This window comes from Bubalus kerabau, chromosome 12, assembly GCF_029407905.1.
Source record: "Bubalus kerabau isolate K-KA32 ecotype Philippines breed swamp buffalo chromosome 12, PCC_UOA_SB_1v2, whole genome shotgun sequence".
In the NCBI taxonomy this organism is placed as follows: domain Eukaryota; kingdom Metazoa; phylum Chordata; class Mammalia; order Artiodactyla; family Bovidae; genus Bubalus; species Bubalus kerabau.
In genome coordinates, this window is record NC_073635.1 from 78,394,380 (window position 1) to 78,646,113 (window position 251,734).

The following is a 251,734-nucleotide window of genomic DNA, read 5'->3' on the forward strand; positions in this document are numbered from 1 at the left end:
CCCCATACAGCTTAATTGAGAGGGACTTGGTGGATATTTTGATGTAATGATTCTGGGGCCTTTTTTTCATCTAAGCCTGAAGAACCCTGGCATGCTTTTTAGCTGGACAGTTACATAGAGGAAAGGACCTGCTTTGAGAGAAGATTGCAGGCAGAGACCTGGTGTGGAGAGCTGAACCAGATGTAGATCGTCAGGAAGAGTTTGAAAGGGAAGCGAAGCCCAGGAAGGGAATAAATGGCAGCAGCACCATTGTCGAGAGAATGAATGAGTTCTCTTAATATAGATACCTTCTTCCCTAGACAAGTCAGCCCTGGAGAAAGAGTTGCCCAAACACCTGGATTTGGTTCTCTCAGCTTTGGTTTATACCCCGAGGGTGCCTAGGATGGTGGTGGGCAATACGTGGAAGAGTGGAAAGGTTGAACCCTGGAAGGTATGTTTGATGGATGTGGAGCTAATGGGAACACACAGACTTGGTTTCCACTGGGCTTAGAGCTGACAGAGTGGGAAGAAAGCACAGCTCAGGGTTTTAAGAGGCAGCTCCTGTGGCTGAACGAAGCCTGCATCTTGGTGTTACTGATTTTTAGCTTCAGAAACCCTGGGCAAAATATTTGAATTTCAACTATTTTATCAGTAAAATGTAGATAATTATAGTTTCTACCTCTTGGGTTCTTGTGGGGATTAAATGTGAAAATCAAGGTAAAGTGACTAGAAATTACTGGGTATGTGCTACCCATGAGGGATGTTGCTATATTAAGAAGTTCTTTGTCTTCTTGGCCTTTCTCTGTCAATCAATCCTTCTTCTTTTCATGTGCTCCCTGACCACTGACTCATTCCTTTCAGCGTGTGCATTCACGCTGCAATTTGCTCCATGTTTTAGCACTCCAAGCCAACCTTGCTTTCAAACGAGACTGCTTGAAGGATTCAACTCGACTCTGTCATTTCCTCTCCAACTGTTCGTTTTTGCCTCCACCCATCCCTCTTCAGCTACTCTTGCCAGTGTCCCTGGTGAGATGATTGCTAAATCTGTAGGTACCGCTCAGAAGGTTGTGTCAAGGGCTCCTGGCCAGCCCGGGCACTCGCCCACTCCCTGCTCCTTGGGTCTCTCTACCTCCTTGCTGGCCATTCTATCAGGCTCACCTGTTTCTCCATTCCATGAGCTATCATCATACCTTCTCAGTGTCCCAAATCCTCCTCTGCACTGCACCACCTTCCATCGCTTTACCTGGCTCTCCTCGTCTCTCAGCTGCCTCCATCCCTACTGTAGTTCTTTTTCCCAGTGTGTTATTGGAACCTTCTTAACCTCAGAACGTAGAATCTTTTAGACTTCTAGAAGTCTCCCTAACGTTCCCCACATCTCACACACCGCCCGCAAAGCTTAGTAAAGCCACCAAATGGCAATAAAGACTGTATTTCTAAAGTGTAAATGTCTTATGTCCTGTTCCACTCCACCCGGTGTTTCTACATTTCAGTAAATGGCTTCATCACGGACCTGGTTGTCCAGGTCATAAAGCTAGCAGACATCAGTGATTAAATGCTGGCCACCTCATTGCACAGCAATGTTGTCGGAAGGCAGAGCAGAGCTGCCTCCAAAATGTACCTACTTCTTGTCACATCTTCTCAGTCCCAGCCACCATGACTTCCTTCCTGGACAGACACCACATGCTTGGTCTTCGTGCTTTCAATACGATCTATCTGCAACCCAGTCTCTACCTAGCAGCCAGGGCTATGTCAGGTCATCCTCACTGCTCAGGGCCTTTAAACACCTTCCTAGAGCATCTCCCATGAACCTCCGACCCTTTTGCCCTGGCTTTCCTGGTCTCCTGTGATCTGGCTCCTGTTAACTCCTCCAGCACCATCTTGGATCACTCTCCTCTCTTGCTATGCTCCAGTCTCACTGGTCTTTTCATTTCTGGAGTAGGTCTAGTTGTTCACCTACCTCAGGGCATAATATTACTTGAATATCTTTCTGGCATATTCATCCCCCTGGAACATTCACCCAGCTCTGTGTATGACTGCTTTTTTCTTAGCTTTCATGTCTTTCCTTCCAAAACAACTCCTTAGAGAGGTCTTCTCGGAACGTCCCACACAAAGTCCATTCTCCTGGCCCACACATCTCAACACATACCTTATTTCCTCTATAGCATTAACAATAATTTGTACTTATTTTATCCATTAAAATTGTTTTACTGGGCTTCCTCAGTGGCTCAGGGGTGGAAAGTCCACCTGCCAGTGCAGGAGACATGGGTTCAATCCCTGGTCCAGGAGGACCGCACATGCCACAGAGCAGCTAGAGAACTCAGAAATGATCTCCGCTATTATTTCAGCTATCCCCCAGCCCACCCCAGAGATGCCAGCTCACTCCCTCCACCATGCATGGCTCCCTATTAGGAATCATTTGTCTCTTTCCAACCCTGCTCTCCTTTGGACTGTCTGTGCCTCAGGGACAGAGTATTTGTCACTGCGTTGCTGGAACCTAGCACCTTACATAGCACACAGTGGGTGCTCAGAAAAAAAAAAAAAAAAAGTCAAATAAATGAATGAATGAATAGCCCTCTCAGAAGGTTCTTAAAATAGCTGCATTAGAGTACTCATTTATACATCTTACTGAATTTGATCATTTTAAACTAGAAATTCAATATGGCACATAGAGTGAATTAACACCATATGGGCCATGGTACTAAAATTATATATAATAGCATAATTATACCTGGTATCAGATAATTAGATGTGATAAGTGACTTTAAAAGCTTTTTGGTACGTTTTAACTAATGGTCAATTCTTGGTAATCCTGGACATTTTCAATCTTGCCAGTCAACATGTAGCTTGGTAACGACCCATTTTACTCGCGAGTGGCTTGTATCTGCGGTGTGTTTTTTTTTTTCTAAGGGTACAGCAAATGTTACTTTATACATTCATTACACTCGACAGCATCAGTCAAAGGTAGTGGAGGATCATCTCCAAGGACTTCCATAGTCCCAGCAAGACAAATATGTACGAGTGGTTTCATTTGTTGCAGACTAGAGAACATCAGTTTTCAAATAATTTTGACCTTAATCTTTCCCTCACTGTATTCTCTACCAGTCCCATTAAGCGATAACAAATGTAAACCCCCTTTTTGTGCCTTGCAAGGTTGAAGCTCTGTTCCTTCAGCATCCTCTCTGAACATGACTGGAAACCTCCAAGACTGAGAAACGACCTTCTTAAGGGGGAGGTGGATCCAATTGCCATAGGATGCAAACAGCTCTGCACAGAGCCTATAATTCATCAACAACTTTTGAACAGATATATTAAGATTGCACTGCATTTGAAGTGTCATAGAGGCTGTGTTAGGGATTGTAAGACTGTGTAGTCCCTACCCTTCAATTACTTTGTTGCCACTTAGAAATTACCGAACACTCCTGTGTCATTCAAGGGAACAGAATCCAATTTAAATGGTTCAGAAGATTTTAAAGAAGGGACTGTCCACCAAGGTAAAGCAATCTATAAGAGAAGTTGAGCCTCTGGGGGTTGTTAACAGTGGAAGCCACTATCACCTTCAGGGCTGAAGGGGAAAGGCCAGGAAAGCTGGGGCCACAGAGGGGGCCCAGGACAGCAGCTGGTGCTGCGGAAGGCAGGCGTCACTTCCAGAAATGCAACTCAAACAAGACAGGAAAATACCTCCTCCTGGGAGTCCCAGCGATTCAGTCCACAGAGGATCAACTCCAGATCACTGAAGAGTAAGGGGGAGGGGGAGCAAAGGCTGAATAACCAGCTAAATCCCACAATTCTAATTACCATAATCCCCCTTACATACTTCCTTCTGAACCTTTCCCATTTCCATGATGTCCTTTGCCCCATATGGTTCTGAAGCTCTGTCTTTGAGAACCAGCAGCCTAGAAACATGCAATTTAAATTGAATGTCTCTCTAATGTCCCTTTTGTGATCTTTGTTATTCAGAGTGTTTACGTAGACCAAGGGTCACCAATTACTTTGCCCCTGGAGCTAGATTGTGGAATGCCAGGAAATTGCTTTCAGTGATACTGCAAATTAAAAAGCAGAGTCACAGACCCTCAAAAGACATTGATTATCCAGCCTGCTACTCAACAGGGGAGGTCAGGTACCTCCCATATTAACTCTCCTATCTGTAAGCTCGGCGAGAGGTTTTTTCCTATTTTAGTAACAAATATATACTTTATTTCTCCTGTAGATAAATTGTCTTGATAGCACATGTCTACTTTTATTTTTAAAATGACTGTTCCTTGCTTGCACAATCCTTCTGCCTTATACCCTACACTTTTACTAAATCAGAACAAACTGATGAATGAATTCACAATCTCTGCAATAGATTCATGTTATAATAAGTGAAATTATCTATTTCCCATCCCTGGTTACAACAATGATTTCTGGTATTCCTAAGTTATTGAGTGAAAGAAGTGAAAGCCACTCAGTCATGTCCGACTCTTTGCGACCCAATGGACTACACAGTCCATGGAAGTCTCCAGGCCCGAATACTGGAGTGGGAAGCCTTTCCCTTCTCCAGGGGATCTTCCCAACCCAGGGATTGAACCCAGGTCTCCTGTATTGGGCAGATTCTTTACCAGCTGAGCCATCAGGAAAGCCCAAGTTACTGAGTTTCTACCTTTATTCCGTTTGTGTGTCGAGCTCAGCTTTATGTTTATTCATTTCCTGAAATAGTATTGCTAATCTCTTGAAAGTTTATTGCTACAATTGGTTTTCTTTTCATTTGCCCTACAGATAGTTTTTCATTTGTTCGGGCATTTATACGTGTGTGCAGTCAGTTTTTTCCAGCCCGTAGTGCTCATTTTCTCTTCTTTCTCATACTCAACTCTCTTGATAAAAATCACATGAATGATATGTTTGTGTTCTTTGATCTACAAATGAACTACTACTTTATTCGAAGTATTCGTAATTCCCCTAATTTTGAGTTTAGTAATGTAATGCTCCTCTAGAGAAAAATATTAATGGGTCTTTTGCCTGATTTTTTTTTTCTTTTCGAGGAGGTGGGGAACCTGCAATGCGATAGACCTGGTTCGATCCCTGGGTTGGGAAGATCCCCTGGAGAAGGGAAAGGCAACCCACTCCAGTATTCCATAGCATGTATAGTCCATGGGGTCACAAAGAGTCAGACACGACAGCACTTTCCCTTTCACTGCCTGATTTTTTATCCTTAATTCTTCTTCTTTATCTGTTTTTTTCCCACTGTGGTTATGATTTGAACCCCTACTTCAATCCTGAACACAAATTTTAAACAGAGATCCTGCTGTCAGGAAGATTTTAGTACAAACAAGACTCCCAAGATTGGATTTCCTGTCCAGTCCTCTCCACTGAACTTCAAACCCATGTTCAGCCGCCTTCTCTCAAATGTCTAACAAGTACCTCCTATTGAACTTGTCTCTAACCAACGCCTTCAATTCCCTTTGTTCACCTGTTTCTCCTGTGGTCTTCTCTTCCTTAGTAAATAGCAACTCCATCCTTCTAGGTACTGGGGCCCAAATCCCTGGAGCCATCCCGGGCTTCTATTTTTCTATCACATTCCAGAACAATCCTTCAGAAAGACCCTCACACATACATAGATCCTTCAAAACGTACACAGACCCTCCACCCTGATCCAAGCTACCACTGCTTGGTGGCCGTGCTACCATAGCTGCTGTCTTTGCCGACTGTAAGCATCCAACGCTTCCTAACGGGCCTCTCTACTCCTACCACTGGCCCCCACTGTCTACCCTGAATGCAAGAGTCACTCTTCCACTCAAAACCCTCCAGCACTTCCCATGGACTCAGAGTAAAAGCAAAAGACCTTACAAATTGCTTGCAGAAGATCCAACACGATTTGCCAGTCTCCCTGCTGTTCCTGAAACAACGTACCAGGCCTCCTTCCTTTCAGGCCTTTGTCCCTGCTGGTCTCCCTTCCTAGAATGCTTGTCCTCCAGGACCCCAGAAGCTGGCTTCCTTACTTCTTTATGTCTCTACTCAAGCAGCACCTGGAGAAGAAATGGCAACCCACTTCAGGATTCTTGCCTGGAGAATTCCATGAACAGAGGAGACCGACGGGCTACAGCCCATGGGCCCGCAAAGAGTTGGACACGACTTAGCAACTTTGACTTCACTTCTTCAAGCAGCACTTGGTCAGAAAACCCTTCCTTTCCCATCTTATTGAAAAGAGCAGCCCTCTATGCTTGACAATTCCTATTGATCTTATTTTTCTCTATAGCAACAATCACCTCCTTACATATAATATTGTTATTGTTCAGTTGCTCAGTCATGTCTGACTCTTTGTGACCCCGTGGAATGCAGCATGCCAGGCTTCCCTGTCCTTCACCATCTCCCAGAGCTTGCTCAAACTCATGTCCATCAAGTCAGTGATACCATCCAACCATCTCATCCTCTGTCATTCCCTTCTCCTTCTGCTTTCAACCTTTCCCAGCATCAGGGTCTTTTCAAATGAGTCAGCTCTTGGAATCAGGTGGCCAAAGTATTGGAGGTTCAGCTTTAACATCAGTCCTTCCAATGAATATTCAGGACTGATTTCCTTGAGGACTGACTGGTTTGATCTCCATGCAGTCCAAGGGACTTTCAAGAGTCTTCTCCAACACCACAGTTCAAAAGCATCAATTCTTTGGCACTCAGCTTTCTTTATAGTCCAACTCTCACATCCATATGTGACTACTGGGAAAACCATAGCTTTTACTAGATGGACCTTTGTCGGCAAAGTAATGTCTCTGCTTTTTAATATGCTGCCTAGATTAGTCATAGCTTTTCTTAAAGTTATGCTCTTTTAAAGCACAGATTTTAATTTCAAGGCTGCAGTCACCATCTGCAGTGATTTTGGAGCCCAAGAAGATAAAGTCTGTCACTATTTCCATTATTTCCCCAACTTATTTGCCATGAAGCGATGGGACCAGATGTCATGATCTTTGTTTTCTGAATGTTGATTTTTTAGACAGCTTTTTCACTCTCTTCTTTCACTTTTATCAAGAGGCTCTTCAGTTCCTCTTTGCTTTCTGCCATAAGGGTGGTGTCATCTGCATATCTGACATGATTTATATTTTTCCCAGCAATCTTGATTCCAGCTTGTGCTTTGTTCAGCCCAGCATTTCACATGATATACTCTGAATAAAAGTCAAGTAAGCAGGGTGAAAGTTCATTTATAACATATACACTCTTCAATTTGATATCTCCCTATTAGTATATAAGTTCCACAGGGGCAAGGAGTTTACCTATTATGCTGTATCCTAGCATGAAGATCAATGCCTAGCCCCAAATAGGTACTTAAGAGATATGTGTTTGATTTTGGATGAACACACCAGTGAGGAGCAGCTTGTGGCAAGCAGCGGCTGGAAGCAAGACCTTGGTTCCCTGACTGGCAATCGAACCCTGGTCACTTTGATGGAATCCAGGAACCTTAACCACAGGAGCCAGTGACTAGACTGTAAGTTCCTAGTCTTTGCCTGTCTTGTAAGGAGGAATCAGACAAGAAGATAGAAGCTATACAGGAAAGTAAAGTATTAGGAGAGCAAAGTACATGCAGAAAGATACATGGGGCAAACTCAGCCAGAGAGTTGCTAGAGTTGTACCTTTGGGAAGCTTGAATCCTCTATAAGGGGTAGTCTCAGGGTCTTTGACTTCTTCTTGGCCAATCATCTTCTTTTGACCCCCTGGCCAGTTTGTCTCAGGACCCCCACCCGAGTGTGCATATAACCCTCAGTCAAGACAAATTTCATCGCAAAGGCATATGAGAGGAAAATAGCAAGACTTACTATGGTCTGCCCCCCTTCCCCACTGCCTTTTTGACCCCGTGAAGCCTTTTGCTTATGCCCCAAGGATGGGAAATGTATGACCTCTTGATCTTTTGCAGGATTTAGCCCTTCACTGATCCTACCATAAAGTACCCAATGTCTAGTTATCTACCCTATTTCTGTTGTTGTTTCTTATATTGAAGTGCAGATCTCCAAATGTAGACAGGATAATGGTCATAAATATGTAGCCTGGAGCCCATTTGTCTCTTGCCTCAGGAAATGTAAAAACAAGCCTGGGAGTGAGTATCTGGCCTGAAGCACCTCTTTTTCTCACCCCAGCAGGTGTGAACAGGGAGCCAGTTGTAAATGTCTAGCCTGCAGCCCATCCATCTCCTGCCTTATGTTGACTGAATGAATAAGCACGGGTATGGACGGCCATTGTTGAAAGTAGAATGTCTTGATATAACTGCTATCCAAGATTCATCAGACAAGTGCTCTGCATGTAGAGATGAGAGATGACTTCTGATGGGAAGACCAAGGAAGGCTCCTGCCTGAGGAACCTCTGATCCTCATTCAGGTAGGACTGAAAGCTGATGGCACCTTGGTTAAAAGCTCCTGCTTCCTACCAGACACATCTGGGTTCAGACTCTAACCGTGCCACTTACACCCTACTCACCCTCCATTTTCTTAACTGGAAATGAGTAATAAGGCTTGTTTCCTAGAGTTAATGTGAAGATTGATGGGGTTAATATAGGTCACATTTGGCAGACACAAAAAGCATATCTCAACACATGATCACTCTTAGAGAAGCAAAAATTGGAGGAGGCATTCTAGATATGGAGTTTCCCTGATGGCTCAGCAGTAAAGAATCTTCCTGCCAATGTAGGAGACGGGGGTTGATCCCTGGATCAGGAAGATCCCCTGGAGGAGGAAATGGTAACCCACTCCAGTAATCTTGCCTGGAAAATTCCATGGACAGAGGAGTCTGGTGGGCTACAGTCCATGGGGTCCCAAAGAGTAGGACACACCTGAGCACACACAGCACATTCTCAGTCTAGAGATGTGGGAAAGCAGTTACAAGCGGCAGGGAAAGACAAGATGTGGCTGGTGAAAAGCAGAAAGTCTCCTCTTTCTGCACATGAGGCCCATACACGGGCAACATGAGATAAAGATGAAGAAGAGATGGTCGTAGCCAGACAGTTGAGGATCTTAGACGGCAGTCATATGTGTGAACTTTATTCAAAGGCACCAAGGAGTCATTGAAGACACTGTATGGAGTGCAGATGGGATGAAATGATCTGAATAAACCCATTCTAGTCAAGTGTAAAGGAAGGACTGAGACATTCATGCGCAAGTTCTTACCGTAGCATGGAATTTAGAATGAGATAAACCTGGCTCCCAGCCCCTACTCTACAACATTTTATTAAGTTAGTCTCTCGGAGACCTCAGTCTCTTTGTCTGCTTCATGGAGGCAGAAGTGGTGCTATTTCACAGAGTCGACATGAAGCTTCAATGAATTAAAACATATAAAGTGCTTAGACTGTTCTGATATATAGGAGACACCCTATTAAGCTATTTTCAGAGCCTCTCTGGGCAGTTACATTGGGAGAGAAAGAAGAAGACAAACTCTAAAGGCATTTTGCAGATAGATACAAAAGGACTCAGATCTTGCAACTGCTTAGAAATGAAAAGGATTCTGATGTGTTCCTGTTATGTGTCTACATCAGCCAGGATTCTTAATCACAAGTAAGAGAATCTAGTCTAATTGGATTAAGTGTTTAATCCTGCCTACCTAGCTCATAAAGTCTTCAGAATATACAAAGAATCAGGCTTGGAGACTATTTAACAGGAACGGAGCACAAATCATACCACCAAGCCCCTACTGTTGCTATGGGGAGCAGACATCACAATTCTCACCTCAGAACTGGGCAACAGAAACCAGAAACTCTCCCCTTGCTGTCTTGGGAAGCCCATAGCATCCAACCACCACTCTTGCCAGAAAGTGAATTCCACCTGGTACCTACTATGTCCCCAGTCTCCTTTAAGTGGAAGACTGGCTACAACTGAAGGGGGTGGAGTATGTCAGACACCTTCACCAGAGCTGCAAAGGAGTGGGGCAAGGGAGTTTCCTGGGACGGGACTAACCACATGGGAAATTCCTCAGATATAGATAGAAAGTGGGGGCTTTCTTTTGTTTGTTTGTTTTTAACATATGTATTTATTTATCTTTTGGCCGTGGTGAGTCTTCATGATGCAGGTGGGCTTTCCCTACTTGTGGCAAGTGGGGGCTCCTCTTTGTTGGAGTGTGCAGGCTTCTTATTGCAGTGGTTTCTCTTGCTGCAGAGCACAGGCTCTAGGGTGCTTGGGCTTCAGCAGTTGTGGTGTGTGGGCTCCATAGTTGTAGCACATGGGTATGGTTGGTCCTTGGCATGTGGGATCCTCCCAGACCAGGAATCGAACCAGTGTCCCCCGCACTGGTTAGAGTGCAGGGGACACTTAGAGGCCACAAATCATGACAAATGTCAATTTCTGCTGTTAACAGAAATTAGGAAGTCTGGAGAAAGAGTTTTTTTGCTCAGGGTAAGGAAATGTTGAAAAATTGAGTTTGGGGGAGAGAATTCAATGGAGTATTCGACCGAATATATCTAGCAGACATTGGATATGGGTTTCGAGGTCAGAATGGCATTGGCGGTATGTCATCCAAAAGTGGAGATTGGCCACACTTTCACTGCTGAGAGTATGGGTTCCATTCCTAGTTAGGGAACTAAGACTCCGCAAGCCACATGTTGCTGCCAAAAAAATTTTTTTAATTAAAAAATTTTTTTAAATTGGAGATTGCTGAAGGAAATCAATCCTGGGTGTTCATTGGAAGGACTGATGTTGAAGCTGAAACTCCAATATTTTGGCCACCTGATGTAAAGAGTTGACTCATTTGAAAAGACCCTGATGTTGGGAAGGGTTGAGGGCAGGAGGAGAAGGGGATGACAGAGGATTAGATGGTTAGATGGCATCACCGACTCAATGGACATGAGTTTGGGTAAACTCCGGGAGTTGGTGACGGACAGGGAGGCCTGGCGTGCTGCGGTTCATGCGGTCGCAAAGAGTCAGACACGATTGAGCTACTAAACTGAACTGAACTGAACCAAAGCAATGAAATTTATGAAACTGTCTGCTAAACTCTTAATGAGTGGTTTTGGAAATTTCTCCTTGATTTTGTTTCTTTAATTTTGAGAGTTTACTTATAGTTGATAAAGTGAAAATACACAATGAAGCTGGAAAATCTATATTGTTGGATTTCATAAAGTGATAAATTTATCTTCCTATAAGTTTTATACTATGGGCTTCCAGGTGGCACCCTGGTAAAGAATCTGCCTGCCAGTGCAGGAGACGAAAGAGACTCTGATTAGATCCCTGGGTCAGGAAGATCCTCTATAGTAGGAAACAGCAACCCACTCCAGTATTCTTGCCTGGAAAATTCCGTGGACAGAAGAGCCTGGAGGGTTATAGTCCATGGGGTCCCAAAGAGTCGTATGAAACTGAGTTTGCACACAAGTTCTGTATTGGCCAAATAATTGTTCAACATTTAATGAAGCGTTCAATTTTTATTAGAATTATTTAATGTCTGATTGAAGTATATAATTTATCTAGAATTATTAAATTAATTTGGTTATTTTAGCAAGTAATTATTACATAATAATTATAATTATTCGTTATTTAGAATTATTTAGGTTTTTTTTTGGTAGAAAGGAAAGTTTGCTTTAATCAGAAGGCTGGCAATCTAGAACTGTTAGAATTATAAGTAATATTATAACTATAAATATAAAATATATAAGTTATAAATTATAATTTAATTAAAATTTATTATAATCATAATAAATTACATCAATTAATTAGAATTATTTCAGTTTTGACCTTTTAGTCTTAATGCACAGAATATTAATTAATAGAATTAATTAATTAATTAATCAAGAAATACATTATAATTTTATAAGCAATATTCATTGCTTATAAATGAATTGGCCAGTTTAGGAGACTTTATGTGCATTCTGGAAACAGCAGCAGACTTTATTTTTTGGGGCTCCAAAATCACTGCAAATGGTGACTGCAGCCATGAAATTAAAAGACGCTTACTCCTTGGAAGAAAAGTTATGACTAAACTAGACAGCATATTAAAAAGCAGAGACATTACTTTGCCAACAAAGGTCCCTCTAGTCAAGGCTATGGTTTTCCCAGTAGTCATGTATGGATGTGATGTGAGAGTTGGCCTATAAAGAAAGCTGAGCGCGGAAGAATTGATGCTTTTGAATTGTGGTGTTGGAGAAGACTCTTGAGAGTCCCTTGGACTGCAAGGAGATCAAACCTGCCATCCTAAAGGAAATCAGTCCTCAATATTCATTGAAAGGACTGATGCTGAAGCTGAAACTCCAATACTTTGGCCACCTGATGCGAAGAGCTGACTCATTTGAAAAGACCCTGATGCTGGGAAAGATTGAGGGCAGGAGGAGAAGGGGATGACAGAGGATGAGATGGTTGGATGGCATCACCAACTCAATGGACATGAGTTTGCCTAAACTCCTGGAGTTGGTGATGGACAGGGAGGCCTGGCATGTAGCAATCAGTGGGGTTGGAAAGAATCCGACATGACTGAGTGACTGAACTGAACTGATATGCATTCTGGAGGATAATTTTTCTAGTAAGCACAGAAAGAATTTCAGTCTTTGAATGGTTTTCGTACCTCATTGAGTTAGTGTACCAGTCAAGATTTGATCAAGAAGCAGAACTGCTATGCATGGGTTTTGTTACAGGGGTTAGACCTGTCTGCACCTGTGGGAGCTGGTGGTGCAGTCTCTTGTTGGCTGTGCACCCCATCTTAGGATCTAGAGATGGAGCCGTTGGGTCTGCCAGGTCGACAAGTGAGGAAGCAAGCTGGGTGTGGTTGAGAGCAGGGAGGCGACACTGATGAACTGGAGCCCCACAAAATCAACCGTAGCCTTCAAGATCAAATAGGGCCCACACCTGTGTCTCCCCACCGGCAGCCCCAACGCCGCCGAGGTGGGGAGAAGCTGGGGACTCCGCACAGAGATGCACACACCTGCTCTGAACCTCGGAAAAGCCGAAGGAGCAATCTCGCGAGAGGTGGAGGTGGGGTGAGGTAGGATGCTGCGTCACACCAGCCCCACCCGCTACGGGGTCAAGGGTGATGTGCACACACGTGGGCTGTGGGCCCTGGAGCCTAGCTCTGACCTTCCGAGTGCCCCAAATATGGCTGCGACTGCCCTTCCTCTCCTCCCAGCAAATGTCTCTTGTGACCAGCGCTAACCCAGAACCGTACAAGGAAAGGAATCCAGAGAAACACAGATCTGGCTGAACCAAGTCAATGCACCACGGTTGTTAAGAATTTCTACTCATAATATTTGCATTTTACACGTTATCTTTCTGTGTAGAACATTAATAGACATTGGACAGCCAAAAAAAAAAAAATCCTCTTGGATTATACTTTTTATGATTTTGACTGTAAACAGTTTTAAATAAATTTTGATCACATCTCTTGAAAATGTGCAAGTAACTTAATCTCTCAAATATGACTTATATTTGAGTGTCTTATTTAATATCCTAGCACCTACAGATAACACTTAAAGATGAATGAAGCAGTTGTGTAGGATTTTAAACTAATGGCAACCCACTCCATTATTCTTGACTGGAGAATTCCTTGGACGGAGGAGCCTGGTGAGCTACAGTCCATGGGGTCCCAAAGAGTCAGCCACAACTGAGCAACTAAAACACTTTTAAGTAGACATATTGAATCACTGCACACTAAGCAAGCGCTTTGCTCTGCCCTCTGTTCTGGAGACAAGTTCCAGATGCATTAGGAAGGGGGTGCTAAATGGTTCTTTTGAGAACCTCGGCTACCCAACTTCTGCCCAACGTCCTGCAGTACTGGATGCCCTTCCTTTTTTCCTTTAAACTCTAAATTTGTTTATGGAGGTTCATTATTCTTCATCCATCCTACCCTCTGTCCTCACTTTTGACCTCAGACTCTCTTCTTTCTGAGATTATTTCCTCTCTCTTGCTCATTAAGCTAATAACCTAAGAAGCGGAGGGTGGGGGGGGGGGTGGGGGCGGAGTTCTTTGAAAGCCACTTCTTCCTTGAAGCCCTTAAGTGATGAGATTTTAATGATCTATCACTTTCTTCTTGGTAAAACAAGGCTGGGGAGGGGGGCAGGGGGGAGTGAGGGTCAGAGTCATCTGCCCATAAGAAGAAAAGTGAAACTTCAAAGACCATCTTCTCTTTAGAAACACATAAGCCCTCCTGTCTGATTCTCATCTGAGGTTGCAATTTTTTCCCTTTTTTCTCCATATTACATAACAAAGCAAGCATACTTATAATGTTATAGTTCACTTGCTTGACTGTGTTTTGGATTCTGTGAAAAATAATAGCTTCATTTCACGTATTAGTAAAAAACTACTTTTAGACGTATGTCTTCCTAGATATATAGGTAGGCATGTGTATTGGTGGATGGATAAATGGACTGGTGAATGGCTAGATAGATAAATACACTGAGTGGTAGAGGAAGAGGCTATTGGAAATCATTTACATCTTGTTCCTTTTTAACACCAATGATTCCACTTTTCAAGTTTAGAAAGACAGTCCACTAAGGGAATCTTATTTACAAAATAAAACCCCTTTGGGATATATGTATATGTGTGTGTGTGTGTGTGTAAAATAACCTTCAGAAAGTTCTAGAATTTGGGAATTCTGAATGATAAACCAATGATAGTCCAAGTTCCTTGTTTTATGTATAGGAAACTAAAGCCCAAGAATACAAGCAGTAAACTTAAACATAGGAGCCAAAACTTGAAAACTAGATTTCCTAAATCCTATTGCTTTCTACTATGCCATTTGGAGAAATACATGGCCTCAGCAACTTGCATGTAAAATAGTCTCATTTGATCAAACACAATTTAAGGGTCAATGCTGGAATACAAGTGATACAATTATGAGTTGGTAGATTTATTTCTTCATCTGTACCAAATCATGTCCTACCTAAAAAATTATGGCCTTTGTAGTTAAACTACAGCTTGAGACTGGATATTTGTCATTTCTAGTGAATTATTAGTAATACTTTTAAGCTGTGATAATGGTATTGTGGTTATTGTTTTTAAAAGTTATGTTTTAGAAATATATACTGAGATGTTTATAGATGAAATGATCTGGATGTCTTGGATTTGATTCAAAATTAATCAATATTGGGAGGAAAATAGATGAAACAAGACCAGCCTTATTGATAATTATCAAAACTGGGTGATGCATGCATAAGAGCTCTTTATGCTATCCCTTCCACTTCTGTTCATGTTTGAATTTTTCCATAACAAAAAGTTAACATAGAAAAAAAAATACTGTCACTGGAGCATTGGGATGATAACCATAGGTTCTGGAATCAAAATGAGGAAGTTTTCAGTTCCAGATTGCCACTTACTGCCTCTCCAGTTATAGAATGCATGTAAAGTAGCTTCCTCATAGGGCTATAAAAATTAAATGAGATAATACATGCAGAATCCTTAAAACAACCCCAGCACATTTGTAATCACTCAAATTTTACCTCATATATTATTGCCGTGATTGTCATTATTTGAAAAGCTGCCTTATCTCAGGGCTTTCTGTTCCTCCACATCTACTCTAACACTTAAAAAAGAAATACGAAATGCATAAAATATGTGAATACTATGATCCTAGGTTTTGAGATAGAAGGAGTACTCACTGAAGTTTTTATAACACATGCAGCAAAGAAGTAAAGCTCGATTGCTGACTGCAGAAAGGAAAAGAGGAGAAATGCTCTTGATTATAAAGATGAATCTTTACCAAAATCAGAGCAGTCTTATGTCTTACACTCGGCTGAGACGTGGGCAGCACGGGTGGCTCTGGCCTGGGACTGGATGTGTGGTCTGTTGCAGGCATCAGATTTCATTCATTCGTTCACTGCCAAAGGAATTGTTTGGTGTTGACTCCCTTTGGCTTCTCTTCTGCTTCTGTGTTTGTCTTTATTCCTTAGTTCTTCCACCAACAGTTTTTCTTGTCTTTTTTCATGGAATAACAATTCATTCCTAACATAGACCACGTTCAATAAAAAGGTCAAGAGACCCATTGCTTTGCAGAGACTTTGGTAAGTGGGTGGGGGGGTGGTTGTTGTTCTGTCCCTAAGTCGTGTTCGACTCTGTGCGACCCCATGGACCATAGCCCACCAGGCTCTTCTGAACATGAGGGGGTGGGTGGTCAGCAGTATTTAGCCAGTACCCATTTTAAACACTGCTAAGTGTATGGATGTAGAAACAAAAAACTGGTGTTTCACATTGCTAAGGTAGAGGTCCTTATTAATTCACATATACATTGTTAAGTGCAAAACAGTTCAATAATTCTATCATACAAGCCAAAGTCTATAGACTATCATATGAGTCTATATCCAGAGCGTCTGTCCAGGGCACATCTGGCTGCCACCCTCACCCACACATTGTAACTGGTCCAACCTCTCCTCGACCTCTTTCATCACCACCCCAGTGTGCTCCACATAAGATCCCCCTACTTCAAGCTCTTTGTCCTCGTTTTTCCTCCACCTCAAAAGCTGATGTCTTAGGTATTGCTATGGCTTGATTCCTTAATGTTTGATCAGATAACAACCTTCTTGGGGTGGCCTCACCTGACAACCAATTAATACAATAAACCACCACCTGAATCTGCATTCATTATCTCTTTTCTCTGTTTTACTATTCTACCCAGCATTTATCATCTTTTAACACATTATGTAATTTACTTACTTACTTAGAAATGCTGCTGCTCTCCCCAGCCCATGAAGGCCTGTATTTGTGACTGTTTTCGTCTTTTATGGACTGCCAATGCCTAGAGCACTAGCCGACACGTGCCTGTGTGCTAAGTCGCTTCAGTCATGTCTGACTCTTTGTGGCTCTAGGGACTGTAGCCCACCAGGCTCCTCTGTCCACGGGATTCTCCAGGCAAGAATACTGGAGTGGGTTGCCATTTCCTTCTCTGAGGGATCTTCCCGACCCAGGGATCAAACCTGTGTCTCTCATGTCTTTTGCATTGGCAGGCAGGTTACCTGGCCCAAAGTTAGTGTTAAATAAACATTGTTTTTGTTTTTTTATTTGACTCTGCCAGGTCTTAGGTGCAGCACAAGGGATCTTTGTGGCTGCGTTGGGCCCTTAGTTGTGGCACGTGGGATTTAGTTCCCTGACCAGGGATTGAACCCGGGCCCCTTACAGTGCGAGCATGGGATCTTAACCAGTGGACCACCAGGGAAATCCCTAAGTAAACACTGTTTAATTGAATGAATGATAATGAATAAATGAACCAGGGAAAGAAGTCCTGAGAGAACTGTAAAGCTTGTCATCACCAGATGTGTCGCTCTCTCATTTTTAACTGGCAGAGTTCATGTCCCTCTTCTGCCTACCTAGGGTCAGTCTCCCGAGTCTCAGCCTGAGGATTGATTTACCCGACAGTCAGAGCAGGGATGTGTGTCCCCTTCCTAAGAGAACTGCCAAGTCACTGTATCACCATCTCCTACAGCCCGGAACATGAGCTCATCTTCTCAGTTCAGTAAATCCTAGTTTTCCACATGTGGGGTGGGGGCTGCAGAGTGTTACAAGGTTCCAGAGCTTAACCAGAGAGAGTTTTAAAATCCATGCTTGGATTTAATGCCTTGACCGGTTAGTAAATGTCTTAGAAAAAGACTTCTCTGGAATAATAAAATATCCACTTAGAATATTTTTTAACATATATTCAGGAACTTCCCAGGTGGTCCAGTGGTTAAGACTTCACCTTCCAATGCAGGGGGTGCTAGTTAAACCTGTGGTCGGGGAGCTAAGCCTCCACATGCCTTGTGGCTATAAAACCAAAATATAAAAAAAAAAGTAATATAGCAAATTCAATAAAGACTTTAAAAATGATCCACATCCAAGAAAAAAAAAAATCTAAAAAAAAAAAAAGGCTATACAAAATACATTCAAAAGAAGACAATTTGGAGAATTCTCTGGCAGTCCGGTGAGTAGGACTCCACTCGTTCACTGCCAAGGGCGCAGGTTCAATCCTTGGTAGGGGAACTAAAGTCCCACAAGCCAAGGGACATGGCGAAAAAAAAATTTTTTTTTTCAAAAGAAGAAGACCATTTTTTAATCTTAAGTATATAGAGGCAACTCAAACTGCTAACAAAGTATTACTGACAAGAGGAATTCTTAGCTTTGTTTCTTTGAACACATAGAGTTTATTTATTACAAAAGCATTTATTTGCATTAACTATTTGAATGTACTGTTAAAGGAAGAAAAGAAAGCTATACTTTCTTAAGAATGTTCAACATTTAAAAAATTATTTAGCAGTTTTAAAATATTGTATCAATTTATTTAGGAAATTTTTTTTCTAAAAGAGTAGGAAGGGGTTTGCAGCTCAACTCACTTCCACTTGTCCCCCACACTTGTTAGATGTGGACACCCCAAGTCCACACAATTGTCTTACAGCCGTTCAGTGATTTCTGTAAAGTAATGCTCGGCATATAAAGTGAAATGTCAGAAGCACAGTGTTCCTCTTGAACTCTTCCCTTCATCAATGTTCTTCCTTAACAGTAAGTTGAAATCTACGAGTCTTGCATTTTATAACAGAGCATCCTCTTAAAAGATTCTACATAGGACATTTAGGATGGATTACAATTGATATCAATTTCCCCCTCGTAAGAAGAAAACTCTCTCTCAGAATAAGATTTGTCAGAAGGTGACAGCTGTTTTTTGTTGGACACAGATTTAGGTAAACAGTTAAGACAGTGGAGCTTTTACTAAGATGATTTAATAAAGCTCATTAATGTGGCTGATTTACATAGCTGACCCGAATAGAATGTGAAATTCATCTCTCTGCTGCAGTAGGGTGTCATCAAAATATACTGATGTATTAAATGCCCTGCCGATGTTAAATTTTAATCCAGAATGTAATCAACCTTGTTAAGACAAAAGATGACACAAAAGGAGAAATATTGGGAATACTGGAAATAGTTCACATGTATTTTCCTTTGTTTTTAAATCATATAAAATGCTCAGTCCCCTCAGGAAAGTATTCCCACCATTATGGAAAAAAACAAAAACCATGAGTTATTTTCGAGATTATAGATCAAAGCTATTAGATCAATCAATACAAAAGCCAATGAGTAGTCAGAGACGCGCTTAAGCTCTCAGCACCCCCTTGTCTCGCTCAGCTACATCCACAGCCATGAGTCAGCAAGAAAGCGTTTGACCCAGCAAAACTCACCCTCATGTCTGAATTGTGAGTCACACAATTCTGAGCCTCGGAGCACCAGCCACTTGGATGTTTTCTGTTTTCTAGTTCCACACTCAGTGCTCTCACTCTTCACCACACAGTGGGTGGGTATCATTCAGTCTACTTGCCAAGTATGTGATTTTTCACATATTAAGGTCCCGTAGTACCCCTTCAGCTTCAGGAGAGAGGAAAGAGAGAAGGACTCAATTTTACATTTGATCCCAGTAGTTCCTGACAGTTCCTGACATAGCCTTGGCTGTGAAACCTGTAAAATGTGAGAATTAAGCTATGAAGAATAATAATAAAAACTGGTAGCAACTATCATTTACTTGAATAGTAATGAGAAGCATTCAAAGTATTTTCTGAACACCCAGTCCCTTCATCCTATCAACCGGCCTGCGCGGATTACTAGTCCCTGTTGAAGAGATGAGGAATCGGAGGCAGAAGGGACCCCAGGCAAAGTCACATGCTAATCAATGGGCAGAAAGGAGCTGGATTTGAGGGCTGGCTGGAGCCTGCACTCACTGTATCGTGATGACTTTTCCGTAGTGGCGATATTAGCAAGAGTGGAAGATTATGCCAAATGTAACGAAGTGCAAGAGCAGGGGATATGAAGTCAGCCATGTGGGTTCAGGTTAAAGCTGTTCACTGAATGAATAGTGTCAGCTAAAGCAAACATTTCTTTTCTCCAAGCCTCGATTTCCCCAAATGTAAGATGGATTTGGGCGTCCTGGATGGCTCGGTGGGTCAAGAATCCGCCTGCAATATGGGAGTCACAGGAGACACAAGTTTGATCCCTGGCTTGGGAAGATCCCCTGGAGGAGGAAATGGCAACCCACTCCAGTATTCTTGCCTGAAAAATCCCATGGACAGAGGAGCCTGGTGGGCTACAGTCCAAAGGGTCTCAAAGAATTGGACACGACTGAGCAACTCACCACCCAAGACGGATTTAATAAAACAGGACCAGGTAACAGGGCTACCTTTCCTGAGTTCCCCTGGTCACCTATCTGTGGTTGCTTTCTCTCTATTCAGCTCTGTGTCTCTAGGACCCCCAGTTCCTCCTTCTCTTTGTTGTATGTAGGGTTGTGACGCTCAACTCATTCTACAGTGAAAACCCATGAAGTGCTTGGGAGAACCTGTAAATGGTCAAGGTTGTGCTGTGCACACTATCATGGATGCTAAAAACTAGCTAACTAGTAAGGGTGAGAAAGTTTTAAATCATATAGAGAAGCACTGTTTGTAGAGCTTGTTATTCTGTAGACTAATGTTTCCCAAAGTGCATTCGTGACATTGATAGGCACTATGAAAAATAAATAAGCTCAGACATAAACAAAATTAAACAAATTTATTTCTTGCAGGACTTCTCAGAGCCTTTAATATGCTAACACACTGTGTGAGTCTCCAAGTGGACAACACAGCATGCAGTGTTTCCCAAACAAATCTAAAGATTTAAACAAATCTAAAAATCACTTTTTAAATGCCTCCAGATCATCATGCAAGACCAGTACTTAGCAGGAAAAAAATTGGGGAAAGTTTTGGGCTCTGATGGCACCAACAAATAAATGTAGAACTCAATGCTTGGGGTTGTTTTCTGTGACTTAGGGAGTGAAGTAGTGAGACCAGCTCCATACCACTGATTCCTTTGTAAAGCCGGAACTCGAACGTTTTGAGGAAGCTGCAGCCTGGCCCAGATTGTACAACAGAACTAGACTGTTCCTAGAACTCTAGAAGTAAAAGCTGATTCATGGATTTATTTTATCAGTCTCCTGGGATACAGAAACCCTAGTTACTAGTCCTTAGGCTATTAGGAGCAGTGGAGAGAAGTCTCAGTTGTAGATGTATATGGGTCAGGGGTTTGAGAAAGATATGAAAAAATACTGAAAGCATTTACAGAAGACTAGAAAAAAGTCAGAGGAGAAACACAAAGATTATCTAAAAGTGCCAAATCTGTGACCAGCCCCACTGGCATCTACCACTCCAATCTTAATCTAAAGATGTTAACTGGACACATACGTCCAGATGTAACTGGACGTACAGTTGAGCAGGTTGCGTACTGCCTAACTCCAGAGGAGCATGTGTTTTATGAATGGTGACTGCAGAATGCAGTCACTTGAATAACACCCTGAAAATTTGCCATGCATAACCTCTCTGGTCATATACAGTGGTCCTGGACATTTACCTCAGGGACTAAGTAAACTAACTGAAAATGTGTGCTTACAAAATACTTGTTTGATTTGTCAGGCTGTATCTGGTTTGTCCACTAAGCAGAGTTTTTAAAGTCGGGGGGCAGTAAAATCAAACAGGCCACCCAAGCAGCTAAAAACATGTAAGATATGAATTCAGAATACCATAAAAAAATGATTTAATTATGCATTTTAAAATTAAACCTCTGTGTTTTCTTTAGAACATCTAGGAAGTTCTCTGTATTTCCATGTTTCCAAAACAATCCTTTTCCCCTTTATTTTCCTCTTCATGAACAAGAGAACTCACCAAAATTTCACTTGCCACCTCTCTGCTAAAACATGGCAATTGAGTCTGAATCTTTGCTCAAGTTTGAGGATTAGACTATGTCTACAGTATTTGTGCCACTGAAGGGCCTAAATTTTACACAAAAATCTGGTTTCACCAGCCACCTAGGTTCTTTAGAGACTCAGGGTGAAGCCTTCATCCTCTGGTGCCTCAGTTTCTCTACTTGTAAAATGAACGTAAAGAAAGTGGCCTCCCAGATTGAGTACAAGTATGAAGAGATGTTATTGCAAAGCACTTTTCAAAAGAGAGTATACAAGTGCTTAATAATAATCTTTCCACTATTGAAGACATAAAGATAAATTATCCCATTTTTCCTCCTGAGAACAATGATAAAATTCATATTGGGGTGTCAGTTAGTTTAATTAGGGCAACGAGTACTTATTAGTTGATTCAGTATGAAAAACACATTCTAATTGCCCATTTGGTGAAGCTTACATTTCTAGAAGGTTGGAAATTTTTTGTTTTGCTGTTTTCAATATTAAGGAAGTCTTTCAAAGGGAAATGTTGATTTCCAACCAAAAGGCAATTTCTTCATTATACTTAAACATGAAATCTTGAGAATGCAGAGTTTTTTAAAGTGTGGTGCAAATTATTAGCTCAGCAATATTATGTAACTCCAAGTATATATAAAGCAAAGTTATAAGTGCTTAATTATGTTAAAAATAACTTTAAGATTAAAATAGATTAAAAATATCATCTGTGCTTCTTAGTCAGGAATCCAGCAAATGGAGAACTTTTGAAATTACTTTTGGAACACGACAGTTAATGTGTGATGAGAGCTTATGAAGGAAGTCTTTGTGTTTGTAGCAGAGCTTGTGGGTTTGAAAGCTGAGAGCCTAGGTTAGCCAAAGTGTCATATGTATGTGGATAGTTTTCTATTCATTGATAGCAAATTTCTCCTGTCTATATATACAAATGTGTATTACTATAAATAAACATAACTTAACCCTCCCACACAACTGTGAATTTTGAAAAGTTATTTATTTTGAGACCACAGTCAGTATTTAAACTTCTAAGTGGAGGAGTTTCAGACCAGTTTCTGGTACAAGAAGGATTTCTGGCTGTTGTAATTCAGCCAGCTAGGTGTCTGGAATTTCTGTGTATTGAGAAGATCATGGGGAAGGGCCTGGGGAGGGAATTCGGGTCCAAGTAGTCTATAGTATTCAGCTCAGTTCAGTCGCTCAGTCGTGTCTGACTCTTTGAGACCCAGTGAACCTCAGCACGCCAGGCCTCCCTGTCCATCACCAACTCCCGGAGTCCACCTAAACCCATGTCCATTGATAGACTATACTATATCCAGTGTATAGTCTGACCCCCTGTGATAATCCTCACTGAAATTTTGAGGAAGTACGAACTTCTAGAGGGTTAAAATTTCTTCTGCTTTAATAAAAGCCACGCATTGTATTTCTGTTTCCTCGCCTTCAAATAAGGGGCTAGGATCTAGATGCAGAGTAAGATATCTTTCAGCCCTAGGCTCCACGATTGTAATCTCACGATAATCGCCTCAGGACTGGGCTGCTTTGCAAAATAAAATAATTACATTTGTAAGGATCGGGCTTGTTGGATAGGCTGGCCATCCGATGGGCTGGGGGCACAGAGAGGGAGCGCGTGGGCTTCAGCTCAGGTGGAGAGATACAAGGAGGCAGGCAAAGCTGTGGCAAAAATTGGAGTGAGTCGAAAAGGAACCGTTCTCATTTTCTTTGGCTGTAGAAAAGAGACCGGCTTAAGAGAGTTCAGGATTATGACTCAGTGAATATTTAACTATGGTGATTTCTTCCTTTCTCGTGAAGCCTTTTCAATGCAGAGATCTATAAAGCGTTGGGATTTAAAGGTTTAAGATTTTAGAGACAGAACACAGTGACATGAGACCAGAATGATGCGAGGTGATGACATCGGCATCAGAATCCTGTTGCTAAGGTGAACCTGTTTTTCTCTCTGATTCAGAGGGAAAGCTAAATAATTGCCCATTTCTGGTAAAAAGAAAAAAAAAAAATCTCTCCATGGCATGATCCCTTTCCTGTAGCAGATAAAACAAAGCCAGATGCTTTCTCTTTGGACAAATTATTTTTTTGAACAAAGATAAAATTTTTATTACAAAACATGCCACATGGCCTTCAAAGAAAATTCAGGACACTTTATATAAGTTTGAAATTTTAATGATCGAGAATATACAGTGAGATCTCAATGGATTATCTGCATGAGATGATGATTTGATGAATCAGCCTAAATTTAGTGAAAAGGGAAACAGGGAGACATTTAGAAGCCAAAAGAAAGATCCGTCCCCCTTCTGATGGTTGACAGAGGGAAGGCAGCAAGGGGGAGTCCTGGGTTGGAAGTCGAGAGACAGAAGCCAGTAGACTGAACTGAATTGAATAATGGATTATGCCATTAGTAAGGAGAGAACAGGGGGTGCTACGATCCCTGGTCAGGAAGATCCCATGGAGGAGGCAACCCACTCCAGTATTCTTGCCTAAAAAATCCCATGGACAGAGGAGCCTGGCGGGCTACAGTCCACGGGGTCACAAAGACTTGGACACAACTGAGCGACTCAACAACAGAAACAGCAACGGAGAGAACAGGACAGAGCTGAGAAAAACTATGAAGAAACAAGGGGTGGGATTCACTGACAAACTGGAGGCCAGAGCACAGAAGTCCCTCCCACGGGAAGGCCTTCCAGAGTTCTCTCTGGAGTTTGCATCTTCAGCTTGGAACAGGCTCCTCCGGCAGCCCATGACACACCGCCTCACCTCTGCAAATGTCAGCTCAAAGGGCACTGTGTCAAGGAGGCCTGTCCTGCCAACTCATTGTAAGGTTGCCTGGTCCCCCGTACCGCGTCCTACTTTTCCTTCTTTTTTTTTTTAAACACTTGACACCTTCTAATTTACTGTATGATTTTTTTCTCTGTTACACTTAGAGCCAGCATGCACTAGGGGCAAAGAAAATGGACTCTGAAGCCAGCCTGCTTGGGGTAGATGGGCTCCACCAGTGAGTAGCCGTGTGGCTCCAGAAAGTTTCCTTTACTGCGCAGGTGACTTTTCTCCTCTGTAAAATAAGGCTGGGATAGTCATGGCATGTATTTCATAGTGCTGTACACAACACATAGTAATTACTATGTAAATATTTAATAAATTGTCTCCACCCCCTTGGAGGGCTTCCTAAGTGGTGCTAGTGGTAAAAAAAATTGACCTGCCAACGCAGGGAGACATAAGAAATGTGGGTTCAATCCCTGCGTCAGGAAGATCCCCTGGTGGAGGGCATGGCAACCCACTCCAGTATTCTTGCCTGGGGAATCCCATGGACAGAGGAGCCTGGCAGGCTGCAGTCCATAGCATGGCTCAGAGTCAAACACAATTAAGTGACTTCTCATGCAGCTCGGACCCTCTCTGAAACCCCCAAGACTATGGGAACTCCTGAGAAGCACTTGTTATGAGTGGTATTTGATGAGGGAAGAGATGAATAACTCATTTTCCAGAACCTGGTGTTTTCATTGAAACATACAATTTAGATGAAGTTATGATTTGGAAGGATATTTCTGGACACAGGTTCCTATAGAACCACCAAGGACCCTCTGCTGGCCAGAAAAACCTGGGCAAATGGTCTCCAAGGTTTGAACAAGAGGGACAGCTGTGAACGCATGGTCTAAGATGTCCTGGAGCCACAGGGACATCCAGATAAAGTGGTCCCAAGTAATGAGCAGCAAGTTAGCTCTGGGGACATATTGGTCTCAAGTTGGTCACAAATTGTTAGCAAAGTTGAGGACCTCCATAGAGTATGAAGATCTGGCATCAGTTAAAAGATGTTGGGGATTCCCTGGTGACTCAGTCCATAGAGAATCCGACTGCCAATGCAGGAGATGCAGGTTCGATTCCTGAGCCAGGAAGATCCCCTGGAGGAGGAACTGGCAACCCACGCCAGTATTCTCCTGAGAAATCCCATGGACAGAGGAGCCTGGCAGGCTACAGCCCATGGGGTCTCAAAGAGTCGGACATGACACTGTTGGGTGGTACAAAGTTTCACCCTCAGTCATGGGTCTTGACTCAACCCTGGTTTTCACTAATGACCCTTGGAAGGCCCCCAGGAAGTGCCACTCCAACTTTGCTGGTTGTGTCTCAAGCACAATTTCCTACTCACATTTCAGGCCTCTCATATTTTATTCATTTATCTAATGGATATTTATCATCAGTCCCATGTCAAGTACTGTGATAGGCACTTGGACTATACTGATGAACAAAACTGGAAAAGCTCCCTGCCTGTGGGTGCTTACATCCTAGTGGAGGAAATGGACAATAAACAATAAATATCAAGCAGATTATATATTACAGTGAAAGGTGGCAGGTGCTATGGAAAAGAAAGAGAAGTAGAACCAAGTACATAGATGTCCTTCCATCCAGTTCTTATTAAACCCCAGTCCAGCTTGATTCCTCACTCAGAAGATGGGCAGGAGTAATGGATGGGAAATTCTTTCAGGTAACCCAACAGGGGAGCCTGCCAGCCCCCTCTGGAACTTCAGGTCTGGAGGATTCTTCTCTCTGTCAGGCACACCACTTGGCTACAAGAAGGTAGAGACAAGGTCTAAGAATACTCACCCTCTCTTATAAGTGAAGGGTCAAGTTATGGTGGACACAACAGGAAATGGAAGGGAAGCATGGTGATCTCACAGCCAGCCTAGAAGAACCATGGGGATGAGCTGCAAAAGACGTGTGTGGTCTTATCGAAGACAGATTATAGGAAAAAGACTCATTGTTTCTTCCTCTTTGCATTTGTTTTCAGAAATCATCGTTTTGAAAGGCAACTGGTCACTATCAAGTTCTTCCTGTGAACATCAGCGTCCTCTTTGATCCAACGCATTTTTCTCCCTTTGACCCACAAGCAGCTGAAATTCTAAGGACCATAAAGTTCACCCACTTCTTAGAAGTTTGTTTTTAAAGTCCTCAGTTTCGGGGATGGACATGTCCTGACCTTGTCTCTGCAACTATAAATGTCCTTGAACCTCAGAACAAGCCTGATACAGCTGACACACCAGAAGGAAAAAAAAAAAAAAAACTATGGGGACAGGCAATGTTGGCTAACCTACCTCAACTCTTGCTTTAGTGCCATGGCTCCCAAATTGAACGATGAGTCACCTTGGGAGATTGCAGTGAACACAGGGGCTTCCATGGGATATTTCATATTTCCAGTGGAAACACAGGCATATTTAACATTTGTCAGACACTGTGCAAACTATTAATTCAAGATAATTCAATTCCAATATTAGACTCACACTCCATTCCTTTCAATGATATTATATATCTTTGCAAAGTTAGACTTTTAGCAGTTGCTAAGAAGAAAAGCAAGTGCCACACAAAAGTCATGGAGCAGGAAACCAGAGTACTGCTTTCCATCTTATTGCAAGCTTTGAGAACTGTAGGTAGTGCCCAATAGGCACTCACATTTCGTTAATAAATGATTAGGGTTATTCAAGAATGAAATAAAAATATTGTTTTTTCTTTCAAACTTTTTTTAGTAACTTTTCAGTCAGCTACAAATTTGTGAAAACCTAAACACTAAGTTGTTAGGACCTAGTTAATAAATAGAACAATCAGATGTTTCTTTGGCCCAGGGGCACAGTGAAAAAAATACTGCCACAGACCAAGAAAGGTTGGAAGTCTCTAGTCCATAACCACATGGACTCCTCAGTGAAATCTTGCTAGAATACTAGAAATTAAAGATGATGATAATAATACCAGTAGTAATAAGAGTTGTAGTTAACATATATGAAGCATTTATGTGCAATGTTCTATGCAAAGGATTTCTCAGACAGTATTTCATTTACCTGCTTTAGGCAATTCATGTTTTTTAACCCAGAAGTGTTCATTTTAATTTTTCCCAGAGTCTACTGCCCCTGGACCTACAGAGAAAATGTAGGAACCAGTTGAATTTTTTGTAATAAATTTAATTGAAAACACTATAATTTTTTTCTAACAATTGTAAAACAAAGTTTCTATTTCTTGCTGCATGTTCAACAACCTGCACATTTTTTAAAAAAAAACCTATTCATTTCTTCTAATTCTGCAACTTTTCTCCAGATTCATAAATAAAAATCCATCAACCAAAATTAATTCAGCACTACTTCATGCTAGGCGGTATAGAGGATACAACAGGACTTAAATGCATGGTCTGTGTCCTCAAACAACTTCCAATAGGATTTATACGTAAAAATGTGCTTAGTTGCTGTATTGTGTCCAGCTCTTTGTTACCCCATGGACTGTAGCCCGCTGGGCTGCTCTGTCCATGGAATTCTCCAGGCAAGAATACTGGAGTGGGTTCACATACCCTCCTCCAGGGGATCTTCCCAATCCAGGGATCGAACCCAGGTCTCCTGCATTGCAGGAGAACTTAACCATCTGAGCCACCAGAGAAGCCCATTCATGGGCTTCTGCAGTGGGTAGCCTACCAAAGGAAAATAAAAACCATATCTACTAAAGGACTAAGTAGGGAAATATAGAGTAGAAATATTATCCTGAGAGAGGAATGTGCCCTTAGGTTGAATTGTCATGGACCTGGCCCATCTGCAAGTTGTTGTCCGGTCTCATTTCTCTCTTGCTGTAAACAAACTTCTCCTTCCTAGCCATCTCTTCCGGAAACTCAACACTTGCACCTGTTCTAGGACACCTATCCATTTCCACTCGAAGGAAGGCTTTGTTTCTATGGAAATCACCTCCATTTTGCACATCGTCAAAGATTAATTTTCCTCTTGCTTTTAAGCTTGCTAACTCTGGTGTATCAACAAAGAAGTTGATCATAACTACATGGCTTTTTTTGCTTTTATAATATTTCAACTTTCCCTTGTCTAGAGAAATATTTTTTAATATATTGATCAAATCCATTGTCTCTATCATTATTTTTTTTGGTTGAACCCTGAATTTGCCTTTGCCACTTTATTACTAGTGCTGTTTTCAAGTTTGGGCTTCCCAGGTGACTCAATGGTAAAGAATACACCAGTGCAGGAGAGTCAGCAGATGCAGGTTTGACCCCTGGATCAGGAAAAGTCCCTGGAGGAGGAAATGGCAACCAACTCCAGTATTCTTGCCTGGAAAATTCCATGGACAGAAGAGACTGGAGGGCTACAGTTCAGGGAGTCGCAGAGCGTCGGACACGAGTTAGCAACTGAGCACATTTTTAAGTTTATCCATTTAACCATTAAACAGCCCTCAGGCTCCTCTGTCCATGGGATTCTCCAGGCAAGAATACTGGAGTGGGTTGCCATGCCCTTCTCCAGGGGATCTTCCTGACTCAGGGACTGAACCCGCATCTCTTATGTCTCCTGCATTGGCAGGGGTGTCCTTTACCACTAGTACCACCTGGGAAGCCCTCAGCCACTTAATAACTATTAATAAATGTCTATTATATTGCTACATATTCTAGATACTGAGATAAACTAATGAGTAAGAAAGACATGGTCACATCTCTCATAGAGACTGCTGCTGCTGCTGCTAAGTCGCTTCAGTTGTGTCCAACTCTGCGTGACCCCATAGATGGCAGCCCACCAGGCTCCCCCGTCCCTGGGATTCTCCAGGCAAGAACACTGGAGTGGGTTGCCATTTCCTTCTCCAATGCTTGAAAGTGAAAAGTGAAAGTGAAGTCGCTCAGTTGTGTCCGACTCTTCGCCACCCCATGGACTGCAGCCTACCAGGCTCCTCCATCCATGGGAGTTTCCAGGCAAGAGTACTGGGGTGGGTTGCCATTGCCTTCTCCGTCATAGAGACTAGTGAGGTACAAAAACAAGTAAGACATATTTAATTGCTAATTGATGTGATAATTGCTATGAAGAATAAAATGTCAAATTGTCAGGGATGTTTCAGGGGTCAGGAAAGGCTTCCTGGGAGAGGTGATGAGTACACCCATGAGGTGATGGATGGTGTATTTCCATCCAGCAACATTTAATGTACTTATTAAATGTTGCTGGATGGAAATACATTTGATGAAAGCAAAAGGAATCAAGTATGTTTCATGCAGAAGAAATCCAGGCTCTAAATTAGTGAGGGCAGGGACTTCCCTGGTGGTCCAGTGCTTAAGAGTCTACACTTTCACTTCAGGACATGCAGGTTTGATCCCTGGTCTGGGTATTAAGATCCTGAATGACGTGGGGCAAGGCCATAAAAAGGGGGAGGGGGCGTAACACAGTCTAGGAAATAAAATTAAAATTTGTTAGATGTGAATAGGAGGGAAGTGAGTTTGGGAGCAGTGTTGAGAGAATCTACTCAAGTCTTAGTCAAAAGATTTAATCTGATGGTAATAGGGAGTCATTGACTGTGCAGTAATGTCATTATTCGATTTGTGTTTTTAAAAGATGAGTTTGGTTGTGGTGTTGTGAATAGAGTGAGAAGTGAGGGGCTAGACTGGAGGCAGAGAGGTGAAGAACAGACAAAAAGTGATGGGGATTTAAATCAGGCACAAAGCAGAGGAGGAGGAGAAAACAAAACAAAACAAAACAGAAGTCCAGCTTGGATCTGCAGTACATTGTATTGATCAGTTCATTCATTCCACACACAGTTCTTACTGAGACTCTCCTCTTCTGTGCCAGGCACATTCTAGCTTAGATGCTGGAGAGGCAGTGATGACTTTAACGCTGACAAGCTGGTTGAGAAGATAGATCTTAAGCAATTAACCAAAGAAATGGATCACTGTGTCCTGTAAAAAGTGCTATAAGGTGAACAAGATCTATAAAGTCTTGCTACTCAAAGAATAGTCCATGGACCAGCAGCAGCAGCAGCAGCATCACCTGGGAGCTTGTTAGCAATGCTTAGTATCTACCTAAAAACTACTGAACTAGGATATGCATGTTAACAAGATCCCTGGGGGGAATTTACACGCGTATTAAATTTGAAAAGCACTGCTCTAGAGCTAGAGAAAACAACAGGTGGACCTGAGCTCATCTTGGGGGTTTGGGGAAGGGTTCCCTGAAGAAATGGCCTCTGGTTAGGCTGGAGAGGTAGGCAAGAGCTGGATAGCTCAAGACGTTGTGGGCCATTTTGAGAACTGTCATCTCTTCCTAAGAGCAACTCAAAAGGGTTCAAAGGTTAGATTAGTCAGTCCAAGCAGCCGTAATCAAATACTATGCAGACTGGTAGCTTAAACAACATAAATTAATTTTTTCACTGTACTAAAGGCTGGAAGTCTGAAATCAGCATGCCAGCATGGTTGGGTTCTGGTGAGAGCTATTTCTGACAGCTTTCTTGTTGTGTCCTCAGTTGGCTGAAAGAGAGAGAGAGAGAAAGAGAGCAGAAAGATCTTTCTCCCTGATGGCTTTTCTTGTGAGGACACTAATCCCATCATGTGGGCCCCACCCTTATGACCTAAGTGAAAGAAAGTGTTAGTTGCTCAGTTGTGTCCAATTCTTTGAGCTCCCATGGACTGCAGCCAGCCACACTCCTCTGTCCATGGAATTCTCCAGGCAAGAATACTAGAGTGGTTTGCCATTCCCTTCTCCAGGGGATCTTCCAGACCCAGGGATTGAGCCTGGGTCTCCTGCATTGCAGGCAAATTCTTCACCATCTTAGCCACCAAGGAAGCCCCATGACCAAATTACCACCCAAAGGTTTCATCAGCAAATGCCATCACACTGGGGCTTAGGGCTTCAACATATGAATTTCAGGGGTGGGGACACAGTTCAGTGTGTAGTAAAGTTTTTTAAGCAAAGGAATATGGAATAATCGGAATTCTATTTTTAAATTCTTATTCTAGCTGATGTGAAGAAAAGGGATTGAAGGGATTAAGAATATATGCAGGATACCCTCTAAGAGGCTATTTCACTAGTCATAATGAAGAACATTGAGAGTTGGGACAAAGTTGCACTGGTGGAGATGGAGCAGAGTGAAACATTTCAAAATATTTAGGTGCTAAACTTGACAATTAAGCTGAAGCTCCAATATTTTGGCCACCTGATGCGAAGAACTGACTCATTGGCAAAGATCCTGATGCTGGGAAAGATTGAAGGCACAAGGAGAAGGGGACAACAGAGGATGAGATGGTTGGATGGTATCACCAATTCAATGGACATGAGTTTGAGCAAGTTCCTGGAGTTGATGATGTACAGGGAAGCCTGGAGTACTGCAGTCCATGGGGTCGCAAAGAGTCGGACATGACTGAGCGGCTGAATTGATTGACTGAAACTTGACAAGCTTTGATGATAGATTTCATATAATGGTTGGGGAGAGGAGGGTCAAGAATGACTGCCAGATTCTTGGCTGGTGCAATTGGATGGACATGATATCAATTCTTGAGATACAAATCATGAAGTCCGCAAGTTTGTCAATGGCATCTTGCTACATGCAACGAACAATATAGAAATTAAGAGAGGAAGAGCTATCAGTTAGTGTTTATCATGTGCCAGCCACGGTATAGACACTTTACCTACAGTAACAATTAATATACTATCAAGCCAAGCCTTCTGAGATGGAAAGGTCAGCTCATCACTAAGGGTTTAATGGTGTGGTATAGCAACAGCACAGATTGCTTTTACAGGAGAACATCAGAGAAGACAATGTGAGCAGGGAAACCATCAGAGAAGAAAGAGGATGCACGCAGAGGTCTAAAGGAGATTTTGTTGAGTGAAGCTCTGGGGAGTCAGGTCTGTAGATGGGTTCTAGGAGCCATGGAGACTCAGGCATGACTCCACCAGAAAGTACTTAGAAAAACAGCTCAGAAAAAGTTGGGTAGAAAGGGAGGGCCCAGATTATGAAGGACCTTGAAAGTCAGTCATTTGGATTTTATAGAGAGAAGACTTGACAATGAAAGGAACATGACACCACATGACTTTGGAAAACCTGTCTGGCAACTGGGGAGTGTGAACATGGGCAGGCTTGAATCTCAGAAGCCAGCTTATTAGCATTTGTATTAGCTGGGTAATAGGTCAGAGCTGTGAACTAGCTAGAAGGAAAAAAATCAACCAGATTTAGTTTCACTGAATGCAAATAGAAGAATGAGTCAAAGAAGACTAAACTTTCTGGATTGGAATCAAGGGAAAGATAGTTTTAAAGTCATAATCCGAGGGGGGTCAGGAGGGGGATATCCACAAACATGTGATATTCCATTTACATGCAGCATGATACTAAGGATATTTAAAAATAGTGGTTTACCTGTTCAACCACAGAGAACACTTAAATTTCTAGAAAAATTATAGTAGATGATAGCCAAGTTATGTATATGATGGATTTACACTGGGATGAAACGATAAGTATAAGATTCGAGGGGAATAAAGTATGGTATTCTATTAAAAGAAACAACCTACGAGCCATTATGAAATATTGTGATTTTTAAATGAAATTGGTAAAATCAAAAGAAACCATTACATTCCACTCCAACTGTCACTTCATTACAGATGCAGCGAACAATCACTTATAAACAATAGTGCCAAGGATTCAACCTTTCAGACGAATGGGGCTTTGTTCCTGCCTTGGCCTAGCTTTCTAATCATAACACAGGTTTTCCCCCAAAATTCAAAATGTTGTGTTTAGTGGAAGGAAAATGTATGCTTTTTGTGTTTTCTAAACACTATATATATATATATATATATATATATAAACTGAGTAACATTGACTGGGGAAGATAAATAAACTTTACTAACCTTTCTGTTCCTTTTTTGCTTTATCTCAGGGAACTTCAGCACCTCCACATTATCCTTTGTGGGGTCGCACCTGATGGTGCCCCTAGGATCACGTGACAAGTGTGTTCATCAGTAAACATCCTCTGGTTAATGGTTGCTTCATTGATGACAATATGGACCAATGCACCGTATTTATCAAGTGGTGCGTAAGGAACCTTAGAGTCAGGTGACGGCACAACTAATCCTCCCGGGGGGCCTGCCAAGGGTGAAGCAGAGATATCAATTCTATTGTTCAGAATTCCTTAATTGAGGGTCCCCAGGAGTCTGAAAACTTAGAGAAAAGGTATATGGGCTCCAGTAATTAACCACTGCCATAACAGCTGTTATACAGGAAACCTGTGTGCAGGACACAAGCATGTTTTGACTTTGACTATGCACTTGGGTTAACACGTTCCTCCTCACTAGTGAAAATCAGATGCAAATGTTTTGCAAGGTGTATTCATTTCCATGGCAGACACGGAATTGTTTGCCTTTAAAAATACAGATAGATAGATATTTAGACAGATAGATAGATATTTAGACAGATAGATAGATGCTTTGTCCAATGGGATAACGACTTCAGTTTCATGGACAACCTGGAGGTCTCCTGAATCTGCCCGAGTTTTGTGTTTTCCAAAGTATTGACGGTGCCACCGCGGGCTCTGGGCTGGCTAGGCTTCAAGGGTGTTCTCGGGGAGCTACCCCCCTCTCTGCTCTGCCAATGATGTGCCACTTTGTCTGGGGGCTCTGACTGCTTTCTTGCGAGAGGGAAATTCCTCTTTCATCAGTATGGAAGCACTGTTTTCACACACCGCGAGTGCTGTGTTGCTGCGTCAGTCATCCTATGAGGGCCCGGTTCAGACGAGCAGCGCTGACGAGCTGGCTGGAGATTGGCTGCCCGCGGCGGGGAGGGATTTGTCGGAAGGAAGGGCTGCAGCTTACAGCAACAGAGTTTAGACTGTCTTTGCTTCATCATCTGAAGGCAAAATTTTCCAGATACGGCAGACGGCTCCCAGAGTACAATAAGCAGGGAATGAGAACTATTTACATGGAAATTTCTTCCTCAGGATGCAGCGAAGAAACCGCGGCCGCTTGATTCTACCAGATGTTCCTGGGGTTACTGTAACGGAGAAGGAGAGACAGAGCTAAACAAGGTAGGGAAATCGTGCCCCCGCCTCTCCTTTTTTTTTTTCCCCCTGAATGTTTGAAGAGTTTGCTGCAGTATGCTGCATTCCGTGTGTGTTGCTTCAGGAAGCCAGGGAAACCGGGTTCCACTAATTCAAATGAAATACTTGCAGGGGGGGACCCTGGAGTTTTACGTAACGTTTTGATTTGAAAAAAAAAAAAAAAAAAAGAAAGAAAGAAATGGCCAAGCGTGAATCTCTGCCGCCTGTTTGGGGTGAAGCATAAAACGAGTTTTTATTTCAAAGAATAGGACCATTGATTACTCAACAGAAACCATTTGAATTCTTGGGGGGCCTTCTTCTGGTTCTAGAAAAAAATTTTTTCAGACTGCCATAGTTAGCTCCCGAATAAATAAAGTTTACGTTGATCGTAAGATTTGAAAACAGACTCGTGATTAAGGGGTGGGGGGGTGGGAAACTTCCTGGTAAATAATTATCGATGAAATGTTTTTTAAAGAAAAAATACATCGACTTATGGGATATTAGGGACCTACCTAGCTCTCCAATGCCATGGCTTTTAATTGAGTTTCAAAAGCACATTTTAACAAGCCAGCTAGAGGTAGCTTTCTGACAAGTTTTCGATACTGTAGTTCAATGTTTACATTTCTTTTTCTTACATGTCTGAGCCTTTGTTTCCAGCTTAAAAGTGGAACCATTATATTCAAAAGTAAAGCTGGGTTAATAATGCTTACTGCAATTATCTGATCTTTATGCATTTTTAATGAGAACACACAGCCAGCAGAATAATTTAATGAGGGCAGGCTAGCTTTTTAAAGCTGTGTTTTCACTGTGCGGAACCATATCAACTTTCTTGCCGAGAAGCAGCAGTGAGAAATGATGGAGAAGATTTATTTTTAACACACTTGGCCCAAGAGAAGGAAAGGATATATTTGTTAAAGAATTCTTTCTGCCCTTTTCCGTTTTAAATTTCTGCCAGGCATGAGGAAACTGTGCTTTTTTGTTAGGCCTCGGAAGCATATGTTTACAATAAATGTGTAACATTTTTAGAATAGTTAGCAAGCACTGAAGTGAAGAAAAAAAAAAAAATTGACTAGCCTAACCACTACCATGGTGAATGTTCTTCAAGAAACACCCCTGGCTTTTGAAAAAGACAAAGGTTAAGTGGAAAGATATTTGTTGATTGAGTAATATGTGCATTGTGAGGATAATAAAGTAAAAAAAAATAATAATAATAAAGAGGTTCTTAGAGCCTCTAAATAAGATGAAGTTTCTTCAGCCAGCTTGTCTTGTTTTGTAAGGAGCAGTGGAAGTCCTCATTTAAATAAGGGCAATGCCACGTAGATTCTTCTAGACCCACTGTTTTTACTTTCAAGGAGAAGTGCAGGACACTCGCCCAGAACTTCTGACGTCATCTCCCAACTATTTTCTGCTGTGTGTTCTTTTATTCAAGCTCGTGGAGAGGAATATTTCTTTATGTCCTGGCTAGGAACGTTCGGACTCTTCCTTGGCAGGTCTTGAGTTATGTCTTCATTTTCCCGTCCTTTCTAAAACCCGAACCGATTCTCCAGCAGAAAGAGGGCATCTTCTCCTACCTGCCTCCTCACATGGGGCAGGTCGTTTGTCTGCAGGGCTCCGGCTGTGGCGGGGAGTGGACTGGCTCTGCTTCAGGTCTCGGTCCCCTCAGTGCAGTCTGTCTCTTGGCACCTGGGCGGACATCACCACCCAGGGGCCTCGTTGCCAGCTTCCCCTGGGGCCACTCTTTAGGACCCAGGCTATGCCACCAAGTTCACGGCTGGCAGTGATGGTGGGAACAGCTCCTCTGGTAGAAAGATAACCATGCCCTAGTGTCGATGGACCCAGGGAGGGGCAGTCCGGCACGGCAGGCTCTTCGCCCTGTGTCACAAGTTGGCAGCCTTGGTCACAGCGATCCAGGGACGGTTAGTTTTTAATAGGGAGCCTTTCGGGGAAGGAATTTCCATCAGAACAGCCTGGAGTTCTGGGGAGTTCCCGGCCCTAGTTGGCACCCTCTTTAGGACTGCTTGGGTTGTGTAGCCTCTAACAAGCACCCATCTCAGTTTTTTCTCTCCCTTAATAGAATTGATTAATACTTGCTACACTTTCCTTTATACTTACAGCATTTTGAGAGACCTTGACCTTGCATCCAAAAAAAAAAAAAAGTTGTTTGTCTCTTGACACAGTGAGCCAGTTAAAAGGGATAAAACCACCCTATGAATGAAACTGTGGAAAATGCCTTACGGTGTTAAGATACATAGTCATGGATACAGAACCCTTCACTCTACTTCATGTTCACGTAAATTTTCTAGGGATATTCATCCTCAGACCACATATACGATTTCCAAGAAAATCAGAGCATCGCTTGTGTGCGTGTTCTCCTTTGATCTTGTGCAATATTACTAGAAGCTATGCAAACCAGATCCTTTCAGACACAGGCCTTGTAGTACCCAAAGCATTTAGTGCTCTTTTTGCTCTGACTTGGGTATGAAATGTGTGCAAGTGGAGTGAGTAAGAGAGAAAATGAGAGGAGGGGAGAAAAATACGCTTGTGAAATCTACTGGTTGTGTAGCGTCCCTGGTTAACAGCCTGCCTTCTGCCTGCCAGTTGTTTTAATTTGCTGTTGCTATGGTAAAAACAAATCAATATCACATGGCTACCAGCCAGTCCCGCTCGGGGCGTGCCATAGAGACTCAAGATCAGGTACTCACGATTCCAAGCAAGAACTGGAAGAAGAGGTTTTAGGTATTGGGTTGAAGAGAATTCCTTATGGGGGACGGATGAGGCTCATGCTTGTGTGTGTTCTCTTCCTTTCTTCCTGCCGATAACAAGAAAAGATGGGTATTGTATGTCAACTAGACTGAAAAAAAAAAAAAAGGGAAGACATACTGGTTTGTTTACATTTTCCAAAATGACAAAACGTATCATCGACATAGAAGGAGGTGGCTGGGGGGGGGAAGTGGTAAAGGATGCTGATTACTGAAGAGGTGGGACGCCTGCAGGGCATGTTGGTTGTAAAAACAAGAGTTTGGGGTCTTGAGAAGCTCCAGGTACAGCGCAGAAGAGCTGATGGGTCACAAGTCATTGCGGTTGTCGTATCAGGCAGAGAGAGCTGCCTTCTCTGGGGAGCGGGTGGGCGGGGTTGGGTGGGTGAGGGCTGTTGTGGAAAGGTGGGAGGTGGGAGGCACCAATGTCAGCCTGCAGCAAAGTCCCCAGAAAGCTGGATGTCCAACATCAGGCCAGATGAGTGCAGAGCTGGGGGGCAGAACAGCACAGGGGCCCGGACACTGACCTCTTGTAACACCTGCCTGAGCCCAACCTGAAGGCCCAGCAAAGAAAGAGAAGTGGCTGTGAAGAGACGTACAGATGTCATGTGCCCCGGCATCCTTTCTGAAATGAACTAGGTGGGCACAGATGTGCACGTGTGGAACAGGAAACTTGGTACTTCATGCTCTGCTTTCTTGCAGAAGAAGGAGGCCGGAAGACTTAGTGGGGCTTTGTAAATTAGTTGCAGTACTAATTTCTCTGTTTTTTTTCTCCAGTATTGTTACTCAGTGTAGTTGTTTCTTTTGTTTGTTTTTTGTTGGATTTTTTTTTAATATGCGCAAACGGTTACTTATGGCTGCGATGATATTCATGGTGAGAAGCCCAGGGTGGTGTCATGGCTGGTCTGCGTCAGGCGTGTGCCTCCATAGCTCAGCATTGTTGAGCAAAACCTGGGCCCGGCTCTGTTGCTGAGAGTGAACACAGGTGTGAAAGAAACCAGAGAATTTCTTCTGCGAGCAGGAGCCACGTTGCTGATGGTTAAGTTTTTGGCTGGCTTGCTCCCTTCGATGTGGCAGAAATGCTTGATAATAAATATGGACTCACCGATGTTACCTTAGTGCACAGACAAAGAATGCATTGTCTCCGAGATCCTGGGTCGGTGTGTTCCATCAATCAGTCAACAAGTGTTTATTAAACACCTCTTGCTCCTCTGGCTTTTGCTGTTTGGTTAGAACAAGTCAATTACCTAATACCTGCCTCCGAGTAGGTGCAAAATACAGGACAGAAAGAAGCGATGCAAAATTGTAAGTTTCAAAGACTTTAATAATAACTTTATTGGGTAATGTTAATTTCACATTGTTAACCATCAGACGTTAATTGTAGGTTTTGAGACAGTTTTGGTGTTTGGGGGAGGATTAAGAGAAGGAATTTTGAGTTTTAAATATCTATCTGTAATTTCTTCACTTCTGCTGTATTTCTCAGCATAATATTGTTTAAATAACACATAATAATGTAAGATGAGGAACAGGCATACAAGAATGCTGCCATCCAAATCCAAAATACTAGGCCACTGAGAGCAATCGCCCAAGTCTCAGCAAGCTAAGAGTCAGCCCCCGAACGACTGGGGAACATGGGCTCATCAGCCTCAACCGTCAATCAACCAGAGGAAATCCTAGCCCCTCTCCCACACTTCTGAGCCTCAGGGGTGGCTGAGCTCTCACTGTCCCCATACCAGCCGGGAAATCTGATTCCTGACCCTGGAGAGTTAAAATTCCATACCCCTCACCCTGTCCTTTTTAAAAAAACACAGGTACTTAAAAAAAAAAAAAAAAAAAAAATATATATATATATCAATTTCCTTTTTAAACACAAAATTTTGGTTTTGTTTTGTTTTTCACCCTAACATCAAAATTAATGTAAATTCTCTGGGCACTGACAAGCTGTGAGGGAAGGAACCCAGTTTGGGAAGAGCTAGAAGAAGAGAGTGTAAGTGAGCCTCAAGAATTCTTTTTAGCAATGGGTCCTGGTAGGCACATAGGCAGGTTCTAAGGTCTAGGAACATCGAGGCAAGCTGGATGCCACAGAAAAACTTTAGGGCAGTGAAAGTGAAAGTGGAAGTTGCTCAGTGATGTCCGACTCTTTGCGACCCCATGGAATTCTCCATATCAGAATACTGAAGTGGGTAGCCTTTCTCTTCTCCAGGGAATCTTCCCAGCCGAGGGATCAGACCCAGGTCTCCCTCACTGCAGTGGATTCTTTACCAGCTGAGCCACAAGGAAGGTCCAAGAATACTGGAGTAGGTAGCCTATCCCTTCTCCAGCGGATCTTCCCAACCCCAGGAATCGAACCAGGGTCTCCTGCATTGCAGGTGGATTTTTACCAACTCAGCCACCTCAGAGGACAGCAGGAAGAATCAGGAGACACCAAAGAGAGTGCACGTCCCCAGGCCTGAGCAGCGTGCAGCCCATCCTCACTGGGAAATGACATTTACAAACAAGATAAAAATAGTTTTCAGTCGCTCAGTCTTGTCCGACTCTTTGCAACCCCATAGACTGTAGCCCACCAGGCTCCTCTGTCCATGGGATTTCCCAGGCAAGAGGATTGAAGTGGGTTGCCATTTCCTTCTCTAGGGGAATCTTCCCAACCCAGGGATCAAACTTGCATCTTCTGCCTCTCCTGCATTGGATTCTTTAGCACTGAGCCACGTAGATCAGCACACAGATACCTTCAGAAGAATGGTTAGCCTATGTACACTTCCGTACCTTCTACAAAGGTCTTTCACAGACTTTATCTCAATTGACAGTTCAAATCTAGGTTTAGAAACTGGGAGCCTAAAATTAGAGCACTCCTGTGGGGACATGCTAGGTAAAGCTTCTGGCGGAGATGAGTTATAAACCGGATTTTTAAAACTTAGTCACTGATTTTTTTTTTTCAGTGATTAATTGATTTGAATTTTGAAGAACAGGAAAAACTTACAAGTGCCCCGGGAGCACGTGTGCACGTCTCTTTCTCCTGTCCTCAGATGCTTTCACAGACAAGGGCATTTATAACTAGTACAGTATGCAGCCAGGTGTGGCCACGGAACAGGAGGGGCGGATGGTTGGCTTCATTTTCCCAGCTCTGACTGCTCAGAAGGCATTAGGGAACAAAACCCTACCCTGGCTGCACGCCCCAACCCAGCCACACAGTAGCAGCGCGAGCCTGGCTATGACTGGCAGGAAGGTGTTCTAGAACATAAAATTCACAAAATCGTTGTAAATGGCTTACAGTTCAGGGAAGAACCAAAGTCAGCAATGAAACCAAAATTCAAAGTATTCCATCTTCCTATGAGAGCATCTCATTGAGTTCTCTTAAGCCGGTTAAAGGGGTCGGGGCAGAAATTAATATTTTAGTGGCAAGTGTTATAAGCTGTTTTACACACATATCTTGGGTATTTTGAACCGTAAAGGAAGCCCACGGATTAATGTTATCCCCACAAAGTTAGGGCTTCCCAGGTGGCACCAGTAAGAACCCATCTGCCAATGCAGGAGACGTAAGAGATGTGTATTTGATCCCTGGGCCGGGAAGATTCCCTGGAGCAGGAAATGGCAACCCACCCAGTATTCTTGCCTGGAGAATCCCCATGGACAGAGGAGCCTGGCAGGCTACAGTCCATGGTGTCGCAGAGTCAGACACAGCTGAAGTGATTTGGCACGCACGCACGAACTGCAAAGTTAACGCTGACCAGTAGAAGTTCCGAAAGGTTCTGTAACACACCAGTTATCCCACAGCTAGTATTTGGTGGAGCCAAGATTTAAACTCAGACCCGATCATACCTCCGAGTCCTATAGAGACAGCACTATGTTTTTCCATCTGAGCAGTTAAGATTGAGAAGATAAAAATAATTTGCAGAAAGAAATGAAAGCTCAAGGTGAAAGAAGGTTTATTATTTTAGACATCTCAGATATACTTTACATAGTTTACATTATGATACCTAAATACTGGGTATGATAACACTAGCAGTATCTTACATCATATATCATTTCTGTTCTTATGCTTGTCATATCTTTTAATGGCCTTTTGTCCCCTTTTGTCCCCATCTTATAAATTAAAAACCGAATTTGAGTTTTCAGTTAATTGAGGTTAACCCATGTGTTAAAAATCTCACTAACCAAAAAATGGAAAAGTTGATCCTCAAAACTATGGGGATCTGTGCAAATGATATTTAATGAGATAAAATAGTCTTTAAATGAAATTACACTGCAGTCTGACTTGGAGTTTTCTTGCAGTGGATGTTGTGATGTGGACTAGAGCCCAACCCAAGCAATTTTGGGGAAGATAGTGTGTTTTTAATTAAGATATGGAATTGTTTGCAAAAATCTATAAATTTCTGGCATCTCAGATGCAAGCTCCAATTAATCAACTAAAAAGTATTGGTGAAGTATATATTATATCAATGATTTACTACTTATAATTTTAAATTTTCTGGGAATTCAGGAATGTAGAACTGCTTTTGGACTGGAGAAGTAGATGAGACTTCAAGGAGAAGAGATACGTCCTCTGGCTCTGAATAGATGTACTTTGTCTAGATCAGTATTTCCAAAATGGGATGTCTACTCCCCAAGCCTAGGGTCAGATCATTCACTAGGTGAGGAAAGGAAGCAGTTGAACTTAGCATCTTATATATTATTTAGCTCATCCTTTTAAAATGTTAATTTTCATGTATGTTTCATAATGTATGTAACATATTAATATTATTATGCAAGTATAACATTTTTGAATAAGTAGATAACCTTATAATGGTTGTTCCTGCACAGAAGTATTTTTCTGATGAGGTGGCATGCTTGGGTGCTAAGTCGTTTCAGTCATGTCCGACTCTGTGACCCCCATGGACTGTAGCCCACCAGGCTCCTCTGTCCATGGAATTCTCCAGGCAAGAATACTGGAATGGGTTTCCATACCTTCCTCCAGGGGATCTTCCCAACCCAAAGACTGAACCCACGTGTCTTATGTCTCCTGCATTGGCATGTGGGTTCTTTACCTCTAGCGCCACCAGCGGGATGTGATCCAAAAAGTCTGGAGTGGGCAGTAGTCAGAATTAGAGGAAGGAAGATTATCTCAAGGAGGAACAGCTTGGTGTGAGGGCCAGTATAGAACTGAACTTTGAAGAACAGGTATTAAATATCAGGGAGTAGGGGAAATAGGTTTATTTTTTGACTAATTTTTATTGGAGTGTAGTTGCTTTACAGTGTTGTGTTTCTGCTGTGCAGCAAAGTGAATCAGCAATATCTATACATATATGCAAGGAGATCCAACCAGTCCATTCTAAAGGAGATCAGTCCTGGGTGTTCTTTGGAAGGAATGATGCTAAAGCTGAAACTCCAGTACTTTGGCCACCTCATGTGAAGAGTTGACTCATTGGAAAAGACTCTGATGCTGGGAGGGATTGGGGGCAGGAGGAGAAGGGGACGACAGAGGATGAGATGGCCCGATGGCATCACCAACTTGATGGACATGAGTTTGAGTGAACTCTGGGAGTTGGTGATGGACAGGGAGGCCTGGCGTGCTGTGATTCATGGGGTCACAAAGAGTCGGACACGACTGAGCGACTGAACTGAACTGAACAACTGAAACATATATTCACTCTTTTTTAGATTTCCTTCCCATTTAGATCAACACAGAGCATTGAATAGAGTTCCTTGTGCTATACAGTAGGTTCTCATTAGTTGTCTACTTTTTTTTAAAATATAAATTTATTTATTTTAATTGGAGGCTAATTACTAGTTGTCTACTTTATATGTAGTATCAATAGTATATATATATATGTCAATCCCAATCTCACAATTCCTCCCACCCAGAAATTAGTTTAGATGGAGTCAGGGAAAATCAGAATATGGAAGAACTAAAGAGCCCTGTGGTGACTCAGACAGTAAAGAATTTACCTGCAATGCAGGAGACCTGGAAAGGGAATGGCAACCCACTCTAGTATTCTTGCCTGGAGAATTCCATGGACACAGGAACCTGGTGGGCTACAGTCCATGGGGTCACAAAGAGTTGGACACAGCTGAGTGACTAGCATTTTTACTTTCACTTTTCAAAGAGCCATGTGGAGGAGTTTCATTTATGTTAACATCACATCTAATGCTTTATAAGGATTGCACTGAGCTTGTAAGATCAGGTCAGAGGTTATAAAATTTATAACAAGTGATGCCACTGGCCAGAAAACTGCAATATTTCAGACGTCATGTGGTAAAGGAGTTGGATTAGAATGGCAGTGAGAGAATGGAGGGGAAAGGGCAAATCTAAAAGGTGTCTTGAAGGAAAAATAGCAGAGACTGGTGACAGCTTAGAAGAGCCAAAACAACATTGGAGTTTCTGGCAGGAGAAATATCTGTGGGATCCTAACAGAAAATGGGGATAGATGGGAAAGGGGGCCAGTCAGTGGGAATGGGGTCAGGAGAGGGAGAGAGGATGAGTTTTGAGTCCTGATCATGATATTTTAGCTAATGATGGGTCACCCAAGTGGGTCATCCATAGACATCTGACAACATAAAATGGAGAAAAGCTCAGGCACCAGGCTGCAAATGTAAACTAAGACACACCTGTATGGAAGCCACTGTGGGGGCCAGGAGTGCTCACCAGGTCCAAGAAGAAGGGAGCATCAGTGGAGGCAGGCTGATGACCAAGGATGAGCCTTGGGGAGACTGCCAGGGCCCAGAAGAGAATAAGAGGTAGCAAAGAACCATGAAAACAAGTACCCACAAAGGAGCAAAACTGTCTATGAAAAATGAGTCACCAAGACTGTTAAGCACAGCCTCCATGGCTCCCATCACATTATCCTGCCATAGTTACCCTCTCTGTCTTGAGTGCTCAGGCCATGTTCCCCCTGGAGACAAATATCAGTTCACTGCCATGGTGAGAGCGATAGAACACCAGATGGATAAAGAGAATCTCCTGTTACACACACACACACATGTATATATATAATATCTCATATATCTTATATCTTATATATCATATTGCATATATATCATCTATATTTTATATATATATCATCCTCTGCCACCCTCTTCTCACCCTTGCCTTCAATCTTTCCCAGCATCAGGGTCTTTTCCAATGACTCTGCTCTTCACATTGGGCTGAGATAGTTAGATAGCATCAGCAACTCAATGGACATGAATTTGAGCAAACTCGGGGAGAGAGTGAAGGACAGGGAAGCCTAGTGTGCTGCAGTCCATGGGGTTGCAAAGAGGCATACACTCTTTAGCTCAGTTAGCAACTGAGCAACAAAAACAACATACACACGCACAAATACCTGAGTATTTAAAGCATGAGTCTTCACTAATAATCAAAAGAAAGCATTTAAAACCGACAGTTATCAACATGTATGCATCTGTATCTCAAAATATACATTTTGAGGGTCTAATTGGTTAGGACAGTAATTCCAGAGTGATTGGAGATACCACTGGACACTAGGCTCCCTGTTGTCGAAGACCCAGGGTCCATTCATTCCTGGCTCCAAGGTCTCAGTTGAATCAGCCATAAGGACTATGTTGAAGAAAATGAGACGGTACCCACGTGCCTACAGTGAGGAAGCCAGAGCAACACTCCTCAGACCTTCATGTGCACAGCATTTCCTTGGGGATCTAAATGAAACGGCAGTGTCTGATCCAGTCAGTCCGGGGCGGGGATCGAGATTCTGCATGCCTAACAAACTCCCAGGTGAGGAAGATGACCCTCATTACTCGTCCCAAAGGCTCTAGAGCACTTTGCTGGCATAAACGTCGACGGTGGCGGATTTCTGGGTCTGAGATGGTTTTCATGGAGCCTCTGCAGGGCTGAGGGCCAGGACCTGCCTTCTCCACACAGGAGGCCTTTCCAGACTGCCCGAGCTCAGACTGGAGCTAAGGTTGAGTCTTTCCCACCAGGCTGGCCACGACGCTGCTGTGGTCCAGGCTGTGAAGGTGGCCTTTCGGGATTTCTAGCATCTCTGTGGTCACAGCAGCCGATGTCTGTGGATGGCCCCTGTGCCTGAGATGGCTGTCTCTTCTTTGTGGACACAGACTCTCACCAGTTCCCTAGGAGACTTACTCACTGCCTCCAGGGAAGGCTGGTGTGTCTGTTTACACGTCTGCTCCAGAGATATTTTTTTCCTGCCAAATATCCATGTTCAAAATCAGCCATAGACTTTTTCCTCTTGATGGTGGTCAGAGCTGGAGCCTGGAGGTCCAACGGCCTCAGTGGATCAGTCTGGGGACCCCTGAGCAACTCAGCATTTCCCTTAAGATAATGCTGGTTCTTTCTCCAAAGAACAGAAAGAGTATAGAGGAAGTGTTATGTGCAATTAACATCACTTTTAAAAAATGCTAGTTCTGAAGTTGTGTGCAATAAGTAAAGACATTAAGTGAGATGGCAGCTGTCTTAGGTGGTGGCTTCAGTGAACATCCAGGCCTGACCGTGGACAGTCTGAGGTCTTGTTTAATGTCCATCTTTCTTTCCTGCCCTTGAGGGCTTCATTTTTCTGTTTGTTCAGCCTGGGGCCTCCTCTTTCCTGGGCCAGGAGTCCTGCTAACCTGATTTAGAGGAAGTCTGCCCTGCCCAACTGCCCATTTAGTCCACACACAGATGGCCAGTACTTTTATGCATTTTTAATTTACCCAATAACCTTTTAGGGCCAAAAGGCACCAAGTCTTTATTGAGTTTATTGAGTGCCTACTATATGCCAAGCCCTCTGCTGAGAGCTTTATGTGCATCAAGTCAGTTAAACCTTTTTATGAAGAGAATGAAGTCCCAGGAGGCTGAGTTTTTTGCCAAGGTCACACAGGAACAAGCGACAGAGCAAGGCCGAGGGTCCAGTTGGCGCTTCTCCAAACACCCAGACCTTTTCCGACGGCGCTTCCTCGGGGGGTAGCAACAAAAAAGGGATTTGCTTTAGAAAAATTTCTCTCAGGTTTGCATGAACCGTTAGCAGAATTCACTAAACGGTTAAGTAACACGCAAACAAGCAAGTCCTGGCAGGCTGCTCGGGCATGAGTTCAGCGTTAGCCGCGAATTCCTCCTCACGGAGGACCTGGGAAACCACCCAGGACGCCGGAGCATCGTCTCCGTGACGCGCTGTGAAGAGTGGCCCTCTTCCTCACCCCGAGTTTCCGCCGTGTCTGTGTGCGCATGTGCAGTGGAAGAAGTGTAAGGAAAGGCCTCGGCCGAGGTGCCCTCTAGACGCTGTCTAGATCACATGCAGTGGCGAGGTCTGTACAGAAGTGAGATGCTTTGTGTTGTTGCGGCTTTACCATCCACAGTTTATTGTTGTTCAGTTGCCAAGTCGTGTCCGACTCTTTGCGACCCCAGGGACGTTCCTCACCATCCCCCGGAGTTCACCCAAGTTCATGGCCCTTGAATCAGTGATGCTGTGAGGACCTGGAAGACCCTTTGCCTTTCCATCAATGTCCCCGTTCCCGGGCATGGCTGTTCCACTCACACGGGTCACCCGTTCTCCAGCAAGGACGCGTGGTCGTCCTCTCTGGCTGCGTCTCCTGACCATCCTCACGTGGCAGGCTCTCCTCTCTTGCTCTGCAGGCTCCTGAGCCTCTTCTCTCTGCCAAGGTTGTACCTGGCATCCCCACTAAATGGCACACGGAGGCCCCAAGTCTCTGGGGTTCAGGTCACACCTGGCTCTCACCTGGGGGAAAGGATGGTTTATTTACCGCCTCAGGAAGCCCATCATTTGAACCCTGCAGTATCAGCTTCCTGGCAGCCACCACAAAGACCATCCCCTCAGGAAACAAAACAAACCCTATCTCCAGAGTTTCCTTGTTTCTTTTCTTCAAAGTCCCCTGTTGCAACTAAGCTGCAATTAAGAGGCAGGATCAAAGGGACTGGCGGCCTCTGGGGCTGTGGGACCCACACAGAGCTGTGCCCTTTTTTAACTCTTTGCTTTCTGGGACCTGCTGCTTCCGTCTTTGTTCCTCTGGGTGCTCAGGTATCGGAAGGGGGAGCCGAAGGGAGACAGGTGAGAGTCGGTGGAGCAGCTTTGCAGACCTCCCCCGATTCGAAGAGCCTCCCAACTGACAGAACCCACAAACGTCAGATGAAAAGCAGGGGGGGTGCCCCGTGGGAAGGAGTTGGTGGGATTCCTGTCTACCCTCCACCATGGTGCTGCCCGACTGCCGCTCGTCCGTCTCGACAATCACGACCCCATGATGCGTGCAGACCACAACATTTCATTATAAAATATCTTCCCTGTGCTGAAATGCGATGTGACTCCCCAAGCCCTCCACTGCTCAGGCCATGTTCAGGCCTTTGGGATGCCCCCAGAGAGTCAAATACCCCGTCAGCAGGCAAGCCCCTTCATATACTTAAAGACAACAAGCAAGCTTCCCCCGATCGGAGCAGTTAGCACCGCCGATTATTTTCAGGAAATGATACTTCTATTTATGCAACCTAAGACTCGCAGTGTTTCTGGCAGCTTTGTCGCATTGGTGACCCTTATCGCTGTTATACTTGAACCTTGAACCAGCTGTAGGAGAGGAAGGGGTGGGATTTTCCATGTTCCCCCCGCCTCTGTTCAGGCCTGAGTGCAGTGGGGAAAAACTGATGGGTACGGGCAATATGGGGGAGGGACAGACAACTTCCCCAGTGGCATGGAATGATTGAAAATTGACTTCCGTTCCAACGGGAGGCTTTAGGCACCTCCTGAAATAGCAGGCAAGTTCCTGGGCATTGACCTGCAAAACTACCCATAGAATGATTGATAAATAGATATGGATAAGAGATAGATGATAGATTTAGATTAATATATAGATAATACACTCATATGATCTATATAATACATCACATCTATTAATCTAGATGGGGCTTCCCTGGTGGCTCAGATGGTAAAGAATCTGCCTGCAGTGCTGGAGACCGAGGTTCCATCACTGGGTCGGGAAGATCCCCTGGAGAAGGAAATGACAACCCACTCCAGTTTTCTTGCCTGGAGGATCCCATGAACAAAGGAGTCTGGCGGGCCACAGTCCATGGGGTCGCAAAGAGTAGGACACGACTGAGCGACTAAGCGCGCGCGCACACACACACACACACACACATTTATCTAGATATAGATTAATAAAGATACAGATACAGATAGATATAGATTTAGGGTAATATATATAGATGGATGGTTATAGATATAGATTAATATTTATATACACAGAAGAGATAGGTAGATAAAAATATAGATAAATGTAAATACAACTAGCTATAGATATAGATTAGGGTATATAGATAGATAGATAGGTCTAGATTGATTGCTAGATGATAGAATGACGGATACACAGTTTGAACACCACACTAAGGCACTTTTCAGAGGTAAACTACCTGGTTTGGGATTGTGTTTTGCTATGTTCGTCTTTGGCACAACAGAAAGGTGATCATTTTAGCAGTAGCTCCAAGCCCTCCCAAGTTTCTCTGCAGCTCTCAGCACAGTCCTTAGCGGCTTAGACACACACTCAGCCTTCAGTAGATGCCAAGGTCACCAAAGGAACTAATTAATCCCAGCTCACGTCGACAGCAGGCTGCACTAACCCGCCCTCCTTCCTAGAGCAGGAGAAACCGGGAAGGATTTTCCCCCTCTGTTCTGCCCAGGCCTACTCAGGGCCGCTCTAAGCAAATAAAGAGAAGAGGGGAGATTGGTAAACCATTTTCCCAATGAACTGACCAGGCTTCATCTACAGAAAGCCCAGGGAAGGCCTGTTCTAAGACTTTAAAACTTGAGGGGAGATAAGCCCGCCAGTTTTTCTTAGGAAAATTCCCAGGTTGATATTTAACCTGAAGGTCCCTGGGTTCCTGCTCCATCGCAACGTTGCTTTTTTTTTTTTTTTTAACTACTAGTTTCATTAATGTCCTTTAAACTCAGCCAACCGTCTTTGCCACACTGAAAATTTGCCTTTTTAATTGAAACTGCAAATTTTCCAGCTGGCCACGAGGGAGCATGAAATTTGTTCCCCCTCAGGGTGAAGCTGATGTTGTATAACCCAGACCACACGAAATAATTGATCAGAGAAATTCATTTTGAGGGGAGGGGTGATTTTTGGCAACACCGACGGGCCAACCACGCAAGATGTGAGGCTGGGGAAGGTTGCAATTCAAACATCATAGATCCTCGAGTTAATATCCATCCCCTTAGCCAGATACATGTTGGGTCTTGAGTTAATTGTTTTGTGGCTGCGGATCTTTATTTGAAGTTCTGATCCTTTCCTTTAGCACAGAACGTCACCGAGAAGCTCTGACATGGTCCGCGTACTTTATCAGGTCAGCAGTCCACGGTCAGTGGGTCCTCCCAGGCCTCCCGAATCTTCCAGCACAGGACGGGCATTAGCCTGGAATTAGTTTCCCCTTACACAGTTTGGCAGAACCAGCAAATCCTTGAGTTAGGTTTGTGACACTCTCCATCTTGTTCTCTGCTTCGAAACTGGGAAAAAAAAAAAAATGAAAACCATATGTTCAATACAGTATCAGGCTTCCCGTGAACACTAGGCGAGGAAATAATGATCAGAGACCTAGCCATGAATCCAAAGGCTTGGGAAGGAGGAGCCGACCTGGCCCAGCAGGTAGGGACGGGCGATGCCATGTGCTTCCTTTCTCAAAATGGCACGTCGCTGGAAGGCGTCCAGCCGTTAATGGGGAAAGCAGAGAGGCTGCATCTACCGACTTATTTCCCTCCTTCACATCTTCCTTCTTCCCCTCACATTTTCAGGATTGAAAATTAGAAACACTTTTCTCCTACACACAAAATTACTCCCTCACACACACTTTTTTTTTTTTCTACTTTGAAATGGCAATTGCTGCCAGAAAAGGTCTCTCTCTTTTTTTTAAAGTATTTATTTATTTGGCTGCACCAGGTCTTAGTTGCAACACGTGGGTTCTTTAATCTTCATTGCAGCACATGAGACCTTTTTAGTTGGGGCATGTGGGATCTAATTCCCTGACCAGGGAACAGACCTGGTCCCCCTGCATTGGGAGAGTAGAGTCTTAGCCACTGAATTGCCAGGGAAGTCCCCATTAAAAGGTTTCTCAAAAAACACACGCTGTCCTGGCCAGAACAGTCGAATGGTTGACTTCGGCTGTAGCCAGCTAGTTAGACGTGGCTAGCGAGGGAGAGGGCTCACCCTTTGTGGAAAGCAAGGTATGATGGGAAGGGAAGCCAGAGGAATATCCAGGGTCCTGCTAGGAGTTATTGCTCAGTCTGGGTGTGCATTAGCCAGTGTGCTCAGCTGATGGAAATCCAGCAAGCTGGACACTTAGGATAAGGGGTGCGGTCTTTTGGTCTTTCCTGCCTTTAGGAAGAAAGTTTTAAATGTAGCTGGTTGCCTGGCACTGTTCTAAAGGGAGAACTAGTCAGAAGGTTCCCCTATTTCCTTCTTTTACTTCCAGTCATATCTCCCCACCTTGGGCTTACCTAGAGGCTCAGATGGTAAAGAATCTGCCTGCAATGAAGGAGATCCGGTTCGATCCATGGGTCGGGAAGATCCCCTGGAGAAGGGAATGGCAACCCACTGCAGTGTTCTTGCTTGGAGAATCCCATGGACAGAGGAACCTGGCAGGCTACAGTCTATAGGGTCACAAAGAGTCAGACATGACTGAGCAACTAACACACACTCCCCCACCTTACCTGTTTCTCTCCTAAATTTCTGAACTTCCGAGATGGGGCTCCATCTCCACTAATAACAAGAACCATGAAGCCATATAATGTCTTACTCCTTAGGCAGTGGAAGTTAATGCTTCAAATGCAAACTTGAAATCCTCAGTGAATAATAACGATGATAATCATGATGGAAATCGTAATCAAAAGACCACTTTGTCATGGTGTACATAACATCTACTTTTCTCTCCTTGTTTTTACTTTTTTTACAAACACATGAAAGTTTTGCTTCAAGGACTTTTTAAAAAATCTTATTTCTTAGTCAAGACTAGTGGAAGAAAGGGACACCCTGGAGACCACAGATGACAGTGCCCTTTGCCCTTTCGAGGGAGTGCAGATCTCAAAAGATAAAAAAGGGTGGCTGAGGGTAGCCAGGATCCAGAGCTTTCGGATTGTTAACATGAGTCAGAATCCTGCGTTCCCTTACTTAGTTAGGATGAACAGGAGTTACCAGGTCACTTGGAACTTTGGTCTCCTGGTTGGCATAAATCAAGATCACCAGGCCACATCTTGGGGCTTTTGTGACGACCTGGCGAAACAAGGTAACCAAAAGTACCCTGCACACCGTGAAAGCCCCAGTTGTCAGGAGGAGAGAGCGGATCACTGTTAATTTAGTCTTCATCTGTTGGGCCAGGGCAAATGTGTTTTACTGAGTGAAGTTTTCTTGGCGACAGAAAAATTTGCGGAGAAAAAGAATTCTGTGTGTAAGGTCAAGATCTTCAGTGTTCCTCATTTCCTTTTCTCTCATGGAATTTATGCTCTAGAATAACAGATAAGATACAGAAATAAATCATCACGATCAAGGTAATCTGTGCCACATAGGAGGTATAAGGTGCTTTTCCAGGAGATTAGCTGTTGTCCAAGTGAGTCAGGGAAGGCTTCCTGGAGGAGACAGCCTCTAATGGGCGTATGAAGGAAGGGCCAGACCGTGGTGCATGCACTGGGGGAGCACCCAGGCCAGTGTCCACGGAGCAGGGGGCAGAGTCCAGGAAGTACTCATGGGGGCACAGCTAAAATGTTTGAAGGACCCTGAATGCCACGCTGTGGATTCTGAACTTTATTCAGAGGGTGGCAGATAGCCATTAACTGTTTGTGAGCAGGTGAGTGATGGGGTGAGGCCCTGCTTGAGGGGGATAATTCTGTGAGCACAGCTTAGAGCTAGCACTGTGGGCACCCAAGAGTTGTGGAGGCATGAGCTGGAATGGTGGCAGTGAGACTTGGTGGGAGGCGGTGCCCTAATACAGGGGCAGCGTCCTAAGACGGTGGGCAGGACTTGCGGAAGCAGAGGGAGAAACAGGGAGTCCATGAACTGAGGTCACAGGAACCTTCATGCTGTCAATGAGAACCTCACAGAAGGAGTGGGGAGGGAAGGAGATTGTTCTGGGTCATCGGAAGATTGAAGTGAAACTGCAGTGTCCTCGTGGAAGCGTAGGTCGTGGAGTGCAGAGCTTAGTGTGCATTTGGGGCTCATCCACAGAGGAGTCGTACCTGGGCTCATAAAAGGAGTTGAGATCCCTAAGGAAGCAAGTGTGATCTAGAACGTGGCTGACAGTACAGGCTTGGGGAATGCTTACAGTTGAGGGGATTTCCTAGACACACTCCCGCAGGCAAAGAAATCCAACGTGAAGAGCATTTCAGAGGACAGGTGCTCCTTGGGACAGGTGTGTGGGCCTCTGGACATCTCCAGTTGCCTTTAGGTCTGTGAGAAGAGATTTGGAATGTTCACTCTGCCCTAGAAATAATGCTGATCAGTCATAGCAGTGATAGCAAGGCTTCCCTGGTGGCTCGGATGGTAAAGAATCTGCCTGTTGTGCAGGAGACCCTGGTTTGATCCCTGGGTCGGGAAGATCCCCTGGAAAGGGGAATGGCTACCCACTCCAGTATTGTTGCCTGGAGAATCCCATGGACAGAGGAGTCTGGAGGGCTACAGTCCACGGGGTCACAAAGTCAGACATGACTGAGTGACGAACTCAACACAATGATAACAGTATGAATGTGTATCACTGTTTCCTGAGATGATAATGGAAGATAATGCCAGATCCTAAACAAAGTTCAGGAAAGCTGAAAACTGAGGCAGATGCCTCAAGAGGCATTTTTGGAGCGTGGTGACCGGGCAGCTGATCAGCAAAGAACCAGAAGAGCAGAAAGTTAAAACATCCAAGGAGGGGGTGTGGAGAATTTAGAGCAACCAAAGGAGAGATGAAATACGCAGAGGGGAGACAGGGTTAAGATAAGAGGCTGTCTGTTTGCAGGAAGGTGGGCTGGGAGGGCAGATGGTACCTGCTGTGCCTTGAAGCCTGAGGAGGCTGCAGTGGATAGACAGGCTGAGACCACCAGGGAGTAATCGTGTTTGAAAATGTGTAGAAACAGGTCTGATCCTGCTGTAACAGGAAAGGGGGAAATCATCAGATATGTTTGAAGGAAGGTAGGTATAAGCTGAGGTTTAAATGCTTCTCCAGGGAGACTCTGAGAGACCTTTGCCTTGAAATGAATCTTACTCTATTCAAGGCAGCCATCATGGGGTGATGCCAACACACTGCATCGATCCCCAGTTATTAATTAAAGATGAGCCTTGCATCATTGAAGGCTTAACTAAAATACAGTGGCCGCCACTGCTTTCTAAAGTGCCCTGCTGATGTTATTTGTTGTTCCTTTGTTATTTACTTGTTCTTCTTAGCTGTTCCCTTTATCTCACTGGGTTCAGCAAATAGATAATTCATGGGCCTAGAACTCTTTTTCAAGATCACAGTCTGTCAGTAGAGATGTTCACATGTGGAGTATTTTTAAAGCCTCCTTATTTGCGCAACCTCCATGCAGTTAAAACCCCTGTCTGGTAAGAAGTAGGTGTTCAATAAATGTTTGTGGGACACGATTCAGTGAAATATTTTATAACTGAGACAGGCCTTTCTAGAGATGATTATTAACCACAAGCTGTCCTTACAGAAACGCATAGCCCGTCATCCACCCAAATATACTCAGAAGTTTCTATCACAGACACAGAGAGAATTCATCTCTCCCCCCACCAACCAGAGATTGTGCACATTTGTATGAAATTGTCTTTTAGTACTGAAGAGGGGCCAGCTAAACCTTGACCCCTTCAGACAGAGCTCTCTTTTTTTTTTTTTTCATTTAAACATCAGAGAAGAGGTGTCGCTGATGAAGGCAACAGAGAGAGACCAAGGGTGAGATGCATCAACAAGGGAGTTATCTGGAGTGCCCTAACTTTTAAAATAAGTCTCAGTTGCTTAATTGCTGTAGGACAGAGCCTTCTGATTACATTCAGCTGCACAGAATGTACAGCACATCTCACAAAATGGATTGGCCTATTTATTCGCCCTTGAGGGCCACTTGAAAACTAAGTCAAAGATAAACATGCCCACAGTCCAGGCCAGAATGAGCTCTTGTAGCCACTGGGACAAGGTCATATTTCTGTAACCACATGGACTGCCCCACCCAACTCTGTCCATGAAGAAAGAGGTTGTTCTTTCCAAGCGCATCTCAAAATCCCTCACCGGTTACTCCAAATGCTGGTTTCACTGGCTGCACAGACTCTTGGGAAGCTTGTTAAAAGAACAGATGACAGATTCCTAGGCCTCAGCCTCTCAGATTCCAACTTGGCACATCTGAGTTGGGACCCAGGAATCAGCATTTATTGCAAGACCACAGAGTGATTTGTACACAAATGAGAAAGAGACCTCCTGGCCCAGAGGTTAAGAGAGAATTCGAGCCCTGTGTTCATATTCTGGCTAGACCACAGACTAAATGGACAACTTCAGGCAAATTAAAAAATGTATTTGAATCTGTTTTCTCATCTTTGAAATGAGGGTAGTCATTTCCACTTCTCGGGGTGATGGGTAGCGTTATAGATTACACACATAGAGAACTGGGTTTATTCGCTACTGCACAGAATAAACACTCAGTGCAGAATATTTGTGTATATTTCTCTGGGTGAACGTGAAGCTGGTGGGGACTAATCCCCAGTGAATGCTACAGACCCTCTACACAATTCCAGAAAGAGGAGGGCTTCCCCATGACTCTTTCTGCAGTTTCTCCAAGTCTTGGTATCACTCACCAAGAGTTCACTGTTTTCTCAGCAAAATGCAAGAAGGCTTTATATTCTACAGAATAATACTAAAGCAGACTTTTGGGGAAGACTTATATTTGATAGGGGTGGTAAGACACTGGAGCATGTTACTGTGGACTAAAGGAATGTTTTTGCTTTGAAAACAGGACGACTGGGCCACTTTCGAGAACTTTTCATACCGTGTGTGTATGAAAGTGGAGCTCTTGGCCCAGCTCCCTGATCGCCTGTGCCTTGAGATCTTTCAGCAAAGATAAAGGTGATTCTGTCCCCACTCAGGCTGCTGTTAGGTCATTCAGACAGCAGGTAACTGGCTCACACGGGGACCAAACTCCTGAACTTACACTTTTGGAATGAATGAATGAATGAGCAAATGAATTTCCTCTGAGACCCTGATAGACTCCCAACAGCTGCCAGTCCATTCTGGTCCTCTGGTCCTTGAGGAAAGGATGGTCCTTTGTTGCTTGGAGAATAAATAAGCAAAGATTTCTCCAAGGTGTTTCCTGCAACCACACGCTCCTTCCTTCCTGGATGTCGCGACCCAGTTGCCTGTGTTGGAAGGCTCAATGTCATATGTCCGTTTTTTTCCCACTGAGAAGCCATCAACAGCAGAAGTATTTTCACAAGTTAGGTGCTTACTTGTGCTCCAGGTCATGAGATCTGGGTCACACACAGACAGGAGGAAAGAAGTGTGGAGCTGAGTCCATTTGATCTGTACAAAGGGAGCAATAACAGAAAAGTGAAAAATTTAAAAAGTGGGGGTGGAATGCAGAGAAAAATTTATGATACTCTGGGATAGAAAGTCTCAGTTTCAGCTCAGGGATATCTACAAATCTTTCAATTCATTGTGAATCATTTTCAAGAGGCTTATTCTCTCTACTTAGAACATACTGATTAAAAGCCAACTGTGTGCCTGTCTGCAGATGCTTCAGAAAGCAAGCAAAACAAAGATGATTGATAGCCGGCAGTTGCACTGAGGTGTTAAGACACACACATGCATACACATCTTGAACACACACTCGTGCACACAATGGAGAATCTGACTGTAACTCTGTTTGGATTAAGGGGCCCAGGCACTTACTGCTTAATCTGTGGCAGGAGAGAGGGAAAAGCCATCAGAGTTAGACCGACTGGGCCTGACTCCAATTGGAGGGGCCCCGGGTTGAGAAGGATGCCTGGATTTAGATAACTTCGAAGGAGAGCGGAAGACATCCCATATCAAAGGAAACGGTTCAAACAAAAGCCAATAGGAGGAAATGAGCTCTCATTGTGTGCACACATGGGGCTCCACAGAAAGGAAATTGTCTGATTCAGGACACTTCCGATGCCTCCTGAAGCTGCGAGGAAAGACGTGTGTTCCCACAACCCGGAGAATGTGTCTTTCTCAACCCAGGGCTGGCCACAGTGAAAAATGGGTAGGACTTTTGATTACAAGACGTATCCTTGGAAACCTAGACGGTATTTTCTTATGCCTCTCGTGATGCTCTTGGGTGTTTGGAGATAAGAAAAACTAGGGAGCAGGCACATGGGTAAAGCTCATTCATTCTTCAGGGTCCATCAGCTGTCTGGGACATAGCCTGTGCCTTGCAGGGCCACCTCCTCTCCACAAGGCCGTTGTTGGCTCCCTGGGGTGGATCAGACCAACCGGGATGAGGTCCCATGATCAGTTCAGGCCCCTCTGTTAGACAATAGTAGCATCAGCAGTCTTGCAGCCTGCTCTCATCCATCTAAACTACAGTCCTGACCATGAGCTTTTGATTTCGCAGGATACAGCTTTGTCTTGCCTGGTGCTTATCCTGGGCCCCATGGGGAACATAGATGTATATATGACATTCCCAGTACTCAAGGACTTCAGTATCTAGAAGAGGATCATTCATTCCAGTAAACAATAAGAAATAGGAATTTCCCTGGTCCCTGGAGACCCTGAAGTAGGGGTAAAGTGAGGCACCTAAGAGTTGTTAAAAAGGCATGGAATGATCAGGACTTTTTTTTTTCACCTTTGTGTTATTTGATTGACAGTTTGAGTACAGTCAAGCTTGAGTCTGTGAGATGCTGCTGTGAGTGGCATGTATTACACAGTCATCCTCTGAAAGGGGTGCGGGTGAAAGGAGAAATGACAGAAGACTTCAGCAGGGCTCCAGGCCCAATGCATGGCCAGTCCCCCTCCTCCTGGCTGAGAGGATGTGCTCCTATGGAGGGGTCACCATTGGCCTCCGCCTCGACCCCCATAGCTTTAGCACAAGCTCAGGCATCCTCTCCTCCATCTCCCCCCACGTGACTGTCTGCAGCCACAGCCAGGAAGCAGGTGCAGACAGTGGATGTTGGAGAGAAAGTGGATCACAGACCAGTGCTCCTTGAACACATCAGGTTTCACTGCATCTTAGGCAGATGGATTTCCAGTTCACTGTGAAGAACGGAAAATTAAGGCTCTTAAATTTCCTTAGCAATTGCTCTTTATCCCTTGGGTCCTTTATTTCTTTGGTCAGTCCATCAGTCAGCAGACCCCAGGTAAGTACCCAGATGTGGTTCTGGGTGCTGAGCAAGAAAGAGGTGTTAGCCTGGGCTCAGTTGGCTCATGTTCTGACCAGACTCAACATCAGCAAGGTCAACATCAAGGACATGACGACTCAAGTAGGTGGAGCACAGTGGCAGGAAGAGTGCCTTTCTGGGGCAGTGGGGGTGGGGGAACAGGGCCGGGAAGGACTTTCCAAGAAGAGACGTTTGAATGGGGGCCTTGTAGGGAGCACCCAATGACAGCCAGCGAAGAAGGGGGAGAAGGCTGTCACCATCTCCTCATTAGTGTGCTCCTTCTAATTAGTGGCTTCTGAGGCTTATCAAGGCTCATCTATAAACTAAAACTAATAGGCAGTTAGGTTTTTGTTTCATTTTGCCTCTTTCCTCCTCTTTTCAAGGGAAAAACACATGAATTAAAGAGTTATTTTGCCAGCAAATAGTATAATATGGATGCACCGAAATAAGGCTGTTTTATTCAGCACAGATAGGGCTAAATATTTAGGGAAATTTTTGTCCTGCAGCGTAGATCTTATTTTGTTATCATTCGTCAGAAGCAGCAGGGGAAAGAGTCGAAGTGAAGCTTCTCTACAGATGCCTACTTGTTTTCCACACACCGTCAAAAATGGAAGAAAAGAAACTGCACCCTTCTGCTCCACCGTGGTGTGGACTGTCCGCTGCCCTCCCAGCTGGCCAAAAGTGACAAAATCAAAAAAATACAGTTCATCTCACATGACATTGGATAATGGTGGTTTCAAAATTCCTCATAGTTTAAAGGCCTTAGCATTACAGGGTTAGATCCTAGAAATGCTTGTAAAATTCCAAAGCGATCCTTTAGTTGTGTTTGCTTTCTTTAAAATATTGCCACATGCCCCAAGAAAAACCGCACTCATGAAAATAGATGCAGCAAATTTAAGTTTACTCGTGTTTCAAACAGGTTGATTTTTTTTTTTTTAATCCTAAATAAACACAGGCTATCATTTTAAGAGCAACAAATTGAGAGAGACAGAGAGAAAAAGAGGCCAGTACCCAGGAATACTGCTGAGTAGATCCTGATCAGAAAGGGAGACATGCCGTCTGGTAAGGAAAATATGGAAACTAAACAGAGACAAGTCAACTTAAATTCAGGTTGATCCCACCAGCCATTGAAGTTCACTGAGAACCGTGAAACTTTGGCTTTTTCGTGTATTAACAGCGCTTTTGTGCCTTTGTTTTACAATGTAGACCAGCTGATAATGTGCCTTGTTCCTCACTGACTTTGCAATCTCATTCTTTGCCACAGATATAATGGCCTGTTTGTTTTGCCACTAATGCACACTGGCCAAAGAATCAGACATTTGTTTTGCAGTGCTTGTTTTGAAGGAATCAGCTCTCGGTACATCTTTGCACTGCCCATAAAAACAGAAGTTTATCTGGGTGACAGGCACCCCAGGTAGACTTCCATTTATCCACTACTATAGAAAATGAAATTGAAACATAATAAAACTTCATTTCAATCTAATTACTGAAGAGCCCGAATTATAGACTACTCATAAAGATGTACACTTTTCTTAATTATAACGACATACAGCAATGTGAACCGGCCAAGACTATTTTATCTCATAATGGCTCTTAAGAAGCGCTTATTAATGAAGAGATAAGAGTGATTTATAAGTAGTATTCCGGGTATTTATATCTAAATGAATAAATGAATGGTAATGAAATGCCTGAGACGTTTGTGCTCACAAGTAGGGTAAATATTCCCATTAGAATTACAGGAAGACGGTTCATTTATTCAGCAAGCACGCACCCTTTGCCCTTGTTTTTCACAAGTAGTTCAAAGGTAACCTTTAGCCTAGTCTGGGGGTGGCTTCAGCTCACAAGGGAACTCTGATCTGTCGGTGGTGGCTGCCTGCCTGGAAACTTGTTTTGAGAAATTTTCAAGTGCCAAGTGTAGACTCACAGGGGGAAAAGCACTGGGATCAATTGGTCATGCCTGCCATGGACGAGGAGGGTGGGGAGGGGAGACCTGAGTGACATCCATTTGGTAATCTGGCATAGGCCCTTCCAAGGTGTTGCAAATATGGAATCCTCACAAAAGTCCTCTCCGGATTAGACCTCAAGAAGATCGTAACTTGCATGCCGCAGGTAACACTAAATTTCTGGGTGTCTCCAAAATCCAGCACTTGAAAGTTCTTTCTACAAGGGTGGTATCCATGGACCCATCCTAACTCAGTCAAACCCTAAAGGGAAAAATTAAGTTGCCTTGACTAAAGGTAGCTATATAAAATGCACTTTTGTTTTTTCTAAGCTTGAGGAAACAAAATGATTTTACAACTCTCCTTTTCTCTCCTGTCTCCTGAAAGTGATATTAGGTGAGCCAGGGTGGCGGGGTTGGAGGCTGTTAACCCAGGAAAGAGCCTTTTGAGATGGGATTCTGATGTTTTGCTGTAGTTTAATTTGTAGTCATTTCTCTCAAGTGCTTATGTCCCTCCACTAAAACAAATCAGGAATTCAGGGCCAGGTCCACAGAGCAGCACAATTTTCTTTGATTTCTAGGTTAAATAACAGATAATGAATAGAGCAGAAGAAGGAAACTAACTCTTTTAAAGCTCTTGCTATGTTCTAGGCACTTTGACAATTACTTTCAAAACATTAATTTTTTTTTTCTAATTTAATGTGCCCTGAGAGAGAGGTATAATACTGCCTCATTTTACAAATTAAAAAAAAAAAATTGAGGTTTAGAGCATTTAGACTGTTAGTTCAATATGGAGCTTAAATTGCAACCAGCCTCTAAAACTGGCTGAAATTTCTGTTTGGAGTTCAAAGTTTAAATATAACCACTCATCCCAACATCCCAACTTTCAAACAGGACTTTGGCAGTGATATTTCAGGCGTTGACTAATAAGAATTTTAGAGCTGTAGCATTTTGAGAGCCCTCAGTCAATGTTGGTTACTATTATTTCTCTTTATCTGCCTACACATACACATAATTATATATATACATATGTATTCATGGGCCAGTGCCTGTTGAACTTCAAATGTTTATGGCGAACCACTTTGCCTCATTATTTAAAAAAGAAAAATGTGAATGCCTACTCTTTATGTTAGAAAATGATCTAAACCTCGAAAGGGGAAATTTTTATGGGAGGAAAAGACTGTAAAGTATACAGTAAAATCAGCAGTGTGTATAAGGAACCAGAATATCATCCTGACATTTTATACAGTATGTAAATTGCACTTCTAATCCAGGGGAAGTCTGCTTTGAGTTAAGCACTGTGAATAAACTCCTGTTTCTAAAATTCTCTGTCTCTATCTTCTGGTGGGAGGGGGCAGTGGGGTTGGCGGTAGAGAGAGAATTTTTTTTTTTAATCTGAGAAGGCTTTTTATTAATTTCTTTTGCTGAATTTTTGACCCTGTAAAGAAAAAGAGAGCTATTGTACTGAGCCACACCACAGGACAGGCTCTCCCCCAGACGGGATTTTTTCCTTCCTGCTGAAGGACACAGATACCAGCTTTATGAGCTGGTTACAGTCAGCTTTATCACAAAGCCAGTAGATTTTCTTAATATACTTATTGCTGTTCTGTAAATAGCACGGGGGCAGTCGTGAATCCGAATACATATGGGGTCACAATGAGACTGATATTTGATAATCTGGGGAAGACAGTGTTGAGTAGCCTAAATAATGAAAGTCGTTATTGGAAATCTTCCTTTTGTGCAGGCTGACAGTCTCCAGACCAACCCTTTGAGTACCTATTGTCCACCTCTGAAATTTAATGAGATAGTGCATGCTGGAAGCACTTTATTCACTGGATAAAATTCTATGTAAATGACAGCTGATGATATTAGTGAGAATAATTATATTGAGGCTTTTCACTAAGACATGAGGAGAGCTTTACGATTGCCCACCATGTCTTTTTTAAAAAGATGATTTATTAAAAACTGCCGTCTGCTTTATTCTGTTTTTTATGTTCAGCAATATTAGGAGGAACAGGAACCTGAATCCTGGCTACATGTTAATATAGAAGCCCTCAGAGAACACCCTATTTGTTTTTCCTTTAAAATAGTTTGCTGCCCTGATTTTTAAAATTCCAAATTGTCTTTTGATTGAATTGTCTTTTGAAAGAGGGGCCAGAAAAAGAGATTCATTCTAAGGTCTAGGACAGAAAACCTCTAGCTTTTCATTCTAGAAGAACGTGACTATGGTTCTTCTCAGAGCTCTTAAGGAAAGCATCGTTTCTCTCGTATCTGTTTCTCTTGTTGATGAGTTGAAGTTAATGATACATTTTGGGATACGCATCTGTGAATTCAAATATAAAGTATCATGGATTTTGAGGCAGTGGTGTTGCTTATATGAAAAATGTTTAGAACTCGAGATGTTTCTTTAGGTTCATTCATAAAGTCAGATAGCTTTAAAAAACAATTAACAATGCCCCCCTATATTTTAGTCACATTTTGATTTAGTGGCATTATTTTTGTTTTAAATAGTTTGTAAGCAGTTTAATATTTTGGATCTGCTGACTGATTGCTTTGCTTGTAACTTTTACCCCCCAAACATAGGTGGACCCATACCTAGAACACATTTAGTTTCAATCAAAACATATATAGCAAATCCTTCTTCACACTTTCTCAACCGAAAATATTCTATCATCAGACAGTCTGATTCTAGGTTTCATGTTTTTATGTTGCACTGGAAACAGTGTTTCTTGGCAAACATTTCTTCCCATATTTATTACTCCTGGATTTAACGTGTAGTTCTTTATTCTTTGCATAACAATTTACTCTTCATAATACTTTGTAGTCATGTTTGACGATCTTGTACTTGATTGAATAGCTTAGTTGATTAAAGCATGAAACAGTGATTATGGGGCCCTGATACCGCAGACTTATGCTTCATTCCAAACCTTAGCCAGCAATCCTTCTAAAATACATGCTCCGAGTCCCCAAAGAGACCAAACCATAGCCCAGCATCTTTAGCCATTTGAAACACAAAAACAAGTTCCCTACTGCTATTAAAAAAAGTGAAATTCAGATGCCTTTTTTCCCGTAAAAAACCCCTCTCTTTTTATCTAAAATGTTATTGAATCAAAGAAGGTGATGAGACGGGGAGCCGTAGCCTGAATGTCATGCTTAAACTGTCTCATTTGGTGCTTCCATTAGTTATGTCTTATTATTAGAAGTAATAACCAGCAGTTATAATGTAACATTTTTATTCCCAAGTTCTATGAAAAGTGCTATGCAAATTTTACTATTATTGGAAAGCTGCAATTTGCAAGCCATTGTCACTCTGTTCATTCTTTCCTTTAATCTCTTTTCTTAAAAGTTGGCCAGCCCCTCTACCACCACCCACTCACTGTGAGTTTGAATTATTCAAATTAACATCAGGTTGTTGAAATACTAAACTGTATTTTACCTTGTGACTTATTTTTCAGTAACACTGATTATTATAATTTCTACTGATCAGCTTGGACAACAGTCTATGACATATGATATGCTTATTATCTCATCTAACGGGGCAAAGTTCACAATCATGAAAGTATGTCCAGACTTAGCAAAAGAATGTAATTTCTCTATCTTGCTACTTTCTTGCATTTGAGGCTGTCGGAGAAGGCGATGGCACCCCACTCCAGTACTCTTGCTTGGAAAGTCCCATGGACGGAGGAGCCTGGTAGGCTGCAGTCCATGGGGTCGCTAAGAGTCGGACACGACTGAGTGACTTCACTTTCACTTTTCACTTTCATGCACTGGAGAAGGAAATGGCAACCCACTCCAGTGTTCTTGCCTGGAGAATCCCAGGGACAGCTGAGCCTGATGGCCTGCCGTCTATGGGGTCGCACAGAGTTGGACACGACTGAAGCGACTTAGCAGCAGCAGCAGCAGCAGCAGCAGCAGGCTGGGAAGTGTACTTGCAGCTTATACATGATTGTCCCTAGATTTTCGTAACATTTGACCTATTGTTCAGGAAGTTACATGTTTGCAAGCATAAAAGCCCAGGGGGCATTTTTAGAATTTTTGTCTTACAATATTTTTTGTTTTGTTTTCTGGTAATAGAACATTTGCTTCCTAAAGAAAAAATATAAAATATTTATATCACACAAGAAGTGTTTGGATCTGATATTCTACATGGTTAGAAAACGTGGTTATTAAGAGCTGATTAATGTCCGATGATATGAAGATACCATCATTTATTTAGCATTTCCTGTCACTTAACATTTGCGTTGTTTAAGCAAACTAATTGTTTGTTCTCACAAATCATGCTGTGATTAACATCCTAATACATAAATATTTAATCCTGATGCCTAATTTTTTTCCTTCAGAATCTGGCTCTAGTGGTATTCCTGGGAACTGCTGTAGTTTTTGATCCAGTACATATTTGAGAATATTTTTCACTTTCTGGCAGGACATAGAATATGATTGAGTGTATTTATTTGGAGTAATACATTTTTCACTCAAAATTCAGTAGAGATGTTTCTATTGACTTTGATTAGTGTTTTGTACTGCCCAAGAGAAGTCAGAAGCCAATGAGTTCATTTGTAGCTAACTCTTTTGCGGGGGAGGGCAGAAAGGCTAATAATTTTAGAAATCTCCCTTTGTCTCCATAATTGCTAGGATGTTCACAGGCTTTTTGTTAATTTGCCTCGAGCACCAAATTCTCTTTGGATCTTCTTTCTCAGTTCCTTTCGGAACCTCCCAAGACTTTGTTACCTGTACCTTTTAAGTATTGCTCCTATTTCGTTTCTTTCTCACTCTCTCTCTCTCTAAGGCATTGATAGTTCTTAGGTTGGATCTTTGTTTTCTCACCTCCATAGCTGTCACTAGCTTTCTGATCATTTTCCTCTTTTTCCTCTTTGAATATGTTGCATGAATATGTCCAGTGTATTCTCCACCTCATTGATTCCATTTTGTACACTGACAGTACTCTTCAGTGCATAAAATTAAGTTGTTGTTGTTTTTTAATCTGCTATTGAAATGTTGGTTTACTCAGATTCCTTTCTTACGTCAACCAACTACTATTTTTATTTCTGGATAGCTCTCAGTCCCTTTTAAGTTCAGTCTGTTGTCTTTTTTTCTCATCTTTCCTTTTTTAGTTCATGTGTCCATGAAGAAAGCATGAATCTTACTCAACTTTACTGAAAACACAAAGCAAGATGGTATCTTAATATTTCCCACTTTTTTATGATAAACCTTGAGCGTTCCATCTTGATCTTCGTTTTAGTTTGCAAAATCTTTCCATTGGTCTCATATTGGATCTTCCTTACAAGTCTAGTTTTTTGCCTTTTTTTTTTTTAATTCATTTATTCATCTTGAAGGAAGTCTGCTCAGGCTTGTTTCTTTTTATTCAACCAGGGCAGAGAAATCTGTGTTTATGGCTCGTCACTTGCCACCTGACTGTCGATAGCGTCTCCTTGATGTCAATTTGATGGAGTTCCATGGTGGTACAGCTTCAGTACAGGGTGGAGGGGGTTCTGGTCAGGGGCTGCCTGGTAGGGATATGTCGCCTCTGCTCAATTTCTTGTTATGAAGGTTACTTCTGTCTACCCAGCTTTTCCGTGTACTCAGCCTGTATGCGAAGTATCCAACCTGGCCAAGCCTCACTGCTGTTGCTGTTTCTATGGCACAAGGGAGTCTGATCAGTGACCTGTTGTTTTCTGGTTTAATATAACTCCTGGGCAAAAGTGGGGGTTTTCAGTATAGTAGTAGCACAGACTTCAAAACATGTGTCTGATATACTTTCCTTGTTTCTAACCCTGCTGAAAGTTTTCTTTTTCCCCATTTCTTAAATCAACTTTTAGGTATTTTACTGGGGATTTTGTGGGGGAAGTTAGATAGCTACTTGCACTCAAGCTGACACTGAACCAGAAGTTTCGAGTCACCACCGATTGAAACCATAAAAGATCAGGCTTTTTGTTGTTCTTTTTTGTTTTCTTTGTATGCATTGCTTTTTTAATTCTTCAAAAGACATGCCTGCCTGTTATTGCTGAATAATTCACCTATATTTTCTTTTGCCATTTTGTGGATTATCTTTTTTAATCAAATCAACATAGAATTTATTTTGAGGAACGGTATGAGTTTACAAAATAATTTTTTCTTTTCAGTTTTTCTAAACCTTTTTCAATATGAATAAGGCATCTTTTCCCATATGCAGTACTTATTTTGGATCCTGAGTTCTTGGTGAACTGGGGTCTCTCTCAAGATACTTATAGTCAGTTTCATTGATTTAGCTATCTATTCCTTCGTTAGTAACAACCTGTTTTGATTGTTTTAGATTAATAGCATATGTATCCATCTACTAGTGCCAATTCCATATACTGTGATTCTTTTTCAGAAATTTCTCTCTGTCCTCATCTATGTCTTCTTCAGATAAATTTCAAAATCATTTTTAAGTTCTTTCCCATAATCATAATAACCTCTTCCAGTAACAAAAAAAATCCTTTTAATATTTTATTAAAATCATGTTGAATTCTATAATTTTGTAAGATCTAATATTCTTAAATGATAAGAACACTAATCTAAAAATCTCTCAATTTTATTCACGTATTACTTTATATTTCCAGATAGTTTGTTAATTTTTATATCTGTCTAAAACATTTTCAGTTGGCATTATTCCCATTTGTTTTATGCAGCTATTATAAATGGTATATTTTTCTTTTTGTATTCTACGTGATTATTGCTATGCTAGAGAACAAGAAGACTATTGGTTCCATTTAACTCTATTTAGTTATCTCATTTCTGGCAGCTCAACAGAACTCACTTTTTCCTAGTGAGAATTAAATTTAATTCTCTTGGATTTTCTAGGTATATAATCATATCATCTGAAGATAATGATAATATTTTCTTTTCTTTTCCAACAGTTATGCCATATATTCCTGTTATATATTAAGGTATTGGCTGCCCTGTTTCCTGACTGTTTGAAAATTTTGAACAGCTGATCTTCTGAAACTTCTCAAAAGCAAATAGTTAGTGACAGATGTTTCTCTCTATTTTATATCCTGCTATGAATGCAGGCTTCCCCAGAGAATTTTCAACTAATAATGCAACCAGCAGTAGATATTTCATCTTGCTAACTGAAAGTTCAGACCTTTACACATCTCATAAATGTTAGTTTTGATGTATTAAAAACACAGTTCAGTCTAGTACATTTAGACTGCACAAAAGTTTCCTTTATAGGAAATATAACTGATATATACATTTAAAATAAAGAGAATCTTTTTTTTGTTTGTTTTGTCCCATTTATCCATCTATCCATTTTATCTACTCAACAGATATTTATTGAATCTTGTAATTAAAACGAAGAAATGAAAACTACTTATCCCAACCATAGGGAATCTCAGCTTAGACTTATTCGGGATATATAGTTTGTTCATAGTAGTGTACCCTCAAAAGTTCATGACTCGATTAAATGATATCAAGTAGAAACATATATAGATATTAAGTTCACATTATATTCTAAAAATTTCCTTATGAGTTAAACTTCATGTTTTTGAGATAGAAACACCTATGACACATGAGTAAAAGGTACCATCACTTGTGGATCTCATTCATTTGTTACCAAGGAAATTAAATGTATTCCAAGTTTACTAGTTTTCACTCTCATTAGAAAAAATTCTTAAGCTAATCCTCCCTTTAAGGAATAATGATGCACAAAAATTTTCATTTTACAGTTACATCATACTTCTTTTTATACTTATTACAGAAATTATCAGATAGTGCTTTTTTTAGAAGTTTACATTCTAGAAAATGCACTAGATTTTTTTCCTTAGGGGTTTTCCAATACAATTTTTTCAAGCATATAGAATTTTGGTTGATAAATGTTGCTGAGTAAGAAGCATTTAGATATCTAGATTAAAATATTGTAACACTGAATCATTTCCAAATTTGTTAACATTTGTGATTTCCCTTTGAAAAATTACAATTCACACCTAGAAATCTGAAAAAAAAAATTCCAATTTTTGAAGCATGATGGAGGATTTTGTTATATTATGATTGGAAAGGAAGGCATTTAGCAAATATCAGGAGTAAGTAGCTGATGAAAATTTTGGTTATAAAAGTTTAAGATAAAAACTAACATTATTAACTTACTCTAACACTCTTACTCTAATTTATAATAGCCTCTGAAAAACATATGCCTCAATACTTTTTCAGTCTAAACGTTTGATTTAAACTTGATTTTGACTTCTTTTAAACCTAGTCCCCCATTCTGTCATGTTTAATTCTTATATGTGTGGGGATATAAAATGATCTGCAATTCCAAATCTGCTTTTTCGTTACCATATGATCCTTAGTCATATTGTAAATTCCTAAGAAAAATAGTTAATTTGATGGATTTCTTAAAGCAAGATTATCTCTTGTCCAAGTGAACAAATTACAGCTGAAACGCAATGGACACCACTTCTCAGTGACATGAACAGTCCAAGTGCTTTTGACCAGCTCTGATTTTATAGGAGATTAATTGGTACATTAGATTGCCCAGCCCCAAAGGTAACACCAAGTCCAGAGTACACCCCCATGATCATTTTAGGCAAGTGAATGGCCTGGAAAAGCTTTATTTTCTTTGAGGAGGGTTAGTGATTCAGATGAAATCTTTCGCTGCAATGAACTTTGTGTTCCTGCTGCAGTTAACAAACTAAACCCCACTGGATCACAGGTCCCTAAAGATTCCTCTCACTACTAGGCAAGAAACACAATCCCTAGATGTTAAAAGTAGAAGTAGCAGCCCAGGAGACCCTGTCCTTCAGTATTTCTCAAGTTTTTCCATTGAGGCACCATGATAGCAGAGGAGAGAGGAGTTGGTCTCCTGAGGCTTAGAAGGCCTGATGGAACAGGTCTCCTTATTTATTTGAAGTCTTCTAAATCTTGTCTTCTCTGTGTATGTATGTTAGTTGCTCAGTCGTGTCAACTCTTTGCAACCCCACTGCCTGTAGCCCACCAGGCTCCTCTGTCAGATTTTCCAGGCAAGAGTACTGGAGTTGATAGCCATGGTTGATATGGGTTGAAGGGGGGACATAGTTGATAGCCCCCCCTTCTCCAGGGGGATTGAACCTGAGTCTCCTGCATTGCAGGCAGATTCTTTACCATCTGAGCCACCAGGGAAGCCTATATATGCGTGTGTATATATATATATATATATATATATATATATATGTTCTAATAGTGAAAAATAACTTTAAATGACTCACCCCTTTTACCCCCAAACTTTTAAAGTAAAATCGATGTTTCCGTAAACTACACTACATGTTTACCTTTGGCCTCGTAGCTGCTCACAGTTTGAAAACCACTGCTTGGTCGTTTTTTTATGACTGAGTAAACTCACCCCCAAATCTCCTGGCTCACATGTCACTGTGCAAAAGCGCTTCTGACTCCCAGCCCTACCCATTTTCTGACAATTAGGCAATTAGGCTACTCCCAAAGGGCAGGCAAGTACATTTCAGAGACTCTTTATACTTTTCCACTTTGGAAAAAGAGATGCTGGTTGCCCTTTCCTTCTAGAAACTGCCTGGAATCTGATGAACTAGCTGTGTTTTGGGTGGGTAATGAGAAGAGCTGAGCTAATTTTCCATAGTTGGTCCATAGTCTACCCAGGGACTTGTGCATTCAAACACTCCATCTTCTGTCTGACATGTGGTAAGCAGAGTGCTTCTCTTTCTGAAGGTCACCTTTGGGTAAACCTAAAGCATCCACTTAAGTAAGAGGGCTTCCCAGGTGGTGCTGGTGGTAAAGAAGCCGCCTGCCAATGCAGGAGCCGCAGGAGATGCAGGTTCGATTCCTGGGTTGGGAAGATCCCTTGGAGCAGGGCATGGCAACCCACTCCAGTATTCTTGCCTCGAGAATTCCATGGACTGAGGAGCCTGATGGGCTATATGCAGTCCATGGGGTTGCAAAGAGTTGGACAGAACTGGATCAACTTAGCAACAGCAGCAGCAGCAAGACAAGCCAGAGGGAACCCTTAAAAGTGCTGGCCTGGGGACAGGGATCTTTTTTATCAGCTTTCTTTGGACATATCGGAACTACCATTTGGGAAGCTAGATGAGACCTGGGAATAGCTGCTAGCAGAGCTGACGAGGAGTTATAGTGCCAGGCCCACGGAAGAGCGGGGAGCCAGGCTTAATAAATGTTTGCTGCTGCTGAGTCATTCTTCCTGGGAAAAGCGGTTGTCTCTGGCCAGGGCTGCAGGATTGCCACTGGCCTTCACTGAAGTTTCCAGCATCAGTGGCCATCTTCCCACCATTGCTCAGGAAGGACCCTGTGAATGAAATCCTCACACTGGTGCCCTGCTTTAAGTCTTCCAAATGCTTTCATGGACAGCTGATCAGTAGAGTCTTGGCAACAAAGGAATGGGGCAAAGGAAGTCTGCATTTTAAAGGCTGGCCCAAGGGCACGTGGTTGTGTAAGCTGCAATGTCTTTGACTCTCAGTATCGTGGATTTGGGTAAACCATCTGTGTCTCCCTTAGACGCACACTGATGTTCAATCCTGAGAAAGACATTCTGATTGCTGCCAGGAAGACCCATTGCAATAAGCAAAACCCCATTTACCCATTTACTTCTACACATAAAGTTTTATTGTCTTCATAAAAATTATTTCCAATTTCATCTCTGTTAGAGACTGCATTAGGAAAATAATATTTAATTGTAAAAGCTTTACTTTGTGGTCAAGTTGCTTTTTTACACATAGTGTTAATGACCAAAAAAAAAAATAAAAGATTTTGGGTACTGGAATAGGCAAAGACTGTTAAGTGGGTAGGCATAGGATGATCTGTGTATCAGAGAAGATGTTATTCAGACTCCACCTTTTTTTTTCCTCTCTCTTATTTTATCTTGTCACGTTTGGTTTGATTCAAAGCCTTTGGTTCTGTTTGAGAAGGAGGTCAGACTGGTTTCAGGAATAACCAGCGTTAGAAGAGCAGTTGAAGCGTGCACATGGGAACGCAGGTGATAAAATCATTTTGAAAAATAATGAACAGGTAACTCGAGAGCTTGTCATCAGAGTGGTATCACAGGTTATACCAGGTTATTAATTTTCCGACTCAGCAGTACACCTCTTAAAAAAACACCTAAAGGAAAATGGATCTGTTTTGGGAAGAAATGCAGTGGGCAAAGAAGAACTGAGGAGCTTAGGGAAGTCCACAGGTTGGGTAGACCTGGGAAAGCAAAACTACTTAGACATTTAAATAAAAATTGTATGTCTGGAAAATAATGTGCAAAACATGTAGTTAAGAGACCAATGTTTAGCATTCATACATTGAAACAGATGCCTAAGGAGTTCTTGGTTTACCTACAAAATACCAAAGCATCCACCCTGTCTGATGTTTGCTTGCTCGTTTGTCGAATGACTGAGCGACCGCCACATCAACGAGGGAGCACAGAGCCGGACAAGGTGTGGTCCTAAGGTTTGGCGTTTGCTCCTCCATTCCCCGGAAGGCAGGAGAGCCTTTGTCCGTTCCTCAGTCTCCCCTTCCATAAAATGGGAAGAAGCACGTTTGCCACCTCAGAAGTTGCCCGTGACTGGGAGCGGTTCGGCACGTGACCCGTTTTTTTCTCTCCCCATTTCCCTGTGGCACTCCTCCGAGTGGTGGCCCGCTGTTGCCATGGTGACACAGCTCAGGGTGACGTTGCTTAGAAATAATGACAACTGGCGGCAGCAGGGAAGCAGCGCCACGGTGGTGATTAGCCTCCAAGGAGTGCCCTGTCTGGGCAGAGCGAAGCAAAAGGAGGAAGGAGGGGTTTAACAAGTCGTGAGCCGATGCCACCTCCCTCCAGCAATTAGCGGTTGTCACCCCTGATAATGCCCGGCCTCAGCATGCTGGGCGTTTTTATAGAATATCCCTTTGGTTGCCAGATTTGTCCTTTTTTTTTTTTTTTTTATTACTCAGAACCCCAAGTTGTAAGCACAGTAAAATATTTGTTGTCCATTTCGATTCCAGCAGTAAGCTCAATTTCCTGAAAGATAAGGGGAACTGTTGACTCCCACCGTCTTTTGTCGCCTGCTTTGTACTTGGGACTTGAGTCATGCCTTGTCAATAGTGACTTTAAAAAGTGTGGCAGGAAATTGATTTTTTTTTTTTTTTAACTTCTAGGGTGAGTGAAATGACAACAAAATTAAAATCTTATTTGAATAGATTGGTCTCTCCCTGATCCTGAATTCCTGGGTTCGGTTTTTCAGCTGAAGTTGAATGGTGCTCCGTAGGGAAAAGTTTTGGGGGTTAGATAGTAATGAGGTACTATCACCTGCATGCCTGACCCTGCTGGTATCTTTCCCACAGGGCTCAAAAAAATAAGTAGCATTCTGCATCCTTCTGGGGCCTTCTGAACCTTGGGAACATCCAATTCAGATACCCCTCGTGTCTGGTTCTGTGATTGTATTCCCCGAAGTTAGTGGGATGTGATTGGAAGTGAAAGAAGTTGGTGGGCTGGGAGGATCTTCGCAGCAGAACCTCCCTGGAATGGATTCAACACCGGCTTGCAAAAATCAAGAAGAATGGGTACCTAGCAATGGCCGTTACTTAAGGGGACCAGGGCAGAGGAAAATCTACTGTCTCTAGTTTGCCTTCAGAGATGCGTTTAACCCCAGGGTATCCTGTGTTGATGGTCCCTGCGTGTGTGCTAGGTTGCATCAGTCGTGTCCGACTCTTTGTGACTCCATGGACTGTAACCTGCTAGGCTCCCTTGTCCATGGGATTCTCCAGGCAAGAATACTGGAGTGGGTAGCCGTGCCCTCCTCCAGGGGATCTTCCCTACCCAAGGATCGAACCTGTGTCCCTTATGCCTCTCCTTCATTTTTAGGCAAGTTCTTTACCACAAGCACCATCTGGGAAGCACCATGTGGCTCAAAAACTGGGCCTTCACTTGCTGGAAATACCAGGGTCTCTTGGAGCCCAGTCTTACCAAGAAATAAATTCACTTCCACTTTTAGCAATCTTTATTTATTTATTTATTTTGCTGAGAACCTTCAGGAACCAGTAGTGCTTCCATTCAGAAAGTTTCAGACCCCTCCTTGAGGTCTGAGAGCAGAGCAGCTCCCACCAACACAGCATGAAGACAGGACTGGGAGTGTTGCTGAGTTCCTGGTGCATGGTAGCGCTCTACGTGCTGTTCTGGTGGGAGAGAAAGCATGAAGAAGAACTAAACCCCTGGGGTCCTGAGACCTGGATCTGCATGCTTTCTGCAGCCTGGGACTGCAGTGTTTAATACCTGTTCCTTCCTGCGTGCTGAGTACAGAGCCTCCTTGAATCTGAACTCTGGTGCAGGAACACAAGAGCTCCCCAAAGACCCCTCCCTTTCCCTCTATTCTCCCCTCCCCAGCCCCCACCAACACACACATGCCCTTGCTCCTGTTAGATCCCTGGGCTCAAACCGGCCTGGTAACAAATCTAGGCCAAACCCAGCCGGGCTGATAAGATTTCCAGAAGAGGTCCTAAAAATACATTTCTCCTTAAATCAGCCTTGCCAATGACCGTGCAATCACAGAACGTTAAGGGCAGAAGTGGCCTTAGAAATTGTTGCGCCCTCTCGTTTTTAAAGCTAAGAAATCAGAGTCCCAGAGAACTAACAGCAAGAACAACGGTGGCTGAGGGATGTTTCAAATCACATCATGAAGAGGGAACAAAGCAAACCATACAGGCGGTACAAACTGTGAGCTGCGTAGTATGTTCTTTTTACTTATTTGTCTATTCAGCCTTTCACTTATTCAGCAAATATTTATTGTGTACCTGCCCTGTCCTGAAGTTTTGATGTTGCCCTAGATGGCAGGGATACAGACAGACCCTGCCCTCAGAGACATCACATTGTGCTTGGGGGAGAGCTTGAGCAGATAGGTAAGTAAATATGTTGAGTGTCAGACAAGGAACAGGACTTTGGAAGGGAATAAAGCAGGGTGAGCTGGCGTGAGGAGGTAGGACTGATGCAGTATCACATCAGGAACTTGGCAGCTCCTGCTCTCAGGTTGCTGAGGGCAGGTGGAGAAATCGTGTATTTCAGAACAAGTTCACGCTGTCGCACTGAAATGGTGCTTCCTGGGCTGTTTGACACCTGTGGCTTTATCTCTCTGCCCTTGGGGGACATCTCAAGCCCCACCTCAGCCAGTCTCAGCCTGTACCATATCTCTTCCCGGTCTGAGATAAAAGGGCCAGAGTAAGAACTACTCCACTCCATCTGCCTGCCTTCCAGCCAGAGACCAGTCTGCTGCCCTTGCTCCCCCCTTCCATTTGCCCCCATCTCAGAGCCTTCCACCCCACCCTGGCTAGTGCCCAAGTCGCTCCTCCTCCTTTGGGTGCCTCTTCTGGCCCAAACCCCATCCTGCCATTTTCCCATGCTCCCGTGCATTTCTTCTCCTTCCACTCAGAAGACTAAGGAAATGGGAGAGAGTGATGGAGAAGCAGGTTCTTGCCTCGCTCCTGGGACTCCACAGAGGGTGGCCTCACGATGCTGTGAGCAGATCTCAGATTCACAAAGGTCGCTTCCCTAGAAGCCCACCGGTGATCAAGGGCCATCTGCCTGCTGAGCACCAGAGTTCAGAATTCTCCTGGCTGCTCCATGATGTTCTTGCAGCCCCAGGTATTCTGGGGAGCCCCAGACACTGAGCACCTTGTTCCCCACCACCCACCTCCCCCCATGCTAAACTGCCACCTGCAGAGGCAGTGGTGACATCTGCCACCACCAGTTGTCCACATACCCTTGATCTTGGGGCACTGATCATTTTTGACTGCTCAGTCCACCCTGAAACTCTGCATGTCTCTCCCATCACCTAGATGTAACACTCTTCAGAAAACCCTTTGTCTCATATTACTCTTTTCCTCTGGTTCCACCTGCTCCTCTTCTTTCTGTCATCTCTAAATAACTGAACAAAGTGTCTTTGACCCTGTCCAAATCTTTCTTTTTTCTCTCCTACATATATGCGTGTGCTAAGTCGGTTCAGTCATGTCCGACTCTTTGCGACCTAATGGACTGTAGTCTGCCAGGCTCCTCTGTCCATGGGGTTCTCCAGGCAAGAACACTGGAGTGGGTTGCCATTTCCTTCTCCAGGGGATCTTCCTGACCCAGGGATTGAACCTGTGTCTCTTACATTTCCTGCATTGGCAGGCGGGTTCTTTACCACTAGCGCCACCTGGGAAGCCCCTCCTAGATTATACACACAGATGTAAATATTGTTATAAGTATTTCTCTTTTCTCTCTCATTTTAGCTGTTCTGTGGTGTTAGCTATCATTTCTATGAATAGTAATTCCAACTATATACCCATGACCACGACCTCTACACCCCAGTTTCCAATTTGCCTCCTCTCTCCAACTTCCTTCCTCCTAGGCAGAGCATCATTGTCCTCCCGCTCACACAGGACCGCATCCTGAAGTCCTCTTTGACAGTTCCCTTCACTGCATTGCTCACTCCCAATCCCACTGGCTCCTCTGTCCATGGAATTCTCCAGGTAAGAATATTGCAGTGGGTAGGCATTGTCTCCTGCAGGGCATCTTCCTGACCCAGGGATTTTCCTGTGTCTCCTGTATCGGCAGGCGGATTCTTTCCCATTGGTATAAGTTTGGGCCTGAATTGGTCCTTTTCTCCTGGACCCTTGCCAGAATCACCAACCAACTTCACCACCTGTGAGCTCTTCTAATTCTAATGCATCCTAAGTGATCCTCCAGCTGGGGACTTGTCTAGATCTCAAGCGCTCCCCAATATCCACATTACTAATGATCCTGATACTTTATAACGGAGTCGACTTACTCAGACTTACTCAGCTATGTCATCAGTGGAGGTAGCACTGCCCCCTATAGAGAACCTTGGAAATTTAAAGGAGCAATTTTCCCTCATTGTCCTAATGACCAGGCAACATCTCTGGAATGTAATGGGTGGAAGTAATGGATTTTGACATTTTGCAATGGATATGACTCTCTGGGAGTGAAAAACTAGTCTGTGTCTAGTGAGTGCTGAGTGTACAGCTGGACATTCACATAAGTAAAAATGCTATTCTGGGTAATCTGGGTCAAGATCTTAACTCTGTTTCACATATTTGCATGAGTGTTTTCTTCTAATTGATTTTTTATTTTTTGGACAGCCGATAGAACTGAATTTTTCGAGAATGCAACTATGTAAATTGAGGCAAGATTGTTCTTTAATTTGTTAGGAACTTTAACAGGAATTGTTTAGCCACATCACCTGTCACACCTACATCAGTTTGCATTTGTGTGCCCATCACACAAGATAAGTCATGGATATCCACCACTTCATTCTGTCTTCTGATATACTTGTGCCTAAGCTTGGACATTCTAAAACACACATTTATTTTTTAAATAGCTTTGTTGTTGTTCAGTCGCTAAGTCGTGTCCAACTCTTTGAGACTCTGTGGGCTGCCGCACACCAGGCTTCTCTGTCCTCCACTATCTCTTGGAGTCTGCTCAAATTCGTGTCCATTGAGTCAGTGATGCTATCTAACCCTCTCATCCTCCGTGGCCCCCTTCTCCTTTTGCCTTCAGTCTTTCCCAGCATCAGAGTCTTTTCCAATGAGTTAGCTCCTCGAATCAGGTGGCCAAAGTACTGGAGCTTCAGCTTCAGCATCAGTCTTTCCAATGAATGTTCAGTTGATTTCCTTTAGGATTGACTGGTTTGATCTTCTTGCAGTCCAAGGGACTCTCAAGAATCTTCTCTACTTCCTTTGATATTTAGTTGTATTTCAGTTATGACAATAGATTGATTTTTCTTAAATGTGTGTATGTTGGCTAGATTATGTATGATTTTCATCTGTTGGTAATAAAAGTTACGTTACGAAAATTTTGTTCAAAAGGGGTCATTGGCCTTTGTACATGTATAAGCAGATGAACGAGGCATTCGGCTGGTGATTACAGAGAGAGAAAAGGAAAAGGGTCAAGCGAAAAGCAGTCCTGGCCACCAGAGGCAGGAAATGGAAGTTCTGACAAAGGGTTCCCTGGCTTTCAGGCCTAGATGGCTTGATAATTAAACTGACTGCACCCACTGGATCCTGGACTTCCAGGAAACCGGTAAGTGCTGTCAGTCTTAACTGGTATCTAATACAATTGCTTTTATTCTAATAAGAGTAGCTCCTAACTGAATTATAAATGTTTAGATAGAACACACAGGCATAGCAAAAAACCCATAATTTGAATACAAATATGTGTTGAATCTGTTCTATCTAGCTGTAGTTTCAGGAGTATATTTAGAAATCTCTCATCTTCTAACTGAAGAGGGGGATTTTTCTCTCTGTCCATTCCTGGAAATGACAATGAAAATGGGCTGGAAATGTTTGTGCAGGAAAAGGAGCTCTGGATTTTATGAAGTTTTCACTTGTACTGTAAGATAACCAGGTCCAAGAGGAAACCTTTTCATGGGGGAATTTCTCCTTTTATTTCTGTTATCATGAAACGTTGGCTTATCTGACTTACTGCATGACCTTGAGTGCCCCAGTGTTTAATTTCCCCTATAGAAGTGGATTTGAAAGTATGTTCAAAAGAACAAGTATCATATGAAATGAAGACATCACTGGTAGCCCGGGTTCTTTCCCTGCTTAGAATGAACAAGGGTTTGGAGGTAGTTTTTGAAGACCATCCATCAAAGGGTTGTCTAACATTCTCTGAAGGACTTCATACTTTGTACCACCTTCATGGAAAGAGGCTCTACTTTCTTTAAGCTACAGTTCATTTGCTTTGCAAAAATGTGTAACAGTGAATAGGAGTCATTTCCACCAGTGTGTGTGTATGTAGGAACACAGATGTAAGGCAAGTTGATATCTTATCTAGTGCTGATAAGGGTTAGACACCAAACAGAGAGTCGTTAAAATATACTAGTAATTATACTTCGGTTGCAGTACATCCATTTATGGTTTACTGCTGAGCCACCTGGGAAGCCACATATATACTGCTAATTATATTTTGGTTACAGTACATCCATTTATGGTTTAAGTATTGGTTGGCCAAAGAGTTCATTTGATGTTAATGGAAAAACTCAAATGAACTTTTTGGCCAGTCCAGTGTTTTCAATCCTCATGATTCCAAACAAGGAAACCAAAGCTCAGAGAGCTTAGGTGACATTTCACAGCTATTCAGAGAAGCAGAGGAGCAACTGACTGGAATCCAGGGTAGAAAATTTCATTCTTACCCACGTGTGTGTTCAGTCACAAAGTCGTCCCCGACTATGACTTCATGGATTGCAGCACGCCAGGCTGCCCTGTCCTTCACTGTCTCCTGGAGTTTGCTCAGCTTTATGTCCACTGAGTCAGTGATGCTCTACAACCATCTCATCCTCTGTCGTCCCCTTCTCCTCCTGCCTTCAATCTTTCCCAGCGTCAGGGTCTTTTCCAGTGAGTCAGCTCTTCACATCAGGTGGCCAAAATATTAGAGCTTCAGCTTCAGCATCAGTCCCTCCAGGGAATAGTCAGAGTTGCTTCCCCTTAGGATTTGACTGGTTCTTACCCATAATCCGTGCCAGAGTTTCAAAGCATGATTTCATTTACATTTCCAATATATTTTTTAAAAATCTTAAAGGTGTCTGGAAACAAAAATCTTTTTAGGGACAATCACTTTGGCTGCTGCCTTCACTGTCTGTCTTGGAAAAGTCAGTGAGGTTCTATATGGCTTTGGCAGTTGGGACCACAATGGTTTCTGTATTTTTATTGGTCCTCTGGGGTTCCTGTGGGAAGGGACCTCTTCTCAGGGGCTGTGATTAGGGAAGGATTACACCACTCCTGGAGGTCAAGTGGCTCTTAGCCCAGTGCCTCGGATGGCGCTGCCCTGGGTCCCTCTCCAGCCTGGGCATCTTCATCTCCCACTCAGGATGCGCGAGTCAAGGACCAAGGGAGCGCACACGTGGAGAGCTATTTTAAATTAAGCTCCAGAAATAGAGGTGGGGATGTTCAGATTTCAAGCCACTCACAGGAAGGAAAAAAAAATCATTCTTTTAAATGATGTATTTTAAGAATTTAAAGATTAAAAATAGGAAATCCTCAAGATTTTCTCCACATTAAAATTTAGAAAACTCTGGGAGACATGGTTTCTTTATTGTAATTAGATTTATGCAAAATGAAATTAAAGGCATCCCATAAATTACTTAATGGATAATGAGTCCTTGACTGTCTGACTCAGAAATCTGTTTGTTTTGCAAGGATCCTTTAATCAGCTCCCTAGGAGGCCATTGTCTGGCAGACAGCTGAAATACCTTAGATGACCAAGAGCCGGCTGGAGGGGTTGTATGCCACACAACTATTTTCCTTAAGGCGGTCTTAACGTTTTGATCAATCTCAGGCTCAAGATCAGACATGATGAATGTGTTTCCCTTCAGAAACGTACAAACTGGCTACAAAGTGTGGGTGAGCCGAGGACACCTGAGGTTCTCAGACTGGGCTTGTCTGAGGGATGTAGCCTGTGGGGAGTTCACCAGGGTCAGGGAGGAACGGACCAAAACTCTCCCCGTGACATCATGACATCACAGAGCGGCTATAACAAGCCAACGTGAGCAGCGAATTCTTGCCTACAGTCAAAAGTCACAGCTTTCTGAAAAATCTAACACCTACAGGAGTTTTCAATATGTTTTGAAAAATGAAGTATCATGTAAGTGAAGACCCTAAAAAAAGCTTGGGATTCTTCGGTGCCATTGCACAGCGAGTCCACTGGCATTTCAGGAAATACTACAGAACCTCCTTTCGGTATCCTTGAACTTCAGTCTTGCCTTTCTTTGAAGATGAGTCTAGCGGTGATGCTCCATGTTTGTCACATCTGGTGCCGTCTAGAGAAGGTGGCCCCTCTGTAAAGAGCTCTGGCCTGATGGGACTTGGGACCCAACTGTTGGTCACCAAGGACCGCCGGTGCCCTAAGACAGCCCTCTCTCAGACAAGGGTCCTGGAAACAAAGCTCTGTTTATCCCCACCAAAGGCCTGCTTCATCCTGAACAAAACCCGCAAGCTATGAGATAGTCTATTTTTCAAATTCTCTTAGAAGCACATCTTATCTGGGGCAGATCTCCCAGGTGTTTTCTGTGTCATCTAGTTTTATTTTGTTTGACTGATCAGAAACACAGCCACTGGGAGAAGCCCTCAGCCAGCCCTCCTGCAATTGTTGGTGTGGGAATCAGTGACCCCAGGACCTGGCCATCAACTCAGGGCAGACATCCGGGTTCCCTCAGAGCCCAGAGGATGCCAGGCACCCAGGAGGATGGCAAGAAATCCTTGCCCCGGTGGTGTTCCAACTTGAGCGTGCCTCAGAGTTAGTCCTGGAAGGCTGGTTAAAACACAGATTGCTGGGCCCCACACCCAGGACTTCTGATTCAGGACCTCTGTGCTGAGACCCAAGGATCTGCATTTCTAGCAAGTTCCCAGAGGCTGCTGGGACTGCTGGCCCACGTACTACCCTTTGAAAACCACTGGGCTGAGGATTCAGGGTTTTGAAGCTCAAATAATTTATCCCTGGGGCATCTTCTCACCTTCACCGTCAACTTACTTAAAAGCAGCAGGGTAAGCCCGTGGGACTTGCTAGAATTTTCCTACAGAATAATACTGACATTCTCTATTCAGAGCCTTATTCCTTTAGGTTAGACTTTGGTCCATGTGTTAGTCACTCAGTCGTGTCCGACTCTTTGTGACCGCATGGACTATAGCCCACCAGGCTTCTCAGTCCATGGAATTCTCCAGGCAAGAATCCTGGAGTGGATTGCCATGCCCTTCTCCAGGTGGTCTTCCAGACCCAGGGATCAAACCCAGGTCCCTGCATTGAGGGCAGATTCCTTACTGTTAGCCACCAGGGGAGCCCAACTTTGGTCCATATTAAAGTGCAAATGGACCAGGAGGAAGACCAGGAGTTTATTTGACAAAGATTTGTTGAGCGTGTTCTATATATCAGGCACTGAACTGAAGTCTGGGGATTTGAAAATAGTGGTCTGTTGTCTCAGATGGTAATGCAGGAGACCTGGGTTTGATCCCTGGGTCAGGAGGATCCCCTGGAGAAGGGCATGGCAACCCACTCCATATTCTTGCCTGGAGAATCCCATGGACAGTGGAGCCTGGAGGGCTACAGTCCATGGGGTCACAGAGAGACAGGACTGAAGTGACTGAGTACCCATGCATGTCTTTTCCACACAGACACATTTTAACAGGGGCCCCTCTGGGCAGATGAACTGGAAGATGCCACCCCCTCCCCACAATTTCCCCCTCACCCAGGGCGCTGGGAGCTCAGTCCAGAGCGGTGCTCTCCCCAAGCCCTCAAGCCACCTAGGTTCCCTGTCACTGCTGCACCCAGGGTGACTGCTGGGCCGTGAAAGTGTCTCATTCAGTTCTGGGTTAGCAGCAGCTGGAGGAAAGACAGCAGGCCCAGGCCTTTGTAGTGACACCGTGGGATCTGTGCTTGGGGGAACCGTCTCTGGGGGTTCCCTTCGGCTGCAGACTGAAGGCGACCTGAGAAACGAGGGGCGCTCTGGATACGCGGCCCCGGACGAGCGCCCCCTGCAGGCAGTTCTGTGATCTCCACGGCACCGTCTTGCTCTCAGAAGCTACACCTGGAGCAGATACACCGCAGGCAAGACTCGGGTCATTGATAGAGAACCACTGCAGAGAGGAAGCTTGGGAGTGTATTTCTTCAATAAATATTGATAGAGCAGCTTCTCCTTTCATCACCTTGCATTGGGTCAGCACTTTACTGTTCACAGAGTGTCTCTATGTTTCTTTTGTAATCAGTCCTTCATGACAGCAACCATATAAAGTAAGTAGAAACTACCAACATTTTACAGAGGAAGAAACTGGGTCACAGAGAAAATTGACCTACCCAAGGTCAGATGAAGGAGCCTTGGCAATATAAGGACTAGAAGCTGGCTCTTAGGCCAGGGTTCTTTTCACCATTCCAGAAAGTTCTGTGGCTAATAGAAGAAATGCAAAAGCCCTTACGACATCAGTAGAACAATAATGCAAACTACATATATAATTCTGAATTTTTTTGGAGAGGAGTTAAAAGGAAGCTACTACTACGTCGCTTCAGTCGTGTCCAGCTGTGCAACCCCTAGGCTCCGCTGTCCCTGGGATTCTCCAGGCAAGAATACTGGAGTGGGTTGCCATTTCCTTCTCCAATGCATGAAAGGGAAAAGTGAAAGTGAAGTCGCTCAGTCGTGTCCAACTCTTCGAGACCCCATGGACTGCAGCCTACCAGGCTCCTCTGTCCATGGGATTTTCCAGGCAAGAGTACTGGAGTGGGGTGCCATTGCCTTCTCCAAAGGAGGCTAGTGAGTTTAATTTTAATCATAATATTTAATCCAATTTGTTAATAATATTATCAATTCACCATGTAGTAAATATGAAACAATATTGAGATTTTTCATGTTCTTTTTTTCTCATACTAAAAATACACACCATATTTGAAATTGGTGTGTATTTTATACCTGGGCTTTCCAGGTGGCTCAGCAGTAAAGAATCTGCCTGCAATGCAGGAGCTCCAGATTCAATCCCTGGGTGGGGAAAATCCCCTGGAGGAAGAAATGGCAACCCATTCCAGTATTCTTGCCTGGGAAATCCCATGGGCAATTTTATACTTAGAGCACATCTCAATTAGGATGCTGGATTTTTGTTGAAAAGATTAATACTTGACCTGTATTTAGATTCCGTGAAATTTACAACTGAAAAGTAGATTCATAGTTGATCCGAGCATACTGAAAAGTTTTCCAATAAGTATACTGAGGATCAGTTTTTAAGTTAAATTTACATTAAGAAGAAATAAAAAATTTAAATTTAGTTCCTCAGTGGCTCTAGCCACATCTCAAGTGTTCCGTAGCCATCTGTAGCCAGTGGCTTCTGTATTGAAGAGCAAAGCCTTAACAAGTAACCCTGCCTCGCTGGAGCCTGCAGTCTGGTAGGCTCGGTATGTAATTTGTCTGTGTAGTATAGTTTAGTCTTGTCCCTTGGTTACCATGTTAATCATCCTCACCCATCATTGCCCATCTCCTTCGGTGGGCTCCCCTGATCTGATTTAAATCTGCTCTCGGTTCCTCATTCCCAGAGCTGCTGCTGCTGCTGCTGCTAAGTCGCTTCAGTCGTGTCCGACTCTGTGCGACCCCATAGACGGCAGCCCACCAAGCTCCCCCATCCCTGGGATTCTCCAGGGAAGAACACTGGAGTGGGTTGCCATTTCCTTCTCCAATGCATGAAAGTAAAAAGTGAAAGTGAAGTCGCTCAGTCATGTCCGACTCTTAGCAACCCCATGGACTGCAGCCCACCAGGCTCCTCCATTCATGGGATTTTCCAGGCAAGAGTACTGGAGTGGGGTGCCATTGCCTTCTCCGTCCAGAGCTGCTAGCTGTACCCATTCCTGAAGAGGGAGGTTGTGATGGCCTGAGGGAGGCGGTGTCTTTGATAATAGTAGTTCCGGAACTCTTAGGATTGAAACAGAACAAGCTGGGAGAAAGAGCGGATTCACCAACAGTTAGGATAGCAGTATATTTAGCTGCAATCTGATGCACTTTCTGGAACATCTTTGACTTACACTGGACTGGCTGTCAGAAACTTGGCTCCTCTGCTTTTAAAAGCAAGTTCATCTTGATAGAGTCTGATGATCTAAATTCCGATTGGATTTTCACAGAAGTCCGGGGTAGGGGGGTGGGAGCAGGGAACTGTCTTCATATCTAAAAGTATGAGCAAAAGCATACCCCATTCACTGGACTGGATTAAGAGTGTTGTTCCGGTGTGGTTTTCAGGAATACTTGAGTAATAATTCATTGGTGCTTGAATCCATATTTGCCGATTTCTTTTCCTACATGTGAAGGGTTAGCCAAGACTGTACGGCTTTGAGGATGAGAACCCATCTCCTGCATCTTTGTTGTTCTGTGACCCCCAGTAAACCCAGGTCCTTAGGACTCAGGGACACTGTAAAATTTTTGCAAGTATAAACTCCACGTGTCCAGCCTCTCACTGTGTCTCCAACATTATTGGAGCCTCATCTCCACTGAACACACGGGCAGAAATGTTTCCTCGCTCGTCCTTTGTTCTCATGGGGGTTAGAGGTGGGGGTTGAGTTAAGAGTGCAGGTCCAGGCTGGTCGGCGAAACCTGACCTAGAGTCAGCTTGGTTATTAAACTCATCTTCTTAAACTCTTGAAGTTAAGATGGTTGAATGTTAGCTTCTGGGAACACAGTGCTGCCAAACAGACAAGCAGGAGCCTGTCAGGCCCCTCAAATATTTCACAGTTGGAAGTTAGGAGTGCGTCACAGCTTCCCCGGTTGCCGATGTCCTTCAGTGCACATACAGTTACAGCTCATTCAAACACTTCTACTGACAAGGAAGAGAAGGGTTGTGATGAAGAAGCGTTCCCCCCGTCCCAGGAGATGTCCCACTAAATATTAATAAACGATCCACGATTAGATAAGCTTGGCAGATGCCATTGCAGGCCTTCCCCCCATCAGAGACGCATTCAAGGCTGAAAAAAGCCCTATTGCAGATAAGCCTTGTTCAGCTTGGTTTACCTGGAGTTAACTAAACCTAACTGGCAGTCAGACCTACTTTTTCAGCGAACACTTGTGAACCACTCAAGGATTATTGCTCTCTGAACTTATTTGGTACGTGATGATTTTAAATAACCTACTTCCAGCCTCCATTAAGTTTTCAGTTATAAATTTTTTAAAAGGACATCAAGGCTAAGGAAATAACTAAGGTAGCTTGTGGCATACTCAATATATGAAAATGACCAACTTCTGTTATTTAGTCTTTCATTCATGCTGCACTCAATGTTAAATTTTTTAATATTTTTATAATTTCATAATCCTTAGAGATATTAAAAGAAACTAAATGGGCTGATCTTAGAAATCTGAATTAATCAGTCATATTTTTGTTGTAGATCTGTGATTCAACTCCAGGATTCTGCAGAACCAAACATTTTTAAGTTGTGACTCTGTTAAAAACTAAACTGTGCTAAAGTAAAATGAACTTGCGTTCATTCACTTAGTGAGTGAGTCAGTTATCAGCTAAATTGCTCGATAAATACTTCTTGAGGACCTAATAGCCCTGATCTAAGGCGCTAGGGAAGCGGAAATGAAAACTACAAACGGGAAAGAAAGCAACATTACCATCAACCAAGTATTAAAAGTAGAGAGAAAGTATGAGAGATCTGAGAATAATATCAGGAGGGGTCTACCTGTCCCTCTCTAAGCTCAAACCTCTGTAAACTAGAAAGGACGTATAGGGTGAGGAGTGCACATTTCATCCAGAATGACAATATATCCTTATTAAATAGAAGAGACACATCCCAAATAATTGTTTATAGCATTTTCAACAATAAAATCAATGGCCTAAATGTGAAATTAATTGGAAGCCACGGTTCTAATACACTGTTTTGGCGATTAAGCACATTAGATTGAATTGTCTCAGAATGCCTAATTATTGTGTCTGCCATACTCATCTGTTTGAGTCATCCCTAACTTTTGGACTGCTGCCTGGATCATTTCTGCAATACAGTTGCAGTTTCGTATTCTTCTCTTTCTTTTAATGCATAACTTCTCTTACTATATTCAAAGCTCAAAACTCTAAACTGCACTTTTGCAAATTCGAGATAAGAGCTAAATAGTTTATTCAAGTGTTGAGTCCATTGAGTTGGGGTGTAAGTTGATTTTATTTTTTAATTGAGAAATGTTTTATAGTATAGGATAGTTGATTCACCACTTATTTATGTTTTGCAGCTTCAAGATTTAAAAGTGCCTGTGTGAAGTCACTTTTGCTGGAAACCACACTCCGGGAGCTTTTTGTTCAGATCTTGTTTTTCTGTCAAATATACATTACCCTGACCTTACGAGTGGATGAAGATACCTCAACTGTCTGACTTTGCCAATTGCTTGATTTCAGAATTTTAAACGGTGGAAGGAGAAAGAAATCCTGCTAAGATCTGAACATCTCAGTGGCTTATTTTCCAGCGTCGTCAATATCTGTGAGTGTCAGGACTAAATATTCTCCCAAGGAGTGCCATGATATTGAGGTCACTTTATTAAAAACAGTTGTGTCTGCGAAACGATCAGGAGACTCGGACGTTTGCAGTTAGAGATGACACTGAGCATGCTTTTATTGCGGCCCGCAGTCTTCGAGTGGGGCATATTGATTGATGAGTGACTGCCTGCCGATAAATTTTCTCTGCGCTCTGTATCCTGGATTGGACTTCATTAAGCAATTTATCACTTACCTTCAGACTTACATGTGGGATTTTTCACAACAATAGTTTTGGAATCATTGGAACTTGGATTGATTTCATCATTTAGCAGGGAGGAACAGGATCCCAGTTATTTTCTCATCATGGCTTTGAATGTTGCCCCCGTCAGAGACACAAAATGGCTGACGTTAGAGGTTTGCAGACAGTTCCAGAGAGGAACCTGCTCCCGCTCTGATGAGGAATGCAAATTCGCCCACCCCCCCAAAAGCTGCCAGGTTGAAAATGGAAGAGTAATTGCCTGCTTTGATTCCCTAAAGGTAAGAGAATGCATTTTTAGGTAGTCACATCGATGCCACATTGGACTGTCAAACGGAATGCTTTGCATTGTACTTCTAACAATCGATTTTCAATCCTGTTTTTCTTATTTGTGGTGATTATTGGGAGATTTGCACTCAGATTTTTTCATGTCAGGCACATATAAATTTTTTACAGATCCATGTTTAAATTAAAAATACATGATAGTGTATTTTTGGTCTGGCATGACATTCATGTACTCAAGAGTTTTAAATCAAAGTCTGGCTTGTGACAACTGAAGATAAATATTTTATTAACGTTTGATCTTCTGGAGGTTATATAAAGGTGAAGAAATTGAATGTGTCACTTTTACGTGCCAGTTACTCTGATTCACCTCTTGAAGAATTTCTCCTCTTGTGGCTTGCTTTCTTGACCAAGGGCTTCCTAAAATACTTCTTAAGAGGTTTTTCGCTCTCTTTGGAAATTTGCCATGGCTAACAGGAATCATTAAATACACACTCAGTGCTCCCTGAGAACCTACCGTGTGTAAGTTAACATATAGCACATCAGAGAAGAAATGAATGTGCTTCAAGTTGGTATCCTTGATGAGCCCACTGTCTGGTAGGGAAAATACAGCAAATGGCTATAATTCAAGACAGAAAGAGTGTGTGTTTCGTCGCTCAGTTGTGTCCAACTCTTTGCGACCCCATGGACTGTAGCCTTGAGGCTCCTCTGTCCATGGGGATTCTCCAGGCAAGAATACTGGAGTGGGTTGCCATGCCCTCCTCCAGGGGAGCTCCCCAACCCAGGGATCAAACTCGGGTCTCCCGCATTGCAGGCGGATTCTTTAACATCTGAGCCACTAGGGGAGACCAAGACAGAAAGGGGCACGTGCTCTAAGAGAAGGATAGAAAGCAGACTTCTGTGATAGAAAGCAGATTCATAGAAGGGAGCGCTGGCTTCCAGCTGATTGTTTCAGAAAGGTTTTTGGAGGCTGTGGTACCTGAGTTGTATGCCAAGTTGGGTGGAGATTAGACTTGAAGAAATGGGAGAATTATTGTGAAAGATCTCATTGAAGAAAATGGGGATGACTTAACCCATAATTCTTTGAGGTGGATTTTTTTCCCTAAAATTATGGATCCTATCAATCCCTGACTGTCTAGGATAGTCCTAACATAATTGCAATATTGTTTTCAATGATACATGTAAGACACATAGCTAAAAAAAGAAAATAGAGCTTAAATTTTACATCTCTGAAAAACTTCATATAAATAAGCTTACCAAACAACAAAAAATTGATCCATGCTCTTAATATACAATTTGGGAAATCATAGTGCTGTGAGTTTATGATAGTGACCTTAGCCTATTTTGGGGTATTGAAGGCACTGGGTATGTTTCTTGAGAAAATTTCTTCTTTAAGTAAAAAAAAAAAAACAAAAAACTATGTCTTATTTGACTTACAGATGAAAATTGAAATATAAGACTTCAAATCATATTTTAATGGGAAAATTTGTCTATACTAAAAGCAGAACGTATTTATAGCTCAACAGAACAAAGATTAAAATTTGAAAAAATTACATATGTAGTTACGTCATTAACTACCCCTCTTTTCTTCCTTTTTTATCTCTCAAAGCTTATTAGTTTAGACTTTAAAATTATAACTCATTTTGTCTACATAGAATTGACTAGATGGGTGATAAATCACAATTCATATAGACTGTAACAGCATGAGCACATTTTTATATTAGTATGTATTTTGCTTGTAGTCAAAAAAGTAAGTAAAGTGTGTATTCACTTCTGTGATTATCACAAATGACAGCCTTCACTGTAAAAAACAGTGTAGATTAAAAACTAGAATGTAAGAACTTTAAGATATGGAATCAGGTCAGAAATGAGGAATTCATTTTCCAGGTCATCCCCAAGCCCTTTGTTTTATCAAGCCAACCCTTTTTTGGTTGGATATTTACTATTAAACTGAGGTTTTAGTAATTTCTTAAAACTTTTAATTCTTTCAACTAGTTAGGGAAGTATGCCCAACCTATTAAGGCTCAGTATTTTTTGACTATCAACAGCACAACTCCCAGATTCTTATATGTCAATATAGTACTGGAGATTCACCAAGATCACAATTGTTTGAGAATTCCCACCCATGAGAAAGAATCGAGAACAGTTATGTTTAGAATAAAATGTAAACCAAGCTGTGAGAACGTTGAGTATTATTTAGAAAGAGACCTTGAAGATCATTTTCAGAAGTGTCTAGTAAAACCGTTTCCAAGTGTGGAAGCAGAGTTGTATATTGCCTCAAGTTATTAGTTTCCTTTCAGAATTGTAAATTTTTAGGTTATTTAATTTGAGTGCAATGTCATAGATTTGTGACATTGTCAAACTGTAAACAGTGTGGAAAAAGCCCACAGGCACAGGAGTAAGACAGACCCGAGTCTACCTGCTCAACCACTTCCCAGCCTTCGGTGGGTCATTTATCACTTCTTAGCTTTGTTGTCTCATCAGTAAAATGAGAAAATTCACCAGGGACATTGGCTAAACAATTTACAGTGCCCAGCACCACGCTGGCCTGTTCACCTTGAAAGGCGGCTGTAAGGAGTACAAGTCCTTACAACAGGAACTGGTAAATAAAAGAGACACTCAAAAATACAGGCTAAAATGACAGATGATGATGGTGGTCATAATGAAGCTAATTTAATTTTATTTCATGTGTTAAAAAAGGTAGCTCTGCAGCAGGAGAACCAGCCTAGGGTAGAAAGAAGGGCAAGGGTTTTGAAGTCAGGACAGGCCGGGACTTGAAGAAACCCTGGCGGGGACATGGGCTAACTATATCATTTGAGACAAGTTATTTTACCTCCTTGACTTCAGTGTCATCCTATTTTAAATTGCTACGATAATTCCTACTTCATAAGGCTACTTCAAAGACCAACTGGCCTAAAACATACCTGTCACCCAGCACGAGCCAGACGTGGTGATATTAGTGTCTTTCCCTTCCTAGTAAAGGATCATGTAGTATGCACCTTGAGTTTAATGACTGGCTTTACAAGCAAAACGTGACCAACTCTTCAAGCATCCAATTCTTAATGTGTCCAAACTCTTAACCTATTGTAATAATACCTCAGTGATGCAAATTAGTCATGAGGTTAAAAGAAATCAAGTTTGAGGCAGACATCATTTTTGTTGTTGTTATTTATTGCAAGATATCTTCTGCAAACACTGTAGGGTACTTTTATTCATAAAAATAGGAAAAACAAATATGTGTTGGCTTGTATAGGTACAAGTTAATTTGTGAGCCTCAGATACTCCGCTTTTGTTTTTGTTATGAGTTAAATTCGTATATGTGACCAAACTTCCGTAAATACATACTAAACAAATTTGTGGGTGTTTGGAAAAGAGATTTGCTGAGGTCTTTGTTAAGAGAGGTGTATGTATATAGATGCTATTATAACAGATTTTGTAAAATGTACAGAGTTCTCACAATAACATTTGCAATTTATTCACAGTTACCACGCTGCATTTTATGTGAAACCACTGGACATACAAGCATTTATGATTTTTTAAAGTCACAGTGTTATTATGAACAGTGGAACTGCTTAAATCTTTTACAGAAGGCCAGAACGTTCCAGAACACCCTTGTATCCCTGGAGCCTAGAACAGTGTCTCATACCCTGTGAAAGTGAAGTGAAAGTCGCTCAGTCATGTCTGATTCTTTGCAACCCCATGGACTATACAGTCCATGGAATTCTCCAGACCAGAATACTGGAGTGGGTAGCCTTTCCCTTCTCCAGGGGATCTTCCCAACCCAGCGATTGAACCCAGGTCTCCCACATTGCAGGCGGATTCTTTACCAGCTGAGCCACAAGGGAAGCCCCCTCATCACTAATGGTAGAGCACGTTCATCAGGAAAATACTCAAGCTTCTCAGATCGGGCTGCTGCATATGGTTGCATAGGGGCGCACTGAACAGTAGGGCTCCGTTTCTCATCATAGTGAGATGGGCGCCCTCTGGAGTTGTGCAGTGCATAGCCCATGCAGCCGCGTGCTATGGCCCTGTTCTTCCTATCCCAATCGGTTTCAAACTCAGGGAGCTCTGTGCAAGGACTGAAGACACAGGCTGACTCCGGAAGTACAACACAACACTGGAAAATTGACAGGACAGTTATTTCACTTTCTCTGAAACTGCATGTGATGCAAAAACTACTTGTTTTTACTCTCCCATTCTGTGAGATGCTGGCTATAAGTTGGCTGATGACAAGTAAAATTGTAGTCTTCAGATTTATGGATGAAAAATTTAAAAATTAGAAGTGGTTAGATATGTGGCCATTTTGGACAATTTTTAAAAAATATTCCCCAAAGGTATCAGAATATGTCACTGGCCTCAACCTTAACTTCACATTTTTGAATTGCCGTCTTGCTCTTCAGTTCAGTCACAGTTGTGTCTGACTCTTTGCAACACCAGACTTCCCTGTCCATCACCAACTCCCAGAGCTTGCTCAAACTCATGTCCATCGAGTCGGTGATGCCATCCAACCATCTCATCATCTGTCATACCCTTCTCCTCCTGCCTTCAGTCTTTCCCAGCATCAGGCTCTTTTCCAGTGAGTCAGCTCTTTGCATCAGGTGGCCAAAGTATTGGAGCTTCAGCTTCAGCATCAGTCCTTCCAATGAATATTCAGGACTGATTTCCTTTAGGATTCAGTAAGATTTCCTTTACAACTGGGCTCTTAATAGGGGCTAATTCTTTGCAGAAATTGCTTGAGTGTTTTCTAAATTATATGCCTCATTTTGGCCTGATTTAGAAGTATAATCTCAGGTAATTATTTCATTATCAATGGAAATCACTGTAGTCCTATAGAGCCTGTCAGCCAGGCATTTTTCATGCAATTATCTTCTTTCTAACAACTCTGTAAGGTAAATATTACTCAGTTAACCACTACAAATGTGGATACAGATTCAAAAATACAAGGTGCTCTCCTATACCTTATAAATGGTGGAGCAGGGATCTGATTCCAGTTGTGACTCCAGAACTAGAGTCATCTCTTCCCTCTTCCTAACTCCCCTTACAGAATAATCATCGGTGTAATTAATTCTCACACTCCTAATAGCGTAGTAATATTTATGTTTAACAAGTTTAGTATATTGAAGTGTAAAAAAACATTCCAAAATAGAAGCCCCAGGAATGAGCCTATTTATGTCCTTGAATATTAAATATTTTTTAAAAGCGAGAAACTGCAGGAGAATGCAAGGCACATGTTGTATTTGTTTTTGCATCTGCACACAAATATTATATCATCGCTTACTAGGTCTCAGTAACAAAAATGGTTTGGATTCAAGGTGTTGGAGTGTGTGTTTGCCCCCGTGATTCTGAAGTGCATGGTTTCAGATATATGATGTGAGAAGGCAGGACAGCTTTGCACTTGAAGAATTCTTGGATCCCCTGATTAGACTTCTCTCTTATGAGAGATTCATTTCCCGACCATGACTTCCGCTCTCTCCTGTAAATCAACCACTTCCCCTTTGTGCCCTCTCTTGACACCGTTCAGACCTCCATATATAGTTTACCCCTCTGAGTACGTGTCCCAGTACAAGCGGGTAAACTTCCTAAAGGCACGACTGTGTCTCGTCTCTGCACCCCAGCACTTAACGTGGCGTCATAGCGGAAATGCAATCATGACCACTCAAAGAATGCATAAGCCAACAAAGAGTCCTCATAATTTTTCAAAGGGGATTTATTGATGATCATCAGTGCATTTTGGATCCAGCATTGATCTCTGGATGAGCATTCACTCTTTTCTTTAAATATTTCCTTTTGCTGGCCTGGTCAGCCTCTCCTTGGAATTCTCTCCTGCTCTTTCCCCCATGGTATACTCCTAGTTCTGTTACCACTCTAACCTGCCTGTCTGTTCTGCCTCTAATCCCACCTCGTCCTCCTCTTGCTCCCTAAGGTAGACCCTCTCCAAGACCCAGTGTTGGTCCTCCCTAGGTCATGTCCAGTGATCCGTTCTGAAAGGGGAAGTGGAAATGACAGTGTTAGTCGCTCAGATGTGTCCAACTCTTTGCGGCCCTATTGACTGTAGCCGACCAGGCTCTTCTGTCTGTGGAATTCTCCAGTCAAGGATTCTGGTGTGGGTTGCCATGCCCTCCTCCAGGGGACCTTACCTACCCAGGGATTGAACCCGGGTCTCCTGCATTGCAGGCAGATTATCATCTGAGCTACCAGGGAAACCCTCTGAAGGGGGATCTGCCCTCATATATTCAGTTCCTACCTCTGTGCTGATCAGTCCCAGTTCTTGGGTGTGTGCTCTTCCCTTGCCAACTTCGAGGCTCCGAATTCCTACTGAACACCTCATGTGAATGGTTCATTGTCTGCTGCAGTTCAGGATATCGAAATCCACACCCTTCATCCTATCCCCACCCTGAGCCATCACCCACTCCATCCCCATGCCTTGTTCCCCAGGTGCAAAATCTTAGTTTGATCCTCACCATTGTGCTAAGCACACTTAATGTTTTTTTTTTTTCCCCCTCCTTGTCCTGATAGTGGGAAGTATGCATCTTTCCTAAGTAATCAAGACTGTGGAATCTTTACTCAGAAAAGTGGTCATACCCTGAGACTGCTGGCAAACAATCTCAGGATTGCAAAGGTTTCATGTTTACCTCTAAAAACTATCTATGGACTGTGAGTTAAGGAAGTCTCTCATTCACAGAGAAGTCTGACACATTAAAGTAGGCACAAGAAGACCAGAGGACCATTAAAGATACTTTCTGATTGTTTCCCAAATTTTCCTAGAGCCAAGATAAACACCAAATTCTTCCTAATACTCAAGATATTCTTTGCTCAGGGTGGATATACTTGTAGTTTTCCAGAACAAGAGGAGGACCATTACTTCCTGTCTAAGAGCAGACGGAATCAGCTTTGGTGCCTTCAGTGATCAAGGGAATGAGATTCTGAAGCTCTGCAGCATCTGCCTAAAAGTCTTACTTAGGGGCAGCACACCTGCGGCATTTATTTTATGGTTGATGCCACTTTCCTGGGACACGGCTGCTACCTAACACAGTTTACAGTGATGAATCAGACAAGATCACCTCCGTGTTAGTTTCCTGGGGCTGTGATTATGAAATACCACCAACTGGGTGGCTTAAAACCACAGAAATACATCATCTCCTAATTCTAGGGGCTGGAAGTTTGATCAAAGTGTCTGGGGACCATGTTCTTTCTGAATCTCCTACAAGAGCAGCTTTCCTTGCTTCTTCTGGTTTCTCGTAACACCTGCCCTATGACTGTGTAATTCTGATCTCTGCCCTCCTCTGCAGATGTCTGTCTTCCTGTCTGTCTCTCTTTGCATCATCTTCCCTCTGAGTCTGTGTCCAAATTTCCCCTTCTTACAAGGACATGAGTTATATTAAGGTAGGGCCACTCCCCTCCTCCAGTATGACCTCATCTTATCTAATTACTTCTGAAGTGACTCTGTTTTCAAATCGAGTCATAGTCTGAGGGACAGGGATTTAAGATTTCAGTATATCTTTTGGTGAGGGGTAGAGGGGGACAACATGAGGCAGTACATAACAGTAACATCTAAACATCAGAAATCAAGCACTGTGGTCTAATTCAATGAGTCCAAACTGGGTTTCAGAATCCATCTGCACACACTGCCCTGAATGGCCACTAGCCATCATCAGAGCTAGCAAAAGAGAGGAGGCTTAAAAAAACTCCAGTTTTTGATATTGAGTAAGAGAAGGCCTGATGATAAACAGTCATTCTGTGATTATAATGATCTGTGTTTAAGCACGAAAGAATAGATAAAAATAATTCACAGAGAAAAATGGCGAAACTGCTCCAAAAATAAAACTAATGAAATAAAATACCAATTGTAACCTTAGTTATATTGCTTAATAATTACATTTGTTTATTTACTCACTTTGCCTTGGGCAGTGATGGTAACTTCTGTTAGACCGTGTGGGAGTTCTTGGGAAACCATTTATCTACATTTATCATAATAAATAATGTTTCATATTCTGTTTTTCTGAAGATGGAAACAGCATTTTGTCAGTACCCTTCTTCCATTCAAACCCCTGTCTTTATTTTAGGGTGTTTTAATACAGTGACAAACTAGGAAGCAAAGAGCTTGAGTAAAAGCCCTGGTCTAAGAATCTGCACTGGTTCTGAATTATGACATTGCTGCATGTAAGCTTACATCATTCACCTCCCTGGGTTTCATTCGTTCATTCATTCCCTCTAACTAAACCAAAGGTACAAACACAAGATCTGTAGGAATCAGCAAGTAATATGAATGAGTGACTCAGCACTCACTGCTTGGGAGACCTAGGGCTGCCTGGAGACAGCAGGAAATTAGCCAAAGAACACATAACCCCTCTAAAGATGCCAGCAGCCACCCAGCCACAGACAGCTGTTGCCTGCCTTTTGAACATCCTGGGGATTTAAAAAACAAACAAACAAAAAGGAACCAGGGATACAAGTTTTGATGTGAAGTTTCTCAATTTCTAAATCTTGGCAGCCAATTAAAATATCTTTAAATCCCGAAGTTCAAATAGAACACCTCTACTGGAGGGATTCAGCCTAAAGTCTGCTACATTTAGCCTCTGAAACAAACAAGTATTGATCCTTTGACAGGCACCGCTAAACACTGGGAATAGAATAGCATATCCAGATTCTTCCATCTATAGAGCTAATTGAGGGCGGAGTGAATTTATAAACTGTTCTTCGTCATCCTTGAAAGACTGTTTTCATACCGCTTTGGTGATTCACTCTCTGGTTTTCCCCTTACCTCACTGGCCACTCCTCCTCTGTCTCTTCCTGAATCACCCTCCTCCTCCGGACCTCTAAGTGCTAGCTTCTCTCCAGGCTTTGTCCTCAAGCGTCTTTTCGACGTTTGCTCACATCCATGGTGGGCACCTTAATCTTCTGATGACTTACTGAACACATTCTTACCTCGGGGACTTTGGGCTTTCTGTCCATCCACCCCTAAACTGGACTTCCCTCAATGACCTCATCCTACCCAAAGGCTATAAACATTTCCTATATGCTGAAAATTTTAAATTTCTATCTCTAGCCTTGATTTCTCCTCTGTCTAGGCTCACACATCCAATTGCCAACCTGCCATCTCTACCTGGATATTCAAGTGACTTCTCAAGTTTAATATATCTACTAATAAGAACTCATTGGAAAATATATCCACTAATAAGAACTCATTGGAAAAGACTCTGATGCTGGGAGGGATTGAGGGCAGGAGGAGAAGGGGACAACAGAGGATGAGATGGCTGGATGGCATCACGGACTCGATGGACGTGAGTTTGAGTGTACTCCGGGAGTCGGTGATGGACAGGGAGGCCTGGCGTGCTGCGATTCATGGGGTCGCAAAGAGTCAGACACGACTGAGTGACTGAACTGAATAAGAACTTGAGGCCCCCCCTTCAATCTGCTGTTCCCATGGTACCTGTTCTCAGTAGATGGTACCGTTTATTTAGTTGATCAAATTAAACATCTTAAAACCGGCTGGAATCTTCTGTTACCATTACCACCTTGTCCAGTCTTTCTCTCTGTTCTATCAGCAAGTCCTATTCTCTCTGCCTTCAAAAGACATCCTAGATCTGAGCACTTTTTAGCACTTCTAAGATGACTGCCTTGGCCCAAACTATCATCGTGTTCAAATAGATTGTTACAATAGTCAACCATAGCTTTCACTTTTGCCATTCCTTACTCTCGTGACTCCACAGTCATGTCACTCTCTAGCTTAAAACTTTTCAGTAGCTGTTCATTTCATTGATGAAACCCAAAGGGCTTTCCCTAAAGCCCCATGTGGTCTGGCCCCCAGCTGCATTCCTGGCCCCACTTTCCCCCCTTTGCACTGGCTGTTCCCTCTACCTGGAATGCTCTCCCCCTAGGGGAGAACATTCTAGCCTACAAGCCTCAGTTCTTCACTCTGGTCTGGACTTTGCTTAAATAGCACACATCCTTCCACAAAAGCAACCTCAGAACTTGTCCTTAAGGGATGTTATCTGCCTATGTATCTCTCTCTTAACCATCTCCACTGCTGGAAGGTAATGCTGTAAGGCTGGGGTCTTCATTGCTCTATCACTGTACCTGGCAGCTTCTGGGTGCTCATTCATATTTACAAAAGAATTAAGTGTATCCTTGGGCTTCCCTGGTGATAAAGAACCCACCTGCCAATGCAGGAGGTGTAGGTTTGGTCCCTGGGTCGGAAAGATCCCTAGAGAAGGAAATGGCAACCCATTCCAGTATTGTTGCCTGGGAAATCCCATGGACAGAGGAGCCTGGTGGGCTACAGTCCATGGGGTCACAAAAGAGTCAAACATGATTTAGTGACTAAAAAACAAATATATCCTTAAATCTTTAAAATACCACTTAAAAATACTTTAAAACACTTTTTTTTCCCCACTGTTTTTCCCACAAAATTCTGCTAACTCTTTTGGCTACCTATTGCTCATTTTTTTTTTTCCATTAATCTATAGACAGAAAACCCTTCATGGTTAAAGGTTTTGTACAAACAAGTTCTTTGATTTACAACCCAAAAGGTGTTTCTGGACCCTGTGCATGATTTTGACTGCCTTGATAGGCAGGTCACATGGAGACGTGCCCACAAGTGTCTGTTAAGAGCTATTTAAATTCCCAGAGTGGCCTGTTTGGCCCCTGTGAGCAGCAAACTCATCAGTTCCCCAAAGCCTGACTGTAGAATGATGCTGGTACTGGATAACATTTTCCCTAGTCTGCTATAAAATCAGGACATTGAAATACATTTGTGTATTGTTTTGTTTTGTTTTTATTGTGATGGGAACACAACAGGAGATCTACCCTCTTAACACATTTTTTGGGGGACTGTGCCATGTGACTTGTGGGATTTTACTTCCCTGACTAGGGATAGAACTTTCAAACCCTGCATTAGGGGCATGGTGTCTTAACCACTGGTCCACCAGGGAAGTCCATGACCACATTTTAAAATGCACAATGCAGTGTTGCTGTCTACAGGTACAATGTTGTAATGCAGATCTCTAGAATTTATTCATCTAACATACTGAAACTGTATAAATACATTTTTTTTCATGAAGGTAAATTCTTTAAAGGTTGCTTTTTATTCTGATTGCTTCTTTTTTTTTCTGATTATCATAGTATCCCTTTCTTTTCTAAAACGTTTGTCAATAGATGCATTCTGTTGTCCTTTTTTCCTTAATGGCCTTACTCAGCAAAAAAAAAAAAAAACAACTGGGCAGCTGTATGTCAGTTTCCCTCTCTTCTTATGACATATTACTGCCCAACAAAATTCATAAAAATCTATATTATTTGGTCTGAAATTCCCACCATCAGACTCACTCCTTTGAGTCACACACAGGAAAGGCTTTGTCATTAGAAAGTTTCCGTTGAGTCCACGTTCCCCGAGAGGACCCTGGAACTTCCTGGAACTTTTCTGTTAGCAAATGAAGCCAGCTTGATCTATCAGATAAGCTCATTTTCATTCTGGGGGAGGAAAAGAGCCTGACCCAGAGACTTTGAGACCTAGGACATATTTGCTTTATTGTACAAGACCAAGTCCCCAGGAAGCCAAAAACAGCTGGCGTTCAATGTCAAGGTCTAATCCACAGGTAGGGGGGGGGCTCACCCCAGGGGGCTGGGGAGACCAGGGTTACTCTGGGGGAGCTTCACCAATAATGAACTTCACCTGTTTTACAATTTCCCCATGAACTTATCTGCTAATACTAAATAGCGTATTCTTTCCACTTGGTTTGGTTCAATTTCCTCTGGCTCAAAGATTACAGTCTAGCATGTATTACTCTTTCGCGGCACTGCTATGACCAAGGAGGATAAAATTGATAGAGGACAGATTCTCCCTGAGCACCCGCCCTTGGGATTCAGGGAGTGAGTGGATGCTGACATGTTTATTTGTGATCAGCCTTGCCCAGCCATCCTTCCTGACCGACCAGCATCCTGGGGATTTGACTGATGAGACCATCTTCTTAAGACTGAGGTCATATACCCATAATGAATATTAAGCCCTGTAAGAAGATGAGATACTGCCAGGAGAAAGAGGAAGACAAAATGACTCAGGGCTTTAACCTGGTTAAAGCAAAACAAAACGGCTGGAGTCAGTCCACTTCAGGCGTGTTTATGTATTTCATTTAGATTGCTGTTATCGTACTGGAGCATTTTGTATTCTTTTGAAAGTCAGTGCTTATCGTTTTTGATTGAACGTGATATGGACACTAAGGTCCATCAGTAATCAGTCTTAATATGAAAACTTATTTGCTGAAAAGTAGAAAACAGTTGATATAGGCTTCTTAAAAATGCCCATCTGGTCCACATCTCAAATCTCATTTGGAAGAATTTTCAAGAGTTCTCAGCCCTTAGTAAAATCATTAATAATGACACTGAAGATATCATTTCCACACCTGCTATGAAACTAAGCACTGACCCAGATGCTCAGGATCTAAAATTAATCAGCAGCAGCTTCATTTGAGTAATTTAATTCACATTGCTTCTCTTCCATTCCCGTTGGGCGCTGGGTTGTTAATGGAAACAGTGATACTGGAAAATTTTGGATAGCCGAATTCTTAATGAAGGATTCTAATAGATCCAAACATTCTGAGTGGTGTATAGAGGTGAGGCAAAGGAAATTTCACATCCTAAAGAACTTCAATATCTTTATTCATTTATTTCTTCTACAAATGGTCACTGAGCCACTCCTAAGCGCCAGACACTATGTTTGGTACCAAAAAAAGACACAGGAACCTTGTTCTAGTGGAACTTACAGTCAAGTGGAAGAAACAATAGCCAGTGGAAAGTAAACAAACTCATCAGATCTTCACAGTTTATCAGGACTGTTATTCGTTCATGAAAAGCTGAATGCCCAGAGATTGCAGGCATTGGGCCAGGCATTGGCATACAGCACTGTATAAAAGCAGACAGCTGTCTTGACCCCATGGGGTTTTCAGTCTAATGTGAGTGACCAGATGGGGGTAGAAATACCTCCTCTCCCCCCAAAAAATATTAGCTATTTTCAAGTTGTGTGAAGTGCTAAAAAGGAAATACAAGGAATGAGGATAGAAAGCAATGTGTCTGAAAGAAAATGAAGTTGCTCAGTCATGTCCGACGCTTTGTGACCCCATGGACTGTAGCCTCCCAGGTTCCTCCGTCCATGGGATTTTCTGGGCAAGAACACTGGAGTGGGTTGCCATTTCTTTCTCCAGGAGATCTTCCCGACCCAGGGATTGAACCCAGGTCTCCCACATTGTAGGCAGACACTTTACCATCTGAGCCACCAGGGAAGTCCTGTGTCTGAAGAAGAATTTAAATAGAAAAGATGGCCTGGGATGTTTTCCGCAGGAGGGGCTTTCTGAGCAGAGACCTGAAAGGTGAGAAGGAGGCAGCCGTGAGAAGAGCTTCCCCAGCACAGAGAAAAAGAGCAGTCCTAAAGCCTGGAGAGAAAAGCACTTGGCTGGCTTCTGGAAACCAGAGGCCAGGGTGCCTGAGACAAGGAATAGGAGAGCCACTGTGTAGGACTGGATTTGCTGCTCAGTGCTAAGACTTGAGCAAGAGGATGTCTTGCCTCGCGGGAAGGCCTGCTGCCTGGAGAAGGAGTTGCTGGCAGGGGCTGGGCCGGGAACTCCAAGAGGGAAGTTTTGCATCTTCACACTGTCCAGAGGTTGCCTCCAATGCTGCCAGGGGTGGGTGGGAGCAGTGGAGACCGAGAAGAGTGTATAGATTGAAAGTGTGTTTTGGAGGTAGGTATTACTGGGAAAGGTGCATCTTGACAGTGTATTCTTTAACAATTGTTTGTCTATTTGGGGCTGTGCTGGGTCTTCACTGCTGCACGGGCTTCTCTCTAGTGGTGGTGTGCGGGCTTCTCATATCAGTGGCTTCTCTTGTTGCAGGCCACATGTTCAGTAGAAGTGGCACACGAGCTCAGGTGCTCCAACGTATGTGGGATCTTCCCGGACCGGGGATCGAACCTGTGTCTCCCGCACTGGGAGGCGGATTCTTTACCACTGAGCCACCAGGGAGAATACTGGAGTGGTTTGCCACTTCCTTCTCCAAGGCATCTTCCCGACCCAGGAATCAAACCCAGGTTTCCTGCATTGCAGACAGATTCTTTACAGACTGAGCTACAAGGAAAGCCCAGGGAAGCCCCAGGACAGCTTATTGAAAGGGCCAATTAATATGCATCCTTGCTTCATTAGTTCCTGCCTTGATGGTTCCTGGACCTGGTGGTTTGGAGTGGGATGTTAGCCTTTTCTCTTGAGAGTGCATTTCTCCTGGTCCTGTTAGCCTGTTGGCTGTTTCATTCTTAATGTTTTCTCTTTGCATGGTCACTCAGGAGCTGGGTGGGATCCAGAGCTCCAGGGAGAAGTTGGTTTCTTATCTGAGCAAATGTACTGCTTTGCAGAATCAGACTGCTTATCTCAAAAACCCTTCTAAATGTGTCTTGTATAATTGAAGTTCCTATTACTTTTGGTTTTCTTAGGGTCAAGTCTTGAGATTGGCTTCAATCTCATGAACTTTTCCTTAGCTGTTTTACACAGAAAGTTCTATTGGATCTTTTTTTTTTTTTTTTTCAGGATTAGTTTTTATTTCCAATTTCAATCCTAAATTTAAAAACCTAGATTTTTCTTTCTGTTCAGTTCTGTCGCTCAGTCGTGTCTCTTTGCGACCCCATGGACTGCAGCACACCAGGCCTCCCTGTCCATCACCAACTCCTGGAGCTTACTTAAACTCATGTCCATAGAGTCTGTGATGCCATCCAGCCTCATCCTCTGTCTCATCCTCTGTCATCCCCTTCTCCTCCCGCCTTCAATCTTTCCCAGCATCAGGGTCTTTTCCAATGAGTCAGCTCTTCGCATCAGGTGGCCAGAGTATTGGAGCTTCAGCTTCAGCATCAGTCCTTCCAGTGAATATTCAGGACTGTGGGGTTTAAGCCCAGTTCTCTAACTACATTGCAGAAAGTGTTCCCAAGATCCAAATTTCCTTTTTCAGAGTGCCTTATGTCTCTCAAATTTCTGAAATCTCTAATTGAAGTAAAAGTAAGTTTTAAATAAGTGGTTCATTTTCTTCTTTATCTATTTATAGGTTTTCTTCTCATTAATTAATTTGTATTTTTCTCAATTATTAATTTTACTCATTTTCAACTTAATCATTAATTCATGTTACTGTTATAAATCTTAATGTTTTATTATTAAATAATTTAAATAGGTTTATTTATAAATGTTATATTTTTTCCTTCTAGTTTTTTCTTTAATTAAACTTTAAAGTTCCAGTATGAATTTCTTCTAATATTTTATTATTAAGATAATGGAGTTGTGCAATTTTTACTTTTAAAATGTGCTGAAGTATCTTATTGTCCAGATCATGATCAGTGTTTTATACTGATTTTAAACTGCATTTCCTGTTCTTAGGTGCAAAGTTATATCAAGGCATAGATATTTCTAGAAACATTAAATAATTCTTTATATCCTTAATTGCTAATTTTTGTCTCTGGGACCTACCAGAGAGTTATGCAGTTTTGAAATTTTAATATGACTCATGCGATTTCTTATATTTCTAGAAACTTTTGCTTTTCGTGGACTGACGCTGTGTTATTTTGTGCCTGGTGTTTCATGACTCATGGCTTTTTTATGTTTCTACTTGTATCAATATGCAGTTGACCGTCTGTCAAATTTACTTCGTGTTCAAATCTTGCTTTTTCTTTCATACTTTCCAAGTATAACTTGTCACTCTTACTTTTATTTTTATTATATCTCATCTCATGTGGGCATCATTTCTTCAATTTGATTTTTAATTTGAATAAATTTTGAAATCTTACATGTCTTTAATATTAAAAAAGCAGCCTAGGAACTTCCTTGGTGGTCCAGTGGTTAAGACTGCAGTTCCATTACAGGGGACATGGGTTCAATCCCAGGTCAGGAAACTAAGCCACATGCTGTGGCGTATGGCCAAAAAATGTATTTAAAAATAATTTTAAAATAAAATATTGAAAGCCTATGTAGCTATCTAAGGAACCCCTTCATCCTTATTCTGAAATCCTTATCGGGACCTATAGTGTCCTCACTTTGGACTTTGTCAGAGCATATCATTGTACCAAAAGAGATAGAGCTAATTTATGTCTGATATTTCAGATGGGCTGGAAACACAGGAAATAATATACCTCCTGGCCATATTTCTATAACGTCATCTTGAGGATTACCATCTAACATCTCTAAGGATCAGGTTTGATGAAGGTGGAGAAATCCAGCATGATCCGTGAACTCTATTATTTACACCTGGTAGCCGGCCATAGCACAGTGTGAAGGAAGCTTCTTTCAAAAGAAAAAGACTTTAATCTCCCTAATCTTAAACCTTCCCACCTAGACTCATACAATGTCTATCTCCTTTTTGTCTCTAACTGCTTCAGCTACCTCCAAAACCCCTCATCAATCAATCCATGAGCCTGTTTAATATTGTGCCATATTCCTTGGGAGTTCTTGCCCTGAGAGATTTTATAAAATACCTGAGACAAAAAGGCATGTAGAAATAACAATTAAATATCCAACTATTTGGCACTGATTATTAGAGGAAGAGGGCTTCCCTGGTGGCTCAGAGGATAAAGCTTCTGCCTGCAATGCAGGAGACCCAGGTTCAATCCCTGGGTTGGGAAGATCCCCTGGAGAAGGAAATGGCAACCACTCCAGTATTCTTGCCTGGAGAATCCCATGGACAGAGGAGCCTGGCGGGCTACAGTCTACCGAGTCGCAAAGAGTCTGACACAACTAAGCAACTTCACACACACATTAGAGGAAGAGGCTTCTTTGAAAAAGAGAGAGAGAGAGTCATTGGCAGTAATAGGCTTCCCTGGTGGCTCAGATGGAAAAGAATCGACCTATGTTTGATCCCTGGGTCAGGAAGATCCCCTGGAGAGGAGAACGGCTACCCACTCCAGTATTCTGAAAATTTCCATGGACAGAGGAGCCTGGCATGCTACAGTCCGTGGGGTCGCAAAGAGTCAGACCCAATTGAGCGACTGACACTTTCATTTCTGGCGGCCAAAATGTGTCAACAGCCAATCCTAGTTAGTCCCTGTTTAAAACATGATGGTACCATTGAGAGGGGAGAGCAGCCAGGATATGAAATAAGGAAGAGCTCTTTTTAGGCTAGGTAGAATTAGCTCAAAGGGATGGCTGATCCTCATGTGTGTACCCCACACCATGGCTCCCAACTGCTTTTCCCTTGGGAACTTTCAGAGGCACCTGTTCAGTAGGTCTGGGTATGGATCCCAAGAATCTATTTTTGGAAGCTTTCCAGTGATTCATATGCATGGCCGAATTTTGAAAATATTACTTTAAATGAGCTCATCCGACACTCTGAAACTGTTTGTTCTTCTGCTGCATAAATCTGTTAAGCATCCCTGAAGGTCTTAAAGTTCCCATTAGTCTTGCAAGTTTCCGATAAGGTATAAATGCCATGATTTCTCACTGGTAGCATTTTCCAAGTTAGGATTAAAAAAAAAAACAAAAAACAGGCACTTTTTCATACCCTTGATGAATACTCTTATTCCTGTGCCAATTTTAATTGCTGTGTTCAGCAACACAATGGCCTGTAAATCATTAGTCATAACTGTAAACTATGAAACAATAGCAGCCAATCCTAGTTAGTCCCAGTTTAACACATCATGGTGCCATTGAGAGGCGAGAGCAGCCAGGACGTGAAATAATGGGGATGGATAAGGGAATGAATTGGATACAGTAACTCTGCAGAAGAAAGATTCAAAGACATGCTAGCCTTCTCCAAATAGCAGGGTTAGCATGTTGAAGAGGAAGTATACTTGCTCTATGTAAGGACTGGAACCAATGTGTGAGGATGTAAAGAGTGGAACCAATCTGTGAAGTCTGTAGAAAAAAAGGTCTCCATTCAATATGAGGAAAAAATTAATAAACACGCCTGGTAGGATAAAGTTCCCAGCTCCGGAACTTCTCAAATAATGCAAGCCTGGGATTTGCATTGTTGTTCGTATTTAATTGCTCTGCCGTGTCTGACTCTTTGCAACCACAAGGACTGTAAGCCACCAGGCTCCTCTGTCCGTGGGATTTCCCAGACAAGAATACTGGAGTGGGTTGCCATTTCCTTTTGCAGGGGATCTTCCCAACCCAGGGATCGAACTCGAGTCTCCTGCATTGGCAGGTGTATTCTTTACCACTGAGTCACCAGGGAAACACATGGGTTTTGTATTGTGTCCTTTAAAAAGTTCTTTCTATGCCAGAGATACTCCTAGAGAGTCCCGTGCTGAACTAATTATTAAAATAGCCAAGCTCAGCAAGAGAAATTTTCCCCAGTGTCAGTGTTAGATTGTTTGGTTGCCTAACAACCAGTAAACATCTATGATGCAGTGGAAAATCAATAGTTTGTGTGTCTGAACTGATTGTATAGTTCCTAACACCACACTTGGTTCATCCCATTGATGATAAGTATTCCCATTACAGTTTGTTGTGTATCAAAATGGTATAGAACTGCAACCTGCTCTGTTCTGATTTTTATCAAACATGAGCCAACTCCCCAACTTAACCAGAATGTACACAATAGAAATAGGTGTTGCATTCAGATAGGAGTTGACAGGACACAGTGGTGAGAACAGAATAATTTAGGGATCTGTAAAACTGTTAAATTTAAAAGTCAAAGCTAGTGGTGTTTCTAGTGTGATGGTAGAAGTTTAATCATGAACTTTTCCTCTTTGGAATTCGGTGGATTTTTCGTAAGTGACTAATGCCACCACCATTTAAGGTATAGAACAAATTTTAAATATTGATATATAACATGATTTAATTATTTAATCATAGCTTTCCATCCATCCAGTCTCCTAGGAAACCAGCAAAATATATCTGGATAGTTTAGAAGTTTGATCTCATTTATAAAGGACTGCTTTACATTATAAGAACTCAAGAACTGTTATTTGTCAAACTTGTGCATTAAACATCTGCCAAGATATCTTATTAGGTTTTCTGAGCAATAATGACTCGGTGCAAAATAAACCATGAAAGCCTGTCAGATTCTATCCATACTAAATAACTGAGACGCTCATTTTCCCTCCTTTGTTTGATCTCTCAAGCCCAAATCATAATTTTAAAAAGTGATTGATATGAATTAATTTCACTTTCTCCCTGAAAGATTCAGAATTGCTTTAGGTAACTTTTTATTAGCCAGTCCAGGACATTTTTACAACAATATAATTAATAGCATTTTTAATGAAAATGATGGCATATTAATTGGCAATTTTTGGATGCCTGTGCTTCCTAATTACTTATTAACCTTTAAATCAGATATACACAAGGGAGAAGAACAAGATTCATGTCTTTGAGTATCTGAAAGCTTTTTTTCAAGGTGCTTTTTATAAAAAGAATCCAAAAGAACTGTTTTTTCCCCCAGAGGAAACTCAAAATTATATCAGGAGCTAAGTGTGGTATGACGCTTAAAAACACATTAATATGCTAGAGAAGTTTTCGGTGTATCTATTCTTGACACTTCAGTGAATCATCATTAATAGAAGCGTGGTTTAATAAGATAGTAAAAACGATGCCATCAGTTTTCCTTTATCATTTAAATTTGGAGGTAGTTGCAAAAGGTGCTGGAAAGTGGAAAAATACTATTATTAGTTGAGATGGTCTATTTGAATATTTCCATATATATATATTGGAAAATGAGGAAGACCAAACCTACAGAAGATTTCCCCAGGTCTTTTGCCCGAAACATCAAGTCTGACTTCGTGAAGCCAAAACAGGCTTTTAGATAAGACGTGGTCTGAACTTATCTCATTGTCATTTAAACAGTAGGTCTGTTGAATAAGCGTAAACTAGATGAAGAGACAAGTAAGTGGACCTTGGAAGGCAAGATTCCCTTTTCATCTAATATGATGGGAGAGACCACTTTTTCTGTAGACCTGCTTTCTTTGAGCTTCTGTGTGGCCTTCCTGTCTATCTAGCACTGTTCAATGAGTGCTACTATTTGAAGGTCAAAGTTGCTTCTCACTTCTTCTGGAGATTTGTTTTGTACCTGTGCCTGCCTTCTTGTTGACTTTTGCCCTGTGGAATTTTCTACACTCTCTTTCTCTGTCTCTGCCTTAATGCATTCATCAGATATATTTGTGAAAGTCTGCTCTTTGGCATAGAGAATCCAGAGGCGAAGATGCTCATAATAAGTTCTAGGGCATGTGCTCTGGAAGCATACTGTGGGCTAGCCAACTCAGACTGGAGGTTGGGAGAGATCAGACTTCACCAGGAGAATGGAGCTGGTGGTGGTGGGTGAGAAGGCAGGACACACCAGCTCTGAATCTTCCTTCTCTAACTCAATGAAACCAGCTGTTTCCTCACTCTCCCCCACCCCCATCTGCCTGGTTTCGTATGTCTCCATCTTCCATGTCTCCCTATTGGATCATTATCTGCTTAAAGAGTAGACCCTATGAGAACCATCCATCAGGCCATAATGCAACAATAGAGAGTAAAACCACGACCTGAAGGCCCTGCTGTACCTGGAGAAGGCTGCAGGCTGAGAATTCTCCTTCAATGCCTTGCCTCCCAATTACAAAAGGTCTGGTGCAAATGAAGTTATAACTGGCTGGGCTTGCCATTCCAAAGAAGAGATAACTGCCAAAAAAACAAGATGTAAAGACAAAATACTAAAGAGAGAGCAGCAATAAATACATACAGGCACTCAAAGTAAATAAATGGATAAAAAATAAACCGAACGTTTCTTGAAAGGGAAAAGGCAGACACGTGAAAGAAAATAGTAACAATCATAGCTGTCATTTGCTGAGCATACACTATACATCGTTGACTGTACCAGCCACTTTTGATATATGTAATTCTTAAATTTACTATATGTAAATCTAGAAGGCAGATTCTTTTTTTATTAATTTATTTATTTTAACTGGAGGTTAATTACAATATTGTAGTGGTTTTTGCCATACGTTGACATGAATCAGCCATGGGTGTACATGTGTCCCCCATCCTGAACCTCCCTCCCACTTCCCTCCCCATCCCTCAGGGTCGTCCCAGTGCACCAGCCCTGAGCGCCCTGTCTCATGCATCGAACCTGGACTGGTGATCTATTTCACATATGGTAATATGCACGTTTCAGTGCTATTCTCTCAAATCATCCCACCCTCACTAGAAGGCAGATTCTTAAAGCAAGTCCTAGAACAGTCTTTTGCCAAAGTATGAGCTTAGTAACCATTAAATAAATGAATAGATCAGTATTTCTCTTTGCTTGGTGTCTGTCTCTCTCTCCTCCCCCACCTCCAGAATGTAAGTTCCTTGAGAGCAGGAACCTCCTTTTGCCTTCTTCTTTACCCTAAGCTCCTAGAATGGAGGCTGGCATTTGGTAGTTACTCAATAAATATGCCTCTTCTAGAGCATGAGGAAACTCAGATTTAGCACGATTCTGTATTTTATGCAAAATCACACACAGAACTGGGTTGATTTGGGACTTGCTCTCAAGTCAGCCCATGCTTTTCTTCTCTCTATGTCATACCAATCTGGCCTTTCCTTCTGCACAGTTAATTCTCTAATTCTCTCAGGTCTGCTTATATTCCAGAGATAGTTTTCTGTCTACAATTCACCAGTAAGGTCTTGTTGAAAGGACTTAGCACAATAGCATATACGGGTGAATATTTAGCATATACCTGTTATGGGCTTCCCTGGTGGTTCAGTCAGTAAAGAATCCGCCTGCAATGCAGGAGACCTGGGTTCAACCCCTCAGTTGGGAAGATCCCCTGGAGGAGGGCATGGCAACCCACTCCAGTATTCTTGCCTGGAGAAGCCCCAAGAACAGAGGAGCCTGGTGGACTACAGTCCATGGGGTCCCAAAGAATAGGACATGACTGAGTGATTAAGCACAGCACAGCACCACACATACCTATTATAGTGGCAAGAATCAATTTTCCATAAAATAATTTTTGAGGGAAGAGAAATAGTTTTATTCCTTCTGCTTGTGCTGAAAAAGCCCTAGAGGAGAACAGCCCTAGAGGAGAGCCCAACAGCAGTTGGGCTTCAGTGATTGTGATCACGCAGCTTAAGGTCCTCATCAGCACTTATTTACGTTATTAAAATGCAAAGATAAATGCACTGAAGTTCATCCTCATAATTACCTACAGTGATTATGGTAACCTAGCATATAGTATAAGAGCAGAGTGAAGTGTGTAACTTGTCATGGTGAACCAGGCTGGTATGGGACAAAGGCAGCAGGAAAGCAATGGGATGTTAAAAATCATAGGATTAGGACTGATAATTGCTGTGATCGTTGGAACAGTACAAGTGGCTCAGAAGTTCACCAAGTGTGATCATTGATGGGTTTTCTTGATAGCTTATCATACTAGATTCCAGCTACTTGCATCTTTGTTTGTTCTAGACAGCTTTTTATTCTTTCCATAATAATCTTCTCTCCCAATTTTTTCCCCATTAGCTGGGCAAAATTGAAGATTGCTAGTACTGACAATGTTATAAAGACTTATTCACTCTCATATGCTATGGAAGTATAAATCTCATATGGAAGTATACATTTATATGAAATTATGGAATTTCATATGGAAGTATAAATTTCATATGCTATGGAAGTATAAATTAGCTTAGACTTTTAAGAGTACAACTTGGAAACATAAATTGTATTCTTAAATGTTCATAGCATTCAACTCAAGAATCCCATTTCTAAATTTATACTAGAGAAATACTTATGTATGTGAACAGAGAAGCATGTTTAAGAGTATTCATGTTAGTAGTATTAATAATACTGAAAAGCAAAAACAACCACAAAACTAGCCAATAGGGTAATCCAGGAAGGAAGCTGGTTAAATAGACTATGGATCTCTGATACTATGAAATACATCTGACATTTCAAAAATAAGGTGAAATTACTTTGTCTGTCATCAATATCAAACACATACACATCTGAATTGGAAAAATCTCTGAAACATATTATTTAGTAGGAAAAAAGGCTAACTGCAATATTTTACATGCTATTATCTAGTTGTACTTAAAATACATTCCAAGAGATCTATTTTTAAAAGTGCATATATAAGGTACCTATTATAAATAATATTATGTATTATATCACATGTTATATGTATATGTGATATTCATGGATATGTAATATCTATATGCTATATATCTATACACAATATATGTTATAGTGTTTTATAGGCATATATATGGGGTCGCAAAGAGTCGGACACGACTGAGCAACTGATCTGATCTGATCTGATCTGATATATATATGCTGTAGTTGGGTTGCTTCAGCTAAGCTATAGTAAGAGACCAACAATCATGTGGCTTTTAACCACATGGCATAGACTGATGGACAAAAAACATTTCTCTTTCATACAGGATGTAATGAGTGTTCCACAGTCATCAGAGCTAGGGGTCCTTCCACATCATGGCTCTGCCATTTTCAAGCCTTAGAGTCTTAGCATCTGCGCAAGCAGGGATGCATCACTACTACATCCAATTTCCAAGCAGTCTTAAGGGAAGGGAGAAAATATGAAAGAAGCCTACATACTGTCTCAAGGATCCCAACTTGGAGGTAACATATATCGCTTCCTCATCTATTGGTGATAACTTGGCTAAACATCTACGTCTTATAGTAAAGGAGGTTGGATGTGCAGCCCAGGCTAGAAGACCACACACACAACCACAGATTATTACAGTGGAAGTAGGAGGAAATAGATTTTGGCCGACAGCTAGCTGTCTCCTCCACCACGTAGAGAACAAGAACACAGGCAGAAAACAAAGAGGAATGTGAAGTTTCCCTCTCAAGTGAGGATGGGGCAGCGTTTCAAAGGAAATGTCTGCTTTGTTGGCATTCTTTGAATTGTTTAATGTGAGTAGGAGAGATTATGACTGCCTGGGAGCTGGGAACAAGGTCAGTTGGCTAATCTCCTGTCTAACCCTGAGTGGCTGTTGGCTCCATGCAGCGCCCTTGACCTCCCGCCTGACCTCTCATGTGTGCTAAGTCACTTCAGTCCTGTCTGACTCCGTGTGACTCTATGGACTGTAGCCCACCAAGCTCCTCTGTCCATGGGATTTTCCAGGCAAGAATACTGGAGTGGATTGCCACTTTCTTCTCCAGGGGATCTTAACCCAGAGGTGGAACCCAGGTCTCTTATGTCTCCTGCATTGGCAGGTGGGTTCTTCACCACTAGCACCTCCTGGGCAGCCCTGACCTTTCATAACTCTGGCCAAATTGCCTTTCTTTCCATCTTACAGTAACTTGACCCCACTGTCCCTCCATGCTAACCACCATTGAAATGCTTCCAAAATGTGGATGTTCAACACCTACTGGATTCAGTTCAGTTCAGTTCAGTCGCTCAGTCATGTCTGACTCTTTGCGACCCCATGAACCGCAGCATGCCAGGCCTCCCTGTCCATCACCAACTCCTGGAGTCCACCCAAACCCATGTCCATTGAGTCGGTGATTCCATCCAATTATCTTATCCTCTGTTGTCCCCTTCTCCTCCTGCCCTCAATCTTTCCCAGCATCAGGGTCTTTTCCAATGAGTCAGCTCTTCGTATCAGGTGGCCAAAGTATTGGAGTTTCAGCTTCAACATCAGTCCTCCCAATGAACACCCAGGACTGATCTCCTTTAGAATGGACTGGTTGGATCTCCTTGCAGTCCAAGGGACTCTCAAGAGTCTTCTCCAACACCACAGTTCAAAAGCATCAATTCTTCTGCACTCAGCTTGCTTTATAGTCCAACTGTCACATCCATAGATGACCTCTGGAAAAACCATAGCCTTGACTAGACCGACCTTTGTTGACAAAGTATCCTACTGGATTATCATTTATTAAAAAGACAGGTCACCACTGACCTTCATCCTTACACTGGGATTTTCTCCTTTACTCTGTAACTCTCAAAGATATATTGAGCATTTTTAACAACTCAGTAGAAAGTTTGAGTGGTGAGACAGAATTTTCACTGACACTGGCCCTCCCCTTCAGGAAAGTCCGTCTAACTGACTCAACAGGACATCAGTGTCTGGGCAGATGAGTAACAGTGGCAGTTGATATGCCCGAGTTAGTAGTGCAGCCATTAAAGTAAGAAGGACTTAAGAATGATGACTGGGAAAGGAAGTTTAAGTGAAGATTGTTCAATGAGATGAGCCTGGAATCAGGCCCCAGGCACATGTGATGTTTGTCTAGACATTAAAACATTCACATGTACTGGGTGGATAAAGTGAAAGTTTATTGACACCTACAACATGCTGTGTGCAGTGCAGACATTTCGCATTCATTATTGCATTTATCCTACCTTAATGATGTATTGTTAAGGTAGACACCCTAACTTTACAGATAAGAAAACGGAAGCGAAGAGTTGTTGTTGTTGTTCAGTCACTAAGTCATGTCTGACTCTTTGTGACCCTGTGGACTGTAGCCCACCAGGCTCCTCTGTCCATGGGATTCTCCAGGCAATGATACTCGAGTGGGTTGCCACGCCCTTCTCCAAAGAGAGCTTATATTAATGATTCAGGATCCTGGAGCTAGTAAGTGCAGGAGGTGGGATTTGGGTCTAGACACCTCTATTTTCTTCTGGATAGATCTAGGTTTTTCTATGGTTTCTAATTACCTCACTGTGTGAGCATTTCAGGCATTTCAGGAGGAAAGTGTGTGTTAGTCACTCACATGTGTCCGACTCTTTGCCACCCCTTGGACTGTAGCCCACCAGGCTCCTCTGTCCATGGGATTTCTCAGGCAAGAATACTGGAGTGAGTTGCGTTTCCTTCTCCAGGGGATTTCCCTGACCCAGGGATCGAACCCTGTCTTCTGCATTTGCAGGCAGATTCTTTACCATCTGAGCCACCAGGGAAGCCCTCAGGATGAAAAGCAGAGACGATGGCCTGGAATGGGTCTGAGCATGGTCTGTGGAGGTACAGGAGGGGCACAGGCTGAGGGGCATGATGTCAGCTCAGATGCTTTGGGGTTGAAGTCACCCTGGTGTCTGAGTGCTCTGTCGGGTGCGGGAAGATCGAGATCGAGTTACTTGTAGGAAGCACTGCATCTCATTTCACTTGACGTCAAGTTGTGTCCCCCCCAGCCCCACCCCCAGCCCCGAGGAAGGAAGCTCTAAAAGTCGGCCCAGCATCACTGGCCAATTCAACAACTTCACCACTTTAGAAAAGGGGCTTCGTTGGCAGAAAACACCCCCAGCCTGTGTGAGTTCATCAACTGCAAACAGTGATGAGCCTTGTGTTGCTCCAGGTCACTTGTGTCCCTAGAAGTGAGGCTGGGCGGGGTCTTCCCGTCTCTTAGAGGGCTCAAGGGCGCTAAGCTGCACCAGCTTCTCTCCGATTTCTTCTGTTGGACCTTCCCCAGCTCCTCGGGGGGTGACTATAGTGCTGTGTTTTCTCAGAGGCCTTGCCCTTGAGATGCTGCCAGATCCCTGCCACGGTTCCTCAGCCCATCCTCAACCTGTCTCTCCCGGGTACCACAGCCGTCTCCACCGGCTCCTTCCTCCCAAAGGCCCTCTCAGCTGGAAAGCCTAAGCAAAAGTCCCCTCTCTGGGCCTTTCCCCCATCTTTCATCCTCTGACCCAAGTCGTGTGTGTGTGTGTGTGTGTGTGTGTGTGTGTGTGTGTCACTCAGTTGTGTCCAACTCTGTAGCCCACCAGGCCCCCCTGTCCATGGGATTCTTTAGGCCAGAATAGTGGAGTGGGTAGCCATGGACAACTCCTAAAGGTTGTTTAAAGAGCTTGCCTCCAGGAGTACCTCTTTATTCTCGTCAGTCAAATGGGAGGAAAAGAACCTCTATCAACTGGATAAGGCAGGGGTCCTGTACTCTGGAGGGTCTGAATGCCCAACGGAGCAGTGCATCAGTTCAGTTCAGTTCAGTTCAGTTGCTCAGTCATGTCTGACTCTTTGTGACCCCATGGACTGCAGCACACCAGGCCTCCCTGTCCATCACCAATTCCCAGAGTTTACTTAACCTCATGTCCATTGAGTCGGTGATGCCATCCAACCATCTCATCCTCTGTCATCCCCTTCTCCTCCTGCCTTCAATCTTTCCCAGCAACAGGGTCTTTTCAAATGAGTCAGTTCTTCACATCAGATGGCCAGAATATTCAAGCTTCAGCTTCAACATCAGTCCTTCCAATGAATATTCAGGACTGATCTCCTTTAGGATGAACTGGTTGGATCTCCTTGCAGTCCAAGGGACTCTCAAAACTCTTCTCCAACATGACAGTTCAAAAGCATCAATTCTTTGGCGCTCAGCTTTCCTTATAGTCCAACTGTCACATCCATACATGACTACTGGAAAAACCACAGCTTTGACCATATGGACCTTTGTTGGCAATGTAATGATGGCAAGAGTGAACGTCAACATTTTAGGAGCAATGCATACTCTTTTCTAAATGTTAAACAGAGCATTTTGGTTGTGGGTTGAGATCGGGTGGGAAAAGCTTTGGAATTCCTTAAGCTGTAGATGAGAGGACAGGATAAAGTTGAAGTTTGAGATGTGTAATCAGGTGATAGCATGTAAGACTAATTTCAAGTGAAAAAGAGACTGTATTTTTATAAATTGAACAATAATTGCTTTCCAATGTTGTGTACAGTTTCTACTGCACAACAGTGTGAATTAGTTTTAAGTATACATAGTTCCCCTCCCTCTTGAGCCTCCCTCCCACCCTCCCCATCCCACCCCTCTAGGTCATCATAGAGTACAGAGCTGAGCTTCCTATGAGTACAGAGGATTTCTGTATGTCCAGCAGCTTGCCAAGCTCTTTAAAACCGCTATTTCACTTAATCCTCACTACCAACCCAATTGGTTTTTGCCCATTTTGTGGGTGTGGCAACCGAAGCTTCGAGAGTTTCGTTTTTCCCGTGGCTGGTACATGGCAGAGCCGACTGATGCTTAGAACTTTAGTCCAAATACAACAGGTGCAGAAATGTCACCAGAGTGAAGACAGGGGTGCTCCCAGGAGGCTGGAGTGAGTCCTTAATTTCTCAGGGTTGGGACTCTGTTGGCTTGAGGGATAGACTGGAAAGGAAGCTGGAGGGCATCACAGGACAGGCCAGCAGGCTGAGAGTGAACAGGGAACCAGGGCTGGAAAGAGGGGACCCTGAGTGAGCATCCTGCGTGCCCAGCACATGCGGGTGGTTAGGTCAGCCAGCTCTGTAATCGCTCTGTGTAGGAGATCTTGTTTCATCCCTCTTGTGGCTGAGGAGACAGGTTCAGAGGTTTGCTATAACAGCCCCCTGAGTGGCAGAGGAGGGATTTGAACCAGGACCTTTGGGATCACAGTCCTGCAACTCATTGCACTGTCTCAAATGTGCTTTCAAGCTGAAGGCCTGGGCTTGGGGAAAAAGGGCCATACGACTCCCAGAAACAGGGAATTGTTGGGAAAAAGAACATGCAAGAGGGCGCAGGGTGACCAGGTTTGCTGGGGGTGAGGTGCCAGGAGTCTACCTGGTTAGCATTGTCTTGAGCAACTGGAGACTGGAGCTGGTGAAGCCAGTTAAGTAGCAGAAGTCACGTGGCTGATGCCAGCTCCTCAAGCTGGAAGCAGAGTGAGAAGAGGAGGGGCCAGGAGAGACCCTGAAAGTGAGTGTTAGTCCCTCAGTTGTGTCCAACCCCAGGGACTGTAGCCCACCAGGCTCCCCTGTGCTTGGGATTCTCCAGGCAAGAATACTGGAGTGGGTTGCCACTTCCTTCTCCAGAGGATCTTCCCAAACCTGGGATTGAACCCAAGTCTCCAGCATTGCAGGCAGATTCTTTACTGTCTGAGCCACCAGGGAAGCCCAGGAGAGACCCTAGGCACCACCAAAAGAGGTGGAAAAGGGACAGTTGGCACAAGAAGGGAAATAAGAGGGTGCTGTGGTCAGAGACTCAGCCTGGAGGACATGCAGAGAAAGTTCCAGGCCAAGGGCACCACAGCCAGCCAGCTGTCAGTCCACTCTAACCTGCCCAGGCTGCTGCCAGGATATTTTGAATCACGTCAGATTTATTAAGAATATATTAAATTCCATCAGATCCTGTAACGCAAAGGACAATGAGGTGTTTACTTTCTCGGGCATCACTGCTTTGGGTGGCAAAGAGCCCTGTTTGCACAGTGGCTCCATCTAACCAGCTCTTGTTTTCTGATAAAGTATTGGCTGAACACTTGCCTTACATAAACAGATAGAAAAGTAATAATAGTGTATACTCCCTCGGACCATTATAGGAACGGCTAGGCTCCCACTTGATGAGGTTTGGAAACGATATAGCAATTTTGATGTCCTGTCAAGCTTGTTAAATTGCGATTCTACCAGGATTTTACATCGAGCCAGAACCAGCACGTCCCAGGGTATAAATTAGACATAATTGGATATGCACTGATTCTTTCAGGTCACTGGGATAGAATTTAATGCTATAATTGAATAAATGATACTGTTGTGACCTGAAAAGCCCTCTCCCAAAACTTCTAGCCCACTCTCTGAAATCAACTGAGGAAGCTGAATCCACTGTATGATTTTATCTGTTTTAAAAACCTAGCCCCACATCTGAAGAATGGCTCCAATCCAGACCTATTACATTTTCAATAGCCGTGCTAAGTCACTTCAGACTCTGTGCAACCCTATGGACTGTAGCCCGCCAGGCTCCTCTGTCCATGGGATTCTCCAGGCAGGAACACTGGCGTGGGTTGCCTTGCCCTCCTCCAGGGGATCTTCCCGATGCAGGGATCGAATGCGTCTCTTGCACTGGCAGCCTGGTTCTTTACCACTAGCAGCACTTGGGAAACCCATATTTTCAATTGAGAGGGCAGGAATTTGCATTTCTGGAAAGTTCTCTGGGACTTCCTAGACAGTCCAGTGGTTAAGACTTGGTGCTTCTGCTGCCAGGGTCACAAGTTCGATCCCTGCTCAGGGAACTAAGATCCCACATGCTGCACTGTGAGGCCAAAATAAAATAATAAATTAAAAAATTTTTTTAAGTGAAAAAGTTCTCTGATTAGTTCTGTTGGAAAGTCGTATTTAGAAAATGCTGCTCTGTTACTCAGGGAGGAAAGGTTTGTCACGTATTTTATTCGGCTAATCTACCTGGGGGTTGACCTAGTGCTGCTAAGTAGGGAGGTGTTTTATTTGCTCATTGCCTGTACCAACTGTGATTTTAAATTTATATTAAAAAATTTACATACCATTTTATATAGGTCCAAACATATAAACGTATATAATATATGGGCTTCCCCTGGTGGCTCAGATGGTAAAGATTCTGCCTGCAATGCAGGAAACCCAGGTTCGATCCCTGGGTTGGGAAGATCCCTGAAGAAGGAAATGGCAACCCATTCCAGTATTCTTGCCTGGAAAATCCCATGGCAGAGGAGCCTGGCAGGCTACAGTCCATGGGGGTCGCAAAGAGTCGGACACGACTGAGTGACTAACAAACATATAAAAACAGATGTACTTACTTTTCAGTTTTTTTTCTTGCTCTGTGGCTTCCAGTTTCTGCCTTAAATACTCTTCGATCTTAAACTTTTTTTTTCTTTTGGCCACACCTTGTGGCATGCAGAACTTCCCAGATGAGGGATCGAACCTGAGACCCCTGCAGAGGAAGCAGGGAGTCTTAACCACTGCACCACAAGGAAAGCACCATACTCTTTAATTTTGAATTTAATAATATTTGTCATTGTCCTTTATGTTATCCAAATTCTCAAATATACTCTGACCTGGAGCAGGAGTGTCATGAGCTGACAAGTGAAGGATTTCACAGTGTATCAAAGTAGACCTCTGGGACTTCCATGGTAGTCCATTGGTTAAGGATCCACCTGCCAATGCAGGGCACACTGGTTCAATCCCTGGTCCAGGAACTAGGATCCTACATACTGTGGGACAGCTATACCCGTGAGCCACAGCAAAGACCCAGCCCAGCCAAAACAAACCAACAAAGTAGAAGAGCTCTGAAGACCTGGTTTTGGATCCCAGAACTCCACTGAGAAGCTCGATGACCTTAAGCAAGTTATTTGCAATATAGCAATAATAATGCCAGTATCTAGTCTATGCAGCTTGTGGAATTTTCATAAAAATCAAGTGCTATGATATAAGTGGCAGTGCCTTTTAAACTATTAAATGGTTACAAATATGATGTGTTACCATATAGAATTAAAATAATGACTCCTATATTGTTACCTCCAGGACAATCCCCAAGGAGAGGAAAAGTGAGAGGGATTCCAGCTGTGATAGTTTAGAGAAGCTCTGTTTGATTTTTCTGCCTTCTGTCTGATTTATATATTGGTTTTCTACATAAGACTTCATTGGAAATCTGCTGCTTAAAAAGGAGGGGTTGAAAGTCACTGTTCTGTGGCCTATTGGGCTTTCTGCCCATATTCTTCCTTCTTTAATTGCAAGCCTACCCTTAAGCAAGTAACTGATCATTATCACCTTCACAGACATTTTTAAAAGGTAAAATTCTAGTTAGTTTCCTTCCTTGACTTCTTATCAGTAGTTTTGTTTAAATTCTTGAATTGAGTTATATGGTTAAAATAGGGTTTTTAAATGAATTACTATTATTCCCAAATTTTGTTTCTACTGTCCCTGTGCATAATTACAAAATTACTGTAATAGGAGAACTTCTTAACTAATTACAATCTACTACTTGGAAGTAAGAGTGAACTCAGAGACTTAACCAGGTATCAGGCAATGTGAGCAAATCAGAAAACTGATCAGTCCCCAGGGCTCAGTTGATATTAGATGGATGTAATTTTACGTTAACCTGAGAATTCAGCGGTACAGAATTCTGCCAACGCAGGAAACCACCCTGGAGGAAGAGATGGCAACCCACTCCCATATTCTTGTCTAGAGAATCCCATGAACAGAGGAGCCTGGCGGGCTGCAGTCCATGTGTTTGCAAAGAGTCAGATATGTTAGTGACTCATGAACCATAACCTCTTAAAAGCCTAAATCAGTACCTCAGAAATCCCAAATCATGTATTTTCAGGCTTTCTATATATTTTTGTCAGATTCTTATGGTGGATGTCTCAGGAAAAGTTCAAGACATTTGACAGGAAGTTACCCCAAAGTAATTAACCTTTCTAAGAGGAACTGAGCAAGATGGAATGAGGAGAAGGGACAGAAAAGGAATAGAACAGATACACTGACACACACACACATACACTGGTTAAGGGAAAACAAACCAAAACCAAAACAGGATGCCAGCGGGACTTTCTCTGCCCCGAGCATGGGGGGCATCGCCAGTGCCCTACCTGGGCAGCTTTCACTGCTAGTCTGCACGTGGTCCCTTTTGTCACCGTACACAGAGGAAGGTGGGGAAAGAGAGCTTTTCCATGACATTAAGCATCATTTATCTCCTCTTTCCCCAACACCTCTGACCTAAGAATCTACTAGGATGGTTCAGATGCAAGAATCGTCCAACCTGACTTCTCACCACTTCCCAACCCTTGTTCACTGCATTGCAATCTGATTTTTGTTCCCAAAGCTCCACCAAAGTTGGTTATTGATCACCAGTAACTATGGAATTGCCATATGCAGCGATCACTTTTGCAACTCTTTTTAAAATTTTTTTAAATTCAGCATTTTTATGTATTTATTCATTCTAGCTGTGCCGGCTCTTAGTTGTGGCACACAGGATCTTCGATCGTCTTTGAGGCATGCAAACTCTTAGTTGCGGCATGTGGGATCTAGTTCCCTGACCAGGGATCCAACCCAGGCACCCTGCATTAGGAACTCAGAGTCTTAGCCCACTGGACCAGCAAGGAAGTCCCACTTTTCAACTTTTGATTTTACCTGACCTCTCCTTAGGACGTGACATTGCCACACACTCTGCTTTCTCTCCCCATACCACTTCCTTCTTCCATTTCCCTAAGGCCTATATTTGTGGACTCTTTAATTCCCATCTGAGACCATACTGATGATGGTCTCTTCCTGTCACCTCTGTAACTTAAACGACACATATTACATTACACTGTGATGATTTGTTGACACTATTGAGAGGCTGGCCCTAAGCCACCAGTGTGAATACCTTGGGACATAAATGGGCAACTCGGTCCTTGATGATCCTTATTTTAACTTGTTCCCTCTGAACAAAGAACAAAACAGCAAATGCTTCTAGAAAAACCTGAAGGGATTCCCAGCACCAGAAAGGAAGGGGGAAAAATAAATGTCCTACTTAGTAGCTCATTTTCCACATTGAAAAGGAAAAAAAAAAAAACCTACAAGGGAAGTAGAGAGCCTTTGGACATTGGTCTCCTGGGGCTCAGTGGAGTCTGATGTCGGTTGCCAAGCAACAAGAACAAGGATCAAGGACTTTGAGTTCTCAGCAAGGTGGGAAGCATATTTGGATGGAGTCTCAACAGGATGTCTGGAATTTGTAGGGAGGCTCAACCTTGGTTAGCTCCTCAGCGTTCATGAGGTCCTCCAGCATGCCTAGTCCTTTAGATGCTTGATTCTTGTTCTCAGCATTACATCTTATTCATTTATTTTGCTATGCATGCTCCTTTTTTCTCCCTAGTTAACTTGAAAAACTTTTGAGGGATAGAAAGGAAGCCTAAATGTTATGGTCTCACCTCCCAGCATCTCGTGTGAATTATCTTCTATAAAACTATATTGGATGATTATCAACCTACCATCCTAGTTGGTTGTCAGAGATCCTTCTTTTATTTTTCTTAGTGGACACAAGTTTAGTGACACTTGTTGAGGCGGACTCTGCCTGTCAACTTTTAACTTCCATTGATTTTTCCATGGAGTGTGCCAAAACCTTAAATTGATTCCAGTTGCTCTAAAAAGATGTATATTTTTCTTCTACACGTTTTAAGGAAAAAAACATTCGAGTGTGTTTTCCCTAGACTAAACCACAATCAGATAGCTTTTCCAGGAATGTATGAATGAACAACAAAGTGGTTACTTTGGAAGCAGACATGCTGTTATATAGGATTTCAGGAGAACTCAAGTGATTCCATATTTCACATGACTCCAGGTAAAAGAAAAAAAAAAAAAGAAAACTTAGCCGGCAGTAGGAAAGGGGAAAATAAATCCTAAAGCTCTTTTGTGCAGATTTGTGGTTCAGAAACTGAAAAAATTTGATTCAAAAGAAATACGGCAAATTATATTAGGGAATATGAATTGCCTCTAGACAAAAGAATATTCATGGATTTTTGCTGTTTAAAGATAAAATGGCTCTTTTTCTCGATCACAGACTCACCACATCTTGAATCTGTAAAGGACTTTGGGGAATTAAATTATTTTCCACACAGTGCCAAGGCAGTGACTCCTTTAGGGCAAGGATCATATTTTCTGCTTCCTCTTCAAAAATGTCCACAGTGCTGAGTCAAGAGCTGTGCGCTCCATTCCCTTAAATAACAGGCAATGATGTGGATGCTGCTGAATCACAGCTGTGGGGGGTGGGGGGAGAGAAAAATCTCATCTTTCTGGATTCATCTTTCTCTTTGATAATGGCCCATTTTGAGCCATAAAGCTATTATAATAGTAGGGATCACATCTCTGGGATTTTTGCCTGTGCCACTCATTCAGATGTCATTGGAAGAGCTACCCTGGTGCTTTTGTTGCCTGATGGGCCCTGGCAAGCTGCCCCAACAGCCTGCAGGCCTGCACTTCACAGAGAACCTAGCCCATGGACCTGTCCATTCACAAACTGTTGCTCGGGTCTTACCTTTGGATCACCACGGTGCCGACGCGGACAATGACTCCACACCAGTACTCCTCTCAGAGTTGTCTCGGAGGCCCCTCCAGCTGTCACGTAGGGTAATTAACACATCCCTCTACAATTATGCATGCTGGTAGAGGAATTTCAAACTTTTGGCCAGATAACAAATCCATCCCCTCTGTTAGAGAAAGGTCATTGCTCTGGCCATCTGGATATTTACTTTTCTTTAGAAATGAACTTCATGGAATTTTCTGGTGGGAGGGCAAAATGATGAGGAGGAATGGGAATTTCCTAGTAAAGATAATCTCCCATTCAACAGTGGCCATGCCCACATACTAGCAGTCTTAGATTTTACATCCAACCTTTATTTATCCCGTTATTAGCATACGTCGTGCTTTAGTCTGCATGCTGCTACAGAGGAGTGTCTTTGATGACCTTGACATGTTACTGTTGGTCTCTGTAGCATAGTACATATCTCTGTTATCATCCACGTGTTCATGAAAGCGACCAGCAACCACTTTGGAGGAAGTCGAGAAAGAAAAGACACTGGGAGGAATGCAAGGATGGATAATTTCTGCCATTAAGAGGGATGTGGGTTCGCGGGAGGGAACACACAAGTGACTATAATACAGGGATTGTAAGCCTTAACTGCCAGAAAGATACATGAAATGAATCCCTGTGGGAGGAGAAGACATGTCTGAGGGGGGCTCATTGGAAAAGAGCCTGATGCTGGGAAAAATTGAAGGCAAAAGGAGAAGGGGGCAGCAGAGGATGAAATGGTTAGAGAGCATCACTGACTCAGTGGACATGAATCTGAGCAAACTCTGGGAAATAGTGGAGGACAGAGGAGCCTGGTGTGCTGCAGTCCATGAGGTTGCAGAGTTGGACACGACTTAGCAACTGAGCAACAACAATAAGTAGGCTCAGTGGAGAAGAGGGCACCTGAGATGGGCCTGGGAGGTGGCGGAAGAGGGCTTTTGAGGCAGAAATAGCTGCGGGAGCATGAGTTTAGAGGGAGGAGAGAGTGGAGTATTTGGAATCTGAGGGTCCTGCTAGTTGGACTGCAGCGTAGAAGAACATGGGCCATGTCAGGAGATGAAATAACAATGATGTGTCCAAGTGGGGTCCAAGGAGAGGTGGAATGCCAGAGTGAGGAATTCAGAATTAATTTGGTGAGTCAGGACCACGAAGGATTTTGAGCACAGAGATGAAAACTTTGAAAGATGACCTTTTCGAATGTTCCAGGTTGAATTGCATCCTTCCTCCACAGCCCCTCCCCCATCCCACCTCCCACCCCTGCCAAGTCCTGTGCTGATGTCCAACCCCTCCTTGTCTCTGAATGTGGCCGTGTTTAGAGAGAGGGTCCTTACTGTGACCTGGTGAAAGCAAGGTCATTGTGGTTTAGTTGCCAAGTCGTGTCTGATTCTTTGGACTTCAGCATGCCAGGCATCCCTGTCCCTTACCATCTCCCAAAGTTTGCCCAAGTTTATGTCCATTGAATCAGTGAAACCATCCAACCATCTCATCCTCTGTCACCCTCTTCTCCTTCATCAGGTCATTAGGGTGGGGCTCTAATCTAACGCAACTAGTGTTCTTATTAAAAGGGGAGATTTGGACACAGAAATGTACCTACAGGAAAGACAGTGCAAGAGACACAGGGAGAAGATGCCATCTACAAACCAAGGAGGGAGGCCTGGAACAGATCCTCCCCATGAACCTTTTGGAGGAGCATGGCCCTGCTGACACCTTGGCTTCGGAGTTCTGGCCTCTGGAACTGAGACAGTCAATGTCTGTGGTGTGAGCTTCCCCACCAGCATTTTGTTAACACAGCCCCCAGAAAACTGGGTTTCCCTCAAAGCTCAATTGGTAAAGAATCCACCTGCGATGCAGGAGACCCCGGTTTGATTCCTGGGTCGGGAAGATCTGCTGGAGAAGGGATAGGCTACCCACTCCAGTATTCTTGGGCTACCCCTGTGGCTCAGCTGGCAAAGAATCCGCCTGCAATGCGGGAGACCTGGGTTGGGAAGATCCCCTGGAGAAGGGAAAGGCTACCCACTCCAGTATTCTGGGCTGGAGAATTCCATGGACTGTGTAGTCCGTGGGGTCACAAAGAGTCCAACAGGACTGAGCGACTTTCACTTTTGGCAAACTAGCATGGCGTCGGTGGGTGCAATGGGCTGGAGTGGGTAGAATCTGGACTCTTGGAATGAAATACATGTGCCTCACAGGGGCTGGTGGCATGGGAAATGGTGGCAGAAGGAAGAGAGAGCAATGGAAAATGCCGTGGAGATGCTCTTGACTGAGCCCCTGGCAGGAGTACCAAGGTGTAAGCTACGGCCAGTAGGCGGCTCCTTGCGCTTTGTTGAGGGTTCAGATTGGGCAGGAGAAGGCCTGGGTTCCAATTAGTCCTGGCTTCAGCACCAGTGACCTCTGTGATCCCAGACCAGTCGTGTTCTCTCTCTAGCCCAGGGTCTTTACTGTAAAAGGAGGGGATCGCACTAGATCAGCTCACAGATTCCAGATCCCAAGAATTTGTGTTTTATGATGCTAATTACACAAAGTTTTATGTTCAGATACAATAAAGACACGTTTGTGTGTATATGTGAGTGAGCTTTATAACCAACCTGTTTCTAAAAGGAACCGGAGGAAACTTTAAGAATTGTTTTTAAAAGGGACAACAGAGTAGAATATCAATTCAGAGGAAACAATCACAGGTCACCTGAGATGAACTCATTACTGGATTTGGACTTAAGCTCCAAGTTTCCTGGCAGTTGAGGCAACAAGAAAAAACATCTGCTCATTGTCTGATAAAAATCAGTGTAATGTGATTAGTTCTTGAGGAAAAGAACTAGATGATGCTGAGTGCTCAGCTACGATTACACTTTTAAATACTGCTGATTCAAGATGCATTAAGCCTTGCAAAAATCCATACTCTTTAATCCAATAATTTCACTTAACCTGAAGAAATAAAAACAGGGCAAAGAGGATGACTGTGTGAAAATGCTTGTCACAAAATTATTTATGAAAGTGCAAGACTGTAAGGAATCAAAATGAGAGAAATAGTTAAATTAATCGTACCTCCTTTCAGGGTATTATAATGCAGGCACCGAAAACAAGACTCCCCAGCAGCAGAAAGGAACAGACATGCTGATGAGAGGCTCAGTGAGAATAATCAGGAGATGAAATGATTTGTTCACCAAGATTATAGTATATTCCAATATGGAAAACATCAAAAAGTAGTCCTCAAACAGGCACAATTATGATAGAGTGGTGCTCTTAACAGTGATTTCCTGCCACCATTTCCCAAATTTTAAATAATGTTTACAACTGAATTTAGAAGAACAAGCCAACTCACGTACTTAAGCTTTGCTTTCTAGATGTCCTATAAGGGATTTTAGTTTTTTCATTCAAAAGAAAGGAAGAGTTTTCAGAAATGCAAAAATAGCCAACTGAAATTGTATTGCTTGGGAAAAGCAATCGATTGGGGAAATGCTAATCGATTTCTTGAAATATCTTTTGTTTTTTTTAGAAATGATTCTTTTTTTAACAGGTGTGGATGTCACAGGTCACACAGAAGCTCTCTCTGTTGGCTTCTGAGGTTACTGGAAAGCTGGTGGAATTAAGCACGTGCTGAGATGCTAGTAGGGAGCTGCTGCTGCTAAGTCCCTTCAGTCGTGTCCGACTCGGTGCGACCCCATAGATGGCAGCCCACCAGGCTCCCCCGTCCCTGGGATTCTCCAGGCAAGAACACTGGAGTGGGTTGCCATTTCCTTCTCCAAGTAGGGAGCTAGTGATGGATTAAAATCCAACAATCCTCCACCTATAGCACCTTCTTAGGCCCCCACACCTTGGTGAAGTCCCTTCCAGTGAGCCCCCAGGCACCAGTATTCCTTATTTTGCATAACCTGTCCCCTTATTCACTACAAATCATTCTTCACTGTGCTAGTCTTGATCTTGTTATTATTTCCTCAAAATAAAGAAAGGAGCTTCTACCTGGTACCGATTCGAATGAAAACAGCTAATTATGATCAAGAACTAGCTCTTAGTGTTGAATTGAAACCCTGAGAAGTTTTACATTTTCAAAACCCTATGGCATGTGTAAACAATCTATAAATGAGTCATCGCGGGCGATAACCTGAAAAATTGATCCACAGAAGAAAATATAGGTGCATATGTCACCCGACAGTCCAGCCTTTGTCAAAGCACTTCCAAACCTAGAAGAAACAAAAACCAATCAAATGTAATAAATTGCATTAATAGAATGAAGAGGGAAAAAATGCATCACTTCAGCTGATGCAAAAAAGCATTTGATAAAGCCCAACACCCTCTCATGATAAGTTAAGTTTCTCTTCTACTTGCAACACTCCTCCCACACTTTAAGTCTCTTTTTTAGGTTCTTTTCCTAATTTCATGTTTTTCTCACTAGTTTCTGTCTGCTGTTTTCTTTTACTCAAGCAGATCATTTCACACTGAAGTTTAAATGATTTTAAGGTTATTCTCATTGTAAAAGGCCTGGGCCAGAAAAAACAGGAAATACCTCCAAGAAATGAGTCTGTAGTAACAAGGCTTAGAGAGTCAAAAGGCCCACGGAGGCTTGTTTGCATTGGTCTTGTTCACTCTAACTCCACTGGGTTAAGAACTAAAATGTCAGTAGCCTGTAATTTACATTAATTTATTACTTATCATTTACTACTTATAGGTTTTTGAAGAATTAAAATTCCTTTGTTAACACTGAAAAATTTTATCTGAGCCTCTGGGCTCATAATGTTTCTATTATCTGTTGAGGGAGAACACACCTTACGAACGTTAACTATGAATTCAATGAACTATTGTATGTTTCAATCTGTATTTCATTGCTGACAAGAGCATTGTATAACCTTGGAGACTGTAATACTATATTTACAAGCCACTGTTCACGTGTTCTACAGGCAGTGTTTGGTAACACATGTTTCCATGTTCCCCTGGCCCAAACTCTTCCCACTCCCCAGGGGAGCACCCATGCTCTCCAGAGAGAAGCACAGATAATTTCAGAGTAAAGTTCAATCCAGAAAATGCTTAGAAGGAATTGCATGTATATGTGCCAAAAAGAAGTAAATTCTCCCATACCTCGGGCTCCCAGTGGTACACTCGAAGTTCTCAAGCTCCAGTGACTCTTAGCATCCTGACATTCGCTAGGGTGAAGGAAGGTCCAATGTGTTCACTTTAAATCCCCAAAATAGAAACTGAGCTGTCAATCTGATTATCCTGAGGCAGATTTTCCCTGCTTTCCTTCTTTTCCATTCATCTAGGTGCACTCCTGCCCTCACACCATAGGCTATCAGGTCCGGCGCCTTCACACAAAGCAGAGCAGGAGAATCTCGGCCAGTGTCCTCTTTGTGAGATACTCCTCAAAGTAAAAATTTTAAAAATCTGATTGAGCAGTGGCCTCAATACTTTGGCCACCTGATGCAAAGAGCCGACTCATTAGAAAAGACCCTGATGCTCAGAAGGATTGAGGGCAGGAGGAGAAGGGGGCGACAGAGGATGAGAAGGTTGGACGGCATAATCAAACTCAATGGACATGAGTTTGAACAAACTCCGGGAGATGGTGAAGGACAGGAAAGCCTGGAGTGCTGCAGTCCCTGGGGTTGCAAAGAGTCGGACACGACTGAGAGACTGGACAACAACAATTGAACAGTAGGGTGAAACTGGGGAAATAAGGCGAGGATTCCTTTATATTGTCAGGTGTAAAATGGCTAAGTCTGACCAGGAGTTTGCCAGGCTCTGTCCTAAAGACCTTTCTCCCTTTGCTGTTCTTTGAGGTGCATCTGAAGTTGCTGGAGGATGGTTTTATCCTCTCAGCACAGCTCCAAGAGACAGGAGACGGCCTGATCCCTCCCAGCTGTCTGGATTTTAAGACTGAGAGGGAGGGTGGGGAGATTGCCACCCATCTCCTTTCGAGGAACAGAGTGGGAGAGATCCAGGGCCTGGCGTGCTGGAGAGAGGGTCTCCACCCCGCGCCCACACACACCCCCTCAGCCCTGCGTATTTTAGCCTTCCTCTTCTCCCAGCCTCTGGCCTGCTCCCTGGTCACAAGGGCAGTGCTAAATGGAGCTCTGTATGAGATCAGCAGTATTTAGCGATTGGAAGTCTGACATAATGCACTTTCTCATAATTTATTAAAGTTGCTAATACATTTGAAAAATATGTGAAGAACATGGAAAACCTCTGGGTAATATCGTCCAGCGCATTAACCCTCCATTGATTTTGCACCTCAATCAGAGTAAGAGCCAAAGTCCTGCTGAGGAGCCTGGTCACCCGGCTCTGGTCGCCTCGCCCTCCCCACCTCTCCCGTCTCAGTGACGGCTCTTCCAGTGGCGCACTCTGCTCCAGCCACACTGCCTCGGTTGCCGTTATAGAATACTCTAGGCGTACTTCCACCTTGCCGTTATAGAATACTCTAGGCGTACTTCCGCCTGTGGACCGCTGCACTTCCTGTCTCCTCTTCCCAGAGTCCACCAGGCTTGTTCCCCTGCCTCTGTCAGGTCTCAGCTGGCCTCTGCTCACTGAGACCTCCTTACGTCCCTCTTAACAAAAACTGCCGAGTTCCCCAGCCACGCACTTCCTGGCTCCCTTAGACTGGTTTTTCTCCATGGCACTCAACCCCATCACACTCACTATATACGGTATTGGCCAAAAAGTTATTTTGGGTTAAGTTTTTGGCCAGCCCAATATTTTACTTCTCTGTCTTCTTTAGTGCCTGTCCTCCCCCCCATTAAATGTAAGCTCCATGAGGGTAGGAACTTTTGCCTGTTTTTTTTCCTTATTCTCTTGTCCAGTGCTGAGAACAGAGGAAAGTGGAAGTTGCTCAGTCATGTCCAACTCTTTGCGACCCCATGGACTATAGAGACCATGGAATTCTCCAGGCCAGAATACTGGACTGGTCAAGCCATTCCCTTCTTCAGGGGATCTTCCCAACCCGGGGGTTGAACCCAGGTCTCCCACATTGCAGGCGGATTCTTTTGCCAGATGAGCCCGAGAACAGAGGAGATGCTCATGAAATACACAGTGAGTGAATGAATGTCTGGAAATGGTAGTGAATTCTGTCTAGGAACGTGATATACACATTAGTCTAACCTATAGATTGATATGGGCTTCCTCTGTGGCTCTAGTGGTAAAGAATCCCGCCTGCCAACGCAGGAGACCTAAGAGATGCAACTTTGATCCCTGGGTCACAAAGATCCCGTGGAAGAGGGCATGGCAACAGATGCCAGTATTCTTGCCTGGAGAATCCCATGGACAGAGGAGACTGGCAGGCTACAGTCCAAGGGATTGCAAAGAGTCGGACACAACGGAAGTGACTTAGCGCCACGCGCACATAGATTGATGTATGCATAACCCACCCATGTATCTCCTGGACATCCAGGTGCCTCGCCTGCAGATTTTGCGGGCTTGTGTGTTCCCCAAACATGGGGGTCCCTGAGGCTGTTAGCGCTGCCTCCTTCTGCCCTAAGACCTGGAGATGTGCTGGCAGCAGCTGACTCAGGTCGTTCCCCTCAATTATTAATGTATTAAAATTCAACTATACTTTTTAAATGTATTCAATCACCTTAATTGGATTTGTAAGAATGCATGATTTATGAAACACTACATGGATCCTTTCAGCTACTATTACAATCAAATATTACTCATTACTACAGTTTCTTCCCTTTCTTCTCTTCATGTGTCTAGAGTTTCTTAAAGTTAGAAGCAATTTATTTTTCATCTTTTGTATCCACTTGGGTCTAGTATAGTACCACGCATAGCATAGGAATTAATCATTTATATTCTCAGAGCGTAGGGAGTTTTGGCAGAGCCAGGTTTGGGTAGGTTCAAACTTGGGATCTTCCCCTTACTCACTGTGTGGCCTTGGAAAGGTAACCTTTCTGAGCCTTGGTTTCCACATCTGAAAAATGGGGATTAAAAATAAGATTTACCCCCAGCGGCTTATAATAAACACTAACAGGATGTTCCTGAGAAGCACTTAGCACCGTACTTGGTGCATGGTAAACATTCAGTAGATGTCACTTGTGTAAGGAGACGAACATGTGAAAGAAGCACAGTGATTAAGAGCAGTGGCTTAGGCATCACACTGTTTAAATCCTGTTTCTTCCTCTTGCTCCTTTTATGACCTGGGACCAGACAGTTAAGCTACCAGCTCTAGGTTGTCCCATGCATCACATGGAGATGTTAAAGTGCCTCCCTTTCTGATAGGTTTGCGGAGACAGAGCTGGTGTACCACTTAGCACAGTACTAGCATGAATTTAATAATAAGTAGTCAATAATAATATCAGTATTGTACTCAATAAACGTTACCAAGTATTGCTACCCTATATATAGTTCTCTTAAAAAATAATAATAATACTGGACTCTAATAATGGATGGATTCAGTTTACAAATAAACCTGACCAGCAATTGCTGGACTATGAAGAGCTTAAGTGTCCAACCAATAGTCATGTATGGATGTGAGAGTTGGACCATTCATTAAGAAGGCTGAGTGCTAAAGAATTGATGCTTTTGAATGTGGTGCTGGAGAAGACTTTTAAGAGTCCATTGGACAGTAAGGGATCAAACCAGTCAATCCTAAAGGAAATCAGCCCTGAATATTCATTCGAAGAGCTGATGCTGAAGCTTTGGCCACCTGATGCAGAGAGCTGACTCACTGGAAAAGACTCTGATGCTGGCAATGACTGAGGGCAGGAGGAGAAGGGGGAGACAGAGGATGAAATGGTTGGATGGCATCACTGACTCAATGGACATGAGTTTGAGCAAACTCCAGAGATAGTGAAGCAGAAGGAAGCCTGGCATGCTGCAGTCCACGGGGTGGCAAAGAGCTGGACACAACTGAGTGACTGAACAACAGCAAAGTGTCCAACCCGCTCAAGAATCCACAAGCAGGGAGCACTGGGGTCTGCTGAGGGACAGCACTCCTTCCACAGTCTTAAGGAGGAGAGGGAGCAATGTCATATTTCAGTGTTTGGCTGGATGATCTGATCAGAGCGGCTCCAGAGTTGGGTTAGTTCTGCCCCCTGGACCAAAGAGACGCTGACCGTGAGCCCCGGGGTGCAGTCTGTCCTCCTAGGTACATCCTGCGGAAATATTTAGCAGTAGGACATGTGGGGACATGTGGGGGATTGTCCAATGAGGGTGCGTGATAGTGAGGACAAGTCCAGGTTGTTGGCTCTGTAGGTGGGTCTGTAGGTGGGCAGCAGCTGTCCCCCAGTGGGGCAGAGCTGGGCAGACCTCGTTCCTGCACCCCGTCCTCTTCCAAAATCGCCTGGTGCGTCCAAGTGCTTGTGGAGGTGGCCCTGCTTCGTAGGAACACATATCAACCTTTCAAAAGCAACTTCAAAATGCTGGCCAAATTTACACATTTTCTTTGACTTCCCTCCTGCTTGACTGTGCGATCCTCCCCTCCTCCATCTGCCACCTTCGTGCAATTTTAATATCAAGGACAATTTTTATCAAGTCTTTCTCTGTAATCAGGATATAAAAATGATCCCAACATTTCTCTTTGAAAATGGATCTTCAGAGACTCAGTAGGCCTTTATGCATGACTAATAAGTTCTTCGGTGAAACATTTTGTCTTTTACTAAAATAAATCTCTCCTCTTAAATCTTCCATGTGAAAAATCTGACAGCATTTAAGCTGACGAGTTTCATATGCAGAAAATCATTGTACTTGTTCAGGATTTGGGAGTTGTCGTGGTTTGGTTTTGGTCAGACAAGGGGATCTGGTTACCACAGTTCATGAAAAAAATCAGAATGCCCGTTCATAGACCAAATCCTTGTGTCAGAAGATAGCACTGTTTTCCTTGTATAGCCTCCAATCTCGTGGGAAAAAAAAAAAAAAAAAAAACCCATCATCTGGCATTTCTTATAGGTGACCGTATTTGCTTCAAGGGCTGCGGCCACAATCACCACAAGCCAGGTGACTCAGAACAATAGGAATATATTCTGTCACAGTTTGGGAAGCTGGAAGCCTGAAAGGAGGTGTCAGCAGGGCCATGCTTCCTTTAAAGGTCAAGGGAAGGAGCTGTTCGAGGCCTCTCTTCCAGCTTCTGACAGCCTCTAATGTTCTTTGGGTTAGAGATGGCCATCTTTTCCCTGTGTCTCTTTACACTGTCCCTGTGTCTGAATTTCCCCTTTTTATAAGGACAACCAGTCATGTTGGATTAAAGCCCACCTCGATGACCTCATCTTTATCTAATCACCTCTTTAAAGACTGTCTCCAAATAAGGTCACATTCCAAGGAACTGGGGCTTAAGACATTGACCTCTCTCTCCAGGAAGACCCAATTCAACCTCTACCAGCCGTCCAGTGTCATCTCCCTAACGTCTTTTATCATACAAGGTGCCCACACTGTTCTGAATGAATCTTTTCCTTGTTACCCCGTAGCTTCCCCCACGGACAGGAAGGGGCACATGTTTCAGTAACGGGGGCCTAGAATTTAGCCTGGTTGACTTTAACAACATGGCCTTGGAAAATGTCTTCAAATCTCTGGGATCCTCATTTTCCATCCCTTTAAATTGGAATACTATATTACGAGAATGTTGTGAAGCTGTAATAAGCTATTGTGTTTGAAGAATGCTTTTTAAGGTGTAATAGGAATGTTGTGCTGGATTTCGAGTTTCTTAAAAATGGCTCTTCAGAGGGGCAACAGCACGGATTGCAGTGTGGCCTGGGTCAGGTGCCCAGCTCTGCCACTGACTCCTTGCAAGACTCTGGGATGTGGTTTCCCCCTCTCTGGGCCTCCCTTTTCTCCCATAAAGTGAGACTATTAACAGTCCCTCTGCTAAGCACTTGTATTGGAGGTTCGAGTGTGATTTACCGAAAGCACTCAGAAACTGCTGGTACATGATACATGCACTATTATATAAGTCTTAGCTATTTTTATGGAGGGTAGGATCGCATCTCAGTACCCTGTGTGCAGTTTCATCCCCGTTTCTGGCCGTGAGCAGAGGCAACTGCAACGTTTGCTGAATGAACGAAGGAACGGAGACCCTCAGCTCCTGCCTTCAGGAGACCCTCACCTCTGCTCTGTCATGTGTCTCAGCTGACCCTCCCCCAAGTGGCCAGGCCCACCCCCCACCCCCATCCCATGTTTCCTGAATGAAGTGCAGTTTCCTCCTGCGGCCGCTCAGTTTGCAGGTCAGTCCCCAGGCAGCAGGTAATCCACACCAGCCTGAAGAGGAATGTGATTTTCTGTGTTACTAAAAATGAATGCACCCTGAAAAGGACACTCTACTCTTCCCTGTCCTTCCAGTGCTTCTTCACCTGATTGGCCGTTTTCCTTGTTGTTTTCCCCATCATCCTCCCTTTCCTGCCCATTCCTTCCCAAAGCTCCATCCATACCTTAACCCTCCCTTCTCCCACTTCCTCCTGGAAGCCTTCCCAGCTTGACACCAACAGTCCATTACTCTGGCTTGTCACAAATGTATTTATAATCAGGCGTGATATGCAAAGTATTTTAACATAAACACCTCCCAGGACAGTGACCAATCAGAATGCCCCAGACCTGGGTCAGGGAGGCCCCCACCCTGCTGTGTCAGATTTAACTCTTTGATTCCTGAGATTCAGGAGGGGAGCTGGTAGGATCTGGAGGAAGGGACTAGAATGACCAGAGAAGTGGGGAAGACACCTGACACTTGACAGGCTTGGGACTGTGGCTCTTTCTGCAGAGAGACAGAGGTATACCACCAAATGCCAACCTTTAGTGTCTACCTGTGTCCAAATTCCAGGAGATTCCCCCACGTGGTTTCCACTTAGACTGAGAGAGAATCTACAGTAGCAGAAGGTGTATAATAAAGTTTGTGTCTTTGGCTAGATTTCACTTACTTGGAAAATGACCAGTTTCTGATCATACTTTTCAACTGACGATAATGAAAAATCATAGCCTGTGTTTCCTAAGCATGTCCTTTGTTTTGGGTGCTGTGTGAAAGCCTTTATCAGGCTTCAGGAATTTGACCCCCACAGAGCGGTGGTGAGTTAGTCTGATGGTGGTGGTTTAGTCGCTAAGTCATGTCTGACTCTTGTGACCCCCATGGTTGTAGCCTTCCAGGCTCCTCTGTCCATGGGATTCTCCAGGCAAAAATACTGGAGTGGGTTGCCATTTCCTTCTCCAGGGGATCTTCCCAACCCAGGGATCAAACCTAGGTCTCCTACATTGCAGGCAGACTCTTTACCAACTGAATTCCAGAGAAGTCCCTGTGAGTTAGTCTGGCTTGTTTTCATTTTCCAAATTGCCAACCCTTACTCCCCTCCCCCACCTCCCTCCACATGTATCCAACTAGATAATCCGATAAAGATCTTAGTCTCAACATGATCTGTCCCTTCCTCAAGGGTCATCCCAGCCCCTGAACTAGGCAGAGTTTCCCACAATGTGTTTACAGCACCTTGAATCCCACCCCCCGCACCCCCTCCCCCCATCATGGCATTGCTCACTCTGTATTCCAACTGCCCATTTAATATTTACAGGGCTCGGCAGGTGATGGGGCTCAATAAGATTTGCTGGCTGAAAGACAGGAGAAGTCATTTGATAGGATGCATTGAGTGCATACCATGTGAGGGTCCCTGCACAGAGAGGTATAAGACGTAGACCAGGGGACTTCCCTGGAGGGTCCCTGGAGGCCAGTGGTTAAGACTTGGCCTTCCAGTGCAGCGGGTGCAGTTCAGTCCCTGGTTTGGCAGCTTAAGATTCCATATGCCTTGTGGCCAAAAAAGCAAAACAAGAAAGAGAAGCAATATTGTAACAAATTCAATGAAGACTTTACAAATGGTCCACAACAATAAAAAAGACATGGATGAGGAAGGCCTGCTGTCTCCCACAGGAAACATCCTGATGTTGTGATATTAACAATTTCATGGAGCTTCTGTTTCTCCCATGGCCATGGCCATGCACGCATGGATGAATATGATGTCAGAAAACTAGACGCTATGAAGTCAAACAGTAACTAGACTAGTTCTGATTTATGTTCATACATCATCACCATCCACGCTGACTAATGTTCCTCTGTGACTCAGAAGACATCGATCTTCTAGCTAAATAAAATAGTTTTCGAATGAAGTATCTGATGCCTGGAAATTAGTTTCCTTACATAACTGGAAAAATGGAGGGACTGTTTTTGGTCTCACTGATTTCTCTTACCTGGCACATTTTCAGTTACTACTTAAAGTTAACAAGACAGAGAATCCTTACCAGTTAAGACAGAGCTTGGCCCCAGCATCAAATCGACAAACAGCTCTTTCCAATTCTAAGACACAAGAGTATGAAAATTTAAGCTGCCCAGGCTCAAGGGCAGAGAAAAGGATAGAAATCTAGGAGAAAACCAGTGAAAAAGGCTTCTCTTCACATAATTGGAGAATCAAGGGAAGGATACACGCTCAGTACATTTTAAAGCATATATATAAAAAATTATCTTGAGGCTTAATGTTAATAAATTAATTGATTAATTAAATTTCTCAGGCAGCCAAATTCATTTTTAGAAAAAGATTGAAACATGCTTTGAAATGGAAAACTACAAACAATTCACCCTCTTTGCCTCTCCTCCCCACTTAATGAATTTTTATGTTTTGTCGATTTAAAATGGTCACGAATTAGGTCTCTTTTTTTTGAATTATTTATTTATTTAATCTATTTGGCTGTGCTGGGTCTTAGTTGCGGCATGTGGGATCTAGTTCCCTGACCAGGCATAGAACCCAGGCCCCTGCATGGGGAGCGTGGAGTCTTAGCTCCTGGACCACCAGGAAGTCCCCACAGACTAGGTCTTAACTGCACAGCAGTGCTTGAAGGAACAGGGCAGTCACCTTGGCATGACTATAAGGAATCACAGATCTGCTCCCGGAGTACTGGCTGCCCTAAATGCAGATCGAGAGAGGGCCGACTCCAAGCATTTGCAGCTCCCTGTAGGGAAGAGAAAGCACCAGCCTTGGGGAAGAGCACTCGGCCTCTGCTCCATAGTCCGGGGGAGGCAGTGGAATGATGCACTGTGTCTTCTCATATGGTTTTCTGGGGAGAAATGCAAACTAAACCACAGCTCCCATTGTGACCTGTGCCATCCATCTGCACAACCTGATTCATGCTTTTCCTTATCCTCTCCTAAACTCACTGCTCAGCGGTAGGGAATCTGGTTAAGAATGCAGGAGATGCAGGTTCAATCCCTGGGTCGGAAAGATTCCCCTGGAGAAGGAAATGGCAACCCACTCCAGTATTCTTGCCTGGAGAATCCATGGACAGAGGAGCCTGGTGGGCTACTGTCCATAGGATCACAAAGAGTTGGACATGACTGAAGTGACTTTGCATTCAAGAAAACAGCACACAAACTCACAGTTGTGCAGTGATTGGTGTGGGTAAAATTGAAGATATTGCTAACTGCCTGTCAGCATGCCTGATTTTCCTTAGTTTATGCATCTGGCTGCCTATCCAATCTTCTTTTATAACATCCTACGTTTCCTTCATCCCTTGGAAGCAAAAGAGAAAAACACACCCTAGAAAAGTTTGTAAACATTCCCTTTTTATCTGTCTTTAATAATGGGGCCTCCCTGATAGCTCAGTTGGTAAAGAATCCACCTGCAATGTCGGAGACCTGGGTTCGATCCCTGGGTTGGGAAGATCCCCTGGAGAAGGGAAAGGCTACCCACTCCAGTATTCTGGCCTGGAGAATTCCATGGACTAAGTCCATGGGGTTGCAAAGAGTCGGACACAATGGAGTGACTTTCATTTTCAATCAGTGTAATATTTTATGTTATTTGCAAAAGAGTATAACATACATAGACTATAAAAGATGAATTATAATATAAATTGGACTAAATTTCTAATAAGCAGAAAGTTCTTATTATAAATTCAACCATAATATTGATGAGATGGGCAATTGTTCATTTTGATGAGACTTCTGGTTATCATTTGCTTGTAGTCATTCCCTGAATCTATAATTTCCTCTAATTCTGATGCCCTTATGTGGCTTGTATTTTATTTGGTGTATTATGTAGTTGGAGCTAATGATACAAGGAGCTCATGTAGTTCAATTAGTTTCTTTAAATTCAAAAGAAGCCTGAAAGCCTAATCTGTCACTTGCCTTAGAGCAGAGCTATTTCAGTCTCATAGTTAATGTTGGAAATTAAGCCCCGATGTAAATAACCATTTTATTCCCCTATGCTTTGTCTTGCCCATATCTTTCTGGAAATGTGCTGGAGAAGGAAGAGAAGGTTCAGGCCAAATGTTAAACTCAACCTTTGCTCCTGACTTAGACCCAGAAAAATGATGAACCCATAGAAATCTGCTTGAACCAAGGCCTTTGTTTTTTTCCAAAAACTTTTGAGAGATTTTGAAACTAGGGAAACTGAGTCAGTGAGCATCTGATACACCCAGCCAGTTTAGTCACTGAGAAAATATCTGCTAAGCAACTTGGGTTTCCCAGGTGGTTCACCAGTAAAAAATTTGCTTGCCAATACAGGAGACGTGGGTTCAATCCATGGGTCGAGAAGATCCCCTGGAGAAGGAAATGGCAACCCACTCTAGTATTCTTGCCTGGGAATCCCATGAACAGAGGAGCCTGGTGGGCTACAGCCCACGGGGGTCACAAAGAGTAAGCAGCTCACATCACAGGGACCTAAGCAGTGCCCCCTTTGATTGAATTTTCTAGTTTCAAGCTGTGTACACTGTAGGTATTTAATCAGTCCTCCAATTGATTTTGACTCAGTTTGCCATTTCTGCTGATGTGCTCCATGTCTGGTCAGTCATATGGACTTCTCACAATTCTCAGAACTTATTGGGACTGTTGTTAACATAAGTCTCTGGTGTCCCTTTTTACTGTAACTGTTCTTTATGTGGCTTTTCTACTTTTACCAGATTAGGATTCCACAGGGTAATAGATATAGAATTGACAACATGTAGCAAATTATGGTTTTTTGTAGAGAACTGTGGCTGTCTCTCAAGCTCTCACAAACATCCGAAGGGGTTCAGATGTGGGAACATGATCACACCCCCGTTTGACAGATGAGAAAACTGAGGCACAGACTGTTATATATTACGTGTAAAATTCAGTTTAACCATCTTGGGAGGAAGCCACAACCAGAACTGGGGATTTTCCCACTATGATGCATAGCCGCTTTAAACTAGATTAGTCATGCCATGTTAATCAGCCCTGACAAGTTTCAGCAGGAAAGATATTAAAGAAAATCAGATCTGAGGTTCTTCTAAAGAAAGAAAGAGAAGAAGAGTTGGCACTGATTGTGAGAACAAGAATAATAAAAGCGTTAAAGAGCTTGGTAGAGAGGCCAGAGGGAAGCACCATGATAGAGAGACTGAACTAGTATCAGAAAGGTGGTTTTTTAACACCAAGTATTTTATCTGCTCTGCAGAGAAGGTGTTAGTAATAATGATGAGAAGGATAATAATAATAAAAACTTATGGAGGGCTTACTATGTGCCAGGAACTGTCCAAACACTGTATATGCATTAAATGTTAATCCTTCCCCAAGTCTAGGAAGTGGGAATTCTTGTTATCCCCATTTTACAGATGTGGCAACTGGAGACCACAAGGTCCCATGGAAAGAACAGCAGAGCTGGATTTTGAGCCCACATAGTCCAGGTCCAATATTTCGCAAGTGGCTAAGGGTAAAGAATTTGCCCGCCACTGCAGGAGATCCAGGTTCGATCCCTGGGTTGGAAAGATCTCCTGGAGGAGGGCATGGCAACCCACTCCAGTATTCTTGCCTGGAGAATCCCACGGACAGAGGAGCCTGGTGGGCTACAGTCCATGGGGTCGCAAAGAGTTGGACATGGCTGAGCGACTGAGCACACAAAAAGTTCAGGTCCAGGGACTGTTCCCTTTACCCCTAGTGCAAACTGCCTCTCCAGGAACGAATCCAAGACAGAGCCGGCTTCAGAAACGTGGCTCCAGGACAAGAGGATCTGCCACCGCCTCAGGATTTCGCTAAATTGGTTTCCCTCATGTGGAAGGTGAGGGAATCTGAGAGGTTCTTCCCTGACTTCCACAGGATCCCAAGCAGGCCCCTGGACTCCGAATGTCCCCTCAGGCCACTTTGGGAGTGCGCGCTGTCTGCCCCCAGTCTTGAAGTGACGTGAAGTGGCTCAGTCGTGTTTGACTCTTTGCAACCCCATGGACTGTAGCCTACCAGGCTCCTCTGTTCTTGGAATTTTCCAGGAAAGAATACTGGAATGGGTTGCCGTTTGCTTCGCTAGGGCTTCTTCCCAACCCAGGGATTGAACCCAGGGCTCCCGCACTGCAGGCAGAGGCTCTACTGTCTGAGCCACCAGGGAAGCCCCCAACCTTAGCGTCGGATTCTCCCTTCCACAGCCTGGCCGGCTCCCTTGAAAACGCCATCACATGCTGAAAGCAGTGAGCAGCCAAGACCCAACTGGAAAAGGTGAAATTCAGTGGATCAGGCTGTGACCCTGGCCCTTAACTGGAATTACCTCCCAAAGGGGCCTTTTTAGAGTCTGCTGATCAACAGCATGGCTCACACTAAGAAACAATTTCAAATTATCCTGAGTGATACCGCAGGGGCCTATTGTCGGTGTGAACTGTAGATCATATAAAATCCATTGCTTTTCCCATGGAAAACTAATGGGATATAGTTTTCTGTTAGCAATCCCTATGGGCAAAACTCCTACTGTTAATCCCTGTAACAATCTCCTAATTAATCTGTTTTCTTTTTTGCTTCCATATTTTAACTGACTTTTTCAATTAAGAGCATACGAGGAAAAGATTCTGAAACTTGTTTTTAAATAAGCAATTAGAAAACCTCCTTTTCCAATTATGCTTTTTCTTTCTCGCACCAACCTGATTCTGAAATCTTTTCTCAGCCAAAGCCGCATTTATTCTCTCCCACGTCGTGTCATATAATGACCATGTAATTCTGAGAGCTCAAATCTGTTATTCTGCCAAGTACATGTTATAGTTATTTAACATTTTTCCTCTCGTCCTGTTGAGAATCAACATGGGTATTCTGTATTAGAATCTTTCATGGTCGCTTATTTTAATAAACTTAATTCAGCTTGAAATTCTTACTTGCTTCTAGCCATTCTCCCTAAACTGAATTTTCCAGGAGTAGAGAGTATTTTTGGAGCTGGAATGAAGTGTACAAAAATCCTATGTAAACTATATCCAAATTCTGTTATTGTTTTTAAATAAATGGATTCCAAACGATGTAAACCATTATATTAGGTATAAAAATCTAATAATCGGGATAAGATTTTATTGTTGCTGTTGTTGTTCAGTCGCTAAGTCGTATCTCACTCTTTTGTGACCCCATATCCCTCCAGGCTCCTCTGTCCATGGGATTTACCAGGCAAGAATACTGGAGTGGGTTGCCATTTCCTTCTTTAGGGGATCTTCCCAACCCAGGGATCGAACCTGCATCTCCTGCCTTGATTGGCAGCCAAATTCTTTACTGCTGAGCCACCAGGGAAGCCCAGGATTTTATGCAGAGCATAAAACTTAAATCTGATCTGGCTTTTCTCCTGTTTCAAAACTTTCAATGGCAATCAAGGTCATAGCCCTTAACTTGACACCCAAAGTTCGTTGTTATTTGGTTCTAGTCAACTTCTTCCTGTTTTCTCTCTTAACATCCTCTCCACTGCAGCCCACACCGCGTTCTGTGATCCAGCCTTGAGAAACTTCATGAAGGTCCCAGATGGTTCAGCCCCCTAGCACATCCTCTTCCTCTTTCTCTCATGTTGGATTCTCCCCCTCCACACACACACGCACACACACACACACACATGCACATGCACACACAAACACACACACACACGTGCGCACACACACATGCACACACATGCACACACACGAACACACACTCCAGCCCCCACTCACTCCCTTGCCAAACTCCTTCTCATCCTTCAGGTCTCCATTTAAATACGTCACTTCTTCAGAGCCCTCACTTGCCACCCGTCTCCATTCTAACACTCTCCCTCCCTCTTCTCTCAGCCTTCTCCAGAACCTGCTCCATGATTTGTAATTAAACATTTGTCTGTGTCGCTGTTTAGCTAGTATCTGTCTTCAACACTAGATTGCAGGCTTCCGGAAGGGAGGCAGCAGAGCCTATGTTTTCTCATCTTTTAGTTAGCAAGCCCTTCACTCAGCACCTGACATAGAGCAATAAATATTTGTGGAATGAAGGAAGGAATGAGACCCTAACCTGGAAATATACCACAAACAAACGTGATTCCAGAACACCTGTCGTTTCTATAGTTGGTGGGTCCCCCCTGGAGCGAGTGGAGTCCTCTGGGCTACCATCTCCACATTAGACCCTGACGTGGGACCATCGGCCTGGACTCCTCCAGGGCTCCTGTTTTCCATCTCTAGAACGTTCTTCACAAGGAATCTGGGATGGCGCCCCCCTGTTCCATCCCACAGAAGAAGCTGTGCCAGTCCTCTTCTCCAGGGACTGGGTCCTACCTCTCTTATCTCTCCGCAAACGGTCTTTAACCAGGAGAGGAAGAGTTAAAATAAAACAAGAAACAATGCTGGCAGTCACAGGAAGACTTCGCCAAGACATTTTTCATCTTCATTTCTTGGACCAAAATTGAGAGACACTATTTTTGACAGTTTTGTTTTGTTTCACAGTGATATACAAAGATGCTTTACATTTCTGCTCACTGCCCCCTCTCCCACTTGGGTATGACAACTTGCCTTGATAATCAGCAGTTTTTGTGCAATGATGCATGTCCTGACAAATCTTACTCCTTAACTAAAACTTCTTACAAGTTGTTTATGGTGTCAAATAGCTTGTTATATTTTGACAGTAGCTTTTCCTTTAGGACTTACAGAGTCCTGTAGGATCCCTTCCTAAAATTCTGCTGCCTGGAGTTTTCCTGGTGTTGAATTTGTATGCCTCAGCCATCCATGCTATGATACCCTTCAAAATACTGATATTAATATTAGATCGAACTCTGATTCAGGGCCCTCTCTTCAAATATGGGTTCTTGCAGAAATATCCTATAGAATTGAAAATAACCTTAAATGTAAGATACATTAAGTAACCTTTATCATGCTTTCAAATGAAAAGTTACTCTATAGAACCAAAAAGCCAATCAAAATGTAACTAAATCTGTAGTTTTGCACTTACTGTAAAGAAGTGAAAAGATTTTAGTCACTCAGTTGTGTCTGACTCTTTGCGACCGTATGGACTTTAGCCCGCCAGGCTCTCTGTCCATGGAATTCTCCAGGCAAGAATACTGGAGTGGGTTGCCATTCCTTTCTCCAGGAGATCTTCCCGACCCAGGGATCAAACCCGGGTCTCTCGCATTGCAGGCAGATTCTTTACCATCTGAGCCACCAGGGACTGTAAAGAGAATGATAGACAAGTATTTTTTCTTTCTTTGGTAATACTGGCAACACTTCCTCACTGCTTACTACCTGACAAGCATTTCTCTGCACCTTTTATCTGTATTATTAACAACTCATCTAATCCTACACCAGCCCTTAGAGGAAAATACAGTAATTATTTTCATTGTACAGGTGAAAACATGATACACAAGAAGTTCAAGTAACTTGCTCAAAGTTACAAAGGTAGCAAAAAGCAGAGCCAACTTATGTGCCCAGGTTTCTGCCTTCAGAGCCGGGGGGCTTGACCATTTCTCTTGCCCCTTCCAATAGACAGAGCCAGGCAAATGAGCTTTTTCCACTCCCAAATCTTCATATATATTCTATTCTATTTTAAATCGTGTTAAGTAGCCTATCATTCTGCAAAGGATAATGCTAGATCTTTACCCTCCCTGGATGTTACCTATTGCTAATAAATAGGTTGACATTGTGATGTAACTGAGCCAGGTAAATGTTGATTTAGAATCCGGTCCTGCTGCTGCTGCTAAGTCGCTTCAGTCGTGTCCAACTCTGTGCGACCCCATAGAGGACAGCCCACCAGGCTCCCCCGTCCCTGGGGTTCTCCAGGCAAGAACACTGGAGTGGGTTGCCATTTCCTTCTCCAGAATCCGGCCCTACCACCCACCAGTTATACAACCTTCGGGAAGTTTCCTGATCTTTCTGAGCCCATTAACTGTTTTGTAACATAGTGATCATTACAGCTGTTATAAGGAGAAAGAGAGAACCCTGTGTAAACTGTCTGGCACTTGGGTAATCGATAATATTCCTCACTCCAAGCATATAAGTAAGAACAGTAGGAAATTGTATTAATTCTCATGGAAAAGAAGGTTCCATCAATAAATTACTAATTCAGTGTTGTAAATCATGTTCCATTCCCTGGAAATTGTACAGTTCCTTAAGAGTCCCCGTTGTATCAAGAGATAAGAGCATTTACAAGAAAATCGTGTTTTTCCAGGCTAATCAAAATTTTTGCCTGCAGCTACAAAGCATTACATTAGAAGTGATGTGGTGGTTTAGTCACTAAATCATGGCCAACTCTTTGCGAACCCATGGACTATAGCCCGCCAGGCTCCTCCCTCCGTGGAATTTCCCAGGCAAGAATACTGGAGTGGGTTGCCATTTCCTTCTCCAGGGGATCTTTCCAACCCAGGAATCAAACCCGTGTCTCCTACATGTGTCTTCTGCATTGAAGGTGGATTCTTTACCACTAAACCATCGGGGAAGCCCCTTACATTAGATGACTAGTAATCAAATTGACCATTATATGAACGAGCAAAATATAGTAGCCAGACTGGTAGACATCAGACTGTATCACAGGTTAACTCTGTTCTATGGAACTCTGCTTTCCCAAATCCCCTCATGAGGCCCAATGTATGTTTGTGCATGTAAGCCCATACTTACATCTTGTATACCTGAGCCTTTCTGGGTGTCATCTCCCTAGTGAACTGACTGTGTTTAAAGAGAGTTTGAATTGAGGTTGTCTGGGGGCAACTTACCCTCTATACAAGAAACATCACTGTTTAGTCCTCCCCCACCCCCACTAATGGGCAGAGGCTATGTCCTGTATCCCATGACCACCTCCCACCGTAGATGGAGTGAATGTATTTGGATGCCTGACATAAGGCAGCCTATCCAAAGGCTGGCCACACACCTCCATTGAAGGAGCTGGCCTAATCTGAATGTGTTCATGGAGATTTGATTGTAGCAAACCCCGAGACTAAGGCCATTGTCAAGGGAGGACAGAAAGAGAAGTAAAATAAGAGATGCCCGAGGCAAATTGGCAGGGCTGGAGGGACCCCAGGACATCATAAAACAATGAGTAAAGCAGAGTTACGATTAAATCTTCATCTTAAAATTCTATGGAGAGAAGTAGATGGAGAGATGCCAAGACTGCTTTGATTTGGATTATTTTCAATTGCAGATCCAGTTTGCCTGTATTTTTACATTAGACCTTCCAATACTGGACCCAGGTTGTCTATTTCAGGAACTTCCCTGGCGGTCCAGTGGATAAGAATCTACCTTCCAATGCAAGGGACATGGGTTCAATCCCTAGTCTGGTAACTAAGATCCCCCATGCCCCGGGGGTAACTAAGCCTATGAGCTGCAAAGTTAAGCCCATGCAGAAGACCCAGCACAGCCAAAACAAACAAACAAAAAAAGTGTCTATTGCATACATTAGGAACCCGGATGGAGCATCCACAGTATGAACTTGAGCCTAAGGAGACACGCCGATCTTGCCCATGGGTGTAGAATTACTTTAGCAGTAATGTGACCCATTCCTTCTGGTGTCCCTGTACCTGCCTCAGTGTCCTCCCTGCAGAGGGTGGCACAGTTTCTCATGTTGCAAACACTAGGGCCTCAGGACAGCATGGGCTGATGAGCTCAGACCACCAGGACTAGACCAGGATCTCTGTCTGCCCTTCTGCACTGCAGCGCTGGGAGATTCACACTTGGGAAGGAGCCCGCGCTGCCAAACGCACAGCTAAAGCAAGCGGGAGGCAGAGTGAGAACTCCAGATGTTTAGAATTAGGATGACTATAAACAAATTTGTGTCTCCAGATCCACCCAGCTCGCTTTTTAAAATTACTTTTATATCTGGTAAACAAGCTCATATTCTCTTTTCTTGGTTGCAAATAGACTAATTCTTCAGGGAATGACAATTCTCGTGCTGGTTAGCACAGTCGTTATTCTTTCTCCAGAAATTGCATCATTCACACATCAAGATGATTCTCTCAATCGGTAGTTTGGAAAAGGTGGGAATTCAGTATAAACATTAATTACCATTTGCAGTCACTCTTCAAAGACCGACTTTAGGTACACCTGTCACCTAATTAATTTTATTTTTCACTGTGCCAACTTGAACGTCCCAGCATTACTTTCGTTGTACACACTTCACGACGTCAAAACCTGACATTAAATGTTATACAACTGTCACGGGAGCTGGGCAGGGACACCGGCGGCAGCGTTCATGTAACAAGCTGATCTGTTGCAGGTGATCATCTGAGTTCACCTGTGCATCAGTTACTAAGAAATGCCCACTCCTAGACTAATACTCCTTCCATCACTCAATCAGGGATGTCTTCAGCCAACCTGGAGCACACATTTCAAGAAATCAGATAGTGCTGATTACTATCCCCACAGCATAAATGTGGCACATAATTATTCACATATTGTCATCATTCCAGCATGCACATCTAGCAAGTTCAAAGCTTCCTTTTGATAAGGCAGAAGAAATATGCTCCTCTGATCACCCTCCACACTGCCTGGAAGGGTCGACTTGACTCTGCTGTCACGTTTCCTTAGGGTCTTTTGTCAGAGTTAGAATCCATTCAGAACAACAGTCACATCTCAGGAAGCTTCTCTGTTCAACAGGTTTGAGCAAGGTTGACGATCAGCTAATGCGCGATCCGCTCCTTGTGTGTTCCAACTCTGATGTATGTTCCAACACGTCTGTGCTCGCAGACACAAAGATACACACCTTTGCATAGATGAAGTGACTGTGAAACGGTTGACAAAGAGTTGAAAGCTACTTCTAACTGTGCTAGGACTAAAACGCTTTTTTCCTCCCCCAGGGCCGTTGTTCAAGAGAGAACTGCAAGTACCTTCACCCTCCCACACACTTAAAAACTCAACTAGAAATTAATGGGAGGAACAATTTGATCCAGCAAAAAACTGCAGCAGCCATGCTTGCCCAGCAGATGCAATTTATGTTTCCAGGAACCCCACTCCATCCCGTGGTGAGTACACTGAAGCTAACGAGGACGGGCTTGCTGATCAAAGTGTCGGTTCGGGCAATGTACCAACCGTTGACCTAAAATGGCCTCTCTCTACTTTGTCTCTTTCGCTACAATTAAAGCAAATAGCTTTGAAGCTAAATAGATGCTGAAAAGAGGGTCTTTTAGATTATCCAAATGGGAAAAAAAAAATGCATGAGGAAACTGTAGGCAAAGGCAATTTCTAATCGATACCCGGAAAATCTGTGTCACTCCAGCTCTTTCTCACCGGTCACCTCCATATCTGAGCTATCTTAGAAGGGAAATAGTTCTCCATTGAGTGTATGAATCGATGATCTATGTAAAGAGGAGATTTTGATGCCTAAAACATGTTTAGCAATGCAACAGATTATTTCATTTCAATGGTATCATTTTAAGGAAGGGGGAAAATGAAACCAGAGAAGTTAATGGATTTACCCAATGTCCTGCAGTTAATCTGCTGTGGAGCTGGGCCTAGACCTCAGACATCTTGACCAGGGCGCTTTCTGCTGTCTGTTCCACTCCCCACCACCACCACCTCCTGGGCCTGAAGGAAGCCTGAACCAGGGTGCCTCAGCCACCCACATCTCCTGTCTCAGAGGCCTACAGAGAGTGTGGTAGCCGTGGTGAGGACCGCAAGATTAAATGCCAAGGGAGTTCAGTCTATGAATATGTATTGTGTAATATTTCTCCCTGACTTCAGTGTTTGAAAGTATTTCCTTAAAGGTCTGGAAATTGCTTTAGGAATGAGGTCCTGAGGGAAAGGGGTGCATTTTTTTTTTTTTTTTTTTTTTTGCCTTTAGTGAAGTTTGTTCGCATTTGTAAATTATTTGTCAAAAACAAGCCAATTAAAAAAAAAAGCAGTGAGTGAAATTTGCTCTTTTTTTAAAAAAAAAGTACATACACAAAAGACTATTGTTTAAAAATCAGTCTTTATTGTATGAAAATTCTATTGTTATTGAAAGCTGCTAAATGAAAAAAGGATAGCTACCCGGGAGTTGTATTTTCTTATTGTGTGTCTGTGAGATGAGATGGGAAGGTGGGGGCGGTCCAGGAAGAGGGGATAGGATCTGGGTAGATGGTTGGCAGTTCTGCTTGTCTCCAGGTTTCTACCCAACAGTAGTGAGTGGCACCAAGTGGCCAGGAACCAGCTCTGCCCAGAGTGAAAAAGTACAGGTGCAGCTGTGAAGGACCCTCAGGTAGGTGTAGACAGACTCAGGGGAAAGGCAAAGCAAGGTTCAGGCCCAGGGAACTAGATTTCAGATGAGGCAGGAAAGGCTGCTTGGAGGAAGTCCCGAATAAGTACATCTTAGGGCTCCCTGGTGGCCCAGCAGTAAAGAATCTCTCTGCCAATGCAGGAGACGCAGGTTCGATCCCTGGGTCGGGAAGATCCTGTGGAGAAGAAAATGGAAACCCACTCCTGTAATCTCGCCTGGAGAAATCCCATGGACAGAGGAGCCTGGCAGGCTACAGTCCAAGGGGTCGCAAAGAGTCAGACACGACCAAGCAACTAAGCGCACACGTAGGCATTTAAGTGGATCTATTTAAAACCACTCACAAGTATATTTTATGGTTTCTTTGTTGATACACACACATAAATTATTTTATTAAATTACCTAAATGCTAAAATAATTTAGTTATACATATTAAATAATGTCTATGGAAATAAATTGAGAACCACCTAGGTCAACATAGTCACAGTGCATTATATCTGAACTCATTTTAATCATGTACTTCTTATTTATTTAGAATCTGTAAGGATTGACCCTGGTACTCAATAATGACCTGTTAATAAGAAATTCCATTCATGTTCTAAACTGTTAGTTGAATTTTCTTTGAAAGTTATGTTTCCGTACTGTCTCGTATATTAATTAGAGGACAATAATCACGATTGCTCTATGAGAAAGAAGTATTACATTTAAATGCCTTAAGAGAGGTTTTTAAATCACAAGAAAAATTGGGATGCAAAAATGTAATAAACTTAAAAGTCATTGACTCTATAAACAAGTAATTTCAGAGTCACAGGAATGAATTAGTGACAGAAGAATAGGTCCTAGAACCTTCCAAGGAAATAGGGTCTATTGCTGATGTGATTGAGTTGGGCGTCTTGAGATGGGGACATTCTCCAGGATTAAATACAATCACAGGCATCCTTATAAGAGAGGCAGAGGGAGAGTTAACACACATACAGAAGAGGAGGAAGGCAATGTGCTCATGGAGGCTGAGACGGGAGTGATGGGGCTGCAAACCAAGGAACGCCAGCAGCCACCAGGAGACAGAAGAGTCAAGGGCCCGATTCTTCTTCTCTAGAGCCTCCAGAGGGAACACAGTCTTGCCAGAACCTTGATTTTGTCCCAGTGCAACTGGTTTCAGACTTATGGCCTCTGGAACTCTGAAAAAAGAAATGAGTGTTGTGTAAGCCACCAGGTCGGTGGGAATCTGTTAGACCAGCCTTGGGAAACTAATACATGCAGAAATTGCTCAAGACAAAGAAATTGCTAAACAGAGTCACAAGTACCACTCTATTTTTAGGTTTCCTTCTAGGGTAAGCTTCTCTAAAGAGCTCCGGATGGTTTTTTCACACCCTTTATCTTCCATCTGCCCTGAAATCTCTCATCTGCTGAAATCTCTCACCAGTGACCTCCATATTGCTAAACAGGTAGTCACTGACTCTTGCATTGTTCTTTCGACCTCTTGGTAGCAGGCAGTCAATCTCTCCTTAGTAGCACGTGGCCCATCTCCCTTGCAGAGCACCCCTTCCTCTCTGGGACGCACCCCTTCCTCTCTGATCACGCCTTCCTCCACTGTCCTCTTTGCCTGTTCTTTTCCTCTGTTCTAGTCAGGCTTCCCTGGTAGCTCAGTTGATAAAGAATCCGCCTGCAATGCAGGAGACCCCGGTTTGATTTCTGGGGTTGGGAAGATCTGCTGGAGAAGAGATAGGCTACCCACTCCAGTATTCTTGGGCTTCTCTTGTAGCTCAGCTGGTAAAGAATCTGCCTGCCAAGTTCAAGGAGACCTGGGTTCTATCCTTGGGTTGGGAAGATCCCCTGAAGAAGGGAAAGGCTACCCGCTCCAGTATTCTGGCCTGGAGAATTCCATGGACTATCCCCATGGGGTTGCACAGTGGGACACAACTGAGCGACTTGCACTTTCCTCTATTCTGTATTGAGGCTGCTATACACTGATGTTCCCAGTGCTGGCTGCCTCTATCAGCTGCTCCTTCATGGTCTCATCAATTCCTGTGGCTGTGGGTCATCTACAGGCTGAGAACTACCAAAGGCATGTTCCCAATCCAAACGTCTCCTCTGAGCCCCGGGTTTGGGTACCCAACCTCCTACTGGACTCCCCTTCAGATTTTTCACAGGAACTTGACATGCTTAAGACCAATTTTTTCATTCTACTACCTTCTCGTCTCAGTAAGGTAGCCAGCAGTTTCAAACTGAAACCAAACAGGTTCTCTCACATCCAGTTCATCAGCAAGTCCTGCCATATGCCCTCAAGTCCACCTACTTCTTCTTCTCCCAGCACCCTCATCTTAGCTGCCATCAACCTTTCTTTCAAAATACTTTATAGGCTTTACCCTCCTTGTGGTGTTTGTTTAGTTGCTCAGTCGTGTCCAACTCTCTGTGACCCCATGGACTGTAGCCCACCTGGCTCCTCTGTCCATGGGATTTCCCAGGCCAGGATACTGGAGTATGTTCCTTCTTCAGGGGATCTTTCCAACCCATGGATCAAACCCCTGTCTCCTGCATTGCAGGTGGATTCTTTACCACTGAGCCACAACTCTTGCTTTATTCCAATGGGCACAGCAACCAGAGGAATCTTTTAAACACATAAATGGTATAACATCACTCCCTTACTTAAAACCCTTCAATGCTTTCCCATTTCACTGGAGACAGTCTAAACGTGTAACCTTGATTTTATTTAGAGTGTCATCTGTGGTCAAGTCCCTACCCAGCTCACCTCATCAGAGGCCACTCTTCCTGTGTCCACCGAGACCAAATCAAACTTTCAGCTCTGTGAACACACAGAGCTTGTGAACACACAGAGCTCCCGTTTGCTTAAAGGCCTTTAGTTTTGCTGGAAGCTTCCTACTGATCTTCATATTTTAACTTCATTTATTCATAAGGACTCCAACTCTATCAGCTGCAACCCACCGCCAATCTCTATCTCTAGCCTCTATCTTCTCTCCATCTCCGAAGTGAGGCCTCTTCATTTCTGCTTATCCGTAAAATCACAAATGAGTTGTGATTTTATTTCTTTGTTCTTCCCCATTAGGGTTTAAGTTCAATAAACGGAGACACAGTGTTCTGGCACCATGTCTGTACCAGCAATGAATATTTATTGAATAAATGAAAATGCCAACGATTCTTTCCTCTTATAACTCTTCTGTCTCAAATTCATTATGTCTGCAAAGTCTCCTTCACCTTTCCTCCGAGGAGTTTTTCCTTCTCCAATTCCTAATGGGGTATAACAGCAGTTCTTCTCTCCTTTCCTTCCAACCATACGGCCCCACCCCTCGACTCCCACACAAACATCACACGTACACTCACAATAAAGAGGCAGGTGGGTGGCCTTGAGTACGACAGAGATTAAGAGCCTGTGCGATCCAGTCCTTAGTGGCAAGATCTTGCACTGAGCATTCTGCCCTCCAGAGATGCTCCTGGCAATAAAGGGAGAAGGCTCAAGAGATACCATGTTTTAGGACTTTCAGTTTAAGTACCAAATACCTATCCTTTGAAGTCAAAGCTTTCTAAATGCATGAGCTCTCATGGTCTTATCTTAAAAAGGCAATCGACCACATTTTAGAGCCATAAGATATGTCAGGCCACTTAGTCTTCCCCAGCCTTGATCCTTTCAAGCCACTACAAAATATCAAAGTGCATATGTGCATGTGTGTGTGTGTGTGTGATCTTTGAGGCCACATCTACTGCTGTAAGTTACAGAGAAAGAAGAGTGGAGAGTGAGAAGCCAAGGAGAGAAACACAGACTCTTGGGGTGAAGTCCAGAGGGAAGATGGCAAGACCCGCATTTCGGACGTGATTTTCTTCTAGAAGACTTTCTGCATCTCTTGTCCTCTGGCCTCTCTGCAGTTGGTGCTGGGAGATGACAAGGACCAAATGGATCTCAGACCACCTGGCAACAGCCCCCCTCCAGGAATCATGGGGCCAGCTCTCCCGGCCCTGGCGGGTGGGCTCCCAAGACTAGAGTTCCCTGGAGATGCTGCCTTTCTTCTAGCTCCCGACTCAGACCCAAATCCAGACATCAGCTTCCACTCTACCTTGAGACTTTTGCTCGAATCCAGGATCTAAGACCCACTTTCCCAGGCAGGCGGCTATTCAGAGCAGGCCTAACCTCCTGTCTTCGGGAGGCCCTGGGCTGACCGTGGGACATGGCTCCCCACCAAGACTCACTCTGTACTCATGTCTGTAAGGGCAACTCGTGGTGGGTTATTTTATTTTTTTCCCCTCTTCTGTTTTACGAAATTACCAACAAAAGCTAGTAAGGGCAGAGGAAGTCAGAACAGCCCCAGACTTCGAGCCAGGAGTCAGCAGCGTTCTGCCTTGACGCCACCTCGGCAGCAGTGGCCTTGGGTAATCCGTGCAGCCTCTGGTCTAAATTGCTTTCACCTGTAAGACTGTGCGGTTCTCGCTGCCAGGCTCGCTTCTCACAGGTGTTGAGGAGATTAAAGCAGACACTGTGTGTGAGAACGGTTTGGAGAACAGCCCAGCCTTTCACAGATGTAAGGTATTACTGTCACTAATAATAACAACAACAATAATAATATAGTGGCCATCTCTGAAAATCACTATATTTTTTTTAACTTTTTAACTTCAACGAAAAACACTCTTGATAAGAAAAAAGAGAAAATATTTAATTGAATCTATCTTCATAAAGTCTATTAACTTTTAACTTTCACATGAAAGAAAACATATACTTTTCCAGTCTATATTCAAAATAGAGACTATATTTGCCTTCACTTAATAAGATTTTTATACCGCTATTGTTATATTGCTATGCTAATTACATTCCTGTTATAGAACCGATGGATAATCTTTTTGGGGAGGGACTTTATTAATACTAACTTTTACGGTACTAATGATAGCTGCTATTTTTGAAATCCAACTATGGGAAGTAAGAAAGAAATAACATCTTGCTCAGCCCAACTCTTTCAGCTAAGTAGTTTTACTTCCCTTCTGCAGAAAAGTTCAGGGTAAAAATTTCCTGCCCAGGGTAAAAATGAATAACTGGCCAACCTCAGGATTTTGAATTCATGTCTCCCTTTGTCTCATATTTGTGTTTTTACTTTTAAATAATACTCTCCGTGAACTTTATTACAGCTCTGCATCAGTAGAACAAACTGCAACATTCCTTTTTGATCATTAAATTAGATGAACAAGTCACATATTTGAGAAAGCAAAATCTAGCTAATTGCAAGACATTTGTTGATATCCAAAAAGGTTTGGGGAAACGAATTTTGAGGTTCTGACAGCACATGGAGAGTCAAGATACAACATGAATTTCTGTCACCATGCTGATCCGAGCTTCAAATGATCTACAAGGGAGGGATATTGGGAATTTGATTCAATAGAAAGTCAAAAATGGAGATATGGGGGAGGGCTCTTTTTTCTTAATGTTTATTTTGATCATTAGTCTTTAAGTTAATTATACAACTAGTACTAGGTTTTCTTAATATTTATTTTCACTCATTTATGACAGTGGTCCTCAAACTGGGCCGCACATCAAATCAAGTAATAAAATTTTTAATGCAAATTTCAAGCCCCCCCTCAACCCAGATCTGTTAAGTCAGAATTTGTGATATCTCTATCTATGAAATTCCCCCCAGGCATTTCTGATCTAGCTGGTTCTTTGAATCACTGGTCTTTTTTGTGTGATTTATGACCTTTCAGAATTGATTCTCTTAAATCTTAACATTATATCGTCCTTATACCATTTAGATCACTTGGCTTCCTTTCAATGGTACTGAATTATAAAAGCTACAGTTACTGAAAACCACAGCGTTCTATAATTATGACTCAAATGGGTTGAAAATGGAAAACATACACATATAAAATTTTGTAGAAAGTCAAGGAGGAAAAAAATCCTAGCTGCCATCAATTTCCCATGTTGAGACCTCATGTTGCAACTTTCTCCCAAAGTGAATTTTATGTCGGAGCCATAAAGATCTAAGAGCCCCTCGCGGGAACGCTGGCAGCAACTCTCGCAGGCCATTAGAATCTCCTCTCCATCCCCCCCCCACCCCCAGCCACTTCAGTAAAGACTTTCAGCCTAAGAGCTCCCCGTGCAAACTATCAATAATTCACTGTTTTCTAACATGATCACTTGGAAGAGATATTTTTCTGTTACTGCTGTCAACAAAAACCTGTTTAATTCACACAGATTATTATTTTCCCCATATGTTCCGAAACTCAGAGCTATAAATAGACAACAGGAATGTTACCCACAATGTACAAATAGAGAAGCAGCATGACATGGCCAACGGCGTTGTTCAGTATTAGAAAACCGCGTTAACGTGTAATTGCAAAAATCTGAAAACTGGTCCTAAAAATGAATAGGTTAAAAGTCATCCAATAACAAAAAACAAAACGATACAGTCCCAAATCAGTGCAAAATTTATTCTAAGAAAAATCTTTATCTAGCATCTTGAATTTTTAACATCGGCTCCTTTAAAGTGAAGCCAAGTTTGTTCTTCTCTTAAACGTACATTATTTCCTTTCTGAAAGGCGTCCTTTCAGGTGACGCTTTTGAAAACCATCATCCTGTCAACCCTCTAGTATATTTTGTCTTATCCCTGGACAAGGAGGACAGTGATAAAGAGGTTTTAACAGAGTGCTCTATGCCTTTATCACTGCCACGTTGACTTTGTGACCTAGGAAACCAAAGCAACTTTTTTTTTTTTTGAAACTTTTAGTATTTTATTCATTTTCATAGTTTTACAGTATTAGTAAAAATAATGACCATTATAAGTAAGTATAAAATGGAAGTTGATGAAAAAATAATCCCAAGTCTTCCTTGACTCCCACCCTCCCACCAAAAAATCTAGCTAGTATATGGCAAATATCCTTTTCACATATTATCTTTAGGCATATATTCATTTTGTAGTGGTGGATGGTTTAGTCGCTAAGTCGTGTCTGACTCTTGTGATCCCACGGACTGTAGCCTGCCAGGCTCCTCTGTCCATGGTGTTTTCCAGGCAAGATTACTGGAGTGGGGGTTGCCATTTCCTTCTCCACCAAAGCAGCTTTTAATGGCCAACAGAAAAGTTCAAGCTTTCCCATTCAACCTCTCAGGAAAAGAAGACCGGATCTAGACATAGTTGAGCTCGAGCAAGAAATAGGAGGTCTATGTGAAAACTGCCTATCAATTTGGGGATTTTACATGCTAGTGATGGAGGCATACTGGTAAGTCTGAGCAAAATAAAATACCAAATAATCCCCAGTTCTTGAGAGTGTACAAACTGGACCAGTCTGAAAATCAGTCTGTATTCATGGTGTTTTTGTTTTCTCTTCTCCCTTTGAGAGACATGTAGAACACATCACAGATCATGAGTCAGAGTTCCATAAATTTTACTGTCTTCATGTTGCAATGCTCACTAGTGTGGAATGATGAGCCGCTGGAATGGAATCACCATTTTCTTTTCTTGAGAACACTTCCATGGGGATAAAAGTTTAAGCCGGTTCCTGTAGTTAGGTTTCTATGACATTCTCCTTTGTGTTTATATGGTTTGGAAAAGAGAGGGTCTATATGGATTTCATTTTTATTAAGCACAAACAGAGAGGCTTAAAGAATTTTCACAGTTCAGCACTGATTTTTGCAACTAACACAGAGAGTCTTATATGCAGTGAGTAAATGTTGCTGGTGATTTTTTAAAGTTTTATTCTAAAGAAGTCTTTGTCCTGTGTTATCTTCCTTTAACAGCCCACTTTTCCTGTAGGTCCCGCAATAGGGACAAATACGGCGATTAGTTTTGCTCCTTACTTAGCACCTGTAACCCCTGGAGTTGGGTTAGTCCCAACGGAAATTCTACCCACCACACCTGTTATTGTTCCCGGAAGTCCACCTGTCACTGTCCCGGGCTCAACTGCAACTCAGAAACTTCTCAGGACTGACAAACTAGAGGTACTTCAATTATGTTTGTGTTTTGAGATGCCTTTGGGGGTAGCAGTGTACTTCTATGGAAGTGAATGCTTGTAAGATACCAATTCAGTCTTGCAAAACAGCCACGCACACAGATTCACCTAAAAGTCGCGTATTTCATAATTCTTCTGTTTGAATTGAAGGCCAAGTATAAAGGAAATTAGTCTGTGGGAAAAGAATAAGTTCAATACAAATAAAAATCGATCGTGTGGAATGTGTATTCAGAGGCAAAATATGCAACAACCAATCACTATGTGGGTCATGGAAGTGGCTCCCAAGGGTTCCAGCTGTGTCAGGCATGAACCTTTGCTGGATCTTGGAAAGGTCTGGGAATGAGCAGCTTAGGAAGCCAGCAGCCAGGATGAAGGGGACACTCAGGTCAGAGGCGGGAGGAAGTAGGACAATGACTACAGATCAACTGGTGTGATCATGTTTCAGTACTTTAAGAGCTAGTATGGCTGCTCCAGCGCGCTCCAGCCCCGGTTGTATGTAGGTAAACAAGGGGAGCTAGAGCCTGGGAGAGTCTAATTATTGATTTGAGATATTTTCTTTAACTGACATTCAAGTCTTCTAGAAAAGTCAAGAAAACAAATTCATATATTTATAAAATGTAATTCTTAAATCAGGAGTCAAACCAGCTCACCTGGGTTTAACTTTACTGGGTTAAATTTCTTTTTAATCAGGGCATCCATTTATCTTAACTACTCCATCCTCTGATATTTAATAGAGCATTTTATATGGAGTATAAAGAATCTGATAGATTTTTCAAAGGGCTCCTTAAATTCGATCACCAATTGTAGTTAGGTGATACATATGTAAGATTAGGATATATACTGTGCTTTATCTTGGGATCATTCGAGAATGATTTTTTCAATGTTCATTTGTTTAAATATTTACTCTATAAATCTTGAAAGTGATAAAATGTTGCCTAATACCAGCTTCCTTCTGAAGTATATGGATCCCCAAATGAAAAGACTATAAACTCACATCACTACAGTTTTGATCCAGCCTACCCCTGTGATTATTGAACAGACCTTTCACGGGACTGGAAAAGTGTTTGGGGCGCCACCTGGTGGACCTGTGAAGCTTTCATGTTCAGTACGTGACTGTGTGGTTTAGAAAACAAATTAAATCAGTCGAGTTGGGAACAAGTTGTCCTTCCCAACAGGATTGGCAGACAAAGACATATATAAAAGTGATTCACGAGGACTTTAGCAAAGCAGCTTGCAATTTATTTCAAAGCAGGAATGAAGTCGATTGCACACAGAGCCCCTAGGTAAATGCTCTACACCCAATGCAGTCTCAGTCTCGAGTCATTCCACTTACAAGGGGAGGCTTACTCACAATCTGTGGGAACGGCTTAGTAATTTTTCTTTGTACATTTTATGAGCTAAAGATGGAATGTTGGATAATATCCAAAGTAGAAGGAAACAATAATTTTGTGATTTATCTGCTTGGCCTTCAAACTTGCCTGGCCACTGGTCAGTGAAACTGTATTTCCCAAGTATATTTGACTCTCACAAGCCTTCCAGTGTCATGTCAGTGACCCTTCCTATAAGTCACTAGTGATCAAGATGTGAACCACCACTTAAGCACATCAACACTGGATGTAGAGCCTGAGAAGAAATTACCATTTCACTAATAATTTTTCTCTGATACAGATATTTATAACTTGTATGTTTCTTATTTGTGTTATTTCATGTTATTGATATTTAGGGCAAGATTAAGAATACTCTTTAAATTCCAAGGAAAATTTTCTTTATACCGTTAACTCTTGATCCATGGGAATTCTCAGAGGATGGAGCGTTTTAGTTACTAGAGATTTCAGGATAATTAAGGACTGAAGAAAAAGAAAAAGAAACATCAACACTTCAAAATCTATCCTACTTCCTTCCCCCAGGCCCTGATTTATCTCGTCCCATATTTCTCTCCTTTTTATCTTTTCTTTATTGTCAAAAATAATAATATTGTGACTGAAATGAAAGTTTTGATGTCTTGGGTATCATAGTTCTTCTAATCTATGATTAGAAGCCCACCTTATCTTGTAGAGCAGGAGAGATTTAGGGGAAAACGGGAGTATTCACATTCACCCTGCCCCCCACTTCCCATCCTCAGGGAGGAGAAACAAGTTTGTCACTTCTCCTTAATTCTTTTTGGAATTGTGCAGCTATGATGTTGTGGCTGGATCCTTGGTGAAATAATCCCTCCACGCAAAAAACCCCGCAACTTCCCAGAGTTGTCATGGTAGGAGATGTAGTTATATACAGAAGACCAGATTTTATACATACATATATGTGTGTGTATATAATCTCTGAATTAGTATATATATAACATATTTTCTTTCCTTCCTTCCCTTCTCTATAAAAATAAATAAATATAAATAAAACCCAAGAACAATGGGAGCCTTGTTGATTTTTCTGTTATCTTAGCTGAAGTGTAGATTTTTAGTTCCTTGCTCAATACAGATTCTCACCCCAGCAAACAGGGCGAAGCAAAACTCAAGTGATCATAGTTTGCCCGGGATTCCAGTGACTTGGGTTCTGGACAATCGAATGTTGATTGTAAATGGCACAAAAGCCAGCATTCAAAGAACGGGAAAGCATCTTCTTCTTCTTCTTTTTTTTTTTACTGCATCGCATGCTCCTCTCCCCCCGTGTCCTAGGTCTGCAGGGAGTTCCAGCGAGGAAACTGTGCCCGGGGAGAGACCGACTGCCGCTTTGCACACCCCGCCGACAGCACCATGGTCGACACAAACGACAACACCGTAACCGTTTGTATGGATTACATAAAGGGGCGTTGCATGAGGGAGAAATGCAAATATTTTCACCCTCCTGCACACTTGCAGGCCAAAATCAAAGCTGCGCAGCACCAAGCCAACCAGGCCGCGGTGGCCGCCCAGGCAGCCGCGGCCGCGGCCACAGTCATGGTAAGTGGGGCGCGCGCGCCGCGCACCTTCCCCGAAGCCCGCGCGGCCGGAGCCGCGCCTTCCGCGCGGGCACGCGCACGCGCGCCTCGCCGCCGGGAGCGGGGCCGGCTGGCGCTCCCGCTGCTCCGCTGCCTCCGTCCTGTCGTGGTTTCCCCGCCCCGCCCGTTTCGTTTTCGTTTTGTTCCGTTCTTCCCTACTTCCCTTCGCAGCACAATAAGTAAATCCCTCAGGCGGGCGCAGGGAAGCCGGGGGCGGGTGCGAGGGCCCCTCCCCAAGCCCAGCGCGCCTCTCGGAGCGCGGACGCGGGCGGGACCGGGCTAGAAGGACCAGGGAGGCGGCCCGGAGCCGGGGAGAGAGAAGAACCGGGCGGAGGATGGACCCGGGCCGGGAGCCACTGCCCCTATTTTTTTGCTCCCCACTTCTTGTTACTTATTACAAAGGCCATGCTGCAAACTCGCTCTCTCCCTAAAAGAAAATTTATGCAGAACATCAAGTCATGAAACAGATGAAGATGGAGCTGTATGGATGGTGCTTTGAAAAATAATAATAAAATAAAAGGCCTGGAAGCTAGCCCCAAGTCCCCTGAGTTAAAGGCACAGGCCTCCCCAAGCACCTCTGGGAGCCTGTTAAAGCTCGACTCAGGCCCCCCGCCCCAGACCTTTGGGATCAGGATTTAAATTTTCAAACATTCCCCAGGTGGATTGTATACATAGTAACGTTTGAGAAGCAGCTGCCTAGAACACGCTGTTGTTCGGTCGCTAAGTGAAGTCCGACTCTTGGCAACCCCGTGGACTGCTCTTGCCAGGCTTCTGTAGTCTGGGATTACCTGAGGGCACGTGAAAGTTTATGAGGGCAGCCACTTCCCCCAGGTTTCTTATTTGGGTGTGACCCGGCCTTGCGCCTTTTCTTTTCCAGCTCCCCGGGAGTCCGTTGTGCCGCAAAGTTTGAGCACCACCAGCACAGGGTTGTAGAATTAATCTGTTGTGGTGTGGATCTCTGGCTTGACGTCAGTGTGTTTTAATGTGTGATAGACACTGGATAATCCGTGAGACCTGGCGCTCATCGGGCACTTGCTGGATGGAATAAATAAATTAGGCAGTTTTCCTTGCCCTCGCGGAGCTTGGAGTTCAGTAAGTGACAGGGATAACTGTCCTCCATGACGTGATGGAAATGCATCATGGGGTCCAGCTTCTAGAACTATGAAAAAATCAGTCCTTATTCCTTAGATAACCTGTTAAATACAACAAACCACGGGTACTAACCTTTAGCGCTGAGCCCTGAATTTATCTGAGTTATCTGAGCCTTGATTTATCTGCCTGTTACCTAGAAGTGGGTTTCCCTGGTGGCTCAGAGGGTAAAGAATCTGCCTGCAAAGCAGGAGACCTAGGTTCGATCCCTGGGTGGGGAAGATCCCCTGGAGAAGGAAGGGAATGGTAAGCCATCCCAGTATTCTTGCTTGAAGAATTCCATGGACACAGGAGCCTGGCTGGCTACAATCTGTGGGGTTGCAAAGAGTCAGATACAAGTGAGCGACTAACACAACACACACTACTTGCAGTCCTAACATCTGCATAATCAACATGTTCTTGAATCACTGAAGGAGAGAAGTGGCAGTCCTAACATCTACATAATCAATATGTTCTTGAATCATTGAAGGAGCAGTGTACCTAGAATAAGTCAATGGTAGATGACCTGGGTTGATGGAGATTAAGAGAAGAAATGCCATTACATTTATACACACCACCTGATTTCTTTAAATTGCCAGTCTACGTGCCCTTTTCCGTGCAGTTGCACACCCTTCTCATCAGAGTGCACAAAGGCTGTTAGAGTGGATGTCAGTATGTTTAGTTACTGTAGTTGCCTCGATTGTTACACTGTGCTGGGCTTGGAGTCCTGATACTTCAGGTGGGCTTGCAGCATCATCAAAGACAACCCAAAGGAATGTAGTTTCAGAACAAACGCATCAGGTTCTTTCTGACAATGACATGAAAGTTACTGAATCTGCAGTGTCTTTTGAAAGTGAGAGGCTCATTTGAAACCAGTTACAGTTGGATGAAGTCAAAGTCTTCTTACTCTAGTAACAAGATTACTCAGCACCATGAAGGAAAAATGATTATCTTATTTCTTTAGGAGAATGAATGGGTGTGATGATTGCAGCCAGAAGATATTAGTATTCCATTCACCTGGGTTCCATGCCTGAGCTCCAAGAATTTCTGTAGTGTAGTTTTTACTGTTGTCCAGGAATGTCTGCTTCTTTTGATTAATTGGACCCTGACAATGAATTCAAAGCTTTGAGTCCAGAAAAAGAGGCATCTCTTCCTTCAGAGCCTTATACTTGTCCAATACCTCTTAAAACATGGCATCATCCTCACCAGAATTTTTCAAATGTGAAAATAAGTCAGAGCTTCTCTTTGATAATTTTAACACAAAGGATATCTGGTCTTCAAGACAACAGTCTTTCTTCACACACAGACATACACACACACACACACACACACACACACACCCACCCACCCATAATGGGGCTGCACCAGAAGATACTTATTTTGAAAAAGGAAACAAGACCAGCTGCCATCAGCTAGTCACGAAAACATGTTCAGGAACTTTGAATTCCATCCTACTTGTCCATATCCCTTTCTTCTGCATTGAAGTAGCAGCTCTGGTTACTGTCATCCACGATTCTTGACTCCTCAGGTTTGGTCTTTACCTCTAACGCCCAGCAATTGGTTCGCTTGCCTTGAAGTTGGCTTGCTCCTTGATCCAGAAAATGAAATGCCTGGCTACATGCACAGATGCTATAGAGAAGGCTCGGAGAGGGGACAGAGGATCAGAAATGTTGGTGAAGCCAGCTAGAATGGATGCTCAGTATCTGGCACATAGTAGGGGCTCAATTAAAGAGAATCTGGTTCTCTGCGTAGGTGCCTAAGGATGCTCCCAAGGTTCACTGGCCTTGGGGATCTCTGAGGTCTGCTCTAAGCCTCAAGATTTTTCAATATAGGTAAACATACGGCTGCAGTCACATAATATCCTCTAAAACAGAACATCTGTGTACTACAAAGGCACATTATATAACATATAACTGTATGATTATTCACCCATACAGTTTTTAAAATACATTCCACACATATCCCTCAAAGCGTGAGACATGCAAGATATTTATATGTCCACTCCAGGAGCTGTGTGTTTCCTTGAAAAGACAAGATATTTGCATCTAGTAAAGAAACCCAAGTGAATGGTAGAAAGAGAGATGCTCTCCGTGTCCAGCTCACTTTAGAGCTCTCAGCTTCTTTAAATTCCTAGTTTATTATAATTTTGATGGAAATTACATTCATCAAATGCGGATTGGAAAAAAGAGGACATTAGCCTTTCAGGTGATTATCCTAGGGAGAAATACTTAATATCTCTTTTTCTACTCGGAGACTTCGTTAAATGATCTTTTGTTCAAAATTTTGTTCACGAGCACCAGGCTTTAGAGACATAATCACTCTCCTAGTTAGCATATCAGAAAAGATCAACCCAAGAGTAGGTGTGTTGTTTATCTCCCAAGGACTGAAAAAGTGAAGGGAAGAATGGAATCCAGAAAGTCCAGGCCAAAATGATTTTGAGTTTAACCATCCAGTTAATAAGCTTTCCTGTGGCTCAGACAGTAAAGAATCTGCCTGCAATGTGGGAGACCCAGGTTTGATCCCTGAATTGGGAAGACCCCCCCTGGAGAAGGGAATGGCAACCCACTCCAATATTCTTGCCCAGAGAACCCCATGGACAGAGGAGCCTGGTGGGCTACAGTCTGTGGGGTCGCAGAGTCCAACACGACTGAGTGACTGACACGTTCACTTTGTTTGATCCAGTTAATGTTAGTGCACTCTGTGAGAACAGGCTATGGAGCCTTATGTAGTTAGTATAGGCTCTTGTAAGCAAAAAAAATTTTTTATTATCTAGCAATGTAAAAATATATTGGAATAAAAAAATAAAAGTGGTGTCATGAAAGTTACATCATGGCAGACTGACATTGGAGGAAAGAATATGCAAAGCTTTCTTGTTCTGAATCTTGTTGGTTTTTTCAGATGTTCACAGTTCTGCCTGTAGAACGATGATTTTCTCTGTGATGGCCTCTATCCAGACTGCCTTCCAAAACATCTTTTCCATTGGCCATTCTAAACCTCTTCTCTCCCTACAGTCCTTTCCACTTTATTTCTAGTCCCCCGCCACCAACTCACCCTTAGCCCTTTATCTCCTGTCACTTTCATACTTTTAATCCTGAAACATCAAATGATGAAGAACAGCTCTTTATTGGCCAAGGAAAATGTCATTCATTGTTCCCATTTTAAGGGTTAAATACTATCACATTTTCTTCTAAATGCCATACTTGTAACTCAGAGCTTTAGAATAAAACATTTTGTATTTGTTATACAAGCCTTGGGGATTTACCTATTGTGCTAAACATAGAAAAGGGGTATTTCATTTTTTTTTTTTTTTTGCATTGGAGCTATTCCTTTGACTTTATTTTCATAGAATTCCATCATAAAATTTTTAGATTTCTTACAACAGTTATCAAGGAACAGGAAGATTTTCTCATCGTGGTCTAAATCAATCACTATTTATTATTATTTCAGCTGTTTAAATGAAACTATCTGCCCAAAGGATGGTTATAAGTTAAAGATATTATCTTACTTCTTATATTCCAAGCAGTTCATTGCTATTTTTTAGCTGTTTTTGCTATTTTTAGCTATTGTACCTGTTCTAGCCAAGAGTTCCACCTCTCATTAAGTGGGTTGGTCACTGATTGTAGTTAAAAGTACAAATAGAATTATTAGATAAAATTATTTTGATACCCGAGGACATCAAATACCCTTTAAAGGGTATTTTCTCAGTGTAATCCCGGTAAGTTGTTTGCCATAAATTGAATAGAAATTTCAGATGTGGTGGAAAACAGAATGGAAGATAAGTTAGTCATTAGAAACCATACGGTGGAATGAAATGGAAATTTGAGAAACCTACTCTTCAAATTCAAAACTTGTTAAGTTTGGAAGCTTACTGCATATTGCCAGATGCATACTAGCAGAGTGAAGAGAAAAATTGAGACAATTATCCACATAATTCAGACAAAAAATTAAGATCCAAACCCAAACCGTTTTGCCTAGATAATCTTGTGTTTGAATATTTTTTTGCCTGAATTGTTTGTCTCAGTTTGCCACTTCATTTTGTTAGGCTAGATCATCATTAAAACTTACGTTTATGAAAGTTAAAGACGTAATTTTTTTTTCAACTTGGATCTTATACATAGTGCATTCATTATTTTATATTTGAAAACTAACTTATCAGAAGTTCTTCAATCCTGTGGCCCTTGAAAGTTTTGCATTTTTTTCTGAAGCAATATAAAAATGCTTATGGTGTGTATGCAAGCTGCTGTTTAATTAACTTTCCTGAATTTCAAACATCTATATTTTACTCTCTTATATGCTTTTAACTAAGGTATAGTAGATGCATTTTTGCTTCAATACTAATTTAAGGTGTAATATTCATTTCTTTAGAGAACATTTTTGTTGTTGTGCATGCCTAGTGTTTTGTACGTTGTATATTGCATTCAGAATATTTTTTTCCTTCTCACCTATCCACAATGCAATGCCGTTCCCATGATGCACCTCTGCTTGCTGTTTACCTGTATGTTAATTCGCTTGAATCCCATTGGCCCACTGCCATCATGTGCTCGCTGCCTGTTATTAAAAGACTCAGTCGACTGCCAAAGCAATGAAGCGACCTCTCGAAGCATCTGTAGACCTGGTACTTTGACCTTTCACCTTTCGCTTTGCATGTAGCTTTTCAGAGAACCATCGAGATTTGTATTACTTGTAAAATATCGGTTGCAAACAATCATTATGTTTAATGAGAAAAATTCAATAAGGTGTTTAGCCATCTCATTTTCATATGTAATATGTGGAATAAATTAATCCTAACCAATTTTAATACCTTTTCCAAAAGAGTGAAGCAAATTTAAATTACTTGGCTCGTAAAAAATGCTCATGATAATCCTAATTAACCTTTAAATTCAAGAAACTGCCATTTTTAGTTAAAGAAAAGAATAGGTATTAATATTCATAACACAAATGCTTCCTCCCCCTCCCCCCCTTAGAATAGTTTAACTCATTTTAAAAGCTGAAGTCATTTTTCGCTGTTGTTGCTTGATAGTTTTTCTTTTCCTTAGTTAAGATGCTACCGTTTTGGGGTTACCGAAGTCATGCTTTCGCTCGCAATAACAAGTTCTCACTCATTCGACATTGCCGCTGTTTAAATTAAGGTGCATGGCAGAGGCATCTCCTTAGCTGTCGTTTTTTAAAAGTTTGTTGCGATTGATGATCTCTGTAGACACTGAAGGCGTGTTTACTTTGAGTTATACATGTCTTCTCCGATTCTTCACTTCTAGGCCTTCCCTCCTGGTGCTCTTCATCCTTTACCAAAGAGACAAGCACTTGAAAAAAGCAACGGTGCGAGCACCGTGTTTAACCCCAGCGTCTTGCACTACCAGCAGGCTCTCAGCAGTGCCCAGCTGCAGCAGCACCCCGCGTTCATCCCCACAGGTGCGTGCCCTGGCAGTCCCGAGTCCTGTGTCCCTGTGCCCTCCGTCATGTGCTTTCTTTCTCATTCCTTTAAGCTGTTTGGTGGCATCTAGTTTGCTTTTTCAAAGGTACGATAAATACAGCCTGACACTTGTCATTGTCCTAGCTATCTAGATAATTTACCTTGCTTGGGAAGATAGCTAAAGACGGTTAGGATTCTAAAGCCAAATATTCTGTAGAGTTAAGTGACCAACTGAACCTATGAGAAGCAAATAGCAGTTAGGGCTTTGGGTTTCTCGTATTTACACGAACTGTGTAAAATTGTTTATGTAAAGAAGACCTCTTATGTGTGACAATTGAAACTTGTCATTAACCCTGAATGACCTAAAAATAGCAATTCCAGTAAATACTAACCTTTTTTTTTTCTATTCCTATTCAGAGCACTAAAAAAAACAAAAACAAAAAAACAAAATGAGGCTATTCAAATTAAAGCAATCCTCTACTCATATTTTTACATCCATTCTCTCTCTTTCGCCATCCTTCTCAATTTCCACCAAGTTCACAAATATAGAAACCTCTTATCCTCAGTTTCTAAGCCAATGCCTGATAATAGTAGGTGCTAAGGTGCTTAACTCTGTCGTTCTACTAAGAAATGAATTCTATTAATCATAGAATCTTGAAGGTTAAAGGAGTCTTAGTGATCTCCTCATCCAGTTGATTGTTTTACAGATGAGAAAGCTGAGGCCCCCCAAATGTGAAGTGACTTCCCAAGGTGGCAGGACTAATGAGAAAAAGACCTAGAACCCAGTTACCCTGAGACCAGTTTGATTTACATGACATGACACCAGCCAGCCTCCGTATGTGGAGGCCAGAGTCCTCTTTTGGAGTCTGGTGTAAAACATCAGATAAAAGTGAAGAAGCAAAAATACAATACATGCCAACCCTCCTCCATGTTTTTACCCACCTCCCTGACCACAGACCTATATACATGTACAAACACAAAGAGTCACCATAAATGGCTGGGGTTTTGACCTTTTAATCTGAGCTAAACGCAGGGATAATATTTGCAAAATAAACTTTGCTAGAGGATCCAAAAAAAAATTTTTTTTAAAAGAACCAGGAGTGACTTAAGCTTTAGTGAGAAGACTGTCCATTGAATTCTTAGTTTGAAGTCAAAATTTTCATCCCGTGATAGTGACTTAAAGGTCAATATAGATGAAGAACAATTTTATCCTAAAGAAGCATACTGATCCCAATCCACTTGGGTGGACTTTTCAGGTTTCTTACCCGTTTTCTTAAATACTGTAGCATATCTGGAATTAACACAGGAGGGAGTTGAATAAATATTTCTATCCTATTCTTCATATAAAATCTATACTTTGAAATGAATTATTATTAAGAGTATTTAGATTGTAGTAAAAATATCAACTGAGTACAGTGGTTCTTAGCGTACAGTTTTCTTAGTTTAGTTCTCTTAACATAAATAGACTCACAGACCTATAGAGTGAGTCTCTAAATCAGTAATTATCAGGGCCTCACTCTTGTCCGATTTCAGCCTTAATTGGTGGCATTTAAGGGCAGTTGTAGCATAGCAGTAATAGTACTTGTAATCCACTTGAAGGCACATGTTTATAAAATAATTACTAGAAGGTAAACTTTTCTTGAGGTTCTGTGTGGTTTCTCCAAGTGTCTTATTTTATAGACCTCATCACTAGATGTTTTAAGGGAGAAAAAAATATGGAAGAATATACTGAGGGGGAAAACAGAAAAAGGCAAGTCCTTTCTGAAGACTGGGTAGTAAAGCCACCACCATTTCCTGGGAATGCCTCTGAAACCCTGGAGCTAAGCCATGCAAAAGACTGAAGGCCTCTAACCCATACTTAACTCTTCCTCTTTTTGTCAAATCACTGGAAGAATTCTCATTTAAAAATATTTCACCTGGAAACCACTTAAAGACTGCCAAAGCACGAACAAATAACATTCCTGTTTTGCCATGACCTGATTAGAGTTGGTGAGACAACGTGTAGAGGGCCCAAAGGCCGTGCTGGGTGCTGTGGTTGTGCACTTCCGCCCTCTGCTGGACTCTTTAAGAACTGTTCAAATGTGTCCAGCAACCCTCTGTTGAGTGAGCTTTGGGAGCCGAACAGTGGGTCCTAGTCCACTTAATTCTGTGCTTTAGAAGTATTTACATCTGTAACATGATATAAATATCGTGAACAGACATGTGGATCTCATGCTCTGAAGCGTATTTCAACTTCTGTGAAGTTTTCACATGTTTCTTTTAAATGATGAAAGAATAATTTTATTAAAAGGATTTTAGCATAAGTCCTGGGCTTCCCAGATGGCTCAGTGGTAAAGAATACGCCTCCCAATGCAAGAGAGGCAGGAAACTCGGGTTCGAGCTCTGGGTCGGGAAGATCCTTTGGAGGAGGAAATGGCCACCCACTCCAATATTCTTGCCTGGAAAATTCCATGGACAGAGGAGCCTGGAGGGCTATAGTCCATGGGGTCTCAAAGAGTCAGATGCGACTGAGTGCACTTGCAAACACACACACACACACACACACACACACACACACACACACACAGCATAGTCCATCCCTTAGTTAATTCCATAACAGAAAATTCAGTGTTTATTTTCCTGTAGTTTTTATTTCAGCTTTCTTTCTCATAGGCCACATTTTTAGCCTAATTTAAGATGACAATGATGATAATCAGTCTTTGTTAATCATTGTTGTTTTAAATCCTGCAAATTAAATGATGATGCTCAAAACTTTTTTTGATGATGCTCAAAAAAAATTTTTTTAATTGGTAAATGAAGGGCTCATTACTTTTAAATTAACTGATTTTTCTATAAATACATTAACAATTATCATAAAGATGAAACAAAAAATGTTTATGTTCTCCTGGAAGTTATGCTTTATTGAAAGGTCATTCGCAATGAAGTTTTTAATATACTGCTAAAATTCTCCCATTGATACAATGTGACTTTGAATTTTAGGAACTCTGCCTCCAGGCTGGGGAGATACTAATATAAAATATTATGCAAAATATGGGATTCTTCCCCAAACCCATGGTAATATAATTATCACCCTGGTTGATGCCCTAGCACATTGGCAGTGAGTGGGATTTTTCCTTTTTTGATAGGAATTATTTTAACCTAGTGGTTATACTTTTCCTTTGCTCTGTTAGGAAAGTGACAAAAACCACACACAAAAATAGCAGCATAATAATTCTTGACATTTCTCTGACAGGTTTATTCTGAGTTCCTGTAAGTGTTCTTATCACATTACTCTTCAGGATAGTTCTGCCACTGGAAGGCATAATTATTTGCATTTTGCAGATGGGAAAACTGAGGCTGTGCTTATGCTGCAAAGTGGAATATATGATTTATGGACGTGTCCCAATAATCCTACTCAGAGATTGTAGACTTGAAATATTTGTGCAACTGAAGCAGAAGACGTTTGAAAAGTCTTTGTTGATAGAATTAATGCCTTAGTGAAATGCTTCTACCAGGCGGAACAGAGATGGCCCACTGACTCTCACTGACTTAGTTCATTAAGTTGGAAATACAGAGTAAGGAGGACAGGGCGGTGCTAGCGCAGATCTTCCCTGATGATCAGAAACCATACTCTTACATAAGCTTCTCACACATCTTGATGAAAGATTGGTCAGTGTTTAGTGGAAACGCTATGTATATAACCACAGCAGAATGTATTTATCCTATTTAATTCAGCAAGCTGTTCTCGAACACATGGTCTGTTCTGGGTTCCAAAGGAGTAGGAGCACCCAAAGGAGTTCAGAACAAGGCAAAAGTCAAATCTCATGCAGAGCACCGTAGAGAATTGGAGAGTGAGGAAGAAAGAGTGTATTTGGCCATCAGATCTACAGTAGGTGGTGGTGACAAGCGACATGCAGCAAGAAAGACTAACTTTGGAAAGAAAGACTTTCCAAAGGAGGAGAAATATCCTTAGGACTTGGAGAGGAAAATTCTACCAGTGGGGGAAGAGCATCCCAGGCAGGGGGAAGAGCATGGATTGGGAAGAGTGTGTTTGAGGAATAACCAATTGTCCATTGTATCTCTAGTGTGACATACTGGAGAGGCTGTGTTGGTGAGGGGAGGGTGACAGTGGGGTGAAAAGGCAGAGATGGGGCTTAGAAAGAAATCAGGAGAAGAATCTGACATTGAGTAAGATAGCCACACACTGCAAAAATCATGTGTTTCAAATATTCATATCGGGCTTACCTGGTGGCTCAGCTGGTAAAGAATCCACCTGCATTGTGGGAGACCTGGGTTCAATCCCTGAGTTGGGAAGATCCCCTGGAGAAGGGAACAGCTACCCACTCCAGTATTCTGGCCTGGAGAATTCCATGGACTGTATAGTCCATGGGGTCGCAAAGAGTTGGACACGACTGAGCGACTTTCACAATGTCTGTATCACTTTTGGCCCCATAGAGATGCTCATCACATTAATTAGGTTGAGTGTTTAAGCCACGTCCTGAACTGAGGACAAAGGATAGGCACCCCCTAGCCCAGTGTGGCTGCAGGAGCTGCTGTTGATGGTTTGCAACCCCGTGACATTTGTGTGTATTCCAGGAAAGCCCATCCATGTTGGAACGTAAAAGAATAACGTGAAATTTCTAAAGGAGTAACTTTGAATCCAGTCATAGTTGACTTTGAAATCGTTCACAAACTGGGTACTTTAATGAATTTTAGGAACAAGTTGCTCCCAACACACTCTCACTGGCAGATGAGAACATTCACTCAATTAACTGACTGCCTACTGTGTACCCCATAGATGTAGACAGACATGAACCCTGCCCTCCAGAGTTTACAGCTGAAGAGGAGGGGTGGATTTCAGTGAACAGCCATATAAATGTATAATCAAAATTTTTATGAGTATAATGAATGAAAAAGTAAAGAGTTGAATAAGGTTTAAAATGGAAACTGATTTCAGTGGCATGTGAAGATAGGTAAAAGAACAAGTGAACAGTTTTTGGAAGAGGCAACATATACTTTAAGACTTGAAAATGGGATAAAGATGATTTTTAGGCAGAGGGCTTGGGAGAAGCCCAAAGGCAGGCCAAACGTGTGATGAATTTGGTTCAGAGAAATGAGAGGCTAATCTGTCTGGAGCTTGGTGCCAGGGGGAAAGGGGTATAACATGAGCTGGGCAAACAGACAGAGACTAGAACATGGGAACCTTTATCCTAAAAGCAATGAGAAGGCAGTGAATCATTTGCAGCAGAGAAGTGAACAGACCTCTATGGGGAAGGTTTACTCCACCAGCAGAATGGAGCCTGGACTAAATGGGGATGAGAATGGAGGCAGGACCAGTTAGGATGTTACTGCATATCCGAGCCCAGATGTCATGGTGAGAAGTGGCACTGGAGATGGACCAACAGACAAACAGAAGGTGCATTTTATAAGCAGAATTGCTCTGTCTGATTGGTGAGTTGGACCAGGGAATTTCACAAGGGAAAATGATATCCAGAAGAGCTTTCAGTTTAGGCTACAGCTGCTACATGGACAGTGATGTATCCCATCTAGTGTGTCTGGAGGTGCAGAAATGGGTGCTGTGGGAAATGCTTGGATGTATTAAATTTGAGATGCTTGTGAGATCTCCCAAGTAAAAAGTCTGGATAAGCAGTTAGATGGAATGACCTAGAGCTCAGGGGAGCAATCTGGGAGGGATACATAAATTTGGAAACCTTGAGCTTGTAGATTATATTTAAATCCTACATTGAATGATACCGTGGAATGAATGGTATATTAGAAGAAAAGTGTAGAGTAGCTGAAAAGGAATCAGTCTGAGCCCAAAAAACTCTAGTGTATAGAGATATAGAGTGTATGTGTTTTTGTGTGAGTCTCTGTCATCAGAAAATCCAGGAGAAAGAGAAAAGAGTGGTTTATTACAGAGAAGCCAAGTGCTAAATGTTACCATGACTCAGGAAGTTAGATGAAGATGGAAGTGCTCCAACTGACTGCAGAAATGACTTCGCAGTTTGAGTGGAGAGGTGAAAATGAAAGTCAGATTGGAGAGGACTGAAGAACAGATGGGGTCAAGGAAGTGAAAGTGTATGTGTAGGTAACTTTCCAGAAGTTTCATTGTGAAGAAGGTTAGAAAGGTAGGGTGTCATGAACAGGATTTGGAGGTGCTTGTATGTGTTTCCAGCTGGATATATTAGCACATGTTTGCTGAAGAATCCAGGAGGAGCCCAGTTAAATAGCCTCTTTTTCTGACTAGTTATTAATATTGGCCTGATCAAAATACGACTGAGCGACTGATCTCATCTGATCAAAATGCAGATCAAGCCAAAAGTCTCCCTCAGGTGTGATCAGTTCAGCAGAGAGAATAAAGACGTACACATCTCAGAGTCTTTATCTAGTGTCTCAGAAAGCAGTTGTAGAACCCTAAGTGGATATACCTACTTTGATTAAAAACTGCTTCTCTGGCAGCCACATGACACCCAATCTTCAGTTATCTAAATCCTTCCATTACCTTGATTTTCAAGGAGCTGAACCAGAAGTAGATAATTCCTTTTAATACCTTTCTTTTTTTTTTTGGTATTCCACAACATGCTTTATATTCATGGTCAGTTTTCTGATTCAAGTATATTAATAAGACCATCCACAGGTAAGACAGCTATTCCCAGGGAAGGACTGAAATCTAGCCCCCTCCTCGCTCCCTTCTACCTACCTAGACACCTACTTGAGGTTTCCTAGGAGTTTCGCCAAAGGTACCCCTCAGGGGTCACCTAGTAGCAACCATAACAAACCCCCTAACCCCAGTCCTGTCCCAGCCCCAGTTCTGCAGTTTTACAGAGCCTCTGCCTAAGCAGTGCTTAGTTTTATGGGAAGTCACCGCTCCTTTATCATAATGAATCTCATAATAGAAAATAGATCACACATATCCTGGTCAGCCTGTCAGGGGAACCTCTTCTACATTGAGGGCTTTCAAGCAGCAATCTAAAATTTACCCGACCCGCAACCCTTTGATTTGGAGGGTACAGAATCTTAATTACTGTTTTTATTTTCATATTGTCATTGACACAAAACATTCTACAATCACACAAGCAAACTCTTGATGCAATAAGGTCAGCGTGATCTAGTGAATACCAAACCTGACCTGGATTTTAGGAATAGATTTCTATTTCTAGCCTTACCCTTGACTCCCACGATGCATGACCTTGGAGTAGTTACTATGCCTCAGATTTTTCATCTGTAAAATACCCACTTCCTGCCTCGGAGGAGGAACTGGAGAATGTCTGTTAAGATACTGTGAGGTCTTAGAGAAAGGAGACCGCCGCATGATCACATGTCATTCTTATTCGAGTCATGTTGATGGAGATGAATCCATAGTATGAAAGGCAGCGAAGAATACCGGCTTAAAATAAGTCAGATATATCTGTGTCCGCACTGAAAATGTGAATGACTCTAAAAGACTGTGTTAACTAACCCTACTTATTTCTGGTTGTGCTTCAATCTCACTTTGAATGTTAACTCTAAACCGCTAACCTGTTTCTTTCCCTTTATTCACTTTTTTCCACCTACCATTGCATGACACGCAGGGTCAGTTTTGTGCATGACACCCGCTACCAGTATTGGTAGGTTCCAACCTTTTTTTATTTGTCTTTTATAGTGTGTACAGTACCTTCACTTGACTGAGATTTATTTCAGAGATGGTAGATAATGCTGTAGGAACTGGTAGATCTGAAGGCTTATTTGGCTTTAGAGTTAACGTTGAGGTTTTAAAATGTACTCATGTACTTAAGAAAATGACCGTTTTAATGTGACTAGAACAACCACTACAAGACATAAGACCACAAGTGCGAGTCTGCTTTTTAATGATCTGTATTTTGTTTCTATTTAGAGTTTATACTGTTTAGTGTAAGGGGGAGAAAAAGCTTACTTTATCAGAGAGGCAGGCTAATTTCATCAATGTTTTAAAGTTTCATGTGGTGTGCCTTTATCTCCTCTTTGCTGTGTGTTAGAGTTATCAGAGTTTCCCAGAAGTACTTATTTTAAAAGATTATACATGGATGTATTTTGAAAACAAATGTCACAACTGCCTTGCTTTACTATACTTTTTGATTTTGTGTTGATTTATTTGTAATGAGTATTTGTACCTTACTATTCCCATAGATGTTAACTTTTAATACATACATAAGTTATCCCCACACTTCCCAAGGCCTTGGTACAAAAATCTGTCTTAAGGACATGTGGATGAGTTCCATTTACAGTAAAGAAAAATAAATATTGGTAAAATTTGCCTATTTCACAGTGTGAAATATATATCTATTTCACAGTGTGTTAGAAATTACGTCAAGGCCATAATTTTTGTTTCACTGTTTATGGACCCAAATAAACCACAACCCCAGTAATTCCAGTTCAAACAGGCAGCCCCAAATTGACCCCCAAATTTCAATTTAACTGCAATTCATTCCAAGAAAATTCTGACTTGCCAAATTAGGCCTACATATTGAGGTTCTGATGTTTTAGAATGATGATTAAAAAATGAATATCATATATTCTTACTTCATTTGGATATTACATTTTGCATTTTTAGAAGCACCCTTTATTATAGGCACCACAGGCTCTGAATTGGGAATGATCTATTGCTAGAAGTAAAAATGTTTATAAATACATCAACCAAAGTAATCTGCTTTGGCCTTTCTGGGAATCACTGATTATGTTTTAAAACTTCCTTTAATTGTACTTGTAATAAGCTATTTTCCCTTTTTTATTTCTCTCCCATGCTTCCTTGCTTTGCATTGTGATTGCATGCCATCTGCTGGTTTAACCCATGATGGCTTGCTGCTCTGATATTCACCATGCCAAAATACCACTTCTATTACCATAATGCTACACCCTCCTGTTCATTGCTCCCATGGTTCCCCTCCTGAAAGTACCCATGATGCACAGCGCTACGTCAGCCACTGTCTCTGCAGCAACAACTCCTGCAACAAGTGTCCCCTTCGCAGCAACAGCCACAGCCAATCAGGTTTGCTCCTTTTAAAGCTTTCTTTCACAAATCCCAAACTCTAAATGAGTGCTGATATTTAAAAAAAAAATTCTCGGTGAGAATTTTTTTTTCATGTTTATCCATCAAATTTTATTTTTTTGATTAGTTTATAGCCAGCATTTATGGACAGGTTGCACTTATTTAGAGTTAACATTTACTGCAAATAATGATGTAGCTATGTTTTGTGTTGCACTGTTTGTTTTCGTACCTAATATTGTGTAATTAACCTGACAGGCTTACATTCCTTTTAGTACAGCATTATGTATCCAGTGGTTTGTGAATTGTCACAGGGGGAAAAAAAAAAAATGAGAAAAGCATGCCCGGGGGTGCTTCAAAACTGGCTGTATTTGGATTCAGTTCATTCAGACCCTGTTATCTGTTGTAGGGGAAAAGAAACATTCTCCTCTGAGGAAAGCCTCCCTTTTTCCCTTAGTGTCAAATCTGAGGTCTGAATGATTCTGGTTAACATTTCACCTTGGTCTTGTGTGCTCCTCAAACTCACTTGGTTCCCAAGTGAGAGCCAGACGGTACTGGAAGCAGAGTACCGGCCCACCGAGTTCACAAAGGCTGGATATAACCGATAAAGGGGCGTTTAATTCTTTTGGTTTAATGCATGTGCCAATAAGACCATGGATGGACTATTTCTCAGTGAGGGCCAGTTGGCTGTTTCCTGTCGCCACGGGCTGACTGTAACCCTAACCCCAGCCAACCAACTTGCAAATGTGTGCGCTCAGGGTCCCAGGAGAGGAGTATGAGCGTCAGCTCTCGCTTGCCCGGAAAAAAAAAAAAAACCAACACTTGATTGCGCATGCGCTCCCTTCACAGAAGTGCCGCGTTTTGTTTTTTTGTTTTGTTTTGTTTTTTAACAAAATCGACTGTACTGATAAAAGATGACAAGAAGTATAGGAGGAAGGGGTGGGGGAAGGTCCCAGGGAATGGAAGAAATTGGGAAAAATCATGTCTGGGTATAAATGGCAGATTCCAAACTCTATTCTGCAGGCGGGAAGGGCTGATTCACACTTCCTTCCTTGTTCAAGTTAATAAGCGTTGCCAGAGCTGTAGGTCTCATCACTGAAAAGACAGGTGTGAGTGCCCTTGAATGAAGAAACGAAGGCAAAGTCTGTGAGCTCCCCCCGTGTCCTCTGAACGGTGATAGAGCAAAAAGGAACAAAGGCGGGAGGGGAGAGAGGCCAGGTGGGCACTCAAGCAATGCCAGCTAGTGACGGCGCCTCAGCTCATCACTCAGCACCTCAACAAGCCAGCTTCCCTCTCAGGAGAGCCAGCTCGGCTTCCAAACAGATGTAACAAAGAACATCACATCAGTTCTTAGCTGGAGGGTTGTTTTTTTTTTTTTCAAACGATAGGATAGGAGAAGGGAGAGACAGTGTGCGTCCTTCCATTACTAGATTCAAAGCTCCTCTTTTTACTTGGTCCCTCTTAGTAGGGGAACTGGAAATGTTTCTTTTATGTCTAAGTCTAGCCTTCTTGAGCTATGTTTTTGTGATTTTTGACAGAAGTTTTGCTGTAAGGTCCGTTCATAAGAAAACAAGTTTCAAGTGGAATATAGTTTTGGTTACAGTGGAATTTAACATTATATTTTATGGCAAGTTAAGCACTTTTAATACAGAGAGCTCTTTCTTGGGAATAAAAAGGAAGTCAAGATAAATACTTTGGAGTTTTAGGTTATGTCCCTTTATTATGATAAATTCTTGATCCTGTATCATAAATATTTTTGCAACCTAGTGATTTTTTTGGCCCCCTTTGGTAGAAAAATACTGAGAGATCACATGCCTATGTGTAAGCTCATGTATTTGTGTAGGGAAGAGGCCTAAGCTATTCATAAACTAAAATAAATCACTTTCAGCACAGTGTGACTGGTAAAGGAACTAATAAGTTAACTTCAATTAAGTCCAAAAAACTAAAATTACAGACCTGACAGTAGCTTCAAGAATCCTAGATTCTGTGCTTTGCAGTTTATCAGATATAATCGTTGCCGGACTTCAGTGATGACAAAGAGAAATCCTTTAGTGGCTCTTGATGAAGTTCTTCTTTCACAAGAACATAACAGAAAAAGAACTAATAGTAAGCATAAATTCTCAGATATGATACTCTTAATGTATTTTCAACAAGTTTCAAGGAGCGGAGCCACTACAAAAGAACGTGAAAATTCTTTTAGTGCCCAGGAATTCAGAATTCAGAGAGATTTCTAATGACTATGAAATGGCAAGTTTTCATCTTATTAAGATTTCACACATTAAACTTACATTGAATCATATGGATGTGAATTATGTGTTGTTTAGGCAAAATGAATCTTGTTTGCTTGCTTGTGAAAATAAGATGAGAACTGGATGGCCGCTAAGGTCCCTTCCAGCTCTTGAGAGTCAACAAGCCTGTGGTTCCTTAGCTGCCATGCTAGGCCCAAAGCATGAGATGATAGAGGTAACCATTCACTTCTCCAGGGGATCTTCCCTGACCCAGAGATCGAACCTGGGTCTCTGCATTGCAGGCAGATTCTTTACCATCTGAGCCACCAGGAAAGCCCTAAACACACAGAGAAGAAAGGGGTGCTGTTGATTTCAGAGTTCAGTGCATGATAGACATCCCTTCCTTCTCTTCACTGAGCCATCTGTTCTTAACACAAAACATGTGGGCTTCCCTGGTGGCTCAGACAGTAAAGAATCTGCCTGCAATGCAGGAGACCCAGATTCCATCCTTGGGTTGGGAAGATCCCCTGGAGAAGGAAATGGCAACCCACTCCAGTATTCTTGCCTGGAGAATCCCGTGGACAGAGAACCCTGGTGGGCTGCAGTCCATGGGGTTGCAAAGACTCAGACACAACTGAGCGATGTAAACATGCGGTAGGGTTTTCACAGTATTTTAGTTCATTGCACCAACTGTCAGTTCAAACGGTTCAACTCTCCTAGGTATTTGTAATTAGATACAAGTCATTCATAGAAGGAGAAGAGAGACCAGAACACCCCGTGACGGCTCCTCCAGCCCAGGGTTCCTTTATACGTCACCCCATGGTGAGTCAAGATGAACCAACAGATTTATAAACTCTACCCTCAGGGCTGAATCAAGATGCCAGCAGTGAAAGTTTTAACTGAACTTAGACTTGCAGTTTCAAATTAAATGACAAGAAAACCGAAATACTTTGGGGAAATAGAGAATAATGTTTTGGTTATTTAGCTCTGGGAGTAGATATAAGAACAGAAGTACAATAAGCAAATCTACCAATAGCTATCTCCTGTTTCAGTTAAGTTCTTTGGGCCTTAATATACAAGTTATACAAATAATATTATTTACAAATTATGTAGATGTACAAGATACTATTCTAAATGATTTCTCTCATATAATACATTTAATATTATATCATATATTTGATATCATATGAGAAAGAATACATACGTATAGAAGACACACAGTCTTACTATAGTGTTAACAATTATTGTTGTCCTCATTTTATAGATGGTGGACCTGAAACCAAGGTTAACTACCTTAGTCAAAGTTAAACATCTAATAAATTGTCTTGCTAGAATATACTCTTAACCACCTTGCTGTACTGCCTCTCTCTATAACTACAAATGAATGAAAGTCACTTATTCCACAGATAAAACAATCTCTAAAGTGAAACTCAATAACAGCAAGCTCTGTTGCTTTAGGGGAAAATGAAGGAGTTCTGCTAATGCAACTCGAACCGAGGTGAATTCCAAGCTGGGGAGACGGCCTGAATATGAGCAGAGCTTCAAGCTAATTATGTAATAGCCAAGTCATGTTTAGAAACTATATACAAGTTAATGTATATTAATTATGATATAGAACTATTTATTAATAGACTATGTAGTATTATACCCAGTGAGTAGACTGAAAATTATGAGTAATTTCTATGCCAGTAAGATGAGAACTAAAATGAGAAGTGGAAAGAAATTAGTCATTAGTCCTAGTAAAGCAGATTCAGGGGCTGCTTTTGTGTGAATCACAGCCCTGGACTTTAACCCCAGCCTCTGCTGTTCATCTCGTAAGTAGTATGAGGACAAGGGAAATCAGAAATGAAAATGCAGGTACTATATAAGCCATTCAGTTTCAGTCCACTAACAGAAGGTCAGAATGTATAAATCTACAGATGCCTATATTGACACCAATTTAATCTCAGAGTGTCCAATAAAAGAGGTGAGGTTCACAGCATAGTAGGTGGATTATCTCATTTTTTTCATATTATAAGACATTTTATTAATAAAATGAGAGTAGAGATTGATATCCCTCCAACTGGAATTATTGTGGTATTCTACTGTGTCATAACAAAAGACCTTGATGCTGCCAAAGACTGAAGGCAAAAGTAGAAGGGAGCAGCAGAGGATGAGATGGTGAGATAGCATCACCGACTCAATGAACATGAGTTTGAGCAAACTCTGGCAGAGAGTGGAGGACAGAGGAGCCTGGCATGCTGCAGTCCACAGGGTTGCAAAAAGTCAAACACGACTGAGTGGCTGAATGACAACATCATGCTATCATTGCTTTATTATTAGTATTTTTCTGCTTCAAAAATACATTCTGTTTCAAAGGAGGAGAAAATAATTTCCAAGTGAATATATTTTAAATCTTAGTTTCTTCATTTATATACGGAGATTATTCAGCTTACCTAATGACATCCTTGAAGGCCCAATTATATTCAGAGTCTTTCCCTGAATCCCTGCAGCTAGAATTTCTTTTCCTACCCTCTGAATTCCACAAGGACTTGATCGGCATGTCCCTTAAAGCGTCATCAGTAGATAGACGGAATGACAGCACAAATGTGCAAAGATGGGGAAGTGTAAAGCTTAGTGGAGAAAAACTAACAATCCAGTTGGTTAGAGCACTGGTGTCTGGGAGCGGTGACAGCATAGGAGTGTCATGGAGTGTGCAAGACATTAAACGCCAGGGTTAAGGGCCCGGCCTTTACTTGGCCATTGAAAGTTTTTAAGCAGGAAAGTGAGAGGACGCAACTCTAAGAAGAGCAAGCAGGTGGATTCGAGGCAGGAGAGTCTGTGGAGCCCAGGGAGAGGCTTCAACTGGGACAGTGGCAGCTGGCAAGGGACTACTTTGTCCTGCTTCTGCCTGTTACATGGAAACTCAGTGGCTCAGTAGTAAAGAATCTGCTTGCAATGCAGGAGACTTGCAGGAGATGCGGGTTCGATCCTTGGGTTGGGAAGATCCTCTGGAAAGGAAAATGGCAACCCACTCCGGTATTCTTGCCTGGAGAATCACATGGACAGGGGAGCCTGGTGGGCTACAGTCCACAGGGTCACAAAGAGTCGGCCAAAAAGAAATGTAAGAATGATCTCATGCTATGGCAAAACCTGGTCAAGAGATTGGGGCCAACATGAAAGGTTGCCTGCAGGAAGTTGATTTTCTGTAGGACCTGAATTCAGGGATACCAGTTGGGTGGACTCCCTGGTCAAATGCCTCCAGAGTGCTGGCTCCTAACCTGTGGCTCCTCAACCCTGACCTGAGTGAGCCCTCCCGGGTCTTTATTCAAAAGAAAGTGTCCCTTCAGATCTGGAGTGAATACGTGTTGTCTGTACATCCACAGTTAGAGCTGTGCAGACATGTAGCGAAATGATACATCTAATTCATTCTGGGTCATGGGTCCATGCTAGGAAGACAAATTCTTACATATTGGATATTAGGAATATTTTAATGGAGCACCCCATGCACTGCTTTTAAAGCTGGTGAAATCAAATTATATTTCTGGCAAGATGTTAATAACACTAATCAAATCTCCAAAAAGTGCTGGTTGGCATTTAAAATTAGGACCTTGAGGTCTCGTCACATCTTTTGAATTCTCCTCCAAAGATTAAATCCATTCAGCTGGAAACTGGCCTTAGGAAGAGTTTGTTGAAAATTAGTTAATAACGTATTATGCATTCCTACAGCAGAAACTAGTACAATATTGTAAAGCAATTATACTCCAATTAAAAAAAATAATAATAAAATAATACATATATTCCTAGCCCTTCATTTGTTAGGATGTCTCATATGTCAGAAAGTCCCCATTTTGCAAACATGTCTGGTATTGTTTAATATATATAATCATCAACTTCAGTCATATCTTACCAGACAAAATAATTACATGCAAGCAGATACATATATTATGCTTTATCAGGCTTGTTACAAAGTACTAAAGAGAGATGAGAAAAGTTTAAGAGCATCAGAGTTTACTTACTTCTCACATATAAACGTGAACACAACTTCAAAGCTATTTGTGTACAGAGTCTTGAATATCTATATACAGAGTTATAGTAAATCACCCTATCCTAACTAAGAAATCTAGAAAGGTCAGGTCATGTTTTACTTAATCTCTCGTCTCAGAAAGTTTTATAAAACATCTATTATTCAAAGCCATCTGTTAGGACTATATTCAGACAAATGTAGGAGGCATCAAACATTCCCCACTGTTCCCCACTTGACCCATTTGGAGCCTGTGTTTTTTTCACAAGAAGAATCTGGGTTCTGCAAGGCCCCAGTGTGGGCGAAGCGACCCCCATCAGCTCCCTCCCCTGAACCACAGCAGAGTCACCAGCCTCCCTGTCCGGATGATCCAACTGTGACTCACTCCTTTCTCACAGTTTGCTGGGTCCCAGGAACAGACGACAGAAAGCCCCTGGGCCCCGAGTATGTTGCGCCCCCAAAAGGCCTGTACAGCAACTGTCTAGATCCAGCCCTTGTGAAATAATGCTGGGGCCGCGACACCCGTCTCAGCATCACGGTGCCGCTAAAGGTGTGTGTTGCAGCTTCTCTAACTTTGTGCTGATGTTCTAACTATGGAGGAGGGCTCAGTTTCAGTAATGGATTGGGATGCCTCAAATGAAGGAGAATTGCCATATCAGATACTTTGCAGAGAGAGGGAGTGACTGTGTATGTGTGTGTATGTGTGCGCGTGTGTGTGCGTGTGTAGACAACAGGGTAGGGGGAGAGAGGAGGTGAGAGAGGGAGACTGATTGCTGTATATCTCTTAAAGAGCAAAACAATAAAAATGGCATTTTTGCGTTCATTTAACACCACTAGTTAAAGCTGCTTGATAATTAGAGTCTGAATTCTATGCTGCAGTGTGGCTGGTGCACTGGAATCCAGACTTACTGTGTGGGCGTGCTAAGTCGCCCAGTTGTGACAGACTCATTGCCACCCCATGGACTGTAGCCCATCAGGCTCCTCTGTCCATGGGATTCTCCAGGCAAGAATTCTGGAGTAGGTTGCCATTCCCTTCTCCAGGGGGACTTTCCGACCCAGGGATCGAACCCACTTCTCCTGCATTGGCAGGCAGATTCTTTACACTAACACCACCTGGAAAGCCCTCCAAACTTGCTGCTGCTGCTGCTAAGTCACTTCAGTCGTGTCCGACTTTGTGCGACCCCAGAGATGGCAGCCAGTCTGGTCCAAAAAAAATGCTTGAGGTGCAGGGAAAGAGAGGTGGGAGGGCTGCTCCATATGTCTTAGGAGGAGCTGGGTCTATGAGAGCCATATAGAGGCAGATTCTGTTTAAGAAATCAGAAAATAAGAAGGAAAAAAGATCTTTTATTTTCCTGCCTCAGAAGCAGTCGATTTGCAGAACTACCATGAGATTTAATTAATATATGTATTTGCAGATTCTCCAAGGAAAGGCTAAGTTATATAAGTGTTGTGATCTAGTACATTTTCATTTTTCATGAATAATTTACACCTCATGGTGAGAAACTTGGGCAGGATTCTTTTGTATATAGCACCTAAAGACATCATATCAGTTCCAATTTCGTGCAGCTGAAGAGAAAAATGTCAAGGGTTCTTATGTGGAACTTGGCTGCATGGTGGATCGTCCTGCTTTTATTCTACCTCAAATCCCATTCTCTTTTGCATTTTGATGGAATTTGGGGGAAGGGGGAATCTTTTCAGATTGAAAAGTCATATTCCCCGTAGTACTTTGGCTTTTGTTGACCGTCCTAAAAGTATGCTCATTTTTCTAACTGTAGGTTTTCTCTTTTGAGATAAAATATACAGTTCATCCTAGAGGTGTGTTTCCTTCCAGCTGTAGCTGTGTAAGGAAAGCGAGGCGAGGTGCAGTGCAGGAATTTGGATCCATTGCCAAGGTTGAAAGATGAATGGGGTCTCATCCGTAATACAAGTTGCTATGGACAGAGTCAATTTTTGATTTATAGGTATTTCTCTTCCCAAGTTCTGCCTCTGCTGCCTGCCTGCCCACACTTCTACCTGCATGTCTGGGGAGGTCGTCAGCCTTGCTGTGTGGGTGGATGGAGAGGAGAGATCCTTTCAGTCTCCTGATACAGAGCTAGCCTGAGTGTCACTACACTTCCTGGGCGTCTCGCCTCCACGAGTCAGGGAGAAACTGGCGTTAGGCGCGGCCTCTGAGACCCTCCTAGTGTCCCCTCTGGGCCACATTGCTGGAGGCAGTGGCTCCCAAGGCCAGACCTGGTTGAGTCTGCTGAACGCGCCGGAGACACAGTGTGGCAAAGTGCTAATGGCACCTAGGAGTTTACTGCCCAGTCGGATGCAAAGCAATCAGACAGTGTCATAAAGGGAGATCATCAAGTCCTCGGATTAAAAAAATAAGCTGCATGGCAGAACTTTACCTCTAAAGTGGGCAGGGGGCCTTGAAGGATGTGTCGGAATTAGATAAGGAGCAGGTGAGCTGTCCCTGCCAGAGTGAAACCTAAGGGGGCGAGCAGGGGGTGGGGGAAGGGGCAAGGAGGGCTAGCGTTATAAACGCACCAGCATCATGCTTTGCATGTGTCCTCATATTTAGCCCTATCGGATGGGTTTTGTTCTTCCTCTTTAGCATGGGAAGACATCAAGGCTCAGATTTTGCTGTGACTCTATAATCAGTAGAAGGGCCTCCCTTTGACCTCAAGACTCTAACCCCGAGGTCAGTGCTTCCCCTCATGCTGTTTTCTTCCCCAAGCCTGGAGTTTCAGAAGCAGTCTCAGTCTTTACCCCACGATAGACGCAGACAGAGCAGCTCTTACTGTGTCAGGTCTAAAGCGGGGGATGGGATGGCTCACGCACTGCATGCAGTGAGTGAGGGGGTGGAGCGGTAACACTCGGGCAGGACTGGAAAATCCCCTAGAGCGATGAGGAGGGGTTAGGGGACTGAGGGCCTTGAATGGCAGGCCAAGAGCAGGGCAGCAAGACGCTAAAGGGGGGCTTTGCAAACCCCCATCTACTGGACATGAGTGGGAAGGTGTGAGCTGGGGTAGACTGAGTGCAGGTTAACTGGTGAGAAAGCTACTTCATTGATAAAGTGATGAACTGGGATGGAGAGAAAGATCCTTTTCTCATGTGTGGGGGAGGATGAATACAGTCATCCCTCTGTATCTGCGGGGCATTGGTTCCAGGACCCCAAATGATACCAAAATCCACAGCTGCCCAAGTCTCATATAAAATGGTGCATTTGCACATAACCTATGCACATCCTCTCTTAGACGTTAAATCATCTCTGCATTACCTAATGCATCATAAATGCTATGTAAGTAGATGCCAGTGTACAACAGATTCAAGTTTTGCCTTTTGGAACTTTCTGATTATTTTTTCAAATATTTTCTACTCATGGTTGGTTGAATCTGTGAGCGCAGAACCTGTGGATACAAAGGAGTACATGTGCCCAGTGCCCAGTCGTGTCCAGCTCTTTGCGGCCCTGCAGACTGGAGCCCACCAGGCTCCCCTGTCCATGGGATTCTCCAGGCAAGAAGACTGGAGTGGGTTGCCATGCCCTCCTCCTGGGGATCTTCCCGACCCAGGGATCGAGCCCAGGTCTCCTGCTCTCCTGCATTGCAGGTGGATTCTTTACCACTGCACCACCTGGGAAGCCCAGGGAGGGGGACAGGCTGTAACTAAGAAAGTCAGGAAAATCCAGGGAGGCATCTTGATCCTTTCTTCTCCCAGTGGCTCTTTCCAGCTTCTGAGTGTCTGTGGATTCACCAGCTTTCTGGTCCCTGCCACATCAGCCTTCTAAAAGGCATCTCTCCCCAAGGCTTACATAAAAAGAGTGGTTCCTGTTGACACTTGCTCACTTTTATTTGTGCTAGTGTAGAAGTGTTGGTTGCACAGTTGTGCCCAACTCTTTGCGACCCCAGGGACTGTAGCCCGCCAGGCTCCTCTGTCCGTGGGATTCTCCAGGCAAGAATACTGGAGTGGGTTGCCATGCCCTCCTCCAGGGTTGATTTGTACCATAAAGGACAAATGTGCTAACTGGTATTTTCTGACATTGGTTTATGAGAAACTATAGCTCATCTAACATTTAGTCTCCATCATGCCTCGGCGTTGTGTATAACATGCTGGAACTTTTGGTCTGTTTTAACTCTAGGTGATGAAATTATATTATTATCATCACCCTCCCCTTGCTCAGAGTTTGTGTCGATGAGCTTCCTGTAATCAAGCACAGAGGCTCTTCACTATTTACTGCAATACATTTCTGGAAGCAGCATCATTAAGCTGAACATTGTAAAATGTCACCCATTTTCCCAAAGTCACTGTCACCTCAGGCATTGCACATCTGACCTAAGATCTGCATCAACTACATCAAAGCTATGAAAGGCTTTAAGTCCTGTGAGCAAACTGACCACAACCAGGCCATCCTTCTACAGTAACAGAAAAAGGGAGTGATGGTGCAAGTTACGTTGTAATTTGGAGCAAGTCCCCAGTTCAGCAAGGCGGCTTATCCAAGTCCCATAAATAATAAGAGAACCATGACTGGAACTCGATTGTCCCTGTCCTGCTTAGGGTAGTATTTTTTCCCATTCGCCACACTGTCTTCCTGAGAAAGTGCTTTAAATGATCATTAAAGGGCCCCCAGTGGGTTTCCCTGATGGCTCAGTGGGTAAGAAGAATCTGCCTGCAATGCAGTAGACACAGGAGATGAGGGTTCGATACCTGCATCAGGAATATCCCTGGAGAAGGAAATGGCAGCTCACTCCGGTATTCTTGCCTGAAAAATTCCGTGGACAGAGGGGCCTAGCAGGCTGCAGTCCATGGGGTCGCAAAGGATTGGACACAACTGAGGGACTAAGCACGCAGGGGGCACAAAGGGGCCCCCAAGTGCTATAGAGCATGCAGACAGCGCAGAGATGACCCAGGCATCTCCATTAGTAAGTGCTTACCAAGTGCCAGACATTGTGCTAAACTTCTGTATGAATATTCTCCTTAAAACCCCCAAATGGCCCTGGAAGGGAATATTCTTATTCCTAGTATATAGATAAAGAAACTGCAGTTTTGAGAAGCTGAAAAGCGTGTTCAAGATCATCTCTTAAGTGGCAAAACCAGATATACAACCTTCCATAAGCTCCTAAGCTTACATTTTAAAATGAGGAAAAGGACCTGGAATGGTGAAGTGACTCATTCAAGGTTACATAAGGGACTGGAAACTGAGAACCCCAGACTTAGTCCTCTCTCTGTCCCTCAAACCACAATCCAGCATGAATATGCTACCTGTACCTTTTTTTGAACAATCAATAGATTTGCTTCCTCCTTAAAATTTAGAAAGGTTTTGGAGGAATTAAAAAGATTAAAGTCGATTCCTTCTTTTTCTCCAAATATCATCTCCAGTAATACTTTCATAACTTTTCCATTAGTCGTTCTTTCAGTATTTGTCATTGTTATCCCAAAATATTTGAAAGGACCAGAGAACCACTTTAGTTATGAAGATTCAAGAGGAAAGGAATTGCTTGAGTCAGTTCCAATTGTTCATCTTCTTTTCTTTTCTTTGCTCTTCTCTGACCCCTGTAATATTAAGGTTGTTCTTGAACAAGGAAAGAAGTTAAAATAGGGTAATCTAAGTAGTTTGTGAAGAATGAGAAGAATACTCCATTGTACTCCTTTGCCTTGGAAAACTGTGTTTCAGAATTGCTTTCTTTTTTTATTTCACATAAGCTCATAATCTGAGTTCTCTTATTTTTACTACTATGTATGGGGACCTGTATCAGAACAGGTGAAGGTTTAAAAGTTGAAGAATGATGTTTATTAGACAAGACTGGGTGTGGAGAATTGTCCATAAAGAGTAGTCTGTTCTGAGCACAGTGATCTAAGAAATGTAAGTACATGCTCTACCTTGTCTAAAGGGTTATATTCAGGCTTTTTGGCTTAGCCTAAGAAACGACCTGATGGCTCAGAGGGTAAAGAGTCTGCCTGCAATGCAGGAGACCTGGGCTCAATCCCTGGGCTCAATCCCTGGGTCAGGAAGATCCCCTGGAGAAGAAAGTGGCAACCTACTCCAGTATTCTTGCCTGGAGAATCCCCATGGACAGAGGAGCCTGGCGGGCTCTGACAGTCCATGGGGTCACAAAGAGTCGGACACGACTGAGTGGCTGCATTATTTATTATAAAGAAACTAAAATAGGTGAAATATTACCAAATGATAACAGAGCATTATGTGCTTGCTACCACCAAGCACTTGTTAATTACATGAGGCTCACAGCGATTTCTGTTAGGGACAACGCTTGATTCCCATTACAGAGATGAGGCGTGCTGAGAATAAAAGATGTGGAAGCACTTACCCATGGTCATACACCTGTCAGGTCTAGAAACTGGGTTTGAACTGAATTTAAATTTAGAGAGTTTAAAGAGTGTCTGTCATGGGATGTAACTGTCTGTTGCAGTAGACACTGGTCATTGTATGCACTGGATATTGATGCTTTTATAATAAAATATTTTAGTTTGAAAAATGATTAATATGAATGACAGTCAAGACTTCCATGAACAACAAAGAAATTCAGCCTCTATTTAGTTGTCAGTGACAAGTCGAGATATACATACACAACAAGGGAAGTGTATTTGACATTTAGAAAACCCTAATCTCATCAAAATCAAGTTTATTATCAACACGTATGGAGTGTCATACAGACCATGTAATGTTTAAATGCACAAAATTATTATTTGAAGGCCTATTTAAATAGGAGCGGAAACCAAATTTTATTTAGGATTATGAATCTTAAATAGACCAACGGAAGAAAGCCAAGGTGTATCAACAACCACTGTTACGTATCAGACACTGTATATACATTATGTAATTTAATACTCAATAGAGCTCTGTGAAGTGTCTTATCCATTTCTCAGAGGGGAGAAAACTTGAAAGAATAATTTGCTTAACATTCAAGCAGGTTGGAAGTGGCTGAACAATTTGAGAACTCAGATTTGCCAACCTCCACATCCTGTTCTCTTGTGTCTGCATTTTATTTGCGTTAGATGAGAGCAGTCAATGTAGAATTGGGATGAAGTTCTTTACATGGTTCCCTTAAAAACTGCTAACTAAAGAATCCACCTGCCAGTGCAGGAGACGTGGGTTCAGTCCCTGAGTCAGGAAGATCCCCTGGAGGAGGAAATGGCAGCCCACTCCAGTATTCTTGCCTGGGAAATCCCGTGGACAGAGGAGCCTGGCGGGCTACAGTCCATAGTGTCGCAAACAGCCAGACACAACCGAGCATGCACTATCTATGCTTACTTTAATTATCGGTTTACAAAGCTTTAACCGTTTAAGAGGAAAGTTCCCGTAGAAGCAAGCCTTTTAAATCTCAGTTCAAGCTATGGTTTGAAAATGTGAGTTGATGAGATCAACAAGGAAATTCAAATTTCAGTCCAGTAAACACAACTTAGCAAGCGGATGAATGAAGGCAACTCACTGTTCTCAATGTGGTGAACTGGCAAGAAACTTCTGTAAAAAGAGTCAACCAGGAGGAGTCCTTTCATCCAAGGCTTTCTCTCTCTTTTTTTTTAACAGCAATAATTTTAAAAGAGAGATACTGCTTTTCTCCACTGTTTCCACGAAGCCTTACCTTCACATAAATCTCAGATTAAACAAACATCACTACCTAAGAATGAACATTTTGGGCAGCCTGGAGGGGCAACTATTGAAGGAGTAACTCGAGGTTAATTTGTTGTTGTTTGTTGTTTAGTCACTAAGCCATGTCCAACTCTTCCCAACCCCATGGACTGTAGCCCACCAGGCCCCTCTGTCATGGGATTTCCCACGCAGGAATACTGGGGTGGGTTGTCGTTTCCTCCAGGGAGTGTTCCTGACTCAGGGGTCGAACCTGCATTGGCAGGCAGATGCTTTACCACTGAGCCACCAAGGAAGCCCAGAGGTTAATTTAGTTGTAGGTAAAAGTCATAGAGCTAAATTTCAAAGTGAGCCAAGGAATTTATGATGATTCAAATTCCATTTTTGAAACCCAAAATGGGGAAGATAAAAAGAAAGGTGGGAGGGAAGGAAGGAAGAAGGGGTTAAGTATTGGCAAGAAAGGGGAATGGGGAGTTAGTGTTTGATGGGTACCGAGTTTCAGTTTGGAGTGATGGGAAGTTCTGGAGATAGATGGTGGTGAGATGCTCAATAGTGTGAGTGTACTTAATGCCACTGAACTATATACTTTAAAATGGTTAAAACGGCACATTTTACACTCTGCCTGTTTTACCATAGTATTTTTAATTGGACAAAGGATCTGAATAGACATTTCTCCAAAGAAGAAAGAATTAGGATTGGAAAGAGAGATACCTAATTATACTTAGGTTTTTGTTTTATTAAATCCTTACTCTTTGCATATGAAAACTTCCTTCTCGTTGCTGAGTTTTCCTGTAAGAGTTCTGTTTCCATGAAACAGGGAACTGAGTGCAAATGCGCTCGGCTCTTCCTCAGTGAAGCACGCGTGTTAGAAGCTGGGTCTGCTCTGAGGCTGTAACAGAGCCCACTGTTAACTCAGTGCCATGCATCTTCATGTTTTCCTCAACAGATGTTTATAAAGAGCCCACTATGTGGCGTGTGAAATTCAGAACTCTGGGAACAAAGCAATAAACAAGTCTCTGTTCTCATGGCTTTTAGCACTGTTAAGTATGCAGTGACAATCAAAGTAATTATCATATCATAAGAATCATCCCCAAAAGCAGAGATGCTGAAAGGATGGGCCTAACCACTGAGCTTTGAGGGAAGATGGTTAGTAGTAAAGAAATGAGAGCAAATGTAACTTGCTTGCTTTCTACCTTTTCTATCTTTGGCTTCCATTTTGCCATCGTTTATACGAGGATATTTGGGACACTATCTGAGGAGTTATTAAAGAGGACAGATGGCCACCTGGTTAACCTCACACCACGCTGCAGAGGTGCCAGTATGGTACAAGCAGAGTGAGAAACTCAGGCCCAGAAGGGTCACAGAGCCAGTTGATGGCACAAACAAGCCTCCTCAGTGTCCACTCCTGGACCCTCTTTGACTTTTCCTTTGCATCGTTGTTTTACACCCATTGGGTGGTTTTGTTCATCTCTCTCTCTCTCTCTCTCTCTCTCTCTGTCTCTGACACACATACTCAAACACACAGGCCAAGAACTAAAAAGGAAGAAAGCAAAACGAGGCTAATTTTTCTGGAAATTTTGTTGGATGGTGGTGTCATCCTACCAGTTCAAGAAATGTGTAAGATGATTACAGTAGACAAAGACAGACTTTGTGTCCTGGACCTAACATTCATCTTAGCCTTCTTTTTTACTGAATCCCAGCATTTGGTTTCTTTTTCTGCCTTTCATGTCTTAAAAGCCAGTTCTTAGCAGGCTGAATTATACATTCTGCTACACTCTTAAGATGAATACTTCGGGCAAAATGTGCCCAGGATTCTAAGTCCAACATAATGTAGTGGATACAAAAGCAGGGCATTGAGCAGGACTGGGGATTCGATGTTGAATCCAATGGGATCTTGTTTCTGTGATTTTTCTTGGCCTGATTCTTTGGTATATTACTGGGAGCAAAACCCCATATTGAAAAGAACAGGTTTAAATGAATGCTTTTGAAATTTCTTTTCAGTTGCTGCATAAACTGGTTTTTAAAGATATAAAAAAAGTTTTCTTGGATTCTACCTTCATGTCCAGAGGTCACCTTCACTGAAATAGCCTCAGATGTGGGCAGCCTGACGAATCTCAGATAGCCTTGTTTCCTCCACATCTCAAAGCACATATTCTAAATATAATATTCTTAGAAAAATATTTTATATCATAAATATTTTATAGTAAATTTATCTCATAATATTTTTCTATAATATTTTAGAATATTTTTACATAGTGCAACATAACTACTATATATTATTTCTTGATATAGTAGAGGAATTTAGCCTTCCTTAATATGCAGACAGCCCTTAATTTTTAAAATGTTTGTTCAGAATTTCTTTTGCCACCTGGTTTGGAACTCAAGTAATTTTCCTGTAGAGACAGGGAAGGACTTGATGGTTAAGTCTCCAGGCTGGCTGACACTAGTTTATTTCACTCATGACATTTCTCAAGGATAATACTGTGCTAACAGCATGGAAGAGGCCAAATACCATGTTATGGATGTTTCCACGTCTTTAGGATTCAGGAAAGATGCCAAAAGCATACGCTTAGCCAAAACTTCCAGACAGTGTGTGATAGTAAAACCCTTCACCTTCACCAGCTGAGGATAGGAGAATCATAATCCATGGTTCAACCGTTGGGTGATTGGAATGTTCACTGGGGAAGGCGTCTGGAGTAGGAATGGGATATACCACAGGGAGCCAAGATTTCCAGGAGACCAATAGGAAGATGAAAGCTGGAACCTGGTCCTGGGAGGCCCCAGAAGCATTCAGAGCACCCTCTTTATTTGACCTGGGTGCTATATTTGGTTTGATGACTACTTTTTTCCTGGCTTTCGTGTGGCCCTTCCAGTCTAGCATTTTGTTTTATTTTGACCTTCTCTGGCAGACACGGTCTTACAGCCCCTCTCTTCCTGAACGAGCACAGAACACTCTTGGATGTGATCTTCTTTTCAGCACTTCTGTAGCATCAGGGGAAGCGCATGGAGTAAAAAGCCTCCTCTCAGGCGCTTTCCCCTTCTTCCTCCTTTATATCACTCTGGAGAAAAAAGTCACCTTTTCGTGACATATGGATTTCCGGATGATCTGAGGTGTAAATTCCCATCCCCCCATGAAAGCGACAGAAGTGGTCCTTAGAATTCCCTCAGCTGGGTCTGGGGTGGAGGAGGGGATCCTGTATTTCATTCATCACTGAAATACAAGAGCCTGGGTTTTTCCAGGCAACATGGACTCATGCAAGGAGTAGAATCTTACTCAAGTCAAGAATTTCCATATATGTACTGTATCCAGATAATACCAATTGTCAATGTGGACCCTGGTCAGTCGTATTCATAAGGCCAGTGTTACTGCCTTTTATGGAGAAACTCAAATAGTAATATTTTAAATGATTTTTAGAAAGTATAGCTGAAAAATCTTTTTGTTCAAATATCATAGAGTAGAAAATACCAGACAGTCGTGAGTCATCAACAAAATGATACGTCGTTGAAAAGAGAGGAATTAGAGTTTGCGATGTAAACTTTATATTAATGACAGAGGACAAAGCAAGAATCCTGACTAAACTGTTCTTTAAGTTCTGCTAAATATTGTGGGGCTTTCAACCAACCTCAGGTTGCTCGTCTCAAGAGTGAAACTGGTTGTCATGTTTGAGAGTTTTCTCCCACAAGCCCAGTCTATGCCTTTTCTGTATAAATAAAAATCTATTTGGAAGACAGTATCACAGGAAACACTGTCCCCCACCAACCCAGGACAACATTCCCCTCAAATAATGAACTTGACAAGTTTTCAAAGTGTCTTTTCATATACCACTCACTCTCTTTGAACATTGTATACACTTAAAGTTTACAAATAGTCATGAACTAGGTCAGCACTCTTGAAAGTGTTCATTCATGAACATGTATCATGAGAATTACTCTGATGACATAGGCCCATCAAGAGACCAAAGGCATTTGCTTTTGGCTTCAGTAATTCATAGTTCGGTCATCCATTGTAACCCACTCTACGATTAGATACAGAGTTCTTTGGCCGCCAAAAATGTACAGATGTCTGTCTGCTTTTGTACAATTTGCTTCAACCAAAACACAAAAGTTTCACCTCTCAGACAAAACCAGGGAAATTTGAGGCAGTAGAGGATGCCGTGGAGAAGACGTGTGGAGGGCTAGGGAGAAGCTGGAGAGCATATTAGACAGTGCAGGGCCTGGAGGAGGGGGGAGGCCCGTGCAGAGCAGCGAGGAGGCGCGTGAGTGACCGAACAGCAAAACCATGAATAAAGACGAAGATACTGGATGGTGAACAACAGGCAGGCCTCCTTAGCTTGGCAAGATTTTTAGGAAATTCCATTCAGTTTTCTGTCCTTAGCTTAATAATAAGTTTTGTTTAAGGAGACAGTGAAACATCCCTTTCTTTAATTACTTTCTGAGTAAACAGGGCCTTGTAACCATGGGAAAGGGCTTCCCTGGTGGCTCAATGGTAAAGAATCTGGCTGCCAAGGCCAGAGTCGCGGGTTCAGTCCTGGGGTCAGGAAGACCGCCTGGAGAAGGACATGGCAGCCCACTCCAGTATTCTTGCCAGGAAATTCGATAGACAGAGGAGGCTGGTGGGCTACCGTCCATGGGGTCACTAAAGAGTCAGACACAACTTAGCCACTAAACAATGCCATGCCTGGAAAAGACTTCTAAGAACTCTCCCAGGTCTAGAATTTTGTCCTCAGGAGGCATTTTTGTTTACCTGCTGTATTTCCATCCTCTGAGTGATTCTGCCCCAGCCTGGAATATCTGTCCTTTTATCTAGAGAGAACACAGGTTGGGTAGATGGGGATGGATGTTTCCTTTTCTTGGACATTCTTAAATTCTTAGCTTCTCTGAAAGAGTAAGACGTATAGATTGTCCAAGGGGTTCTTTTCCTACATCCATTGTTACCTCTCACTAGTGAGGGGTCTGTTGGTCTTCTGTCAATGCCAACATTGTGGCATTATGTCCTCGGTAAATTCTTATTTCAGCCATCCATGCAACCGAGAGTTAAGAAGTACATGCTATGCGGCCAGCCTCACTAGGAATCTGGAGAGGAATGAGACACTGACCCTGACTTTATGAAACCTGATTGTGGACCTAGTTTATGCCACACCCCTGGTTAGGAGTGTCCACTTGAGCTCTTATGCTAGTGGTATCCAGATCCATTGGGATCCCTTTAGATTTCAGCAAGGCCACACAAATATTTGATAAGGTATATGTTATCTGCCTCTCCAGACTCAACATTACAAAGACCGTATTGAATGTTTAATTAAAACATTCATTAGTCCTCTTTTCTAATTGTTTCTCATGGTTTGGGCCCCTTGAAACAGTTGGTCTTTTCACTGAAATGTTTATTCCCATCATTTAAGCCAAGCAGTAAGAGTTCTTACTGAACTTAATATTGAGCTAACATTTTAAAGGATAACTCATCTGACATCTCTGAATGTCTGCCATGAACTCATTTACATAAGAAGTGTGAACACATCTAGAAGTCTTCTGGAAGCCCACAATTTCCAAATTTATTTATATGTACATTTCCAAAATTATTTATATGTACATTTCCTGGAGATCAACCACAAGGTAGAAAACTCAGAATGTATCAACACTGGACGCCTCGGAAGCACTGAGGAGAGTATATGTTGAACCCTCTTGCGTAAGTGCTCGTTGGTTCAGCTGCTGCGATCGTGCTGGCCCTGCATTCAGGGTCAGTGTTTCAGCCTCTGCACAGACTGTTTTGCTTTCCACTGAGTGCATTTCCCACTCTGGTCAGCTCTTTTTCAAGCGCACACCAAAGGTAGGGGCCCAAGAGGGACTCAGTCTGAATCCAGCATCATCTTGGGAAAGACAAGGCAACGTGTATACTTCATGTCTGGTGAATCAGTCAAGGGAGAGGCAGTCATTTCTTCTTAGGTAGAGGGTGCCAGTTGGTCAATTACCCAGCTCCTTTGGGTGAAAGAAAACTGTCTGAAAGTTGCAAGATTAACTCCCTGTCAGACCTGCCGTCTCGATCCCACCCACCATCACCACTGCCGCCTCCCTGCATGATGCCTGCAGCCTTGGCTGCTGTCCAGCTCAGGAAGCTAGCAATCCAGGATTAGCAGATATCTCCTGCGAAAAAGGAAGGCTCAGGCTTTCCTCATGGTCCAGTGGTTAGGAATCCGCCTGCTGATGCAGGGGACACAGGTTTGATCCCTAGTCCGGGAGGATCCCACATGCCTCGGGGCAACTAAGCCCTCCTGCCCTAGAGGCTGTGCTCCTCAACAAGAGAAGCCGCTGCGATAAGAAGCCCAAGCACCGCAACCACAAAGTAGCCCCCACTCACCCAAGCTAGAGAAAGCCCACATGCAGCAACAAAGACCCCATCGGGCCAAAAATTATTAAAAGAAAGTAAGGAAGGCTCAAGGAAAACACAGACTGGCAGCTCATAGCTGAATTCAGCCCAAAGATACAGCTAACCCACACAGAGTTGTTTTCCAGTGTGGACCAGTGGCTGAATTTCTAGCTGCTTCTGGCAAATGGAAAGGTCAGGCCATCTAGAGTTCAGGTTTCTGCAGGTGACAGTTGGCTGGAGCTGAGTAGCTGCCGCTCCATTCCTTCTAGGCAGGCGCCCTTCCATCCGCTACACTTCCCACCTGACCTACCCACTTCTGCACACTTCCTGCCTGGCCCCCGTAGGCTGAGTCTTCAGGCAGTGCCCAATGCAGTCCTCTTTGCAATGAGCTTGATTGCCATTACACTGGGGCTTCCCAGATGGCTCAGATGGTAAAGAATCCGCCTGCAGTGCAGGAGACCTGGGTTCAATCCCTGGGTTGGGAGAATCTCCTGGAGAAGGGAATGGCAACCCACTCCAGTATTCTTGCTTGGAGAATCCAATGGACAGAGGAGCCATTACACTACAAGTCAATGGTAGGCACTTCACTGGGGATACAGAGTTATTAAATGGCTCCTCATAAACACATTTGGTGGGAAAACAACCCATCTGATGTTCTTTGGGTCCATTCATATTTTGTCTTCAATAAATAAAAATGAGACTAATTGTGTACTGGGCTCATATAGGAATAATTTAAGGATGTGGATTAAGCCAAATCATTATGTTCTTCAATCTGACCAGCCAGAGGAGATGCTCATTGCTGCAGCCAACTGATAGCTTTGCCTTGCAGACAGTCTTGTTACAACTAGGGATTCCACTGAAGATTTATGAATGCAGTCATGATTTGAGATCATGTGTCTTTGTATTAAAAAATAGAATCACTGATTTTGTGGACATCAGCTATTCTCATTTTTGTGTGTCCTCCTTTTAGTGGAAAAAAGAAATTGAAAATAATGCTTTCAGTTCAAGACTTTGACCATGAAAGATTAGCTAAAATCTTATTTTAATAATTTAATCCTCTTCTTCATCATGATTCTGTTATAGAAAATAATACTTTATTTGAGGGTCTAGTCTATCAGAGAGATGAAGAGATTTGTTCAATATGAAGTGAAGTGAAGTCGCTCAGTCATGTCTGACTCTTTGCGACCCCATGGACTGTAGCCTATCAGGCTCCTCTGTCCATGGGATTCTCCAGGCAAGAGTACTTGCCTGGAAAGGCAAGTACCAAGAAGGTTGCTATTTATTTCTCCAGGGATCTTCCTGACCCAGGGATTGAACCCAGGTCTCCCGCATTGTAGGCAGACACTTTTACCATCTGATTCGATTCCTTTTTCCTATCATGTAGCTTGCCAGGGCTCCTTGGAAGCTGGAGCAGTGGAACTCTGATTGGGTAGGGGCTCCAATTACATAAGCAGACATGTTTGCAGCATCTGTCCAGAGGAGGCCTAGGGTAGGATGTGGTTGACCACCCAGGCGAGGAAGACCTGGTGGGGTTGGGGGCGTCCAGCAGCTCACAAGTCCATCAGCAACTTCTGCCCATCTGGTTCCTGCCAACTAGTCACTGGTGCCTCCCATCCAGCATTCCAGGCTTTGTCCACTCCAGACCCCACCCCTTAGTCTCACCTCTCCCTGGTTCCCAAACTCCCAGGGGGTTCTGAGTATCTCCTTTGGCACCATCAGGGATAAGACCTGCTCCTTGAAATCACAGCTTCTCCTGTTCTCACTGCAGACGGTCACTATACCCTGGAGGGGACTCCCATGCCAGGGAGCAGGGTGAGCTAACATCTCTAAGCTTATGCTGGTTTGCACAAGAACTTGGTGCATCACCAAGCCAGCTAACACCGCTCATGCTGCCTCCCCTGTGTCTGCCAAACAGTGACCTAACTCTTCAGACTCAGATAGGAATTTCTCAGGGCCTCCTGGAAAATCAGGGAGTATCTGTTAAAATGAAAACCAAGACAGTAAGGATGCTTCAGGAAGGGGACTTTTAGGAGACCCAGCATGGTAGCTGTTTCTCTGACTTACGCAAATGGTGGCAGACCCCAGGGGAGTTTGCGACTGCCTTTTCCAAAAATAGTCTGAGCCTTGGTGCCTAGAGGTTGAGGAAGGAACTTTGGGTATCAGCCTCGGGTTTGACAAGTGCAGGGCAGGAAAGACGCCACTGACAGCCAGTCTGGGCAGGTCACTTTCGAGAACTGTGGTTTAATTAACCTTTTTTTTTTTTTTTTTAATGGACCAGCTCAGGATTAGGGCTTGTCAATATCGTATTCAGAACCAGTATTCCCAGGACCACATATAAGCCTGCTCTTTTAGGAATATATGCTTTGTACCTAGATATATTGAAATATTCAGGCATCTCCAGAAGCTTTCGGTCTTCTTGGCTATTGAAATGACAATGGAGGCTGAAGTCTTCATGTATAGAACATAGTTTATATGTTCGTATAGAATTGGTGTGAGGACTCTCCAAGGAGAGATAGCAGAAAACACACAAAATTCCCTATTCATCCTATTTTTAAATTAAGTTTTTTTGGTGTGAATTTAAAATACAATCTAAGGAAAAGCCATATGAAAAACGAGACAGAAGAGCCCTCTTGCCCTCAAAACAGCTCCTCCACACCCTTCCTATTTGACACATGCCCACTTGGCCCTCCCCTTCCTGCCAGAGGTCTCTTCCTGGTGCAGACTGTCCTCCCATCCCTGTGGGTCCTGAGACCTGTAATGTCATGCGCCTTCTAATATCAGAAGCAGTGATCAGACATTCAGGAGTTCATAAGAGGCTCTCAGCTGGTAACTGCCCCTCATCTGGATTCCTGAATGTATTTCACCCCAGAGTACACTTCACTCAGACTGTACCAAGCTATATTTCTCAGAAAAGAAATTTAATAATCCAATGGTATTTTTTTAGAAAAAGACTACCACCAAAACAATGAAGCACCTAAAGCTTTCCTTCCTTCTAAGATCAAATCTCTTAAGCTTCTTGAAACTCACAGCTGCTAGGGGCATAATTCATTTTTAATACCACACATACGGTCCTCAAACTAGCCCAAGACTTAGACCAGGCTATGGTCAGAGTTTTCTGGAAAAGATGCCAGGAAGCACAGCTTAGAGGTCAGTAGTGCCTGATAAAGACACTTAATTTATGTGTCTTTATCCACATAATGGATCGTGTGTAGGCTGGGGCAGAGGGGAAAAGCAGTCTGGGTGAGCCCAGTTTCAAGGCTGACTTCTGGTTCAGTTAGACCTGGGTGGTTTGACACATCCGTCAAGTTCAAGTCCAAAGCATTGTTGTAACTACCTTCTATAATTATAGATTTGCCCATTCCTGGGCTCTCTGTTAAATACTTTTTCTTTCCAAGTGGTTAGGAATTTTCATTCTATATGGCATTTTCATTTCAGTTAATAAGCAAGAATGTGAATACATTCTAAAACATATATTACTCTATTTTAATGTAAGAAACTGAACATTTGTTTTCCATAAATATTTTAGAGAGACTTTGCTAAAGTAAAATGAAAGAGAAAAAAACAGGACATGATCTCATGTCCTGGGGCACATTCTTATTTGGAAACCTTACAGACAGGATGGAAGCTAAGGGATAAAATAGACTAATTCCTATTTAATACTCAAATATCTAAATCTAAAAATGAAGTTATAACCATCTGAAGAATTTGAATATTGGCTATAGGCAATGACTATTCAAAGATATTATGATAATATTTACATATAAATCATATTTTTATTCACATATGAGTACATGAGATATTTTTTCTCAATTTTAAATTCCTAGAACTTTTTGAAAAACAAAAAAAATGGTCTTATCCAAAGTTTTAAGTTTTCATTTAGTATAAGTATTTAACATACACAAATTCTTCCTCTATTTTTATCAGTTCTATACATATCTTATAGTCTCATAAAATAAATCTGATACTTATTTCATGGGAGAAATTATTTAAATGTATGTACTAAAACTGTTTTATATTAACTGTAGAAATACCCACTTAAAGTGAAAAAATCCATGTTATAAATTCTAACATAATGGGGTAAGAAATTATAGAAATAAGGCTTTTATTGGGAATTGGATCCCAGTGTGTAGGAACAGTGACTGACCTTGACCATGAAGAATTTTTACTGGTTAGTTCATAAACAGAGACTCTTGGCTTTTTAATAAATAAACATTTTGTTTATTAATTGCACAAAGTTTGGTCAAAGCATTGTACAAACATAAATATTTTTGTTAAAATGTGTCAAAAGCCTGGCTTTTAAGCCTGACACTTAGTTGAGTGGGTCACACAGGACAAGCTCCCTGTCCTTTACAAAGTTATAGAGTTAGAAATGAACTTAGATCAAACTCCAAGAACCATGGTTTGCATTTGATGGTTTAGTTTTATCTGTGCTTTAGGAATTATTGACTGCTGTAATTGCTTTATTAGAATGTTATCTCTTGTTTCTCTAATATGGGGCATTTAAACAGCTCCTGAACTTGAAACGTGTTGTGATTGTATCTTGGGAACAAAATTACTTTTAATGGGAATATATGTTTGAGTGATAAATGCAAGTTAATAGATATTAATTTATTACACATTTTTAAATATTTATACTTAATCTTTACAGATAACATTTTGTGTACAAACTAATTCATTGATTAGACTTCCTGATCACATTAACGAATATTAATTGAATGATAGTTGAATATATAATTAGGAGATACAAAGGCAAAACTAAAAAAGGAAATTAAGATCTAAACACACTGCATGCCAACATGTATGCAGTCAGTTTTACAGAAAATGCTGTGCATTTGAATCACCTTTCTTGACAGTAGCTGCACAGTATCAGTGCTTATAAGTCTAAATATTTTCAGCATGAAGGGTGGGGATTATGCAAAATTATAATTGCATCAGAATTATGAGAAATGGCAGAAAATTCCTATTTTTAAATGTCTGTTTTCAATGAGTAAGACTTAAACTAGCTCTCTTCTCTCAAGAAGGAGGTCTAAATCACATTTGTCTTTTTCTTTAACAGATAATTCTGAAATAATCAGCAGAAATGGAATGGAATGCCAAGAATCTGCATTGAGAATAACTAAACATTGTTACTGTACATACTATCCTGTTCCCTCCTCAATAGAATTGCCACAAACTGCATGCTAAGTAAAGATTTAGTTCTTCTGGACAGACCACAACTCTAAGAAGCTAGTGCTGCTATATCATATATGAGTATTAAATATGGTATGCTTAGTATATTCCAACCTAAGATAGTTAACTACCTGAGACCAGCTGTGATGTTAAAGGACATAAAGGATAAAGTTTACTTTTAAAGGGTTTCTAAACATAGTTTCTGTCCTAGGAATATTGTCTTCTCTCCATAACTATAGCTGATGCAGAAAGTCCAACCAATTTATTCATTTCGACTCAGAATATTTCAAAGTTAGCAATAAGCAATTAGCATTAGTTAAAAAAAAAAAATGAAAAAAAAAAACCTATTCCAGGGGCAGGTTCAATTCTAACTTCAATTACTGTCATTTCATTTTACCCACTGGATCAGAGCTGTGTTTCACTTCTTGACAACACAAATGCTGCAGCAGAGATGAGAAGTGAAGTAAAACCGTGACCTGTCCTGCAGGTCTAAAATTTGAATGGAAATTCAAGCACAAGTTCTGGGGACACATCGAAGCGTGGTATTTGGTTTGCCTGGAGACGCCGCATTGAATCATGTGATTCTAGAATAACATTAATAGATTGAAAAAGAAACTTTGTACGGTGTGAGTTTCATACCTAACCAAACAAAGTCTTGAAGGTATTATTTTACAAGTATATTTTTAAAGTTGTTTTATAAGAGAGACTTTGTAGAAGTGCCTAGATTTTGCCAGACTTCATCCAGCTTGACAAGCATGAGAGGCCCATGCCAACAGTCTAACCGAAGGGATCAGTCTTTCCAACTCACCATCCGGTTGCCTGTTACCGAATAACTCTTCTAAACTAAAAACCTAGACAAACAAGGAAGCTGTAGGTGGGGAGATCTGTATAATATTCTAATTTAAGTAAGTTTGAGTTTAGTCACTGAAAATTTGACTGTGACTTTAATCTAAATTACTACGTAAACAGCAAGTAGATAGTTTCACTTTTTAAAAAATCCATTACTGTTTTGCATTTCAAAAGTTGGATTAAAGGGTTGTAACTGACTACAGCATGGAAAAAAAAATAAGTTCTTTTAATTCTTTCACCTTAAAGCATATTTTATGTCTCAAAAGTATAAAAAACTTTAATACAAGTACATACATATTATATATACACATACATATATATACTATATATGGATGAAACATATTTTAATGTTGTTTACTTTTTTAAATACTTGGTTGATCTTCAAGGTAATAGCGATACAATTAAATTTTGTTCAGAAAGTTTGTTTTAAAGTTTATTTTAAGCACTATCGTACCAAATATTTCATATTTCACATTTTATATGTTGCACATAGCCTATACAGTACCTACATAGTTTTTAAATTATTGTTTAAAAAACAAAACAGCTGTTATAAATGACTATTATGTGTAACTGTTTAAAACATCCATTTTCTTTGTGAACATATTAGTGATTGAAGTATTTTGACTTTTGAGATTGAATGTAAAATATTTTAAATTTTGGCATCACCGCCTGTTCTGAAAACTAGATGCACCAACCATATCATTTTTGTTTGAGAAAAAAAGAAATCTGCCATTTTAATTAATATTGATCAGAGTCTAATGACTATTTATCTTATATCATAGATTTGATAACCCTATCAAAAAAAAATTACATTCTAAGTGTAATCTTACATAGTGCTTGTATTGTTGCATTTGTTTTAACTTGTGGAAAAGTATTGTATCTAACTTGTATTTCTTTGGTAGTTTCATCTTTATGTATTAGTGATATTTGTAATTTTCTCAACTATAACAATGTAGTTATGCTACAACTTGCCTAAAACATTCAAACTTATTTTCTTTTTTCTTTTTTTCTTTGTTAATTCACTTAAACTCATTGAAAACGTAGTATACATTACTAAAACATAAATTATGGGAATCACCGAAATATTTTTGTAGTAGACTAATTGTTGTTACATTGTCTTTCTTTTTTTTCTTTTGTTTCATGGTTTTGATTTTCAAAATTATTAGCACACAACTATTTCCAGCCCTTTAACAATGGAACATCAAAAATATCACCTATATCCCTAAGCAAATATAGTAGACTGTATTTTTACTATGATATCCACTTTTCCAGAATTGTGATTATAATATGCAAAGAGTCATAAATATGCCATTTACAATAAGGAGGAGGCGAGGCAAATGCATAGATGTACAAATATATGTACAACAGATTTTGCTTTTTATTTATTTATAATGTAATTTTATAGAATAATTCTGGGATTTGAGAGGATCTAAAACTATTTTTCTGTATAAATATTATTTGCCAAAAGTTTGTTTATATTCAGAAGTCTGACTATGATGAATAAATCTTAAATGCTTTGTTTAATTACAAAAACAAAATCACCAATACCAAGACATGAAGATAGCAACTCAACAAATACTGTAGTTAAGAGATGAACTCGTCACTTGTATGGGAACCACATTTCACTCTTTGTTTTCAGGATGTAACAGCACTTCACCTAAATATTCTTTGAGCCATATCACTGGTAACATTTCTACTAAACCTCTCCGTAACACTTAAAGAATTCCCTCATTCATTACCTTACAGTGTAAACAGGAGTCTAATTTGTATCAATTCTATGTTTTGGTTGTAATATTCAGTTCACTCACCCAATATACAACCAATGAAATAAAAGAAGCATTTAAAAGGATTTCTGGTCTTCCTCCATTTTTTTGTTGTTGAGACAGATTGATAATTAGCCAAACAAAATGGTTTTCACATTCGCACAGATAATGTTTGCTATCTTCAAAGAAGAGCAGGCTTTTGATTTGGGTTTTGGGTTTTTTTTTTTTTTTTTTTTTTTCTGGCTTTTTAGTAGTAGGAAACACAATTTACAAGGATCATTTGGGAAGTAGTTCTAGTAGCCTTTGAAATTAGAAATAAAAATAAATCCCACCACTCTGCCCCCTACTTTAGAATTCTGCCTGAATATGAAGAGATGTGAACATCAGTAACCAAATGGGGAACAAAACATCAGTTAGTTAACAGACAAGAAAGTGCCCGTTAATCCATGAGACAGGCTTCAGGTGAGAGCCCAGGTGAGCAGCGTGTCTTAGACCTTAGGCTGCAGAGAGGGGCAGAATGATGAGTCCTGGTCTACGGGGCTGTCCTGGCCCCAGGTGGGCCAAGGAGAGCACTAGAGCTGAGCAGCGCACCTGTGGACAGGTGTTCAGCAAAGCCACGCCTCCCCAGAGGTGCTGGGCGCCTTCTCAGTCTCCTCCTTTCTCTGTCCTTTGAGGCCCATGATACTTCTTAAGGAAGGTGGGAAGGGTCCTTGTCATGCAGGGGCTGGCAGAAGTCACCCCCTCAATGAGCCAAGGCAGGAATGGGGAGACAAGATTTTCTTCAGGGCAGGTTTAAAGCTTCAGGCCTTCTGAGAGGTTATGAGACCCCTTATGAGTAGAAAACACAAACATTCAACAGACCAGGCATATTACAAATAAAGGCACTTGTATTTTTAAACAGTGTCATCAGGAATTCCAAGGGTAAAAATACTTGCGTAGTTTTGCGATGTTTGAAAAACCAGCTCTATGTTTGGATAAGCAATGACTTAAAAAAATGGGGACTTCCCCGTTGGTCCAGTGGCTCAGACTTCACCTTCCAACGCAGGGAGCACAGGTTCGATCCCTGGTCAGGGAGGTAAGATTTCACATGCCTCGTGGCCAAAAAACCAAAACATAAAACAGAAGCAATATTGTAGCAAATTCAATGAAAACTTTAAAAATGGCCCACATCAAAAAAAAAAAAACAAAAAAAAAACCCTTAAAAAAGCTGCTATCTTATCAATCCCTCCTGACAAGAAAACATTCTCTGTTAATAGTAAGTTCAAGGTGCCAGACTTCAAGAACAAGTTATTTTAAGTGAAAAGTGTAAGACAAACTACTCAAAATTGTTCACACCTGGTTGATGAACTATAATTTTCATGAGTAGACTGACTTTCTCTGGTACTACATCAAAAAAGAAATTTAAACCTGAGAGGATGAAACTAATTTCTTCAGCATAGAAAATGTTAAAATATAAAATAAAATTATTCTATAATTATCTGGCAATAGGAAGGTATCTTAATTTGGGGCAGCCCCCAACTAAAAAGTGTTTCACACTCACAAATATACTCTTGTTTATTATTAGTCACAGATCTTTTGCAACACTTAAAGCTTTTAGGGGCAGTCAGGCAAACCAAGATACAGTTCAACATTCTTAAATCCATGAGAAGGAAATTCTGGCTCACTTAAAGAATGAGTTCTTCTCCCCTCCACCCAAATAGAGTCTTGGAAATATTAGACTGACATTGCTGTTGGACTGGGTTATTGCCATTGAAATGACTGAGTTGTGAACAGAATGACTCATATGCAGTATGAATGGACACAGTAATAACTTCCCTCCATGCTTTTGGTGGGAGATGGGTTGGCAGGATGGGGAAGGGGTGGAACTGAGAATATTCCCCAGGGACTAGCTTATGCATCAAGGGCTTTGGAAAAAAGTCCACATAGATTTCTATTAAACGTATAGAGACCCACCCTGGTCATTGAGGAGAATCACTAATCTAAGTTCTAACGACTGCAGAGATTCTTTTCAATACACATAGAGGTTCTGCTGTGACAAGTAACCTGACTTAGACAACACTCCCTTTCTGTGTCTGCCCTCAGGATGACTAGATCCACAGCTTAGGTGAAAACCTCTGTCCAGGTGATTTCAATTGCATGACCAGCAGTCATGTGACCTCACTATCTCCCACTGCTTCAGCTATTTTGAAAAAAATGATGGCTCACCCATCTGAGGGGTCGTTTTAAGTGCTCAGTGTAAGTGTCTTATATGCTAGTTGGCCCATGAAGTGTGCTCAGACGCTCAGTCATATCTGACTCTTTGTGACCCCACTCTAGCCCACCAGGCTCCTCTGTCCACGAGATTTCCCAGGCAAGAATACTGGAGTGGGTTGCCATTTCCTCCTCCAAGGGATCTTCCCCACGGGATCAAACCCGTGTCTCTTGCGGCTCCTGCATTGCAGGCGGATTCTTTACCACTAGCACCTGGGAAGCCCTTATGTCTTATGTGTTACTTGGCATATATTTTAATAAAACCATTTCAGACCTCCCTTCAAAATTTAGACTGCCATTGCTGAAAACCATATAGTGAAAACCATATAGTTATTCTCATGAAATCAGGTATAATCAGAAAGTAACTTTGTTGTGTTCAAATATACTTGACATAATCCTTAGCATTATGAAGGAACTATTACATCTGTAATGTACATGAGAAATCGAGACATAAAAAGTAAGTGACTCTTGAGATCACACAGAGCAGCAGAACTCTCAACTCTACAGTCATGTCGACATGAGCTTTATTTGTGGCAAATGTTCAGGCCCAAAATTCAGAAAAGAACTCAGAGTAAAGCATTCATCCAGGTTCAAGGTGAAGCCATCATAAGAATCCTTTAATAGGATTTATAAACAGGTTTTCTTCCCTATCACGAGAATACTATTTATGAAATATTCTGTAGCTCTGAGCTGCACAGTACTATTCAAAGTTTAGGACAGAGCTTAATTCTTTATTAGGACCAGAAGCCACTGAAGGGGATGTGATATTGCCCCATGTCTCCAGTGTTACCCCGTTTTTTAAATCAAACTTCAATATGAAATCGAAATAAAAATATTGAAAGCCATTGAATTTTCCTCTATTTTTCCCAATAAGGGTATGTCCCATTAATGTCCCATTAATTCCTGATGAAGCAGTCCCTAAAAAGATGTAGCATGACTTTCTGGATAAAAACCACGTATGGATCACATGTCCCTAAAATCCAATTGTGTCCACAGAGTCACTCCTTTCTCTGATGTCTTTGCTCTGATGGATTTTTTTTCAGGAGTTTGGATTAATAAACAAAGGGAGATGCTTGCTTATCAACCCTCATGGGAAAACAAAAATGATCTGATTTAGGGAAATCTAATTTTTCTTTTGCTAAAGAAAAAAGTGAAAATGTTGGCCGCTCAGTCATGTCCAACTCTATGCGACCCCATGGACTCTGTCCATAGAATTCTCCAAGCAAGAATACTGAAGTGGCTAGCTATTCCCTTTCTCCAGGGGATCTTCCAGAACCAGGGATCCAAACCCGGGTCTCCTACATTGCAGACAGATTCTTTAGCATCTGAGCCACTGGGAGCAACTTTCTTTCAAAAGAAAGAAAAAAGCAGAATAGCAACGAAGTGTCCTCAATGCCGGGCTCTCCCTCTAAGAAGCGCTGCAGTGCACACACAGGTGGAAACTCACTCACTTAAATATAAAACCTGTGGCTTTACAGAGGAAGGAAGAAAAGCATACTCCAAGTAGCATAGCAGTGTTGGGAACCTGGGTCATATTCTCTAAATGGTAGTGTAGTGAAAATTGCTCAGCTGTAGACGCTTTTTGACCCCATAGACTATACAATCCTTGGAATTCTCCAGGCCAGAATACTGGAGTGGGTAGCCTATCCCTTCTCCAGTAGATCTTCCCAACCCAGGGATCGAACTGGGGTCTCCTGTACTGGAGGCGATTCTTTACCAACTGAGCTAAATACATTGAGTAAATTGATGGGCTATATTTGGAGGTAACAAGCATACCACAGAAGAAGTATATATTCAATAGTCTCACAACACATTTCTATGGAGAGCAACCTAAACACATTATTATCCATAAACACTTCCCTGGTGGCTCAGACAGTAAAGAATCTGCTTGCAGGGCAGGACACCTGGGTTCAATTCCTGAGTCGAGAAGATCCTGTGGGGAAAGGAATGGCAACCCACTCCAGTATTCTTGCCATGGACAGAGGAGCTTGGGCTACAATCCATGGGGTCTCAAAGTCAGACAGGACTGAGTGACTAACACTTTCACATCCATAAACACAAGGTTGAGGATTTTTCAGTTCTGCAGAAAGGAGTGATTAGTGTCTGCATTTCCCAGTAGTCTAGTGGTTGAGAGCAAATTTTACAGTGTTAAACTGCCCAAGTTTGACTCTCAATTCTGCATTTTACAGCTTCTAAGCGTTAATGTTTTTCATTGGTAATCTGGGTCTAACAGGATCTCCCTCAACCAGGCATTATGACAATTCAATGAAAGAATGTGCACTGACCATGGAGAACAGAGTCTGACACATGGCAAGTTCTCAGTGGATGTCAGTAACCGTTCTTAAAATAATATTAAAGTAAGCTCCCGGGTTTCCCTATCAGTATTTATTTCCTCATTTTATCCGAACACCTCTAGGCAACTAAGAGGCACCTCTTCTATGTCCTCGATGACAATTAATGTCAAAAGCTGACAGGCAAATTATAGGGGGTTTATAATAACTAATAATGAGCTGCACTGTCTCTGAGGAAGCCTACAATTATTTCAGTTCAGTGAATGCTCACCATGCCCCGACTAAGTCCTGCTAAGCTATTCAAGGAACACGAACAGGAGGAAGGCCAGTTTCTACCCTCAAGAAGCTTTCTGTGGAACAAAAGAGGAAAAATCAACCTGTGAAAAATGGAGAAAGGCTAGAGAGTACTATAGTTTTCCTGAGTCTGCTTTAAGAAAGCCCTCCACAGAGAGTGACTTACAATAGCAGAGATGAATTCTCTCCAGTTCTCCAGGCTGAAGTCTGAAATCACGGAGTTGGCAGGGCTGAGATCCCTTTGCGGCTCTGGAGAGATTTGATCCCTGCCTCTCCCAGCTTTCGGTGCAACATACATGAGAGTTCAGTCACGTCCAACTCTTTGCAACACTATGGACTGTAGCCCGTCAGGCTCCTCTGTCTATGGGGTTCTCCAGGCAAGAATACTGGAGTGGGTTGCCATGCCCTCCTCCAGGGGATCTTCCCAACCTAGGGATCGAAACAGCATCTCCTGCACTGCAAGCAGATTCTCTACCACTGAGCCAGCAGGGAAGCCCCCAGCTTCCGGTGGTGGCCCTCACTCCTTGGTGTCCCTTGGCTCACAGGTGCATAACTCCAATTGCTGTCTCCGTCATCCCAGGGCCTTTTCCTTGGGTGTCTGTCTTCACATTATCCTCTTATAAAGTCACCAATCATCTTGGATTGGGCACCACCCCAGTGACCTCATCTTGACTTGATGCCACTGGCAAAGACCCTGTTTTCAGGCCGCAGCTGTCAGCCTTCTTCTGGAATTGCATTGACTAAAGAGAACTGCCTTGTCTGAAGTCTCACCCCCTCCCGAGCAGGGCCCTTGACCAGTGGATTGAGACAGGAGTGTAAAGGCCCCCAGCTTTGCCCAACTCAAGGCAAATACTGCAACTGGATCCAAAGCCCCCCAGGGTGGGGGCTGAGGCCTCTGTTCAGACCATGTCATAGCCCAACTCTCCCTTCACCCAGTTGTGCCCCCTTCCCTTCCACGTGGGTAGGAATCCCCACCTCCAAGTCTGCTTCTCAGAAAATCCAGACTCTGACAGAAAGGCACCTCTATCGTTTACTAATTCCATTTATTCAAGTGTTGGAGTTCCTTTTAAGCAAGATCTGTATTCTCTGTCATAATTTGATTCTTTTAGATAAAGAAAATTATTTGCCTACGAAAGTGTCTTGCCTGAGAGAGTACTGAATTAATCATCTAAGAAAAAGAAGAGGAAGAAAGTCAACATTGAAGTATTTTTTATTGTGGATTCCCAAAATGGCAAATTTTCACATACTTTCAGAGGAAACATAGCTTTTATTTTTTAAGGCACCAGAGAAACTCATGTTTCACTTGATCTAAATTTTTACTCTTGGTCTTTTGTATTCCTGAGCTCTTTGTCAGTATTTCTTTGAAAAGAAGCCAGGAAAAAAAAAAAAAAATCAAAGTGGCTCTTATGGAAGCCAAAGACCTTTATATTAGGTTGAAACAAAGCATATTCAGTGTGCATTCAGTAAATACGATTCTGGAGCCAGATTTGGCTATAAAGCACAAGAGTATAAAACTTCAGAAAGTGACCTGCACCACCTGTCAGGGTCATTTCAAAATAACCAAAGTGATTCCTCTCCATCAATCATGACATTTACAAGTTGAAGGGGATCACACTCGGGAAGTAATACAATTGATCTGCACTATTGACCAAGGTGCCCATTAAGACAGCAGGGAGTAATTAAGAAACACACACACATAATCAATGTTGAGATGATCTCAACTCCAAGAGTCATCAATATGTTTTGAATAAAAGCCACATAGTTGGTGGTTTTGCTCTGGTAGAAATCTTTACAGAAATCAATGGACATATTTAGTGCATGAGTTGATGACTAGCGGCGGACACTGGGACTCATTTTCATATATTCTACCCACATGCGCCACTGCAGGAGCCAGGAAAATGGGTCTGGGAGCCCTTTGCTCCTTGGTTTGGGCTAACCACATCATGCCCTGTGACGTGTGACGGCCCTACAGCATAGCAGTTTAGACTGCAACACTAGTAGCCAAGCTGACATTGCGCTGCCCGTGTGTGCTCAGTTGTATCCCACTCTTTGTGACCCTGTGGACTGTAGCCCGCCAGGCTCCTCTGTCCACGGAATTTCCCAGGCAAGAATACTGGAGTGGGTTACTCTTGCCTACTCCAGGGGATCTTCCTGACCCAGGGATCAAACCTCATCTCTTGTATCTCCTGCATTGGCAGGTGGATTCTTTACCACTGCGCCACCTGGGAAGCCCAGTTCAAATCCTGACTCATTACTCTCTGTGTGATCACAGGCAGGTGAGGGAACTTCTAGTTCTGTCTTCCTTCTCTGTGAAAAAGAGCTGATTAATAATAGTGTTTACCACATAAGGTAGATGTGAGAATGAGTTAACATACGCCAAACTCTTAGAACTGTGCCTAGAACATAAAAGCATTAACTATCTTTGAAAAAAATAAATCAAACTTTGAAAAGTTTGCCATTTAAAAGGAATTACTCTGTATGAATCATTTTTCCAGGAGGACCATCTGTCAGCCCTGCTCCTGGAAAGGTTAATCGGGGTTGCTGAGAGATGAAGAACTGATGCTTTTGAACTGTGGTGTTGGAAAAGACTCTTGAGAGTCCCTTGAACTGCAAGGAGATCAGACCAGTCCATCCTAAAGGAAATCAGTCCTGAATATTCATTGGAAGAACTGATGCTGAAGCTGAAACTCCAATACCTGATGTGAAGAACTGATTCATTGGAAAAGACCCTGATGCTGGGAAAGATTGAAGGCAGGAGGAGAAGGGGATGACAGAGGATGAGATGGTTGGATGGCATCACCGACTCGATGCACATGAGTTTGAGCAAGCCCCGGGAGTTGGTAATGGACAGGGAGGCCCGGCACACTCCAGTCCATGGGATGGCAAAGAGTCAGACATGACTGAGTGACTGAACTGAACTGAACTGGTTGCCTCTCAGTGGAATTAGGTAAAGCAGTGGCTAGTCATCAGACACTGGCTGAACTCAGCAGATAAGTCATATTTTTTACATCTTGTGGTAATGAACCTCCCAGACTTCCATTTCTGGGGGCAATAAATAGAATAAACACAATGAATGAGCCTCTGGGGAAAAACAGACAGCTGGATAAAATATTAAAAACTTCTCTTCATATGCACTGAGGAGCTATCAAGAAAGTAAAAAATGCTCAGAGATTTTTTTTTTTAATGGGAATATTTTAATGTGAGCAAGCACCAAATCCATTCTTTGCCTGGTGGCACGTGCCCAGCTCTAAGTGGCACGGGAGATCAAAAGCTAGACTGGACCCATCCCAGGAAGTATGGGCCTGCAGCAGGGGCCCCAAGGCCTACATGATCAGCAGGGCTGAATCCTGTTTGCTTGCCCACCTAGGGTGACTGATAAAAAATATCCGTAATACATATAACGAATACTGTTAGTGTACATTTTAAAAATCAAAACTAATGGGGGAATAGTCCACGATAACAGAGTATCAAGATTGTGAACAAGACTGCGTGTCCCCTTGTTTGCTTGACCTGCCACTCTTTGCAAAGGGAGCTGACCTTTCCCATTGGCTTGCACATGGCCTCTGGGTGAGACACCAGCCTGACATCAGACTGGGCCACGCGGGCTTTCTATATATTCTGGTGTTTCAGCTGTTGATCTTTCATTAACTTTTTTCACTTAGTCCACAACAGAAGAAAATATTTTGAAAAGTGTATATATTTTATATATGAGAACAAATTCTGAAAAGTACATATTTTTTGTTTTGCTTCAGCCTCCAAAATGGCTCTACAGGGTATTGCTATTTGGCTGTTAGAATGATTGAAAATAAAACCAGCGGAACAGTGGGGCTAATGGAGGCAATAATAATAACAAGCCATGTTCCAAGCTATATATGCATGTGTGTGTGTATATATATATGTATATTTCAGATATACCTGAAATACACATATATCTGAAATATACATATATCTGTAAAAACATGGTCATGAAAACAATATTTTCCCTAATTATACATTTACTACTCCATTTACCATCCTATTCTATATACTTTTTTTTAAGTCAATAATCACGAAATTATTTTCACAACTCACAGTTTCGAAGACACTGTTCCTGGTAAACCACTAAGGGTAACCACAATGAGTACAACTATTAAATGGAGGAAAAAGAAAAAAAAACAACCACCAATCCAAAAGAAGGTGGGGAAAGGGAAATAAAAAGAAACTGAAAAAAAAGAAAATATATAGAAATCACAAAATCAGATAGTAAAATAAATGCAAATATCATTATTGATAATAAATATAAATAGACTGAACCTTCTGCTATATCTTTGCCAGGTTGGATTTTTTTTTAAAGAACCCTAGGTATGTGATGTTTACAATAAGCATTTCTAAAATATAAGTACACAGAAAGTTGGAAAGTCAGAGTATGAAAGAGGAGAAACTAGAAAAAACTAACCAAAAGAAACCAGGTATAACCACATTAATACCAGACAAAGTAAATTTTAAAGCCAAGAGCCAATACTAGAGAATTTAAAAGGCTACTTCAAATGATCAGATCATAAAGAAAATCAATTCTATATGGGTATACACATTAAACATAAATGCAAAACATCAAACAAAAATTGAATATAAGAAAAATTAATAGAACTCCCAGAGATCCTCATCATAGAAAATTTATACATCTGCTTAGTAATTGACTGACCAAGCAAGATCAAGTACATGAGGAAACAATTCAAATATTTAAAGACCATATCAATATGCTTGACCTACTAAACATAGAACTCAAAAAAAATGAATATGCATTACTTTCTTGCACATAGGAAACATTTTTTAAAATTCACTCTGTGCCAGGCCATTAATGCAAACCTCAATCAGTTCAGTTCAGTTCAGTTCAGTCGCTCAGTTGTATCTGACTCTGCAACCCCATGAATTGCAGCACACCAGGCCTCCCTGTCCATCACCAACTCCCAGAGTTCACTCAAACTTATGTCCATCGAGTCAGTGATGCCATCCAGCCATCTCATCCTCTGTCGTCCCCTTCTCTTCCTGCCCCCAATCCCTCCCAGCATCAGAGTCTTTTTCAAAGAGTCAACTCTTTGCAAGAGGCGGCCAAAGTATTGGAGTTTCAGCCTCAGCATCAGTCCTTCCAATGAACACCCAGGACTGATGGTTAGATCTCTTTGCAGTCCAAGGGACTCTCAAGAGTCTTCTCCAACACCACAGTTCAAAAGCATCAATTCTTCAGCGCTCAGCCTTCTTCACAGTCCAACTCTCACATCCATACATAGCCTTGACTAGAAGGACCTTTTTTGGCAAAAAAATGTCTCTGCTTTTGAATATGCTATCTAGGTTGGTCATAACTTTCCTTCCAAGGAGTAAGCGTCTTTTAATTTCATGGCTGCAGTCACCATCTGCAGTGATTTTGGAGCCCAGAAAAATAAAGTCTGACACTGTTTCCCCATCTATTTCCCATGAAGTGATGGGACCAACCAGATGCCACAATCTCTGTTTTCTGAATGTTGAGCTTTAAACCAACTTTTTCACTCTCCTCTTTCACTTTCATCAAGAGGCTTTTTAGTTCCTCTTCACTTTCTGCCATAAGGGTGGTGTCATCTGCATATCTGAAGTTATTGATATTTCTCCCGACAATCTTGATTCCAGCTTGTGCTTCTTCCAGCCCAGCATTTCTCATGATGTACTCTGCATATAAGTTAAATAAGCAGGGTGACAATATACAGCCTTAACGTACTCCTTTTCCTATTTGGAACCAGTCTGTTGTTCCATGTCCAGTTCTAACTGTTGCTTCCTGACCTGCATATAGGTTTCTCAAGAGGCAGGTCAGGTGGTCTGGTATTCCCTTCTCTTTCAGAATTTTCCACAGTTTATTGTGACCCACACAGTCAATGGCTTTGGCATAGTCAATAAAGCAGAAATAGATGTTTTTCTAGAACTTTCTTGCTTTTTCGATGATCCAGCGGATGTTGGCAACTTGATCTCTGGTTCCTCTGCCTTTTCTAAAGCCAGGTTGAACATCTGGAAGTTCACAGTTCACGTATTGCTGAAGCCTGGCTTGCAGAATTTTGAGCATTACTTTACTAGCATGTGAGATGAGTGCAATTGTGCAGTAGTTTGGAGAAGGCGATGGCACCTCACTCCAGTACTCTTGCCTGGAAAATCCCATGGACGGAGCAGCCTGGTGGGCTGCAGTCCATGGGGTCGCTAAGAGTCGGACACAACTGAGCAACTTCACTTTCACTTTTCACCTTTATGCATTGGAGAAGGAAATGGCAACCCACTCCAGTGTTCTTGCCTGGAGAATCCCAGAGATGGGGGAGCCTGGTGGGCTGCCATTTACGGGGTCGCACCGAGTCGGACACGACTGAAGTGACTTAGTTGCTGCTGCTGCTGCTGCTTGAGCATTCTTTGGCATTGCTTTTCTTTGGGATTGGAATGAAAACTGACCTTTTCCAGTCCTGTGGCCATTGTTGAGTTTTCCAAATTTGCTGGCATATTGAGTGCAGCACTTTCACAGCATCATCTTTCAGGATTTGAAATAGCTCAACTGGAATTCCATCACCTCAATAATAAATCACAAATAATGCATATCCAATCACACTTTCCTGGTTTAAAAAATTCAGTTGTTAGAAATTAATATAAAGTAACTGGAAACTCATTTAGTAATTTTTTAAAAAGTGCTCTGAATGAAAGAACAATGGAAATTTAAAATATTGAACTGAACAACAATGAAATATATACAAATTTTAAAGATGCAAATAAAATGATGAATTAAAATGTACAGGTTAAATATTTATATTAGGAAAGAAAGGCTCAAAACTAATAAATTAACATCTGCATTAAGAAGTTAGTTTTAAAAAGCAGACTAAGTCCCAAGAAAGTATAAAGAAGAGAATAATGAATGTAAGAGAAATTTTCCTCAAAATAGAAACTAAATAGATAATATTGAGAATCTACTCCCTAATGTTGATTTATTCATTTTGAGCCTCAGCTAAAATTATGGTGAATATCACTCACAAAACAGATGTATTTGCACATTATCAGGCTAATGAAGAAACACATTTTCCCAAAGACATAAATATATCATTAAATAAAATAACTTCCATTTATGATTTTTAAAAAATCTCTTGACACATTAGTAATAATAGGGAATTTCCATATCCTGAAAAAGGATATACATACAAAATTATACCAAGCGTGCAATTAATGGCAAACTATTAAAAGAACACCCCTGAATATCAGGAGCAAGGCAACTTGCAAAGCTTTGCTACTTTGATTCAGAATTGTACAGGTCGTAGTACTGTAATACAAAAAAGAAGAAAACCTGTTAAAAAACAGGAAAGAAATCAAGCAAAGCTTATTATTCATTATATAATTTTAATTAACAAATGATGTTAATTTTAGCATGCATGCGTGTGTGCATGCCCAGGTGCTAAGTCATGTCTGATTCTTTGAAACCCCATGGACTGTACCCCACCAGGTCCTCTGTCCATGGAATTTTCCAGGCAAGAATGCTGGAGTGGGTTGCCATTCCTTTCTCCAGGAGATCTTCCCTAACCAGGGATTGAACCTATATCTCCTGCATCGGCAGGCAGATTTTTTTTTACCACTGAGCCACCAGGGAAGCCCCAATTTTTATGTGGAAAACACTAAAGAATCAACAGATAAATATTTAGATTAATAGATGTGCTTATCGACTTGCTGGAATTAGAATCACCATGCATTCATCAAGATAATCATATTCATTGTAATACAACTGAGATACAACTCAGGGGCTTAATAAAGTAAAAACTGTGTCTCATCATGTAAAGCTAATGTAACTGGAGCAGGTGAGAGATGGGGCTCCATGCTACCTAGTCACCTGGGGACCCAGCCGAGAGAGATGCCACCCTATTCAACATGTGGTTTCCCAAGTCTTTCTGGCATCCACATCCAGCACCTTAGAAGGAAGGGATAGGGGCCACAGAGGAAGTTTCTATGGGCCAGACCTCAATGTGGGATACAGCATGGTTACCCCCATTCCATTTTTCAGAGATCAGTCACATGGCCGCACCTACATGGAAGGGAGGCCAAGAAGATGTGGGTCTAGGAAGAAAGGGAAACACCTTTAATAACCAAGGTGGTCTCTGCCACATAGTAAATAAAAATTGTATAACTGTGCAGAACAGCAATTCAAAAATACATTTTTAAACAAGATGCCAGTTATAAAAGATGGATAAAGACTTTTTGAGAAAATTTTTCAACTTTTTTTGAAAGACTTTAATAAACAGGGGTATTTCATGTACACAAATAAGTTGTCACTTCTTCCTATAGTAATCTACAACTGTAAAACCATCCAATTAAAATACTAACATTGTTTATGGTAACTGACAGATTGATTCTAAAATGTATATTGAAAAGCAAAGGATTAAAAATGGCAAAATATTCCCAAAGAAGAATAAGGAAATACGGGAAAGGACTTTTAGAATTCACATCAGAACTAGTTATAAAACTGCAGCAACTAAGATAGGAACTGATGAAGTGTCAAACAAGGTAGACCAATGGAACAAAACAGAAAGGCCAGCAACAGTCCACACACATAAGGTTTGACTGATGACAATGACAGAGGACTTGGAAAATCAGTGTGAGAAGGGAAACTATGCAATAAATGGTACTTGAACATCTGGTTATCCGATGGATTGAAATTTTTTTTAATTGGATCCCTACCTCCCACCATACATGAAAGTTACTAATTCCAATTCAAGATTTAATGTAAAGGGGAAATCTATAAATTTTTAAGAAGACAATGCATAAGAATATATTTACTAGATATACTAAATATTTTCGGAGAAGGCAATGGCACCCCACTCCAGTATTCTTCCCTGGAAAATCCCATGGACGGAGGAGCCTGGAAGGCTGCAGTCCATGGAGTCGCTGAGGGTCGGGCACGACTGAGCGACTTCACTTTCATTTTCACTTTCCTGCATTGGAGAAGGAAATGGCAACCCATTCCAGTGTTCTTGCCTGGAGAATACCAGGGACGGGGGAGCCTGGTGGGCTGCCATCTGTGGGGTCGCACAGAGTCGGACACGACTGAAGTGACTTAGCATCCTTAAATATTTTAAAGCTCAAAATCATAAAAGAAAAAGATCAATAAATTTAACTCTTTAAAATTAAGAACTTATATTTATCAAGTGGATCAATAACAAATATACAAGTAAGTTATCCAATATACATATTATAAGAGACAAAATTAATAGCAAGAATATGTAAAGGATTCCTATAATTCAATATGAAACAAAGACACCTCACTACAAAAATGAGCAAAAGACATGAACAGACATGAACAGAAGACAAAATATAAATGGCCCAAATACATGTGAAAAAATTTCCACTGCATGAATAATTTGGAGAAATGCAATCTAAAAACACAAGATATCATTTCACACCTATCACGTCAGTAAAAAATTTAAAATAGAACAAGACAGACTCTTATACAGTGTTGAAAATTTAAACTGATATCATCATCATTTTAAAAATTATTTGGTATTCCTAGCAGTTGGTAAAGGCCTGACCATAAAGGTCTAAGCCCCAACTCACCAGTGATAACAGCTACCAGGAATGATAATAGAAACTGACAGAGTTTTCCTGGTATGAGATATTAATTAATCCCACTAGTGTTGAAGTTTAATATCTTCCAGTATGGTATGAGATGTAGCATGGTGGTTAAATGAGTAGCTTTGAAATCAGATTGCCTGGGTTTAAAGCTTGACTCTGGCCACATATTAACTGTGACCTTAGTTAAGACCCTTAACCTCTCTGTGCCTCAGTTTTACCATCTCTAAATGGGGACAGTAAGCTTGAAGAGTCAGTGAAAGCTATTGTAATTACTCAGTCCTTTAGATGTTCCCCTGGATACAAGGATGGATGTGGAAGAGGATGGGGCTGGTGGCCCAGACTGGGGCAGCACCTGCTGAAAACACTGGTTACTCATCTTCGGGGTTTCTGTCTCCTCAAGACTGTTCTTGGTGTGGTCTCAGGTGAAGACCACGTCTGGTAAATCCTCATATTTCTCAGCTAGAACGCAGCATGTTTCTAACCATTTCATGCAAACCACAAAACCCCCCACAAATTCCATGTCTAGCTTCCAGGCATAAATGAAGAAAATGAAGTCGCTGCTATTTTAAAAAGCTAATTACTAGTAAAATACTTTCATATTCACATTTCCTGTGAAATAAAGGTCTCTGGCAGGCAGAGCTAGTCAGTAACACTTTTGCTCCAAGCAGGGGTTTTCCTTTAGTACAGAACATGCTGTACCCTACTCAGAAAATATCTGATTTAGTTCTGAAGGGGAGACGGTGAAAGCATATAATTTTTTATTACACACATTTACACATTTAAAAATATCCATCCCATCTCACTAAAGAGATATGGACGCTGTTGGTGAGTTCTTTCATTTTTGAAAATTTTATGATAAATAAATGAAATAAAACATACAGAAATGCCTAGTTTCGTGTCTGGAATTGTAACAATAAGCAAAGAAATTTGACCACAAACAATCTACACTTGGAGCACAAGTTTTAAGAGGCCTTCATATCATCAAATTCCAGCTTCTTTGAAAGAATGATCTTCAGAAATATTTTCAGGGATTCAGTATTTTCAATTTTGAGCATTTTTCTATATGTATACCATCGGTTCTTCTCAAAAAGCTATATTAGTTAGAGAATAAGGAAGAATATAAAGAAAAAATCATTTTGAGCTTTTTGCTTCTTAATGATTCAAGTCAATACAATTCCAAATTGTGTAGGATTCAGACTATGTACCCGGAACTGTCCAAATACTAGCAAGTACTTCACAGAGTTGAATATATTGAGTTTGAGCTCAGAATTCTGCAGTCCCCCATGTCGGTTCATCTAGAAAATCACATATATTTTTGAATGCCTCCAAATCACTTGGTATAAGTAGAAAACAGGCGGGTTCCCTGGTGGCTCAGTTGTAAAGAATCTGTCTGCTAATGCAGGAGACACAGATTTGATCCCTGATTCGGGAGGATTCCACAGGCTGAGGAGCAGCTAAGCCCAAGTGCAGCAACTACTGAGCCTGGGCCCTAAAGCCTGGAAGCCGAAACTTCTGAGCTCATGTGCCGTGACTACCGAAAGCCCGTGTCCCCTAGAGTCTGTGCTCCACAAGAGAAGCCACCACAGTGAGAAGCCTGCACCGCACAACTATAGCAGCAGCAGCCCTCTGCAACTAGAGGAAAGCCCAGGCAGCAACAAAGACCCAGCAGCCAAAAATTAAATAAGCAATTTTAAAATTATTCAAAAAAAAGAAGAAAACATTCTTCCCTTCCAGTTAAAAAAAAAAAAAAAAGTGGAAAGAATACCCTTCACTTGTAATCTCCAGTTCCTCATCTCTGATTTACTCTTTTCATTGTAGAAAAGCATTATGCAAAATTTAGGCCATAAAAAGGTATACGGAACAAAACAACCGATGACCAGGGGCTGCTGCTGCTGCTGCTGCGTCGCTTCAGTCGTGTCCAACTCTGTGCAACCCCATAGACGGCAGCCCACCAGGCTCCCCCATCCCTGGGATTCTCCAGGCAAGAACACTGGAGTGGGTTGCCATTTCCTTCTCCAATGCATGAAAGTGAAAAGTGAAAGTGAAGTTGCTCAGTTGTGTCCAACTGGGTTGGCCAAAAAATTTATTTGGATTTTCTGCAAGACACAAAGGCAAAATCCAAACTTTTTGGCCAACCCAATACTACCTTATTGACAACACAGGTGAACGCTGCTACATCACGTAAGTCTCCCTCCTGAACTTGAACTATGCCATTCCCATGCATCTCCACAATTTTATCATGTATGTATTCTTAAACCATATGGAATATTTTTTGAGTTTTTTCAGTTCAGTTCAGTTCAGTCGCTCAGTTGTGTCCGACTCTTTGTGACCCCATGAATCCCAGCACACCAGGCCTCCCTGTCCATCACCAACTCCCTGAGTTCAACCAAACTCATGTCCATCAAGTCGGTGATGCCATCCAGCCATCTCATCCTCTGTCGTCCCCTTCTCCTCCTGCCCCCAATCCCTCCCAGCATCAGGGTCTTTTCCAATGAGTCAACTCTTCGCATGAGGTTGCCAAAGTATTGGAGTTTCAGCCTCAGCATCAGTCCTTCCAAAGAACATCCAGGACTGATCTCCTTTAGGATGGACTGGTTGGATCTCCTTGCAGTCCAAGGGACTCTCAAGAGTCTTCTCCAACACCACAGTTCAAAAGCATCAATTCTTCAGCACTCAGCTTTCTTCACAGTCCAACTCTCACATCCATACATGACCACTGGAAAAACCATAGCCTTGACTAGACGGACCTTTGTTGGCAAAGTAATGTCTCTGCTTTTGAATATGCTATCTAGGTTGGTCATAACTTTCCTTCCAAGGAGTAAGCGTCTTTTAATGTAAATAGTGTGATAGAGTATGTATTCTTATGCAACTGGCTTTATTCATTCAGCATTATGTGTGAGAATTAACTATGCACACACTTAGTTTACGTTCACTTATTTTCACTGCTATATGATGTTCCACTGTATAAATACACCACAGTTTATGTCCTGATTTAGTGTGTATGTGTGCACACCCAGTCGTGTCCAACTCCGTGGCTTCATGGACTGTAGCCTGCCGGGTTCCTCTGTCCATGGATTCTCCAGGCAAGAATACTGGAGTGGGTTGCCATTTCCTACTCCAGGGACTCTTCCCAACCCAGGGATCAAACTCGAGTTTCATACATCTCCTGCATTTGCAGGCATGTTCTTTACCACTAGCACTACCTGGGAAGCCCCCTGGATTTAGTAAATACTGGCTCTATTCATTTACTCCTGCAAATGGACATAAGTCGTCTCCATTTCTATTTGTCGAATCCTCGTAACTTTTGGTAATGTCAATTTACATTTTTCTGCAAGTCTGCTATCCCTTTGTGGTTTAATTTGCATTTCTCCGATTGGTACTAGCAGTACAGTGAGGTCTCTTTCTTGTAAGTTTCTCGCCACTTTAATTTTCTGAAAATTGTTCTACATACCTACCTTATTGAGGGGGAGGTTTTTTAAATTTTTAACACAGTCAAATTTATTAAGGCCTTTTCTTAGTGGGTTAATAATTTGTCCTTACCCTGAGGCTATAAAGATATTTTTGCATATTTTCTTCTATAATAATTTTGCCTTTCAAATTCCTCTGGTGAGAATTGATTTTTGTATACAGAGACCCAGTTTCATATGTTTTTCCCTTGAGGAGAATGGAAGGCCCTCGCCCCATTCATTGAGTGAAGTACACTTTCCCCATCGGTGTGCAGTGCCAACTCAGACCTAGGCTAAGTTTCTACGTGTGTGTGTTCCCTACTTCTTCCTTCTGTGTTCAGTTCTTTTCAGTTAAAGTGAATCCCTTAGAAGTTTCTGTTGGAAGAGTTGGTAGGTGGTTATCTTCCTTAGAAATGCATAAAACTATTTGCCTTTTCCTGAATGACATTTAAGTGAATATACAATGTAATTGCCCCAAGCATTTTGAAAATATCCCATTGTATTCTCTTCTCTATGATAACAGAGATCCTACAAATATCCCTTTGAATTGCTCCTCTATGCATAGTCTGTCTTACCTCTTGTAGCTTTATATATTTTCCTCTTTATCTTTGATGTCCTGTACTTTTAATATCATGTTTCTAGATGCAGATTTGTTCCATTTGTCTTAGCTGAACTTCTGCGTGTCTTTTCAAACTTTGGGTTCTTTTTGAACTTTAAAATGTCTTTAAAAATTCTTTTTAATATTGCTTTTCCACCATGCTCTTATATTCCTCCTTCTGGAATTTCTACTAACTTTAAATTGAAGCTTCTCATTTCATCTTCCATGTCTCTTCATTTCATCCTCCACATTTCCTATCTATTTCTCTGTTCTGCATTCTGTGTGGTTTCATCAGGAATATTTAACAATTCATTAATTTTCTCTTCATCCGCATCTACTCAGTTGTTTAATCTGTTGACTTTTATTTTAACAACATTGTCTTTCACTGCTTAAAATGTCTGCATGCTCCTTTTTTCAAATCTGGATGCTCTTTCTCCCCATAAAATATCCAGTTCTTGAAGTGGGAACTCTACTCCTTCTTGTATCCCTTTGAATATTTTAAACATTCCTAAGTGGGAATGCTCATGGTCTTTCATTCCATGGTCTTGAAGCTTCTGTCCTTGGCTTTCTTGTTTTCATACTCTATGTGCTGACCTTTGGTAAATCCATTCAGTTCCTTGTTATAAACTGTAATATACTGCTGTTGCTGCTGCTGCTGCTAAGTTGCTTCAGTCATGTCCGACTCTGTGCGACCCCATAGACGGTAGCCCACCAGGCTTCCCCATCCCTGGGATTCTCCAGGCAAGAACACTGGAGTGGGTTGCCATTTCCTTCTCCAATGCATGAAAGTGAAAAGTGAAAGTGAAGTCGCTCAGTTGTATCTGACTCTTAGCAACCCCATAGACTGCAGCCCACCAGGCTCCTCCGTCCATGGGATTTTCCAGGCAAGAGGACTGGAGTGGGTCGCCATTGCCTTCTCCTGTAATATACTAATGACCATCAAATCTAGGCCAGATACATCTTCTAAGCTCGAATCCCATGTGCTTTCCTCCCAGTGCTTGTATATGCACCTAAAAATTTTACGATACTTCAACCTCAGCCTAGCCTCATAAAAGTCTGTTTTCTTTCACATTTCCCAATCTTTTTGTTTTTTAACATTTTACTTTTTTTTTTACTTTAACCTGAAGGATAATTGCTTTACAATATTGCATTGGTTTCTGCCATACATCAACATGAATCAGCTATAGGTATACATACGTCCTCTTCCTCTTGAATCTCCCTCCCACCCCATCCCACCCGTCTAGGTTGTCACAGAGTCCCCATTCTTTGGAGTGGCACTTTCCTCTTTCTGCTCAGGCATTGAAGCCAGAAACCGGGGTGATATTGCAAATCTGCCTGCTATCTCAGCGCTTACATCCAACCAACAATGCATGCCTGCTTAGTTGCTTAGTCATGTCTGACTCTTTGCAGCTCCCTGGATTGTAGCCCGCCAGGCTCCTCTGTCCACGGAATTTCCCAGGCAAGAATACTGGAGTGGGTTGCCATTTCCTTCTCAGACGATCTTCCTGATGCAGGGATCAAACCCTCATCTGCTGGGTCTCCTGCATTGTGGGCAGATTCTTTACTCACTGAGCCACTTAGGAGGCCCAGTCAACAAGAACCTCTGCATATTCTACCCCTCTGACAAATCTCATGTCCATCCCTCTCTTCTCCATTTCTCCTGAGTTCATTCCCTGATCACTCCCTCTGGGATGCTACAATAGTGTTCCAGGTGATCTTCCAACTCTACTTTGGTCCTGTCAGATTTTTTTAAATGATCCCATACAAGAAATATATCAAGACTTTATTTTTATTTCTCTTATTGTTGAACCATGAAATCACCAAAAAGAACTTCAAAATATCATGTGCTCATTTCCGGTCTGAGGTGAAAGCTGGATCGCAGCCTAAGAGTCAGCTTTTCTCAACTTTACAGTAATAGTAAATATATAAAGGACACTGCGGACAGGGAGGGACGAAAACAGTCACATATCCTATTGACAAGACTCTGGGAGGAAATGACAACAATGAAATCTGCAAAGCTGAAATGAACTTCAAAATCCATGGGTGACCCTGAGTCATGCTTTGAGTCCTGAAAAAGAGGTCACGCAGACTTGCAGGGCAGAGGAAAAAGGCATTGTTCCTCTCCATTGGCTCTCTTGGGGCTGGAGGATCCAAAGTCACTGTCAACCAGGACACCAGGCAACCAGACTCTTTTGTAGATAATAGGTTTTGATGCAACCTGAGTATCGTTTATCCACACCCCCTTCCAACCAACAAAGCCCATGTACCCATCTCAGTTAGGTTAGAGTCAGAAACCCCTAGAGACTAAATGTAAGACCTAAGAAATTGGGCTGATTTCCCCACCCCTGGCTTATCTCTCACTATCTCATCAGAATAGAATTCCAGCTATCTGAAATCATTCTAAACTAAAACTTCTGGAAACTCTGATAAAGGTAATCTTACCTGAACAGACACTATCCATAAAGTTCTAACTGTGTTGCTTAACATTTAAAGCCTACTCTACAGATTCAATCTGCATTTATCATCTTACCCCTTATATTACTTCTAAACATTGAGAACTCCAGCTCCACAGTATTATCAAAGATTTCCAAAACATTTCCAGTGCTCTCCCACCTTCTTGTCTAGATTCCCCTTGTTCTTTCTGCCTAAAAGAGCCTCTCTTTTCTCTTTAAGCTCACTGAAATTGTCTCATTATTAAAAATCCATCTTCAAGGTGCAAATTTCTTCACAAAGCCTTCCCCAAATCCCTAAACTGGAATTAATCTCTCCCTCCCCTATGTTCCCATAGAACTTTCCTTGTACTCTTATTATACTTATCACTGTCTGCCTTATACAGCTAGCTCAATTTTGCTTCTCCCATTGGACTGTGAATCTTTTTTAATCAGCTAACACATATCACAGTGTCTTCTGTATCATAGCTTTGCAGCAAACATGTATTGAATTAACTGAAGACAAGATGAAATGAAATTTCACAAAGAGCTTCTCACTCAAGTCTCAACTTTTACTACTCAACTTTATATTGATCTTTAAAACAATAGCTGAGATTTGTCACGAAGCCAGGCAGCCAGCTGAAAAGGAACTAAATCTTGAATTTCCTTTGCAGTTTTAAAGAGGAAACCCAAAGGTGATACCTTCCCTGACAAAGGAAAGCAGAACTAAAGGTCACAAGGGGGTTTGGGGTCATGGAACAAAAGGAAGTCCTGTTTTCTAATCTCTGTAAGATGGTGGGCTTGCTGATCTCTCCTGTCTCACTAGAGAATAAAATATGTCATGGAAGACCTAAAGATGTTACAATAGTGGGAAAAGCAGGAATGATGTGATAATGAGTAGCCGAGATGTTCAATAGGTCCATATCAATTTCTCTTCTTCCTTTCTTCCAAACAAATGACAAATATATAGCCATTGCTAATTTTAAAGCCAGTTAGGTATTTCTCACACAATAATGAATCAACCATCCAAACATCTTTCATAGTTACGTCAACTTAGCCAGACACTTTAATTGTAAAGTTCACAGTCGTCCTGGAGCTAGAGGGCTATGGAGAACTTGTCTCTTTGTATTGGTCGTAAGAACTTCAAAACCCATAATGGTTTTGAAAGGCATAGAAGCTGTGCTTTGGGTTCCTCTTCTCACCAAATCCAAAAGCACAATTGCTCTTGCTTTTCAGTCATTTATTCAAAACATTAATCAAGTTCTTGCTATGTTCTAAGCACCATGCTAAAAACTAGTGGCAAAGTGATGAGAAATAGCAAGCATGACCCCTGGCCTCACAGAACTTACTTTCCCTTAGAGGAGAGAGATAGCAATAAAATAATTTCCATGAAATCACTGCTGTGAGAGAAGGCCTTGTGATATGTTTTTGAGACAAAGGAATCTGAGTTACTCTGCAGAATTACAGTTTCTCTGGAAAGGGATTTTACACTGAAATTTGAAGGTTGAGTAGGAGTTTAATAGGAAGAGTACAGGGAGGAGGAGAAAAGAGAATATTGTCGGCAGAGTGAAGCAGGGCATACAAAGGCCTTCTGCCTGAGAAAAGACATTTGTGAACACTGAGATAAAAATAGCTTTAAAGGGAGCTTCCCTGGTGCCTCGGTGGTAAAGAACCTGCCTGCCAATGCAGGAGACACAGGTTCGATCCCTGATCTGAGATGGTCTCACAAGCCACAAGGTCACTAAGCCCGTACACCACAACTACTGAAGCCCGCACTCTGCAAGAGAAGCCGCTGCAGCGGGAGCCTGTGCTGCATACCGCAGCTCGAGAGTAGCCCGCGCTCGCCGCAGCCAGGCAAAGCCTGCGTGCAGCAATAAGGACCCAGCGCCGCCAAAAATTAGAAAAGTAAATAATTATTTTTTTTAAATAGCTTTAAAGCTAACATGGTGACTACATCACATCATTCTTTCTGTCTGCCATACTACCTACTGCCCAAGTTCATGGGATTCTGCACTTCTATTTAATAGATTGATAATAATAATAGATTAATCTACTTAACAGATTCTACAGTTCTATTTAATATTTAAAGTTCTATTTAATAAAAGTTAACTGTGTAGCAATTTGGAAACTTAAAATTGCAGGCTGTTTTAAAGAGTTGAGTGAAAAGCATGTCATCATGTGGGGGAGGGGGGGGGATGTGAATACCTGAGTGTGCCCAGAGACTTCTGAACTGTTTCTTTTTTATTTTTGTGACCCATCCTCCTGCTGCTTCCTCTCTGAGCTCAGATGACCGTCACAGGGTCTACGTTTTCCCTTCCGTTATTCTGCATTTTCCCCTTCAAATGAAAGACAGTCCTACAAAAACCAACTAAGAAAGTATTTCATTATCCTTTCCTGGGCAGTCACTGGACTTACTAAGCTAACTGCACAACTCCATTGCACTTTGTTTAAGGCTCCTGGGATAGAAACCAACATTATTATTATTTTTTTAATTATCAGATAAGAGGAAGCTGATTGGTTTTGTGCATCTATAGAGCTCATTTCTTAAAACTTCCAAAGTTTGTTTCACTGACTCAGACTGACTCTTGAAGCCGTATTCAGGGTTTTTACCTACTGGCCAGTGTTCTGATTTCTGCCTTGTTAGGGGCAATACATTACTCTCCACCCACAATCCTGACATATAGGATTGGCACAGCATGTATTAATTGATCTTTCACTTACATTGGTTTTCTTTTTACCTTCACCGCATCCAACATCTTGGACTGACCATATCTGTGTTTTTAACACAGTGTAAAATGGGGTCAAGCTGCTACTTCCTGAGCCGGGTTCAATAAATAAAACTAATAGCTGAGATTGATTACCCATTTAGATAGCAAACTACAAAACCCAAGATGGATTGTGTAATTTGCAGCTCTATGACATGTATTAAATTTCCAGACATAAGATAAATAATTCATGTAAATAACCAAGAGAAGATACCCAAGAATGAAATTGTATGGTTCTCCTTTCACAGCAGGCAAAATAAATGACAAATTTAATGACAAAGTTCATTAACTTTTGACTTAGGTTCTCCTATAAGTGTATTTTAACTAACCACCACCTAATTGAAACCGTGTATAGATTAAGGAAGTTCTGTGATCTGTCCTTATTTAGAGGCTTTCTTAATTGAACGTCTGCTGCTGCTGCTGCTAAGTCACTTCAGTCGTGTCCGACTCTGTGTGACCCCATAGGCGGCAGCCCACCAGGCTCCCCCGTCCCTGGGATTCTCCAGGCAAGAACACTGGAGTGGGTTGCCATTTCCTTCTCCAATGCATGAAAGTGAAAAGTGAAAGTGAAGTCGCTCAGTTGTGTCCGACTCTTAGCGACCCCATGGACTGCAGCCCACGAGGCTCCTCCGTTCATGGGATTTTTCAGGCAAGAGTACTGGAGTGGGGTGCCATTGCCTTCTCCAAATTGAAGGTCTAGACCCCTCCAAAAGTGATCTCTTAGCCTACACGTTTCTTGTTGTTGTTTAGCTGCTAAGTCATGTCTGACTCTTTTGCAACCCTATGGACTATAGCCCACCAGTCTCCTCTGCCCGTGGGATTTCCCAGGCAAGAATACTGGAGTGGGTTGCCATTCCCTCCTCCAGGGAATATTTCTGACCCAGGGATCAAACCTGCATCTCCTGCATGGCAGGTGGATTCTTTACCTCTGAGCCCACTCTGAATTCTACTACCTTGTGATGTAGGTAATTAAGTCCCTCAGATAACGATTGGAGGGAAAAAGGGAAAAAAAGCAAGTATAAAGAATAGGAGAGCTAAATTCTTCTTTGTTGGTTCCAGGAGAGTAGAACATGGTGGATAAAATGTGGAATGAATGTTGAATTTTGTTTGTACTTGCCCATGTTTAAATTGGTAAGCTGAACATAATCACTTAACCCCTAAGGTTTCATAACTTGCAAGGTAAGGATAAATAGTCCACTCTATAAGATGGTTTCATGGCTTAATTAGATTTGAGGAAGCCAAGATAATCCTCATATCCTCCCAGAGAGATATATAAATAAGGGATGATGTGATGTTCAGAGCCTTTAATGAAGAGGCTCTGCCACTGGGATATTCCAGCCTGGGATGAGAGTGGCTACATTTGTAAACTGTCAAAAGTAGTATGTGAGACTAGGCAGTGTGGATCCCTAGCCTTCAGGGATGAGAACATAAGCACTTCTGGGTACTCTGTAGCTCAGAGAGTACTCACTGCTGGTGCCCGTACTGGACACTGCTTTCGTCAGTGAAGTCCTTCTAGTGTCTACAGATAGCTGAACAGGTTTTTCTGGAATATTCTTAAGATGAAGGGGATTCTGCTTTCCAAGTGTTTTTTATAATGGGAGCTATAAGCAACTAACTTGACTTTCATTCTTTAGAAGAATCATTATTGTTACTATCATTCCCATTTTACAGATGAGAAAACAAACACACGGAGAAGAGTTCAGTGGTCCGTACAGGACAACAAAGATAGGGAGGGACACAAACGAGGTTCAGCTTGAGCTCGCTCTGTGCCCTACTGTTGAAGAAGCAAAGAGAAGTTGTCTGGAATCTTCTTTTGTGTTGAACTTTGTTCTTCTCATAGGATCCAAAGTTGGCAAATCTTCATCAAGGATGATAGTTCGAATTTTAGGAATTCCTAAGGCTTTGTATAAAAGTACAGGCATACTAGGGTTTCCCTAGTGGCTCAGTGGTAAAGAATCTGCCTGCAATGCAAGAGACACAGGCTCGATCCCTGGGTCAGGAAGATCCCCTGCAGAAGGAAATGGCAACCCACTCCAGTATTCTTGCCTGGAGAGTCCCATGGACAGAGAAGCCGGGTGGGCTACAGTTCATGGGGTCGCAAAGAGTCAGACACAACTGAGTAACTGAAAGTACTGGCATACTATTAGTTCTGGGTATAAATTCTCCACAGTAACCCCTTTTACTTTGGACATAATTACTTGGGTTGCCAGGTGTCTCAATGCATTGCATTGAGCTACCATAACCAAGGAGTCCCTTACTACATATAATAACAAACCAGTCTTTGAGAATTTTCTGGGAAAGTTAGAAATGAGTGAGGAGGTAACATTTTGAATACATTCAGATTCAAGCAGAGGCTTCGTACTGTCTCAAGGAGGGAGGAGTTTAGGGGAGTTGATTCTGTCTTTGACAGACTTTCAGCAGGTTTTGTAGCCACAATAATACCAGGGGCTCTTCTCTCAGCCCAGGGACAGAGTCGCCCTTTGTCAGCTCCAGCCCCAGCCCCTTCCACATGAAATTTGGCACTAGCATCTTCAAGGACAAGCTGACTTTTCTAGGATTTTTTTTTTTTTTTTTTTTTTGCCAGCAACTGCAGGCTGCTGACTTCTCCCACACTCAGTCTGGGACACATGAGGCAAAAAGAAAATCCACAGAACTCAGAGTTGTGTCAGTCCTTGGAGCTAAGGCTCCCGGTGAATTGCCTGTTTCTTTCTACCTTTCATAGGCTTATGTTATATATCCTGTCCTTACAGCTTATATAACCACATATAGCTGTACTTGGAGAAACAGAGAAAAACATACCTACTACATCTTTCCAGAAATGATGGTCTCCTTAACTTGCTTTTTTGTGTATATATGTTAAAATACATATAACATTTGCTATGTTAACCATTTTTATGTGCAAGGTTCAGGGACATTAATTACTTCCACAAAATTGTGCAACCATCACCAAAATTTTTTCATACTCCAAAGAGAACCTCTGTACCCATTAAACAATAATTGTTTATTCTCTCCTTCCCCTAAACTCTGGTCACCTCTAGCCTACTTTCCATGTCTATGTATTTGCCTCTTCCAGGTTATTTCATGTAAATGGAACCATATCATATTTGTCCTTTTGTGTCTGGTTTATTTCACTTAGCATAATGTTTTAGGGTCCATCCTTTTTTTTTTTGGTATATAAAAAAAAAGGTCCATCCATTTTTAATGTATGTCACAATTTTATTCTTTTTAATGGTTGAGTAATATTCTGCTGTGTTCTGTTTGTTCATTTATCCATCAATCAACACTTGAGCTATCTCCTAACTTGCCTTTTTTGACAAGATAGTGCTGAGGACAAGGCAGAAGAGGGCAGGGAAGCCTGTGAAAGTCTCACCTTGGCTCGCCCTAGTTCCTCCTCTCGGTTCTATGAGAGGCAGCAGGACAGAGAAAGGCCTGACTCTTAAGATGCAAGTCCCAGCATCCCAGAACACCCTTCAGCCTGCCTTGCTCTAGGAAGCCTATGAACTTACGTGGTGGGCAAAGCTGTGCTCACTTCCTTCGATAACCTTCCAATGTGTATTCATTCACAGTGTAAGCTGATGCTTCTTGAACGCCAAAAAAGAAAAGAATATTGTTAGTCTCTGCACATCCCGCTGCTCTGGGCCTCATCAGTCCCTGTCAGAGCACCGCTCTCGCTGGGCTGCCCAGCGCTGTCACCGAGCCGCAGAGAACCAGCCAATCGAACCTGCAGGAAATGGGGGATGGGAAAACCCTGCACAAAGCGGAGTGTGTGTGTTTAAGGAAACAAAATGCTTTTACACCAATTTACGTTTTGTGGGAAGGCACAATTAAGGTGCTAAGGACAATAATTAAAGTAACCAAATAGAAAATTTGTTTAAACTCTGTACAACCTAAGAAAGTGAGAACAGTGTGACTCATTGGTAGGAACCCTGACATGGCAAGGGGGAGCCTGTATGTCCATCCTGACTGTGCTCCAGGGCCCAGGAGGCTGGCACTGATGCTGGTGTGACTTCTTGGGGGTGACCACCACAGTCCTACTCAAAAGTGAACACTCCACAGGCGCCACCTTGAATTTTCCACAAATCCTACCTGACCTACTGTGCTATTCCTGGTAAAACAAATAACCTCAATTATTCTCCAAAGTTTAAAATTTTCAGTCTCACTGGCATCAGAGTCTAAGGTTTGTGCCTTTTATTCCAGATAGTAGATATTTTAGAATAGGAGACCATTTTGCTTTGTTTTCCCAAATCACCTCTCCCATTGTGATGGACTCTGAGATTTTAGATCTAGTTTCCATTGCCAATTCCTGTTGATGATAAACATTAGACACAGCATTCTGGGAGATCTGAAAATCAGGAGATGTCAAATCCTCTTTATACCAAAATCTGGAAACTAAGCTGATGGGTCCTTGGTCTTATTCCAAACACTTATAAATCTTGGATAAAATGTATCAGATATAATTACACCAAAGTCAAAACTGGAAGATGGAATTGGAAATCACTGGCTACAGAAACAGTAAAGAAATTGAAACCCAGAGTAGAAAGTAGGAAATGAGGCTTAGGCTGTCCACAGGGCCATCAGCTCCTGATACAAGTCCAGGTCCTGAGAATGAAGGCAGGTGGGGGTTTTAACACTCATGTGGCTCCCGTGGTTTCCATCTCCGTCAGGAAGAGAGCTGAGATAAAGCCCAGGACCTTAAGGAACTACCTTAAGATCTAGAAGTTGGCCAAAAATCTACTAAATCTAGATCCTTCTCCTCAAAAATAATTGTATTCCAAGCTTTAGGTTCAACTGAAAAAGATTTGAGGAAAATACTTCTTGGCACCAGAAACTTCAGAATCTTTACTAAGCAATGATACTTTTGACCCTTGTCTAAGTCATGTATTTAACTAGAATTAATTGAGACAATGAGAACAAAATCAAGTTGTCAAGTCTGTTTCTGATGCACATTAGGTGAATTATCATCATCATCCATGTTGTCTGCCCTCATTAATATAACTGTTAAAACTCTCTAAATGCAGATCATCAGCACTCCACACTAGATTTCTTATCAATAAATTATAGGAGTGGGCTCCCGCAAAAACAGAGTTTACAAGAGGAGCAGGTAGGGTTCAGGCGAAACTAGTTTATTACTCATCAAACTGTTCCGCCTCATCAATAAAATGATTAAGAGCAATTCAACACTGTTTCAGAGTTTATTGATCCAAGCCTTTGATTTCACTGCCAGAAGCCCTGTATGGGAAAACTTATCTGCAACCCTACCAAAAATCTGTAAATCATGGCATTGTGGCCGGTCCATGATAGATGGCTCAACAATGACCATGAATGAGATCTGCTGAGTGGGAACAACACAGTGCTGACGAAGGGACTGTGGGTTTGTTGTCTCAAACACCACTCTTCCCTTGTAAACACTTCTGTAGTCTGCATGCACTGTATAAAATTTCTTTTATGGAAACATTTCTCTTCTCCACTTTAAATGGAGAACTTGATTTCTATTCTCCAATATTATCTTAACTACAACATAGTAATGATAGTTCATATTATTGACTATAAGCTAGGCCTTGTGCCATGTGATTTATATTTATTATTCATTCGCTGTTTTCATAGAGAATATAGAGACTGTGTTAGCCTAAGCAACCCTTCCAAGGTCATATATTGAGAAGGTGAGAAAAGATATTTTGGCCCAGGTATGTTTGACTCTGATAATGTGTATAATTATAGACATGCTTTTATCTACTGTAAATACTGCCTCTAACAGTAAATGCCAATATTGAGAATAGAAAGGTCCATTAGTAGTCCACATTAATGATATATATAGCTCAGACAGTAAAGTGTCTGCCTACAATGCCGGAGATGTGGGTTCCATCCCTGGCTCGGGAAGATCCCCTGGAGAAGGAAATGGCAACCTACTCCAGTATTCATGCCTGGAAAATCCCATGGACCAAGGAGCCTGGTGGGCTCCAGTCCATGGGATTGCAAAGAGTTGGACATGACTGAGCGACTTCACTTCACTTCATATATATATATTCACATATATATATATATATATATATTCTCTAATGACACTAACATGTAATAATGTTAGCTAGGTAATTATCATTGCTACCATCATTACTATGTTAAAATTAAGTCACTCAGAAACTGTGAATACAAAAGCCAAGTATAGGGTGATTATATCATCCAGTTTGCCTATGGCAGTCCCAATTTATGTTTGGTGGTCTAGCTTTATTATTAACAGCACCCCTTTTTAAAGTGGCTAAGATGGTAGAGAATCTTCCTGCAATGTGGGAGACCTGGGTTCAATCCCTGGGTCAGGAAGATTCAAAGGAGAAGGGAATGGCAACCCACTCCAGTGTTCTTGCCTGGAGAATCCCAGGGATGGGGGAGCCTGGTGGGCTGCCGTCTATAGGGTCACACAGAGTCGGACACGACTGAAGCGACTTAGCAGCAGCAGCAGCAGCAGAGCGACTAACACTACTATCTTACCCTCAAAAGGGTTTTTATTTAGATGATGAATGGTCTGGTCTAAGAGTAGCATGTCCAAACTGATCTAAAAGTTAAATATGAAGCTATTTTAGAGACGATGGAGGTTGACACATGTGACCTAGGCTACAATCCAGAAGCCGTATATGCCCTTCACTGCTGGCTGGAAAATAAGGAATTCCCTGTATTTACAAGAGATGCTACAACTGTGTTCTGGGTGAGCCAGGTGCTGTCTAACAGCAGGACTAGATAATTCCATATCACTTTTTAGTTTTTCCAAAGGACAAGTCACATTACCTACACAAACAAATGGTAAGTTGAAGCAGAACACCTCCTCTGTATGAATAGTTGCAGGAAATACTCAGCTCCCCCTGGTTTATCCACATTTCGAGAGCTGGCACCAGGCTCTCTGACTGGGTCTGGGAAATAAACTGCAACCAGGCTTCAGCTTGCATGACCTGGTTATTGCCTGGAGGCTTTGTGTTGAGTTTTAATATTCATGCAAAAATAACATGCATGAGAGACAATATTTCCATTACAGAAGGAACACACTATATTCTCCAGGGAATATACCCGGACCTTCTAACTAACCAACACGCCGCAGCTCTAAGAGTCGTTGTCACGAGCTGTATGCAATTAGGCTCTGAGGAGTGCTTGGGCCACAACATGTAATTAATGCTGACAAATTGACAGCAGAATGCTGTTCATTTCCAGTGTCAACCTAATTGAGACTTAAGGGAACATATCCTAATGGAATAATCTTGTCTTTCTCAGCAGTCTTCGCGTTATATGTAATAGAAACCCCTTGCCAACACAGGAGACTCCGGTTCGATTCCTGGGTGGGGAAGATCCCCTGAAGGAGGAAATGTCAACTCACTTCAGGATTCTTGCCTGGAGTATCCCATGAACAGGGGAACTTGGCAGTCCATGGGATCACCAAGAGTCAGACACGACTGAGCATGCACGCACGCACTCACGATATTAACTTAAAGGAAAGGAAAATTTAGTAGAAGCTTGGAGTGGGAGAAGTATCTGACAAGACAGTGGCAGGAAATGCGACTGGTCCCCTTGTAAGCAGGAACCTGAATGAGCTGTCACCTCTGGAACTTAGGGGGCCATTCCTGCTTTTTCTCTCTCTTTATGAATCTGCTTTATTCTTGGGCTTTTCTCCAAAGATTGGCATTCTCTGCTATTTGTATATAGAGCCCAAAAAAGGCCTCCCCAGTGTAGTTTTCCATCCCTTCTTAGTTCAAGTGCCCAGCTATGGACTCTAATTCTAAAGTCCCAGGAGAAAACAAATCTGACTGCTGCTAAGCTAGATGTGGTGTGCCCACCAGCTTCGAGCACAGAACTCCTGTGCTATAAACATGGGTCCTCGGGAGCCTGGCTTGAATGAATATTCCCAAAGGAGCATATGAATGGATACAAAATGGTCGTTTGCATTTTTACTCTCTCTCTTTAGTACCAAGGAAATCTGTTTTTTATTTTTCCCAAATACATTCGGAAATAAGTTGGGCTTATGGGCACGCAGAAACATGATGCTCTGCGTAGGTAGTAATGCCTTTTTAGCACACTCAGCAGTGCCCCTGAAAACTTCTGTACAGAGGATCAGGTTGTGTAATTCATGAGTGTTATCCCAAGGGTCCAAACCAAGGCACTCACAGTGGACTCACAATGAGGAGGCTGATGTTAATTATTCTCTATCCTGTCTGCTGTCATATGGCTATTCTATTATTTTTTTATTTTAATATGCCTCAAGGCTAGTGGGATCTTAGTTTCCTAACCAGGGATTGAACCAGTGCCTCAGCAGTGAAAGAGCCAGAATCCTAACCACTGTACTGCCAAGGCACTCCGCATCTGGCTATTCCAGTCTGAGCCTCTACAGAGTTTCCATGCCCACCACCACCTCTGAGCTTTCCTATCCTCTTTACACCAGACTTTGGGCTGGAAAGAAAGAGGGGGTCTTGAATAAGGGAATTAAAATCATAACAAATATTTCCTTAGGCAGCTTGTCCAAGTCCTACTATTCAGACATCCTTGGTTTCTAAGCAACGAGAAAAGATCCTGAAATTTTAAGGAACACAGACAAGACTATATCAAAGGCTATTTAAGTTTTTATAAATTGTCCTAATATTTTTTAAACTTGGTGATTCACATCTTTGAAAACACATTTGCCTTGGTGATTTGTTTTATAATTGTTGTTTATTTTTCTTCTTACCTGATTAGAATTGTGCTCTTGAAATGGAACAGGACCCTATGGCCCTTGCCCCACTCCACCCCCCATCATATTCTCTGCCTGCCTTTTGTCTGTGGAAAACTTTAGTCAAAGAATAAGTTTAATCAGAGAAACGAGAACATGTAGAAGCAAAGGAAAACAGTTAAAGGGACCAAATAATAATAATGTAGTCATTAAAAGTAGTCAAGGACCTTTAGTTCTTTCTCAAGGGTTATAGATGATATTCTGAGCCATATCCCGTGAGCTGTCTTATAGACACTAAAACACCAGGTGGAAGGAGTTAACCATGTGATGACCAGACTGAAGGACATAAGCTGCCACGATTCAGAGAACTGGCCTCAAAGAAATGGCAACAAACCAGCCCTGGAACTGACGATTAACTGTACCTAAAACAAGCAAGATGATGGCAGTCAGACCACCGATGACCAATCTGAAGACCGTCAGAGCTGGCTGTGCTGTTTCTGCATGTAGCCCCCTCCCTCCATCTATAAAAGCTCTCACCCCCTGCTTGTCGGCGGGGGGGGGACGTCGGCCTTTGGACAGATGTCCATCTTATCCCCCAGTTACCAGCATCTGAAATAAAGCACTTTCCTTTCCACCGAACTGGCCTGTTTATTGGTTTTTGAGTGGCGAGCAGCCAGACCCCCACTTTTCAGTAACATTATTGGCTACTTTTTATTGAAACATAATTTTAAGAATGAATTTACATACAGTGAGATAGAAAATGGGAGCTTTTCTATAATTTCAACTGTTTTGTCAGATCCAGAGATTGTTTGTGTTTTAGTACTGGGATTTAGTTAGAAAATTAGCAAATGATTACCTAAAAGATATGGCTCAGTTGTGAGTCTTGTGAATTAAGCCTATGTTACTGCTTTTTGAAGAATTACATTGTTTAAAAATTTTGACTGTTATGATTTTATCTGGCTAGGGTTTAAGTTCAAAATTTTAAAACACCATCTTTTAATAGAGAGGATAATATAAAAATTCAATAATTTGGAGCTTGATCATATTTTAATACCACTTAATATTTCATATTTAATCCAATCCAGTCAGCATTTATTAAATATACACTATTGACCAGCCAAAGGAATATAAGGGTCAGAAAGACGGAGAAAAAAATTATAGCTTCTCTGCCTTTCTCTCCCCTGCTCCAAACATGCATGAGTCCACATACTAGCTGAGAAGGCAGATGGAGATAAAGCAAATATAATACAAAAGAGTTGGCAGAATATATCAAAAGAAAAGCATGGAGTGTTTGGCAAATCTAGAAAGAGAGATTAATTCTTATTTGGGGAGCACCTGGGGAGGAGGAATTTAGACTAGGTTCTGGATTTGGGGTACATAATCTACTTATTCAATATCCTAAGAAGCAATTTCCAGGATCACTATGTAAAGTATGATTTTTTACTTAATTTTTTTTTAAAGAGGTTAGGCTTTATTTCATTACCCAAATTCTTATTTTTTGTTTTTTTTTGGCCATGCCAGATGACATGCAGGATCTTAATTTCCCTACCAGGGATCAAACACGGGCCCCCTGCAGTGGAAGCTCAGAGTCCTAACCTCTGGGCCACTAAGGGAGTCCCGATTTTTACTTTAGAAAATGCAAAATTAATATTGTTACATTAATTTTCACCATGAAGCCATGACAGAATAATCTACAGAATTTTGTTCAACATATATAGTATTTCCAATAGACACACGCCTGCCCACCCTTCTGTCCCCTAGAGTCTTAGTTGGTGAGACTTGAGTAGGATCTGTGCACACCTCCTTCCCAACACACACTCGCACAGATACATACACACACATAGGAAGCAGACAAAGTGTGAATGCCACGATGAAAGCTTTTATAGAGACGTATTCCAGCATGAAACACAGTTTCTATAAATACTTTTTTTGGACAGATAATGTTAAGGTTTCTTGGACAGATCTCCTTTGACTCCTGGATTTAGAAGATTTATCACCACTATAGTTCATTTATATTTAAGGTTTTCTGATATATATGTATGAAATGTACTTCAGTCCTTTTCTGAAATTGAGTAAAGTGGAAAAGCAAAATAGGAAGATGGCCTGAATGACCTGAGTATTCTCTATTTCCACTTTTGGAAAGCCAAGGTAATTGAGGAGTACTCACTACGTAGGACTGACTCCCATACAAACGTGATCCACCAAACCACGGTTAGATGTCTTACTGAACTTCGGCCCACCCTGACCCCATCAGTTACAGGTATCCGGACAGAAAATCCCCAGGCTTACAACAGTCTACAGTCGTAATACCCAGGCGGCATCGAGCTCTTTGAAACTTTGCAATTACAATATAAAAATCTTAGTAACGTATGCTATTGATTGGTCTCCTTTCTCAATAATCTTAAGTGGATTTCTTTCTTTTGCGCTCCATCATCAGAACCTGACACCACCATAAACTGCTCATTTTAGCTCCTTTCAGCTTGTCAGGGTGGAGTGCAGAACTGACTTATTCAGTTTCATTCCTGGAGCTAATTGTTGTTCATATGGCCTAAGTATGTCCACAGATTAATATTTCTTAAATAATTTACATGTATAAACCTTATCATTGGAAACATGAGTTTGCATGAAACACAGCCGAAATATTTATTACAAGAAAAAAGAAAGAAAGGAAAAAAAAACTATAAATGGCAGAGACCAGTCTCCAACAGGATGGAATCAGGGCAACTTGCATTATAGGATAGTTTAACCTCGTTAACCTACCCAGTATGCCAAGGAAAATGAAAGGGCTTAACACCCTCTGAAATGTCTTTCTGAGCTTTTCTTGCTCAAAAGTAGACTGGAATCAATTTTGCAATCATTGCCATTGCACAGAGGTAGGATTTTCACTAAGTAAATAAGATTACTTTTTCAACTAGTGCAGCCATTTGAATGTGGTTCACTGAGTGCTAATATTTTGTGGAGCTGTGTGAGAAGCATTAATTAGGATAATAATAATAAGAGGCTATACTGTTCTGCAAAAGCAGGATGCTAAGTTTTGAGGCAATAGCCCTGAAGAGTGGGATGAATAACTTTCCTTGACACGAGAACTGACTGGCTGCTGAGAAGAATTGGATGGACCTTCCACTGTGACTCTCATCTGCTTTCCCCAAGGTGCCCCAAATCACTGTTGAACACAATAGAGTGAGAAGCAAAAGAAAAATTGATGGAATCAGGTGAAGGATGCAAGCTCCTAAACAGAAAATTCTCATACTCACTTGAAAATAAAACAGTATTGGAATCAAATTTGAGAATCCAGTCATTGTTAAAGCTGGCGTTGGTCATGTCATACCATGTGAAGAGATTAATTTTCTCATTAACAAAAAATAACATATGATGCAAAATACTGTGAAATCCCATGAACTGCTCACAATCATTCTGGGCACACACTCCTGCCATGATTTATGTACTGACTTAACTTATTTCTTTCTATTTTATTTTCCTTGTTTTCTTTTCCTGCCAAGTAAGCATGGCTAAAAGTCCTAAAGTTTATAGGATGATGCTGCAATTTAACTACATATCTGCCACTTACATTATGACAGGAAAAAAAAAAAAAAGAAAGGCTTTACATCAAAAGACCAAAACCCTACCTAAGTGGAGAATTTCGGGCAGCAGTCAGCTGATAAAAGAGGTGATTTTTCAAATCCTTCCTGGCACTTCTACCTTCAAACTCATAGACTGACACCTACCTTGCTTGTTGTAGACTTCCTCTTTTTGAGCTGGAAGTTTCTTTGTGGAACAAAGCCAGCTTTAGAGAAATATTTGTATTTCCCTCTCCTTGATATTGACAAAATCTTCATTCCTTTCCTCTGTTTTCATCCTCTCTGTATGTTAAACACAGGATTTTCAGAAGCATAGTTAGAGTTCAGTTGTTCATTAGGATTTGCAAATGTCATGGAATGCACAGAACGTGTGTGTGTGTGTTCAGTCACTCGGTCATATTTGACTCTCTGCGATCCCATGGACCATAAACTGCCAGGCTACTCTGTTCATGGGATTTTTGCCAGCAAGAATACTGGAGCTGGTTGCCATTTCCTCCTCCAGGGGATCTTCCCAACCCAGGAGTCAAACCCGCATCTCCTGCATTGGCAGGCAGATTCTTTACCACTGAGTCACCTGGGAAGCCCAGGTGTGCTGAGTGCTAACATTCAAATGAACAAAAACATGGCCCCAGTCTCAGCAGAGGAAAACTGCAGTAATGTTATGGATGCTAAGACACAAGTCTGCTTAGGGTTACACTGGGAGTCACGAGCCGTGAATGGTAAATTCTACCTCCAGCATCCTTTTCTATATGAACCGACTAACCTCCGACAAACAAATATTCCACCTACTATATAAAAAGATAGAATACTGTAACCCCCAGCAAGAAACTAGGAGTTGTCCTTAACTTCAAACGGAAAAAGTGATTTTGGGAAATTATGTTCTAACTCAAAAGTCATCAGGTTAACCACACATTTGTCACAAGTGTGACAAGAATTGTGAAACTCACAAACTCAACATAAACCAGAAAAAAAAAAGATGTCAGACAATAGGCTACACATGGAAATGTATCCTAAATAATCCTGTACCTACACTTTGGGGAGCCACTTTTTTAAAGCAAAGCCTAGTCTTTAACATTATGGCTAGTTTATACACAAAAACATCTACTTCTGCTTTATTGACTATGACAAAGCCTTTGACTGTGTAGATCACAATAAAACTGTGGAAAATTCTGAAAGAGATGGGAATACCAGACCACCTGATCTGCCTCTTGAGAAACCTGTACGCAGATCAGGAAGCAACAGTTAGAGCTGGACATGGAACAACAGACTGGTTCCAAATAGGAAAAGGAGTACGTCAAGGCTGTATATTGTCACCCTGCTTATTTAACTTATATGCAGAGTACATCATGAGAAACGCAGGGCTGAAAAAAGCACAAGCTGGAATCAAGATTGCCGGGAGAAATATCAATAACTTCAGATATGCAGATGACACTACCCTTATAGCAGAAAGTGAAGAAGAACTAAAGAGCCTCTTAATGAAAGTGAAAGAGGAGAGTGGAAAAGTTGACTTAAAGCTCAACATTCAGAAAACTAAGATCTTGGCATCTGGTCCCATCTCTTCATAGCAAATAGATGGGGAAACAATGGAAACTGTGGCTGACTTTATTTTGGGGGGCTCCAAAATCACCGCATATGGTGATTGCAGCCATGAAATTAAAAGATACTTGCTCCTTGGAAGGAAAGTTATGACCAACCTAGACAGCATATTAAAAAGCAGAGACATTACTTTGCCAACCAAGGTCCGTCTAGTCAAAGCTATGATTTTTCCAGTAGTCATGTATGGATGTGAGAGTTGGACTGTGAAGAAGGCTGAGCACCAAAGAATTGATGCTTTTTATCTGTGGTGTGGGAGAAGACCCTTGAGAGTCCTTTGGACTGCAAGGAGATCCAACCAGTCCATCCTAAAGGAGATCAATCCTGAGTGTTCATTGGAAGGACTGATGTTGAAGCTGAAGCTCCAATACTTTGCCCACCTGATGCAAAGAGCTGACCCTGATGCTGGGAAAGATTGAAGGCAGGAAGAGAAGGGGACGACAGAGGATGAGATTGTTGGATGGCATCACCAACTCCATGGACATGAACTAGGGTAAACTCCGGGAGTTGGTGATGGACAGGGAGGCCTGGCATGCTGCAGTCCATGGGGTCACAAAGAGTCAGACACTACTGAGTGACTGAACTGAACTGAACTGATACACACATATGATGAGGAAGAAGTCACCTTTTATTCCCAGTAGCACATTGCACACAGTAGATGGTATTCAGTGCTAATCTTAAAAATACCAAACAGCATCATATAAGTCATAAGAATTTGTTTTTTCTGTAACAGATATTTTCTTTACTCTCTTTTGACTTTTGGAATTTTTAAAATTCTATTTTGATCTAAATTTAATTTATAACTTATAAAGTTATAACTTTAAAATTTATAATTTGTTTATCTGAATTCCTTTCAGTTATTCAAGCGTGTGTGCATGCTAGGTCACTTTAGTCATGTCCGACACTTTGAGACCCTATGGACTGTAGCCCACCAGGGTCCTCTGTCCATGGAATTCTCCAGGCAAGAATACTGGAGTGGGTTGCCATGCCCTTCTCCAGTGGATCTTCCCAATGCAGGGATCGAACTTTGATCTCTTATGTCTTCTACATTGGCAGGCAGGTTCTTCAGTACTAGCGCCACCTGAGAAGCATTCGCTTTGTCCTAAGCACTGATCCAGGTACACGGGATTACAATGACTTAGAGAGAACAAGAGCTTAGAGTCTAGCAGAGTAAATACACAACCAGCAAATAATCAAAAACAGTCAGGTAATGACGATGAGTTATAAAAAATAAAACAGTAATCTAAAAGCATGTTCTACAAAAGTAAGCAAGTGGGACTTAATTAAGCTAAAAAGCTTTTGCACAGCAAAGGAAACTATAAACAAGGTGAAAAGACAACCCTCAGAATGGGAGAAAATAACAGCAAATAAAACAACTAACAAAGGATTAATTTCCAAAGTGTACAAGCAGCTCATACAACTCAATACCAGAAAAACAAACAACCCCATCAAAAAGTGGGAAAAAGACCTAAACAGACTTTTCTCCAAAGAAGACATACAGATGGCTAACAAACACATGAAAAGATGGTCAACATCACTCCTTACTAGAGAAATGCACATCAAAACTACAATGAGATATCACTGCATACCAGTCAGAATGGCCATCATCAAAAAGTCTACAAACAATAAATGCTGGATAGGGTGTGGAGAAAAAGGAACCCTCTTGCATTGTTGGTGAGAATGTAAATTGATACAGCCACTATGGAAGATGGTATGGAGATTCCTTACAAAACTAGGAATAAAACCACCATATGACCAGCAATAAAACCAGTAATCCCAGTCTTAGGCACACACCATGAGGAAACCAAAATTGAAAAAGACACATGTATCCCAATATTCATTGCAGCACTATGTACAATAGCTAGAACATGGAAGCCGGAGAAGGCAATGGCACCCCACTCCAGTACACTTGCCTGGAAAATCCCATGGACAGAGGAGACTGCTAGGCTGCAGTCCATGGGGTCGCTAAGAGTCGGACACGACTGAGCGACTTCACTTTCACTTTTCATTTTCATGCATTGGAGAAGGAAATGGCAACCCACTCCAGTGCTCTTGCCTGGAGAATCCCGGGGACGGGGGAGCCTGGTGGGCTGCCGTCTCTGGGGTCGCACAGAGTCGGACACTACTGAAGCGACTTAGCAGCAGCAGCAGCAGCAACAGCAGCAGAACATGGAAGCAACCTAGATGTCCATCGACAGATGAATGGATAAGGAAGCTGTGGTACATAATGGAATATTAGCCATAAGAAGGAATGCATTTGAGTCAGTTCTAATGAGGTGGACGAACCTAGAGCCTATTATACAGAGTGAAGTAAGTCAGAAAGAGAAAGATAAATATCATATACTAACACATATATATGGAATGTAGCAAGATGGTACTGATGAATTTATTTGCAGGGCAGCAATGGAGAAACAGACATAGAGAACAGAATTATGGACACGGCAGGTGGGGAGGAGGGAGAGGGTGAGCTGTATGGAGAGAGTAACATGGAAACTTACATTACCATACGTAAAATAGATAGCCAATGGGAATTTGCATTATGTCTCAGGGAACTCAAACAGGGGCTCTGTATCAACCTAGAGGGTTGTGATGGGGAGGGAGATGGGAGGGAGGTTCAAGAGGGAGGGGCCATATGTATACCTGTGGCTGATTCATGTTGATGTTTGACAGAAAACAACAAAATTCTGTAAAGCAATTATCCTTCAATTAAAAAATAAATAATTTTTTTAAAAAAGAAGAAAAAAAAGCAATGGACAATGGACAGGAGCCATGTGATGCAGGGGCTAATTATTCTACATCCCCCAACAACCTAAACTATTATACTGCTGCTGCTGCTGCTGCTAAGTCGCCTCAGTCGTGTTTGACTCCGTGTGACCCCATAGACGGCAGCTCACCAGGCTCCCCCGTCCCTGGGACTCTCCAGGCAAGAACATTGGAGTGGGTTGCCATTTCCTTCTCCAATGCATGAAAACGAAAAGTGAAAGGGAAGTCGCTCAGTCGTGTCCGACTCTTCGCGACCCCACGGACTGCAGCCCACCAGGCTCCTCCGTCCATGAGATTTTCCAAGCAAGAGTACTGAGTGGAGTGCTATCGCCTTCTCCAAAACTATTATAATGGGTGCTATTAATATTATAATGACTCTATAATTGTAATATTATTTAAATGATAATTATAACTACTATTAAAATAATTGCATTAAAAGAAAAAAAAAAGGAAAGCATGTTCTAGGGATGGAGATAACTCTAGATTGTTTGGATAAGAAAGGTCTTTCTAAAGAAAGAGAAGCCTGGGAAAATGAGGAGGAATCCACCAAATAGAAATCTGAAGAACCCAAAGCAAAGTCATTCTGAAAATCTGACCCGACCACAGACACCAAACACAGACCAGTCTGCTCAGGCCAAGAACCTGAAAGTTTTCCTTGTTGCTTCTTGTCTTCTATCACCCCATCATCCAAACCATCATTTAGGCTTGTCAGCATCACCCACAAAACAGCGTCTCAAATCTCTCCATCGCTCCCCTGAACCATCCACCATCGTCTGTCACCTGGAACTCTTCTGATATGGTAGCCACTAGCCACACACGGCTAGTGAACATTTGAAATGTGTCTAGTCTGAATGCGATAACTGTAAAATAGACACCAGATTTCAAAGGTTTTGTATGAAAAAAGTAAAAGATCTTATTAATAATGTTTATCCTGATTATATGAGGCTTCCCAGGTAGCGCTAGTGGTAAAGAACCTGCCAGCCTATGCAGGAGACAAGAGACTAGGGTTCAATCCCTGGGTGGAGGAGGTGATAGCAACCCACTCCAGTATTCTTGCCTGGAGAATCCCGTGGACAAGGGCTGCAGTCCATAGGGCCTCACAGAATCAGACACAACTGAAGCAGCTGAGCATGCAAACACGCATCTTGATTATATACTGAAAGGATAATATTTTTAATAGATTTGGTTCAATAAAGTATCCTGTAATTAGTAATTTTACCTGGTTTTTTTGACTAATCTACTTCATTGTCTTCCCCATCAGACTATTGCACTCCATGGGAGAAAGACTGAATCAACTTTACTCACTGCTGTATCTCTAGCATCTAAAACAGTGCCTGTGTTCCAGTTCACACTGAATAGAGATCTGTTGAATGAATACTGTCTTATGGAACTGCTTCATCCTGGCACTTGAATGTGGGTGCTGAAGACATCAGTTCCAAAGCCCGTTTTTAGGGCCTCGTGTATTGTTCCTCTTAAAATGTGAGGTTAAGGAAAGTCTCTTCCTTCAATTTCTATATGTTCTTCTCCTTTAGGTGCATCTTTTGTAAACTCCATATAAATGGATCTTTTTTTTTTTTTCCTTTTAACTGGTGAGTTTAGTTTTTTGATAATTACTGATACCTTAGATTATATTCTGAATATCTTTAGTTCAATTCGATTTAGTCACTCAGTTGTGTTTGATTCTTTGTGACCACATGGATTTCAGCATGCCGGGCCTCCCTGTCCCTCATCAGCTCCCGGAGTTTACCCAAACTCATGTCCATTGAGTCAGTGATGCCATCCAGCCATCTCATCCTCTGTCGTCCCCTTCTCCTCCTGCCCTCAATCTTTCCCAGCATCAGGGTCTTTCCCAATGAGTCAGCTCTTCGCATGAGGTGGCCAAAGTACTGGAGCTTCAGCTTCAACATCAGTCCTTCCAAAGAACACTCAGGACTGATCTCCTTTAGAATGGACTGGTTGGATCTCCTTGCAGTCCAAGGGACTCTCAAGAGTCTTCTCCAACACCACAGTTCAAAAGCATCAATTCTTCGGCACTCAGTTTTCTTTATAGTCCAACTCTCGCATCCATAGATGACCACTGGAAAAACCATAGCCTTGACTAGATGGACCTTTGTTGGCAAAGTAATGTCTCTGCTTTTCAATATGCTGTCTAGGTTGGCAATAGCTTTTCTTCCAAGGAGCAAGTGTCTTTTAATTTCATGGCTGCAGTCACCATCTGCAGTGATTTTGGAGCGCCCCAAAAATAAAGTCAGCCACTGTTTGCACTGTTTCTCCATCTATTTGCCATGAAGTTATGGGACCAGATGCCATGATCTTAGTTTTCTGAATGTTGGGTTTTAAGCCAACTTTTCCACTCTCCTCTTTCACTTTCATCAAGAGGCTCTTTAGTTCTTCTTCACTTTCTGCCATAAGGGTGGTCTCATCTGCATATCTGAGGTTATTGATATTTCTCCTGACAATCTTGATTCCAGCTGTCCTTCTTCCAACCCAGCATTTCTCATGATGTACTCTGCATACAAGTTAAATAAGCAGGGTGACAATATACAGCCTTGATGTACTCTTTTTCCTATTTGGAACCAGTCTGTTGTTCCATGTCCAGTTCTAACTCTTGCTTCCTGACCTGCATACAGATTTCTCAAGAGGCAGATCAGGTCATCTGGTATTCCCATCTCTTTCAGAATTTCCCACAGTTTCTTGTGATCTACACAGTCAAAGGCTTTGTCTTAGTCAATAAAGCAAAAGTAGATGTTTTTCTGGAACTCTCTTGCTTTTTCCATAGTCCAGTGGATGTTGGCAATTTGATCTCTGGTTCCTCTGCCTTTTCTAAAACCAGCTTGAACATCTCGAATTTCATGGTTCACGTATTGTTGAAGCCTGGCTTGGAGAATTTTGAGCATTACTTTACTAGTTTGTGAGATGAGTGCAACTGTGCAGTAGTTTAAGCATTCTTTGGCATTGCCTTTTTTTGGGATTGGAATGAAAACTGACCTTTTCCAGTCCTGTGGCCGCTGCTGAGTTTTCCAAATTTGCTGGCATATCGAGTGCAGCATTTTCACAGTGTCATCTTTGAGATTTGAAATAGCTCAACTAGAATTCTATCATCTCCACTAGCTTTGTTCGTAGTGATGCTTTCTAAGGCCCACTTGACTTCACATTCCAGGATGTCTGGCTCTAGGTGAGTGATGACACCATCGTGATTATCTGGGTCATGAAGATCTTTTTTGTACAGTTCTGTGTATTCTTGCCACCTCTTATTAATATCTTCTGCTTCTGTTAGGCCCATACCATTCCTGTCCTTTATTGAGCCCATCTTTTCATGAAATGTTCCCTTGGTATCTCTAATTTTCTTGAAGAGATCTCTAGTCTTTCCCATTCTGTTGTTTTCCTCTATTTCTTTGCACTGATCGCTGAGGAAAACTTTCTTATTTTTTCTTGCTATTCTTTGGAACTCTGCATTCAAATGGGCATATCCTTCCTTTTCTCCTTTTTTTCCCTATATTTTTGTCTTTTATTTTTAATACTTCCAACATTATTCTTTTTTTTCTTGTGAATATATATACACACTTGCTATTATTTTATATGTAATATCCCCCTTAATTAAATAAGAACACCCCTAGCATGTTCTCAGACTTCTTGGTGTAGGCTTATCATGCTGATATTATCTAGACTTTTAATTCTGAAAATTTATGGATGTATTTTCTCTTGGATATTTCTTTCATCTTAGGTATTTTTAAAGACAACTGATTTTACTAAAATATTTGATCATCTCCTCTTCAACATTTCATGCAGTATCACCACCTTTTCCTCAAGTACTCTTATGCTGTTTCCAATGTGGGTCTCTGCGCTGCAATATTCCTGAGGTCTTCTACACCTTAGATTATTTGTACCCTATTCTCATATCTGAATGGCACCTTGAAATGAAAGTGTTAGTCACTCCATGGACTGGAGCCCTCTAGGCTCATCGGGCCATGGAATTCTCCAGGCAAGAATACTGGAGCGGGTAGCCATTCCCTTCTCCAGGGGATCTTCCCAACCCGGGGATTGAACCCAGGTCTCTTGCATCACAGGCAGATCCTTTACTGTCTGAGCCAGCAGACAAGCCCTGAATGCACCTTAGCTGAATATAAACTTCAGTTTCTAAATTCTTTCCCTTGAATATGTTGAAAATCTTATTCTATTGTTCTTCTTGCTTCTTGTGCTATTGAAACATCTGATGTTAATTTTTCATACTGTAAACTTTTAGAATTTTCTCTTTGTCTTGGATAGCTCAAATTTCCCTATAACCTGTGTAGGTACGGGTTTTCTATAACATTCTCCTTTGAAACTTCATGGACCCTTCTAGCTGAAATCCTTTATTTGTTCATCCATCTATTCATTCATTTGTTGAAAATTAAACACTTTACCTAGGAAGTCATCTCTTTATTTTTCCTTCTCTTTCTTTTGAGGATTATCTGCATGCTGCCACTTCTACATCTGCTTCCCATTATCTCTTGGCTTTCCCCTTTTCTATTTCTTCATACTCCCTTCTTTCTTTGGGGAGATGACCTCAATCTGATCTTCCAGTGCATTCACATAATTGTATCTGTTCTGCTATCTCATCCCATCTCTCTCGTTCTTTATTTCAACTACTACATATATCATTTGCGGTATGTCCAAACTGGTTCCTTTTTGTCTGTTTCTTTGTTTTCATACAGCTAACATTATCCCTTATATTTTTTAGGCTTACTTTAAATTTTTGGCGCACTCTAATGTTTATGTTTTTGCTGGAAACTATGACTACTATTTTCTTTGTCTTTTGAAATAACCATACTTATCAAAATACCTTCTTGGCACTTGCATTCATTTTCCTCTGGAAACGTGTGCAAGAACAGGCCTAGGACGACCCACTGGCCTGAAGGGGTTTTCTGGGATGCTAGATTAAAATCAGGACAGACTAAGGTAAACAAGGATGGTTCATCAGTTCACTAGACTCCAGTTTGAGTCATGCCAAGTTGCTCTGGGGGTGAGAGTAAATGAGCTCGACAGTGAAGAATCCCAAATCCCAGTCAATCACTTCTTAGATCAAGAATTCATCTTCTACTTTCCCAGAGAGAAACATCCAGGAGAAGCAGTCATTAGGTTGTAATTCACCAGCCCAGGGGAATTAGAGAAGAAGGTGTTAGTGGGCAATTTCCCTGAGTTGGTTAGGACCTAAGGAGTTTCTTGACTCCTCAGAAGCACAAGGCAGGACTTCCCTGGTGGTCCAGAGGTTAAGAATCTGCCTGCCAGTGCAGGGGACAGGGCTTCCATCCCAGGTCTGGGAAGATCACACAGCCATGGAGCAACTAAGTCTGTGTGCCGCAACTACTGAAGCCCGTTCACTCCAGGGTCCGTGCTCCACAACAAGAGAAGCCACTGCAATGAGAAGCCCGCAGGCCACTGGAGAGCAGCCCCCGCTCTCTGAAACTAGAGAAAGCCCGCGAGCAGCAATGAAGACCCAGTGCAGCCAAAATTAAAGAAAGAAAGAATAAGCACAGGGCTTCTACACAGCTTTGATTGTCTTCTTGACTCCTCCTGGACCAGAGCTCAGAGTCACAATAAAGGTGAGGGCCGGCGCTGATTTTCCCAAGGCAATGCTGACCGAGAAGCACCAGCAGATTCACAACAGTTCTTTTCCTATTTTACTCTCCCACAAGGTGGCTGGCTGCTGACTGCCCCAGGCCTACACCACCACTACCCTCTTCTAGCCCCAAACAATCAGAAAAATAAACAAAAATCCTCATGACTGGCTTTTCCCATAGTCTTCTTCATGGAGGGCGTTTCACTCTCCACAATACTCTAGTGATCTAGGCGGAAGGAGCATCTTCATTTTACATGGTTTAGCATCTTCATTTTACATATGAGCATGCTGCTGCTGCTAAGTCACTTCAGTCATGTCCGACTCTGTGCGACCCCATAGATGGCAGCCCACCAGGCTCTCCCGTCCCTGGGATTCTCCAGGCAAAAACACTGGAGTGGGTTGCCATTTCCTTCTCCAATACATGAAAGTGAAAAGTGAGAGTGAAGTCGCTCAGTCATGTCCGACTTTTAGCGACCCCATGGACTGCAGCCTACCAGGCTCCTCCATTCATGGGATTTTTCAGGCAAGAGTACTGGAGTGGGGTGCCATCACCTTCTCCACATATGAGCATAGTTGCTCCTAATTAGTTTTAAAATTTTTATTAAAAACAAAATGCATCTTGGATTTATAGGACAGGCCTTTGAAAATGCAAAACACAACAAATATTAGTTACTTTATGAGTAACATCGAGATACTCATATGTCTACTATAGCTTAATTTTTTTTAATATTCTTAGATTTGTATAGAAGATAGCATGAGAAAAATTACTAGAACTGTATTTGACCAAAAACCAAATAATAGCTGACAAATTTCTGATTTTTAATACAGGTATTTATTGCTGTTGCTATACTATTATATTTGGCAAATCTTTTTTTTTTTAAATTTCCAAAATGTATCACTAAGCTGTAATTTATTACTCCTTAACAGCTTTTTTATTGAAGTTTTTTTTTCTCCCTATGGCAAAAAGGTACTGTACAGAAAACATTTTAAATTACATTATTTACCAAAAAGACTTCTCTTTATATATTACTGGTCTGTTGAAATTTTTTTCAATCAACTTCCATTTATTTTTACATAACAGCTACCATGAAAAAATAACTCTAAGCAAAAATTATTTTCCAACCTATCTTCCATCTTCATTTTTTGCTTCACCTCATTTTTCCTTCCTGCTTCTGTTTGTGAAAGTGTGAATCCCTTCTTCATGATGTCCTCAAGTCCATTATTACCTCCTATGACAATTTCTTCATGGCACCCACATTATAAATTATTCATTATTTTGAATAATGCCTTAATTTACCCATTCCTGTCCATTTTATTGATAATTCACTGATTTCTAAGATATCAATGTTCACTCTTGTCAGCTCCTGCTTGACCACATCCAATTTACCTTGATTCTGGACCTAATCTTCTAGATTTCTATGAAATATTGTTCTTTACAGCACTGGACTTTACTTTCACCACCAGACATATCCACAACTGAGCGGTTTCCACTTTGGTCCAGCCACTTCATTCTTTCTGGAGCTATCTGTAATTGCCCTCTGTTCTTCCCCAGTAGCATATTGGACACCTTCTGACCTGGGGGCTCATTTTCCGGTGTCATATCTTTTTGCTTTTTCATACTGTTATGGGGTTCTCGTGGCAAGAATACTGGCATGGTTTGCCATTCCCTTCTCCAGTGGATCATGTTTTGTCAGAACTCTTCACTATGAACCCTCCGTGTTCGATGACCCTGCACAGCATGGCTCATAGCTTCATTGAAGGCCAGCTCCTTTGTCACAACGAGGCTGTGGTCCATGAAGGGCTAGGTAACTTTGTACTCTTCTACTTTTTCTTCTGTATTCTTTTTTTTTTTGTATAGTATTTTTGTATCTGTTATCATCTTGCTTTGAGACTTCTGATTTTTTTCCTCGAGAGTTGTCACTAGAATGGTGCTGCTATAGAGAAGTAAGGAATCAAGTAATTCTGTATTACCCTTCATTTCACTCCACCTCATTCCTGCTTTCTTCTTTTGTTCTTTAGGTTGTCACTTCCTCCAAAATATGGCTTCATATTAATTTTCTCAGACAGCTTTCCTTGACTAAATACCCTCCAGGTTATTACATTTCTCTTGACCTCTAGCGGTTCATGTATAAATGGCACATAATATAGCATATTAAAAAGCAGAGATATTACTTTGCCAACAAAGGTCTGTCTAGTCAAGGCTATGGTTTTTCCAGTGGTCATGTATGGATGTGAGAGTTGGACTATAAAGAAGGCTGAGCGCTGAAGAATTGATGCTTTTGAACTGTGGTGTTGGAGAAGACTCTTGAGAGTCCCTTGGACTGCAAGGAGATCCAACCAGTTCATCCTAAAGGAGACCAGTCCTGGGTGTTCATTGGAAGGACTGATGTTGAAGCTGAAGCTCCAGTACTTTGGCCACCTCATGCAAAGAGTTGACTCATTGGAAAAGACCCTGATGCTGGGAGGGATTGGGGGCAGGAGGAGAAGGGGACGACAGAGGATGAGATGGCTGGATGGCATCACCGACTCGATGGACATGAGTTTGAGTGAACTTCAGGAGTTGGTGATGGACAAGGAGGCCTGGCGTGCTGTGATTCATGGGGTCACAGAGAGTCAGACACGACTGAGCGACTGAACTGAACTGAATATTACCATGTACTTGAAAAAGTGTTTTTGTAGTTTTATTCAATTATTTAGTTATGTATTTTCTAACCTTATTATTTTATTATACCCATTGTAATTCCAGATTTTTTCCCTCCTTACTAGCATTAATTATAACCATTAACATAATAATTTAAATGTGTAATCAGCTGCCTAATGCATGCCTCTTCTGTTTATAGTATCTATACCTCCTTCTAGAATGCAAGCTCTTTTGGCTAATTGTCTATTGTTATATCCTCAGAGCCTAGAATAATATGCATAGTAAGTGCTCAATAAATATTATAATGTCTTTGAAATACCATCCAGGATATTAGTAGAAAGTGCTCATGAGTGTTTGCTAATCTTTTAAACATATTTTTGTCTCAAATCCCTAACACTTTGTGTAACAGCTGAGATGTATCTGACTGCAAGATACAGAAAACCTAACAAACTTAAAAACATAAATGAAAGGACTAGCTGTTTACTTAGCTGTGGTCCAAAAGTGGGCATTTACAGTATAGGTTTGACATATCAATGCTGTCATCAGGATTAGGCTCTTCCCATCTTTCTTCTTAGCCAACCAAAGTATCACAGCCCAAAGATGGTGACCATATACTCACATTTCAACGTGCAAAGCAGAAAACAAGTGATGTCAAAATTGAGGATGTCGACTTCATCTTATCAGAATCCCATAAATCCCCCAGTCTAGCATCCTTCTTCCCAGACCAACAGCAGGAACTGAATCATGTGCTTCCTTCTGAACTGTTAGTAACTGTATACAGGGGGAAGGTGCTACCTTCAACGATCAATCCTGATTCATCCCCCTCACCTTTTTTTGTATCTTCAAAAGTAAAGGAAAACTGCAGGGTATGCAAGCAACATTGTGCCTGGTCTTCTATGCTCAATAAATTACACTAGAGTTATGTTGTTCTGGGCTTCCCTGCTGGCTCAGTGGTAAAGAATTCACTTGTCAATGCAGGAGACTCACAAGACAAGGGTTTCATCTCTGGGTTGGGAAGATCCCCTGGAGGATGAAATGGCAACCCATCCCAGGATTCTTGTCTGGATTATCCCATGGACAGAAGAGCCTGATGGGCTACAGTTCCCATGGCTGCAATGAGCCAGACACGACTAACCACACAGGCACATATGTTCCTCTGAACCTTCAAGCTCTTAAGATTCTTCAAGGTTTTTCTTTTTTCCTTTCCCTTATATTTTAATCATTAAGCCTTCCCTTCTGGGTTTTTTTTTTTTTTTTCCTTTGCTTAAAATTGCCTATTGAAAAATTTCTTAACAAAAAAGTTTCTTTCACTAATTTGTTTGCATACTCAATTTCTGCATTCTAATTCTTTTCTAAAATACTGAGACATATCATATTTTCAAAAGAGACACACATTTATCTTGCTCCTTCCTTTTCACTCTTCATGAATATTTTTGATTCTAACCTGTACTGGAGCCTGGCAGGCCAAGAAAATGTCTTCGGCTCTAACTGCCGGGACCATTTCATAAGTTCTAGATGTATTCGACTTGTCCTTCCCCTTTACAGCTAATCAAGAGATACATAGGCTTTTATAGAAAGCAATAGAAATCAGGGTCTTATAGCCAAGAAGCTCTGGTCATTTAAAAATGCCCTCTGACTTGTTTAAATTCATTGCATACTTGCTTCTTGCTATTGCCAGAAAGTCCCAGAACACAGTGTATTCCCCATTTCATCCCACCTTTTCCAACATCTTTCATAGAAGCAAAGAAAGGAGCTGGGTTTCCATGGTAACACAAGTGTGACAATTGAGGGTATATGGGCATAGGTGAGATAACTCTCAGATTCAGTGAGGAGAGGAAAAATGAAGTTTCTCTCTCCCCCTCTCTCTTTTTTCTCCCAGCAGTGCACTTCTGAAGCTAAAGAGATCCTAAAGTGTCAGTGTACACAGTTAAGTTTTCACTAGCATACAGATTTACCGCTCTGGGGGAAAATTCAATTTCATTTTATCTCATTTTTATTTCGTGTTTTCCACAAACAAATGAATGGAGATATTTTATTTCTAAAATCACTCTCAGAATAGATAGTTCATGCTAGCATAGCAATCAACACGATTAAGGGATCAGAAGATACACACCCAATTCCCACCCAAATCTTCAAAATTCTCTCTACTTTTCAACATCCTTTCTTACAGCAGCTAATTCTTCAACCAGCATTTCACACTGAGCCTCAAATCAGGTCATGACCAAGACAGAATAAGTAAGAAAATATGCTCCTACTTGACATATTTGTCTGAGTGATTAAAAATCTATCTTTATGTGAGCACTGAGAATGAAAACTGAAGCCTGTCATTGTAAGAAATATAAATGAGGTACGACTACTCCAAGAGCTACAGTCTCTACATTTCTCATCAAGAAAGTCCACACTGATGAAAAAGCAGGGAAAATAACCTGAGAAATGTCCCCTAAAACTTCTCCTCTAAGGCTTAGAGGAGTAAATGGGCACTCCATTCACTATTTTTGTGTGTGTGACAACTTCTAACAGATGCATTCCAGGTCATAGCTTCTCAACTTCTGGGGACCTAAGAAATGAAAACAGTTGCTTAAGGGTACATTCTGGACCCACAATCCCAATGCAAACTTATTTATGTGCTTATTTATTCATTTATTTTCACTGCACCAGGTCCTAGTCGCAGCAGGAAGGATCTTTATTTCGACATGCAGGATTTGTAAGCGGTGGCATGTGAACTCTTAGCTGAGGTATGTGAACTCTTAGTGGCAGTATGGGAAACCTAGTTCCCTGACCAGGGATTAATGGAGAAGGAAATGGCAACTTACTCCTGTGTTCTTGCCTGGAGCATTCCATGCCCAGAGGAGCCTGGCAGGCCGCTGTCCATGGGGTCACAGAGAGTCGGACATGACTGAAGCACACACCACCAGGGATTAAAGCCAGGCCCCTTGCATTGTGAGTGCAGAGTTTTAGCCACAGGACCACCAAACAAGTCCCTCAATGCAAATTTCTCAAAAAAAAAAAAAGAAAAAGTTGCTGGACTTTTATTCCTTGCAAAGTGAATGGTTTTCCAGTTCCATTGTAATAGAAGGTACTACACAGGAAGTAAAGAACTATACAAAGAGAGAAAGTTTGATGTTTCTTGGCC

The 251,734-nt window shown here is 42.2% G+C and overlaps 1 protein-coding gene and 2 long non-coding RNA genes across 8 annotated transcripts; 2 read left to right on the top strand and 1 right to left on the bottom strand.

Moving 5' to 3' along the window:
* Window positions 1-257: 257 nt before the first annotated feature.
* Window positions 258-27,448, top strand: LOC129624180 (uncharacterized). Of its 2 annotated transcripts, XR_008700798.1 has the most exons (4): window positions 258-430; window positions 7,308-7,429; window positions 8,076-8,313; window positions 26,345-27,448. It is a non-coding gene; the product is annotated as an uncharacterized LOC129624180 (long non-coding RNA). The 2 variants fall into 2 exon arrangements; XR_008700799.1 differs by lacking the exon at window positions 7,308-7,429.
* Window positions 27,449-34,087: 6,639 nt separating this feature from the next.
* Window positions 34,088-200,169, top strand: MBNL2 (muscleblind like splicing regulator 2). 5 transcript variants are annotated; one of them, XM_055542868.1, is made up of 9 exons: window positions 34,088-34,351; window positions 74,644-74,764; window positions 84,988-85,765; window positions 144,305-144,469; window positions 153,425-153,625; window positions 156,306-156,569; window positions 162,297-162,350; window positions 162,991-163,144; window positions 197,359-200,169. In XM_055542868.1, exons 3-9 carry the CDS (start codon window positions 85,592-85,594, stop codon window positions 197,484-197,486), a joined length of 1,140 nt encoding a protein of 379 aa, XP_055398843.1. In that variant the 5' UTR covers window positions 34,088-34,351; window positions 74,644-74,764; window positions 84,988-85,591; the 3' UTR covers window positions 197,487-200,169. The 5 variants fall into 5 exon arrangements, with proteins under 5 accessions (XP_055398843.1, XP_055398844.1, XP_055398842.1 ...); XM_055542869.1 differs by lacking the exon at window positions 74,644-74,764 and adding an exon at window positions 172,034-172,128 and having other exon boundaries at window positions 34,090-34,351; XM_055542867.1 differs by lacking the exon at window positions 74,644-74,764 and having other exon boundaries at window positions 34,090-34,351.
* LOC129624693 (uncharacterized) lies at window positions 145,557-149,905 on the bottom strand. Its single transcript, XR_008701103.1, has 4 exons — window positions 149,766-149,905; window positions 149,038-149,147; window positions 146,674-146,876; window positions 145,557-145,876 (listed from the first exon to the last, which is right to left on the bottom strand). It is a non-coding gene; the product is annotated as an uncharacterized LOC129624693 (long non-coding RNA).
* Window positions 200,170-251,734: the final 51,565 nt, after the last annotated feature.

Excerpts from the sequence above, each read along its gene's own strand:
- MBNL2 (XM_055542868.1), top strand. The coding sequence starts at position 85,592 with ATGGCTTTGAATGTTGCCCCCGTCAGAGACACAAAATGGCTGACGTTA. Across the intron at positions 144,470-153,424 it reads GAACCCCACTCCATCCCGTG|CCCACTTTTCCTGTAGGTCC; the intron begins GTGAGTACACTG and ends TTCCTTTAACAG. Across the intron at positions 156,570-162,296 it reads CGGCCGCGGCCACAGTCATG|ACTCAGTCGACTGCCAAAGC; the intron begins GTAAGTGGGGCG and ends TGTTATTAAAAG.